General features: G+C 37.3%; 3 protein-coding genes and 1 long non-coding RNA gene across 5 annotated transcripts in view; 3 read left to right on the top strand and 1 right to left on the bottom strand.

Moving 5' to 3' along the window:
* Positions 1-17,387: 17,387 nt before the first annotated feature.
* Positions 17,388-177,321, bottom strand: kctd16b (potassium channel tetramerization domain containing 16b). Its single transcript, XM_030154951.1, is given in 5 exon segments — positions 17,388-20,697; positions 175,537-176,017; positions 176,019-176,125; positions 176,128-176,278; positions 176,280-177,321. Coding segments are annotated over 5 exon segments (1,296 nt in total). The 5' UTR covers positions 176,373-177,321; the 3' UTR covers positions 17,388-20,233.
* Positions 177,322-199,212: 21,891 nt separating this feature from the next.
* LOC115433311 (uncharacterized) lies at positions 199,213-220,021 on the top strand. Its single transcript, XR_003937339.1, has 3 exons — positions 199,213-199,222; positions 202,375-202,380; positions 219,285-220,021. It is a non-coding gene; the product is annotated as an uncharacterized LOC115433311 (long non-coding RNA).
* yipf5 (Yip1 domain family, member 5) lies at positions 211,137-219,236 on the top strand. The gene is made up of 6 exons (XM_030154642.1): positions 211,137-211,230; positions 214,020-214,148; positions 214,423-214,595; positions 215,973-216,118; positions 216,204-216,385; positions 218,771-219,236. Exons 2-6 carry the CDS (start codon positions 214,039-214,041, stop codon positions 218,931-218,933), a joined length of 774 nt encoding a protein of 257 aa, XP_030010502.1. The 5' UTR covers positions 211,137-211,230; positions 214,020-214,038; the 3' UTR covers positions 218,934-219,236.
* Positions 220,022-285,969: 65,948 nt separating the features above from the next.
* The window catches only part of LOC115432414 (glucocorticoid receptor), a 134,472-nt gene continuing 132,083 nt past the window's right edge, over positions 285,970-288,358 (top strand). For both annotated transcript variants that reach the window (XM_030153242.1, XM_030153243.1), the window contains exon 1: positions 285,970-286,531. The gene's annotated coding sequence lies outside the window, so the exon portion shown is untranslated. The remainder of the gene's footprint in view (positions 286,532-288,358) is intronic.

Here is a 288,358-nt window from a genome sequence, read left to right on the forward strand (position 1 = left end):
CCTTTACAGTAGCACTGCCTAAAAGGACTTCTTATAAATGTCTGCATGTCTGTTAAATCAGATGAGTCCACTATTTTTCTGTATATCATAAAATGCTCTGGCAGTTCTCTCAACTACTATCAACCTACAACTGATGACAGAGTATTTAGTTTAACCCATGAACACCCAAACATTCACCATCAGTCAAAGTCATCTAATGATCTAAACTAAATACATGTAAATAATTGGCGTAAAATACAGTTTTTTATCTTTCCATGGTCATCAGATATGACCCATTTGGACGTTCAGAGGCTCCGTAGTGAACATGGAAACACCGCCATCTTCTATAACATTGATTCACCAGTAAAATCCATGGAGTTGGATCAATGACAGTGGATGGCGATGCTTGGTTTATGTTCAATTAATTATACACTACCAGTCAAAAGTTTGGACTCACCTGTTTTTCTTTATTTTCATGAGTATTTACATCATAGATTCTCACTGAAGGCATCAAAACGATGAATGAACACATATAGAATTATGTAGTTACAAAAAGTGTGACATAACTCAAAGCATGTTTTAGATTTTAGATTTTTCATAATAGCCACATTTTGCTTCGCATTCTTGGCATTCTCTCGATGAGCTTCATGAGGTAGTCACCTGAAATGTTTTCCAAAACTCTTGAAGGAGTTCCCAGTGATGCTGAGCATTTGTTGTCCATCTGCGATCTATCTCATGCCATTTAAATTAGAAGGTGAGTCCAAACTTTAGACTGGTAGTGTAGATTTTACTGAAAAAGTCACTTTTTTTTTCAGTTTTCTCTGTTTCTGATATAATAACCCTTAACTTTAATCTGAGCTTTTATGAACATCTACATGATCAGTGAATTAAATACAGGAAAATACCAGATTGTCACTGAAAAAATGCAAAATACAGAGGATAATTTGATAATAAATCACTCAGTAAATGTTAAAAATAGGAAAAAAAATCATTTTGGAACTGCCACAAAAGTAGCACTGGGTCTTTATGGGTAAAACCTTTAGTTTATTTAAATAGCAACCTTGACCTTTAACATCCGGCCTCCATAATCTAATCAGTGTATCCTTCTGTGAACATAAACATTAGTGTCAAATTAGAAGAAATTCTGTGAACATTTTGCTGAGATATTACATATATTGCATTATTTAGATTGGACAGACATGAAGTCACATTAATGTTGACTTTTGTCCTTTGGCCATCAAAGTCTTTTCAGTTCTTCCTTGAGTCTGAGTGAACTTTAGCAACAAATTCAGTAACATTCTGTCAGTTTGAATTAATTCCATTCTAAATGTAGGTGAGGGAAGAATTTCTAAGAGGCAGCAAACCAAAAATATATTTAGGATTATTTTATTTCTTGACTATTTTGTAATATGACGAGTGTTTATATTTTATTATATAATAATGTTTAATGAATTTGGAGTTCGTGAAGTCAAATTAACTAGTACACTGCACTTCACTTTTGGGCCACAAATACAGTGAATAAAGTCAGTGTCTGACAGCAGCACAAACATATGATACCTAAATATGGAACACACATGTGGCACCCTGAGATAATATATGAACCAAGTATGAAACTGTTGTACATAAATAACTGTAGAGGAAAGACAAGTAAAATACACACCAAAAATGACCCATCTGATAAAGGATTATGAAACAAAATGGTGCAAGTTATCAGCAAATACTCATTTTACACTGTTACTGTAATAACTGGTGACTAATGCTCATGTAGCAGCAGGAAAACAGACTAAGACATAGTGTTACATAACAAAACTGTATACATTAGACTGGGTTCCCCATGGTAGGCAGTTTATTTTGATCTGTGAAATACTGCTATGAGTTTATTTTTGATGTGTATTGCATTTTTACATTTTGTGCAGGCTTGGGCAGAATTAATTTTGATATGTTAAGATTTTTTACATTACTCTGGGGAGCTGACATGGGACTTTATGAGCAGTAAAAAAAAAAAAAAAACATGGGATAAGGGGGCAGGAGGATATAAATTGAACTTCATCCCACTCCTTTTTGAATCTTTTTTTTTTATGTTTTTCATTGTTTTTGGTTTTAAAATGTTGATATGCAAAATAAATGATAAACAAACAAACATCTGTTTGTTTGTATATATTGTATATATACAATTTATGCTCAGTTAAAAAATGGGCTGAAATGTATTTTTGCAGTTGCTATTTTTCCTCTATCAGGTGATCACTTGTCACGCTTCTTAACTTAAGGCAGTGTTTTCCAACCTTGGGGTCGGTACCCCACGTGGGGTCACCTGGAATTGAAATGGGGTCGCCTGAAATTTCTAGTAATTGATAAAAATAAAATAAAAAAAAAACTTATGTTATGGAAAAATATTACTCTACTAATTCGTCTATAATAAAGAAGGATAAGATGAAACGTTCAGTGTCAAAGAAATCCCTTTATTTGGAGCTCCATAGAAAGAGATATCACTCAGACATTAGACTGAGACGGTCTGAACCCGAAAATACAAATCCCCATGTAGTCTTATGTCTCCCATGAGAAAATTATGATGTGTAGAAAGTGTTTTGGCTAGTGTCAGGAACTTAGAGATAATAACCTTGTGAGAAATTGTCTCTATTCTACTCAGGTGTTGGCCTGGCCTTCTACTCTGGACACAACACAGAACAAGTCACACTATCTGAAATAAAGTTAGAAACCCATATGATATATGAAATATATGAATATATATGGATATAAGTAATATTGCCATTACACTTACTAATATATGGTGAGTTGACAGAGACAATCCCAATCCATAAAAGACACGACAAACTGTGAAGCTGAAACTGAAGCACTGTGGTACTGTTTATCTTTCAAATGTTCATTGTAGTCGGTTTCAGATGCTGCAGCTCTTTCATAATTCATAGTTTGAGTTATTGTTTGTTCAGTATTAATTGTCAGCCTTGTAAATCCAAGCTGGACTGACTGTACATATCCTGAGCAAGGAAAATAAAATTCTCACTTTGTGCAGTAATCTACACCTGGCTTTTCTGCCTCTGTCCATAATAATATACATTATATAGACTAAATGTCATCTAAAATTAACGTTTATTTGCAACATAGTATAGCAAACTATTACATGATCAAAAACAAATTAATTTTAGCCAAAAAAAAGTCTCTGTTTCGAATGTCTGGGGTCACCAGAAATTTGTGATGTTAAAATAGGGTCACATGCCAAAAAAGGTTGGAAACCACTAATTTAGGGGGTATCCCAGAGGAGATTTTTGCAATAACATTCCTTTTCCCACTGAACTACATAAACATAACAGGCACTGACCAACCAATCAATAGACAGATGGACACACTTTCTAACAGAGACTCACAGAATGGCATCTAATAAACTGATAAGTGGACAAATCAGCTGCAGCTGCAAACTAGAAAAGCACTCGGAGAGCACAGACCTCCACCAAGGCAGATCAGTGCCCTCCCGATCACCACCAAAATGTAATCATTTGTTCCTTGTGCCAATATCAACATTTCCTGAAATTTTCATCCAAATCCGTCCATAACTTTTTGAGTTATCTTGCACACAGACAGACAGACAAACCAGCGCCGGCAAAAACATAACCTCCTTAGTGGAGGTACAAATCCCATCCCATTTCCAAAACTTATCTGAACAGATCATTGTATAACTTGCCCACTCGGTATCAGACTAACCAACAGGCCGCTAATGGACCAGGGTTGTGACCCCATGGACTGATAAAGCCATTCTCTTCATTTATCAGACCATGATGCACAACAGGCATTAGGTGATAAATGATTCTAATGGCTCCAAACATACTTATACATTAAAAAAAAAAAGTAAAGGGGCCTCCATCATTTAAGACAATGCAAATAATCATCTAAATCTGTAAGTATAAACCTAATGTCTATTACATAACAAAATGAATGCTTTAAATTAAAGCTTTTAAAAATGAAAACATGTTTGAGGAGTTATTTTTTCCTGCAATCCTTCATCTTTGTTACAGTATGAAGCCTATGGAATAATTTAGCATTTTTTAATATTAATGAATATAGTGAAGTAATTAACTGATTAATTCAGTTTTCCTTTTAATTAAGTACATTAGGATTATTCAGTTGACTTACAGTGTAACTGCAAATGGAGCTGTTATGAAATGGAAAGAGTATTGAATTTTACTTGATGCCATATTTCTTCATACATAGACATGCCAACTCATTATATTATATCTGGAAATTGTGCATCCTGTTTTAATATTTATGATATCCACTTCCTGTTTGTCTTTGTCTCTAATTCACTTTCCTCCTTTCTTGTGTTTTTCCTTTAAAATGTCTAAAATTTAATAGGGCTGTGGAAATGTAATAAAGTTATATATTCAACAAAAAAACTCTGGCTGTGAGTTGAAGGTTGAGCAACAACCATGAAGAGCAAAACTTAAAGCATGCAATGCACCAAATGATAGATTTAAAAAGTAAACAAAATAATAATGTCTTTAAGGCTTTTTACACACTGGAGGCGTGATGAATAAACATGGAAATACTCGTCAGTTTAACCCTACAAACAATTGATTGCTATTGTCATTAATATTGTTATTTTCTTGGTGAGGTCAGGAGGATGCAGTATGTAAATCATGTTTGCATGGGTGCTTTGTAGGAAATGTGTGCAGCATCAACTGTAAACTAATGAGCAGAGATGTGCATTAAAATGTGTTTATTATTAATGAGATACACAGGAATCCCATCAAAAACCACCAAGTCAAAAATGTACGCTGTCCTCATTATAAATGTAAGAATTCCAATCGACTCATTCATTCAGTCATTTTCTGAACCCACTTTATCCTCACTAAGGTCGCGGGGGGTACTGGAGCCTATCCCAGCTACCTATGGGCGAAGGCGGGGTTCACCCTGGACATGTCGCCAGTTCATTGCAAGGGCTGGGATATAGAGACTAACGACCAGTCACACCCATGGGCAACTTTAGGTTGACCAATCAACCTATTAGTGCATGTTTTTGGACTAGAGCTGCACAGTATATCGTTTCAGCATCATCATCATCACAATGCACACTACGTAAACGCAATAGTCACTTTGCAGGTCCTGCAATGTAGGAGGCAAATGAACTCAGTGTGTTCTCATCTAATTTCAACCTGGGTACCTGACACACACTGCACACAGTGATCCACCAATCACAATCGTTTTTTTAATCAGTTTGCCGAAGCAGACCACGCCCCTGCACATGGAGTGAGCCGCTGGTAACGACATTGAAAAATGGACAACGAACAAGAGAAAATCACCAAAAACAAAGACTTGGTGCCAAAAAGAAAAGCAACATCAGTTATCTGGAATTATTTCGTCTACAAGAAGGATGATATTAGTCGCTTTTCCATTGACCCTCAAATTGTGCAGATATAACTTGCGCATAAAAATTTACCAAATGGAAAAATTACAATTTCGCCAAAAGTCTCATTTTCGATTAAAAGTTTTTGCACTGGCAAGAGGTGGTTTTTCTGGCGTAGCACAAATGGTATATCATGCAAAACTACAATGGAAAGACCTTTTTTTGCAACTAGAGTCAGGTGAATTAAAAAAACAGATGCTGACGTACGTTATGACAAGCGAAGAAGAAGACACATGTTGCGGTATGTGTGGACATGCCAGGAAACCCTATCATTTTTTAATTTAGTACGAAATAGAGGGGTAATATATAATAATAATGAATATATCTGTAAATCAACACCGTATTTACGTTTGTCGCCATGTTTATGGAATAACTTCTTATGTCATCTCGTGATAATAAAGAAATAAATCATCGCATTTGTGATTGAATGGAAAAACCGACATTGTGCACTTCTGTTTTTCTGACATTTAGTAAATATCGGTAAAGTTTTGTGCAGCTGTCCAATGGAAAAGCAACTTTTGAAACATATGTGCTATGTTGACAGTGCCTTGTACCTTTTGCCATAATGAGAGGAAACACAACTAATTAGTTTGACCATTTACATCAACACCATACAGCTATTATATCCTCCTGAGTATTTTTTCATATCGCAATATGTATCGCAAGGTTAAAAAAATTGCAATGTCATTTTTTTCCCCAATATTTTGCAGCCCTATTTTGGACGGTGGGAGGAAGTCAGAACCGAAGAGAACCCACATAGACAAGGGGAGAACATGGAAACTCCACACAGAAAAGTCCCCGGTTGGAATCGAACCCAGGACCTTCTTGCCGTGTCGCCCCTCCAATCGACTCTTTATCTACAAAAAAATCTACTGTTCACTGTTAATTCCAGGTTACGTTTTCTGTCATGTGACCTTTTTTACACAGCAGGACCTCACTTTAATCTCCCCACACACACACACACACACACACACACACACACACACACAAAGAAAGCTAACGCATTAAACGTTTTTTTACTCATCTTGTCAAACGCGATAATAGTTCTCAGCCGCACTTGGATCCGGATCAGCCTTTTGCTCACAGAGCCTTGTACCATTGTTTGCCCCACAATGCTTTGCTAGTGCACATCATTCAGCTGTGTTACTGAGAAAATCATCCCGGCTCATGGTAACAATAGCGGTACACACATCTGATCTGATTGCAGTGCAGGAGTGCTCTCTTTCACCTGTACGGCTGGAAAACAGATCGTGTTGCTGGAGCACTTATCTAGGAGATGGATGCTGACAGCCGACACGGGCTCCCAGCGCCTTCGCCTGTTTTTTTTTTTTTTTTTTTTTTTTAGTCTCTTAATCTTTTAAATCCCTCTCTGCATCTCACTTCTATCCCTCTAGTTATTCCGCTCCTTATGTCCCTCCCTTGTATTTCCATCTGTCTCTACATTGACTTCTTGTCGTCTCGTTGCTCCTCCTCTTTCCTTCCTCCTTTCTTTTCCATGTTCCTTCCTCACCTTCTCCTTCTCCACCTTTTTGTCCCATTTCAATTCCTTTCTCTCAACACCTTCATCACCTCCTTTGCACCCCTCCTCCTCCTCACTTCATCCCCCTGTTTCTGGTTTTATCAGTCTCTTTATCGCAGGCTCAGGCCATCTCAGAAAGCCACATGCAGCCCCCATCACCTGATCTTGAGGAGATAGCTGATCCCACTGATGCTATTTTAAGCCTTTCATGCATACTCTCCCTCCTCTTTCCTACCATGGAGAACTGGCAGCTACAAAGAGGGACATGAAACATGCATTCTTCCCTCACATCCAGATTTTCTCTTTCTGATTGTGACTTTGAAATCAGTATAATTAGCTGTATTGTCAGGGGACGAGCCAGTCTAACAGAAGTAGCAGATTTCTCTCCATATGCCGTTGCCTAAATAGATGATTTAATTGTGCCGAAGTTTCTGTCAGGGCACTTTGAGTGGGTGAAAGACAAGCTTTTTTTTTTATTAGAGGTTTATTTATAGTACTAAAATGGAAACTAAAAAGAAAAATCTCTTCTGTCCACCTTCAACCTCTTGCGTAATATTACTTCCTGAAGCCTCATAGACCTGTTTTCATAGCGGACATATTGAAATCTCATAGCAGGAAAACACAATTACCATAATAAAAGCTGCATTTGGTTTGTTCGTATATGTTCTTGGATGTGACAACGTCGGCAGTGAAAAAAGGTCTTGTGGTGTCACCTGCATGTACAACATGTCCTCACGCCTGAACGACAACGTGGGTAGATTTCCAATCACCCACAAAATGACATACATGCACAAATCTGTAGAAGAAAAACCACATATAAATGTTGCATTTAGGCTGTGACATAACTGAGATTTGATTAGTTTTCAGCAAGCACTACTAAATACTTACAAATCTAAGAATCAGAGCTGTCCTTTGTCAGTTATTTGTAATTTCTTTGCTTATTGATAGGCTGCTAGAGGTCATGGAAAACCTGAAAGAGGAACATATACCAGTCATAATAAGCCCTTTCACAGACTGACCCACATAGTCATTTTGTGGCAAGGTTGGTGTCAAGACAAAACAATCAAACACAGGAGGATGCTGGCAAACAATGGTGCATGAATCACCTTAATAAAGAATAATAACTACAAAAGCACTCGGAGAGCACAGACCTCTGCCAACGCAACTCAGCAAGTTTCAACATTTCGTAAAAATTTAATCAAAATCTGTCCATAACTTTTTGAGTTATCTTGCAGACAGACAGACAGACAGACCCCGATGAAAACAGAACCTTGGCGGAGGTAATAAAGTAAATCCTATATCAGTAGTGTGGTGTATGCATGGATGAGTGAACGTGGTAGATGCCAACTAAACAAAAGGTGAACAAACAAAAGAGGGTGATGCTGGCGCAGCAGGGCTGAGATAGAGTGTGGTTTCATCCGCTGCTGGATTGTAAATCCTGGGCCACACCCACAGCCAGGTCAAGTAGCACAGGAGAAACCATCATAGGATGAGGAGAAAAACCAGGAGAGCAAGGACTGAAGCCCTGCACTGGGGTTTTCACACTGGCATGAAGGTACCACTCTTATTGAGGTAAATTATTTTAACCCTGTCCCCCAAATGGGAGGCAGGGGGTGTTGTTGTTGGTCCAGTTTGTTTGGTTCTTTGTTTGTTTATTAACACTTTAGAAGCAAAACTGTTGGTTGAATCCATACCAAACTGGGTTTATAGATTGCCAGTGACCCACAATAGATGTGATTACATTTTGGGAAATGTAGGTCAAAGTTCACATTTTTGATGTCTTTTTTAAAATCTTCCCATTTACTCATAATGGGTGAAATACATGCAAGGGGTGGGTTTTGTGTGCCTGGCACCACAAAGCACTTGTATTTTCCAATATATTTAGACTCCACTTTATATTGTGTTTAATGTCAGAATCTCTTTATAAATGTGAACAACAAGCAATGTGTCTGTTCTGAGGACTCATGGACTTTAGGGTTAAACTGCCACAGTTCAAACTAATGACAAAATAAAGTGCCATCTTAAGTTATATCAAGTTAGTGCATTTGATTTGCATGTGATTTTTAATTAGATTTGCATACTTGTATGCCAAAGTGCTAAATATAAAGATTCATTCAACTAGAAGAGACTTAGAAAGAGTGTGGAAATGACTGATTTATGGAGGGCACTTTCCGCTGTGACCCCTGGGATCTAACTTTGGACAAAAAAAAAAAAAAAAAAAAAAAAAAAGAACAGCGATCAGTGGCCACAGACAAATAATTTTCTGATCTTGTTCAGATTATATCACCATTTTCACACATGATGTTTGTCAACTCCCTGGTGGAAGATGGTGTTAAGGAGGCAGAGGAAGCCTCAGTCAAGATGGACAATGAAGGAGAGCTCCAGTTTTTAATAAAATGATACGTAATAGAAAGTCTGAATGCATGAAGTAACTGGATGACAGGGATGATGTAGAATGTGGCATGAGGGGAGGATGGATCAGCAGCACAGTAAACGTCCAGTTATTATTAATGTAGTTATTACCTCCACCAAGGAGGTTATGTTTTCATTGGGGTTTGTCTGTTTGTTTGTTTAATAATAATAATAATAATAATAATAATAATAATAATAATAATAATAATAATAATAATATATCACACTTATATAGCACTTTTTTGGACACTCAAAGATGCTTCACAAACAATCAAACAAAAAGAACAGAGAGAAAAGAAAGAAGCTCAAGAAAATGCAAGTTTGAACAGGTGAGTTTTCAGTAGTGATTTAAAGTTTTGTTTGTTTGTTTGTTTGTTAGCAAGATAAATGTTATGGACAGATTTTGATGAAATTTTCAGGAAATGTTGATACTGGCTCAAGGAACAAATGATTAAATTTAGGTGGTGATCGGGGGGTGGGGGCTGATCTGCCTTGGCGGACATCTGTGCTGTCTGACTGCTTTTCTAGTTTTTTTGCAGTTATTATTTTACTGCTCCTGCCCACTTCAGCTTATATACTCTTGGTCCGTGTTTTGTGTTTAACTCACCTGTCATTGACAGTCCTGACATATGTCACCTGTCCAGGAAGCAGCATTGTTGAGCTTCATTTCCATAATCCACCTAATTCAATCACCCTACCTGTACTTGTTTCCACTTCCTCATTAGTCTGTCAGTACGTACATCAGTTTATCTGTTTGGCAGTGGTTCACATACCACTCTGCTGTAGCACCTCATGTCTTGCCTGACTTTTGACTCACCCTTCAACGGTATGTTGGATGTTTTGTCAGCCTTTTCATTACTCTTTGTTTTTCTTTGCTCTCTGTAGTCTTTTGCCAGCTGTAAGCCTGGCCGACCTTTTTACTGAACCTGCCTTGTCAAGATTGTCTGAGTCTAAGATATGTAACAACCTGTGGCAAACAACACCACAGAGCTCGCATACAGTTGAGCTCATCTGTATACATACAGGGTGGGGAAGCAAAATTTACAATGAACATTTAGTTGTTTTTTCCCAGCAGGCATTACGTCAATTGTTTTGAAACCAAACATATATTGATGTCATAATCATACCTAACACTATTATCCATACCTTTTCAGAAACTTTTGCTCATATGAGTAATCAGGAAAGCAAACGTCAAAGAGTGTGTGATTTGCTGAATGCACTCGTCACACCAAAGGAGATTTCAAAAATAGTTGGAGTGTCCATAAAGACTGTTTATAATGGAAAGAAGAGAATGACTATGAGCAAAACTATTACGAGAAAGTCTGGAAGATACTATTAAAGAAGAATGGGAGAAGTTGTCACCCGAATATTTGAGGAACACTTGCGCAAGTTTCAGGAAGCGTGTGAAGGCAGTTATTGAGAAAGAAGGAGGACACATAGAATAAAAACATTTTCTATTATGTACATTTTCTTGTGGCAAATAAATTCTCATGACTTTCAATAAACTAATTGGTCATACACTGTCTTTCAATCCCTGCCTCAAAATATTGTAAATTTTGCTTCCCCACCCTGTACATATTGAAGAAATGATATGAATGTCATTATTATGAATGTTATGTTATATGTTCATTTTTCTTATAATCATTTAATCATTTTATGTGAATGTGTTTTGACTATGCAATAAGAAGGATAAACATCAGAAACGAAAGAAGAAGGAAATAAGTTGTGCCTCACAAGACTCATTGAGTATTCACCCAGAGATTGGCTGGATAAAGCAATCTAGGGAGACATAAGAGAATTTTTATCCCTTGAATGCATGAGTTTTCTCATGTACATTTTTCAGGGTTTTTCGCTGTTATCTTGTGATGCCAGTTAATCAAAAGAAATGTATCTGTCGGCAACGTATTATTGGTTTATATGGAATTTTAATTTTTGATATTGTATGGCTGTTTAGCCTGAGTATATACACAGAGAAAAAAGGGAGGATTGAAAGGATGGACCTAAGTGTAATGTATAAATAAGGTCCACTAGAGGTCATATAGAAAAGGTAAACATTGCAAAGAATGTGAGTTAATGTAGACATTGAGAAAATGGGTTCCAGATGTTTGGACTATGGGGTTCACAAGGAGATGTTGGGACCTTTAGGACCCCAATTTATGGTGGAGAGAAGTCAAGACCCTATATAAGGCAATAGAACAAAGAACCCAAGTTCAGACGGCTTTTGTGTTTGCATGTAACAAGATGTCTACCAGATCTGATTTAATAAATACCTCAATGGAAGATTAAAGAAGTATCCAGGTTTAGATTCACCACAAGAAAATCATCCTATCACATATACTATACAGGCCATATATGGGTGCTTCTATGAAACTGGTCCCTAAAAACAGGACAAAGGGGCTAAAAATTCAAACCAGATGTAGACTAATGTTATGAAGCAAGTTTGGAAGCACTTCGGGTCTATTTTTAAAAAAAAAAAAATATTTACTGAGATAAAAGAGAAACTATTTTTCAGATAAACCACATTTTTTAATATTATTTTAATATAAAAATCTGCATGTAACACAGTAAAAAGGATGGGTTACACACAGAACTGATGAGTCCAGACTGATCCTGTTCCAAAGTGAGAAGAGAGAGGGATGAAGTGATTACCCATAATGCCTAGCACCTACAGTACAAGCCTTTGGGAGCGGTGCTATGATCTGGGGTTGGTTCAGTCGGTCAGGTCTGGTTTCAGTAACGTCATGTGTCCATTAAATGAGTTCAGCTGAACCTGAATATACTGAATGACCAGGTCTGAACATCAGTGGACTGTTCTTCCCTGAGGTACCGGCAAATTCCAAGAAGACTTCACCAGGATTCATCAGGTTCAGATTGTTAGAGTGGTTCAGGAGCATAAGACATCATTTCCACGCATGGATTTCCAACCACAGAGTCCAGACCTGAACCCTATTGAAGGTGGGATGTGCTGGAAAACAGTTCATGCAGTGAAAGATGTTAATGAAAAATTAATGTAACGCTGGAAGTAAAATAGTGACATTGCAAAAGGTTAACAAAATGATGCCATTACATTGCAAATGCATGCTGTAAAAAGCTAAACACAGCTAAAATATTAGAGTGTGGGACTTTTTTTTATGAGCAGAGTAGATGGGGCTTAATTATTCATCAATATTTAAAGCAAACCATTATTTTTTCATTCCCTAACCAAAGCACATTTATTACCTTAATGCCCATGGGTGTCAGGATGTGAACTATAGACTAATCAAGTTGTTTTTTTTTTTGTTTTTTTAATATATCCACCATCTACTCTAACCACCTCCTTCTTATTGAGATCTTCAGTGACAAAACCATGAGACCGTATGTATCCGTTTTTTTGCATAAATGTACAATGAAAACATTTTATTCTGATTTCGAATAAAACAAAAATAAATACAACTTGAAGTCGCTGTACAGAATTTCTTGTTTATTGGTTGTACTCATACATTTTCAAAATGACTATATGATTGGTATCTAAAGACTCATAGATGATTGGAACTGTCTCTAAAGGCAGACTTAGAAACAGGACGTCACACCTGGAATACAGGGCAACTCTCACCTGGGATGTTTGGCTGTTAAAAAAAATCAGGTTTGATCATTTGTGAGTTAAGTTTTTGTACAGATCAAATGTAATTTACTCTGCGGTTTTCATTTCTTCCTTAAACAATTTTCCTCTTTAATAACTGTATTGGATTATTGACGGTGAAACGCGGCCCTTGTGAGAATCACTCTGTCTTACAGGAGCTCGGTCACGTTGCAGATTTGACTTCTTGGTATTGGTATACACCTGTGAAGGAACAGCAGACACTATCAACACATTTGTGCTTATCTTTTTTTGTGCGTTTTTTTTTTTTTTTTCTTTTTTTCCAAGTTTTCATTTTTTCTGGTAAATATCAGTTTCTGACATAATCTTTTTCACAAGAACAGACTAAGTTAAATCTGTAAGTTTTTGTATACCAACATGCTCACAATGTTTCTGAACCATTTTTTCTTTTTTTGTGTCGGAACAAACATACATCAATACAGACCCCTTTTTATTTGAACAGTATTTGCCGAGTCTTTACCGGGGCGATAGCGGTCATTTTCTTCGTGGTTCGCAGGCTCATCAAAAGGCAGGAAGAAATAATTAAGGCCCGCAGTCACGTACATGGCCTCCGTCGCCGGGCATGACAATAATTCCATGAAAGAAAATCACAGACTGTAATCTGAATGACATAAACTGACAAATTTATCACAGTCTCTCTTATTTTCCATACATTGCTTTTGACCTCAAACAAAATTGCAGTCATTCTTTATAATGAATTCCATTAACCTTTACATTATCTGGTATTCACATCAGGCCCCCCAAAAAACAATGATTTTCATCTCGTGCTCAGAGGGTGTAAACAGATCATCTTGGTTTACAATACAATGCTCAAATCTTTCACTCATGGCAGACACATATGTGTGAGTTTTGTGCATGTGAGATGCATGTAAGGTAACTATTCACATATTTCTTTTTATTTCAAATACTTTCCTGTTTGTGTTTCTTGGTTTACTTTATACATTGTGCAAAAACAGCTCTATTCTACTCTAGAAGGCCACCTGGTGTCTTGGGTTTAATCCTAACTCTGTGTCTGGTCGACTTTGCGTGTCAAGTCTGTGATTTCCATGAGTTATTCGCCTTGTGCTTGAATCATCTCAAAATATAGAAATGCGTTCTTAAAATGGCAGAGTCAAGCAACGTGGATTCTTTCCATCATTTCCTAATGTTACTTCTTCTACTTTCTCATACAGAGCTCAAGACAGGAACTGTAAGTGTTCAAAAGACTAAGCAGCAATTACGGTTATTACCAATTTCAGATTTTTACCATTAATATCAAAACATTTTTGCAAATTCTTGTTTTTTTTTTTAACTGTGTGCCATCTACTGTTCATTCAATCATAAACTACCTTATATTTTATCACCGACTCTAAATTTTCCATTTGAATTCCAACTTTGTTAAAGAAAATTAAAAATAAATCCTACTCTGGTAATTTCCCTTTGTGTAGAAACAGCAAGAACATGTGACCTTTTGTAATCAGCCCTAATTGTTTGTGACTCATCAGCGAGAACCTGAACACTGACAACAAAAACCAATCAAACAGAAAATTAATGTCTTACTTCAGGGCGGAGTGACATGTTTAGCACATTGAAATGAAACCAATATAATAAAAAGGACAGACTCCTTCAGGCTTTCAGTGTAAGAATCTGCACAACATAATCATATGAATAGTGTAGCGTTTCGTCCTCTGTGCTGTTGCTTCATTCATAGTCTGCAGGTTTTAGCAACTAGAAATGAATCAGTTAAATCTAACCGTATAACATCTAGCATTTAGCTCTGAATCCTCCTCTCTGACACAGTCATCAGGTATCATCCTATGGTATGACGTTTCCCTACCACACCATCTTGCTTGTTTATTGGGTTATTGGGTCCCTGGTTGCCATGGTTTTTATACTTAAAATCATCCCCCATTGCTGTGCCTTAAACTACAGGGTGTATCAAAAGCCCTAACCCTAACTTGGCCTGTCCTCAGTGACATTTTCAGGCCTAAACAAGTTGAATTAATGTGTTAATGCTGTAACCTGGTAATTTTGTGGAAAACAAGATGGATGTCCATTGTCCCCTCCCATGACCTTTGATTGGATTTAAATCCCACCGCTACTTCGCGCAAACCAGTTTTAACTTGGACAGTGCAATTTACCCCTGCTCATTAATGCATGAAAACCTGGGTCTGTAAATTTGGACAAATATCCACCAATCCGCTACCTACCAATGTCCATGAAAGAAAATTCCAAAAATTATCACATGTGGAACTGGGGGTAATTTTTCAGAATGTTTTTTTATTTATTTATTTTTTTTTTTTTGATACACCCTGTAGACTGTGGCTGTGTTCAGATCTGATATTAACGTCCATCCTGAGACACACAAACACATAAGAACAGCTCTAATATGAGGCACGAACACACTTAGGGCACAATAAGGATTCAGTCAAATCTTTTCAAATCTTTTAGGACACATTTGGAGAAAGTAAGAGATGTATGTGTTTACATTCTCTTTGCATTTTCCTAGTTGGAACAGTAACATATCCTGAATAGATTACAGTTGATATATTCTGTGCATCTCACAAACATTATATTAAATATGTATATGTTTTGAAAAAATTTGGATACCACTGATGTCATATATGGAAGGTTAAGATCCACTACATAAGCAGAAGTCCACTACACCGATTTATCTTAGTGGCTCTGGGGATGGGGGTTGGGGGAAATGTAAAATGGTGTTGTTGTTTTTTTTTTTTCTTCTTTCTTTTTTTTCTCTCGTACTTGATCAAAGTTGTTCTTTTTTTTCCATTTCTGACTGTGCATTTGTTACATTGATATCAAAAATGGAGCACAATGTACCAATCAGGGGATCTTGAGTCTGTATCATGATAAGGCTTTGCAATAAAAATTTCTGAAACATAAATATGTATATGCTTATGTACAGGGGTTGGACAAAATAATGGAAACACCTTAAAAAATCAACAAAATATAATTTAATATGGTGTAGGTCCGCCTTTTGCGGCAATTACAGCCTCAATTCTCCGAGGTATTGATTCATACAACTTGTGAATTGTTTCCAAAGGAATTTTAAGCCATTCCTCAGCTAGAATACCCTCCAACTCTTTTAGAGACGATGGCGGTGGAAATCGACGTCTTACTTGAATCTCTAAAACTGACCATAAATGCTCAATAATGTTGAAGTCTGGGGACTGTGCCGGCCATACAAGATGCTCAACTTCATTAGAATGTTCCTCATGCCATTCTTTAACAATTCTAGCTGTATGGATTGGGGCATTATCATCTTGAGGTGAAGGTGTTTCCATTATTTTGTCCAACCCCTGTATATGTATAATGCTGCCTTAGAGCACTTGAATCACTTTTTTTTCTCATGTGGAAATACAATATCTGCAGAAATTAATTTAAAGCTGAAATGGATTTTTTGTTGTTTTTTTTTTTTTGGGGGGGGGGGGGGATCATAGGGTAAAAAAACAAAACAAAACATAAAACCTTTCAGCATATTGTGATTCAAGCGGCCTGAGTGAAAAGGAGAATTGTACCCCCTTTCATGGACCACAGAAAATCTACCTCATATTGTGAGGTTTTAGCTGCTCATAGGTGCTTTCAAACAGGTAGGGGGTTAAATACATGACCCACAGCTATAATTACTGTTAGCTGTACTTTACCTGTCTACTCCATGGCTTGACACAGTGGCTTGTAAAACTGCAGGAGGGGGGGGTGGGGGGTGGGGTTTACATTAGTCCCCTGATTTCAGCTCCTGCAGCCTTCTGTCATCACTACAGTGGATGTCAGGCAAGAGAGCGGGTAAAAACAAGAGCAAAGATCAAATTTGTAGTTTATGGTGTATGGATTGAATCACAGCGTCACCTCATCAGCAGAGGAACATAGAGGGAGACACTGGTGGCAGTTTGCACCGTGCGCTGTGAATTACATTACAAATCAGAAATGGCGCCTGCAAAACATAAATGAAAACGTGTGCACTGTTTTGTAGATGAGTTTGTTTATTTGCATATAGCGCAAGGAAATAGGATGTGACTAGAGAGACGTCCTTGGAGATGCATTTGGAGACACACTGTAAACGCGAGTGTGAAGTGACATACTTAGAGCCGTCCACTTGGGATCAGATCATGAAAAACGTGTGTTAATGCAGGTCTGAACAGGCCCTTTGAGTCTTACACTTATCACCCAGTCAGGTTGGAAACACCCTCAAACACTTTTTAAAGCTTTAAGTCAGCACTTTCACCTCATACTCATTGCTGCATTTCAGATCCAATATGCTGGAGTAAAGCACCACTACTACAAAAAAAAAAAAAAAAAAAATCCCTCTCTTAATGCTTTCTGACAGCACTGATATCAAAAGCTAAAAAGTCTCATATCTTTCAACAAACTATTCCTCCTGTCGTCTACTGGAAATTTTACATATATATATATATATATTTTTTTTAATCTGTTGATTGTAATCCAGCATGCTTAAACTGTAGCGACTGCCCTTGCACTGTCACACAAATGTGCTGACATTCCTTTTTTATTATGCTGTTGTCTCAAAAATAGACAGACTTTTCATTTGTTATTGTGTGTACATAATATGTTATAGCTATGCATTATATTTCCGTTCATCACTGATGGCCCACCGCTCTATATGATCAAACAAAACAGTCCATATTACATTAGCGTCAGTCTACTGCATCACTAAGAACAGAGAAGCAGCCACGCCCCATGAATCTGCATGTTATATACAGGGAGTATAATACATAATTCTGGTTAGGTATGATTTATGATGTTTATTTACATATGATATGTGATGTGGATGAACATTTTTCACCTTCAACTGATAAATGACTTTAAAATGAAAATGTAATATTCAAAAAAAATGTAGAAAAATAAGTGATACTCATTGTATTGACAAGATGAAGATGGGTGGTTGGTTTGTTTCTAGCACCTATTGCAACCACATTACTGTTAAACATAAGCCACTGCAGACACTGGGTACAGTAGAAGTGGAAACATTTTGACTGCTCATGCTCATTGTGTCATTTACATAAATCACACCACTTCCCTGACAGGAAATATATTATGTGGAAAAAAAAATAAGGGCAATAGAAATCTATTAATTTTAAGGATTTGGGATAGAAAAATAAATATAGCAAAGCATATTCTTAATTTTTTTTTTTAATTTATATTAACACATCAGGGGCTTTTAAATGAAATAAGTTTATATTTGTATTTAATTATGTGCTTTTCATTCAATTGTATACTCTGCATTTTTATAAACTAAAAAAGCATATAAGAAGATCCCCCTTTGTCCTTGCTCTATTTCCTTGGACCTTCTATTAATATTTATATTATAATTAAATCCATCCATATATCCCATTTGCTATTCCCAAATATACATTTTTTTTTCTGATGCTGTCAAATATTTAATAATAAGTCAGGTATCTATCCCCAAATTCTTCACTCAAAGACAATTACTTTACCCCTCCACATACACACACAGAGGTTTACTGTTGTTCTAGATTATTTTAATATTTCTAAACTCTCATTTTGACACTATAAAATGGAAGTTTACAGTAAGTGTGACATGTTTTTTGTGCAACACACCATTTTTAAGTATGCTCTAACTTCACGTTTACTGTTTATAAATATTTATGAATATACTCTCTTCTACATACAGCATATCTCTTCACAAAACAAAGCTTGTGCAACCATTCCTACCTCCCGTCATCTTTAAACAACATCGACTATAATAATGTCACATCATCATGAAACACTCACCATCATAAACCTACACTTCTTATGATTCACTACATCAAAGAGTATTTGTGTCGTTTGTGTGATCAATAATGCAGTTTGTGTTGTAAAGTAAATGGTAAATTATATGATCTAGCAAGTATTTCCCATTAAGAGAAATGTTAGTTTAAAGAAGTTGAGTCGTTCTGAAATAACTGCCCGCTGTGTTCGTTTCTGTAAATGCATGCACACATGTACATACTGCAAATGAATTCACAAATGATGGCTAATATTCACTACATACATTAACAGTTTGTCTTTGTCAGTAACCCAGGGACTTCATTTATAACCGTAAACAAGAGCCACATCTCTCCGCTCTATTACTAGACACGATCATCAATGACTATTGATTAGCATGTCAGCCGTCCAGGCAGAAAGCATCAATCTGTGTCAACAAGCTGAGCAAACCGAACAATTCTATCTCTCTCTTTATGGTATGTGATACTGAAAATGGTGAAAATGACCACATGAGTTGTCATCTTGGAGTGTTTTTGCCAGTAAATGAATGCTTTGTGAGTGTTCTGATCAACTTCTTAATGTAATAAATGGTAAAAGCCAGTGCTGTAAATGTAATCACATATTGAATCTTTTTTTGTTTTTTGACTAAAACTATTAAAATTTAAAATTAAACTGTAGTTTGACCATCAATTCAGCCTCATAGTCTTTCAGCTATCCTTCAAACAGCAGCTGAGGCGTTGCTTTACATTTAGCAAGCACAGCAAAAATGAATTCAATGCAGTGCAGTTGGATTCACTCAGGGTACTTTTGTAATATAACTCGATACATGAAGAGGGGGAATTAATTGTGGTGGTGATAAAGTCCTACCTCCTTCTGCCTCAAAAATCCCCAAATGTTGGCTAAAAGTAAAGTAATCAACCCAGCTGTTTACGCCACCCTGGCAGCAGAGTGCTCCGAGTGTATTTATAGTGAGAGCACTGTCGGGACAGCATGAATTATTAATGGACCCTGATGCAGATTTATCTGTGACCTCTAGGCCACCTGGGTGCAAACACACACATACCTACACACATACTAAATCAGTATTTGTCTCTGTGAGCTAAAATTGTGACTCTTTTGATGGGTTTCCATTCGAATGATGACAGGTGACTTTGCGTCCAGTCCGGTAAACCCTCAATTACCCCCAGTGTAGCCGTTAAGTGAGCCTCCATTGGTTTGGTCGGTTCATTGCGGAGGTCTTTCGCCCACTTTTATTGGTCCTCAGGGATAAATTAGCTCACCGTGAGTTCTGAAGCATTCAGCAAGGTACAACACATACAGTACATAAAGGCCTATACTACATACACACATACATACTACGTACATCAATAAGAGAGCAGTCTGGTGTTTATGCCTCTGTCTTGCTTCTGTGTTTAACCTAACAGCATAAAGGTTCCCCCAGAAACTGGATTTAGTGATATCTCCCTTTTTTGTTGCAAAAGTCATGATCAAAAAAACATGTAAACTGATCCTTGGCCTCAGATTTCTGCTGCCTCTGTTTCCGGGCTCAGAGGCGGTACTTTCTCAGTAGGTCGGCCTGCCACATGTACTTCCTCTCAGGGAACCTCTCCGGGATCTTGATCTTGCGGAAGTCTTGAATGCACTTTTCCAGCTCCTCCTCGACCGTGAGCTTCTCCTTCGCCTGCCTCTTCTTGCACGTGCTGGTGTCGCGGGAGCTTGCCGTTAGCGTGCGCAGCAGGTCGCTTTTCCGCCGCTGTTCAGACTGCTGGAGCATGGCCACAGGGCCCTTTTTCAGCGGTCTATCCAAGGTTTGGACATTGGCATGGGGGTGCTGCTGGCGACTGACCGGGCCACAGATGACCGTTCCTTGGGGAGAGCTGGCCTCTGACTGGCTTTCAGAGCTAGAGGTGGAGAGGTCGTTAAAGGAAGTGCCGCTTTCACCCTCTCCATCACCCTTATGGTTCTTGCAACAGCAGTCACAAGGTGGGGATGACCAACGAGATGGACCACCTGGATAGACAGAAAAGAGAAGGCACATTAGAGCACATTGAGAGCAATTTTTTTCCCCTCCTTTCTTTTCTTTGGAGCTCCATCATTGAGAATATACAAAGAAAAAATATGAGACAGTGACACAAAGAGAGGCAAAAATGAATGTGACAGTAGAAGAAAGGTAAAATAAGAAGCAGTGAAGACACACAAAGAAGAAGAGTCAGGTAATGCCAAATGGCTATCACCTAGAACAAAGTGACATGACATCAGGGACAACTGGCTTGTTTCCAGTCTAATCATGGAAGTGAGCTGACTGACTGTTTGACAGGCTTCATTGTCCACAGAACTACCTGCATGAATCCACTCCGTCATTTAAAACAAGTGGAGAGAGGCTGCAATCACACACTGAAAGTCCACATTCACAGTCTGTAAATGCATTTAGCTAAAAAAAGAAAAAAAACAACAAAAAACTGGCATCTACCTTTTCTAGTTACAATAGGAGTACAAATAGAATGAACTGTCTAATCTGTGTAATAAAAATGTGAACCTTTTTTAATGGTAGCTCAGAGAAGTGATGTAACTAGCTTAACTAGTTCAGTACAGAGGTCAGTGTATTTGGTCCTTTTATTATGCTGTGTCTAGACTGGGGGGATCAAAATTGGTATTACTGGTGTATTTACAGTTACATCAAACACTATTTTACGCCAAAATTGTTGTATGAGTTGGCTTGTATGGGCTTACATTAGTACAAACTCAACACCCTAACAGTTATGAAATATGAATCATCCTATAGCTCACAGTTGTAAAACAGTTTTATGGAGTTCTCCATTTGATCTGCAGAGTGGAAATGTTCAAATTCTCACTGAAACATCCAATGAAGTCACTGCCACTGTCCCTGCACATCAAAAGAAGAAAATCCAACCATTTCTGCCTCGGAACCAACTTGTATTTGTGGACATGATGTGACAGTGTTATGTATATAAAAAAAATTGCCCTCATGGGGGTCATGGGGGCTGAGCCTGTCCCAACTACTAACCGGAGAAGGTGGGGTATTCCCTGGAGATGTCGCCATTTCATCACAGGACTGACATATTCAGATAAACAACCATTCGCTCTCACATTCACAATTTGTCCAATTAACCTATTGGCAAGGCTGGAATCAAACCCAGGACCTTCTTACTGTGGCCATCGCATCAACATGCCGCCCCAGTTCAATTCAATTCATTTTTTTTGTTTAATGTACTACCAGTAATAATATATGATTATATCAAGAAACTTCACAAATTCAGATCAAAGCCTTAAAGTGTGAACTACAGAGAGAGTAAACCCAAATCCAAATCCCCCAGGACCACGCCCAAGGTTGAAAAACAGAACAAAACCAGGATCTTAGTAGGTGGCCATCTGTCTCAACCAGCTAGAAGATAAGATGCAAAAGAAACTGAGAAAATTTAAGGGTCTGAAGTCTGTGCTCCACTTCTGTCAACTTCCTCTACGTTGGCCTACTGAGCCCAGGGTTTCCAAGTTGTTGTTCTGGAATGCCAGAACTGACTCTAGAGGAAACATTTCATTAAAACCGAAAGTGTAGGAACTTCATTAGCTGAAACATGGCATGTGGCATGGTTGGCATGGCATGGCACTTCAAATGATTAATTTCCTGCAGCTGCGATTTGCAGTTGAAAGTAATACGGACATTGAAACCACAAGTTTTTTGACCTTCATTCATCAGATCAGTATTTAGTGTTAAACACACCAGATCTGATAAAAAAAAAAAGCAGACTCGACAAGCTCTTATGTTTCTTAAGAGCACACGAATCCAAAAGTGTTTTCTATTAAACATATCAAGTATTTTAATTTCAGAGGAGCACTTAGAGCTGAAGTGCTACAGGTCTGAGGAGGCTTTCTATTCAACTGCTTCCCTCTCAAAACTGTCAGTAACACAATTCATTCACCAAACTCGGAGCTTACACTGGCTTGGAGTTTGTTAACAAGTTCCTGAGTTTGTCAGTGTGGATGAGGTTAAGGCGCCCGCCCAGTGGATGGTTCTGGACCAGTAACGAGACAAAAGCACTGATCCACAACTGCTGGTGAAAACAATCAATTGCCCAGCTGAGCCACAGTGTGAGTCCACAACCAGTCTCAGACTCAGAAGAACCAGAGAAGCACCACACCTCTTCACTGCAGGAAGCGACCATTTATTTTTCATACTAACCTTGTGAATAATTGAAGGGGTATCTGTTGCTGATGGACTCCTATCTATTTAGCGAGGAGAGACATCAAAACCCTTGAGGGCTGCACACATGGAATGGTTTATAGTTATTGTAAGGCAGCGGAATGGAAATCAATCCAAACTATATTTGGTCTTCTGAGTAGCCCTCGTATATGACTACCGCATATCATGACCATGTTTATGTGCACATACGGTAAGTAGAAGTATTTTTGTTGTAGGCCCTTACACAGACTCCCCGGCAAAAGCATGATATTCAGAACAGAACCAAATACTCACACACTTTCACAGCTGCCTGTATGAAATAAACATCACCTATCAAAGGCGATGACAGAAATGGAGCATAACGCTATGTGTCACCAGTAGCAGCCGGGATCTCTTTAATTATCGCTGGCATTTACAACTCCCAATAAACACGCTCAATCACACTTGTACACACACATAGACAGATAAGGTAGTATGTTATATAACTATAACAATGTAGTCAGCAGGTGCACAATTACAAAAGAATGAGCCTCAGATAAGGAGACTTAATCATATGCAACTACACAGTGAAAATAACTCCATGAAAAGTACAATAACATCTTCTTCTCAACCTTTTGTTTAGGACCACGTGAGTTAATTTATGTCACCATGTGGATCCAAGGCCCTGTGATCGATGAGGTGCGGACCTGTAATTGGTGTTTTGAAAAATGGCCCCAGACTCTTGTGAATTGTTAAACCTGCCGGTAGCCAACCTGCCTGTCCAAATAAAATTAACATGACGTGATGGTAAAAAGCAGCTCTGAAAAATGTCACGTCTTAAAGAGTCTGGGTGTGGGTGTGGGTCTGCGCGCAACTCTTGCATCTCTTGATATATGACATTCGGATTAAACTTTGGCATTTCGTAATTATATCCTCCTCCATTTAGCTCTTCATACTCGAAGTCTTGACAGTGACAAGATGCTTTAATTTACAGGTTTTGCAAATGACTATTAGATTCACCAAGACTAAAGACAACCGGGAAGGGGGATCTGATTCATCACTGTGACCATTTCAGATTTTCCATCAAATCTGGAGCTTTGTGACAAATTGTTCGGCAAATGATTTAATGGAAGTCATTTTGAAAGACTTCAAAGCAGCAGCACTAATAACTGAGATTAGTCAAACAAGTCATTTAATGGGATCTCTATCCTCACCTACTCTTTAACAGTTACTCTTTAGCGTTCCCAGAAGAATACATCAGTATGCAGCGATGATTCGTCATGACACATCCAGTTATGTTCGGAGTAGAAATTATTTTCCCTGAAGTGAAAAAAGCGAAGAACTGCATTTTTAGATGATTACTAACACGATGTGGTTACAGTGCAGTGAGAATGGAAATTAAACATTCACTTAAGAGTTTTTATTATTATTATTAGGGATGCACCGATACCACTTTTTTCCAAACCGAGTACGAGTACTTACATTTGAGTACTTGCCGATACCGAGTACTGATACGAGTACTTAATAATCCCATTCCAGTTGTTAGTTCCTTTTGTAAATGTGCTTTATTGTCGTTGTCATTTGTCTGGAAAAAAGTGCTGCTACTGACATTTAATGTGTTGGAATGAGCGTTTCTCAATTAATCCACAAGGGGGCGCCGCTTTGAATTAACCATACTGGACAAATACCACGAAGAAGAGGAAAGTTTTTTGAGAAGATGAAGAAAAAAGTCAGTAATAACAAACATGGAGACGACGGAGGCAACACTAACTTGATACTAATTTTGCAGCGTTTTCACTGGTAAGGTTTAACAGCTTAGCTTCAGCCGGTAGAGAAAAGAGAAATGAGCGAGAAGTTTGGTTTTCACTTCTGTTGGCAGCGGTCCGCACCACTCCGTACTCCCGCTGGTATTCTCATTCTGTTTACGCATCCGCGAGCACCTGGTAAAGGGATGGAATGTACGCAGAGGACGGACAGAATGGTGCGTCCATATCTGTCTGTGTCTTTAACGTTACTTGCAGTCAGCGTTACTTTTATCGTCATTTATTTTGAAAAATCTCCACACTCTTCACACTCCCCACACATTATTCCACCGCCACGTACCTGCTGCACTGAACTGTGAATGTCACACGGCTGTAAGTGGTATCGGTGCATTTGTATCAGATTACTTTTACGAGTACAAATACAAGTACACACACTGAGTATTGGAGCCGATGCTGATACTCGTATCGGTATCGGTGCATCCCTAATTATTATTATTATTATTATTATGCATTTGTCCCTTGTTTCCCTTCTGCCAGACTAATTGGCTTGTATATGTTATTTGTGTTGGACCATAAAATCTGTAATTAACCCAGCAACAAAAATCTGGCAAAATAAAAGAATCCACAATGTGATGCAGCAGCAGAAAAATACCAATTTTTGATAAAAATGCTTGGAAATACTTGGTATTGCATTGCCTTAATTGGCTGAACTGCATCCTCAGAGTTTATACCCTGGATATACCTAATTACATTTTTTTTCTGACTGCAAATGGGTGTTTTATTTTGTCTGTGTACACCGCACAATCAACATATTCAGAGATGGGAGGCTATGGCTGTACTGCTAAGTGACAGATTTTTATTATGCTGGGGAAGAATGGCGAATTTAGTTGAGCGAGGATGCGTGAATCGCATCAATCATGGTGAACTTCTTCTTCTGGAGCTGACATGTTAATACAGTTCTTTTTCCTGCATTATGTCTGCAATAAAAAAGTAAAATTATGTCCGTGTACTTGCTCTTCACTGTGTAATTCATCCATCTCCTATTCAAATTGAAGTAAAAGTTTTCTCCATCGGAAATAAAATGACATACATATTTCAAGGTTTTACAGTTTCAAGATCATGATGTTTCATATGTGTGATTGTCTCCAAAAATAACCCGAGGTTCATTGTTCACTGCTGTCAGCAGATGTCTTAGGTAGAGGGCGTCCTCTCTATGTGGCGTATGTCACCCATGTGCATGTCAGCATGTTTTAAAGGAGGAAGAGTGATTCCGAAGACAAAAGAAGAGGTGGAAGGTGCAATTAGGAAATATGTGGCTGAATTTCATCCATCAGTCTACAGGAGCAGAAAGAGAGAGGAGTGTAGAAAATGGATTTAAGATTCACATTTGAGGTTTGTTGAGTCACAGAGGTCTTATTCTAACATAAAATATGTGTTTCAATAACTGGAACAGTTAAGGACTGACTGGTCTCAGGCCAGAACTGAACTTAAAATTACACACGCTTGCACAGTGCACATCTTACGGCGATGTTTTTATAATTTTCTCTGTATAACAAATGTCTTCAACTGCTAAATGTTCTTGCTGCTGCTTACTAATATAACCTCAATGATTAATAGACTGGAAATACTAACAAGCCAGGAAACAAATGCTCTAATAAACTTACAAGAGTACTGCAGGCAAACATGTTACGTACTGGAAGCAAAAAGTAACACAATCATTATAAATGTCCCCTCTTTAAAACTATAGCACAGACTGGTTTTGATGCAGTGTCCAAGAGATCTGTGCCATTGGTAAAAGTGCAGCCTCAGGGTCCAAAAGGCAGGCATGTGACCTGAAGGCAGCCAGTGTAAAGGCAGACCCACGGGGTACAAGAAGGGAAGTGAATTAGGCGCTTCTGCCTTGAGCAAAACATGTAATCAGCTCATTGGTTGTTCTGTGCAGCTCCTGGTTGAAACAGTCTAAGTAGTTCTTGTGCTCCTTAGTAATTTTGCACTCTAACCTCCAAAGTCACACATATGTTTTAGTGCTGTGAATCAGTAATTAAAACATTTACTGATTAATTGTACAATCTGCTGTGAGTACTCATGACTCATTGCCTTTTTTCCCCAGAGACGTTCAGTGTGCATGTAGTGACATATAAAGGTAAAGTTGCACCTCAGCTACTAAATATGCAAAAGCCAGAGTTTTAATAAGGTACCTTAACACGGGAAGCCATATGTCATTACACAGAAAAAAAAAAAAAAAAAAAGGAGCAGGGGTTTATTCTGAGCTACTGTAGAAACATGATGGCACAACATTACCTTGCCTCATGAAAACACAGTGGTTCTTATTTTTAGGTGATACACCAATGAAAAAACCCTGATGAATGTTGTATTTCTGCAATTACATTGTCCATCCTAATACCTAACGTTAGCATTAGCACATAGCACATATTAGGAGCAAAGACCTGCCATTGAAGGCACTCATGTCCAGCACCAGATCTTAGTCAGTATCTTATTCAAAAGCATTAGCAAGAAAATTAGCCTGTTTTTGGCTTGAACCCTCTACTTGAGAGGCCAAAAGGGTAACTCATACACACTGGAAGATTACGACTGAAATGTAAGGAGATATATATAGGTAAAATAATAGAATGTAGAATTAACCAAAAGGATGACTATTTTAATTTAAAACTCCATTCTTCATGGCTTCAAAACAGATATGCAGTTTTATTATTATTATTTTTATTTATTTATTTATTTATTTATTTATTAGGGACCGCGCACAATTTCAAATGTAATTGTTGCCGTTTGATGTGTCGTGCCAGAGTTAGCTTTTGACTAATTTAGGGTGCTTTCACATTGCGTACCTGAGTTCGTATCATACCTGAATATGCTCACACCTTTCCCGCAGGTGTTGCATTCATACGTATGTACCACGGCCCATGCCCAAGTATGAGTGGGTGTTACAGGGCCAAAACAGTAGGTGGCGGTGTGGAAGGAATTCTGTCGCTATCCAATAAACGCGGAAGTCAGAAGAAGACAAACCCTTACGTCATCAACTGAGCAACTGTTCTGTTCTTTTGTCTAAACAGGCAATACTTGTCTATCTGTTAGCCTGTTTGAGGTAAAGTGAAGAAGAGCGACCTTCGTTGTCCCTGATATATCCCCGAGTGGTTCGGTCGATAAGGTGAGCCTGTGCCGCACAGATCCGAGGCTTTTTCAGGAGACAACAGGGTCATTTCTGTTGTCGGAGTGGTGATTATGTCACTTCCGGTTTCAGGTATGTATCGCTTTCACACTGCAATGTACCGTACTGGAGTCCACACAGTCCGTACCCAGGACTACCTTCTCAGCTGGACTCGGGTACGGTACTCGAGCACGGAGCGTTTGCATTCACATTTATAGAATTAAGCGGACTTTGTGGTTAAACGTACTTGAATACGGACTCGGGTAAGCGCCCTTACATCTGCAGTCCCCCTGCAGGGCACGATAAAAAAGACACACAGACAGATAACAGTACTTACAATAATGATAATAATAATGGATTAGATTTCTATAGCATTTTTTTGGTCACTCAAAGCGCTTTACATTATTGACCCATTATTCATTCGTTCTCACATTCTCCCTCTGGTGGTGGTAAACTACATGTGTATGCATAGCTGCCCTGGAGCAGGCTGACAGAAGTGTGGCTGCTAATTCGCACCTACAGCCCCTCCGACCACCACCAAACATTCATACACCAGTGGGAGTGGCACTGGAGGCAAGGTGGGTGAAGTGTCTTGCCCACAGACACAACGGACTGACTACGACAGAGTGGGATTCGAACCGGCAACCCTTCGGTTATTGGACGACCCACTCTACCATGGCCGCCTTTACAGATAAATACCCCCTCCTCACACACATACACACACACACACATACATACAAACATATTTTGTCAGCACCAAAAAAAAGTACAGAGTTAAATCAGTGGTTGCAGATTTGAGTGGTTTTCAGATAAGTTTTTAGTTGGGATTTGAAACCATTTATGGTCCTGCAGCTGCTTATGTCATCTGTTATTGCACAGGTGTCAAACATGTGGCCCGGGGGCCAAAACCGGCCCTCCAAAGGGTCCAATCCGGCCCCTGGAATGAATTTGTGAAATGCAGAAATTAACTGAAGATATTAACAATCAAGGATGTTAGAATCATTTTAGGTCAATTCAATCTCAAGTGGGTCAGACCAGTGAAATACTATCATAATAACCTATAAATAATGAAAACTACAAATTTTTCTCTTTGTTGTAGTGTAAAAAAAAGTAAAATTACACAAGAATGTTTACATTTACAGACTAGCCTTTTGCAAAAAATGTGAATATCTGAAATTTCTTAAGAGAAGTATGTGGAATTTTACTAATATTCGGCCTGTTACTAAATGTTTTGTGTATTTGTAGATCCACTGTGATCTGTAAGTTGTAATTCATGTGTATAAATGATAAACTGAGGCGTAATATTGTTAAAATTGCACTTATTTTTCTTCAGAATTTTCAGGTTCATATTTGTTCATGTTATGTTCAAGTACAGCTCGTAGATGTAAACATTTTCATTACAGAGTTTGACTTTTTTCACTCAAAAACATAGAAAAAAACTTTGGAGTTGACACTATTTATAAGTTCTTATCCTATTATTTATATTATTTTATTGGTTTGGCCCACTTTATATCATATTAGGTTGTATGTGGCCCCTGAACTAAAATGAGTTTGACACCCCTGTGTTATTGCATTCACTGTGTAGTGGCTTTAAAAGGAAGAGCAGATTGTCCAAAGGCTGTGTGGCAAAAAGGTTGATAACAGTCATAAGTAGAAGCTATTCTGGTGGATCTAATAACCCTAACCCTGTGGCTACAAATGTAGTTTACCACCACCAGAGGGAGAATGTGAGAGCAAATGAAAAATGGATCACTAATGTAAAACACTCATAAAGCGCCATAGAAATTTAATCCATTCTTATTAGTATAAAGTCCAGTTGGCATGCAGGGGCCAGGCCATTTAAGATCTTGTACACGAGGCTGAAGTCAGAGAAGAGTCTAAAATTTTCAAAGCTCAGTCAATTATGTTTCTCTAGAATCTTGCAATGATGGCACTGGAATGGCCTTGTATCAAATATTTTTTATAGTTTGTTTATATTGGGATTCTAGAGGTCTACTGGCAGATTCACTGGCCTGAATAATGTAATGATATATGACGAACAACAATAAATGTATTCTATGTTTGAATGCCAGTTTCCAGTTGCTAGTTTGAATGCCAGGAAAACAGACTTTGCTGAGAGTTCAGAATGATGAATCTCTGACTCCATAGAAACTAATGGGCCTTTCCCCTCAGTCACTTACTGAGACAGACCAGTCTGTTTACATTGTCAAGGGACCAATGATTGGTACGTCATGTTGCTGTTGTGCAGATACGCTTCAGCAACATACGGTCACGGAAAAATCATTAAGCCACCCCTTGTTTTCTTCCATTTCTTGTTCATTTTAATGCCTGTTGCCTGAACAAATATAACGATAACAACAAAAATAACTCATAAGACTTTAATTTCAGAGCTGATATCTAGTCATTTTCCATGTTTTCTTGATAATAACCAAAATCACTTCAGTTCTTACATCAATAGCTATGGCATTGTACTGACAAAAACAGTGCTTTTAGGCATTCCATGTTTTCTTTTCTGTCTGTTTTAGTCACATGATACCCACAGGAGTAAGTACTTGATTGCATAACCATTGTTTCTGATGATTTTTGATGGTCTAATCATTTTTTCTGCGACTGTATGCTGCATTTCACTGCATGGATATGCTGTGTATGGCTGTGGTTTCACATACACAATCTTCTTTTTATCTCAGTTTCTGGAAAATGTCCCTTATGTGGACACCATCGTACAACTGGATATAAAAAAAAACGACATTTGCTACTGAAACACTCAACGTTACCACCACTTGAGATGCTGTTTAACTAAAATGTCAGTGTCTGTATGTGTACATGTTATCTAATTTTAGTTCCTGTATGTGGCATGTTTGTCTCCTATGTGTTAGAAGGTCACACTGTCCTTTGGGCTGTTTTCGTGTTTGTGTCGTGGGAGTGTATGTACGCACACATGTGTAGCTAAAGCGAGATGATGAACCATAAGTGAAAGCCTGATGATGGTCAGTGTGTGCTTCTCTGCAGGCACCACGTGCTGCACATCATACATGTTCTGTGGATACTTGTGTTTATATTGTGTTGTTTGTTTGTATGTGAGGTATTGCATGTGTGTGTGTGTGTGTGTGTGTGTGTGTGTGTGATGCCCGTGGCCGTCCCTCAGTGTGTCAGTGACATTGGCCTTAGAACTATTATCTGTATGCCGCTGGGCAGAGAACGCGGGGCTGGTGTCAGGTGGGGTTTCCCTCCATGTCATCAGAGGTGTCAGACTGTCGAACACGCCTCTGGCCAGCATCGCTCAATGCACATACTCGCTGTTTTGTGCACGTCTGTGTGTTGCATTATATGTGCTGCGGTTGATTCATTTGATCTCGCGTTGGTTCTCTTCTGGGGAGGAGGGCTGATTGAAGCCTAATGGCTGTCACATGCTATTACAAACACACACATACACATATACCACACACACATACACATACAAAGGCTGGTTCCTGACAGGTTTTCTGTACTCTGATGTATTGATCTCAACAGGGACCCCCACAACTTGTGTCAGTTCGTAGTAAAGAAATCTGGCTGCCTCACATGTATGGAATAAAAACACACAAACACACAAACACTGGGGCAGTTCTCTCTTTTTTTTCGGATGTCATTTATACAGGGTGTATCAAAAAAACTATACATTTTGAAAAATTACCCCCAGTTCTGCATTTGAAAATTTTTGGAAGTGTCTTTTATGGATGTCGGTAGCTAGGGGTTGGTGGATATTTGTCCAAATTTACAGACCCAAGGTTTTCATGCATGAGTGAGCAGGGTTAGGGTCAGGGTTAACCCTAACCCTAACTTGGCCTGTCCCCAGTAACAATTTTAGGCCTAAACAAGTTGAATTAACTTTGAAAGGCAGGAACAGCTGCCACGGGTAAAGAAATGAGATTGACATGGTGGCCAAAGTGTTAATGCTGTAACCTGGCAATTTTGTGGAAAACAAGATGGATGCCCATGGTCCCCTCCCATGACCTTCGACTGGATTTAAATCCCACCGCTACTTCGCACAAACCAGTTTTTACTTGGATTGTGCAATTTGCCCCTGCTCACACATGCATGAAAACCTGGGTCTGTAAATTTGGACAAATATCCACCAATCCCCTACCTACCAATGTTCATAAAAGAAAATTCCAAAAATTATCAAATGCGGAACTGGGGGTAATTTTTCAAAATGGATAGTTCTTTTAATTTTATATACCCTGTAGTTTCATTCATTGTCCTAAATTATAGCTAAAACTAAAGTCTCATGAACCCATATTATATTTATGATAGAACATAGATAACAAATAAAACCATTAAACTCAGAAAATGTGTAATTTTAAGAAAAAATAAGGCTTTTATCCAGACAAACATAACTATAGTCAAAGTGAATGCACATTTATAGATCTCAGTCTTTTGTCTGCAAAACAATGTATTGCATGGAAGTGGAAAAACACCAACAAACCCAGTACTAACCAGTGGCTCAATCAGATGCTGTCTAGCCTTCCATTAGAAAGAATAACCTACATTCAGAAAGCTAAAGAGCAAGTAACTGAAAATATTTTGGAGACCCTTCATTAACTACATCGAAGAGTTAGACCTAAAAGGCAATTCATTTAACTGTTAATATTATATGTACTGTCGTTCCTGGTTTTATATGGACAAGTACACTTGTATGCCCTGGACTCTGAGAATTCCAGTGGATTCTGATTTTTGTTCAGTTGAACTACCACTGTCAAAAAAGAAGAGAAGCTCTGTTTGATGTTTTGTATGCTGCTGCTTTTTTATTTATTTATTTTTTATTGTTTTTGTTTTGAATTAAAAAGTACAGATATGTAAATGAGGGTAAATTGTGATTGATTAAAGTTAGCAACCCCAGATTTATAGGAAAATAAGTGGTGCCAGGCACAACAAACCCCGCCCTTTGCATGTAGTGTATCTTATTTTGGCATCAATCCAGCTGATGTCATCATGTCTATGCATGTGCTGATGCCAGCATATCAGTTGCCTCTATATATGTGCCAAGTCTGAAGTAAACTGAAAAAAAATATATGTTTTTACAGACATTTAAAATTTCACTCATTATAAGTAAATGTGAAACGAAAAAGATTTTAAAAATTCATAAAAAATTTGAACTTTCACCTACTTTTCCCAAAATGCAACCACATCTGTACTTGGTCACTGGCAATCTATAAACCTAATTTGGTATGAACTGAAGTAATAGTTTTGCTGCTAAAGTGTTAACAAACAAACAAACAAACAAACAAATCAAACCAAAAACAATACTCCTTGCCTCGCCTTCGGGGGGGCAGTGTTACAAATGTTTAAATGATGACTACTATATGTACCTTTGTGTAATTTTCTAGCCTTGAATATTAAAACAGAATCCATGGCCATGTAGATAGAATATTGCCTTAAACTCCCCCCAGAAAACCTTGGCTGCCTAAAAGATGGTTTACATTTTCTAAACCACTTTTAAACTATACAATTTGGACCTTGAAACTGTGTATAATTTAATGCCCATTCAATTTAATGTTCCTTTCATGAAAGTGTAAACATACCTTTTGACCCTATAATGTTAGAATAGAACATACAGTATGTGACTACTGGGTGAATATTGTTAAGTGTTGATAATTACTAGGGATTAAACTCATTTGAGAATACTTTTAATATTAACCTCCCTCAACCCCATTTTAACAGAAACACAATTGAAATACGTATGAAAAAGAACAGCCCTTAACATTAATTCAACCCATGAAGAACTAGTGCTACTTCTGTGGTCGTTCCCAAATTAATTTGTCTCTATATTTAACCTTTGTTAAGTGATTTATCACTATTTAATGTAATATTATCCTCTTTAGTTTGAGTTTTTTCAGTGTAAATCACCTGTTTTTCTATATTTATTTACGGATCATGTAGATGTTCATAAAAGCTCAGAGTAAATTCAAAGGTTATTATATCAAAAGAGAAAAAAAATGAAGAAAAAGAGACTTTTTCAGTAAAATCTATCATTAACTGAACATAAACCCAGTGTGTCCATCCACTGTCATTGATCCAACTCCATGGGTTTTACTGGTGAATTAATGATGTAGAAGATGATGGTGTTTCCACAGTGTTTTCTACGGAGCCTCTGAACGTCCAAATGGGTCATATCTGATGACCATGAAAAGATGAAAAACTGTATTTTACACCAATTATTTACATGGATTGATAGGACTAGTGGATCAACAGGTATTAAACAGTTTAGGTCAGTAAATGACTTTGGTTGACGGTGAATATTTGGGTCTTTATGGGTTAAACTAAATACTCTGTCATCAGTTGTAGGTTGATAGTGGTTGAGAGAACTGCCAACGGTAATTGGTTTTGGTCACCGGTGTCTGTTTGGGTCTTTATGGGTTAAATGTTTAGCAACTCATGCACATAACTTATGTCTTTTTGCTGAAACATAGTGATTCCAGACAGACTCAGGTGTTTACCCTTAGGCTGGGTCATACAACAAATCATTATTCATTCTTATTGAGTTAAATAAAAAAGAAAGACTACAGAAACTGTGCAGCTTCACTCTTTGTTCGCTGATGATACAAACATAAACAGACTTGCAATGAGATAAGAACATGCACAACATTCATTTTAGGTGGTATATGAGGATTTTCTTGTCTTCTGACTTTTAATTAATTTTCCTTACTGGTGTAATCTTTCATTTTTGTCTGCACTTTTCACCTTTTCCCTCTGCTTCTCCCTGTGCATCTCTCCCTTCCCGTCCCTCTCCTAATGCCTGTATTGATGGGTTGCCACATCAGTGGAAGTGTATGGACGATTGCCCTCTGATTGATTTCTGTCATACAGCCTCTCAGCACTGGGAGGCTGTTCACCGGAGATAAATGATGTTGGCACAACAAAAGCAAACAAACCTCTTCTATCTATCAGCCCTCTCTCACTCAGTTTGTTCCATCTCTGAGTTTAACTCTGCTGTCTACATATCTCTGCTCGTGTGTCCTGCCCCCCCCCATACACACACACACACCTCCACTATTTCCGTCTTTCGTTTTCTGTCTACATTTTTGTCTCCTTGTCAGATTTTTCTTTTGCTTTTTTAGTGTTTGACTTCTTCCTATTTCATCATTTCAACAAGTGGAAAGCTTAGATTGTGATACACCTACTCAAAATTTAGTAAAGCTGCTGTTTAACGCAGTGAGACGACTGTGTCATAGACTCAACTCATGTTCTCAATGTTTAGGAACAAAGAGTATGTTACAAACCAGCATTTCTTGATACATCTTTATCAGTGTCAGCCAGCAGAACATTTTTGTTTTTCCTCAAGAATTAGTGTGGGTGGAGAATATAAAAACCCAGGACTTTACTGCCAGAGTAGTTTATATCCTGATTATTTTAGATTTTGAGGCACCAATAAAACTACTTGAGCATTAGGAGAAGACCATGATTTGCTTAAAGTAGAACCATAGACTGTATATAATCAGTGAAATGAGTAACAGTGATTTTGAGGCCAGTCGTTTGTGGTTTGGTCATTACCAGTGTTGTGCAAGTTACTTCCAAACTGTAATACATTACAGATTACTTGTTACTGTTTTTTTTTTTTTTTTTTTAAGCAATTCCTTTTAATGACTCCTGTATTACTTTTGAGTTACATACAAACACTTGTCATAAATGGCACGTGCGCTGTAGACCCCCCCGCCCAAAGTACATGTGGATGGTTAGCTCAGTAAGTTACGCTACGGTCTACAATGTTCAAATCCCAGCAGGAATTTTTCAACATTTGACATGTTCAAACAGGAGGCGCAGTGCCGAGGCCAGATAAATCTGCAATTGATATAGAATTCTAACTAGTCATAGAATCAGTAGCCTACCTTGTCACTGCTGATCACAGGGATCATGCTAACTAGCTTCTGTAAAGCAGGGTTAGGGTCAGTAATGAGCATACGTCCATATGACCAGTGTATTGTCTTCTACCATTTTCACCCATTGGCTGAACACCAACAGGAAATAGAACTGTTCTGTTGCATTTTTGATTCTTTAAGGTCTTGTGGTCTTGCTGTTTTTTTTGGGAGGGGGTTTGTTTAGTTTTTTTTGTCATTTAAGCAATTAATTATGACCAAAAAGTGTGTTGTAACGCAAGTGCTATTGAACATGTACTGAGTAAGATATTGCTGAAAATTGATTAGTAATGCCTTACACTACTGCATTTAGGGATGGGAATCGTTAAGAATTTTGGAGGGGGGGGGGGGGGGGGCAGTGAAAGTGAAACTGAAGACGCTTTACTAATTCCTCTATTGCCGCACTTCTACTACGTGGAACCAGTTCGACTCGGCTCGGCTTGTCTCCCGTTGTTGTGCACCTCATTTCCTTTCCCTTCTTACCTTCAGAAACTTGTATTTGAGGAGTGACGACGTTTGTTGCCCACACCGGAACCGGCCCGGCGTTCACTCTGCTGCTACATTCACAACCGCCGCTGAGTATCAAATACGTGACATTCCTGTAAATGATTCACATGCTGTGGACAAATGTTTGAGGATATTGGAGGGATCCCACCCTTTTGAAGACACAGAAGCTTTGCAAGTGTTCCAAATAAGTGGAACCTGGTGTCATCTTTTTAGACCGTTTCTGCCTCAACGGCATGTTGGCTACGTTCTGACCAAAACAATGCAGCGTACATGTGACGTCATCGCGCATGCGCAACGAAGGTGGAATCGATAAGCAGAATCATTAAGCAGGCAGGCAAATGATTCCAAGGAATCGAGGTACTGGGAACCGGTTCTCAAAACGAACCGGTTTTCGATTCCCATCCCTAACTGCATTACAGCAAAAAGTAATCTGTTACTGTAATGCATTACTTTATATAATGCGTTACTCCCAACAGCGGTCATTACCATTGGAAAAAGAGAATAATCCAGGCACTCACTTGGTTCAAAAACTTAAAAAGCCTTTATTTCATGTGGGCCTGTAGATTAATTCATAGGGGCTGGAGTTAAAAACACACCAACACATGTCAACACAAAATAAAGGTTTTTTAAATTTTCGAACCAACTGAGTGCTTGTATTTTTGTCTTTCTCCATTGGTTCATGCCCTGTCCACGAGCCTCTTTGGTTTGCTGAATACCAGTAGCTCCCTGTGAATTTTCTTTTAATTTTTTAATTTTTTTTTTTGTCTTACTGATCATTACCATGTTGGCTTGTTGGAGCTGGAAGTGACCATATTTGGACAAAAGGGATGGAAGAAGCTAATGCTAATACTACAGTGGTGTTGTCTGTGGGAAAATAAAGTGTTTTATTTGATCGACAGAAACTCTGAACATCGGACTTGGTAGGTTAGTGAGCTGTCACACAGACCTGTCAATCAACGCCTGACAGATGAGACCCCAAAGAATCTATTTGACCCCAGATCTGATTAAATATGAAGATGGACCAGATCATCTATATTGTCCAAACAAAATGGAACCTCTTCAGCACTTACATAGGAACATAATTTCTGAGTGGTATCAATGAGCCCAATGAATAGATATATACATACCTATAAGTGCTAATATGAAACTCAAGCGTATAAGAATTCATCTTGCTCAGGTCAGATCAGATCAGCAAATATTACTGGAAATAAGGAAAATCTACTGTGGCCATAAAACACATACACATAAACAAAGAAAGAAAGAAACTTCATGATAAAGTCGGTGATCAAAAACAAGTTCAACTGCATCATATCAGTATTTGTTTTGTATTTTGTTTTATTAACATCCAATTTAAAACATACCATAATTTACTGGGTCTTTTTTTTCTGGAACTCTGAAAATAACTTTGCATCATTTCACATTCAAAAACACTTTCATTTATATCTGCAGGACTATAAAATATGAATGACAAAGTCTCTAGGTTTAAATATAGCTCTTCAGTGTAATCCTACATGAAGGGATCCTATAGTATATACTGTATATTACATGGACGACTAGCTTTAAGAGAGTGTACTTTAACAATTTAAAAGGAATTACTAATGGTGAATACTCTATATGTTACAATCCCACAGTAACTCCATGTTATAGGGCTTAGCTTTTAGTCAACCATAGACAAAAACAAAGTGAGTGACAGAAAGAAAGAGTTTGTTCCTCTCTTGAGCATCAGACTGATGTGTAACACCGTAGAGAATCAATCAAAAACGAAGGAAAATGAGACACTGGCTGTACTCTGACTGATTTTCTGGGCATATGAGTCTATTTTCTGCTTCGGAGCTGATATCGCTGCTATAAAATGGGTTTTTATTTCAGTTCAAAAGCTCAGACAACCACGCTGTGTGTCCACAAAGTCAGCCTTTTTTTTCATTATCAGGGGGCCAGCTCCCAATGCTCGGGCCACAACTTGGTGTAATTGGAGGCTAAATGCAATAAAAATGTGACAATGTGTTTATTCCTGTCCCTGTCTTCCACGGAGAGGTCAAAGGTCAGGTTTAGCGGCAGAGTAGCAATTAAAATTGTCAGCAATTTAGCGTCCTACCCAAGGACACCTCAGCATGACAGATGCTGGTCAAGACAGAAGTGTGAACCTGCAGGCCTCTGCATTACATCTGAGCTGTCGGCCTTTAAGAAGTGGGGAAGGAGCTCGGTTGGTCAGATATTGATTAAACTGTCCGTGGCTGCTAGAATGAACCCTGGACAAAGATGTTGGCTGTCCAATAAAAATGCAGCCCATTAAGAACCCAAAGGCCTGTTTTCCTTGCAAATTGTCAGTTTGAGCTATATTTGCAAGGTTTGCATAATTGATAACAGGAGTGAAGCGTTCCTTCCCTCCTCCATCCACCCCACGTCTCCCCCCATTTTCTCTTGATGCAGGATAATTAGTTTCTCACAAGGCAGCGTGAAATGTGGTTGACTGTTTATCTTCTTAAACCTAAAGCAGTCATTTTCTTTCATGCCATCATTTCCTCACTCCTGCATTTTAAGTGCTATGTGTCCTGTACAGTGTGTTTCTGCACAGGCACTTGTTCTGTTTTGTGTTTTGCATCTGCTCAGTGAAAATGCTTCATTTCCGAATAAACAGGTGTTACATTTTGCCTAAAAAGTGACACTACGTGGCGGCGGAAGTTCAGATTTTCCTCCCTCTTTCATATTCACGCTCTCTCTTCTCCTGCTCTTCTTCGCCTTATAGTTTAAAATGTTATAATCTGGGTGTGTTTTATTTCTACAGTAAAATGCTATTCTAAAATGCATGATACACATTCTATTGCATGTATACGGAACATACAAAAAGGCATGAGAAACAGGAAGAAAAGTCCAAGGCACTCTATTTAAGCATTAAAATGTCTTTATTCTCATAGCCTTAAAGGTCTATACATGACCATTTTAATGCTTAAAGAGAGTGCCTTGGAGTTTTCTTCCTGTTTGTCATCTACTTTATGAATCCCTTTTTCCAAAGAACACCTCAAACAAATTTTTTTTTGGGTCCTAGAAGCATTCCTTCCCATAATTTTTTGATACAAAAAGGCATTTTCCCATTCTATCAGGGCAAGGTGCTTTTAATGTGTATTTAATTTAGTATAGTTTCAACATTAAGTAAAAAGATCAGTTTACTCTATGTGCTAAAACTTATTCTATCACCAGGGACAGTGACAGGGATTAAAGCAGAGCCAGAGAAGGCATGCTGGTGCTGGTGCAGGCACAGCGGAAACTTCCTCTTGAAGGTCAGTTGTACTGATTACTAATCAAGCCTCCTCTTCACATGTTCAAAAAGTTTCCATTTCAGCATTCTTTTCATTGGCCTCTTTTAGCATTCATTAATAATACTCGCATAAAATCAGAACTTGCATATCATCCAATCCAGTCTGCTCCCTTAAACATTCATCACGATACCAATTAGAGCTCCTTCTCTGAGGAGGCACCAAGCCAGGCCATCAGGGCTCACACTGTTACTGTTTACATTCTGCTGCTTCAGTTTAATTAGACTGCTTATATTAATGTAAAAACTAAGAAAAAGGGGCCATAGTAACCTAAAATGTCCATGCATCTTACTTTCCAGCTGTATCCATGGTGTTCAGGTGCTCTGGTGGATCACCTGGTATAATACATCACATCTGACCTGAGTCCTATGTGTAGTGACCAGGGTTTGATTCCCAGACCTGGGGCTCGTTTCTGGATTAAATCGTGAATGCACCTGTTTGCGCATCCTTCAACGCAACCTATAGCTAATCATAAATCAATGCAGTGAATCCATTTCAGTGAGCAGATCAATCCTCACATGGTAAATTTGTTTTTGTCAGTGCAAAATGTCCAGGGGAAAAATCTGATATCAAAGATACTGTCAAACTTCTGTTAACAATCTTCTTTTTCAAATTTAAATAATATTTCAAAGCAAACACATGACAGAAATAACATGATATGAAACTACAAGAATATATCCTCGTTATAAAATCAGAGTCAGGACTAAACAGGGTGAAGCTGTGTTTCACTTCTGTGAAGCTAAACTCTGGAACAGTCTTCCTGATGATGTGAGACAGGCTTCTACTCTGACAATGTTTAAGTCCAGGCCTAAAACGGCTCTGTTCAACTGTGCATAGAACAACTGAAAGGGTTCTATCTGCACTCTTTTCTTTTACTTTATTTTAATTCATTATTATTTATGTTTTATTGATTATGTTTTAATTGTAATTGTGTGTTTTTAACCTGTCTCTTTTCCATTTTTGTAAAGCACTGTGAATTGCCCTGTGTATGAATAGTGCTATACAAATAAATTTGCCTTGCCTTACGGGGTCTGTAAGGTCCACCTCTGCATGAACAGTGTGTGTACCTGCTTTGTTAGGTACCATGAAGTAATGGTACTAATGTAAGGAATGATGTTCAAAGGGATAATGTGGATGTTGACAGGTGTCTGGATCAGCACTTATGTTGTTGGAATGTCCTAAAAGTGATGTTCAAATGTTCTAAAATACATGTTCCTTTCACATTACATGTTTTTCTTTTCTTTTTTGCCACTTCCATGCAAGGAACTAAACATGGTAAATTCATTGACCTTGATTTTCTACATGAAAATAAAAAAAAAGAAAAATTTCACAGAAGTACTAAAGTCTTGTTATGTTCTCCAATAACACACTAAGTTTAAAATTTTGAATTTCAAAGTATTTCTATGAGTGAACTATAAAGGGTTAAGAAAAAAAATATGATTGACAGAAACTCCTACAAATAGCAGTCTTGAAACCAGTCACATGACCAAGACCAATCTTACATATAACAAAACAAGTGTTAATTGTGATTTATTTGTGCTGTTGTGTTTCGGAACATCCCTAATCCTAATTCTTCATTTAAAATAATTAAAATAGTTCCATTGTTTATGACATTTTAACAGTAACAAGTAAACCGTTATATTTCAAAAGTAACCGCTCAAACACTCTTATCCTGCAGTTTAATATAGGAGAATAATCAATGAGAATAGTGAGAATAATAGAGGTTTTTGATCAAAAAGCAGCCAAGCAAACTACCTGAAGCAGCAAAAATGTTGAGAGTAAAAAGAAATTACAGACCACACAGGGCACTGCCTTTGAAAATACATAAAACAGCTTTACAGATGAGGGATAGAAGATGAGACCAAGGGGAATAAAGGCCACTGTGTCTCATTTTTCAAAGGCTGAAATAAATTACGAAAAAAAGAAAAAAAAAAAAGGAATAATGATGAATCATTTTCTTTAAAGCATGGTGTGTTGAAAAGTCAAACACTAACACTCAGAAACAGGCAGAAACACTGTGGACGCCTGCTATTGTACGCACATGTGACAACAGAACATGGCTCACACTTATGTTTATTGCCATATTTTTGATAACCAAAGTGTTGATGCATATTGTGCGTGACAAACAGAAATGCTTCAGTGTGTAGAGTCCGGTGATGAATTATCTGCGGTTGATGTCAGCACAAACAAACAGGCTTTAATCGGCAAACAATTGCATGGCCATTATCACTGCCCAGCAGAGCGCTCACATCCGCTATCACTGTCCGTCTACTGCACATGTTCACTCATTACCCATCTGTTACACACACACACACACACGCAAAGTGGCAAAGGTTACTGTAAAAATGCAATTGCTGAGTTATTCTGATTTTAAAGCACAAGATTTTATTAATTTGTCTTTTTTTTTTTTTTTTTTTTTTTTTACATCATTAGCAACCCTTGTTTTCTCTTTTCTTTTCCCCTTTGGTCACTATCAGTCTCATTCTTGTTCAATTTCTGTCCACTTCTTTCATCCATTTGCAATCAGTCTCCTCCTTTTGTCTCCTCAATCTGTCATTTGACCCCTCTTACCCCTTTCTGCCAACATAATAGAGTGGCTTTACAGACTTTTTCTCTCCCACTCAGTCTCTTCTTTGTTTCTATCTCTTCTACTGAAGGACTCTGATCTTGTAGTAACAGCTTGTTTGCTGTGATCCAGGATGTGACAGGAAGACACAATCTTTTTTCCGACTCCTGGGTGTCCGTAAAAACAGATGTCCGCCTCCACCTGCTCGTACACCCATGAACCTGCATCCACTACCCTCTGTGTGATGCAAGACATCAGCCACACACTACCTGACCTTCACTTATAAAACATTCATGTCTTCTCCCATGCTCAACAGCCCATGTATTAGTTTCACCTTCTTACTACCAGATAGGACTTTCTGTTGCCTTCAGGCCTTTTCTGGACTCTTTGAGATTCAGCAGTGTCCAGAAAATATCGTCTGACACCTGTGTCTTATTCGGACATTTCTCTTTGCTCAGACATTTTTACCTCTGCAAAGAAGATTATGTGGCCATGCACACCTGTCTTTTACAGGGATTACACAAGAACGACTGCATCAATTCATGAAACTTAGAGGAAGGGTAGGGCATGAGTCAAGGACGATCTGCTTAAATTTTGGAACCTTTCTTGTTGAACATTGGAGAACCCCAGGCTAAACTTACACCCTATTCACAGCAATGCAGATATTTTGTAAAATGGATATATTATACTCTACATTTGGACCGCTTGTCCACATGTAAATGGATTTCAACAATGCTTTCCGAAGTGAGCCTTTTTAAAAACTCTGGTTTGTGTGTATCCTTGTCAATAGCAATAGTGTACAGATTGGAAAACAATATCACCATTTCTCCATTTTGTGAATGTCTGGTATTGCTTTGTGTAATGAACATGCACCTAAAACATCAAATCCAGGAGTATAAATCAGAGTATTAACTTATAAAGACCCAAACATTCATCAGCGACCAAAATCATTCACAGATCTAAGATGTTTAATACCTGTTGATCCACCAATCCTATCAATACATGTAAATAATTCAACGTAATATCATGAGTCGTGTAAATATACACACCACTTTTAATTGGCATGTTACGCTGGTCTACAAGTAAAATCCTTCCATAAAAAAAGTAGTTAAACTTTACCAAATTTGAGTCACTAATAAAGAAAAATTAAATCAAAAGCACTAGTTGGTTGTAGTTTCTAAGATACAGTCTTGGGCCAAAATGCGAAATTCTGAGAATTAATGAGAGAATGGGTTTTATTCAAAAGGAGTATTTGTCTCAGAGTTACCACATCCACCTCAAAACAGTGTCTGCACATTACAATACAGTGACTTTTCTGGTTCTTTGTAGTGGAACATTTATAAATCCATTGTATAAATGTACATAAACCAACATATATGTGTAATAACACACCATCATATATACTGAAAACATGAGCTAACCACCACTTTTGTAATTTGTTTTCTGATTCATCTTATTAAAGTATGTAAGATTTTGCACATTTAATGTCTGAAGCAGATATTTTCTAAGAAATTGTAGAGCAGTGTTATCTGTATCATTATAAGCTTTCCACGTGTATGTTGACGCTGTTACCAGCCCCCTAGCCAACCGGAACTGATGCATCTACTACCACGCACTGAGGGTTATGGCTAGGGTTAGGGTTATGATGTGCAGTTATGGTTATACGGTCGAAAATGCATACATATAGTACGCCAAATGCCATAAGAACTGGTGTGACATATAACGCCATTTCATGAGATCAGTCTCAAATAATTGGTGTAAAATACAGTTTGTCGTCTTTTCATTGTCATCAGATATGACCCATTTGGACGTTCAGAGGCTCTGTAGTTACCGTGGAAACACCGTCAATTTCTACAACATTGATTCACTAGTAAAACCCATGGAGTTGGATCAATGACAGTGAATGGAGAGGGTTATTTTATGTTCAGTTAATGATATATTCTGCAGAAAAAAAAAATCCTTTTCTTCTGTTTTGGATATAATATCCCTCAACTTTAACCTGAGCTTTTATGAACGTCTATGCAATCAGTATATTACATATAGGAAAATACCGGCTTTTCATCTAAAAATGAAAAACACAGAGCATAACATTAGAGTAAATGGTGATAAATTGCTTAAGAAAGATTAAAAATAGAGCAAAATCCATTTAGAAACTGCCACAAAAGCAGCACTAGGTCTTTATGGTTTAAGAGACAGACCTGGACAGGTGTTATGGCGAAATCCAATATTGTAAAGAATACACTTTGACAACCCTAACCAACATTCAAGATAACTTAAACTAATAACTTAACATGACAGATAAAAGCCTGTGTCTCCTATATTCAGTATTGCTCATACTAGTTATTTTGTAAATTGAAGGTCATGTGGACATTTTTTTTTTTTAATTGAGGAAAATATCTGTTTGTGCGGACGGCCATTAGAGCTTCAAACCACCATCAGACGCTAACTGATGAGTTAAAACGTTTGTTACTATAGTAACTGTTACACTAATGCCAGTCTCAGACTACAGGACTTTACGGCCCATTTCCTGCAGATTCATCTCTTCTGACAAGTAGAAGAGAAACCTGGGGTCTCACTCTCACATAGTCGATCCTGATATTTGACCCATATTATTTGGTAATGTAACAGGGTTGTTGTTTGTGGACTCATCAGGACCATTCTGATAATTGTCAAATATGCTGGATATGTAGGGGGTTAAATCTGGATGATTACGTCATTGTTTTCCAGATCGGACCACAATATGCGCTTTAGACTTTTTTTCTGATGCATTCCTTGACTTTTTTTCTCCCCCTGACCCACTGCAACAGCATCCTGTTTGTGATCCAGGACTTATTGATTTATAAGTTCAGGACTGTGAATCCCCTTGAGTTCACATGAGGTGGTGCAGTGCGTCCTTGGCCATGATAGTCTTTATGTCCTGTAGTGTGAGATTATTTTCCAGTCATACAGTGTGTCCATGTTTAACCCTATAACGCCAAACATATCATATTTGATACATACATACTTATTTATTTATTTTATCCTTTTACTTATCCATGCTGCTATATTGATGAATGGTGGAACACAGAGCACTTTTTGTCTTGACACTCGATCAAGTACCTGCCTAACAGGTTCAGTGTGTGTTTTGTGGTAATGCCAAATGCAATTCACTCTGCAAAACAAATGTACCCACGGGTATAAATAAAGTAACCTTGAACCTTGAGTTTTGAAGCCCTCTACATGATCAGTGTGATATTTTGTTTCTTGAAAAACCTGATGTACACAATTAGATACATGTAATACACAGATAATCCACCAGGAGGGAGGAATTCATTCACCAGAGGCCTTTCCAGTGACACTACAAGATTGCCATTAATGAGGAAGGAGGAAGAACTTTGCCAGTTTTGAAAAGGAATTACCAATTTGTTAGAAATGTTTGTTATATTATGTTTTTGTTTGTTCAAAAATAATATTTGAGCATGGAGACCTGATGTATTAAATATGATACAAAATTGAAACTCATGCATAGAAATTGATATTTGAAAAAATGTGTTTTTGGTTGTTCAGGAGGACCAATAAAGGCTCCAGTTTCAAGGAACTGGAATTTTCTGTCAATGATTTAAGGGTTCAGGCTTTGCAAGGTTAATGTTAGAGAAGAAACTGTGAAGATGTGTAATACAAACTGATTCGAAAGTCCTTTGGATATTTATGTCTCCTGCAGCCTGAGTGTGGCATGCTTGTTGATATTGTGGAATGTAGAGAAGAGTGGACTATTGACCTTGGGAGATTTCTGCTCTCTGAGTGCACTTGGAGTTGTCAAAGAAGTGGATTTAACTGCTGCTGTCTTTGTTTCTTGTTACTCTCAAGAGGCTAAAGACACAGTGGTGTGTGAAAATTTGTAGCGGTTGGCACTTTCTGAGCTGTAATGTTAATTCCATGCTCAGACTTGATTAAGTTGCACGTCTTGTCCATCGTAATGTAAATGAAACTCTCAATACTGTTTGCATGAGTGATTATGAGACTGAGCTGTTTGCAAAAAACAAAGAAGCGTGTAATAGAGAGATCACTAGGTAGAATAACTCACACAGAATTGGATGCAAGGGGATTGTCGGTTGTGTTGTTCATTTTACTGGATCCAGCTCTGCAGGGGTTCATGTGCGGTCACCACTACTCCATGTGACCACTTGAATTTAACAATTCATAAGACTGGCACTGATTTCCCCAAAGGAATATACTTGCAGACATTTCAAGTGCTTGGCCATTGAGTGCATTGTCCAGTTTGTTGTCTGAATGCGTGAGGCGGCTGTGAGAAGTGGTGGAGTCAGGAATAACATAGGCTGGTATCTGATATATTACTTAGGCACTTGCACCTGATCCCTGAATAAGCAAGTACTGTAAGACTAAAAAAAAAAAAAAAAAAAAGCACACAAGATGATCAATTCTGGATCCCAGCAGAATCTATGTGGGTGTCCAGAGTGGAAGTTTGGAGTGATGAAAGGATTGAATGAAAACTTGAAGGAATCAAAAGATTAAGAGAGGCTGTTGTTGGCTCAAAAAGGTACACAGATTGAAAGGCGTGTGATCAATACAACCTTATCGCGGTGTTAAATCCTCTCGTATCCTGGCAGGACTCCTCTGTACTTGGCTTCTTTTATCTCCAATTCCATCATGCTCTCATTTTCAACTTGATCTGCTTTACTCGTTTTAAGCGCTTGGCCACATGGTCTGGAATTGTTTTTCTTTATTGAGAGGATAAACCCAGAGTGGAAACAGATGCGATGGGCTCTGGGGAGATTTGATGTGAGCCTAGCAAGGATAATTTTCAATTTAGGCGTTTAGGTAGGGTTTTACCACTACACCATCCTTCAGAGTTATGAATCTCTGTCTTTTATGCTCTCTTTCTGCACAGGTGTCTCTAAAAGTGCATGCATATGAGAGTTTAACATCTTATCCCCCATGATCTCCTCAAAAACAAAACACTATGTGAACTTGAAGAACCACTTTTCCCTCTTTGCACTCCACTCCGAGCATCTACTCCATGTTAAGTGCCTGAGCCTGGAGTATCATCTGTAAATGGCTCATCAAAGTTGTCCCATTTCACCTGGAGTATTCCCAGCAGGGCGGATTTAAAGAAAACAGCGCAGGACAGGATGTGCAAGAAATAGCATGCTTGGTGAACCAAAAGCAATGAGAAAATCCCTCAGGGGAAATGACATTCTTTAACATAACCTACTGTAAAAACTCAACATGTAATGCTCTCTCTTTCCCTGCCTCGCTACGTTTACTCATTCCGCAACCTCTTTTTCTTTCACCTCCTCATTTGTTGGGCTTCTTTATCATTCCGCTTTCCTCCCAGCCATCCATTGTGTTGATTGTTTGCAGGCATTTTTGTCAAAGTGGAGAGATTATTTTTCTCTCCGCGTTGCCGCTCTGTTTTAAGATACCACTGATTCAATTCTTGTTCTTGTTATTATGTGCTGACGGAGAAACATGAGCAAAATCGCACATTCTTCAAAGCCAAACAACTCTCTTATCATTATGGTTAGATAGCTTATCATTCTGAGTGCGTGAACAAAATGTAAACACTCAAATCAGAAACAGTTAGACTATACAACAGGCCAAATGTGTTTGCGTCAGTGTCAATATGGTCAGAAGCAGAGCTGAACTTTGGGTTACCAACTATGGCAGATAAAAAGCAGCTCGGCCTTGAAGGCATCAGCTTTGAAATTGAGTTGGAACAGGAGCGACCACAAACTCTGGACATCTTCCCAGGAGCCTCATTAAGGACTAGCATGATGGGATGGTAGAAGAAGTGGGGCAGAGCTACCATAGTCACAAAACAGGCATGGCACGTGAACACATTCTGCTGTTTCTCTCTCACTTGGCCACACATATTGAAAAATTCTGCAGCGGGGGGGTGAGAGAAAAGTGCTGGGTGAACCAAGAGTCATACAGGCATCAGAAGTGTCAGGTTTAGACAGACGGAACGAAAATATTCCAGAGAGTAACTAATTGAAATCTCATGGGTTTTTTTGGGGTTTTTTTTTGTCAGTTTATAGTTAATTCATTTTATGTGTTTTTGGGCGTATTTATCAGTGTGTGTATATTTCCGTATGTGTGCGAGTTCAAGAGTGTGTGTGTGTGTGTGCGTGTGTGTGTGTGTGCGTGTGTGTGTGTGTGTGTGTGTGTGTGTGTCGGGTCATTAGCTACAACAGCTTTGGCTTGCTGTGACTTTTAGAGCGTCTCCAGAGTTGATCTCACACTAAGTGTCATTAAGCCACTTGTCTTTTCGCGCAGATGCTGAGTGCGAGTGTGTACATCTCAATGTGCACGTCTTTTGTGTGTGTGTTTGTGTGTCTGTCTTACGACACCCTACATTTAACTCTTGTACAGCTCACTGACAGAGCTCCATATGGTGCCTTTTGGTTTTTTACCTCCCACACCCATCACAATTTGCTTTCTTTAATGGGTCGGGCTCCATACTACATCCAAATAGTACACACACACACACACACAAACACACAAACACACACCCTTTATTAATGGCACTAAATGTCTCACAGAAGGTAACTATTTCCTCTATGGCCTTGACTCAAAAAAGAGACAAATGAGCACAACATTGACAAAGACATTCTAAGACTGAAAAGTTTTTTTGCAAATCCCTGCCTTCCCATGCTACGATGTGCTATGAAAAATGTTAATAGCATAATCACGTCTTAGAATATCTGACAAAAACTTCTCTTGGCTCAGCAAACTAAAGCACGAGTGTACAGTGCCGTGTACTGACTATGTCAAAGTAAAATTCAACCCACATAACCGTTGGCTCTGCCTTGACTTTAATCCTCATCACTCTTCACTTTCAGAGCTACAAGAGCAGAGCTGCTCTGAATAATTTTGGTTTATAGAAACAGAATTACATTTCATTTTTAACCTTCATTCTACTTACATATTAAACACCAACAGACCCCTGAATGGAGTTCCGAATATCTACTGTAATAAATTACCAGCAAAATCTTGTGTCTTTCAAAACATTATTAGTTGTATAATTAATGTATACATTTGTATATTTTCCATGGTTGTTTAATCCTTTGCAGGGTTGCAGTGAGGATAGGGTCTATTCATGTGGACCAGGTGTCCCAAATCTGTGACTGGACTTTGTTCTGCTGACCAAAAACTTTAACTGCTCTGCCATTCTATTTTAATCCAGGTGCTATACTTTTGTTTTTTAAGACAGGCTTAGAATCAATACTCCTAAACTGACATCAATATAATTTGATTCCTTCATATATATATATATATATATATATATATATATATATATATATATATATATATATGTATATATTTTTTTTTTTTATGTTTTCCATTTACATACAATTTCACATATGATAGACATTTCAAGCTATGATTATTTCACACACTTTAAATCATCACCATTCTCCTTGCAACTCTTGATTATTTCATTTTCTTAAACAACGTAACAATGGTGTTTTTTTTTTAACTTATATGTACCAATACAATTTCAGAAATGTTGTCAGCACTATTCATTTATTTAGCAGCATAATCAAAGCAATATTTTGGCACATCACCTTTCTGAAATAATTATACCACACTATCCCAGCTGACAATGGCCGAAGACGGGCCATACTTTGGACAACACAGAGCTGACACATGGACATGGACACCATTCAATGTCAGATGAGTCGCCAATTAACCTAAAAACCTGCAGTTATTTGGTCTCTAGGAGGACGCTGGAGTATACGTACGCAGAAGAAGAGAGAACATGCAAAACACAAAGAAGCAAGACCCTCTTTAACACTGCCAACCACTGCACCACCGCACCTCATATTGTGTAAAGAGAAAAATATAGGTCATCAACAGAACAGAGGAAATCTGTGTCTGTCTCCTTCACAATGACTGATAGAGCGCTCTCTCAGTCTATCAAATGGCATGGGTGGAATTTGATGCTTTTGACTGGAGTCCCCCAGGACTTCAAGACACTGATGTCTTTCTCTAACTGAAAAAGAGAGAGAGAACAATTAAGAGATTAGGGGTGAATTTAATTATTTTTTTAGTTTCTGTTTCTTTTGAGCATTTCAGCCACAAATACTGCTGATATCCAGTCCATGAGCTGATGGAAACTATGTGAGAATGATCAATCTTCAACTCAAACACATGGTATTAGTTATGCAAATCGTATTGTGTCGTCCTTGCTGCATTGCATTTTGGGTATGATGCTCTATTATGTTCTGTGTTATGTGCAGGGGTTCAGTAGGGTTATTTAGGGTTATTTATATATAGGTTATTGTTTGTGTGAATTAGGTTAATGTGTGTGTGATGATGTTTTTCAGCCTTTTTATGTTTATTTTTATTTTCCTAATGCACACCATGAGTGAAAGCTGTAAGCCAAACAACGCCTAACTGGGAATTTTGGTATTAATCCAATACTAAATAAATACAAGGCTAGTATCGCCAATACCGATACTTTTAATTTGAAATGTCATGAACATCGAATAATTTTGTGATTTTGCCTTGAGGTAGTTGATTATGATAAAGCTCTTATGCAAATAAACATGTTTTTTTATTAACTAACTACAATATAAAACAATTTAATAGTATAAAAACAAAAATAATTCCCCTTTTAAATTGGTGGTGTTACCACAGTGGACGTACAGAAGAGAAACTGCAACAAAAGCATCAGTCTCATCCCACTAGTATTGATCCGATACCAATAATCACCTTGGTATCGATACTATCAATATTTAGACTGATACATCCAGCCCTAATGTTAGATTAAACTTTGCATTTGTGCAACTATAAGCATTACCCGTGCTCCTCAACTCTCAGTGAGTGAACCTCCTGCCACACCTCCAACCATGCTATAACATAATGCTATCAGAAACCTCAATGGTGCCTGTTTGTTAAATTAAACTTAAACGCCAGCTAATCCCATCTGACACCAGGCAAAGGCATGGAACACTGTGGACAGGTCAGCAGTTCATCATAAGGCTGACAGATGGAGACAGACAACCATTCACTGTCACATTCACACTGAGGGACAATTTAGAGGCATTCATTAACCTGTCTATATTTAGACTATGGCAGCGAGTACCCCACATAGACATGGGGAGAACATGCAAAATCCACCCAAAAAGGCCCCTAACAGTCAACTCCGGATTCAAACATGGAATAAAATATTCATAATTATGTTTTGATTAGTGTATAATCTGTGTTGTAAGTGCATCATCTAAAAATGACTCTCCCCTAGAGTGGGTTGGTGTTCATAGAGTCCACTATGCGTCAACAGCAGCTCCCGGTGGAATCTGTCTTCTTCTTTTTTGTGCTTTATGGAGGGTGGCATCCAGCATTAAGGTCAGGCTGTGGATCAGAGTTAATATACCCTTGACTAAACTGTCCAGAACTGCAAAATAAACCCTGCCAGTGGATCAGCTTCTGTTTTCTTTGCTGCCGCCGTAGATGACGATGGAGAAACTCAGTTGGATGTAATCTGCATCTTCACCAGTAGATGTCTCTAAATATTGCACTAACCTTTAAATATACAGTATGCAGGTTTCCTCACATATTAAGGTAAAAGGAAAGTTTTATTTAAAGCACAGGTGTCAAACATACGGCCCAGGGGCCAAAACCAGCCCACCTAAGGCTCCAATCCGGCTTCTGTAATGAATTTGTGAAATGCTAAAATGAACTGAAGATATTAACAGTCAAGTGTGTAAAAATCACATCCAATCTCAAGTGGGTCAGACCAGAAAAATACTATTATAATAACCTATAAATAACGACAATCCCAATTTTTTCTCTTTGTTTTACAGCAAAAAGATTAAATTACATGAAAATTTTACATTTACAAACTATCCTTTCACAGACAATGTGAACAACCTGAAATGTCTTAAGAGAAGTAAGTGTAATTTTAACAATATTCTGCTTGTTACTAAATGTTTTGTGTCTTTGTAGAGCCACTGTGATCTGTAGTTGAGGCATAATATTCTTAAAATTGCACTCACTGAAATAATCTGAAATTCTAAATTTCGATTTGATTTGATTTGATTTATTTATTTCGAACATGCAAAAAAAAAATAAAAAAAAAATAAAAAATAAAAAAATAAAACATTCAAATGGACAGAATCTCCAAGCACATACAAGTCTGAATTTTGCATGGTCAAAAAGGAGTGGGAAGAAGTATGAATTTATTTAATCCTACCCCTCAGTGCGTTTACACCTTCATCACTAACTTGATACAAGAGTCAAACAATAATATTTTCCTAATTTTAACATCAAACCACAACAAATACATAATGCAGCAACTGAATTACACCCAACAATAGGATCATGGCAGTGCAGTCATATAAGCAGACTCAACAATTCAACCATTATCTTCAATAATTACAGCATATTTATCAGTACAACATCATCCATAAACAGTCTTTGTCATTATTAAATACTGTACCTCTCAAGAATCATTTTCTTATATCTTTTTTTAAACTGAATTATGTTTGATACTTGTTCTATCTCCACACACAAGTTGTTCCACAATTTTACTCCACAGATGATGATACAGAAACTTTTTAACCTAGTGCATACTTTATGAATCTTTAAATTTAACTTTCCCATTAAATCATAGCCTCCCTCTCTTTCACAAAACATTTGTTGAATATTGCCCGGCAGTAAGTTATTCTTTGCTTTATACATTATTTGAATAGTTTTGAATTCCACAAACCTCAGTGTGTTAGTCTTCCTCCTCATGCCATAAAACATCTGAGCAGCACTTGCTAAAAAGTAAACATATGCAATAAAACAACTGTTAAAAGGTCATAAACTCAAAAAAAAATCATTCATGTTCACTATTTACAGCTTCAAAATGTCTATAAAATCTCTTTGAATCACTGTGTAGTGTTATAAAAAAAAAAAAAAAAAAACATACTTCTTGATCTCACTGAGACATGGGATTGGCCCTATATATAATGTTTGCAGAAATGACCAAAAATAGTCACTTGGGTTAAGACATTTCAGGTTGTTTGTGTTCTTCATATTTTTAAGGAAACTTTGGAGATGTAAACATCTTCATTGATGAAATTAAACTTTTTTCACTGTTATTATTTTACTGGTCCAGCCCATTTCAGATCATATTGGGCTGAATGAACTAAAATGAGTTTAACACCCCTGATTTACAGCTTCTATGTACTTAATTTCCTTCTTTTGTTAAATGGCAGATATAATATAGGAACATAAAATGAACAACTAAAAACAATACCATAAACTGTTGCTAAATAGTTCAATCAAACTCTAAACTCAACAGTGATTCCTGCTGTGTTTATCTGAAGTCTATAAATAGTTTCAGCCTGCTCTAGATACAAACAGATGACTGCTGTGAATCTTTGACTCAAGCATCTGCTTCTTTCAGAAATCGCAGTTACATGGTATTTTATCTCTCAAAGCTGCTCATATAGCTGCCAGTTAGATGGCAATCAAGAACTTAGTACCCGTATACATGCACACAGTGTGTATGGATTATGCAAATACATGTGCACAGCAGTTATTTCTGGCATACAAAGACAGTTTGTCAGTTTCCCTCAGGTAAACGCCTACCTTCAATAACACACAGTAATTGTCGGGTAATAAGCCCAGATGGTGTTGTGGGAGCGTCTGCAATTTTCCCTTTCCTACTAAAAGTTTAAAGTTTTATATGATACTGAGGTGAAACAGCTTACACATGCTGTTATCTTTAGTTTCAGATAAGAGGAAATATCCTTCGTATTTCTGATTTTGCTTTACTTTGCACTGAATCCATTAAAGATTCAATGTACAACATCTGCGTGTGTGCATGTTTGAGGTTGGTGTTGGAGTCTGTAGTTCGCTCGGAGCTGGTCATTTGTTGACATTCGGTATCTGTATTTGTAAGCCCGCATCTGTCTCAGTTGCCTACATCCATGATAACAGACGGTACGCCCATTTCATTGTAGAGTACTTTGGTTGTTGTTTTTCCATGAACATCCATTTGTTTGACTCTGTCTTCTTCAGGGCCTCCTGCTTCTCTACAGATGTACAACACTTGCTTAGAAATGGAGCTGGGGAACGTTAAAGGCATGTGGTTAAAGGCCAGTGATTGAGTGAATCAAACATAGGTCTTATGTTTGTAATTTTAAATTATTTTTAATGCAATGGAATTCAATAGCATAACTGAGGGCAACCTTATTAAAGCCAACTCTTTGCTTTGGTGGTCACATTGGTGAGGTTAAATTGTATTCATGTTATTAGAATATGATAATAAAACTGGAAAAGCACTTGGAGAGCGCAGACCTCCGCCTAGGCAGATCACTTTTCAACACACCATGCTTTAAAGAACATGATTCATCATTATTACCTCTGCCAAGGAGGTTATGTTTTTGCCGGCGTTGGCTTGTCTGTCTGTCTGTGTGCAAGATAACTCAAAAGTTATGGACGGATTTGGATGAAAATTTCAGGAAATGTTGATACTGACACAAGAAACAAATGATTAAATTTTGGTGGTGATCGGGGGGTGGGGGGGCCACGGGGGCCCACTGATCTGCCTTGGCGGAGGTCTGTGCTCTACGAGTGCTTTTCTGCAAAAAGACAGCGCAGACCTCTGCCAAGGCAGATCAGTGGGCCCCTGTGCCCCCCCATCACCACCAAAATTTAATCATTTGTTCCTTGTGTTAGTATCCTGACACAATGATACTCCTGAAATTTTCATCCAAATCCATCCATAACTTTTTGAGTTATCTTGCACACGGACAAACAGACAGACAAACCAATGCTGGCAAAAACATAACCTCCTTGGCAGAGGTAAAAATGTCAGCTTCACCCCAACATCCAAAGACATGCAATAATATAGGTTAACTGGTTAATCTAATTGTCCATAGGTGTGAATGTAAGAGTTCGTCTCTATTTGACACATCCAGGGTGTACCCCACCTTCACCCATAGGTAGCTGGGATAGGCTCCAGCACCCCCGCGACCCTCTCGAGGACAAAGTGGTTCAGAAGATGAATAAATGAATTATTTGTGTATGATGACTACCGTACCATTGTTGGTATGTGCTGCCCTTTACCATTAATGGTATTGTAGTTTTTTGTTTTTTCTTACCATTATTGGTATGTAATTACTGCTGTTCTTTACCACTTGTGGTATTGTATTTTTGTTTTTTGTTTTTTTACCATTGTTGGTATGTAGTTATTATAATGTAAGTTGACAGCTAACTGTTACCCGTGGTAACACCACCAGGAATGTGCTGTGTTTCTATTTTTCACAAACATGTTGGTTATATAATGCAAATACTGTCGAATGAGTTTATTCTAATTTGGTATCGGCCTATTTTATTCATTGTTCTGGCATAAAGTCTAAGGACAGGAGTGAGTATTTAAAACGTTGTTATGTTAAGTTATTTGATGATGAGGATGGGGGTGGGATTAAAGAAGTTTTTCTTCTTCCCACTCCTTTTCGAGTGTAGGTGAATGATTTTGGAATTTTGAATTTACATGTATTCTGTACATTTTCGAAATAAACAAACAAAAAAAAGATTAAAAAAATACACAGTTTTATGTGATTTCAAGTATTTATAAAGCTAATTTTGCTTTGCTCTGCTTGCTTGAACCCCTGGACCCCACCATTCTTCTGCCCCGCCCCCCCTCCATTCTTTCTGGATCCACCACTGCAAACTGATTCCAAGAACAACATATGATCCAAAGCAAACATCATGTAAGCACACAACCACATACAAAACCTATAAGACAAAATTTTGTTGGCTTTCCCTTCTTGCACACATTATTCCTGTGTTTTGGTATTTTCTGTGTCACTGGTGAATTTCCTCTCCCACCTGCCATTTCCTGGTTTTCCATGCAGTGATGAGAAGCCTCGTAGAAAAATCACAGTGTGCATGTTGATTGCAGGAGGCAGGTGTTGGTATCTGTGTTTGCATGTGAGCTTGAACGATCGCATTCGCCAGATGTCGGCTCCCTTTGGCAATACTTGTGACTCAGCAGGGAAAGGAGGAAATGAAAACCTCTCCAGTTGTAACCCTGCTCACCCTTCTATGTTCTGTCAATCATATGTTGCTTTTAATTTTCAATAGAATTTCAAGTTATCTTTTTTGCCTTGATCCAAACACCCTTCTATAACCCCTCCCCCCTCCACTCTCCAGCCACCCAGCTGTCTGAGCAAGATACACCACATCCCTAATCTTCTAATTGGCGGGTAGTCGCAGCCATTACCTGAGCAATGACAGCGGGAATCAATGAGAGGCACAATGCAAAACAATGTGTCCCGCTGTTTCTCACTATTTCTCTCTGCCTATTTCTCAGTCTCTGCCCATTTTGCTCCCTCCATCACCCTCCCTGTGTTTAAATTCAGGGTATCCAAGGCAACAGCTATTCAATCTCTACTCTGTGGTGAAATAAACACGCCTTTAATTTGTCTTTATTACTGTCCCACTTTTCTTTTCTTCATCTTTCCTCCATATTTCATACTTTCGCTGCAAGGAACAGTGAGCAAGGTTTGCAAAATGTCTCTCCATGCTCCGTCGGCTTAGCTGTAATCAATGGAAACCTGGTTCTCAATCAATGCCGCTAATTTACCCGAACTAGCTCCCATCGGTCTGAAATTATGCATTATTCACTGTGTGTCACTTCATGACTGTTTGATGAACAGCCCTTTAATGGACTTTGATGATGGATGGACATGGAAAGAACAGCATGCAAAAGAAATAGAGAGAGAGCAGACTGGAAAAGAGCATGGGGTCAGCTAGCACATGTTAACCTTTGACCTTTTTGTGGATCTCTAACCCTAAGTGAAACCCTAGATGTACTTACTGGTGCAGGGAAGTGATTGTAATGTGTGTAAGTTGCTTCGATTGTAAAGATTGGAGGAAGAAATTCCAAGCTGTGAAAGCAAGCTTGAGTTGCAATTTATTTTTGTAAAGTTGTAATCAGTGCTGGATTTAGGTACAGGCCAAATAAGCTACAGCATAGGGCAGTGGTTTCCAACCTTTTTTGGCTTGTGACCCCATTTTAACATCACAGATTTCTGGCGACCCTGGACATTCAAAATGGAGACTTTTTTTTTTTGCTAAAATTAATTTGTTTTTGATCATGTAATAGTTTGCTATACTATGTTGCAAATAAACGTTAATTTTAGATGACATTTAGGCTTTTATGTATTGTGATTGTCTCTCTCAACTCACCATATATTTTTTATTAGTAAGTTTTTATTTTTATCAATTACTAGAAATTTCAGGCGACCCCATTTGACCCCACGTGGGGTCCCAACCCCAAGGTTGAAAAACATTGGTGTAGGGCCTCACGATCGGCAGGGGCTTCAAAAAAGTTCCACGTTTTTTACTTAACGTGTTGTCTTAAAATAGAAATTTTGCAAATGTATCATGAATAATTGCATTGACCAGACAGCTGAATTATATGTGATGTGTAATATTTAGTATCAGTATTCCTTGTGTAAGTAGCCTATAGATAATTCATGGAATTATAGTGGACTGTGATTGTGTTTAACCTCACAGGTGAACTGAGGCCCTTCCATGATTATGTCAAGCAGAAAGAGAAAGGAACAAACACAAAGATCTGTATTAAATTATCTTTTAAGACAAGATTAATTTAGTTTTCCTTGATGTGGAAGCAATATTACGACTATTTCTATGTCTGACAGCAACAAAGTGTTCAGGACAAAAATCATCTTCACAGAAAAAAAAAGAATAAAAAATGAACCAAGAGCCACTATGTCTCAAGAAAAATTGTCTGCGCTTATATCATGTGCATAGAAAGTGATAAATTGCGTAACATATTTTGATGACATAATCAATGATTTTGCTTTTGCAACATCAAGAAAGAAAATGTTTTAAGTTGTAACTTCGAGGATTCTTTAACACAGGGTTTCTCAACCTTTTTTGAACCATACCCCACTAACAGCATCATGAGCCTACTGCCCCCCCATGCCTGAAAAAATGTGTCTAAAAGTAACATGACAGACCTGAATGTGGAGGATAAGGTGGGTTATGCTCTGTAGAGAAGGTGAAAGTGAGATCCCCTCACCTTCTAATTGACTATGTCCTGCCCCCTGAAAACAAATTTGCGACTGGGGAAAGGGGGGGATGATGATGGAGTGTCCACACCCCCACCCCCCTAGTTGAGAACCTCTGCTCTAATATATATATTTGTGTGATTTTACAGCACAATCTTTTTTATTGAATGTTATCAATAAGAATTAAAAGGCAATGTATATTTTTAATTTCTCATATAATTAACTAGCATATATATTCTAAAGCTTTCTGAGACCAGCTGGTGTAATTTAAAAGGGGTGGGGGCCTCAGGGCTTTATATGGCTTAGGGCCTAACCGAGTCTAAATCCAGCCCTGGTTGTAATGCAAGATAATAATGGTAATAATTTATGGTTCTAAGCAAGGTTTTAATAGTTTTGGATTTTTCATTATAGTTTAGTTTTATTTAGTTTTGACTTTTTTTTTCTCTAATTTAGTTAGTTGTAATTAGTTTTTAGAGCAGGTTTGCTAGTTTTTATTAGTTTTTGTTTTCTTGTAAATGCTTAGTTTTAGTTTAGTTTCAATTTTTTCCATATCTTTGCCGTTGTATTCACATAAATCCCAGACAGGACTCTGCTGCTTTCTCCCAACTTTAGTCTCCATGTTTCCAGGTAGAGTGGGGACCAGAAGACGACTGGAAACCACAAGTAATCACAAGTGACGGATCGTCAAGTGTCATACGGTGCCGCTAGCTAAAATTGCTAGAGTGAAATAAATTGATTTCATATCAATCCAACATTGACAAAGACAAAAACGAAGGGAATTTTATCCATAATTTTTATCCGTTTGAGTTAGTTTTGTAAGCACACAATACAGTTTCAGTTAGTTATCGTTTTTTCTTTTAATTATAGTTTTTATTCATTTCAGTTAATGAAAATGTTTTTACAATTCTACTTTTCGTCATTTCGTTAGTTTTCGTTAACGATAATAACCTTGGTTCTAAGGAGCTCTAGCAGTAGAGCTGTAGGCCAACATACATTGAATATGTGGCTAAAAACACAACCTAATCTAAATCAGCTCAGCCATAGCTCAGATGTGACCCTAACCTTTAAATAGGTCATGTCTGACCAAGTGGATGCTAAGAAATCAATTTAGCAATATTAGACTGGTTTCATTAATTAGGGAAAGGCTTGAAAAACAAAGACAGTTGGAGTTGTGTGTTAGGCTGAGAGTTGCTCACATTCCCTCCTTTTTTGGTTGAGTAAGCAAATGAGTAGTCATCATCATAACATCAGCATCATCATCATAATCTGACACTTAAGTGGTGTTCATTTAGAGGCAAAGAAAAAAAAAATCCAAACGGCAACTCACTGTGGGTAAACGTTTATCCGTTTGCCTGTGCAATGCTGCATTTTACACACACCATTTGAATAAAGGCAACCTTTTTCCAAGCTCCCTGAATAGAGTGCACTTTTTGGGCCATTGTCACGTCTGAGCTTCTTGAATATGTGCACGCATACAGAGCAGAAAATGAATAAATTCCCCGGAGAGAATTATGTAGGGTTGAAAATCTTATTTGAAGCCTGCAGTGAGCGGTCCCACCAGATTATTTTCTCTAAGCGTAGCCAGAATATGGTGACAATCAGTGATTTCTAGCACGGGGCAGAACTTCATAAAGCTCTGTCATGGTCGGCCAAGTACCAGTAAACAAAAAATAAATAAATAAATAAATAAAATAAAAAAGATGGATGATGGATGTTTGCTTTGACTGCAGAAAATATGAAAAGCACACATGATGTAAATTCACACAGAAAAAAAAAGATAAAAAGGGGTGAAATCTTTAAAGTGATTTATGTTCAGTTTCTAAACTACTGAAAATAAAGAACCATTGAACATATGTGAATACTTTAACACTGCTTAAGGCATACTTTCTTTCCCATTTAGTCAGAAACTGCGTGGAAATTATGCGACAGACAAGCCAAGCCTATGATCCCTGGTGTTCCTCTCCCTATTTACTAAAGACGAAAATTTGTCCATAATCTGCCTGGTATGAAAAAGCACTAATGCTTCATTACAGATTGTGCTGCATATGCTGAGACAGCAAAGCAGCGGTGGGAAACAAAATGAAGAAAAAGTATTTCTAGCTATCCTTGCACCAATATATTGGAGGACTGTGCAGTAAGCAGATTTAGCCAACATTATAAGTATTGCTTTTTTTTCCTGTTTTCCAGCATTACATTTTAACTGGGTGAACTATCCTAGCAAGCTAATAATAGTAGCCCCTTTATTTAGAACTGGCTCCTGCTTCGATGTTGTCTTTTAATTAGAACATTTTCCCAGTTTCCGCCTGGTACTCTGTGAATATTCCTGAAAAGCCCTTACTGTTCTGCAGACCAATTATAATACAGAGTACAAAACAGCCTTGAAGAGGCCCTTAGGTAGTTGCGCCTTGTGCTCTACAGGCTTTTTGTCAAAAGTCATCTGGCGCAGATAGATAATTACATATTGAGCATGGGGAAGGATATTATTGCAGTGATACTGAGGAGATTTTTTGCAGCTTGGGGGGGGGGGTGCTTACCAAGACTACATGTTCAGGTTAATCACAGGAGCCGGATCAGCCCTGTAACTCCCATTAGTTGTAACCTCCAAAAGCCCTCACTCCAGTTTCAAAGCAATGTCACTTTCAGACAGGTACACAGGGGATTTGTGTAGCACAGACACCTGAGATTTATTATTTTTTTTAGAGTCTGTATAAAGAACACGCTGACAAAATGATTTCAGGAGATCATCTTAATTTAGCTCAAATTCAGCAGAAAATATAAAACTACATTTTACACTGTGCATTAAAAAGTTATCTTTATTACCTCCGCCAAGGAGGTTATGTTTTTGCCAGGGTTTGTTTGTTTGTTTGTCTGTTTGTTTGTCTGTCCGTTAGTGTGCAACATAACTCAAACAGTTATGGACAGATTTGGATGAAATTTTCAGGGTTTGTTGGAAATGGGATAAGGAAGAAATGATTAAATTTTGGTGGTGATCGGGGGTGGGGGGGGCCCACGGGGGGGGGGCCACTGATCAGCCTTGGCGGAGGTCTGCGCTCTCCGAGTGCTTCTAGTCTTATAAATGTATTTACAAAACTAGAAGCACTCGGAGAGCGCAGACCTCCGCCAAGGCTGATCAGTGGCCCCCCCCGTGGGCCCCCCCACGCCAAGGAGGTTATGTTTTTGCCAGGGTTTGTTTGTCTGTCTGTTTGTTTGTTTGTCTGTCCGTTAGTGTGCAACATAACTCAAAAAGTTATGGACAGATTTTGATGAAATTTTCTGGTCTGCGCCCCCCCCCCGTGGGCCCTCCCACCCCCGATCACCACCAAAATTTAATCATTTCTTCCTTATCCCATTTCCAACAAACCCTGAAAATTTCATCAAAATCTGTCCATAACTTTTTGAGTTATGTTGCACACTAACGGACAGACAAACAAACAAACAGACAGACAAACAAACCCTGGCAAAAACATAACCTCCTTGGCGGAGGTAATAATTTATCACACTGGAAGAAAAATCCAAGGCACTCTCTTTAAACATTAAAATGCCTTTATTATCATGGCATGGTCATATTTAGACCTAAAAAACACTTCAACACGTTTTGGCTTCAAGCCTTCATCAAGAAGTCAAGACTTTTTTTTTTTTTTTTTTTTTAGTTCTAGATATGACCATGCCATGATAATAAAGGCATTTTAATGTTTAAAGAGAGTGCCTTGGATTTTTCTTCCAGTGTGATAAATACTTTTTGAATCCCTTTTTCCAAAGAGCACCTCAATCAAACTCTTTTTTGGTCCGAGAAGCATTCCTTCCCAAACATTTTTTGAAATTACAAAATAATATTTGATGATTTTCAGTCTACTTTTGATTTATGCAGAGCAGGGAATCTAAAAAAAAATTAGATCACACATATTTCTAGTAAAAAAGAAAAAAGAGCTAATCCTTCAGATAATTATCACCGGCCTTTAGATTTACTCTCACATCTATAGAGCTTTTTCAGCTGCTTCCATTTGACACAGTCCTCTTGCTGAAATTCCCTGCATAACGTGTTTCATCAGCTGCTCATTATCACCTTCTGTAGTGTGCAGTGACATTTAGGGTTATGCTAGAAAACATCATAATATTTTGGCCAGTGTGGGGATGCTATTATATGGGAACAACCTCCTCTGAAAACAAACTGAAAAGTGGATTTGACAACATTCACTGAAAATTTTTACTTTCACGTATAACTTATTTTATTTGATCATTTACAACGTAACACAGCTATTTTTATACTTAGGTCAAATAAAACCATAACCTAAAAGCAATTAAGTCATTTAGTACATTTTAATATTATCTGTAGAGTTTTGTGTTGGTCCTACACATTCTCTCTTCCAACTATTCACATTCTGACACATGGTCAGCATTTTGACACATATGGTAGAAACCCTTAAACCAGACCTGGGCATTGTAAGGCCCAGGGGCCACATGCAGCCCGACAGCTGACCCTAACTGGCCCACATGAGGTCACTGGCAAATTAAAAGTCAATACAAATATATATCATCATAATAGACGTAACCAATACAACGCTGCTGCTTTTATTTTGAAAGATCTGCTAATTTACTGTTTTTTTCACACATACTTTCTGTACTTGCATAAGGCTTATGCACTGATTGGTTTGTTGGTCAGTTTCAGCTCATGAAGATGTCAGCTAACAGCAAAAAAAAGAACGATTGATTCCGAATGCAGAGTTTTTAACAAGACATGGACTTGAAAGTATTTCTTTACTGAAGTCAGAGGTAAAGAAAAGGAAAAGGAACTGTAATATGCAAACAAACAAAGATGGATGCATTCATAGTTTTTCACGTGAAGTTAATGTGGAGCTGGTTTTGCACATTTTCGAAAGTCTTTTTGCGAATATTCATTAAATAGTTGTATTCTGTGCTCCATATTTTCATTTTATTATTGTATTGCTGCATTTACTGTTTTTCTATTATAGTAAACTATATTTAGAGAGAGATATATATTAAGGAGAGCTGCAAGTGTATTGATCCGGCCCTTAACAACTGTCAAAGTTTCTCATGGGGCCCCATAGGAAACTTAATTGGCCACCCCTGCCTTAAAGCATCATGTTTCAGTTGGCTACTTTTCAACAAGTTAGATACACAGTAGTCTTATAAAGGCATCCACCTAATGCCAACCGTCTACCTAACATGAAGGCTAGAATTTGTTAGGTTGTGAAACTGTATGTGGCACAGTAATGAGCAGCTTTGGAGCTCCGCAGGAGACTATCTTGGCTCCCTTCATGTTTACATTGTACACATCGGACTTTATGTGCAACTTAACTGTCGCATCCAGAATTAATCTGATGACACAGCTATTATGGCATGTATCAGAAATGGACACTTGACAATGCCATCTGTGACTAAAGTCACAAAAACACCTCCTACTAAACACCTCAATCACCAAAGAAATGGTGTTGGATTTTATAAAGTCTGACACCGTCTTCAGCCAGTCAAGTTTTTGTGGGGTGGACTCTGAGGTGGAACTGATGCACAAACATGTTGGTATGGATCTAGACCAGGGGTTCTCAAACTTTTTCACACCAAGGACAACTTTATCTTTAAAAAAAAAACAAAAAAATCATCATGGATCACCTCACCAGCCGGCCAGTTTCCCACATTTTAGAACAATTCACTCTTTGTTTAGTTTCACTCTTCTTTTCTGATTAGTTAGGTATTCTACTTTATTTCCACCACAATTCACAAGTAACAAGAGGTCTTTGATATGACAACAGGCAACCTAGGTAACCTAACTGTATAGAGACAATGACACAAAACATGGGTTTGCATAGACAAATTCAATAAAAGTCTACTCTTAGGCTTATTTAGGCTACATTTGATTCACTTTTAAAGGTCCCGTATTATGCAAATCTGACTTTGTGACAGTTTTCTTATAGTAGTGTGTGTTGCAGTAGCCACATTATGAGGTTAGAATTTGAAAACTGTCTGTTTCCTCCCTGCCTTGCTACACCACAGTTTGTGAAAATGCCTGCTCAAACGGCCGAGTTTGAGTTGGCTCCGTTTATGACGACATAAGCGGATTTAACTCCTCCCCCTGACTGTGCCCCCACCCTCGCAAAGCGAGCCCCACCCTGGCAAAGTACCTCTTGGACAACAAACATGGCAAAGGCGAGACACGCAAGTTGTGGTGTTGTTGGCTGCACACACCAACACCATAGTTTATTTTTGCTCCCCACTTCCGAGCCTCTCCGTAAAAAGTGTCTGGATTCTATCTGTGATGGTCATGGACCAAACAACATTCCCAAACGCTTGTATGTGTGTCCCCGGCATTTCACGGACGAGTGTTTTTTAACATGGGCCCATAGAGCTCCGGCTTAGCACAAAGACTCCGAATCCAGAAGGACGCAGTACCAACGCTTCGTGACCCAAGTACAAGTGTGGGAGATGTAAGTTCTTATCATTTTTTTGTATCTTTACTGCATAACCCTACATTACGGATAAGCTGGTGGTTGTTGATGTGTACGTCTAACGTTAGCATGGCAGCTAACATAGCTCGGTTACTGCTGCTAACGTTTGCGTCCCCGTTAACATGCAAGAGCTGATAATATGAAGAGACATTCAACAGAACTACTCTGAACACGGGCCTTTTGTGGTTGGCATCAGTATAGTTAGCATCAAGCTTGTTAGCAGCTGCCTGCATTAGTGGTGGCAGGCGTCTTTCCGTGTCAGGTCCACGAACCCGACACAACACCGCCGTTTTCCGTCGGGGCTCAATCACGCCTCAAGGCAAAGAAAGCCAGTGTTTGGAAAGACGTTCTGTCTGAGACGTGTATTGTAGACGAGAGAGCCATGGCTTCACAGTCAACATTAGCGCGTAGTACCGCTAGCGGAAGCCGCGTCCTCTCCCAGAGAGGGGAGGGGGAGTGGGCGTGGACAGATGCGTTCATTTGCGTACCCGGAAGCAGGCCCAGAAACGGCCTGTTCTTAGGAGGGCCGGTGAGAGAGACTTTTTCGACCGCTGAAACTCCGAAAAAAGGATGATTTTGGGGCGAACAAACTTAAATACTATGTTTTTGGGCTTCTGAGACCTATATGGCGTGACTGAAAAATAGCATAATACGGGACCTTTAACTTAGAAAACAATTATCTGTACTCGTAATTTTGCTGTGGAAGTCTGATGAGGGTGATTTGAGAAACACTGATATAAATTTGACTTTTTTATGATATCTTCTCGCAGACCACAGTGAGTATGACTGATCTAGACAAAGTCAGCTACTTTTGTGAAGGAGGCTCAGGACTTTTGATGTTTGCACTGAGATGCTGTCCGTGTTCTTCCAGTCAGCTGTGGCTGGTGTGCTGGTCTGATGAGGAGGCAGCACCAAACAAAGGGACACAACAGACTTTTAATGAAAACTGGCTCAGTGTTTGGGGAGAAGATGGACTCACTGGGGACTGTGATGCAGGGGGTTCACACTGCATAAGGTGAAGGTCATCCTGGACAATCTGGAACATCCTCTTCACCTCATTCTGACCAAGAAGAAAAACAGCTGCAGTGGAAGCATCACATCATTAAGATGCAGGACTAAACCTTACAGTAGATCCTTCATCCCCACTGCCATTAACCTTTATAATACCTTAGTCTGATGACTGATAGACTGATAATTAGTTTAATTTTATTTTTATCTTGCTTTTCTTTCTTTGAACTAATGGATACTGAATGTCCCTCTGGGGATCAATAACGTTAATTTGTATCTGTATCTGTGATGTCATGATTACAGTTTGGTTTAAGCATAAAACAACTTGGTCAGGGTTAAGAAATACTGAATGAGGGGCTAACATTAGAAAAACAAAGAAAAAATACATAAGCAAATACATCAGCAGGCCATGAATCCTGGTCTCTTTTCTGTTACTCCTTAATCTTCTGCCATACCATGTGACATGTTGAGAGTGAGAAAGGGGTTCTCCATCTCCCCCACTTGCTTCATCTGCAATTTTATACAAATAGTTTTGTTCAGCTTGTTATTTCGGTTTAACGCCTGACATCTTGTGTTCAAATTCAGACCCCTGGCTGTCATTAGCATTGTTTCCAGCAGGAGCAGGAAACTGTTGTCATGTACAAGTTCTGATAAGCACACTGCACATGACCTGCATAACTCCAAACAGCACTGAGATAAATTTAGCCAGTAGCTAGTAAACAAAGTTGAGAATTTAGCAGCGTAAGAGGTATGCATTGAAATCCATATAGAGCTAAAAGTATGGCTGGATGGTTATAAATGTGACTTTTCATCTTGACATTATCTTTGTAATTGTACTTTTGTGTCGTTCGGTGATTGTACTGGATGTAAGTTGACGATCATAAAGGTTGGAGGAAGAATGAAACCCATAGCTTGTAAAATCTAGCTTGGGTTGCAACTCCTTTGTTAAAGTTGAACTGAATTAATTTGCTGTTTTAAGGAGAGTCACATGATGCACCCTTATCTTTTATGAACAATAATTGCGTACAGTGACTGCACGCAGCACCCTTAGGTCTTATTGCCACACTGAGATTGCTACATTTGATCGAGTTGTGCTCATATAGAGATCAAAACCAAATCATTTTCAGTGATTGTAGTGGCTTAAAGTACAGGGTGGATGCAATAACAGGGAAGAAAATTGTCAACATGGCAGATGTCTTTCTTCAATAGTATACGGCTTCTTGCCTCTCTATCCTCACCTACAGTATTATGGGAATTTGCAAAGTGTTTACCATAGTTTATCAGTAATAGCATCTTAGCATTATTCCAGAAGCCCTAATCTAAACTAGGGGATTTGAGTGTCACAGTGTTGAATAGGTAAACAGGCTGAGACTGCTTTCTCCACGCAGCCAGGCATCCAGGCTGATGGATGAAATGGCTTACAGAGGACACAAATGCTGTGACATTGATGGACAGTCTGATATTGCCTCCCTAATCTTGCCTCCACTCCGTCACCAACACACACACTTCACGTGTCCCTCTCACTTCTCACTTCTCACCCCTTCCACCTCTTTCTTCCTTGTTTTTTTTTTTTTTTCCCTCTCAGCTCTTCTCTGACTCATACTTTTGTCTCAGCGCTCTCATTTCGGCTCGTTTCCTTCTTTATTATCTCTCACTTGCTCATCCCTGTCATGTCCTTATGGGGGTCTTATGTTGTCTCATATCTCTGTTTTCTGACTGTTCTGCGCCTCTATCCCACTCTCAGACTCTGGCTTCCCCTTCCACTCTCCTGCTGCTCTGCTTATCCTTTGCACACACCAGTACACGCTCACAAACAGGCAGATTTATATAATCATTTCACAGGATCAAATAACCAGTAGTTGGTGTGAAGGACACTGGGGAAAGACAGCTCGCAAAACAAAAAAATTCAATATGTGCACACTTAAATATGGTGCTATCGATAATTTATCTGTTTATGTCTTCATTAAATCCCTGTGGTGATGTCTGTTTGTGTTAAATATCGTAGTGTTTTCACCGTTTCTGACTGTGTCTCCTGCCACTTGTTTATCTATCTGTCTATTTCGACACATTCATACTACAGGAAATAAAGGCCTCAAGTTTATTTATTATTTAACTTGTATCACTTTAAATACAATCTATGCCATATAGGTACAGTAAAATATGCTATCACACCTGTAGTAGCCTAATTATGATTAAACTCTTGAATTTGTAATGTTCCTTTTTTCTGTTGGATGTGTACAAAGGCAGTTGGCTGCTCTTAACTTCAGTATAGTATAGTTTATTAAATTTCATGATTTTATGCCAACGAGCCAAAAAATAAAGAATTAAAAAAAAAAGAAAACATTGTTTTTTTACTGAGAAAAAGTTACTCCAGAAAATGGAATCATCTGACTGAGGTTTGCTGCCACAATGCCAAACTTTTAGTCTCATATAGCTTTTTTTTTTTTTTTTTTTTACAAAATGTCTGCAAAAAAAACTAGCAACAATCAAATCACTATTCAGAAGAGAATGCATGTTTTTTTACTGTCTGAATAATAGATAATTGCCTGTTTAGCTGTGTTACTCCGGCCCCGTCCATACGAAGACGGTTTTGGTTGTATCCCCAAAAGTTTTGGATCAGATACACCTTTCGTCCACACGAGTCCGGTTTTGAGTCTTCATCTGCACAACCAAGCAGCAACTTTTCTAGAACAATGATGTCATAGCCCCACCTCTCTAACCTTTCACCCCGTAAGCAAGACACCAACTGACAACAACAACAATGGCGGACTACAGAGTAGTACTTGTGCTACAACAGCTATTGGAAATACTGAATCAAAATCTTCGGCTACTCTTTTATTGCAATGAGCAACAAACAACCATAGCTAACAATATTCACTACAGGCTCTTGGATCTACAGCAGAGAGGGGCAACCAGGAGGAAATATTGGATCAGACCCGGTAGAACCAAGCCAGTTTTATGCACATGCTCCACATCTTACAAGAAGGTCTGGCATTTGTACTACATTGTTTTCAGTCATTTTCAGTGGTTTTGTGTAGATGCAGATATTTCCTGAAACAATAGGACAGGAAAAGATGCAGTTTCATGTGGAAATGCCGTCACTTTTATTAACCCAAAAGAAAAGTTCCCAAATGAAATGTTTTCCATATCTAACCTTTCTTATGTGATTTATCACCATTTACTATAATATTATCCTCTGTATTTTGCATTTTATCAGGATAAATCAGGTAATTTCCAGTTGTCAATGTGCTGATCATGAAGATGTCCATAAAAGCTCAGATTAAAGTTGCAGGTTATTATAACAAAAACAAAGAAAACTAAGAAAAAGTGAGTTTTTTTATCAAAATATATTCATAAATGAACATAAACCAAATGTCTCCTTCCACTGTCATTGAATAAACTCCATGGGTTTTACTGCTGAATCAATGTTGTAGAAGATGATGGTGTTTCCACGTTCACTCTGAACGTCCAAATGGGTCATATCTGATGACCATGAAAAGATGACAAACTGTATTTTACACCAATTATTTACATGTATTGATAGGATTTATGGATCACCAGGTATTAAACAGTTTAGATCAGTAGATGGTTTTGGTCACCAGTGGCTGTTTGGGTCGTTAAGGGTTAAACATTCTGTGTATTTCATCCTATTGTATGAGAGTAACTTATTGTCTATTGCTGTCTATTACATGTGCTACTTTCCATCCAAGAAAAAATATCACAAATCAATGTCTAGATGTTTTTACACTAAGTTAAATGGACAAATTGAAAACAGGTGGCTGATGAAAACTCACATATGGCACACACTGTCAAGTGAGAGGAGTACTGCATTCGTGTGGCTAGATTTGTCATTTTGACTCACATCCTGCTGACTTGTCTCCACCGATTAGGTGTGGCTTACATCGTAGAAACAACAGTCTTCCAAATGGATCTAAGGTGAGCACTAGCCCAAACTCAGCCTGAAGGTCTGCAGCTTGACCATAAGTTCCACTGTCTGTTCTGTTTCCTGTCTGCTGGTTCGTTTCTGTTAGCATTACCCTGACTGTCCTTAAATGCCATGTTTCCTTCCTCAAGCCAAGAAGAAATATGTTCTACGTTAGAAGGATAAACTAAAAGTTTGTGTCATGATGTTTAAAGTAAATAAAGTGTTTTTAAAAAGGTTGAATATGTCAGAATTTGGTACATTTTGTGCTAATGTTTTGATGTCAGTGTTGTGCTGTTGTTGGTGTCAGCTAATCATATTTCTAAGCTAATATCACAGTTGTTGGACACTGTTGTTCACATTTAAGAATTCAGGAATAAGTGTAAGAATTTTTGTGAAAAAACTGCAGAGTCCTCTATGAAGAAACCATTGTACAAGCTGTTACAACAACAAATGGACTGTTTAAAGCACAAGACAGATTCCAACACAAACTTTATGTAAGTGCACACAAACGTTATATATTGAACCTTTAAAGAGGCTTGTTGGAGTATTTCTCTTTTCTATGTTAAAGAATGACCTAAAGTTAAAATCAGTAGAATGTCTAGTATAAGAAATTATAAAGTTATGCCAAAGACACAAATAAACTGGTGATTGTAGTGATATGGGTATATCCACACTGATGGTCCTGGGGATTTATGTGACCACTAGAGGGAGTAGTGAGTGGCTTATGTTGAGGAAAAGTAACAACACTGGGCCTTTGACCAAAGCTTCAGAAAGTGATGAAACGGAATGAGAATCAGTAAGAACCAGCTTAGTTTGACTCTGACTATGAGGATTATGATGCAGTTATTATGAGAAGTTAGTTATTATGTGATGAGCCACGGTTCAGACTAAATTGTGACAGTTGTAACTTTATTTGTCTGATTCCAAATAGATTTTATAGCGCAACTACTGACTATACAAATTCTACAAAAAACTGAGGTGATTTGGGGTTTTACTATGCTTGTTTTCTGTCTAAAACCCAGCTAAGATAACAGAGCTATGATGCAAACTATCAGCTGATGCAGCACTTGAAGAGGATAAGACAATGTTATTTTGAGTTATTTTGTCGGAATAAGTAGCAAGGAGTTTTTATTTGAAGAAGAAACTTGAAGATACAGATGTGAGTAGAGAGTGAGTTTTATCATTTTTGAGTGAGTGATACAATATTGGTGGTAAATAGAATAGAATACAATAGAATACAATACAGGGTGGGGAAGCAAAATTTACAATGAACATTTAGTTGTTTTTTCTCAGCAGGCACTACGTCAGTTGTTTTGAAACCAAACATATATTGATGTCATAATCATACCTAACACTATTATCCATACCTTTTCAGAAACTTTTGCCCATATGAGTAATCAGGAAAGCAAACGTCAAAGAGTGTGTGATTTGCCGAATGCACTCGTCACACCAAAGAAGATTTCAAAAATAGTTGGAGTGTCCATAAAGACTGTTTATAATGTAAAGAAGAGAATGACTATGAGCAAAACTATTACGAGAAAGTCTGGAAGATACTATTAAAGAAGAATGGGAGAAGCTGTCACTCGAATATTTGAGGAACACTTGCGCAAGTTTCAGGAAGCGTGTGAAGGCAGTTATTGAGAAAGAAGGAGGACACATAGAATAAAAACATTTTCTATTATGTCAATTTTCTTGTGGCAAATAAATTCTCATGACTTTCAATAAACTAATTGGTCATACACTGTCTTTCAATCCCTGCCTCAAAATATTGTAAATTTTGCTTCCCCACCCTGTACAATACAATACAATACAATACAATACAATACAATGAAAATCAGTTTATCAGCTCTGTTTAGCAGCAAAAAGGCTTAGTGCAAAACAGACTGTATAAAAATATCACACAAAAGGCTGAGAATGTAGGCATGTGCAAAAATCTACAGGATCAAATATTAAATATACATATGCTACTAAAGTATAACAAAAACTACAGAAATATACAAAACCTAACTCTATACTACAGATGACAAATATAGGATATAGGCAACATAGGACATATAAAGGTGGGATGAGGAAAACAAGGTGCATGTGTTGTAAGTACTGCACCGAGGTAGGGAATATGAATACTACATAGACCCCCTTAAAAACAAAACAAAAAAAATGTTATTTGCAAAACATGTTATTTTAGTCCTGATGTTTTTGTTGATCCTTTTGTTTTCTCTCGTACCTGTGAATTCATTCACTCCGTGCCCCACTTGTCCACAAAATAGGTGTATTGCAGTCAGAATGGGGAAATCTGGATAGCACTCTCACCCAACCTGGCTACTGCATGCTGTTTGATTACAGCAATCAACTGAAAGACATGAAGCTAGGCAGATAGAAAGAGGGGAGAGTGTTTTGCGGTCATGCATACACATGGAGCTGTGGGTCGGACAAAGCAGAACAGATAATCAGAGGGCCCTCAAAAAACACTTCACTCCACTCCACTCATCTGACGAACAGGTGGGACGCATATCAAAGAGGACGCCGGGTTCTCCTAAAGGGGAAGATAAAAGAATACGTTCTAACCCCTCACTTTCTGCTCTGCTTTATCTCCGGTCAGTCCATGTGTGTGGTTTAAAATGCTCCACCGCTCCCTGTTGACGTATCGTTGCCTCAAAGTGATGCATTACTGCTTCAGTCCAATAACAGCTCTGAAGTAAAACACAGGTCCAGGAAACCATTCAGGAATTGAAACCATATCCAAAACTGACGGGCCAAAGTTTGGAGCTGTTAAAGGCTTCTGTGTTTTTTAGAAAAAAACATGAATACATGAATGACTGATGTACACTTCAGAATGCTTTCAGAATAATAATTTCACAAGATATATAATCCTCCCACATCTCTCCACAGTCCAGTTAACAGCACTGCGTATTACACAACATTTTCTTCAAAGGCTTTCCTTAGATATCAACACAGCGCGATAAAAATAAATAGGCCGACTTGTTTGAAATGCGCTGATTAGACCAAATGACTTTCTGCCGCACAATGATGCAACCTAAGTTTCTGAGGTGAGATGAGTTACGCCCGTCTGTTAGTAATCCTCTGTCTGGAAGCAGCACCAGAATCAAAATGACTGGATAATGATCTCAGGGACACAGAGATTGATCCAGTCTTCCATCACTGTAATGAGAGACTATAAGACACCCAAAACACTGTGATTGGGCTCCCTGAAGAAGTGAGAGCAAATGTTGGACAATTTCTCGTGCTGACTCGAACAAAGGTTTTTAAGGTCCCAGCTGAGACCTGGATAAATGGAGGCCCCCGTCACAGTAATAGCGCTTACATAATATCTAAAGAATCAGTCAGAGAGTGTGTTGCATGCACAACACAAAGGTTGCTGATGAGGCAGGGGAGACGTTTCTCTCAAATCAACCACAGGGATCCGCAGGGATAGAGATACAACCTCTGAGCATAAATATGATATTCCAACAGAACCATAAACTGACACAGATGTGCTGGATTGCTAATTATTATTGGCCGTATCAGATGAAAAATAACAAACAGAAAGTGAAGTGTATCTGATCTGTCAGTTGGTTTGACATATCTGTTTCATTTCATTTACGGCCTCAGAAATAATTATTATACCATCTGTGATTTTTCTAGAGAAACTCAATATAACAAAACCAACGCTGAATGTTGTAATGGCCCCTTGCCGTGCACCTATTACCCTACCAGTGATACTAGTCGCTTTTCCATTGACCCTCAAATTGTGCGAATATAATTTGCGCATTAAAATGTTCCTCATGGAAAAACAACAATTTCACAGTTTTTTGATTAAAAGTTTTTACGCTGGCAAGAGGTGGTTTTTCGGACATAGCACAATTGGTAACTGCAATGGAAAGACCTTTTTTGTGCAACTAGAGTCACGTGTATAAATAAACCCAAATGCTGACAGACGCAAAGAAGCAAACACAAGCAAAGAAGAAGAGTTTTAAAAGAAACATGTGTGGTATGTGTGGACACACCAGGAAACCCAATTGTTTTTAATTTAGTACGGGATAGAGGGGTAATATATAGTAATAAAAATGAATATATCGGTAAATCAACACAATATTTACATTTGTCGCCATGTTTATGGAATGATTTTTCGTGTCATCTTGTGATAATAAATAAACAAATCATCACATTTGTGATTTAATGGAAGAACTGACATTACAAACTTTTTTTTTTCAACATTTAGTAAATATCGGTAATGTTTTGCGCATATGTCCAATGGAAAAGTGACTACTATCACCTCACCTGTTCTAGCTTCTCCTATTAGTCCCCAAGACCATACACTGAACCCAATAGACTTTTAAAATGGAGGTCAAGTTTGATGCTTCAACCCCAATTTAACCTTGACAATGAAGGTCAAGGTAAACACCCAAAGAGCTCTTCCAAAAGCTTCCTATGTTGCACCTAAATACCAAATATGATGATCAGATAATTAAGTGAAGTGTACAAGTGCTGACACTGGTGGACAGATGCAAAGACAGACGCCACAGGATACGACAAAAAAACATTCAACATCGATGATTTTATTACAAACAGGTTAAATAGTTACAGTTTATCATCACCTTCCTAAAATAATTACCGATATCATTTTTTTAAAAAAAAATACAAATTTCAGGAAACACAAAAAACTTGAGTATTGATCTTTTTTTTCTATCAAAAATGACTTAGGCAATTATTTTAGGAAGGTGACATTATTGTAAGCATGATAAAATCTGATTATTACAAATAACTGAACAAACCATTGAAATAAAAGCATTTCTATGATGATCAGCTACATTAGTCTGTAAGTATAGTAGAGGCTGAGACAATTCAAAGTTATATATTCTCAATCAAGTGAAGAGAATTGTGCCATAAAGAGAAGACGGCCATTTTGGTGCTTCATGAAGAGGAGGGTGGTTGAGATAGTCACTGCTAAGAGACTTGGAATCAGCAAAACCACTGTTCATTACAACCCCCAGAAGTCAATGCAGTTTGACTCTACAAAGAAAGAAGTAGAAAACAGTCACAGTGTGTGGTCCAGTCATTATTTCCACATCCACCCATGTGGTCAAATACTATATACACAAACTGCACACACAAAACCGACACAGACATTCATCATAAACAGTAGAATGTGTCTTTAATAATGTGCTGCTCAGGGTCTGAATACATCCCTCTTTACCAATTTGGGCCATGTAACCTAGGTAACCAACCCATCTCACCTTTACAAACATATGTGTACAACTACAAACTGCACTGTTATCTTTGTAACAGTACTGACTACCACATACTGAGCTCTGTTCGCCTTCCATCATAGTCCATTGTTACCATGGCTGCAATGCATTATGGGATATTAATGCAGGTGAAGTGCCTCGAGATTGCATAGTGGAAATAGAATGAAATTCACTACGATATGCAATAGTGTGACTAATTATATACTGGTTAAGCACTCAAAATAGAATAGAATAGAATAGAATAGAATAGAATAGAATAGAATAGAATAGAATAGGCTTGCACCGATACGATATTAGGATCGAATATCGGATCCAATGTCAACATTTAGCTGGATCAGGGATCAGTAAAAGCAACCAATCTGTAAGCGCGATCCTTGGGGGTGGGGGGTGCCGTACTTCACAATGACTACACACAGACCATATGATCAAAGGTCAAAGTGAAACCTAAGAGCTTACCACACCAGCAACGTTTCCGCTGGTAAGGTTTTGCCATGGCACACCCCACCATTAGTGAGAGATGCATGGGACAGACACTTGCGGGCACTTAATGGACGACATCAGCACAGTAGACAAAATTGTGAGGTATGCACGGGGTACTTCTTGAATAAGTCGGAAAAAAAACACACAAACCAAGTGATAAATTCCACAGAAAACACTGTATCACGTAAGGCTTGTAGCTTCTTAAGACAACAATGGTACCGGATCGGTATTGGGTATCAACAGATACGCAAGGCCCCGGTATCGGAACTGGAAAGATCAGATCGGTGCATCCCTAGAATAGAATAGAATAGAATAGAATAGAATAGAATAGAGTTATCGTGTTTTATAACTCAACAACAACAATTGAAACTAGGTGCCAGTTCCTTTACATTTGATTAGCCCTACTTCACCAGCACACATGTTGTTGATGTAGACTTTATCCCTCTGCTTGTCTGAGTATTTGTAGTCATCCTTGTGTTCCTGTGGTTACAGAGACTTTAATTTGAACAGATGGGGAAAATATCTGTTCCGAAAAATATCTGTATTAGTGTGGACTAAGACCTATTTGTAATGCAAATCATCAACGGAATACAAGTCTAAAGTGCAAGAGAGCTTTTCTTTTTTTTTTTTTTTGAAGTAAAGCCTTTCTTTTCATTAAGCACTGAGCTTTAACAAATGTAAATGGCCTTTATCTGGTTCCTCGTGCCCCTCTTTAGTCTCTGCTGTAGCGCCCGCTCACATCACCTTCATCTCAGCTACCTTTGAACGAACCAGATGTTCACTGGGTCTCATTTGCATCAGCGCTTTGTAAACACCTTCCTAACTCGCATAATTGATGCCTAAACAATGGTAGTTTTCTACAGGAAGTAAACGGAGGAATCATGCACCCAACAACTGGAGAAACCAAATACTAAAACCAGAAGCTCAAAAATCAAAAACACTTCTATCCCTCCACTTTGACAGCCTTGCCCATGGATACTTTGAGCAGTGGATTTTATCATTTCAAAGTTGAGAATTCTTCCCAGCAGCTTGACACTGGATATACTTGAAGAGAACAGTTCGCAGAAGGATTGAAAACCTGCGTAAACACCTACCGAAGAATATTAAATGAAAACATCTTTAAAGGTTTGTTTTTATTTTTGAGTTGGCATTGAACCTGACAGCCTAATGCATTTCAACACCTGACAGATACACAATAAACTGTTTCAAAGCCAGCATTTAATGAATCCTGAAGGATAAGAAATGCAATTCATGCAACTCTGTATGGCTGATTAAGGTGAATACATAAATAAAAAAGTTGACACCGTACAGCGCGAACAGACATCTCTATTGTAGCTTCATCGTGTCTCCTTATTTTAACCTTCATCCCTCCCTCTACTTTATCTTCTCATCCCATCGTCTCTGCTGTCCCATTCCCACTCCTCTCCATCACTCCAGCAGGCCTATGCATCACCTCTTCCTGATTCGTCAGTGCTGCAATGGATTATTTATTCACAGGGAACTCTATAAATCATGTCAACCTGACCAGCATGTGATGCCTACTGAAGAGAGAGGCTAAAATATGAATGCATGCATGTGTGTGTGTGTGTGTGTGTGTGTGTGTGTGTGTGCAGAGAGAATCTGTTCCCTATAGAGTGCTCTGATATCGAGCCTGTTAACTTCAATGTTGAGTTCCTCTAGAGAGAAACCTGCAAAAAAAAAAAAAAAGATAAAATGTACGATGACAACCAACCATGAAACTTTTATGGTTCGCACTGGCTAACATAAAGACCGTATGAAATACTTCAATACGGCAGTAAGTGCAGAGGTGGATTGGAGAGTGAGCACTAACTATATTTTTATGCGTCAAAACCTATTAAATTAACAATGATGGGAAAAGCAGAGGTAGGTAGAAAGAAGGGAGATCACCACTGTTCATTCTGTCAAAAACCAAGCTGAGATGAGGACGATCGGGCCGATATTGATCATCATTCCAGGCAACTGTGTATAATTTAACAGCTGCAACACTAACAGTGAGCTATACGTGGCATTCTCATTATAAATACATGACTCTAGGATTGCATTTTATGAAAAACAGGACAGGAGAAAATAACAAAGCAAAAATGAATCTTAAAAAAAAAAACCTCAGTTCTGCTAAAAAATGAAAAAACAATATTATCAGAGCCAAAGTCTTCAATATTGATATAAATACTTTTACGTAATACAACAGTCATGTAGTGAAGTAATACATTATACAGTTAATAATTTAAGGATAAAATATGTTTCACTGATTGAAAACCTTTTGTTTCCTATTCTATGCGTGTCTATTCTACTGTGGCCTGTTACTCTACATATTACTTAACAACATGTTGAATTTTTTAAATTTAATTTAATTTAATGAAGCAAATAGTGTGGACCATAGAAAAAGTGTTTGTGAGTGAAGCCTGATTGTATGGGGTATTGCTATAAACACCTATTACTCGAAACAATGCATGTAGAACCACAGTACAACTAAAAAAAAAAACTAGTTACAACAACCATATGTATGTAATTCTCAGTCTTTGTATAAATGGAATATACAGCATTCATAACAATATCAGAAAAAATATGAGTTTTATGGAAAATATGTAGGATCATGTGAACAGAGAAAAGAATAAAACAACTCAAGTGTAAAAAAAAAACAAAAACAACAGTGGGTCTAAGAGGTTTCAATTTGCACTAAATCCAAATGGATGTCACAATAAGCACTGACTTTTATGTGAAATGAATTCTTTTTCCTGCACTTTCTTCTCTTATCTTAATGAAGACACTACAAAATAAAGATGTATTTCTATTACAATCCTGTAAAAACAACAAAGCTAAAATAAGCCTAATACTCATCCACCCACCAACAGCAGAGTAGATTTCTGTTTTCAGCTACATTTTTTTATATGATTCTTAGAACCATTACAATCCCCCCACAATTTCATTCTGGTCAGATGGACTAACTTATTATATGGCTCTTTATCAACAGTGAATGGTAAAGTTAATTTTTTGAGCAAATTAACATCCTAATTAGGATTTAAAGTCTATATAATCTTTATTGTAAGGGTCAAGGACCTCAGCTCTAAACCCACTGTGGGTGTATCTTTAAGTGTGACACCACTGATGGAGGCTCCAAATGACTTACACAAAATTTATCTGCAAAAATACTAAGTCAGATTGTTTTCCCAAGTGTAATTTCTAATCTCAACGGTAAATTTAATAAATGTGCAGTGGTCCGTCTTTAGATTATGACTCTATTAATATGATTTTAAGGCTTTGATATTTGGCTTTGACTGACAGCTCAAATTGAGAGGTCAAGCTCCGCCTCTTTTCCCTGTGCCTAATGGGACATTCTATTAAACACTTTACACCCTGCTCTTAAAAAAGAAGGTGAAATGAGTCACAATAAAAGACATTATAGTGTTGGTGACGTGTATGAAATGAGATGAGAGACGCGGTCCGCTAAAGCTGTTCACATAAAAATTAAATGTGTTTTACAATTTTTACAACAAACTGCAAATTTCCTGACTTGTAAGTGATCATTTTAATAGACAGATGCCATTATCATCATCATGTGTAGATGCATAATTTATACTGTACCACAAAAGTACTTGTCTCTGTGCATTTGCTGGTGTTCATTTTTATCCAAAACAAGGCGCAGTAGAAGGGGCGGGACTTCACTTTGTTTATTAAATAAAATGTTTATTTCCCGTCAGACATTCTGATTGTAGTTGCATTCAATAAATAAACCAACAAGACAGGTAAACAACTTTTTTGTTCTAATTTTTTTTTTTTTTTTTTTTTTTTACATTTTTAACCCAAATGTTTGATGAAATTTAACATTTTTGTCAGTAAGTTAGCATTTAGCATTAGCTCCTCCATCATCCCTCTTGCCCTCACAGTTCCACCTTCTTGACCTTCTCCACCCAAAAAACAACTGTAGCTTCATCCACTTCTTACCGTCTAAGGCCCAATCCCAATTCACCCCTTGGCCTTCCCCCTTACCCCTACCCCTTGGCCCTTATACTTGGCACTACCCCTTGAAATGGAGTTGCAAGGGGCATTAAAGTCGATCAAATAATTAAGTTGTTTATGAAGAAAATACATACATTTGTGTGTTTCTTTCATCACACTGCTGCACTTTTTTGCTGTGTTTGCCTCCATCTTGCTGATGGTTTGAACAGAATTATGGAAGATTTCTCATACTCCTCCGTTTGTAGTGTGGTCCTGAAAATCTCAGGCCAAACAGCCCTTCCCCTCCGACTCATCGAGAATCAGAACACCCCTACCCCTTCACGTGAACGCACAAGGGGAGGGGTAAAGGCGGTCATTCACTGTGCGATTATTTCGATCGTTGCACGCAGCTCCATCTCAAACTGTGCGAATCAATCGTAAAGTCAGGCTCACGATTCATGTTCTCACACTGTACGGAGCAATGCTCGTATGCGACCTGACTGCGCACACTGTAGGACCATACACCAGAGGACGCGCGATACGTTCGAGTGTTGTATCCGGAAATACAACGTTAAAATACCAAGGAATCCGGAAGTGCATAGACGATTGTGTATTGGCGTGGGTCACGAAATGATAGTGCTAAACAAAAACCTACGAGCCGCTTTGGCAATATGTGCCATTATCTGCGGGTAATCAAAAAAGAAGAAAAGACGACGACGTGTTTGGTGCAGGAATTGGTTGTCCAGACGTGGACAGTATGGGCTGTCAATCCTACAGCGGGAACTAAAGGTAAGCTGCAAAAGCTAAATTGCACAAGGCCAATAGCCAGCTACTGTAAGCTTAGAATTAGCTTACAGTAGCTGGCTATTATTGTAGTCACGCATGCACAGTGTGAGAATTTGAGGCACATCCGCTTGTGGCACTGTTTTGACAGTGCGATACCCTCACGAGGAGTGAGCAGGACTTCAAACAGCTCCGTTTTCCTTGCGAACACACGATTGCTGGCCGTGAGGTGGTCGTGAGGCGTTAATCACTTCTCCTTACCCCATGTACACTGCACGAAGTACGACACACGATTAGAGGCACATCTGGCCCGATCCCAGAAATAGTTGCACGAGTGAGAAATAGTCTCTAAAATCGCACAGTGTATGGCCATCTTAAGGGGGAGGGCCAAGGGGTGAATTGGGATTGGGCCTAAGATTTTACCTCATAAGTGCCGAGTCTATTAAAACTATACCAAACTCTTTTTTTCCTGATACTCAAATAGCTGACAGTCTGGCAACGTTTATCTCCAGAGAGCACGTTTTAATTTTTACAGTGAGCACACTAAAGATGTCAAAGGGCTGTGGGTGACAGTTGACGACAACGCGGCATCATCAGATTGGTGTCGTGCACCCTGGGATTTTTGTCATTGCGCCGTCAGTGTCACCACGGCTAGACAGATAGAATAGGATATAGATAGGTGAGCAGAATGGAGGCAACTCTCTCTTCTCTCCTCACCTGTCTACAAAGACTCAGATGGTACAACACAATGACAGAGAAAGACATAGATGTAGAGAAAGTGAGAGATGAAAAAGACGGTAGAGGCAGAGACTAAAACTGAAAGGAGAGAGGAGAAAAGGGAGTGACTTTGTGAGCCAAATGAGAACATGGCCATATATATAATTGCAGCCATTACCATCATTAGTCTTGTACTCAGATTCACTTGGCTCACACTCTGCCCGCTCTCTTGCCAGCCTGCACAATGCCCCTAAAATAGCCCTGTGTTTTAAATTATGCATAGTGATAGAAATAGACAAATTACAGCAGGACAATTCCCTTCTCTCTCACTGACACTGCCATATTGGTACTTTGCAAAGTTGGACAACTGTGAAAAGGCACACACTTTATCTTGTAGGAGCATATGTAGGCATTTTTATAATAGCCTAGTAATACAACAGAATACTGAGAGGGGCAATAATTTGATAGTAAAAATATAATTATTTAGCAATATTGTGTAATTACCAAGTAACAGCTTGGTATTTGAGTCCACAAAGGAAGCGACAGAATAATCACAGTGTGTGGTCCAGTAATTATTTCCAAAGCCACCCATATGGTCCAATTCTATATTATGTAAACCTACACAGAATATGGATAATATTAGGCTGATATTTATATTACATGTTACAAAGGGGACACGAATAAATGAGTGATAACCATAAAATCTCTGTGAAAATGTAGATCAGAAAAGTAGTCATAATGTGGGTGTAATAAAATAGGCTGAAAACGACGTACATTGTTGTCCATGAAGCTGAAATAAAATATTTGTTACCTCTTCTCATGAACTGATTGTGACAATGTGAGTTATTTTTGATAGATTAAGTGTAACTAAGACTCAGTATGAAATCATTACACCATGTCAGAAGTGATTAGTGATGTGTATAAATGAGAATGAAAAGAGGAATGTGCAACAGAGTATATGCACAAAAACATCACACACACAAAACATCACAAATTACCATTTATAACATGTATACCATTTATTTATGTTGTAAAAGCCAAGTGGCCTCTGTGTGTATGCGTGTATGTGCGTCCAAGGATTCACACAAAATCCGGAAAGAACTGACTGCTGCAGTTTGGCATACTTATGTTTTTTTTTGGCCAAGGAACAGACTAGTGAAAACGGCAAGTTGATAGGAACAATATTTTGGGAGATTTTAGTAATTTTGGAATACAACAGCCTTACAGTCATGTTGCTATGGCCAGAACACTTTGGCGGTGACTGCTGGACAAATGTGGTACAGCATTTACAAATACACAACAGCATAAAACCTACTGCATCTAGAACCCGTGGATCCCCACAGGTCAAAGCGCTAGTAACCATTTCACCCATAAAGACCCAGTGCTACTTTTGTGGTAATTCCTACATGAATTTTTCTCACAACCTTTCTGAAGTGATTTATCACCATTTATTCTAATATTATCCTCTGTATTTTGCATTTTTAAGTGAAAATCAGATATTTTCCTATATTTAATCTACTGATCATGTAGATGTTCATAAAAGCTCAGATTATAGTTTGATCCAAATCAGAGAAAAGTGAAGAAAAAGTGATTTTTTTCAGTAAAATATATCATTAACTGAACATAAACCAAGTGTGTCCATCCACTGTCACTGATCCAACTCCATGAGTTTTACTGGTGAATCAGTGTTGTAGAAGATGACAGTGTTTCCATGTTCTGAACGTCCAAATGGGCCATATCTGATGACCATGAAAAGATGGAAAAACTGCATTTAACACCTTTTTTATTTTATTTTTTTACATGTATTGATAAAATTAGTGGATCAGTAGTTATTTACCTTTTCATCAATGGCGATTTCTCATAGACTGCAAGGGAAGCTCAGCTTTCCCTAAAATTACGAAAATTAAATGGTCAAATATGTTCGGTTGTGTTGACATTTCATTGACTACAGATGTATAAGAACACGTTCATCTCAAAGACGAGTTCGTTCAGAATCAGCTTTATCACAAATCAGCGGACTCGATGTTGTTCACTTCTCATACATTCCTGTTGCGCTGTTTTCTCATATGATCTATGGCCAATGCATTTGCCTGTAGAAGCTCAGCGTCCATGCACTGCAATGGGACTGAGTGGAACAGTTTTTTTCATTGCCTCAAAACTGGACGGTAATTGGATAAATGCCATGATGTTGCCCCGCTCCCGGACGCTCGGCGTCTCTGGGGGTGGATGGAGCTGTGGGCGGACCTCGGCTGGGCTGGACGCCAGGCTTCCACATGCTGATTGGAGGATCAGTCAAAAGGCTGAATCCCATTTGATTGACAGCTATTTTCAGATCTGCTCCTTCACTTGACACAGTTCAGTTTAATATCGTCGCGCATTCTGCTGTGAAATGGACAGAGAAACTACTACGAAATTACTTGTTCATTTCTTGCACTGTAAATAAAACACACTCATTGTACTTTCTTGTTTCAATTTAACATAATTTCAACGTTTTCTTATTTACTTGGTATGATAAGGTCACTGACCATTTTCTTAAAAAGGAATGGAGGGCCGAATTTATGTTTAAATAACCTGACAGTTTGTTTTTTGTTTTTTGTTTTTTGATGTAAGCCGACAATGAGCTTCCCCTCTCTGAAAGATGAGCAGCTGCCACTTTATTTTTATATTAGTAAGTGAGTTTAGTTGCTGTTGGGTGTTTGGATCTTTATGGGTTAAAAACTACTGAGTGACTGAATTTATTCTGTGATAATGTGATGTGATATTTCATGTCCCATTTCCTTTACGGTACCACTTACTCATACAACTGTTCCAGACAGTAACAATTACAATCAACAGTCACAAATTGGTCTTTTTCAGCCCACAGATCGACCATTATGATCATTGTCATTGTGAGATCTGGCTGAATAACCTGATAATGAGGTACAGATACTGGTGGATGTGTTCCCAGTATCATCAGTTACTACGTGCGTATTGGAAAATCACATGAGAATTCTTGGAAGGTACCATTACAATGATATTAAAATTGTGTTCCAAGAGTTCCCCTTAATGTCAAAACAAAGCTTGTGCTATTTATTCATGTAATAACCACGAGTCAGGGCTGCAAAGTCTTAAACTGCCTATTACTGCTCAATTTCCTACCTGGAATGTAAAGTGCTACCTCTGTATAAAATGGAAATAAGCATATCTTTCACTTCACATTTTAGTCGATTATTAAAGGCTCATTAGCATGTATAAAATGTTTGAGGGAACACACTGTACAGCAGATAGTTTTGATTAATTACAGGTAGAGGAGGTCAGCGCTTCTTTTCTGGCTGGATAAGCTCTGGAAAATGAAGGAAGAAATTAAGCTGTGGAGTAGACTGATCCAATTTGTCTAAATGATGCAATAAAATTGGTAAGCGCTTCAGTTATGCCATCTAATGTGTACTATTTACACATATAACAGTCAAAGTAACAAGAAGTTTTATTCTATAAACTATTTAATCTTTAAGTTATATTAAAAGAGCCAAAATATGAAAAATAAGATGTTTGTTTTTTGTTTTTTTTAATTCAGCTACCGTATAAACTGTAGACATGTAAAATTAACCACAGAATGGTGCTACATTTATTACCCCACCCCCCGAAGGGAAGGCAAGGGGTATTGTTTCTGGTTTGTTTGTTTCTTTGTTTTTTAACACATTTACTTCTAATGGGTGAAAATTCAAATGTCTCTATCAGCAAAACTATTGGTTGAATTCATACCAAATTGGGTTTATGGATTGCCAGTGACCCAGAATAGTCCTGATTACATTTTGGGAAAAGTAGGTCAAAGTTGAAATTTTTTATGAATTTTTAAAATCTTTTTTCTTCTCCCATTTACTTCTAATGGGTGAAATTTCAAATGTCTATATCAGCAAAACTATTGGTTGAATTCATACCAAATTGGGTTTATAGATTGCCAGTGATCCAGAATAGATGTGGTTACATTTTGGGAAAAATAGGTCAAAGTTCAAATTTTTTATGAATTTTTAAAATCTTTTTTCATCTCTCATTTACTTATAATGGGCAAAATTTCAAACATCTATAAAAACATCACTTTTGTTTCAATTTACCTCAAACTTGGAACACATATAGAGGTAATTGATATGCTGACATCACCACACACATAGACATGATGACATCAGCTGGATCAATGCCAAAATAAGCTACAATATGTGTGAGGGGCGGGGTTTGTTGTACCCGACACCACTTGTTACTGTATGGATATTATTACCTGTTGGCAGAACAGAACAGAACAGAACAGGGGTAAAACACAAACAAACATTGATACAGACCCTGAAACAGAAATAAACAAAAGGCAAAAACAGAACAGTAACACATTACTGTATGATGTAGCATGTACAGTTGCATCTTTACATAAGCTTCTACAGGTTAATCCTGCATTTAGCTACTAATGGAAGACCCATCTGAAGAATTTCTAGAATGATCAAATGCAGCATACAAGTACAGCTGTAGTTTATCATAAAATAAACAGGAATTTCATGAAAGATCCAAGGCTTAACATTCAGTGTGTGTGAAATAATCCTGTAAAATAAGCTTAGTAGGAAGATGACATTACTAAAGTGAAATTGTAGAATGTTGTTTACCACTCACTGTAGTGTATGTTGTCTACTGTTGCACATGACTCACACTGTTTTCCTTGGTAGGCTTGAAAACTGAGTTCCCCCTGGGACAATGTGAACATTTTGAACATTTTGCATCTTGCATCTTGTAAGCTGGTGGTATTATTCAGCCGAGCTCTGCAGCTGTGTTTATCATTGTACTTTGATGCTAATTATGAGATTGGAGGCTGCAATTCACTGTTAGTTAGCAAAATGGGCTGAGATTACACTTATACTAAGGGGGGGGGGGGGGGGGGGGGGGGGTACTGTAATTGCACTTATTAATAGGGAAATGTATCTTAGCATTGACCCTATCTCCCCAATGATTTAGTAAGTTGTTAACTCCTCTGGAAAGGGCAAAACAGGCGGGGTATTTTAGTTTAGTTTTTTTTTTTTTTTTTTCTCCAGCCTGTTCAGCTACAGCAAAAGTCTCTTATTAAGAATGCAAATGATATTAGGTTCTCTTCTGCAGCTACACAGGCCTGAGAGCTGGAAAGCTTTTAATATTCATTAAAGTGATGATATGGAAGACGGTGAAAGGAAGGAGAAAGGGAGTGAAGTAAGGTGAAAAAGGGTGTAGAAAAGGATGCAGCTAATGACAGGTAAAAGGGAAATGGAGGGTGAATACAAAGGACAGAGAGGGCCAGAGAAAGTTTGATACGCATCTGAAATTGCTCATTCAGAAAGAAAGTAGCTCCAGTGGAGACACAGTGGCCATACTATATAATGGTTCAAGGTAATTTCCATCCGCATATGCACACACCTTACTCGTGCCCATTCTGCGGTTGAAGCCTCTGCACTATTTCAACCACCAGGAACATTACAGCAACTCACCCACACAGTTTTATGATGATGAAGACAATGGCACTTCAACCTCCAGCCTCTCTCACCCCTCGAGGAGCATTACCTCCTGTTGACGGTCATGGCGTTTATCACTAACATATCTGACATTTCAGCGCATCAGCCACACTGTGAAACTGTAGCTACAATAAGATAATGGGAAAGATAATGGGACACCTTCAAAATGAGCAGAACAAAACAGGAACAGGTAAAAAATATACCTCCTCGTCAAGAGTGAGCCCGGAGATTTACTCATGATTTTTCTCCATGAGCCGATACATGCACTAGTTCATTAGCGTCTGTGCTTGTTTAGGTCTGTCTAAATAGCTGAGTGCTGCTGTCAGCTTTACAACACTATTGTTTCCATTGCGTCAAACAAGTTTAATCAATCACCGGCTGTATTTGATGGATTTGCTTCTAGAAATGTCTCAACTGCTCATTATAACGCCCGGCGAAAAGTTGAAAGCTATTCTTTAAATAGATGCTTGGCTAAGTATATATGGGGTATGTACCGGTTCTGTTCATTTGCCAACTTGACGTGTCTCAGAGTAGCCAATTTTACCTGTTATTTCTATCTTTAACTGGAATAGTGGTCCCTTAAACCTTGGAAACTGGAATTACCAGCAATAACTGTTCCAATGAGGCTCTAAATGTGTGTTTAAAGTGGAATTAGAGAGGACAGTCATTCTAATTTCCCAGTTAAATCTGTCTCCATGTCACAGTTGCTCTCTTGTGTACTCACTCATTTTGAATTAGTTTCTATCAATCAGTGAGCTACCTGGCTAAATCGTGTTTAACTGCCTAAACTTAATGGAGCTTTGATTTTTCCGACTCTGTTCATCCATAGGTGTGAGAGCACGCTCTTTTGGTTTAATTAAAACCAACAACAAGTGTGTATCAGGGAAAATGCAGGGGTCACTCGGGAGACAAAGTAAATATCTAAAATCCAATACAGTACCGGCAGCAAAAGGTCATGGACAGGTAGTCGGGCAGCATGGGAAACAAAACATGCAGTGAGCAAACAAAACAGGAGACACGTACAGGCGATTGGGATAAACACTATTTCACTATCGAATGAGAAGAGCGTGTGTAATTGGCATTGGCTAATCTATGGAAACTCCGCTTCACATAATGCAAGTTGGACAGAAAAACAAAAGACAAGGCAGCAGGCTGATCACAGATCCACCACCATCAGTTAAAAACAACAGCTATCTCACATGTTTTTACAAATATACAACATATTTGTTAATAATTAGCTTTATATTTTTTTTTTTTTTATTTTTTTTTTTTCTATTGTATTTGATGTTTATTGTCTTGTGCTGCTGTACATTTGAGTTTCCCCCTAGGGTGATCAAAAAAATATATCTTATCTTATATTTGTACTCAGAAAACCCCACATTTTTATGTTTTTTTTTTACTAGTCTGTTTGTACTCAGCTCCATCCCTAGTGTGTGTGTGTGTGTGTGTGTGTGTGTGTGTGTGTGTGTGTGTGTGTGTGTGTGTGTATCTTTCATCCTTACGCCGTTTATCAGGAAGTAGCCAGGGCCCAGATCAATGATGAGAGCATTTAGGAAATGGAACGAGCTATTCCTTCTCTGTATTTCTACGTACAAATTGATTTTTGTAAGGCAACCACTGCTGGTTATTATGATGTTTTCTCGGCGGTACTGAGGTACAGTGGGGAGTGTGTATTAGTATACATAAATAGATGAGTGTGAGGGAGGTCATCATCTGACTGCAAAGACTGAGTAAGCCTGCCACTGTGAACCTGTCTCCCATTAGTCATATTCTTGCTTACCTCTCCACAGCCGTGCAGAGAGCCAGGCCCTGTGAGCTCATCTGTAGCCCAGCGTTCCTGGGGTATACGGCCACAGACACAGCGTGCATCGCAGGTACAACATCCTCCTTGACCCCAATACACTGCCCTGAAGAAGCCATCAGCAGACATGAGGAAGTGAAGTTGCTCTGATGATGGTGAGTTGTCACCTGTAGGTTTTCTGTGATGCGTTGGGCCATACAGGATTCTTTTTTCTGTCATTTGCTTTTCTCTCATTCCTTTTTGTCTGTGTGACCGATTCTTTAGTTCTCCATTGTTCTTTTTCTTTGTTTTTTACTTTTGGGTATTGATCTGTGCCAGTGACTGAGACTAATTTAGACAGAGACGGAATCTTAGCGGTTATTTTCGGAGGCACTTGACCTTCTTAATTTCCTCTTTTCCAGGGATGTAATTACTGAAGAGAGGAATGAACACCAACACCATTCAACCAGCTGCCACAGCAAAGCTTGATATCAGTGCTTATGTAATTGGAACAGGGATCCTTTGTAATTGGCTTGCTTTTCTCAGAATGTAATAGGGAAAAGCCGAAACTGACTAAAATACAAAATAAAAGTAATAGGATTGTTCACAGTAATTAGCTTTGTGCATAATGCAAAGTGGAACACAGAGGCATATGCTTAAATACTTTATATTCAGTTTCAGTTTAGTAAATGCAGAGGTGTAGTCCAGGGTATACAGCGGTATACAGAGTATACCTACTTATTTTTCAGTCAACATTGCGCATACCCACTTCTAATTCCCCCCTGATGTGCACCATTCAGTAGTATCTGAGCCAAATTGCCCATGCTTTCCCCTAGGATGGTGAAGCCATGACCCGCCCTACTCTGCCTCTAATTGGCTAATACTTGGTATCTTCACTGATTAGATTGGTTAACTTGAGGCATGAGGACTGATGAGCCAATCAGAGGCACAGTAGGGCAGGTCATGCTGAGGAAAATATTGCTAACTTAGCACCAGAACCAGGGCTCTGCTTAGAGTTGGCCACCTCTGGAACCTGATTGGACACCTCAGGTGCCAGTGCCACCCCAGTTGATTGACAGGTCTCATTGAAAGATGTGCAGTTATTGGAAATGCGAACAAGAAAGGTTGAATAAACATCTTTAAAATGAGTGACACATATTGAGAGAACCTACTTTCATGGAATACATAATTCTGAGGTAAGTTTTAAGGTGGTTTCAGAATGAGTCACTGTTTTAAACTACAAACCATATGACTGCACATTTAGAGGAGAGATGTTCTCGCCAATAGTTAAACTGTGTGAGTAGGCTAACATTATGAAAGGCTAACGTTATCCTGTGTTTCTAAAACTGTTTCTAAAACGGCGTTTTTCTGGACTGCTTTAAAAAAAAAAAATAAATTAATTTAAAAAAAAAAAAAAATATATATATATATATATATATATATATATATATACACACACACACACACATATATATATGTATATATATATATATATATATATATATATATATATATATATATATATATATATATATATATATATATATATATATATATATATATATATATATACACACACACACACACATATATATATGTATGTAAAAGGGCAAAAATTGAGAGTATACCCACTTCTCCAGGGACCACTACACCACTGAGTAAATGTACACTAAAGTATTCAGGAAGCATACATTTAAAAATTGCAAGTGTTTGGAAATGTTAGACATTACTTAACGGAGCATAAGCAGACAAAATGGGTCAAAGACGAGCTGAAAGATAAGTAGAAACAAACACCTTGCCCTGTATTGTACCAGATGCCACAGCTCTCCTGAGCCTCATCCCAGCTCCTCATAGATGAAAGCAGCCGCTGACTCCTTTGGCATGCATTAGCATTCAGACACCCACCTTCCACCTTATCTTCTGTCAAAGAAGCCACCTCGAACTTCCACAGAGAAACACTTTGACCACACATCAATGACAAGCCCTCTTATCAAATGCCTAAACAACCTGGGTGCACGTCAAAACCATGGGCAGAGCGAGACAGGAGCTGGGGGAAAAAGAGGAAGAAGTTGGGGGGGGGGGTGAGTCAAACAAACAGAAAGAGAGGGAGAGAGCGGTGAGTGTGTCTGACATTTCTAACGCTGGTATTTTGCTGTATGAGAAAACATGGAGGGAGCTGAGTTGAATAAGCCCCCCCTCCTCCTCCCCCCACACCCACACGCACCCACACATCCCTTTCTAGTACTCGTGTGGGGGCATCTTTGCAGTGACTTGCCTGGACCAATAAAGCACATAGGGGGGTGAAGGCTTGTCATAGAGAGGCTCTGGAACACAGAGCAAGCGAGACAGTGAAACAGCGCGTGGCACGGGGATGGAAAGAGGTGAGGACGAGAGACGGGATAAGACAAAGAGTCAAAACAAGTGATAGCTGGAGAATTGTAAGGGTCTCTGAGCTTGTCATGCTAAGCACACATTTTGTGTCGCTGCAGGGGGCAGTGTAAGGGCTGTTACATTTGTACGCCTGCCATTGGGAGACTCTACATGCTGAAGGGGGGAAAGTGGATTGGAATTACTGTGTTACTGTAAAAAAAAAACAAAAAAGCCTCACAAGGGAACACTGTGAATTTCATGCACATTTTTAAACAGAAAAGGCCTAATCCAGAAAAAAACCAACATTTTAAGACTTAAAGACTTAATAGTGACATTTCAGTGATGGAATATTTGATGTGTTATATTAAAAGCTCTGTCAATTGAATTTTGTGTTCATTCAAAACGTGATGAAGGGCTGAAAAACCTTTAAAATATAAGATAATGATATAGAAATGATAGTTCTGTTCATTTAGTTTCAGCAAAGGACGAATAGGGCCACACAAAGTCAAAGTTTTCAAGAAAAAATATGAGAATGTAACAAGAATAAAGATAATATAGAAATACAGAAAGAACATTTCTTTTTTATTTTCATGTGGATAAAAACTACAACAATCAAAATTACTAGCTGACCTCAGGACTTCCATTCTGTGATTATATTTCCAACTTTAGCCAAGCCCAAAAGACTGAGTATTTAGTTATTCATGAAACCATTTTTTTCCTCAAATGTCAAATTGTCATAATGACTTTTTCTTCGTAATATTGTAACTTTACTGTCGGAATATTAAGACTTTATTCTTGTAATATCTTATCTTCAGTGTAGCCCTAATCCTCTTTGGTAAGTGTTCACTTGTAGAGAAGAAGAAGCAGCTTTTTCCTGGTATCTCACTTCTTCTTCTTCTTTTTCTTCTTCATCTTCTTCTTCTTATTATTATTATTATTATGCCTCTTCAGCCACTTTCTGACAACACTATGCAGCCCAGTTTATTCATTACAAACCATTTGATTAAAACATGCATGTTTATTTTTTTCTTTTCAGCAACATCCAAAAACTTTGCATAAAATGTGCTTAACAGTTATATGGAAGCCAGTATTTTGAGTCTTTTTTTTTATAATATTCATTCTTTTACAGTTGACAGGAATATGTCCTGTTTAATATCAAACTCTTAAAACCTCCACAATTCTCTTGGAGATTTTTCTATTTTCAAAAGGAAAGTATTTATGCTGGTTTTCACACCGGTGAAAATGGTGTATGCCAAGATGGTTCTTAGTTGGCTTAAACTTATGAACTTATGAAACACAATGGCTGTAGGGCTCTATTATGTGCATGTGTATGGTCTTCTAAGGGTTTAGTCTGAATTCAATAAAAGCAAAATTGCCTAGGGAGCTGTACTCATGAGGACTCAATAGGGTACTTGAAATACACTTATACGCATTGGTACTTACATATTCAACGGTAAAATATAGGTTGAATGAAAAAAATGGATTGAAAGTCCAGCAGCTGACTGGATAATTACAGTATAGAGGAGCTAATGAATATCAAGACCTCACATTCATGCTTTCTACTCACATATTTGATGGAAAAGCGGTTTGGATAACTGCACATCCACTGATTCTTGGCTGTCTGACTTAATCACCTCCTGGCAGTGATCAGTCATTAGCATGATTTTGCCCTGTAGCTTATACCCATACACTGCACAGTCCAGCCTCCCCTCCTTCTCTGCTTATACAGTATATGTTGTGTCTTCACAGTAAATATGCCGGTGGTGATTGAGAGTTTAAAGGTCACATAAAGTCCTTGCACAGAGGATGGGGGGTGGGGATGTGGGGTAGAGGGGGGTATGAGGGCTAAATGTCACTCACAGCCTGGGCAGTGTAGCCAGTGCATGGCCAGAGGGGAGGTCATAAGGTCTGATGAAAACAAATCCATCACTTTGCAGCCTGGGTAACAGACCAGAGAGCTGAGGGGTTAGAAAGGTTGCTGGAGAGCTTTAGGTTACGGAGGCTAGAGGAAGGGATGGAAATGAATGAAAGAACTCTGTTTACGTCATGATGGGAGGATGTTAAACAAAGGTGAGCTGGCAGGAGAAGGCAAGAAGCAAACTGAGGAGGTTTTTTTTCTGTTTGGGATCACAGTGCTCTATCCACACAGGCTAAAAAAAAAAAAGGCAAAGAAACTCATCGCAGCCTATATTTGCAAAAGCTCTTCTTTTGTAGATGTCACTGTCTCAAGCCAAATGTTTATTTAACCCTTTTTTAGGCAGGTGACTATTTTTGGTCATTTCCATATGCATTACAAGACAGTGGCAGCCACATTTACAGTGAGGACAGTGAAGCAAAAATCTCAGGTCTGATGTGTTCTGCAGGGTCTGTACTAGAGCTGCACGATATTGAAAAAAACTGACATTGCGATATTTTTTAACCCTGCAATATACAGGGCGTCCCATAAGTCTCCATACATAGGAAAAATAAACGTTTCTTGACATAAACCATTTTTATTTATATAATATGCTCTATATGACTGCCATTTTGTCGGGAACACATTTCAATGCGTGTCCTCCACTGCTGAAGAACTATAAAGAAGAAATATAAAGAAATACATGTTAGAACCATGGAATGTATTATGTGTCCTATGTATGAAGACTTATGGGATACCCTGTATATTGCGATGTGAAAAAATACTCAGGAGCATATAATAGCTGTTTGGTGCCGACGTAAATGGTCAAACAAATTAGTTGTGTTACCTCTCATTGTGGCAACAGGTGAAAGGCACTGTCGACACAGAACACACGCTTCAATATCATCCTTCTTGTAGCTGAAATAATTCCAGATAACTGACATTGCATTTATTTTTGTCACCAAGTGTTCATTTTTGGTGATTTCCTCTTTGCTCATTTTCAATGTTGTTACCAGTGACTCATTCCATGTGCAGGGGCATGGTCTGCTTCGGCAAACTGATTGAGAACAATTGTGATTGGTGGATCGCTGTGCACAGTGTGTCAGGTACCCAGGTTGAAATTAGATGAGAACACATTGAGTTCATTTGCTTCCTACATTGCAGGACCTGCGATGTGACTATTACGCACATGTACATCACAATGCCGATGCTCAAACAACATATTGTGCAGCTCTAGTCTGTAAGGTCCACCTCTGCATGAACAGTGAGTCTAAATCAGTGTTTTTCAACCTTTGCATTTGCCTGAAATTTCTAGTAATCGATAAAAATTCAAAAAATTACTAATAAAAAATTTGTTTTGGTGATTCAGTATATATTTCATTATAATTAAAACACCACACACTTGTCCTAATAAAAATCAAGTTCAAATAAAATGCAGGATATAATATCTGAGATGGCATATCTTGATTGACCGGATCATGTGACCGTGTGCGTTAGTTACTACACTTCAACCTGCCCAGACACAGTCGCAGTCTGAAAACCGGACCGAACAGGGAATGGAAAGATTTCTTCACCTGCCTGGCCCCACTAAAACATCTCCAAGGGAAAAATGTCTGGGGTCTCCAGAAATTTATAATGTTAAAATGGGGTCACAAGCCAAAAAAGGGTGGGAACCACTGGTGTAACTGCTAATTTTTTTTTTTTTTTTTTTTTTTTTCCACTTTCAGGTAAGGAACCAAATATGGTAACTTCAATGACCTTGATTTTCTACAATACTTTAAAACTTTTTTTTTATGACTTGCATTTTTTATTTCTTTTTTCCAAACATATCACATCATCACACATCAAATACTAACATTAGAGCATTGGTAAGTTACCCACCAGAAGGGGTCTTCATATCAACATAGTGGCTTTTTATCTCCCACATGACTATAAAATATTTTGAAATTTTTCACAAAAGTAATTTTGAATTTCAGAGTATTTCTGTGAGTGTCCTATAAAAGGTTAACAAGGGTATATCCAAGTGGTTTGGGCCTGACAGGAGGTTTATTCTCACTCTTATTTCACTTATAGATAAGCAGGTCATATGTGTTGCAGTCAGTGACTGTGTCAAAGCCGAAAAGATGAAAGCTTGACTTAATATTCAGGGGCTGTGTTTAGCGATCAATTTCTTTTTTTCTTGAGAGTCGTTCATTATAGTTTTTACAGCTCTACAGCTCCAGTGGACTACCTTGAGCTCTGACTTTGCTCCAGGGTGGCCATCGGACCACAAGACTCCACCGCAGTAATCATCACAGTATCACATAATCGTTATTGTAGGAATATGAGTCACTTATGAGTCGTCCCTTTGACAATTACAATTCTACCCCCTCTCTCTCAGATAATGTCAGATGCATATTTCATAATTAAGCAGAATTACTGTCTGGTGGTTGTATGAGCCTTCAGAACAGTTATGTTGAAGCCTGCATCTCTGTCCTTGTATTCTGAAGAATTTAATAATATAATATAATAAGTGGTGCCAGGGGAACTGGGAACACAGTCACACCCGGAAACATCCAGAAGTGTGTGCAGATACATAGCCAGTAGCTCATAAATAATGACTGAGAGGGATTATTATTGCCTATTATGCCTATTAGGCTTTTTTCTTTTTTCTTTTTTTTTTTTTTTTTTTTTTGAAAAATCCTCCATCTCAGGCCTTTATATGTATATTCCAGTAAAATGCAAGTCATCACTACTTTGACATGTATGATTCCAGTGTAGTGTTGAATAATGGCCAAAAAATGGTTTGCATTATGATAATTTATCTCTGAAGGTGACCTTTGACTGTGTGGATATAGAATGTCATCGCTTCATCATTTTATCCTTATTGCAGATTTGGATGAAATTTTGACCTTTGACCCATAAATCTAACTAGTTCATTATTCCAAGTCCAAGCAAACGTTTGTGTCAAATTTGAAGAAATTCCCTCCAGGCATTTCTGAGATACTGCATTTACAATAGTGAAGATGGCCTTTGACCTTTTGGATATAAAATGTCATCATGTCATCACTTTACACAATTGTGTGAAATGCTTCAAATTCTTGAGTCCAAGTGAATGAGCTGAGGCAGATGTAATGAAATTCCTTCGGGCCATTTCTGATATATCATGCTCTGGACATTTTTCAACACCACATGGCTCAGTCAAATGTGAAATATAGAAGTGTTTCTCACTGCAAATCAGTCACTGGAGCGAAAAAAAAAAAAAAAATACAAGGGATACTTTTAAATATATCCCCCAAAGTCTTCACTACATTCATATACTATACTGGGGCGCCGTTAAGAGGGGGGTAAACATGACAAATTCATGGGGCCCAGCATTTGTGGGGGGGCCCATAGAGCAGTGGAGGGGGTCCAGTGGAAACAGGTTAGAAGTTGGGAAATTTTTTTGTAAGATCCGCTGTATAATAGAGGCATAGAAGTTGGGAGTTGGATGTTGAAAGTATGTTAAGTTTCAGTTTTGTTTCATGCTAATGTAAGTGATGTTATTCATGGACCACACCCCCACATACCCCACCCCCCACCCCCCACCCAAGTCCGACAGATTGAGAAGATACTGACTTTATGAAGGGTCCACAACATTATCCTTTCATGGGGCCCACAGTTGGTAGCGGTGCCCCTGACACTACAGGGTGTATCAAAGAAAAAAACTGTACATTTTGAAAAATGACCCCCAGTTCTGCATTTGATAATTTTTGGAATTTTTTTTTACGGACACTGGTAGGAAGGGGATTGGTGGATATTTGTCCAAATTTACAGACCCAGGTTTTCATGCATGATGTCCATAAAAGAAAATTCCAAAAATGATCAAATGCAGAACTGGGGGTCATTTTTCAAAATGTTTTTTTTTTTTTTTTTTTTTTTTGATACACCCTGTATATCAGGGGTGTCAAACTCACTTTAGTTCAGGGGCCACATTCAGCTACATTTGATCAGAAGTGGGCCAAATCAGTAAAACAATAACATCATAATATATAAATAATATCCACTCCAAACTTTCCTCTATGTTTTAGAGTGAAACAAGTGAAATTACATTGCGAAAATGTTTGCATCTACGAACTATCCTTTAAAACAATGTGAATAACATGAACAAACTGAATAAATAAGTGCAATTTTAACAATATTATGCTTCAGTTTATCATTTACAGACATAATATTGTTAAAATTGCCCTTACTTCTCTTAAGACATTTCAGGTTGTTCATATTTGTTCAGGTTATTCACAGTTTTTGCAAAATTATACATTGTTTTAGTGTAATTACATGAAAATGTTTACATTTAAAAAGAAAAAAAAATGGAGTTGTGAGTATTTATAGGTTATTTCAATAGTATTTTACTGATCCAACCTGCTTTAGATCATATTGGTCTGACTGTGGAACCTGAACTAAAATGATTGTTAATATCTTAGTGTAATTTTTTGCGTTTCACATATTCATCCAAAGGGCCGGACTGGACCCTTCGGTGGGCCGGATTTGGCCCCTGGGCCGCATGTTTGACACCTGTGCTGTATATAAACTGTGACCTAACTGGCTGATAGAGACATAAAACTATGAAACAGTAATTCTAGTTTTCCCATTCAATGCAGAAAACTGATTAAGCAGATAGTCTACACCCTTTCATACAAAAGTAATCCACACCCAAATGCTTAGTCACTCTGTAGAGACTGAAAAAAACAGCTTCATTCTGATATTTGATTGGACAAGAGTGCTGACTCCATCGAGTCCTAAGAAGTTTAGCCAGACAGTGTAATTGCTAATCGTTCAAGCTTGAGACACACCTAACAAGGCGTGCCGAGCCCCTTGCCTTGAGTACATGCCATTCTCCATGGCTCTCCGGCTATAGTGAAAGTGATAGGCTGTCCCATGAGACTAGAATAATGTACATCTTGCTGCAGCTTCTAATGGGCTAATGGGATGAGTGTGGAAAGAATGGAGACCAGCTTCTACTCTGAGTAGAGTGGATAAAGAAAAGCCCAAAGGAAAAAGCAGCAGTGCTGGTGAGGGGAAAAAAAAAAAGAAAGTTAAAGGAAGAAAAGTGGCAAAAGAATGACGAATGGTGAGAGAGACAATGTGAGGCTGATGAAGTGACAAGGGCAAAATATTGAAAGATTCTGAAGAAAAAAGGAAGTGATATGCACTGCAGTGTTTGAGACCGTAAAGTAGGAGAGAGAGAGCGATGGATGAAGAAAGGGAGAAAGATAGAAAGGCGAACGTAATTATAAAGATAGAAAGCGAGAGAGGCAGACACAGAAAGAGAGACAGTGAAAGGAACAGAGATAGGGCGTTGTGGGGGGAGAGAAACTGTTAAAGCGCTAAGAGGTTGAGCGGAAAAGCAATTTAGAGCTCTAATCAGATTGCTATTGAATGTGCAGGAATTAGACTTTGGCCCTGAAGCTGTCTTGGCTACAACCAGACAAACTCAGCATCCAAAACCTAAGTACAGTTGGATGTGTATCAGCCAGACAACACCAGGCCTCAGAACACCCAGGAAACCAATGTGTGTGTATGTGTGTGTGTGTTTGCATGTTGGTGTATTTGAGGGGATTGACAGGTATTTCTCTGTAAACCTGCCTTTGTAACTTTATATTTGTGTGTGTGCATGTGTGTGAATGCTGCAAGATGAGAGTGCTGCTGGGAAGATTAGCAGATTATATAAATTACTTTAGCGCATTTGTAATGCTTGTGTTGAAAACGAGATAAGATGCCAGTAATAGAGTATATTGTTTTTGTTAAATATGCAGGAAATAGCTATAGTAATATGGAAATCAATTTATGCAAGCTCGCTGTTATTAATATTACAAAAGGGGCTGCGTACAATATTCATTTCAGCAAAAATACACCAAAAGCTAACATAATGAGCAAAAACTAACAGACTTTATGTTATTTCATATTTTGTACTGGCTTTGTGTTTTTCTAGGCTCCACAGTTTCTAGGCTGATATCCCTTCCCATCATGTCCTGTCTATGAGTCCAAGCCCAGGACAGGTCGCTCTGCAACAGGAATTATATTCGACACAATTCACTGTCAGGGCAAATTGGTGCAATGGGCTGAACTTGAGCATCATGGGTGATGGAGAAGGAGAACGGATAATGAGCAGAGAGATGCTGCGAGAAAGATGGGCAAAGGAAGACAGAGAGGATGACGGGGTAGGCTAACAGAGAGTCGGGAAATGGGAGTAGTGCATCTTTGGTTTGATGAGGAATGAAAACAAACTGACACGAGGAGAAGAAGTGTGAATATGGTGAAGTAATGGGATGAAGTTTGCAGTTTAAAGATGTAATTAGGAAAATTAAGATTCACAAATGTCAACGGAGAGGGCAGTATTTTATCAAAAAGCTGAAGTGTCCGTGTCCACATTCAAACTGCTGAAACTGTGGATGTTATTTTTAGACTTTTTGCTCCGCTGTACCTTGCCATTGTTAGCACTTTCCGAGCTGAGACCCTGAAGAGCGCTTCAAAGCCACAAGACTCTTGACTAAAATAGTATTTCACTCTACGGAACATGGCAGTAGCTGGTCTACTGCTGTTTTAATCTGTTAGTTTATATATTCTAGTGTCACTCTGGTGCTTTAACTCATTAGTGACTGATCAAGATGACAGTGACCTGGATTTCTGGTGTTTTGTGAAATAAAAGTGATGCATTTGTCAAGGGAGTCATACAATCAATGTTCATTTCCCTTGTTGCTGTATTTGACATACTGCAGTAATTAATTGTTTTTTTCAACCCTCAAAGGCCTAGACCACTACCCACAGATGAAAATATATACTGTGTGTTGTGTTGTTTTTTTTTAATACTTTATTTTTTATCTCCAAATCTTACAGTACACAGAATAAACAAATAATAATAAAATAAATAAATTAATGAATGAATGAATGAATTAATTAATTAATTTAAAAAACAGACCACAACAGTTAGAGCATCTAGGTTCAGCCTTTAGACAAAATAAAATACAGACAGGTTGAGGACAAATTAGACTAAATAAATAAATAAATAAAACATAAGCATATATAATTATAAGATTATACAGGTTCAAGGATTTCTTTGATTAACATATACCCTGGGTCGGCAACCTCTGCAATCTAAAGAGCCATTTTAGGACAGAAATAGAAAAACAAAAACTGTCTGGAGCCAAAAGATACCCTTATATCTTTCCTCAAAGTGGTAACTGTTTAAGAAGCTCTTTAGAATTAGTTTGTGCAGAATATGTGACAAATAAATCAAAGTTTCTCTCCGTTTACAGAACCACAAATAAATGATTGAACTAAAGAAAACAGTGAAATTTGTCATTATTTTCATTAAAAAAATCAACTGCTATATGATGACTTTCTTTGCAATGAAAAATACAGATGAATACCTTCAGTGTCTAAAAAGTTAAAAAGTAATACACTTTTACTACTGCTGCTTCTACTATTATTATTTTTAATTCATTTGGAGTATAGTCTATATTTTTACAACTGCATAACATCAGGATCAGTTTATGGTTGTGACAATAATAGCAAAATCTGTAAAAAAAAAAAAAAAAAAAAAATTGTAATAATAATAATTGTTTTTTTTCTTTTTTTTTTGAAAAAGTGTTACTCATTTCCTTTTGCCTTTTGACACAGCCACATTGAGCCACTGGAAAAGGGCCTAAAAGCCACATGAGGTTCCGGAGCCACAGGTTGCCTATCCCTGACAAATACGTTCCATTTTTCCCAGTATTTTTTACATTTGTCAGCTGTGAGTCTTAATGAGAAGGTCAGCCTTTCCATGTCATAAATTTCATTCACAACATGTGTCCTACTGTGTGTTGTGTTTAATAATTTTTGAACCTCTAATCCTATTACTATGCTTTAAAATGTGATTTAAAATGGACTCATTTGGACAATCTTAGGCTCTGACATTAACATGATAACACCAAACATGTTCCCACGCTGAATATATCAAGGAAACCCATGGAGGTAATACACAGCTGCAACTTGTTCAGGAAAGGCTAAAAATACACAGAAAAAAAATAATTTGGAAAACATTTGATCTGCTGATTGCAGAATATGCAAATGTTCAAAAAGAGTCAGACACATTAGAAAAAGCTATGACCATGAGATCTGTTGTTCCTTAAAAGACACTTTCACAACAGAAACAACAGAGAAAAGAAAAATTCAATGCACATCATCATCAAAACATAGAGAACCACACAACTCCAATCCATACTATAGGTTACCATCCAAATAAAACACTCCATACTGTAATCCAGATTATCAAGGTGCTGTACTTCAGATGACTAATGACAGATGTTGAATTCAGTAGATATAATTTTATCTAAAAGTTTCTTCTTCTAATAGGAAAGCCACAGTCCCCTTCCTTCTCAACCCTGGGTCTTCAGGTTTTTGTGCAAAAAAACTAGGAAAATATTACATTATTTTCATCCACTTATCGCAGCTTATGTTTATTTAAGACTTGCAGATAGTGCTATATCTTCTTTAGTGAGGCTACAGAGGCAAGAAAACAACAAAACCAACAAACAAAGCCATAAATCAACACTCTTTATAATGTTTTTAAAAAGAAAAAGATGAGTGTGTATATTTTTGTTTTGTTTTTGTTTTCTTTTACAATGCCATCAAGCTGTATCCTTAAAGAGTTAGATGTGATCAGTATAGTAGTGGCATTGGCATATATTTCAGTGTATTCACAGCTACTGAATCAATCACAGCCACAGCCACAGGAGAACAGAGTACCACTGACCATGAGTGTCTTATTCCTCTTTCCACACACATCACTATGATCTTCTTCTTCTCATGCTATTTCATTATTATCATGGTATCTCCCAGATTGTATTTTGACATGATAAAATTTACCTTAACATCCACTCTTTCCTGGGAAGCCTAACTATAGTTAACCCTAATCCTAGACAGGGATTCAATAGAACAACTGTAAGTGTAATATGCATGTTATATAAACGGGAATACATTTAAACACAGGCTCAAATGTCAGCCTAACCTTAACCCTGACCCTGATATTAACAAGTGAAAACAAATGCATATGACAGTAAGTCAGCACTTCTCTGCAGTGCATCTCTGATTTATGTCATATATTCTCTCCTTATTGCATTATTATTTTATCATCATTGTTCTTATTATTAATGTGCATACATAATCCACACATAGTGCTAAGAATCAACTGCATTATATGGCAAACATCCGTGTAATTCATATAACTTGGGTGTATTCACACCTACTTCCCACTCCTTTTCGAATATGCAAATGAAGTCATACTTTGTTTTCATGTATATGTATAGGTTTTTGTTTGTTTGTTTTGTTTTCTTATAGTATGTTTCTTCTATAAGGACTAAGTAGGATTGTTCTGTTTTGTTGCATATTCAGAATAAACTAAACTAAACTTTGTTTGGTCCATTTAAAACTTACCAGTCTGAACTGTGATTCGAATCAAACAAGCAGACTGAGACCACCTAGAAGGGGTCCGCCTCCAAACAGACTCTGGGCTGAAACAAACCAAGGAACCATGCACCTTTTTGTGCTTGACGAGCCACCATAGCTGCTGGAAGTAGCCGAGGTTCATGGGTAGTCAGAGCTAAAAGCAGCAGCCATGAGCCGTGGACAGACGTGGACAATGAGGAGATCGAATGTCTCATTGACATTTGGTCACATGTTCATATTATGGAACTGGCACTGAATGAGCTGTTCTTGACAGTTAGCATTTTCCTAAATTTGTGTCTGTAAAAATAGAATACATATTCCAAAAATGATAACTGCACGTAAGACCTCCACGTTTGTTTTCATCAGCACAGGCCGCCTCTGATTGACCCCGCCCCCCGACTTTTCTGTCCAATGCCAGCGCAGTTTGTCACATGTGTGCTTCTGTTTACAAATGTTGGTCCACTAAAGTGCAATGAGAACGCTAACCGACCCAAACACAAAAATAAAGTCTGCATTCAATCCAAATCAAATAAGCGGACCAAAGGACTTTCCAGGAGTGAATACACCCTTAAATGCATTTTGTTTATTTATGTAAATGATCTGGTCATTATTCCTCCCCCTTCCTGCTCTTTTTCCTACTCTTTTTCGTTTCTCCTTTCTTTCTTTATTGCACACTTTTGTCTCTTTTTTCCACTTATACAAAATATGCACTTGTCATTTTTGAAAATATAAATATCCCCACTTGCAATAATAATAATAATAATAATAATAATAATAATAATAATAATAATAATAATAATAATAATAATAATAATGAAGAAGAAAACATTTATAGCAAGGGTGACTTGTTGCTGGTGATGCTGACTTTCTATTAGTGACTATTAGCACCAGGCCACCCTTACCGTTGGTTTAGTGTTTGTATTTCAGTTGTGAAAAAGGAAGAGAGAGTGGGTGTGTTACAGTGGGGGAGTGGATTGTGTAGAATGAAGAGGCGGTGTGCTGTTCTTCAACATGCGAGTGAATGTGGAAACAGGAATGTGGCCAACTGATGAGAGTACTGTGTCGTACTCTCTCGCACTTTCTTTCTTATTCTCTCTCCCTCTCTTTCTTCCTCTGTTCTTCTATGTGTGTGTAACCTGACAGCTTTGATGTGCGTGAGACTCAGAGGAAAAAAAAAAAAACTTCCACAGAGGAAGAAACGTTTGAAGAGAGAAGGCAAACTTGCCTAATGGTGTGTGGGTGGGTGGAAGGCACAGATCCTGGCTATAAAAGTGAAATCATTTTTTTATTCTGTGACAAAAAATGCATTGCAATCCATGACAGAATTGCATTTACTTTAACTACATTTTCTTTTTTGTAAATGGAACTAATGAGACGAGATATAATAATAAGTATTTTATGGTATGCTGCGTTATCTATGTATGTATACATGTACTGTATATACCCACATCTCCACAGACACCCACACAAAAAACACAGCAAGAGACAGAAAGAGACCAGGTTTAAATGTTTCAGCACCATGGAGAGAGATAGATTAAATGTTTCAGAATCACAGAGAGACAGAGACAGAACCCGATCAGGAGCTGGATGAGGTTTAGGGCACTCCAATGGTTGGAAAGGAGAATAAAATGTAACAATGACACACACAAAAGATAGAAAACGTCAAGAATTATGGATCTAAGGGGTGCTTTTTTACTTAAGTTATATGTCTGACTTAAGTCATGACAAGGTAATTGAATTAAAAGAACAAAAAAAATGGGTCTGAGTATTTTTTTCTATGAAGAATGGATTGTTTTAAATTATTATAACAGGGATGTTTCATATAACTGAAACCAGTGTTCACTTGAAGCTGAACATTAACACCGATTAGGTTTGCATGTACAAAATACTAATACTATAACACTAAGCTATTTAACAAAAAAAAATATTGTACTAATATTTGTGTTTACATGCAGCTGTGCGAGGCTGTCACATGTCATTTGTCACATCAAAGTGTGGAGCCATTCGGGGGTGTTTTGCTTCTTTGTGTCTAAATAGGATTTTTCTAAGCTTTCCGACACTGGCAGACGTAGTTAGTGGATTCAGTTTCCCTCGTTCAAACCTGTTACGCTATAATGTTTAAAAGAAGGTATGTTTTTCCTTCTGTCTGGACATTCATCCCTACTCCAGCATTGCATTGTTGGTTTTTCAGTTTGTGTACAATGCACAAAGCAGACCATAAACAGGCAAGACAAGCTGTATACAGTTGAGACACACAGTGTGAATGTGCAGTTTACACCTCAGAGGAACGCTAAAAACGGAATATTATCAGCATACCCCATGTGTCTTAATCAGATAATGCTCTACGCAGAATGAGGCCCGATTGAAAATATGCAAATCACAAATGGTGTTTACATGAAACTGTATTAAATTTGCAATATTATAATATTTGGAAAGCATTTTAATTTTAAATCCATGTATTAAAAGAATCTCACAAAAGATAGAAAATGCCAGGAATTACGCCTCAAAGGGGTGTTTTTATACTTACATCAGATGGTGGTTGTGTGGTGGTTCACACATGTGCATCAGGGGTGGAAGGGGTTCACTTCTCAGCACGACTGTGTTTACTTATTCTCTGTACGCTGCGCAGGTTTCATATGGTTTCCTTGACATTAAAAACAGGTAGACATACAGCGCATTTCCACTGAGTGGCATGGTACAGTTTGGAATGGAATGGTAACGCCTGGCCAGGTGACCGTTTCCACTGCAAACTCTACCCCCGCTTGGTGGGCAGGTTTAGGTAAAATGCCTAGGCCATTTCTCAATACTAAGAACACAGAGTACAGTCTTGCGAACTCGGCGAGTACGGTCTTGGTAAGAACGGTCCCAGAAAACGTACTTCCAACAAACGCAAGTCTCTCTGTAATTGGAACGCCTGCGTCCTTTTGAACTTTCCTCCCTGTCTCTGCTGTACTTCCACCATCTGTTCCATAACGTATTTTCCTCAAATTACCACAATGTCACTCAATATGATTTAATACATTTGTTGGGCGGCCATGGCTCAGGAGGTAAATCGGGTCGTCCAATAACCAAAGGGTTGGCGGTTTGAATCCCGCTCTGTCCAAGTCAGTCTGTTGTGTCCTTGGGCAAGACACTTCACCCGCCTTACCTCCAGTGTCACTCACACTGGTGTATGAATGCGTATGAATGTTTGGTGGTGGTCGAATTGGCGCGAATTGGCAGCCACACTTCTGTCACTCTGCCCCAGAGCAGCTGTGGATACAGATGTAGTTTACCACCACCAGAGGGGGAGTGTGAGAGCAAATGAATAATGGGTCAATAATGTAAAGCGCTTTGAGTGTCTAAAAAAGTCCTATAGAAATCTAATCCATTATTATTACTAGTATTTACATGTCATTTACACATTTTGTATATTTTTCAAAACTGTCATACATGTCGTCGGTTCAGCCGGGCACAGCCGCCTGGGTCCCGGTCAAGCCGACACAAACTGCATCTTGGGAATTATTTCCTAGCTAAGTCTACACGAGTCACCAACCAGCGCATCCTTGGTTTAAGCTAGCTAACAAGAACAACATCCAGGTACTCCATGCATTCTTGATTTATGCAAACTTGCAATTGGAACAGTACTAGGGCCACAACTGATGACATTCCATGAGAACACGAGAACAGAAGAACAGACAAGAACGCATGTTGAGAAACAGCCCTAGTGTGATGTCACACTAGTGCAACAACAATGAATGTGATACATCCAACTAAAAACAATAATGACAGTGACCCAATTAACTAAGACATTGTATAGTTTGACTCAGTTGTTTGGGTCCCTTTAACAGTTTTACTCATGAATTCTCCGTCCTTGTTTTCTTAATGCATATACTCATCTAGCCTAATACCTTGTTCTGGTTTTAATGTTTTAAATGATCTTAATATCGTTTATCTATAGTCTTTTATCGTCCTATTTTATTATATGACTTGAAATGATTTTTTTTTAATGATTTTAGTGTAATTTTACTTGCTATTCCTTTGTAAAACAGTTTGAATGGTGAAGGAATGGTACAATACATATAAACTTGCCTTGTTAATGGAAACACACAAAATAGCAGACTGTACCGTACCGGCTCAAACCGTACCACACAGTGGTGCTGATGAAGATCTGGAGTTGGTCCCCGAATGTCTTCAATGGCAGGTCTGGCTCCTAATGTGTGCTAATGCTGATGCTAATGCTAATGCGAGGTACTGTCTGAATGTATTAGGATGTGTAATATGCAGAGACCCTAATTTCCCTATGGGGATAATAAAGCCAGTTTGACATAAACCTTAACCTTGAAACTAAAATATTCTCCTTCCACACAAGAAATTATGTTATTTTTAGCACAAAAAAAATGCTGAAAAAAAAAAAATGCTAACACACCTGAAACACACTATTACTTGATGAGGGACCAATAACACCGCTGGACACTGGAACTATCACAAATTATCTCCTGATTTAAATCAAAAGTGCAAAAGATAAAGGCGTACTCATATGTCAAAGTATATACAGATACCTGAATCACCATGTCCATATTATCACAAAATGTTTACTCAACTATTGAGTAAGTTCTTAGTTAGACAAGTAATATTAATAGGATCAGATAATGTCTGTATTTCTTTCTATGTTGACTATATCTGCAAAGAAAATCGAGTAATGTGTGATTTTGTTCTCTGTGGTGCCTCTGTCTGAATGGTAACATACAGGATCGCTCTCTTTGGTTCATGTCCTCTACACTTGGTCAGTTGCTATTTTTTCCCATCCAGTAAATTGCTGCAGTCTGCTGTCCACTTGAAATACACATGACCCTGTGGTAACGTTAAGCCTCATGTTTTGCCAGGTTGCATGTGTCCAAGTTCATTACGTTGTCATCTCACACAGTGAACAAGGTAAGATGCTTGTCCCTCCAGGCAGTGTGTGCACTCTCCTCTTGTTTAGGGTCAGGGTAGTATTTTCTGTGTCATCATTCTGTCCCTTATGCTTTAGTGGATCTCAGGCGCAGGATTGTCCCTGGAGAGCGCTCCAGATAATCTGCATCCTTGTCAATTAAAATGGGACTTTGGGCCATCCTGTCCACTCACCTTGGCAACGGAGGAAATGTCCTTTCAAAGAAAATGTGAACCAAGGAGCCCAGCTGATGACACAGTAATAATAGGCTTCTACTACTACTACTAATACTAATAATAATAATCATTATCATCAACTATCTATCGACATAAATAAACCTATTTTCATTTAGTGTTACCGTTAAGTGTGAACTTTAAGTCATACTTAATTTAGTCATACTTTCAATCAAGTTTATGATATACACTTCAAGGTATACAGGGCGACTGTGACTTAGTCGTCCAATAACTGAAGGGTCGCCGGTTGGAGTCCTGGCTCTGACTGTCCACATGCCGAAGTGTCCTTGGGAAAGACACTGAACCCTAAATTGCTCACAGTTGGGCCTGGCAGCGCCTTGCATGGCAGCAGCCACCCACTGGTGTGTGAGTGTGTGTGTGAATGGGTGAATGTGAGGCTTGGTACAGCGCTTTGGGCACCATGAAGGTGTGGAAAAGTGCTATATAAGTGCATTTATATTTGATTAAATGTTCTGTTTGAGCCCAACTGAACTGGTGACATATTCGGAATTTAGCAGTTCAGAAAATGAATGAATGAATGAATGAATGAATGAATGAATGAAAGAATGAATATCCTATTTGTAATTTCTCTCTGTATTGTTTAATTCATGTGTTTCATTTCAAACAGGGGGAAGAGTTATAAAAAGCAGGATAAATATTTTTATTTCTTTGTTGTTGTTTTTTTTGTTGTTTTTTTTTTCATTCTACTTCTGATTTTTTTTTTTTATCATTATCATTTAAATGTTCTACCTTTAGATTTCTGATTAGATTTATGACAGTCTGACCATAGAGAATCATTTTAATTGACAAGTAAAAATCTGGTTCCTTCAGCTTTCACTCAGGAAGAAAAAATCAGCCTTTAAACTTAACCCATAAAGACCCAAACGTCCACTGCTGACCAAAAGCACCTGTTTGTCTAAAATGTTTAATACCTGTTAATCCACTAAACCTATCAATACATTGAAATAACTGACATAAAATGCAGTTTGTCATCTTTTCATGGTCATCAGATATGACCCATTTGGACGTTCAGAGGTTCTGTAGTGAACATGGAAACACCGTCATCTTCTACAACATTAATTCACCAATAAAACCCATGGAGTCGGATCAATGACAGTGGATGGACACAGTTGGTTTTACCTGTAGTTATTGAAAACCTTGCTGAAAAAGTCACTTTTTCTTCAGTTTTCTACATTTTTGATATAATAATCCACAACTTTAATCTGAGCTTTAATGAACATCTACATGATCAGTGAATTAAATATAAGAAACTGCCAGATTTTCACTGAAAAAAATGCAAAATACAGAGAATAATATTATAAGAAATGGTGATAAATCAGTTAAAAAAGGTTAGGTAGAGGGAAAAATTCATTTGGGAACGACTACAAAAGTAACTCTGGGTTAAGAGAAACATTGATTTCACATTTTTATTACTGATTACTATGGACAACAACCAACTTGTGCACTTTTATCCTGTTAATATTTCAAGGCGTAGGTGTAATTGTGAAGTGTCCTAATATTTTTGTCCATATAGTATAAAATTACATCAGTAATGACTTAATTCAATCACTTTAAATGCCTTAAAATAATAATAATAATAAAAGTGGCTAACACATTTCTTTTTTTTTTTGTTTTGCTGTTTTCTATCTTGAAATAACTTTTTTCCGTTATTGATTAGGTCATGTAAATACCTAAAAATGTAGACACAAGTAATATTTCTCTGTGTACATAGACAAATGAAACTTTATGCAGCTTTTAACACTGACTGAAACACATACTGTGGTTCACTTCAGGTAGTTATTAAGACACATCAGTCTCACTGCCCAGTAGTTTTATAGATGGAGTTTCTCATGACATGGATCACTGGTAAATGTATTTCTGTCATTACTAGTTTCCATCACAGAGCCGAGTGTGTGTGTGTGTGTGTGTGTGTGGGGGGGGGGGGGGGGGGGGGTGTCACACAAATGTATAAACACACACATCTACATTCTAATCTAGCAAACATAAAGTTCCTGCTGTGTATTAATTATGAGGCATGCATATCCCGGTACATCCCATAAATAAGGCTAAACCTCAAAGCTTCACCAAGACTTTCAAGATTCTCCTGTTTATTTATTTCTGTTTTTCATGCAGGCATTTATGGATAATGCACACATCTATTCTTTTTCAAGGTTAACGTGTCAAATATTGCATACAAAGAAGGGAGATAAACATAATGAATAATCTAATAAAGCTTACAACTGCATATGCAGATACATTTTCCTATAGGTCACAAATTCTTTTAACCCATTTTTTTTTTTTTTTAGCATGCTAAGACTTTTATTTGTTTAAATTACCACTGTTGTGCCCTTGAGCAAGGCACATACCCTCAGGTTCATCCAGTGAAGCTGTTCGGCAGCTAGTTGTTGTTCTCCCCGAGGTGACTGCATGAATATAAAGTGTGTTACCATAAAGAGCGTGCTGAAGGAGGAAAATTAAGATTAATTTCCTGGATAAATGAAGGTTGGTTGATTATGAGGGGACAACAGCCTTACTTACTCCTCATTTCTGACAAAAAAAAAAAAAAAAAAAAAATGAGGATGTGCTCTCAAGTCCTCTCACACAGGCTATCAGTGGCATTTTACTTCAGAAAAATTTAAATTCTCCCTTGCTCTTCTCTCCTTCTGTCTTTGTCTCTTTCTCCTTCCCATTGAGAGCAGGCTCTAATTAATTAATAGCATGCGACTGTAAAATTGCTTCCACCCAGAGTTCTCTATTGTGTGCAAAGCCAGGTCTCTGTTGCAATTATATTTTCTGCAGCATTATCAGAGAAATGATTGAGCATTAGCCACTTAGTCATTACATTAGGTATTTCTTATGTGTTTTTAACTTAACCCATAAAGACCCAGTGCTACTTTTGTGACAGATCCCCATATATTTAATCTCTCTGAAGAGATTCATCATCATTTATTTATTTATTTTTATTCATTTTAAATTATACATTTATATAAACATGTACTTAGACATAAGGAACCACAGGGCTATACAGAAGTAGTTGAATATGAAAACAAACAACAGTCAAATAAACAGTAGAGCAAGGAAATGGATTCATTTCCTGGACATCCCCCGTCCTTAGACCCTCCTTCTCAACAAGGAAAAACTCCAAAAACCCAGTGGGAAAAGAGGAACCTCAGGGAGAACCACAGTGAAGGACAGATCCACTCCCATGGATGGACAGAATGTAGATGCACCAGGACTGATGGACATCCATTTACTGATGTAGTTCCAGTCTGTAAAGATGCAGTAGGGTGGGGTTCAATCTGGACTCATCAGACCACATGACCTTTTTTCATTAAAGTCCGGTCTTTACGCTCTTTATCAAACTGATGGTTGTTTCAGAAATGAGAAACTACTCATTGCATCAGTTGGAGGTGAAGAACTTGTTGCTGCTTAAACATATTACCGACTGCAGTATTTATCCATTGAAAAGCTTTTACTTATTTACTAAGTAATTCCATAGGGATTTTTTTTAAGCTCAAATAAAAATACCAATTGTAAAAAAACATAAAAACTTAATTAAAATGAAACCGAACAGTAGAATAAAACATTAATGCAAAACAGGCGTAAATGGGACCTTTTAGTAAAAAAACATTTTCAGTTTTTGGTTTCTCTAATTCAAGGTTTTCCTCATAATCACTGAAAAATTAACACTAACAGAAAAGTGCAAAGAGTGGGAAGTAAAACATGTCAGTTCTACGGAGCAAAAATAAAACCACTTATTATAACTGCAAAACTTTTTTAACTAAACTGAAAAAATGATTGGATGGTGTTTTTTTCAGTCCTGTCCGTTCCACAGTTGACTAATTTTTTTTTTTTTTTTTTGTGTGTTAGAGCATTTAATTAATTGGTTGTAATCGGGGTGTGAAGGGGATTTTAAGCAATATAGTAAAAAATGCTCCAGAAAAACATCTCACACCCCACCTTTAATGGTCATTATATAAACCAAATGTGGATAAGCTAGTTCAAAAACACAGCTGATATAATGTATGACATAATATAATGATATAATGTATATAATGTATATAACGGGGGTTGGGGGACAAATGGCAGTTTAATTTGATAGACATATCACCGTTCAATCATTTCGATTGGGCGCTCAAAATGATTGGATGGTGTTTTTTCAGTCCTGTCCGTTCCACAGTTGACTAATTTTTTTTTTTTTTTTTTTTTTTTTTTTGTGTTAGAGCATTTAATTAATTGGTTGTAATCGGGGTGTGAAGGGGATTTTAAGCAATATAGTAAAAAATGCTCCAGAAAAACATCTCACACCCCACCTTTAATGGTCATTATATCAACCAAATGTGGACAAGCTAGTTCAAAACACAGCTGATATAATGTATGACTGTTGCCACGGTTCAGTCATTTTTCTCAGTTGGTCGGGTATTCTCACCAAACATCTCAGTCATTAAGTCTTAATGTCTTCTTTCCTGACATTTGTGGCTTATCCAGCGGGCTAACATTTATACACAGAGGCTAGGAGGTGGTCAGCGTGTCTGGTCTTTTGCCTACACGAAAATTGCAGATAATAGTTGTTCCATCATGTACTTACATGCAAATTAGTCTCCCCAGCAGTGACAGCGGCTTGTGTAATAGTGCTCTTTTATGGAAATCAAGTCCATGTGAAATTAGGAATTAGAAGTAACCTTTTGATTCACAGATCATATTCGAGTGCATCACATGACCACAAAGAGAAAGGCGCTGACATGTAATTGTAGATTAAACTCCCGTTGGCGCTCAACAATTGAGACAAGGGGCTACAGCATGTGACTGCAAGTTGTAGGAATAAAAAAAAAAAAAAATGTCTCCAATGGTACGTTCGTAGGACAAAGCAGTGAATTTAAGAGGCTGTGGTTCAATGTACTGAAAAACGTCAAAATGTCACAACATATGAGAGGATAAAAAATGTAAAAAAAAAAAAAAAAAATAAAAAGCTTGTATTTGTTACCCTACATGCCTCCATCCCCAACTCTGTCTTGCTCTTTCTCTTTCCTCATGGAGCACTTTCTAATCGATTATACAAAACCACAGGCCAAAAGAGGTCACTGAATTAATAAATGCAAAACAGGCTTTCGCATTCAAATGAATAATAGATTTGGTACTCTTAGAATGGCTGTCACATAATGTTTGTAGACGCTTATGTGTTAATGACAGAAGATGTGCTGCGTTTTTGCCCCAAAAAAAAAAAAAAAGAAAAAGATTTATTCAATAAAACCACTGATTTGCATTTTTAGGAGTAACATCTTAAACTCCAATAGCCAAATTTATGATGACATGAGAGGTTTTCTAAAGGTATTGGCAAACCTTTTAAGGGTAGTTTTTATCAGAAAGAGGGGAGGGTAAATCTCATCCTAACATATATAGGAACAGCCGGTCGTATACTTTTACCGCTGTGTGGAATATGTCAGAGCTGTAAATACTGTTCGGCACATTCAAAGACGTACACAGCTTTCCTGACACTTGATTTATCAACTAACAGCATGAAATCCCTGCTGGTAACCTCCTGCAGCAGATGTTCAGAAAGGGCGCAAGGATTTGTTTACCTTTGAAAGTGTCACATGTGACTTAAGCTCATTTCCTGCATCCTCTATTTGCTGCTGCTTTTATCAGACGGTGACTTTGAAATTGAAGAACTGCTACTGTCAGAGGGTAGAGGTGGGATTTTTTTTTTTTTTTTTTGCAACCCATAAAGACCCAAACGTCCACCACCAACCAAAACCATCAACTGATCTAAACGGTTTAATACCTGTTGATCCACTAATCCTATCAATACATGTAAATAATTAGTGTAAAATACAGTTTGTCATCTTTTCATGGTCATCAGATATGACCCATTTGGACGTTCAGAGGCTCTGTAGTGATTGTGGAAACACCGTTATCTTCTACAACATTGATTCACCGGTAAAATCCACGGAGTTTGATCAGTGACAGTGGATGGACACACTTGGTTTATGCTCAGTTAACCCTGTAAAACCTGACCCATCAAAAACTAGCCCTAAAATTCCTTTTTTTTTTTTGGAAATGAGATGTTTTATTAGACCTTTTAACAATATCCAAGCAAAACATTTTGTCAAATCATTTTGTTTACTTTATATTTTTGTATCACATTTGTTACATTGGGCATTTTTATGAAGTGCCTTATATACCTACAGTATCAAATTTGGTACACATTTTTAACACAATTTAACTGTATTATAAAGAATAAACTACCAAGTAACTATGCATTGTTTCAGTATAATAATACTTATAGTACCTATTAACTCTTTCCCCGCCAGAGCATTTTCCAGTGAGTTGGTAGCCAGCGCCAGCCGTTTTGGTCATTTTCACTAATCTTTGGAGGCTCACTGAAAATGTTGTGTTAGGAGTATGTGAACACTGAATACATCAAAAGAAAGAACAGAACTTCAACTTTTAAACACAAAAAACTATTTTATTCTATCTTTATTCGTTCGTGAGATATAAACATTTGAATATTGGTCATTTTCAGGAAAAAAATGAATTTTGAGCAAAAAGCTGAGAAAATTGCATTTTTTTCAAAGATATTGATTTTCAAGAGAAAACTGATTTCCTATTTACATTTTTGACTCTTTCTTATTTACCAACAGTAACGCTGTCTTCAAAATCACAAAATAAAATAATAATAACAGCAATAAAAGTAACAAACAGCTCTAAGATATCCCATCATTCCACAAAATGTTAGGGGAATCCACACCAAACTTTAGACCAAACATCTTCTAAAGCACCAGGTTCCTTCTACACTTTGCACATTTACATACATCAGTTATAAGTCTAACACATAGTAGTTTAGCTTTTGGATATAAACACCTCAATATTCCTCATTTTCAAGAAAAAAAAGAAACAAATGCACTAAATACTGTAGATTTCTGGCCTTTGGCTGCACCAGGTCCTCCTGTTGGACCAGCTGCTGTGTTTGATCTGTAATAATTCTATGGACATCTAGTTATTTATCTCTGTATGAATATATGTATTTATTTATTTCATACAAAAGCCAAATCCAAAAGTGTCTTCCATGTGTCCTGCTGACATTCTACAGCTGAATATGTTCTGTGTCCTCAGTCTGAATCTGAACTCACTCTAACAGATGCAGACTAGCTTTCCTTTGTCTTGTCCCATGTCTGTATGTCTGTCTTCTCCTTGAATGTCCTCTACAAATGTCTCTTTTCTCTTCCTCCTGTCTGTCATTTTCTCCGTGTTGCTCTGTGCCCCCGCCCCCCCCACCCGCACCTCCGTGTCGGACCTGAGCCGCTCCGTGTTTCCCGTGTTCCGTGTCCGTCTCCCTCACCTTCTATTTCTCCGTTCCTGTCTCTAAATGGTTCTTCTGTAGCTCCATCATATATTGAATTGTCAGACTCTGTCTCCATAATCATCTTTAAGGCTTTTGAAACTGCGCGCGGTTCCTGCACAGTCTGCACTTCCTCATTCAGTGACTGCCGCTGGATGCGTTGCCATGGGATACGGAGACTCCAGTGCAAAAACGTTAAACCCGGCCCGTCATTTTTCCGAAAAAGTTGCTTAATTGTTTGTTTTTGGACTAAGGAAAGTAATTCACATGATCCACAACACCTCCAACTACAGTATAACAGTGAAAACACGGATTGACGGAAAATCTCGTCATTGGCGGGGAAGCGTTGGGAAGCAATTGACGGAATATCTCGTCAATGGCGGGGAAAGAGTTAAAAAAAAAAAAAAAAAAGAAAAGAATAACAACATATATGTTGCTCTTAATACGACTTTTAGAAAATTATCAAAAACTTTCCTGCAAAAAGTGTGTGAACGATTTAATGATAGCGGCCATATTGGAAAAGGGCACACAAAAAAAGTCCTTCCACTGGCTGCAGTGGAATGATAATCCACCAGGGGGAAGGAAATACATATCAGGTCATATACAACAGGTTTTTTAGGAAACTATTGATCTTGTTGATTAGATAAAGTTCTCAGAACCTGACAAAGCAAATATGATACAAATGGTTTTCTAGTGCTAATGACAGGTTTGCTGAAAAAGTCAGTTTTTCATCAGTTTTCTCTACTTTTGATATAACCCTCAACTTTAATGTGAGCTTTTATGAACATCTACATAATCAGTAATTTAAATATAGGAAAATACTTGATTTTCCCTGAAAATTCACAAAATGCATTACAAGAAATGGTGATCAATCACTTAAAGCAACACTATAATAATACAAAACAACTCACATTAGGTTCAATTACACTTTCATCATCGCGTCTGTATCGCCTGCACTGACACTATGCAATTTCTGGTTTGGGGTTGTAACCCCTACACAAAAAGAACTACAAAATTTGAGTGTTTTTCAGCATACATCACATCTCCCCTCCACCTTCAGAAGCCGAGGCAGGCAAACAAAGTTACAAGTGAAGGAAAGCTACAAACAGGCTAATGGCCATGGCTGAAGCAGCAAGAAAAATAAAGAGGGTAAGGGTGGTGTCTGAAGAGACAAAGAAAAGAAAGCATGAGAGTGATCAAATAAGAGGCCAGAGTAGGGTGAATATTGGCCCAGCTTTCACTGGCTGGTGTGAGCTGAGAGGAGGAGGGACGCCCCACACATGGAGACCTGGACCTGTTACTGTTGGACTAGGAAGTGTACAGATTACTATGGTTCAGGTCATGTTATTGAAATCATAGCCTTCTGTTTATGCTCAAACATCAGCATTGTATTACAGTAAAACTATGTTCCCACAATGAGCAACTGGTTATAGGCTGTTATATAGATCTGTTCATTTGATGTTCTTTTCGTTCCTGATATTAAAAAATAAAACAATCTTGTTTGTATACAATACCGTAAGGCTACTTTACCTGGCCTGAAGACATGGTTGAACACACATTAATTGTCTTGCCTCAGGAAGTTTGCTGGCATCAGTGGCTTATCTACAAATGACAGCTACAACACTCACCATTGCAAACTTTATTCTTCAGTTGAATGGCCCTCTCTATCCAACAGGCCTGATAAACATAGGATTTGATTTGTTTTTAAAGCCCTCACTGGTCTTTTACCATCTTATATTAGTTTTTTTGTATCTTTTAATGCAAGTCAATATCACACTCACTCAAAGGACTGGCTCACACTGCAGGTTCCTTCAGTACATATTGATTTAGGAAAGTCCAGTTTTTCTTACTTTGCACCTGAAACCTGGAACACTCTCCAAAACCGTCTGAAACATACCACACTTTTATCATAAGAACAATTTAAATCCTTAATCACTTCATATTTTACCTCCAGCTGCTTGTGTTTTAAGTACAGTTCCCTGTTTTTAATTCGTCTTTGTCACTTTTACTTTTTGGTATTTCTGATATGTGCATTGCAGTGGCAGCTGCTCGTCTTTCAGACAGGGGAAGCTCATTGTCAGCTTACATCAAAAAAAAAAAAAAAAGCCAAGTTATTTAAACATAAATTCGGCCCTCCGTTCCTTTTTAAGAAAATGGTCAGTGACCTTACCGTGCCAAGTAAACAAGAAAATGTTGAAATTATGTTAAAATGAAACAAGGAAGTACAATGAGTGTGTTTTATTTACAGTGCAAGAAATGAACAAGTAGTTTCGTAGTGGTTTCTCTCTCAATTTCACAAGCAAAATGCGAGACAGTATTAAACTGAACTGTCAAGTGAAGGAGTAGATCTCAAAATAGCTGTCAGTCAAACGGGATTCAGCCTTTCGACTGATCCTCCAATCAGCATGTGGAAGCCCAGTGTCCAGTCCAGCCGAGCTCCGCCCACAGCTCAATTCACCCCCCAGAGACGCCGAGCGTCCGGGGGTGTGACAACATCGTGGCATTTATCCAATTACCGTCCAGTTTTGAGGCAATGAAAAAAACTGTTCCACTCAGTCCCATTGAAGTGCATGGACGCCGGGCGTCTACGGGTAAATGCACTGAGCAGAGATCGAATAAGAAAACAGCGCAACGGGAATGTATGAGAAGTGAACAACATCGAGTCTGATGATTTGTGATAAAGCTGATTCTGAACGAACTCGTCTGTGAGATGAACGTGTTCTAACACATTTGTAGTCAATGAAATGTCAACACAACGGTACATATTTAACCATTTAATTCTCGTAATTTTAGGGGAAGCCAAGCTTCCCTTGCAGTCTATGAGAAATCACCACTGGTTCTTTGGAAGTTTCAAATGTCTTGTTTTGTCTCGGCTATCTTTTAAATGAGGTTGCGTCCTCAATATATCTCTGAGTTAAAATAAAGGTTATGATATGATGATGATGATGAGTGTGGCCAAGATACAGATTTTATGACAGTTGTTACTAGGGATGTAAATTATTGATTAATCCATCAATCATTAGTTGATTGACCTTATACATCGATTAACAATTATTTGATAAGCAGTGATTTTTCTGAGAATCTGAATTTCTCTTTTGATGGGGTCTATAAAAATTAAAGCTAAATATTGTTTATATACTTCATGACAAAAGCATGTCATATTTCTTAATGACTGATTTATTGTACTATTAGAGATACAGTACAGGCAATGACATTTATGGAGTAGAACTAAATAAATTCAACAGAGAAATTCAATAAAATAAATGGATCTGAAGAGGGGCAGAAGACTCTGACTTTGCATCACTGACATGATGAAGTGAGATTTCAGCGTAGATGCCCCCCCCCCAGCTATTTTTCCGTGGTCACCGGAGTGAATGCGGGACATAATGTGGGACACACCTGTGGCCCGGATCAGGAGCCTGGAGGATGTTTTCCACTTCTGTCTCACGGACCAGATAGTCCAGATGACCGTGGACTACACCAACCTCCAGGGAAAATGCTCCGATCCAATACCGACCCCACATTTGTGCATGTATTTCGGCAGGGGTGCACCGCTCCCACAAACAGATGGGCCGGTCTGTGTTTGGCTCCACCATGTCCCTAAAGCGATTCTAACTCATCAACGCCATGATCCAGTTCGATGCCCGGCTATCCCAGATGTGGCGTCACAGCGTGGACAAATCAGCAGCCTTCGGACAGGACATGGAAAAGGGCAATTAACGATAATTAATAATTTAATCTAGCAAATTCTTATCAGCAAATAGTTGATAGTCGATTAATTGTTTACATCCCTAGCTGTTACAGACAATACCGTTTCTTGACTTTAGGGGAACCCCGCAAGCAAAAGTTCCATGGTGTTGCTTTAAGAAAGGTTAAATAGCGAGAAAAATTCATTTGAGAACTGCCGCAAAAGCCACACTGGGTCTTTATGGGTTAACCTGGAAGTGCAGTGGAGATATGTTATTTATGCTGCACCCATGCAAAAAAAAAAAAAAAGGTCAAAATTAATATTCAGTGTATTCAAAAACATGAGAATCTCTGACTTCTTTGCTACACACCAGGCAATCTCTTCTTTGTGATACCAGGCCCCAAGCTGGGTAATGCAAACTCAGTATGAAACATCAGCGCTATATCTTTTTCACTGTACGCTATGAAGCGAGCTGTCCCAAAAGCACGCAGGGACGCCAATAAATTCAACTCAATAGAGAATTCCATTTGGGACAAGATATTTCCTAGAGCCATAAGTAGTGCTTCCATAATGTACAAAAGACAACCCAGTACGTTTTAGCCAGAACAATCATGACTTCAAAGGCCCCCACCCTGAAAGCGACTGTGAAATATCATTTTCAGGCAAACCTCAAGGTCATGTCTCTCTCAGAGGCTCCAGACTGGAGAGTTTCTTTTGGATATTAGAAGACAGTCTCAGAATGAACAACTGGTGGAACCAAGATTCATCATTTGCTCTTTTCATCTTCAATTCACGTCATCTGCAACCTACCAGCTCCCCGATCGTTCAGCCTTCCCACAGAGGATTGAAAGACTGACAAAATGAAAATTCTGCATAGAAGTACAGTGAAGAAAACTGATGTACCCAGACTGACAGGAATGGAGAAGGAGGATATGGACAAGTATATCTACATCCCATAATGTGTGTGACTGTGTTTTTATTATGTTGTAAGGACACAAACCTTTTTAGTCACTTGTATTCAGTGTTGTGCAAGTTACTTCCAAACTGTAATCCATTACAGATTACTTGTTACTCTGGCACTACTGGTACTACTCTGGCTGGTAGATAAATTGATAAATAATTCTAACTAATCATAGGAACATTAGCTTACCTTGTCATTGCTGATCACAGGGCTTATGCTAACCAGGGTGCGATTTGTCCAAAAACCAGAAGGGTGGATTCTTTTTTTTTTGAGATTGTTTTTTTTTTTAATCATGAAAAAACAAGCAATCAACAGACCTAATCCTTTTTTAAGTTAATAGTAGATCCTATTACACGTTGAACAGTTGAACATTCATCTTTAATTAGGGATGCACCGATACTTATACGAGTATCGGGCATCGGCTCCGATACTCAGTGTGTGTACTCGTATTCGTACTCGTAAAAGTAATCTGATACAAATGTACCAATACCACATACGGCTGTGTGACATTCACAGTTCAGTGCAGCAGGTACGTGGTGGTGGAATAATGTGTGTGGAGTGTGAAGAGTATGGAGATTTTTCTGAATAAATGACGATGATAAAAGTAACACTGACTGCAAGTAACGTTAAAGACACAGACAGATACGGACGCAGAGTTCTGTCCGTCCTCTGCGTACATTCCATCCATTTTCCAGGTCCTGGTGGATGCGTACCCAGACGGAGAATGCCACCAGGAGTACGGAGCGGTGCAGACTGCCGCCAGTGGAAGTGAAAACAGAACTTCTCGCTCATTTCTCTTTTCTCTACCTGCTGAAGCTAAGCTGTTAAACCTTACCACGTTGCAATATTAGTATCAAATTAGTGTTACCTCTGTCGTCTCCATGTTTGTTATTACTGACTTTTTTCTTCATCGTCTCAAAAAACTTTACTCTTCTTCGTGGCATTAGTCCAGTATGGTTAATTCAGAGCGGCGCCCCCTGGTGGATTGATTCAGAAACGCTCATTCCAACACATTAAATGTCAGTAACAGCACTTTGTTCCAGTCAGACTAATGACAACGACAATAAAGCACATTTACAAAAGGAACTAAGAACTGAAATGGGATTATTAAGTACTTGTATCAGTACTCAGTATTGGCAAGTACTCAAATGTAAGTACTCGTACTCATACTCGGTCTGGAAAAAAGTGGTATTGGTGCATCCCTATCTTTAATGCAAACTAAAAATACAATTTTCTGCAACGGCCATACCTGCGATGTTGGAGATGGCCTAATTAAGTTTCAGGACCATGAACAAGGGGAGATAACAACAACATGGGAGAGGATTTATGGCAAACGGGGAACATGTACAGAGTAAAATATTACTGAAAATTGTTTAGTAGTGCCATACACTACTGCATTATAGCAAAAAGTAATCTGTTGCTTGTAATGCATTACTTTTGTAACACATTACTTCCAGTACTGCTTGTTTTATATTATATGGACAAATGCAGGTCCTCATGACCTAAATCACAGATGTCAAACATGCTGCCTGTGGGCCAAAACCGGCCCCTCAAAGGTTCCAATTCAGCCCATGGCACGATTTTACAAGATACAAAAATTACACTGAACACATTAACAGTCAAGGGTGTTCAGCCCACATTCACATTCATGGCAACATTCAGCCCAATGTGATCGAAAGTAATATAATAGCATAATAACCCTTTAATAATAATATGTGAACACTCTGAAAATTAAGTGCAATTTCAACAATATTCTGGCTGTTACTAAATGTTTTGTGCATTTGTAGATCCGATTTGTAAGTTATGTAAATAATAATGAGCTCACACATAATATTTTAGTTCCAAATTTCAAATGATACAAATGATAAACTGAGGCATAATATTATTAAAATTGCACTTTTTTTATTTCAGTTTTTTCTGTTTCTCACATGTTTTTTGTAAAAGGATAGTTTGTAAATCCAAATATTTTCATAAGTTAATGGTTTTTTATTTCACTAAAATGAAGAGAAAAACATGGAGTTGTCATTATTTATAGATTATTATGGTATTATTTTAATGGTTTGGCCCACTTGAGGTCAAATTGGGCTGAATGTGGTGCCTGAAATAAAATGAGTTAAATTCGAGTGTTGTTTTAAGGTTAGAGTTCAGTAAACATTAGAGGTAGAGTAATGGTTGTGCATGTTGTTGTTCAGGTAAGGTCTAGTCCACAGAAGCAGTGATACATAAGAAAATCAAAACAGAAGTGGAGTGTTTGACCACAACAAACCAACAGATTACAGATGTAATCCTAAACTAAAGCCATGTTGAGTACCAAAACAAATGCAACTGCTGATTCTAAGGGGCTTCCAACAATGGCATTGGAGGTTTTTATAGCTATGTATAATGTCTATATATAGCTGTGCATTTATGTGCAAACTTGTAAAAAAAAAAATTTAAATAAAAATAAAAATCCTGATAGCATGGATAACACCAGAGCCTGTTCTCACCTCCAATTTGTCACATATTGTTCTTGGTCAACAATTCTTGGCGTCCGTTTTCAGCGCCAAGGGAACCCCCGCAGCATTAATTTTTGAGGTGCACAGAACCATATATAGTGTAAATCTGTAGATGTCAGAAACTGAAGACATCATTAAGTAGACAAAAACATCTTTCTCATTGTTGCTGTTCTCCAACCCTTTTTACCATAGTCATTACCAAGATGTTTTTATGCCAAAAAACATGCAATTGATCACTATCATATTGTATTGAAGCCGTTCAGACTACTACAAACGCTGAAAAATCTTAGTTTGTGACAACCTGGACAAGTATGTGAATTGGGAGTGAGAATGTGTGCAACACCAACATGGCAATAAAACAATAATAACTATTCTGATATTTTAAATCATGCCATTTTTTTGTATCATGTTTTGACAATTTTGCTGTGGATCAGTGGCTATGATGATCATGATATAAATTCATTTAGCAATTATTTTAAGATGTATTTATTTGTTTTTGTTTTGTCTTTGCATTTCTCAGTCACATTATCAAATAAAACACAATGTTGCAAAGTTTTACATTAGTCGTGTGTTTCTAACAAATATTTTATCATGTAATTGTTTTGGATATTCTATTTGTCATAACCATCTGTGTTTTTAACTTTCAAAAAAAAAAAAACTGAATTGAAAAAATGAAGATTTGACATATTTTGACACCAACTATTATTATTATTATTATTATTATTATTATTATTATTATTATTATTATTATTATTATTACCATTATCATTATTATTATTATTATTATTATTATTATTATTATTATTATTATTATTATTATTATTGTTGGCCATTTCACTCAGTATACTCAGAGTGTATCCACCCCTGCACATAATTCTCTCATGTACAAAGTACACAATATTAAACACTCCATACAACTACGTTGCAAAGGGGATTTATATATGGGTGCTTCTATGAAACTGGGTACATTTTGGTTCCTGGCATTTTGCCAGCTTTTAAGACCCAGTAATAAAAGAGAAATTTAGACATATTTCCCCCCAGGATGGACCTCATTATGACCTCAGATAAATGCAAAAAAATTATACTCTTGCTCTGAGCCATCGCAAAATTAATACATTTTTAATAAAATATTGGGACCAAAAATAGGACCAAAATTAGGACAGGAAAAGCTACCTAGATGTCAGTACATTTGATATGGAAAACATGGCTTGAAATGGTCTTATATAGCGCTATAAATAAAGACACTGTGTTAAATGTGACAATCCTAGTGGTTTTTCTAAACCAGACATGAGGGTTTTTCATGAATCAGCAGTCTCATTCCAGGTTTCGTGTGTAATCCATCGTGTCCACTTGCACTACAGGCAGAACCTGCCCAATTAAATGCATATAAATGATTTTGTAACAATGGTCATTTTTGCTTCATAACATTAGTCTATATCTGGTTTGAGTTTTTAGCCCCCATGTCCAGTTTTTAGGGACCAGTTTCATAGAAGCACCCATATAGCTTTGCCTTTGATGGAATTTTCCAAAAGGTCCTTTGTTATCAACCTAAATTTAGGTTGCCTTTATGGATGAAAATAATGTGAAACAAAAAAAACTAATTCTGTGAAAATATAGTAGAGTACTGTGCAACAGTCCTAGTCCAACATTACTTGTGCTGGCTTAGTAAAGTTATAATCAATCTGTGTTAAGATATAACACACACTGAGTGCCAACACATTGAGTTCAGTTTTTTTGTGTCTTTTCAGGCTGTGCACTCATATCCTATTATTTCTTGTTGTATCTAAAGAAAAGAGAATAAGAAATGAAACGTGTGCTCATTTTGACCCTGTAAAAATAACAAACCTAGACGTGACCGAAGACTTTTGTATGTACCCATAAAATAGAGCCATGTCGACAGGAAATGAAGTAAGCAAATGATATATGCATTAAATGTATAAAACACAACACGTGTATGTGCGTCTTTGTGCATCCAGTGTGTGTGTCGATGCTTTAAGTGGGAGCTGTGGAGTGTCAGAGGCTCCAGAGGCGCTGCCAGTGCATAGCTTCCCTGTCAGAGCACTGCCTTATGTGATGATCCATGAGCATATGAAGCAGCAGTGAGAGCAGCCTGTGGAGTGTAAATTTCAACCAGATCAGATCCCTCATTTTTTCACAGCATGTAAACTCACAATTAAAGCTGCTCATAAAATTGGAGATGCATGGAGGGAAACTTCCACAAGGAACACAGATTATATAACCGGCTTGGGCTAATGTTGTTTGTGAAGTAAATAAGTGATGTCATCCTCTTTTGTTGAGGTGCCTTTGAGAAATGTTTGGCTTCGATGTAACTAGAAGAAGACTGTTTACACCCAGCTGCTAATAAAATGAATCCAGGAAGTGAGTTTTAACTTCTAACATCAAGAAAATATGACAGTCAGGTTCTTCTTTTAAGTGACCCAGCCAAGACTTAGTTATCTGAACTCTTGCGCAGATTTTTCTAATATTACTCCATCATTTCCTTTCACCATGGTATAATTCAGGAGGTCTGAGAAGGAGACAAGACTTCTGCACCTTCACTAAGCTCTGAATACTGAAAACACTGAAACTGAATATTGAAAGTGAATTGAATATTGAAAGTTCACATAAGAACATCCACAGTAAAAGATGCAATTACAACTAAGTCTATCTATCTATCTATCTATCTATCTATCTATCTATCTATCTATCTATCTATCTATCTATCTATCTATCTATCTATCTATCTATCTATCTATCTATCTATCACAGTCTAGTTGTATCAGAAACTGACTCAATTTCTCTTTCATGAAATGTTTAATTAAATAGAATTTAATTTTCTAAACCTGACACAAAATACATACTTATATTGTGATGTCAATATTAGACACATGCAAACTGTGTGGAATATCCATGTTCTCCCAGTGTTTGCGTGGGTTGTCTCCAGCTTCCTCCTATCATCCAAAGACATAACTGATCAATCAGCCAATCAATCATAAATGTGAGAGTTAATATGGTCTGTGTGCATGTATTAGTGGATCAGCGTTGGATGAACTGGTGACACGTCTAGGGTTTACCTGGAGGTGACATGGTTCACAAAATGAAAGAATATTTCTGTTATAAGGACTGAATTAGGGAAAAAACAAGCCTCAATCTGAGCTCCTTCTACAAACACTGATTCATTTGACTGATTTTAAAGACAGCGTTAAAACTCCAGAATCAAGGCTGTTGGTCTGTAAATGTTTCCGCTGATTGCATATGTTTTTTTTTTTCTGTGTTTGCAAAATCTTTTGATATTATAAAACTGTAATTATGTGACTGTATCGCTGCTGTCTTGGCCAGGTCTCCCTTGAAAAAGAGATCCCCCAACGAAATGGGGCCAACCTGGTTAAATAAATATTAAACAAGTGGTGTCAGGCACAACAAACACCTCACACATATTGTAGCTCATTTTGGCATCGATCCAGTTGATGTCATCATGTCTATGTGTGTGCTGATGTCAGCATTAAGGGTGTAACGGTGCACTCTTTTGTGCACCCGTTTTGGTTTGGGGCCTTTGATATAATACGGAGGTGTACCGAATGAATACATTTAGCCTATGTGAAGAATGCAAACACTCAGGACATAGGGTGGCCGCAAGTGGAACCCATTTGCAGGGTTTCCCCTATGTATATTCAGCAGTGGTGGCGCTGCTGAATTCTCAGTGCCGCTGTAAAAAAAAAACAAAAAAAAACCCACTTTATTCTGAGGCTGGTGTGCCGATAAGAAGGGTTAACATGACAACAGAGAGTATGAATTTGTATTTGGTATGAATTCAATCAGTAGTTTGCTGCTAAATCTATCTATCTATCTATCTATCTATCTATCTATCTATCTATCTATCTATCTATCTATCTATCTATCTATCTATCTATCTATCTATCTACAGTATATCTATATCTATATCTATATATTAACAAACACCAGAAACATACATTAAGTTTACATGAACAGCCAAGTCTAAATCAGTGTAGGAACGTACTCTGCTTGCATAGCAGACAGTATAGGGATTTAAACTAACAGATCCCATGACCTTAACCTTTGACCTTTATGACCCCAAACGTTCTGGTTGAGCTGGGTCAGTCATGGGTAACATTCTGCCAAGTTTAATCATTTCCATGCTATTTGTTATCAGGTTATGGCACGTATGTAATCACAAACAAACACTCACACACACAAACGACACTGACCACCTCACCCACAGCCCCACAGTGTTGGTGTGGGTAATACATCAATTTGAGAAATCAGCCATCACTTGAGATTCATTTCCAACAGGTGTGATGAGAATGGTGAAAGCTGCTGAGAGTGCGTTCAACAGTTTACATACAGACTCACTGGTCAAAATAGATGAAAGAAAAATAGATAAAGATGATGAGAACAGCACCTAGTAAATGTACGTAAAAACTTAAGAACCCCTCGTGATAAAAGTCGCCCTATTCATAAAAAAAAAAAAAAAAAAAAAATCTAATCAAACTTTTCTTTGTAATAAAATGAATTCAAGTTTTATTCTTCTGGCTGATTGGATGTCTGCTCCGGCTGAATGCAGGATGAGCCCTGCCAGTGAAAACACTTAGATGAATCACTGATGAAGAGGTATGTTAGGGGGAAAAAAGAGATCATTGGGATTGGTCTGTTTCTTTACAGTGACAGGTTTAATATTCATAGTGTTAAGTGAGTGATGTGTGCTGTGAGAGACCCAGTCACTTTTTACCACAGTATTGTTAAATCTCTGTACTTTGTGCTTTGTTAAATTAACTTTCAAGTGTTTTCACATGAATGTGTTTCCTTAGCTGTCAGAGATAAACAAACAGCACCAGAGATTAGCCTTCACCTGTACTCCAAATAAAACATATGACTAAATAAAGTGTGTCTTTAATATTTTAGCTGTGACATGAAACATATCTGTAGATGTGGAATAAAATGAGAACTTGCAGCCGGTCTGTCAGTTTCAAAGTTTTTTCTGATAAATTTAAAAAGAATAAAAAAAACAGTCATCATATTCTGCCCACAGAGCGCCTTGGAGTTTCAAGCGTCACACCTCCCGAAAATGAATTCACAGCGACTCACATTCATCATACCGTAACCGAGTTGATCACAGAAGTCCTCCGCTCAGTGTGAATGCACAAAGTCATCACTTCAGTTGGCCGGTAGCTGTATGCAGTATATGAGAGGCATCCATTCACATTAGCACCCCACCCACTCATACCACATCACTCACAGTCTCTCTGGGCTGCTCCATATCAATAATGGATTCCTGTCTTACCGTAAGCATTAAGGTCTGTGCATGTGTGTGAATGTGTGTGTCAAGTAAACCAGTGCATTCACAACCTCCTCTATCTGTACATGTTGGACACTGTACATTATTGGGATTTAACCCATAAAGACCCAGCGCTACTTTAGTGAAATGCATTTTTCTCTCTATTTAACCTTTCTTAAGGGATTTATCATCATTTATTGCAATATGCTCATCTGTATATTGATATTTTTCCAGTGACAATTAAGTATTTTCCTGTATTTAGCCTACTGATAAAATAGATGTTCATAAAAATTCAGATTCAAGTTGAGGGTTATTATATCAGAAACAGAGAAAACTGAAGAAAATGGGACTTTTTCTGTAAAATCTATCATTAACTGAACACAAACTAAGTGTCTCCATCCACTGTTATTGATCCAACTCCATGGGTTTTACTGGTGAATCAATGTTGTAGAAGATGACAGTGTTTCCACGGTTACTATGGAGCCTCTGAACGTCCAAATGGGTCATATCAAGTGTAACCCCATACGGCTGATGATTCACATTTAGTGGTACTACTGTTAGGCGCTGTGCATTATTTTTCTAGTCTTTCCCTTCTTTTTGACAGTGTTTATAACCTCCGCCAAGGAACGGCAGAGGTTATGTTGTCATCAGGGTTTGTCTGTTTGTTTGTCTGTTTGTCTTTTAGCAAGATAACTCAAAAAGTTACGGACAAATTTTGATGAAATTTTCAGGAAATGTTGATACTGCCACAAGGAACAAATGATTTAATTTTGGTGGTGATCACAGGGGAGACTGATCTGCCTTGGCGGAGGTCTGCGCTCTCCGAATACTTTTCTAGTTTTGTCTGTTTTTTGACTACTGTTATAACAGTTGTAAGCCTGACATCCTGCAAAATAAAAGAATTATAAACTTTACTCAATGGAAGAACAAAGGAATAACACATTTAGAAAATATCATAGTGGATGGAAACTTTGTACCATTTGACACGTTCACTTCACAACATGGGATTAGCAGCACCAAATTTTCTGAATATCACCAAATCAAATCTATTATAGGTAAGAAATATACCGCTAACCAGTTAAACCTGCAACTACCAATCAAGGTGGAAGAATTTTTGAACCTCCGCACCCCAAAGCTACTATCCAAAATATATAGGCTTAATGCTAAAACGGATGACTTAATCTACCTACCGACTTCAAAATGAGAGATATTTTACCTAGTTAATTCTGTTTTTCTAGGTTATCTATTTTTGTCCTTTTGTAGCATTTCTTCTATTTTTATATGCTTAAAGCTGCAGTATGTAGGACTTATGTTCTAAGTAATTGTAAAATTGTCTTGACTGTCACCAGATATTAAGGAATCATGTTCATTTCAAATACTGATCTCACTGACAGTAGTAGTCCAGCCAGAATATTTACATTTGAAAAGCTCAGTGTCAGCCCTGAAATGATGTTTATGTTGACATTGTGTGTTTTGGTCTGATGCCCCGCCCATCACCTGTCTGCTAATCACAGAGTCAGAAGCCTTTCTGCATCCAGGTTAGGGGTTCGGTTGGTAGTTCGGCGTCTGTGGTTCGGTGTGTGTGTGTGTGGGGGGGGGGGGGGGGGGTCGGTAGTTCAGCGTCCGTGGTTCAGTGGTGGTGGTGGGGGGGTTACAGCGATCGTGCGGCTTGTAGTAAAAGTGAAACCTAAGGCTCATTTCCCTATCTCCTGAATCTTCGCAAACTTTCATTTTGTTCGTCCTGGCCTGTTATATATTAGACTTATGTAGAATAAGTCTGGTGATGATTTTTTTGTGTGAAATTTATGGTGTGGTGGCAAGGATTAGTGGAAATGCTAGTAGTAGATGCTCATGCGGGATCTGGCAACCCCTCGCCTGGGAGGAGGAGGAGAGGATACCACGTTCTACAGTATTTTGAATGTGATTGCAGTACCAGTTTTGGCCACAATCCTACATACTGCAGCTTTAAGCTTAATTAGTTTGGTGCCACTTGTGTTATATCGTCCAGAACCTGTGGGGCGTGTCGCTCGCTCTCTGTCTCCACAGCTCCGTTCCAGCGTCCAGTTCGGGAGGCGTGCACCTAGACATGCTCCACTCCACGCAGGTTTTACCTCATGCCCGCAGCTTAGCTTTTTGTTAGCCTTTTGTTAGCTTTTTCTTTTTGTTTGGCCAGGTGGATCCAAATCTCTTGTTTTCACTTTTCTTTCATTAGAACTTAGTTTGTGACTTGTTTTTGGGTAGGGTAGTGGTGCGCTGGCAGCTTCTACGGCCCCATACAGGGTTAGCCTGTCCAGTGCACCGTCCTTAACTTTATTTGACCAGTCTACTCTGGTCTTTTCTTTTATTACTTTGAGTTTTAAAGGGTTTGGTTCTGGTTAATTAAGAACAACTCATTCAAACAATGTAAAGAAGTTAAAAACAACGTTGAATGGACCAAAAGAAATCTAATAAAATAAAAGATGTTTTTTGAATGATACCCTTTGACTCTTGTGTCCTTTTTAAACATGTTTCACCTTTGGGTTGTAACAACTACAACAAAAATGTAAAACTGGGTTGCCTTAAACTGTCATATTTTTAGGTTTATTGCCCCAGACTCTGCAAGCTTTCTGATTGGATAATTGTCGGTGGGTGGGCCTAATGAACCAAAACAAAAAATATAAATATAAACAAACAGAGCTACTTCAAATATTGGAATTTGCTAGCTAAAATAGGACTTAGGAAAGGGAAATGAATCATCGTTAGGTAGATGGGTAAATATTTTAAAATATGTTTGTGTATTTAATTAGAACATTTGATGTCTTAAAGGTGATAATGTAAAATGTGTCTCTTATTACATGTTTAAGGGACACCATTTATAAGCTGAGGACTGCTTCTGGTGTGTCCTATTATAGATGTATTTTGCTGATCAATTGTTGATTTTGATAATTGTAATAATTTTGTAATGAATTTGTAAAATAAAATGAATAAAATAAAACAAGCTGCATTTGACACCAATTATTTACATGTATTGATAGGATTAATGGATCAGCAGGCATTAAACAGTTTAGATCAGTAGATGGTTTTGGTTGCCAGCGGATGTTTGTGTCTTTATGGCTTAAATTTCCAAATGTCACAGTGACTTTGTGTTTACAGCATCTTAACTCAGATGGAAAACATGCAAACTCCCAGGACAAACAAAAGCAGAAACCAAGAGATGTGAATACACGCAGGCAGGCCTGAAACATGACTGACGTGCAGCCAATTATTTAGTGTATACAAACAGACGCGAGTACGCACAGGGTGACTGTTTCAACCTGAGACTGAAGGTTACAGTAAGAGGCATTCCTGTCGGTTTCAGAAGGAAACACAAAGGGAGAGAATCTTTGAAAGAGAAACAACTAAAAAGCCTGCATTTGCATTCAAGAATTAATGAGGAAAAATGAGTGATAAAAATCTGTTCCCCCACATTAAAAGAAATCCCATACCGGATATTAAATCTTTCAAGCCAAGGCCACTGCTTCAAGCCAGCCAGACCTTTTAAAATTAAATATATAATTTTAGTTGTGTTTGTATTCTTGGCTCCAGAGCCAAATGTGGAGTGTGTCTTGTCTTACTATCACATCTCTGCAATCTGCTGATGACATATTCTATATGGCTCAGAACCATTTGATCTCATAGATTATATACTTTCAATAATACTGTGCGATTTATTCACAGCCAGTCAAAAATAATCGTCTGTATAGTTGATTCACTGATTTAACTCATAATTTAACAAATGACAGCGGTTGTAGATGCTTATTTTTACATTCAGTTGATATATTTGGCTGAAAAAAGGCCCTATTTCTTCAGTTTTCCCTGTTTTGACATACTAACCTTGACATTTCTCTGAGCTTCTACTCAGACAGTAAATTAAATAAAAAGAAATACCTGCTTTTCATTGAAAATGCTAAATGTAGTGGATAATATTAGAACAAATTCTGATAAATCAGTCAGGACAGGTTACATGCACAGAGAAATTATTTTGGAGGTTACGACGAAGATAGTTCTCATTCCGTAAGAGTTAAATAAGCAAATAGCTCAGATTCATCAGTAGGATAATTACTGCAGTGATGAGTATGTTTCATGTGAAATTTCTTTAACTCTAACTGATGCAGTGAGAAGATTTTCATTTTTTACACAACCACCAGTTTGATTAAAAAAAAAAAAAAACAACAGAAAAATGAAAATAAAACATAAAGACTGGACTGTGTTTCCATGGAAATAGGTCATGTGATCTGATGAATCCAGGTTGACCCTGTTGCAGAGTGATGAAGAGAGGCAGAAGAAGTGATTACCCATCATGCCTAGTGCCTACAGTACAAGTCTGTGGGGGTAGTGTTATGATCTGGGGTTATTTGGCTTTTTAAGAGTCTGGTCTTGACAAGCTCTAAACGTAAAATGTCAGGAGATAACTTTTGTTACGCTTTGGTGTTATATAATAAAATTTGATTTGATTTGATTCGATTTGATTCAGTTGGTCAGGTCTAGGTTCAGTAACATTATGACCGTTTTTCAATACCAAGAACACAGAGTACAGTCCTGCAAACTCAGTGAGTACAGTCTTGGTAGAAACGGTCTCAGAGAACGGACTCCCTAAGAACACAAGTCTATCTGTGATTGGAACGGCTGTGTACTTGTGAACTTTCCTCCCTGTCTCTGCTGTATTTACTCCATCTGCTCCATAACGTATTTCCCTCAAATCCCCACAATGTCACTCGATTTGATTTAATACATTTGCACTAGTATTTACATGTCATTTATACATTTCATATATTTTTCAAAACTGTAATACATTTCGTTGGTTCAGCTGGGCACAGCCGTTTGGGTCCCAGCTGAGCCAGCGGGCTTACAGCTGGACTGGCACGAACTGCATCTTGGGAATTATTTCCCAGCCAAGTGTACATGAGTCACCAACCAGTGCATATTTGGTTTAAGCTAGCTAACAAGAACAACATCTGGGTATTCCATGCGTTCTTGGTTTATGTGAACTTGCATTTGGAACAGTACTTGGGCTGCGACTGATGACATTTCACGAGAACGCGAAAATGGAAGAACAGACAAAAACACATGTTGAGAAACAGCCTGTGTCCATAAAATGAGTTCAGCTGAACCTGACTATACTGAATGACCAGGTCTGAACATCAGTGTTTTTTTTGGGTTTTTTTCACTGATGAAACAAACATATTCCATGATGATAAAACCAGGGTTCATCAGACTCAAGCTGTTAAATTGTAGATCAGGAGCGTGACACATCATTTTCACACATGGATTGGCCACCACAGAGTCCAGACCTGAACCCCACTGAGAGTCTTCGACATGTGCTTTAGACAGCGGTCTGACTCTCCATCATCAATACAAGATTTTGGCAAAAATGATGCAACTCTAAATGGAAATAAATGCGACATTGTTTGTGACATTGAATGGGCATTGCATGGCATGAATGATTACACACTGATGCAGTTTTATCCCATAATCAAAGCTAAAGGCTAAAGAAATGTTGTGTGTGACTTTTTTTGGGCAGGCATTGTAATTTCAATAACTCTTGCATAAAATGAAGTAGTGATTTATCAAACCTACATCCCTTCAAAGTGGCTGTTTTACATATTATAGCTAATTATTAGGCCATGCTGATCCTGGAACTGTATGATCTGGGTAAATTCACACTGCTCACGATGTATAGATAAGGCCTGAATTAGGTCACAGTAGTTTATCATTTTTACAAAGTGGGTCCTCAAAAAAAAAAAAAAAAAAAAGGAACGGAACGGAACGGAAATACTGCCAAAGACATAGTAATACAGCAAAATAAGCCACTGAAATGTATTCTGACCAGAACAAGGAAAGGAGTCAGAAATCCACGAAGATCTGAAAGCGGAGCCAATGCTGCTTTGTATAAAACGATCCGGTTAAAGAGCTTTAAACATCTGATCAGGATGCTAGCGGAGCTCTTCCCAGTGGAGATATTCGAAGCACGTCCAGCTGATAGGAGACCCTAGGGCAGACCCAGAACATGCTGGAGGGATTACACATCCCATCTGGCCTGGACACACCTCAGGATCCCCTTGGGAGGGCTCAGGCGTGTGGGCGGATGAACGGGGTGTTGAATGATCGAGGCACGGTAAGGAGATTATGAGGAAAAAACAATAAAAACCAAAGCTGAAGGGGTCATTTTACAGTGGAAGACGCCTTGAGATGCAAAGAAGGTGAGATGATAGAAAATAAATGTAACAGTCGCTGAAGGGGCATGAAATTTGTTTAAAATTTGACCTTTTTTCACACTTGGTTGGTGGCGCTTCCTAAGTGAGTATAGAAACACACCTAACAAGGCATCCAGTCGAACTTACAGATGGCTCCCAGTCAGTTCATCCTTCCTATAGTGACCTTTAAAGGTTTATGTTATGGTCTCATAGATAACTAGAAGCTATGGTCAGTTAAGCCAGTTATGTATGTGTCATAGGTTTAATGTTGAGGGGGTTAAATAAAAAACAAAAATGCATCTTTTTGCAGAGGTTAACCCTTTTATCCCATAAAAACCCCATGCTACATTTGTGGCAGTTCCAAAATGATTTTTTTCTTTCTATTAAACCTTTCTTAAGCAATTTATCCCCATTTATTATAATATTATCCTCTGTGTTTTGCATTTTTTCAGTGGAAATCAGGTATTTTCCATTATTTAGTTTACTGATTATGTAGATGTTCATAAAAGCTCAGCTTAATGTTGAGGGTTATTATATCCTCCTGAGACCCAGAAAAGTACAAGTTTTGGCTTTTTTACATAAATAATTGCCTTTTTTTTGAAACAGCACAATGCAACAGTTTTTTCAGATGCATTATTAACATTTTTATGGACTGTCCTTCTTGCAGTGGACCGCTTTTCTTTCTTTTCTTTTTTTTTTTATTTGTTAATAAAGCTGTGAAACTCTTGTCCCCTACAGAGGACAAAAATACATTGCTGAGTCTCAGGAGGATAACAGAAACAGAGAAAACTGAAGAAAAAGTGACTTCTGCAGTAAAATATATCATTAACTGAGTGTGTCCATCCACTGGCATTGATCCAACTCCATGGGTTTTACTGGTGAATCAATGTTGTGGAAGATGACAGTGTTTCCATGGTAACCATGGAGCCTCTGAACATCCAATTGGGTCATATCTGATAACCATGAAAAGATGACAAACTGCATTTTACACCAATTATTTACATGGATTGATTGAATTATTGGATCAACAGGTATTAAACATTTCAGATCTTAGTCACCAGTGGATGTTTGGGTTTTTATGGGTTAAGACTGCAATTATAACAGGCCGCCTAGGTGTCTTCATGTTTTCTTTGCAATTCTTTTGCACCTTTGTTTTCAGGAAGAAATTAATTTTCAATATCTGGCCATTAATTATCATTATTCTAAATAATAAATGCTTAAAAAAGTGTGTTTTAGTAAAAAAGAAAAAACAGACTTGAAGTTTTTAGCATATTTATTTTCAGAAACAACTGTAAATGTTTTGAGATTGCAAAAATAAACTTTCAACTGTTTTACATCTGCTTAACCCATAATAACCCAAACATCCATCACCGACCAAGAGCATCTACTGATCTAAACTGTCTAATACCTATTGATCCACTAATTCTATCAATCCATGTAAATAATACACATAAAATACAGTTTGTCATCATTTCATGGTCATCAGATATGACCCATGTGGACGTTCAGAGGCTCTGTAGTAACCGTGGAAACACCATCATCTTATACAACATTGATTTACCAGTAAAACCCATGGAGTTGGATCAATGACAGTGGATGGAGACACTCAATTAATTATATATTTTACTGAAAAAGTCACATTTTCTGCAGTTTTCTCTGTTTCTGTTATAATATCCCTAAACTTTAATCTGAGCTTTTATGAACATCTACACGATTAGTAAATTAAATACAGGAAAATACGTAATTTATACTGATACAAGGCAAAATACAGAAGATAATATTATAATAAATGGTGATTAATCACTTGAGAAAGGTTAGATATAGAGAAAATTTTATTTGGGAACTGATACAAAAGTAATGCTGGGTCTTTATGGGTTAAACATGCTTTTTGGTCTTGAACATTCAGGGTCCATATTATGGCTTCATAGTTTTTGTTGTCTCCAGGCGTTTTTTAGCCTGTGTGGCCAGTTCCTTTCTACTTGTAATAAATTTCTCATTGCTGCCATGAAGTGCTATATAGTGACGGAAAGCTCAGGATCTCAGCTTTCGGACGCTGTTCAAATTTTGTGGATAGCGCAACCGGTTCAGGGGTTACAGTAATTTGAATTACAGTGCAAAATGCAGCACCGGAGAGATTGCCGCTGTTAAAGGGTTTAAAGCAGGGATGTCAAACTCATTTTAGTATTTAGTATGACATGATATAAAGTGGGTCGGACCAGTAAAATAATATAATCAATAGGATAAGAACTTCTGAGTGAAAAAAGTCAATTCCATAAAATAAAAAATACACTTAAATTTGCTTAAATATCCTACAATACACGCAAAAATACACTTAAATATGCTTAAATATCCTACAATACACGCAAAAATACACTTAAATTCCATAATTAAAATGTTTACATCTACGAATTGTACTTGAACATAACAAATATGAACAACCTGAAAATTCTTTAGTAAAATAAGTGCAATGTTAACAATATTACGCCTTAGTTTATCATTTATCCACATGAATCACAACTTAGAGATCACAGTGGATCTGCAAATACACAAAGCATTAAATAACAGGGAGAATATTATTAAAATTTCACATACTTCTCTTAAGACATTTCAGATATTCACATTTTTTTGTAAAAGACTAGTCTGTAAATATGAACATTTTTGTGTAATTTTACATTTTTTACACTAAAACGAAGAGACAAATTTGTAGTTTTCATTATTTATAGTTTATTATGATAGTATTTTACTGTTCTGATCCACTTTAGAATTAATTGACCTAAAATTATTTTAACATCCTTGATTGTTAATATTTTCAGTGTAATTTTTGTATTTCACAAATTCATCCCAGGGGCCGGATTGAACCCTTTGGAGGGCCGGATTTGGCCCCCGGGCCGCACGTTTGACACCCCTGGTTTAAAGGTTTCCCATTTATTCATTTTCCATGAGTCTTCTTTATTTTCATGCTCCATTGTTGTAGTTTACTAATTATTCATTGGGGTGATATAACAATCCAAAAAAGAACAGAATGAAAAGAATCATATTCATGTTGAATTGAAATAGATAAGACAGGAAGAGAAAAGCGGGATAAAATGCAAAAACAGGGAAGATAAAGGCGGTATTAGAAGCCGTGGCATCAACCCTGACAAAGAGTGAAAGACCCAGTTACAAATGCCAAAGCCAACCCCGGCTCCAGCAGGTAGAGAAAGACAGAGGGGCGATACAGAGGGAAGGTCAGACAGAAATGGTCTAAGGCGTGAAAGCAGCCTGAATAAACGTTCCACTCCTGTTATCAGAGGGAGACAGACAAACAGTGAAAGAGAGGGATGGAGGAGGGTTAATAAGAAAAACAGGCCAAAGAGTGAAACAGAGGCTTCGAGCAGGTACAACGGTGAACGCAACACGAATAAAAAAAATAAAAAAAAAAACATGTGCAGGCAGCTCCGGTACTGGCAGCTATTAGGACTCGGAGCGCTCCAGGTGAGATGTTTGAAATCAGCAAAACAACCAGCCAAAAACTGCTTACGGAAGACAGAGGGGCAAGCACTCTGCACCTTGATGCTTTAAATACTCTGGAGGAAGCTGAAAAATGATCTGATCTACTCTACTAGCAGGGAACCAAATGCTCAAAGCAGCACCAGGTACAACAGAAAAGGAGAAGACAAACAAAAAAGATGGGAAAAACATGCTTGTGGCGTACACACTTGACGCCTACTTAGAACTTATATATTTCTAAGGTGCCAGAAAGACGAATCAAAGTATCTATTCCTGTAAATATTATTGCGTTACTCAGCTGTGCTCTATCTGGGCCCAGATCTTTAAAAGCAAAGAACTGATGACATTTTAGTGCCAACAGGCATAGATATACCGTGATAACTTCACTACAGAGTAAGCTCTAGGTGTCTGCGCTCTACTCATCCCTTCTTTTTTCTTACCACGTAACTATCTCGTCTTCCTTTCTCTGTCACTCCCACATCATTCTTCTTTTTTCAAATATTTGCTCTCTCTTTCACAGTGTATAATGTGCCAATTAGTGTCATATAATACCGTCTGACTGGAAACTCCATTAACCCATAAAGACCCAAACACCCACTGGTGACCAAAATCATTTACTGATATAAAAAGTTAAATAACTGTTGATCCGCTAATCCCATCAATACATGTAAATAATTGGTATAAAATACAGTTTGTCATCTTTTCATGGTCATCAGATATAACCCATTTGGACGTTCAGAGGCTCCGTAGTGAATGTGGAAACACCGTCATCTTCTACAACATTGATTCACCAGTAAAACCCATGGAGTTTCATAAATGACAGTGGATGGAGACACTTGGTTTATGTTCAGTTCATGACATATTTTACTGAAAATGCCACTTTTTCCTTCATTTTCTCTCTTTTTGATATAATAGCCCTCAACTGTAGCTTGAGCTTTTATGAACATCAGTCATGATCAGTGAATTAAATGTAGGAAAATACCTGATTTTCCCTTAAGAATGCAATAATATGGATGATAATAGTATAATAAAAGGTGATAAATCACTTAAGAAAAGTTAAAAATAGAGGAAAAACCATTTGGGAACTGCCACTAAAGTAACACTGGGTTACTTTAGTGGGTTAACAAAAACCTAAACAGGCCCCTAAACAGTACAGTATTGTGATGCTCCCAGTGTTTCAGCAAAAACCACATTCCTGTTCATCAGTGGAGCCCTCTAATGCCCTTGAGAAGTCATTGTATTAATAGATAAGAAAGAAAATGAATTTTTAAAAGACATGCTCCAAAGTAAACTCTGTTCAACCAACACATCCTGAATATTTATTATGCACATTGGTTAACTGATTCAATATGCATATTCTCACTGTCTTTGTATGTTTTTGTCCTTTTAGTTTGTTCCTTTGCACTTTTTTAACACTGCGGTTCTAGCACTACCGTAAAAGGCATGCAAATCTGGGATGTTTACTGAGAGCCTTCTCTTATCTAGTCAAACCCAAATTAACATCTGAGGTATTAGTGCATGTTGATAAATAGTAGGACATATTGATTTTACCAATATGGTTTTATCAATATGTACTGCTACTACATATTGATAACATATTGAAACATTCAGGGCAACTAATTGCAAGTAGTTGGAGAAAATGGGTCTGGTTATGACTTTACTGATTCTAAACCAGGGGTGTCAAACTCATTTTAGTTCAGGGGCCACATTCAGCCCAATTTGATCTCCAGTGGGCCGGACCAGTAAAATAATAACAGTGAAAAAAGTAAAATTATATTACAATCAGGTTTCGTCTACAAAGTTTCCTTAAAAATTCTAAATAACATGAATGACTTGAAATGTCTTAAGAAAAACAAGTGTAATTTTAACAATATTCTGCCTGGGTTTGTCAGTTTATCATTTACACATGTGCGTTACAATCACAAAAAAACATTTAGTAACAGGCAGAATATTGGTAAAATTGCATTTACTTTTCTTATGACATTTCCGTTTGTTCATATTTGTTCTGGTTATTCACATTTTGTGTAAAAGTATCGTTTGGTAATGTAAACATTTTCATGTAATTTTACTTTTTTATACCAAAAAAAACAAAGAAAAAATTGGGGATTGTCATTATTTATAGGTTAATATGATAATATTTTAGTGGTCTGACCCACTTCAAATCTAATTGGACTGTATGTGTCTGTATGTGGAACCTGAATTAAAATGATTTTGACACCATTGATTGTTAATATCTTCAGTGTACTTTTTGCATTTCACAAATTCATCCCGCGGGCCAGATTGAACCCTTTGGCAGGCCGGATTTGGCCCCCGGGCCACATGTTTGGCACCTGTGTTCTAAACCTTTATGTCATTGAAAAATTCTGTGTCCCAGGATTGTTACCTCCGTAAACAGTGCGTGGTCACGTATTACATCAGGACCTCTTTTGCGCATACGAGTCACTTCAGGATCACATTCAGTTCATACTGAAAACTGATAGAAATCGCATTTAATATGAAATATGAATGAGCACACAAAAAAATCTGATTTCACCAAAAAATACGAATTGTGCATTAAGATCTGCTGTCGGAACATATAATACACACCTCCTGGTACCTTCTGCAACTCAGAAAAATAAAGGCCCTGGCCACAATTGGAAGTAAAACTTTTTAATCCTCACATGACACAAAAAAAACACCTTTAATCTGATGTGTCATTATTGCTAAAACACCCTGCGCATATCCAATCCAATCCAACTTTATTTATAAAGCATTTTAAAACAACCACGGTGGACCATAGTGCTGTACAGAAGACTAAAAGCGCAATAAAAATTTAATAAAAGCAGTAAGAAACAATAAAATAAAATAAATAAACAAGTTAAAATATTTTTAAAAATATATTAAAAAAAATAAAAATAAAAAACATACACTACCAGGCAAAAGTTTGGACTCACCTTCTTATTTAAATGACATGAGATGGACCACAGATGGCCAACAAGTGATCAGCATCATTTGGAACTCCTTCCAGACTTTTGGAAAACATTTCAGGTGATTACCTCATGAAGCTCATCGAGAGAATGCCAAGAATGCACAAAGCAGTAATAAAAGCAAAATGTGGCTATTTTGAAGGATCTAAAATATAAAACATGCTTTGAGTTTTGTCACACCTTTTTAAACTACATAATTCCATATGTGCTCATTCATAGTTTTGATGCCTTCAGTGAGAATCTACAATGGAAATAGTCATAAAAATAAAGAAAAACCAGGTGAGTCCAAACTTTTGCCTGGTAGTGTATGCACATTGGATGGCTGTAAGTCTTTCATTGTTTGTGCAATTAGAAAAATTCCAACAGTTTGTGAAACATTTCTAGGTTTTATTGGGTCATTTCAGTAATTTCACTCACGCCTGGACTAGAAGCTGGAGAAGAAGCCGTTTTATCAGTATAATAACATGCAGTAAATTGTAAATGACTGCTAAATTTTGAAAGATCTGGGGGAAAAAGTACTCCTGAAAAATGGGCAAACTGACTCACTCACAGCATAATTTATAACCTTTTTATAGTCAAAATAAGAAAAAAACACCATTTTAGGCTTAGGGTTTAAAGGGTTAAAGAAAAAATCATAATGGAATCCTTTCCTTATGTATAGTTTTCTATGGTTACAGTTTGAGGACAACCATCTCCAGGCTGAAAGAACCAAGTAACAGATGATTTTACATGTTGTTATTTTGCGAGGTTCTGAAATATGTAAGATTTGCATATTTAATGATTTTCAAAAGGTCAGTAAAGTCCATAAGTACAGTGACATAAACGTTCAAGGGATTTAACTACAGCATTGTGTTAACCATTCAGGAATTACAACTATTTTCGGAGGCTCAAAGGTAATTGGACGAACTAAGATCATTATAAATATGAGGTTTTTGATACTTGGATGAAAAGCCCCATTTAGTTTTTGAACAGCAGTTTATAGTGAAGTGATATAGTTAAAATATAAATGTAAACTGTAAGGATGTGTGTGATCAATGTGACGATGAGGATGAAAAGATGCGTAGAGTGAGATTTGAAGAGGCCTCTGTCCTCTATTCCACCTCTCTGTCTGTCACATCCACAAACACACAAAACACACACACACACACACATACACACAAAGGTACCACACACACATAGTCCTAATCAAGATGAATGAGATTTGCTCTTCAATGAGGACATGTCATTATATTATGAGACAACTACATTATCGCTGTAATCCCACCGTTTTACCATATTGAAATGAAGGACTCTACATACTTGTAGGTATATCTGTGTGAAAAGGGAGGACCTAGTGTGATTAAAGAGCACGGTTGCAGCCAAATGTCAGCCTGGAACGGCTGTAATTGGCTAAATGAGTTTCTGAGGTGATGGATGTTGATAATTGTCTCGCTCCATTTGCTTGTTTCTCATTCCAGCACACACAAGCTTATTCATGTACAAATGAGGCCGAGCGCACACACACACACACACCAGAGATCAGATATAGAATTTCAATGCATCGAATGGGTGGAGCCTGCAGCAGACACAATCACAAGTCTGCACATTTGGAACACACCATGTTGGCTGTTGTGCCACAGAGAAACTCTCGCTGTTTACTAATCCTTCCAAAGCTTTGGCCAGGTTAATCTTGTAGTAAACATTGTGTCTCTAGGCTAGGCTGTGCTGTCTGATGTTATCTACATAATGTGCATGGGTGTGTGTATGTGCATATGCGCAGCCAAGTGTTTATGCCTTAATGCATCTGCTGTTGTCCTGCAAAACCAATTTAGCGGCAGACCTCATGTCTACACAACATAATCACGGAACGAACACAGGTTCATGGATAGCAAATCATTATCTACACATGGCTAATAGGATTGTGTAGTTAGGAGGCCATTATACAGGTAGTATGTGTACATAGGACCCCAGGTAGCAAGCCATTAGTTCTGCAAACACACAGCGTGGCTTCTGACTGGCTGTCATAGACCGAGCATTCCTCTGTGAAAACCACTCAATAATGCATTACAGAGAGAATGGTAAACAGAAGTGCAGGCTACACGGGATGATCGTGGATGCTTTGGTTTTCTTTGAATTATGACTGCTGTGAGACAGTAAACACAGTTATCAAGCGCAAACTCTTCAAACCTACTGGATTTCTGATCAAAGACATATATGACACGGGCAAAAATAGCATCTGAGCAGCGTATGTTACTATGGCCGGATCTACTACAGGTTTGCATGTGTTAAAATGTGTGCAAACTCATCGCACACGCAAAAAAATGTACAAACTGATTTAGGAACACTAAGGGTTACGTCTTTCAAAGGTGCAAAATAGCGCGTCTGCATCCAGTTAGTACGTTTGCCACAATGAATATGCAATATGGGGCATTTACACGCAATTGTGCGTGTGGTGGGAGGAGAAATGTAAATATAATAATTTAGCACACGCAAAGTGATTTATCAAACCCAAAAGCAATTTTGCTCATAGAAATTGCGTCTTTATTTAACACGTCTCAAAAGAAGGAGCAAACAGTTTGGATACGTAATTGCACACAAATGGAAGTGCTTAGGAGACATCGACATGATGAAACGAGATCGCATTTTTCACGCTCGTGTGAACATTTTTGGAATGACGGAAGAAAAAATAATTGAGACATATACGCCCCCTCCCCACACACACACACACACACACACACACACACACACTTTACGGGACTCTTTTCCACTCCTGATGATTGTGTTTTTAAAAATACACTGACATACAGTGTGACAAAATTATGTGCGCCTAACATTTATTCAATCCACCAACCTCCAAGGTCCCCCCACCTCTAAAATGAAAAATAAATGAATAAATGAGTCATGTAATACCTTCTATGACTAAACTCCTCCAAAGTTACATTTCCATGCGTCTGGATCATTCAGTCACTGTTCCCATTAGTTCTGGTGGATCCCACAGCAGTTTCTACAGCGTATTGTCTCCAGTAGTGCACACAAAACCCTCATTTAAATAGGGCGGTCTGCAAGACTTTGCACCTGTTGTAATTTGCACAAGCAATCTTTGTAAATCACCCGTAAACCGCGGTTCAACCCCACATGCAAAATTCTAGATTGTGCAAGCAAATTAATACACGTAAATTGGGATCTTAGTAGTGCCGACCCTTAATGTGTTGGAATGAACGTTTCTCAATCAATCCACCAGGGGGCACCACTCTTAATTAACCATTCTGACTGAATACCATGAAGAAAAGTGAAGTTTTTTTGAGAAGAAGAAGAAAGTCAGTAATAATAAACATGGAGACGACAGAGGTAACACTAATGTGGTTACTAATGTTTCAATGTGTCTTTAACTTTACTTGCAGTTAGCGTTACTTTTCTCACCATCATTTATTTTGAAAAATCTCCTCACTCTTCTCACTCCCCACACATTCTGATGCGTACCTGCTGCACGCTGCTGCATGCTCTAAATGGTATCAGTTGTATCAAAGTACTTTTACGAGTACAAGTACACACGCTGAGAATTGGACCTGATATCGGTGCATCTCTATCCTTATCCTTACATCTCTATGAAAGATTGGCTCAAACAGCAGCGATTAAAACATCTGCACACTTCATCTGTCTTGGAGAATTATGCAGCTTATATATAAGTGGATCACAACTCCATGACTAATGCAAACATCGGCCTTAAAGTAGGATCAACTAAGACCCACTATGTTCAGTATTCAGTAAGAACTATCAAACACATGTGTTCAGGTGAGAGCGATGATTTGTCTGTGATTTATTTACACAGTAAATCCCCCTCAGACTTGAAAGAGATGCAGATGAAAGTAAAGAAAACAAAGTGAAGTCAGAGTTTCAGGCTGTGATTTGGCTGGAGGTGGTGCTCGGTAATTGCACAGTGCCTCACGTCTGCTGTAAATCAGTTGATATTCATCCAGATCAATTAAAGTGAATCCATCTGATCCATCAAAGTGAAATGTTTTGTAAGAGTTGAATGTTTCTCTCCCACCAGGCCTTATAGGAAATGATTCAACTCAACAGCAATACATATTATACGTGTTTGTAGACGAAGAGCGTTTAATTGAATACACTCACTCATAAGGCCATTTTTCCACTGTGATCTGTTTGCATAGGTTAAAATGGAATTGTGTGCGTGAGTGTGCGTGTGCGTGTGTGTGTGTGTGTGTGTGTGTGTGTGTGTGTGTGTGTGTGTGTGTGTGTTAAATGGACAGGGAGCTTCACAGACACTTAGGAATGAAATGGTGATGACAGTATGCTCTAGCAAGCAGCTGAGTACTCGGACACAGAGGGATTACTAATGAGACACTATTGCAGTTTGGACTGATCCAGCAGTAGCAACAATAGGAAATGACATTATGCAAATTGTAATTCACCATAGTACACATGCCTCTGCCATTGGGCCCAACATAATAACTAATAAACAAATAAAGCAAAACAACAAAAAAGGCAACACTTGGCATATTGTTGTCCGTTTATTATTTGTTAAAAAAATAAATGTAATTTTATTGTTTTAAACCTCAAACTCTTTCACAGCATTTTGCAAAAAGCATCAAAGAGCACCATAGGTTGTTAATGGTGCTAAGCTAGCAAATACATTTTATTTTAAGTATGTAGTAGCTATTTTATTTTATTTTATTTTATTAATAATCTTAATTCACATGTGCTTTGGTTCTTCTTCTAGGTTTTACATAATATTTATATGCTATTTAATCCCATTAATAGTATCTATGTAATTTTTTTAAGTGTTTTTTTTTCTGCCTTTATAATTATTTATTCTTTGTCATTTTTATTTGTGTAATTAAATGTTTTTATCATTTTGGTTTCTTTTACTGTCAATTCTTTCACCTCTTATTTTACTACATAAAATAATAGGGGATTTATTAACCCTTTCATGCATACTGGTCACTACAGTGGACAGCTATTCTACAGTTGTTCTCTTGTATATTCATGGATTTAGTTTTTCTTTTCGTTGTGGTTGTTGTTGTTTTTTTTTACATATATCTTTATTAAAGTTTGAAGACACTACATATCTTTTCTGGCATGAATTGGTCACATTATGTAGATCTCTCCTGAGCATAAAGCCTCAGAATCACAAGCCCTCCCCATAGTTTTCACACAATTTATCAGTAAATACATGTTTCTGTGCGTCAAAAATTAAACATGTGGCGTCCAGCTGAGTGGACATTTTTGCAACTTCATGAAAAATAGTTTTGTTTTGTTTTTTCATAATTATTTTTTTATGTATTTTTAATTTAAAAAAAATATATATATATATTATTGTTATTTGTTTTAATTATTATTATTTATTTTTCAGAAGTAAATTTTTAATCACATTGTTTTTTTGGGTTTTTTTTTTTTCATGCCTAAAGAGGAATAAAAACACTCAGGAAAAAAATGTGATTAAGGTTCTCATAATTCATGCATGAAAGGGTTAATATTTGCTCTTTTTTTCCCACAATATTTTTTATTGGTATTTATGAATGAATGAATGAAATGTAAACAAAGAAAATAATAATATACATAAAGAACGTGTGTGTGTGTGTGTGTGTGTGTGTGTGTAGGTGTGTGTGTGTGTGTGTGTGTGTGTGTGTGTGTGTGTGTGTATGTATAGTGTGTAAAAAAACATACATATATTCTTATGAACATGTATACATATATGTAGAAATAATATTTAAATATAGCAGTCATAATAATAAAAATAAATCAGTAATTGTTCCTCCAGTTTTCCTTTGGTAATATAAGTCAGTCTTTCTAATCTGATGCACTCTGATAGTTAATATGTGCTCTTTCATATTTAAATTTAAATTTGAAAATAATAATATTTTTCTAATATGTGATAACGTGATTTTTTATGTGTGTGGATTCTTTTATTTATCTCATATTTCTTCCATTTTAATGTCTTATTCGTAGTAACTATAATTCTTATCATTTTCTTTCTTTTACTGTCTTTTCTTCTTTCACCTATTATTGTTCCTTCATATTATTCTTGATTTGCTTTAATGGTTGGTTGCCGGTATCATCTTTGCTACAATTCGCACAACACACTTTATGTCGTACACTGTGTTTCCATCTGGAATACAATGTGCCTCATAAATATGGTTTTGTTTTCTTGCTTTGTAGTGATTCTTTGGAGTCTATTGGGACTCAGTGGTCCATTTTAACCTCCAGGGGTTTGTATAGCATGTTCTTGTGCTAAAATGAGCCCAAAAGAGGTTCAGATTTGGTTGAAGTTCCGATCCCATAAGCCTGGCTTCACAGAATCCCAGTTTCTGCAGCAAATTACAGACATCAGCTGAATTGTTCTGTTCTTCCATCTTCATCATTTAGTTATGTTTGTTTGTTTATTTATTTTGAATATAACAATAAAACCAAACCGCAAAAAAATTTATATAAAAAGAAAGGAAAACATTTGAAAAGGAGCAGGATGGAGTTTAATTTAGAATCTCCCGCCCCCTTACCCCATCCTTCTACCTACCCTAAATTCCTGTCAGATCCCATAAGTAACTGAAAAATCCTACACATATCAGACTAAATTCTGACTAAGCACAAAATACAAAAATGTTATACCCATTTCAAAAACAAAAATAAACTCTGCCCATTTCATAACAATAATACACAAATCAGAATAAACTGTCTATTTCTTAGTAGTAATATACATATTGGAAAATATCCATTTTGTGATATTTACTCAACATTTTGGATTTGATTGTCTTTTTAAATGTGTTATTTGATTTAATTGCCTTTGTTTCATCATTTAGGTTACATCTTTGGATTATCACAGTCAATAACAATGAGTTGACCTACATGTTCTGTGGTAAAGACAAGGTCTGTGTTAATACATGTTACAAAAGATGTCTATTTGCTGTAAAAAAAAAAAAAAAAAAAAAACTCCATGTGCCAGAGATGTGAGTTGCCTAGTTGTCTCTGTAAAGGGAGGAGTATGTTATTTCTCCCAATGATATTTTCAGTTTGTTATGAGACTTTGGAGCTGCCACAATCTGTTTAATTAAAGGGAAACTCTGTGCAGAGAACTGCTGCCGCTGACATTTGAGTGACAGCAGAGGAATACGAATCTTCATTTTGTCATTTTTGGATTCTCACTCACCGATCAAATCGAAAACTTGAATTATTTACATTAATTCAATTCTAATCAGCCCTTATTCTCTATTAAAATTCAACACAGTATAAAATGTTTGTCTTTAATGACCGTAAAACAATCCCGTGTCACAGTTAAAATGAAATCAATATAACTGCAGTGACTTTAGATCAATTTCTGGCCCTGCTCACTCTGTTTCTTTTCTCTCTGGATCTGTTAAATAAAAATAAATGGGTTTTTTTGTTTGTTTTTTTTGTTGTTTTTTTTTTACAAATCCATTCTTGTCAGAGTTTTACGCCTTTGTGCGATTTCTACTTTCATGCCTTCTTGTGTCAATAATAAAAACAGACACAAATGGAAAAAAAAACAAAACACAATATTGTATTTTTATGACACATCAAGACTTATTAGGCTTTTATAACTAATTAGTATCAGTTTTTATTTCAGTAAATTCCTCTGTAGTTAATTTCCTCTGGAGTTACTACATTATTGCCTCTAGCTTTCTTAATGGGCATAAAGACTTCATTGCCACTTTCCAATGAAAAGCCGCTGACATTCTGCCCTGGGAAGCCATAAAGCACCACGGAATGAAATTACAGCGCTATGACCATATGCTCTATCAAGCTGCGGACCACTGCTGTGTGAGTGACACTGTGTTTTCTAATGAGGCACGGCGGAATTAGGAATCATCCCAAACTCCATCAAACTGTGAAGTTTCATCATGAAGTTTAAGCACTAATGGTTTGACTATTGACCGACCGTTTCATCAGCTGCAACATCATCAGACAGAAGAAGATGGATGAGTGTGAATGAAGGCAAAACACACTCGTCTTAACAGTATTAGAAGTTATTTCAGAGCACATTCGGCGTAATAGTTTCTGTTGTGTTGATTTTTACCCTTGAGGTCAATGTACGAGACATGTTTCATGTTGTTGAAAGTGGCCTGTGACTGATCTCTGTGGGGTTTTTTTCTTTGCACAGATCTTGAACTCAGTGACAATAATTAACTCATAAAGACTCAAACATCTACCGGCAACTAAAAACATCTATTGATATACAGGGTGGGGAAGCAAAATTTACAATATTTTGAGGCAGGAATTGAAAGACAGTGTATGACCAATTAGTTTATTGAAAGTCATGAGAATTTATTTGCCACAAGAACATTTACATAATAGGAAATATTTTTATTCTATGTGTCCTCCTTCTTTCTCAATAACTGCCTTCACACGGTTCCTGAAACTTGCGCAAGTGTTCCTCAAATATTCAGGTGACAACTTCTCCCATTCTTCTTCAATAGTATCTTCCAGACTTTCTCATAATAGTTTTACTCATAGTCATTCTCTTCTTTACATTCCATACATAATTTCCATCTGGGTAGTTTGCTTTAAGCCATGACAATACCTGGTATCTGGATGGATTTGGTTGGATCCTTAGGATTTTGGATTTGAGAGCTTTAATAAAAGCTTTGGTACGTTTTTTGTTGCTTCCTCCACTTCCAGACTTTCTCGTAATAGTTTTGCTCATAGTCATTCTCTTCTTTCCATTATAAACAGTCTTTATGGACACTCCAACTATTTTTGAAATCTCCTTTGGTGTGACGAGTGCATTCAGCAAATCACACACTGTTTGACATTTCCCTTCCTGATTACTCATATGGGTAAAAGTTTGTGAAAAGGTATGGATAATAGTGTTAGGTATGATTATGACATCAATATATGTTTGGTTTCAAAACAATTGACGTAGTGCCTGCTGAGAAAAAACAACTAAATGTTCATTGTACATTTTGCTTCCCCACCCTGTAAAATATTTAGAAACTGTTGATCCACTAATCCTACTATATAATCCACGTTCTGTGTCCGATCGATCAATGTTGCAGCACAGGAGGGCGTTTGTACAGATCTTCCTCAGCCTTCACTGGCCTGATCGCCGCCAAACTCGCCAAATGAATACAAACATTACCTGACTATCTACTAGGAACAAATTTATGTCCGTATTCAAATGTTGTCAGGTATGCTGGGTGATTTTAGCCTCTCATGCTATGGTACAATGGCACCACGGGTACAATGCTTCTAGTTCTATCAATATATGTAAATAACTGGGGTAAAATGCAGATTCTCAGCTTTAAATCGTCATCAGATATGATCCATTTGGATGTTCAGAGGCTCCGGAATGAACGTAGAAACACCGTCAACTTCTATAACCTTGATTCACCAGTAAAACCCATGTCTGATAATTGACAGTGAATGGGCACACTTGTTTTATGTTTGAATTAATGATATAATTTGTTAAAAAAAAAAAGGTCAGTTTTTCCTCATTTTCTCTAATTTGATCTAATAACCTTTGAATTTACTCTGAGCTTTTATGAACATCTACATGATCAGTGAATTGAATATGAGAAAATGCACGATTTACACTGAAAAAACACAAAGAGGATGATGTTATAATTAATGGCGATAAATCATTTAAAAAGGGTTAGATTTAGAGACAAATCCATTAGGAAGTTGATGATTTTCTCAGTTCACATGATTAAACTTAAATTGTTAGTGTGACCTGCGCTCCATTGTCAGGAAGTGCACGTTGAAGACAGGCTAAAACTGCCACAAAATCAGACCCAGCCAGTTAAAAGCAGCACTGAACTGTAGATCACCTACTTTGATAGGAGGCGTTCAGGCAAAGGCCAAGACCTGAGCTCCAAAAGGATGTATCATATCACTGATGGACATTAGATCAAATCCATAGATACATACATATATCTCATAAAGCAATAAAAATTGTTACAAAAAAAAAACATTTCTAGAGGGGCATGTAAATATCCTGAACACTGAAGACCCATTTCTTATAATGGATGAAACTGTTTTAGCACACTATTTAAATCATTTATAAGTCAGATAAACTAAACTGTAATCATTTACTCAGTCATCATATTCATCAACAACTCTTCTACCAGGGAGTCATGGAAGAAGAGCTGTTGCATCTCACTGGGAATGTCCTGCTGAAGTAAAGCATGAATTAAGGTCAAAATTAAGCAAAAGATTGAAGTAGTTTGTGAGTTCATACATCTTAAAGCCTCCTGTTCTTTCAACAGACTTCTCAAATTAACACAAACTATCAAAACTGAGCCCAGAGTGATATAAGGAGTGATATTTTGCTATTTTAAATGGAATTATGTATTTTAAAACATTTCCCTGTGGTCTACATAAACTGTAAATGCTATGCTTGAGTCTGAATTCTTCGTTAATTCAACTCCACAGGTTCATCTTCAACCCTATTTCTGAGTAATGACACAAGAAAGGTTGTTTTGAGCGCTGGCCCTTTAAATGCAAATGAGACACTTTATGCCCCACCCCTTCCAGGTTGTTGGCTGTGCTGCTCTGTCCCATTCAGCCACTTGTGTTCATTAATACAACCAATCAACTGAACATTTTAGGTAACTGACCCGAAGTTTGGACATATTTTCAGTATGGACTACAACCGCTGCTGCTGATAAACAATTATGTCGCACTCAGAGAAATGTTCGTCAGAATTCTTGACCTTATATGTGCAAATATTGTGACGTAACTAGTTCTAGACGTGACAAATTAAGAAGGAATTAAAACAGGTTGTAGAAATCCACTCGATTTTTGCCAGAATGAATATAAAGATAACTTTGCAGCACCTGGAGGGTTCAAATTAAAACTTTTTGAACTATGAGGGTCCAAATACACAAATAAATGTACCAAAGACTAATAAAAGTGGGTTTAGCAAAATATGAGCCCTTTAAAAAGCAACACTGAAGTATAGATCAGTTACTTTAAAAGCAAAGACCAAGGACCACAGCTCTAAAATGAAACCAGTATATGAAGGTCAAACTGATGTTCTGATGTCCACTAGGTTCTGGTTCCCATAGTCCAGGCATGTCCAAAGTCCGGCTCAGGGGCCAATCACGGCCCGCGGTCAGATTTTATACGGCCCACAGCTTCGGTTTTATAATGTATTATTTATGGCCCGCTTAGACTGTTGAACCGAGTACATGAATCATAAAAGGTTCAAAATGCAGTTTCTCCTTTCACCTCATGGTAGCAGCACCACTCTAACTCTATCTGGCTCTGTGACCTTGCCGTGAACCCTTTTCGCTAATTTCTAACCATGGCGCCTGTAAATAAAAAAAATGGAAGTTGACAGTGAGGGCCGCCGCTTCCAGGAGAGATGGGAAGTACAATTTTTTTTCACTGAAAATCGAGGCGATTGTGTTTGCCTAATTTGGCAAGAGACTGTTGCCTTGTTTAAGAATTCAATGTAAAGAGACACGAGCAGACAAAACATGCTAACGCATACGACAAGCTAGCAGGGAGTGAGCGTTCCGAAAAAGTGAAGTAAATTCAAGCTGCTTTAAACTCACAACAGTGACTCTTCATGTGAACCTGGGAGTTCAATGAATTCAACACCAGGGCAGGCTACCAAGTTGCCAGGTTAGTTGCCTCTAACTGCTGGTGTTATGTACTTGTAGATGTGACACAAAATATTACTTTCTGAATGATTTTGTGAAAGACAAGAGTACGAGTCATCTGTTTTCATCTGAAATGTTAACAGACTTTGCATTACTGAGTAATATATGAGTAATGATTACTCATACAAGTCATGTTTAAAATGAATGTGGGGTTAAGATTTTTATCAACTTTTTGGACGTTTAAGATACTCCACACAGTTTGTTCTATGTTATCTGACTCCAGATGTGAAAGGAAGGCAGAATTGTTTTTTTTTTTTTTTTTTTTTTTTAATTTGTTCACACCTGAGTGGCTTAGATTTGGTTACATTGCCATTTAAAAAAAAATATTGTGACAATGAAAATAAAATTGTTGTAGAACAGCGCATTTATATGTAATTTTTACTGTTTAAAAAACGTCTGAAGGGACCACTGGCCCCTGGCAATCTCCACATTATCAGATCTGGCCCTCTTTAAAAAAAAGTTTGGACACCCCTGCCATAGTCTTACACTGAACTTCTCTCTAAAAACGTTAGGTCAGTCTTCTTCCAGGAATCATTCAGGTCACATTCATTTTATTTGAACATATATTTGACGAAAGGATCTGGAGGTCCATATTTTAAAGGGAATAGAAGGATTTACCATCTGCTGAGCTGGGCTTAGATTTACAGGTATGTTTGACAACTGGCTCACCTGCCCAGACAGACTTTCTGAGCTTCTGTTTATTCAATAAAGCTCTTATTTCAGACAGCCTTAGTGTAGTTGTGTTTACTAAGGCACACTAACAAGACCGGAAAACGACATTGCCATGCTACTGTTTTATGAGTTTACTGCACTGCTGTCTGTCTAAGTTAGCGTTTAGCATAAACCCCTCACACTGCTTTTGTACAAATATGGTCATCAACATGGCAATGACCTCAAAATGGCATTTTCAGAGCCAAACTGTCATGCCAGAGCGGTTCCATATGTGACAGGTTAAAATGCCTTATTTTTTTTGTAAATTAGGAAGCACATTATTTCTTTGAAATGTTCATGTTCATAGGTCATTGATGGGTCTGTTTGTTCCCAGGTATTATTATTATTATAGCTTTATATAAATTGGTACAGGTTCGGTACAATTACATTTATATTTAATTGATGAGGGAAAATATGGGTTTATGCAAATTTAATATTACATTTAAAACTGTAGTAATTAAAAATCATAACATATTTTGTTTAACCCTTTCATGCATAGTGGTCACTCCAGTGGACAGTTCTTCTCCAGCTGTTCTCTTGTTTATTCATGGGTTTTGTTGTTTTAGTTCCATATCAGCCAACACAGTGGACACTTATGCATCATCACATACACTGACATTCATACCATTACTGTAACGTTGCTGCTCATGATAAACCTGATCTGCACGAACATATTTTAGTGTAAATCAATTGCTAATTGTTATTAGACTGTAATTAACAAACAATTTTATTTATTTATTTTTTTGCATGTCCTCCTGAGACCCAGCAATGCATTTTGTCCTCTGTAGGGGACAAAAGTTTGACAGTTTAACTTAAAAAAAACACTGTCCATTGCAAAGGACATTCCATTAAAAAAAATCAATCAATGAATAATTTTTTTTTTTAAATGTATCTGAAAAAACTGTTGCATTGTGCAGTTTCCAATCAAGACCATTTTTTAGTGTAAAATAGCTAAAATTGTCAATTTCCTGGGTCTCAGGAGGATATTATCTCCATGAAATGAGTAATAACTAATATTTGAGTAGGATAAAATGTGAGAAAACATCAGATTAGCGGCATTAACTAGAAGCACTCAGAGAGCGCAGACCTCCGCCAAGGCTGATCAGTGGCCCCCCCCCGTGGGCCCCCCCACTCCCGATCACCACCAAAATTTAATCATTTCTTCCTTATCCCTTTTCCAACAAACCCTGAAAATTTCATCCAAATCTGTCCATAACTTTTTGAGTTATGTTGCACACTAACGGACAGACAAACAAACAAACAAACAAACAGACAAACAAACAAACCCTGGCAAAAACATAACCTCCTTGGCGGAGGTAAAAATGTTTTTATTTCATAGTTTTCACGTAGTATATCACTTTCTGATGATAAGTTTTAAATACATGTTTCTTTACTTAAAAAACTAAACACATGGTGTCCATCTGAGTGGACATTTTTGTGATTCCACGAAAAATAGGTTCATAAAAAAAAAATAAAAAAAAAAAAACTTTCAGTTGCATTGTTTTTTTCATGCCTAAAGAGGAACAAAAACACTCAAGAAAAGAATACTGACTAAAGTTCTCATAATTCATGCATGAAAGGGTTAAAAATCTAATGTTTTTACAAAGGTTTTATTTTTAACAAGTGATATACTGTTTTGTTCGATGTTTAATGTCTGATTGATTCAGGCTGTCTAGAAGGAAGAAGTTGTGCACATGTGCGTCGTTGAGATGAGTGTTGTAATGGCAGTTTTTGAATAAATCACAGATGAGTGAGGGCACGTATCGAGTCCGTGGTCATTTCAATAACACATACAACGCAGCCATCTCCCTCAAACGTCCGGGCGGAGAGCACAACACATACACTTTTTATGTCATGTATTTTCTTAAAAGTCATTAAAATCAGTATTGTCTCAGATAATTAGCCAGGAAACTTTTTTAACAGTCAAGAAAAATAAACAGCTTTTGGTGAGTTTGACACAGTGACAGCACTAAGTTAGTTTCCACAAGCTCCTGTAGTATGAAAATGGAGTTCTGTCCACTTGTACGTACACTCGAGGAGGGTTTTAATTTGTATTAAATATCTACAGCAGGGGTCAAAAACACATTTTCTTCCAGGGGCCACATTCAGCACAATTTGATCTCCAGTGGGCCAGACCAGTAAAATAATAGCATAATAACCTATAAATAATGACAATTCCAAATTTCTCTTTGTTTTAGCGCAAAACACCCCCATTAAATTATGAAAATACTTACTTTTATAACCTATCCAAACAAAAAAGATGTGAATAATCTGAAAAAAATAAAAATTTCTTAAGAAAAATAAGTGCAATTTTAACAATATTATGCCTACACTTATCATTTCTACATGTGCTTTATGGATCGGATGTACAAAGACACTAAACACTTCGTAAAAGGCAGAAAGTTGTTAAAATTGTGCTTAATTTTCTTTAAACATTTCAGGTTGTTCATATTTGTTCAGGTTAGTCACATTTTATTGTTACGGGGTAGTTTGTAAAAACAAATATTTTTATAATTTAATGTTATTTTTTGCTCAAAAACAAAGACAAAAATTTGAAGTTGTCATTATTTATAGGCATAGTGTAATTTTTTTTTTTTTTTTCTTACATCAAACCAAGAAGAAAATTTGGAGGCATTATTTTTTGTAGGTTTTTATGCTATTATTTGACTGTAGATCATATTGGTCTATATTTGGAACCTGAACTAAAATGAGTTCAACAGCCTTGATTGTGGAATTTTTGCACTTTGCAAATTCATCCCATGGGCCAGATTTGAGCCTTTGGCATTTGAGCCCCGGGCCACATGTTTGAACCCCCTGATCTACAGAGAGCATGTTAGGGTGACACAGTGGTGCAACATTTAGCACTGTTACCTCACAGCAGAAGGTCCTGGGTTTGAATCCATCGCTAGCCTTTCTGTGTGGAGTTTGCATGTTCTCACTGTGTTTGCATGGGTGCTCTTCAGGTACTGCCCCCAAAATCTAAAAAATGCTCATGTGAAACAAAGTGATCGGTTGTTCATGTCTTTATGTCAGCCCTGCAACGAACTGGCAACACATCCAGGGTGTACCGCACCTTCATCTGAAATGTAGCTGGGATAGGCTCCAGCACCCCAAAGACCCTCTCAGGGATAAAGTGTTTCAGAAGATGAAGGAATGAAAGTGTTGTTTGTAGGGCAAATGGTGGATTTTGGGATGTTATTTCATCAGTTGTTAACCCTTGTGTGGTGTTCATATTTTTTGCTCTTCAGCCAGTGTTTGTGGGTGTGGTGGTCCCGCTGCATTTGTGGGTTTTTAATTCAACATAATCAAACAATTTTGTGTTAAAATAATCTACTGATGTTTACTTCATCCCAATTACAAGCAATATAAAAAGCATACATGTTTAATTTTTGCCTTTGCTAAAGTGCTACTCATTTTTAGTAGTTTTTTTTTTTTTTGTAAATTGTAATATAATCATCATAACCTTTATTTTATTTAAACTCGGAGATATATTGAAAACACAACCTCATTTACAATATAGCCGAGACAGAATGAGACATTTGAAACATCCAATGGACATATCAGAAATACCAAAAAGTAGAAGTGACAAAGACGATTAAAAACAGAGAACTCTACTTAAAAACAGGAGCAGGACAAGATATAAGCGGAAATAATTCATTAAAAAATAATTAATCATCATTTTTCTTTTAATACAAAATAAAAACGGGTCCCACAGACCCAAATGCCATACAAGGGTTAAGCCAGAAGGAAGAAATATGAATGGCTTCTGAATAAAATCCGTTTTTGGTCACAGAAATACACTTACAAACCTGCTTTACTACTCTTCTCAAATAGATAGAGAACAATAGTAAAGCAAACACTTCGGATAAATGCAGTGATATATTAAAGCACAGGCGTCAAACATGCGGCCCGGGGGCCAAATCCGGCCCACCAAAGGGTCCAGTCCGGCCCTTGGGATGAATTAATGAAATGCAAAAATTACACTAAGATTTTAACAATCCTTTTAGTTCAGGTTCCACATTCAGACCAATTCAATCTCAAGTGGGCAGGACCAGTAAAATATTATCATCATAACATATAAATAATGACAACTCCAAATTTTTGTCTTTGTAAATGTAAATATTTTCATGTATTTACACTTAAACAAAGTATAATTTCGCAAAAAATGTGAATAACGTGAACAAATATGAACAACCTGAAATGTCTTAAGAGGTTTTTTGGTTTTTTTTTGTTTTTTTCAATTTTAACAATATTCTGTCTGTTATTCAATGTTTTGTGTGTTTGTAGATCCACTGTGATCTGTAAGTTATAAGCCCGGATAAGTAGAGTTTACTCAGAAAATTTGAGGCAAGTGATTGCACTTAAATGATTTGAGTAATGATCGACTAATCAATTGGTTTAAGTAGGTTCAACTTTAATGCTAAAAATATTGAACTTAAACTATTAAGTAGAAAACACTAAAAGACAACTTATTTGTACTTTAGATCTGTTGTAAAATCGACCCCACTATCCAACCATTCAACTCAGCATTTTAAATTACACTGACTAATTTTCTCAATTGCAGCCAGATTAATTTATCATTGATTAAACATGTCTCTTTAAGGTAATCAAACCCAAAATCCTATTTCTGATTTAGGTAGTTATAAAATTATTGAATTTCAGATTTTGAAGTATGAATGGAAGCTAGATTACTACCATTTTCCAGAACAAAGAGTGCTTTTAATTTAACAAGACATTGAAACTTCCATTTCACAATACCAGTCCAGGATGAACAGGAAAGCCATAGTTCTTCCTATGGCTCTGACTCATGGTGCAGCTCTACAAAAATACAAAAACAAACACAAAAAGGCCAATAAACACTGCCATACACTCATTAAATCCAAATTAACACTAACACCACAACCCCGCTGAACCCCTGCACATAAAAATAACACATTTTCAACAACATGCCCAATACCCACAATACAATGCGAAGATAAAAAGGTGTGGTCATGACTAAAACTTAGTGATTTAATTCCATTCAACTTAAACTTTTTCGTACTTTCAACTATGTCTCTAAATTAGTAGAATATACTTAACATTTTATAGTAACATCATAAAACTTAAATCATTTAAGTGCATTGTAATTAAAGCATTTTAGTAAATACAAATTCCGAGCTTACAGTGTGAGGCATAATATTGTTAAAATTGCACTTTTTTTTTTCAGTTTGTTCAAGTTATTCACATCTTTTGAAAGAATAGTTTGTAGATATAAACCTTTTCATCATGTCAATTTACTTTTTTTGCTCTAAAACAGAAAAGTTTGGAGTTGACATTATTTATATATTATTATGTTATTATTTTACTAGTTCGGCCCACTTCAGATCAAATTTAGCTGAATGTGGCCCCTGAACTAAAATGAGTTTGACACCCCTGTATTAACCCTTTCATGCATAGTGGTCACTACAGTGGACAGTTATTCTCCAGCTGTTCTCTTGTATATTCATGGATTTTGTTGTTTTAGTTCCATATCAGCCAACACAGTGGACGCTTATGCATCATCCCATACACTGCAATTGATACCATTACTGTAACTTTGCTATTCTTGATCAAATTGATCTGCAGTAACATGTTTGAGTGTAAAGTAATTGTTTATTATTTTTATTAGACTGTAATTAACACCAAAAAGTTTTTTTTTCTTTATTATCTCCATGAAGTGATTACTGACTAGTATTAGAGTGTGTTAAAATGTCACAAAATTTCAGATTCGCAGCATGAAAAATGTTTTTATTTCATAGTTTTCTCATAGCATATTAGTAAATACATGTTTCTTTCCTTCAAAAACTGAACACATGGTGTCCAGCTGACTGGACTTTTTTGCAACTCCATAAAAAATAGGTTCATAAAAAAAATTTCAATCGCATTGTTTTTTAAATCCAATCCAACTTTATTTGTAAAGCACTTTAAAACAACCACAGTGGACCAAAGTGCTGTACAGAAAAAACAAATAAAACCAAAAATAACAGAGTAAAATACAAGAATAGAATAAAAGACAGAACAACTGTAAAGAATAAAATTTAAAAAATAATACTAATAAAATCAAAATAAATACATAGATAGAAATACAGAAGAATAGATAAAACCTAAATAAAAAAATAAAATAGAAGAAGAATAGATTAAAATGTTAAAAAAAAAAAAAAAAAAGCTGTACAATTAATGCCAAATTTTAGAGGAATAAAAACACTGAGTAAAAAAAAATCTTGATTAAGGTTGTCATAATTAATGCATGAAAGGGTTAAAGGTTCAGGCTGTGCAAACGTGTAGGCTGTCTGCAGTATTTCAGAAATGTAGGTCTCACCGCTGCATGTCATCTTACGTGTCACGTCATGTGTTTCAGAAGCTTTAAATGACGGCGTACATAAATCCAAACTGTGACATGTGCTCCCACAGCAGAAAGCAGCCGTCGGTATGATTAGGTGTCGCAATTACCGCTAGGGTGGGAAATCAGTGCATCCTTTACATTGTGTTTCCAGCCAATCTGGACCCGTACATAGCGGGGCTATTAAGGCGCTGATGCATTGCAGCAGCCAGCCGGTGTGTTGAGCAACTGAAGAGGCTCTCCAGCTGCAGTTTCTGTCATTACGACGACGCTCCACACCTTGTCGCACCGCAGAGCTGTTATTCCAACACAACAGGGAAAGAGCATCAGCATTATATCAACTGTAGGTACCACCGCAGAGAGAATAGAGTGTCAAGAGTCACAGAGAGAGAGAGAGAGAGAGAAAATGGACTGATAGACGGGAAGGAGAGGAAGGAGAGGAAGGAGCCACTGAGGGTTTAAGGGAGCTTGTTGTTGACTCTGTGGTGTTCACTCTTGCTGATTTTTCTTTCTCTCTGTCTCTACCCCCCACCCCGCACCCGCCTTCAGCTCTGTAGTTCCCCCACACCCTCCAGAGGCCGGGATTATGGGAATCTACAGTTCGTAGCTACTCTAAGCTTGCAGGGGAGAAGGTCAAGGGGAGGCCAGACAAATGAGAAAGTCTATCTTCTTTTCCATATGACCTACTTGCCCTTTATTTAATCTTTCTTCCAACTGACCTCCCCTTCACTAACATGTAAATCCACCGGCACCTCCCGCCACCAACTGGTATACAAAATCAATCCGAAGCCAGGAACGTGAATACAAACAAACAGGGATGTATTATATTCTGTCTCCCTGAAAATATTTTGCCACTTGATATGCTATGCTTACTCAGTTTCTATAAGCTGGACGGTGTGAGTAAATTCTATTTCAGAATGAGATATTGCGGGCAACTTGAGTTCAGTTATGTTTACCTCAGCTGCATTCAGGGATTCACTCAATCCTGCAGTCGCTTTTACATACACATCCTACTTATTTTCACGCTCTGTCACTACTGCTTTCTTCGACTCTTCTTTGACAAATAGGATGGGAGGGTTATGTATTCTGTTGTGGCTCTTCTCTCAGGAAACAAATAAAAAGGATCATTTGTTGTTTTATGTCAGTTTATCATCTACTTTCTTGACATGTCTTCTTATTGAAACACTGCACATCAGCTCACAACTGCACTATTATTAGCTCTCCAAAGAAGCATATTTCTAATATATTTTAATTCTTTAATTTGCTAGTGCACTTTACACTCCTCACATGATGCAAAATCCATTATCCTGCACCTTCTCAGCAGATTTAGACTGTTTAGGGCAGTGCAGTCATGTTAACCGTTTATAACGCCATTGTACCAAATATTATCTGATATTGCATGGCAGCATGGTTCAGCACCCTTACAGAACAGCTAAAAAGTAGAGTTGAAAGCTTGGTTAACAGCGATGAAAGTTGCGGGGAGGAGAGAATATTACTTCTTAGGTCTTATGTCCTCATATTATGCTTTTGGTATGTATGTTGGAGCTTTCTGTGGTTTTCTTTTGTGACTGTATATATGGGTGTTTCTATGAAACTGGTCTCTAAAAACAGGACTGAAGGGCTAAAAATTCAAACCAGATGTAGACGAATGTTATGAAGCAAGTTTGGAAGCACTTTGGGTCTATTTTAAAAATAAATATTTACTGAAATAAAACAAACTATTTTTCAGATAAAACACATTTTTATATTATTTGACATTATATTTAATACAAAAATCTGCATGTAACACGGTCAAAAGGACACGAAAATTACATGCTACTATTTTTTTTAATATCTTTTCATTCTCTCACAGGTACATTTTATTGGAATGAAACAAATTATGCAAGGCAGAGTGTTTCACAAAAATAACTGCTGTTGGAAAATCACTTGTGATTTATTTGTGTTTAAATGGGCAGGTTGTGCATGTAACACAAGTGGACACGATGGGTTACACGTAAAACCTGGAATGAGACTGAGATTCATGAAAAACCCACGTCTGGATTAGAAAAAACACTAGGATCGTCAAAGACCATTTTAAGCCATGTGGTCCAGATCAGATGCACTGACATCTAGGTAGCTTTTCCTGTCCCAATTTTAGTCCTATTTTTGGCCCCAATAGTTTTTTGAAAAGTCATTCATTTTGTGATGGCTCGGAGCAAGAGTGTTTTTCTTTTTTTTTTTTTGCATTTATCTGAGGTCATTATTAGGTACATCCTTGGGGGGGGGTATGTCTAAATTTCTCTTTATCATTGGGTCTAAAAAGCTGAAAAAGGGGCCAGATACTAAAATGAACCCAGTTTCATAGAAGCACCCATATTGTATGCATGTATGCGCTCAATACAGTATTGTATTTTCTATTGTCACTTTGTATATTCATTTGATTTTTATCATTTTACGGTGTTGTGTTATCATGGTATTATTTGTAACTAACACGTTGACCCGTGGGGATCCACGAGTTGTAGATGTGGTAGTTTTTATGCTGTTGTGCATACACATACAGGCACACACACATAAGCCACTTGGCTTTTATAATATAGATTACCACTGCAGCTGCAACACAGCACTGTTGCCAGTGATGAATTTCCCTTCTGGGACTACATAGTTTATCTTAACCCTTTCATGCACGTTGTACATGTATTCAAGTTGTAATTAAAACCACAATATTTGCAATAATTAGTCCAAACTAATAGTGTTAATAGTAATGAATAACACTGCAATACCTTGTTTACCACATGGATTGCCTGATAATTAATGCTTCTGTTATTTTAATACATTATCAGGTCATTAATGTGGACACTGATGAGCCAAATCCACTGTTTGTATGAACATGTTTATGCAAAATATGATATTTACCATTAAATTACACTCAAACCATTGATATGCACTTGTGTATCACACTCACAATAAGAGCTGAATCCAACTGGACATGTCTGATTGTCTTTGTTTCTCAATATTTCATGTATGAAAGAATTAATGTTAATCTTGATCTTTTTTTTTCACTGACAGCTGAACATCAATTCATTAATTAAGTAATCTTCACTAGGTCTATCCTTTATTTATGGAACTCTCTGCTTCTAAAACATTGTGGAAGTTTATTACAGTATCAGAGTAGCAGTCACAGTAAAAGAATGGACACGTACCAGTTGACTGGGCAGTGAATCATGCCGTCTCCAGCCTGATCAGCAGTGACATATGACCGGTTCATCACTGTCAGAAATATTCAGTTGTGTGTTGGTCATATTTACATGCATGAGCTGCACAATACTCCATGTCATGCCCACAGCGATACGGACACTAACATCCCAACTACACACTCGCTAACATGAAGTTGTTCGCTGTGAGTGAGGAAGACAGAAAGAACAAAATCAATAGAGGTGAGCTGCTAAGTGAAATGAACGTCTCATGTGTCTGCAGTAGTTGTGCCTAGATGATGAACTGAGTCATGGGAAACTGTTCATCTGCTATCGTTTCAGTGTTGACACAGAAGTCACATGTTACATAATGTGGGATACACTGAACAGCCACTGAGTGTCAGCTGGATATTGTTTATACAGAAATGCTCAGTCTAATCATTTGGAGGTTTTGGATTTTTATGAAACTAGGAGAAGGTATTTTAAACTCTTGCAGATTTTTAATGGGAATTTATTTCATAAGTAATGTTTTAAAAGTAAAATAACACTGCATCTTATAATCTGCATGTGCTGCATCAGCCGACAGTTAACATTATAGCTCTGTTAGCTTAGCTCTGTTTTTAGACAGAAAACATCCACAGTAAAACTATAAATCACCTCCATTTTCTGAACAGTTTGCGTTGTCAATAGCTGAACTAAAGATCTGTTTGGAATCAAACAAAGCCAGAACTGTCACAAATTACAAAGTTAGTATAAACATAATAACATCATGTAATAGCTTTATACCTTCGCAAGCCTCATAATCAAACTCACCCACACACAGTACCGTGCAAAATTTTTGGCAGCCTTCAAATTTGTTGTTTTTGCAGCGAAATTAATATGCATATTTATTTCTCAGTCTCTTTTCATCAGATAGAAGAAAACACAGGAAATATGTGCACAACCTTAAAAGACACACAAAAAACAGAACTGAGTCATAAAGGATAAAGTCAGTATTTAGTGTGACCCCGGACCCTATGACAAGAAGCAGTAAAAAATGTTCAAAACATTTGGTTTGGGTTAAAAGAAACCTGGAATTAAAAATCTGAAAGTGAATCCCAAAAATGTCATATTGTCTGAACAAAAGGATTAAAAACATGTGAAGTGTAAAAGGAAGGTCACACTAAATACAACCACTTTGGTTTAGAGAAGCTGTTGTTTTTCACTCAAACTTGAGTTTTTACTGCTGTACACTACAGTAAAAGTATATACTTTATGAGAAGAAACACTGTAATTTCAGCATCAAACTCCATTCTTTTCATTTATAGTTATATCCAGTGGTGAAAAAAACAACAGTGCTTCTAGCTTTTATCAATTTGTCATTTTCTTCAATTCTAAAAGTTGTTTCTTAGTGGTTCTCATCCAAACTTGTCACTTTATCACACTTTGGTCAAAGGCCTCATGATGGTAGTTTTCATCACCATGGGAGACCAGCAGAGTGACTCACTACACCGTCTAGTGGCCACATAAATCTGTCACACTGTTGGAGTAAATAGATTCAGTTCATATGTCTTTAATCCAATACACTGGTGTCTTTGTCAGAACTGCACAGCTCTTTATTGTCAATACTCTGATGATACTTTTAGGTTATTTTTAAACATTTGAAAGTCAAAATATTACATGTAGCCCTTAGAAATGTAATAGGTGATGTAAGGAATCTTGTTGCTGGCCACAAAATTGAAAAACAAGAAGAAGTCCATTTGGAGCTGCTGTTGAAATATAGTGGACTCAGAACAGGTGACCTGCTCCCTCTGTAGATATAAATGGGTCATGATGGAAATTTTCAGGTAATTATACACTAATGTACACAAACTAAACATAACAAGTGGTGCCAGACACAACAAACCCCGCCCCTCGCACGTATTGTAGCTTTTTTTGGCATCGATCCAGCTGATATCATCATAGACAAATTTTGGCCATTATAAGTAAACTAGCTTGTTGATCCGTCAGGATCCACGGGTTCTAGATGTGGTCGTTTTTATGTTGTTGTGTATTCATGCATGCTGTACCGCATTTGTCCAGCAGTCACCGCCTAAACGTTCTGGTTACATCAATGTGATTGTAAGGTTATTGTATTTCAAATTACTAATATCTTCCAAAATATTGGTCCTATCAACTTGTCATTTTTGCTAGTCTGTTCCTTCACCAAAAATACATAAGGATGCCAAACTGCAGCAGTCAGCTCTTTCCGGATTTTGTGTGATTTTGTGGGTACACATACATGCACACACGCACACAGAGGTCACTTGGCTTTTATGATAAAGATGGGAATTTTTTTTTTAATGTATAAAAAATTGGAACTTTGACTTACTTTTCCCAAAATGTAACCACATCTATTCTGGGTCACTGGTAATCTATAAACCCAGTTTGGTATGAATTCAACCAATAGTTTTCCTGCTAAAGTGTTAACAAACAAAGAAAGAAACTGAACCAGAGACAATATCCCTTGCCTCCCCTTCAGGGGGTGGGGTAATAATAAACACCATGTTTCTGCAGTTAGACCCCCCCCCCCCCTTTTATAAAAGCTGATAAAAAGACAAAAGAAAATCAGAACCTTCCAGAAGTGGCAGGCCAGTAAGTCAGAAGTCCAAACCAGCCACATTGCACCTCTACAATAACACTGTTTGACAATCACCAGGTGTTGCTGTAAGAGAAGCGCATCTACAAAAAGTAGCAGAAATGTTCTCTCCTGATGTAGATCAAACAGTCTTGCAGTTTTCCTCTCAGTCTGAATTATGCAGAGTTGAGGTGTGCGATGGTGGAGTCCCCTGTGGAGCTGAGGCCAGGGTAGCAGCTGTCCCTATCAAGATTCTCCTCAGAGCTGTCACGGCCTGTCTGCTCCTCGGCTAATCACTTCCTACAGGCCTGCAGCATGGGACCGCCGCCGCTAATGTCGTCACCAACTGGGCCGGCAGAACCTCGCAGGAGAAGCATGAGGTGGATTTATGTGGCAATGAGTTTGTCCGTGTGGGTGGTGGAGTGCAGGTGTGTTTAGCTAGCGGTTCAATGGGTGCGCAAATGCCTCAGGAAGTGCAATATGGGTCACGCTTAAAAACACACGCACACATAACCATTACCATAACCCCTTCTTTCCCACCTGCCAAAACACATTTGCCATACAAGGACTCACTCATCTGTGTGTAACAAGCTAATGGCACAGTGTGTCCCACACCAGCGCACATGGTCATATGAAAGTGGCCATTTGTAATGACACACACTTCAGCTGATGTAAAAATAAACCCAGGGGAAATACACCCTGAGCCAAAAAACTTGATTTTCTTTTTCCTTCGCAAGAAATGTTTTTCTTTTTTTGCTACATGGAAGATGTTATTCAGCGGCTGTGTTGTGGTCGGCTCTGTCGGGCCCTGCGGTGAATACAACTGAACCAACTGTCAACGGAGATGATTAATTATCAGTTACTTCAGCCATGCAACAAATTGTTAATAGATTTGCCTTCTGGGGTTTTTGAGGGCATCCAGAATTTGAATAGTCACAAACAGAGAAGAGATTGATAGGTACGGCACAATCAGAGGATGGAGGGAGCTAAAATAGATAACAAGCAAAAACAGCACCCAAAAAGATAAAGGAGATTTAGGCCTCTGGCAAAGAAAACAAGCTTGTAAGTGGAGGATTGAAAAGTCATGTCAGTCGAGCAGGAAAGGAAGCGTGAGTGGATGAGACGCTCAGCTTCCTTTAAATGCCACTCTCGTTGTATCGCATTTATAGGCAGAAGACATTTTGCACTCAGGAATTTTCTACAAATACATCTGGACCAAACACATTTTTAGACTTTAGTGGGCTCTAAGTTTCCCAAGGTCAAAAATGCCATCAAAGTCTTTAAACCGATCAATGCGTTACTACAATGGCCTCGACTTTGAAGAAAAAACTTTTCTCCATCTCTAGAACTTGAATGAGTGAATTAGCTCCAAACAAGAACAGAAAAGCAAAACTTTAAACAGTTTGGTTTGATCATCTCAGAAGACCAATGCATCATAAAGACAATAGGGGTTTTTCAAGCATGAATGGGAAACGGTTTGAAATGACTGAGTTTGTGCATCGCTTCTTCCGGTTTACTTGTCAACAGTGGCTGAGGCCGTATCAAACTGTCACTGCTGTGTGCCCCAGAGTACATCAAATAAACAAAGGCAACTGTATTTAAGTTTTTGTGGTTTTCCTTCAAATTAAGTTGACAAGAAGAAACGGGTTGTCGCAGATGAGGGGCCGAACTTCAGAATCCGATCAGGAAGTATGTTCATGTGTAACAGGTGTTTCTTGGAAGAGGATTACCAGGGAAACATCAGTGATATTGTGAAGGGAATCAAGAGGTCAGTCATGTCAAACTGTTTGCAGGTCATGTGTGAAAAACCCCTATAACATCCATTACAGCCCAAGATTTTGTGACCCCCAACATGACCATTACAGGGTAAAAAAAAAATACCAAAGACAAACACACCTACTGTATATATACAAACAGACGGTTAGATCCAGATAACCAGAGGTAGCTTCAGTTCACATATTCAAATACTCAACAAAAACATACTGATTCAACTTCTTCACTGAAGTAAAAGTGAAAAAGTGCAGGTTTTGAAATGTTCACAAAGTATGCAGGTATGCTGCCTTTTGAAACGCTTTGAAAAAGAGGAAAATGAACAATAACTTCACTCCAATGTGCAAGCAGTTCACCCAAAACCTTATAAAACCTTATCTCTGCACCTCAGCCTTTCTTTGTTGTGTGGTTGTGTGGTGTGTTTAACATCTTGCTATGTCTGTTGTAGTTAATATGCACAGATGGATTGCCTTACGTGTTACAGTTAAGTCAGTCTTAATGTTGTGGGAGCATGTAATGATGCAGAATAAACAAGAATGAACTTCAAATGCATTTAATCTAAAGTAATAAGCATGTATAGAAAATGCAAGTAATACCAATATTTGAATTAAAATACACAGTAGGATGTAAAACCAATAAGATGCTGGACAAAGACACACTCAAGTGAAGTAGAAATGTGCAATAATGAAGCATTTCCACTTTTGTTACTTCTTACAGATTAAATGAAATGTATTTTACAACAAGACATCTACAGATGACGCTAAATAAACGATCATGGAGATGGAGATGGACAGGAAGACAGACAGATCTGAATAAAAAGAAAGATGGGAGGTGTGACGGTGAAGTGAAGCATGTAAAGGCAACTGGTGCCGCTGTGCCGCCACTTGGCCCTGCGGCAGACAGAGCAAAAAAAAAAAAAAAAAAAAATGAAAGTGGTGAAAGGGGAAGGCAGGAGAAAAAAGGTTTGGTATGATTGACTAGAACCAAATAAGAAGACATGAAAGGAAAAGAGGAGGAAGGCAAGGAAAATGGAGGAACAGAAGAGTTAAAGAGGAGAGAGGAAAGACAAGCGTGCCAAAAAGGCATCAGGCAGATAAACATGAGACCGCCGGTGACTACATTTAATCCACTGACTGCAGCACTTTACAAACTCCCTGTGCGATTGTGTGTGTACACGTGAAAATGTGTATGTGTGTCCTTGTGTGCTTTGATTACACCTTCCATTTGTGTGCATGCTTGGCTTTGCATGTGTCTTTTTTTTTTTTTGGAAAGGCTGCATGTATGCTTTTGTGCTGCCGTGTGTATTCAGGTGTTCACATCTGCCACTGTTCGTGCCCTCGCCTTTGAATGTGTGCCCTCTAACAAGCCCAACAATTGTCAACAAAGCCAGGAAGCATTTGTTGTTTGTCAGCAAGCAAAAAGAGGTCTGCAGAGGCACCCTGCAGAATCACCACCAGATATTGCATAAGCAAGGTGTGTGTCTGTCCAAGTGTGTGTATGAGTGTGTGAGTGTGTGTTTCAGCAGCTCCCACCGCCACTTGATTTGGCTTGTTAGTGCTACTTCTGGGGGTTACGAGAGCCAAGAGCCATCCAGTCATAGCAGCTTCATGCAGCCAATTAATGCAGAGCTCATTTAGCCTGGACCCAGCCCAATGATTCTGTTTCATATGTTTTTTTATTGCTGCTCTCTCTGTGGCCATGTGATCATCTGACTTGCATGATTTACGAGACCGACTATGAGATTTCCCCCATGTATTGGAAACACACAGCTCAGTTGGTCCCGGCCGCATATCATATCGGTGTCATTAACATGGAAAATATGGAGAATCAAAAGGTTATTGGGATGTGAATCATTTGACTGATAATGATCGACTGAAACTTGGGTTATCTTTGAGTGGCATGACAGTCAAAGACTTGCATTTTAAGTGTGCTGGAATACAGCCCCAGAACTGCTTTAACTTGCCAAACATCTGGATGGTTGGGCACTGAAATGCGGGAGCATAGCAAGCGGAACTAAATAACTTGGTGAGGTGCCCTTCTTTTGAACAAGAAGCAATGTCCACTACTATTACACAATTACCAAGAAAATCTGCACTTTATTCTCAAATTACTTGGAAATGAGGGTCGGATATGAATTTGGATGGCTGCTGCTGAGTACCAAGGTTATACAGGGTGGGGAAGCAAAATGTACAATATTTTGAGGCAGGGATTGAAAGACAGTTTATGACCAATTAGTTTATTGAAAGTCATGAGAATTTATTTGCCACAAGAAAATTTACATAATAGAAAATGTTTTTATTCTATGTGTCCTCCTTCTTTCTCAATAACTGCCTTCACACGCTTCCTGAAACTTGCGCAAGTGTTCCTCAAATATTCAGGTGACAATTTCTCCCATTCTCCTTTAATAGTATCTTCCAGACTTTCTCGTAATAGTTTTGCTCATAGTCATTCTCTTCTTTACATTATAAACAGTCTTTATGGACACTCCAACTATTTTTGAAATCTCCTTTGGTGTGACGAGTGCATTCAGCAAATCACACACTCTTTGACGTTTGCTTTCCTGATTACTCATATGGGCAAAAGTTTGTGAAAAGGTATGGATAATAGTGTTAGGTATGATTATGACATCAATATATGTTTGGTTTCAAAACAATTGACGTAGTGCCTGCTGAGAAAAAACAACTAAATGTTCATTGTAAATTTTGCTTCCCCACCCTGTAATAGTTTTGGATTTTTCATTATAGTTTAGTTTTATTTAGTTTGGACTTTTTTTTCTCTAATTCAGTTAGTTTTAATTCATTTTTAGAGCAGGTTTGCTAGTTTTTATTAGTTTTCGTTATTTTCTAAATGCTTAGTTTTAGTTTAGTTTTAGTTTTTTCATATCTTTTCTCTTCTTCTCCGTCGTATTCAAATAAATCCCAGACAGGACTCTGCTGCTTTCTCCCAACTTTAGTCTCCTTGTTTCCAGGTAGAGTGGGGACCAGAAGACGACTGGAAACCACAAGTGACGGACCGTTAAATATCATATGGTGCCAGCTGCAAAAATTGCTTGAGGGAAATAAATTGATTTCATATCAATCTGACATTGACAAAGACGAAAACTAAGGGAATTTTATCCATAATTTTTATATGTTTTAGTTAGTTTTGTAAACACACAATACAGTTTCAGTGAGTTATCGTTTTTTTTCTTTTAACTATAGTTTTTATTTATTTCAGTTAACGAAAATGTTTTTACAATCCTAGTTTTCATCATTTCGTTAGTTTTCATTAACGATAATAACCTTGCTGACTACTGCTGTAAACAACATATGTCTGACTACATCACTGATGTGTTTTAACCTCCTAAGACCCAGCTATGGGTTTTCTGTCCACATTTGTGGACAAGAGTTTCACAATTTTATACAAAAAAAAAAAACGGAAAAGAAAACTGTCTACCACAAAGGACGTTCCATAAAAATTTTAAAAACTGCATCTGAAAAAACTGTTGCATCATGATGTTTCCAATATAGGCACTTATTTAATAAAAAACAAAAAAAGCTTTTACTTATAGCTAACATTTCCTGGGTCTTTGGAGGTTAAATGGGACAGATGTAAAGTAGGGAAGGCCAAATTAATGTATATATTTTAGGATTTATGCAAAAGTTGAAGTGTTAGTATTGTTTTTAACCCATAAAGACCCAGTGCTACTTATGGGGCAGTTGCAAAATAGTTTTTTTCTCTATGTTTAACTTTTCTTAAGGGATTTATCACCATTTCTTACAATATTTTCTCTGTATTTTGCTGTTTTTCAGTGATTTTCAGGTATCTTCCCATATTTAACCCTTGTGTGGCGGTCATATTTTTTGCTATTCAGCCAGTGTTTGTGGGTGTGGTGGTCCTGCTGTATTTGTGGGTTTTTAATTCAACATAATCAAACAATTTTATGTTAAAATACTTAACAGATGTTTACTTCATCCCAATTACAAGCAATACAAAAAGAAGCACATATGTTTAATTTTTGCCTTTGCTAAAGTGCTACTAGTTTTTGGTAGTTTTTTTTAGTAAAATGTAATATAATTGTCACAACCTTTATTTTATTTGAACTCGAAGATATATTGAGGACACAACCTCCTTTACAATATAGCCGAGACAGAATGAGACATTTGAAACATCCAATGAACATATTAGAAATACCAAAAAGTAAAAACGACAAAGACGATTAAAAACAGAGAACTCGACTTAAAAACAGGAGCAGGACAAGATATAAGAGGAAATAATTCATTAAAAAATAACTACTCATCATTTTTCTTTTAATAAAAAATGAAAAAGGATCCCACAGACCCAAATACCATATAAGGGTTAATTTAATGATCATGTAGATGTTCAGTAAATCTTAGAATAAAGTTGAGAGTTATTATATCAGAAAAAGAGAAAACTGAAGAAAAAGTGATTTCAGCAAAGACATCAATAACTGAACATAAAGTGTGTCCATCCACTGTCATTGATCCAACTCCATGGGTTTTACTGGTGAATCAATGTTGTAGAAGATGATGCTGTTTCCACGTTCACTATAGAGCCTTTGAACGTCCAAATGGGTCATATCTGATGACCATGAAAAGATGACAAACTGTATTTTACATCAATTATTTACATGTATTGATAGGATTAGTGGATTAACAGGTATTTAACATTATAGATCAGTAGATAGTTTTGGTTCCCAGCAGCTGTTTGGATCTTTATGGGTTAAGGTAAATAAATTGCTTCACCAGAGTTCAATTTTATGCAGCGCATTGTCCGTGAATATTACAGTGTTTGCTTTGACATATTGAACTCGGTGCTGTTGGCTGCCTCTCCAGAGTCACTGGTGCCAACAGTGAGCACACCATGCATTACTGTTACTCCTTTATGTAATAAGATTTAATGTAATCTTTTCAGATTCTTGCACAGAAAACTACTGACACAGATTACCACAGCCATGTTCCAGGGCTGTTTTACTGAAGAGGCTCCAGGATCTATATTTAACATGGAAACACAGTCTTGAAGCCTTTACAAATATGATAAAGCTGCACCATACTTGCTGTAGGAGGGCGTTTCAGAAGTGTTGAACTGGGAGAAAAAAAGCTGTAAGTACCTTTGGGGAACCAAAAAGATATGATGCACAACATTATAGCAGGACTGTTCAGTTAAATAACTACCATATTCTATCATATGGACAAAAAAAAAAAAAAAAAAAAGTTATTTATGTTTTTTTTGTTCTCATTTCTCCATAATAATGTGTACATCCATAGCATGACTGAGCCTGTTACAGATGTTTCTTTTACAGCATCTATCAGAGAGCTTCACATAAATTATGCATGCCAGATCTAATATAGATTGTTTTGTTGCGTCATAAAATCTTACGAGAGGTAGTAAAAATGTCACAATGATCTCTCCTTAATGCCTTTCCTCTTATACCTTGTGTTGGGCAGAATCCTACAAGTTTATAACACTGGCTAAGAGGAAAATCAGTAGAAAAGCTGAAAGGAAATGCAAGAAGTTGAAATGAAAGGGTGGATGAACGCAGGAAAGAGGCGGAGTAGAAAACTGCACCAAAATGAGAAATGGTGAGCAGCACTACTGACTTTTGCCATACCTCGGGTAGGGGGTGAAATGATTAAAATCTGGATAGATCTAATGAAAAATAAACGAGTCTGCAAGACCTCACTGAATGCTGCAACATGGTGAAATAGGCTCGAGATCAAAACACCGACGAGTCTGTCAGTTATGCATTTGCTACTGAGGGTTCAGGGCTTCTAGCGAGAGATAACAACACCTTGGCTTAACCCCAATTACCAGGAGTGATCTTTAATTGCTTTTGTTCCACAGGGCTCAGGCAAAACTTCAGAACACTAACTGAGCATTTAGGTGTTTGTATGTAAAGTAAGGTGATCAAAGCAACACACAGGAAGCAGGTGGAATAGAACTCATAGAGGGCAGTTTCATAGTCTTAGATAGAGATGTGTTGTATTTTGACACCTTTATTGTTGTTTCTGACGCTCAAATTGACAAAGTATGAGGAAAAACTGCACTGTAGCGCTGACTAGAGGTTATAGAAAGAAGTGCACAAAGTGTGATCACACTATCAGGGTTCAGTCCACACTCATGACTCAAAGGAGAGGTTAAACTCTGCCAGAAACCTAAATGTATGACACTCCTTAATGAATGTTGAAATACAGCAGATAGGTACAGGTGCCCATTCTATGTTATTTCAATGTTTGCAAAGTGATGTCACAGAGGAAGCATTCCACACAACATGAGAATATCTGAATGATCTGACATGGACTGAAACAGGACAACACCTAAACTAACTCAACCCTCTTATTATGATGGGATAATATTGTGACCTTTTTTTTTTTTTTTACCCTTTTGATACTTCCCTGTCTGTGCTTGATGATGCTCTTCTTGTGTCTTTGCATTTTTGTTTTATTGTTTGTTAAAAAATGTAAAATATGTCAAAAATAAAGTATAACAAAAACTGCCAGAAACCTAAATGAATGAAACTCCTTAATGAATGTTGAAATACAGCAGCCAGTTCTAGTAGGCAGGTACAGTTGCCCATTTTATGCTATTGCAATGTTTGCAAAGTGATGTCACAGAGGAACCATTCCACACAACATGATCTGACGCAACACGAGAATATCTGAATGATCTGACATGGACTGAAATGGGACAATACCTAAACTAACTCAACCCTCTTATCATGATGGGATAATATTGTGACCCACTTTGTTACCGTTGTATTTTAAGTTTTGATACTTCCCTGTCTGTGCTTGTTGATGCTCTTCTTGTGTCTTTGCATTCTTGTTGTATCATTTGTTTGTTAAAAAATGGCAACTCTGTCAAAAATAAAGTATAGAAAAAAACACTTCCAGAAACATAAATGTATGAAACTCCTTAATGAATGTTGAAATACAGCAGCCAGTTCTAGTAGGCAGGTACAGGTGCCCATTCTATGCTATTTCAATGCATGCAAAGTGATGTCACTAAGGAACCATTCTGCACATGTGAACATGATCTGATGCATGAGAATATCTGAATGATCTGACATGGACTGAAACAGGACAATACCTAAACTAACTCAACCCTCTTACCATGATGGGATAATATTGTGACCCACTTTGTTACTGTTGTACTTTAAGTTTTGGTACTTCCCTGTCTGTGCTTGTTGATGCTCTTCTTGTTTGTCAAAAAATTTAAAATCTGTCAAAAATAAAGTATATACACTACCAGTCAAAAGTTTGGACTCACCTGGTTTTTCTTTATTTTCATGACTATTTACATTGTAGATTCTCATTGAAGGCATCAAAACTACGAATGAACACATATGGAATTATGGAGTTAAAAAAAAGTGTGACATAACTCAAATCATGTTATACATTTGAGATTTTTCATAATAGCTACATTTTGCTTTTATTACTGTTTTGCACATTCTTGACATTCTCTCTATGAGCTTCAAGAGGTAGTCACCTGAAATGTTTTCCAAAGGTCTTGAAGGAGTTCTCAATGATTCTGAGCACTTGTTGGCCATCTGTGGTCCATCTCATGCCATTTAAATGAGAAGGTGAGTCCAAACTTTTGACTGGTAGTGTATATATTGTAATGGCTAAATTACATATATCCATATATATCCATATATATTTGCATGTATTTCATATATCATATAGGCTTCTAACTCTATTCCAGATATCTTCACATGCATACACGTCACTGTGTATTATGGAGCAGTTTTTTGACTTCTTTTGTGTTGTGTCCAGAGTAGAAGGCCAAACCAACACCTGAGTAGGATAAAGATGATTTCTCACAGGGGTCTTATCTCTAAGCTCCTGCCACCAACCAAAACACTTTTGACACACCATAATTTTCTTATCTTTATCTTATGGGAGACAGAAGACTACATTGTTCCTTGTGTTTTTGGGCTCAGACAGCGTCAGCCTTTGCCTGATGTGTATCTCTTTCTTGGAGCTCCAATAAAGTGAATACTTTTGACACTGAACGCTTGAACTGACCCTTCTTTATTGAAGATGAATTAGTAGAGTATTATTTTTCCATAACAATATACAGGGTGGGGAAGCAAAATTTACAATATTTTGAGGCAGGGATTGAAAGACAGTGTATGACCAATTAGTTTATTGAAAGTCATGAGAATTTATTTGCCACAAGAAAATTTACAAAATAGAAAATGTTTTTATTCTATGTGTCCTCCTTCTTTCTCAATAACTGCCTTCACACGCTTCCTGAAACTTGCGCAAGTTTTCCTCAAATATTCAGGTGACAGCTTCTCCCATTCTTCTTTAATAGTATCTTTAAGAAAGTCGACATTGCTGTGTGATGTTCTATTGGTAGCATGTTCTAAAATGCCCCAAATAGCATTATCCAGAGGGTTTAGATCTGGGCTAGAAGGCAGCCATAAACATGATTTCCAAAAATTACTAAAGTTGGATTTGCAGAAATCTTGTATTTTTCTAGCTGTGTGGGCTGGAGCACCATCCTGTGTCCATACATAATTTCCATCTGGGTAGTTTGCTTTAAGCCATGACAATACCTGGTATCTGGATGGATTTGGTTGGATCCTTTAGGATTTTGGATTTGAGAGCTTTAATAAAAGCTTTGGTACGTTTTTTGTTGCTTCCTCCACTTCCAGACTTTCTCGTAATAGTTTTGCTCATAGTCATTCTCTTCTTTACATTATAAACAGTCTTTATGGACACCAACTATTTTTGAAATCTCCTTTGGTGTGACGAGTGCATTCAGCAAATCACACACTCTTTGACGTTTGCTTTCCTGATTACTCATATGGGCAAAAGTTTGTGAAAAGGTATGGATAATAGTGTTAGGTATGATTATGACATCAATATATGCCTAAAAGCCTAAAAGGGCACATGTCACCCCCTTACTCATTGAGCTACACTGGCTACCCATAGCTGCCCGCATCAAATTCAAATCTTTAATCCTAGCCTACAAAATTCTCAGTGGGTCTGCTCCTGTCTACCTAGGTTCACTAATAAAAGCTTATGTCGCCCCACGACCACTCCGCTCGTCTGGGGAACGTAGTCTGGTGGTCCCCAGACCTTGTACAAGACAATCCAGGCTCTTTTCATGGGTCGTTCCACGTTGGTGGAACGCTCTACCAAGTGGTACAAGAACAGAGTCATCCCTGCCTATCTTCAAGAAGCTCCTGAAGACCCAGCTCTTCCGAGAGCACCTCCTATCCTAGCACTTTCAAACATTCCATTTTAAATATTCTAATAAGGTTTTTCCCAGGATAACCACAGATTCTTCCAGGATTATCTCTGGACCTGCTGCGGTGGTCCTGCCTCTTCCCTGCCCTCATCATCACCACTCACTTATCCTCAACCGCCTCCATGTGTCTCCCCCTACTCCCCCCTTCTCCCCCTCTCCCCAGTCTCTATCTCTATCACTCTCTCTTTTTCCCCTTCTCTACCCTCTCTCTTTAACCCCAACTGGTCAAGGCAGACGGCCATCCTCCAGGAGTCTGGGTCTGCTCGAGGTTTCTGCTGTTAAAGGGAAGTTTTTCCTCGCCACTGTCACCAGTCACAAGTGTTTGCTCCTGGAGGATTCTGTTGGGTTTCTGTAAATTGACTTAGAGTCTGGTTTTGACCAACTCGATATATAAAATGTCAAGAGATAACTTTTTTTTTTGTGATCTGGCGCTATATAAATAAAATTTGATTGATTGAGTGATTTAATTGGTTTTCCCCTGTAAGTCGCTTTGGAAAAAAGCGTCTGCCAAATGCGTAAACATGTTTGGTTTCAAAACAATTGATGTAGTGCCTGCTGAGAAAAAACAACTAAATGTTCATTGTAAATTTTGCTTCCCCACTCTGTATATTAAAAAAAAAAAAAAAAAAAACTGGCAGAAACCTAAAGGCCCCCTCCTACTACAACAGCCCATAAGTGATAAACCAAGTGCACCTTCTAGCGGCGACTCCGATTTATCTCCTCGTGTGCGCATGCGTCTTTACGCACAACAGTAGACCGGTCTTAGAGAATAAAAGTGTGACTCACGGTAGAAGACGTATTCTGTGTAGCTGGACCAGATCTTGTCCTCTGTGTGCTGGTTGACGAAGGAGGCTGTGACTGAGGAGTTGCAGGCCACCATTTGGAAACCGCACTCAGACAGCATGTCAAAAGCCCTCTCCAGGTGCTTGAACTTGAGGTAAAACCTGGAGGTGTACCGATCCGGAGTCCTGTCCGGATCCCGGCTCTCATTCAGGGTCTCCCCGAAAACTTCTTTGGCCAGGGCCACCCGTCCGCATATGAGTATCCTAGGTACGCGCCTAAACTTGGCGTCGCTCTGACTCTCCCGACCCATGGTGCAGGACCCCCGGTACCCCACCGTGATGAAGCCGCTCTTCCTGTCCGCCGGGACCAGAGACGGAGGCGGGCACTGCCGGTGGTCGCTGCCCTGTGACCCATCTTCGTAGTCACTGTGGAAGTAGTCATCCGACTTGTTTGATATCCTCAGGGTCAGGAGCTTGACCAGGTCCCGGCAGCTGGAAGTACTCTGCCTCTTTCCTGAGTCTCCCTTTCTCCGGGAAGTGGTCTGGGAGGACCACTTGTTTATCCCGGAGGTAGTCCAACACATAACGGAATAAAACCCGTCTCTGTCGATGAAATAGCGGCCCTTGGGATCTCGTGCCAAATCATTAGACGCGTCTTTTTTGGCAGAAAATATCTTGCCAAGTAATGAATTCGGGGTGCCCACCAGAGTGGAGTGACGCGTGTAATAAACCTGCCCCCCCACGTTTTAATTCAACAACATCTGGGAAACTGTTCTGAACTGATGACTGGTCTTTAGGGTTAGTCCTACAGTTTCCACTCAGCGCCATCCTTTCCGTCATAAACAGCTACACTAGGCTACACACTTATTTCTACAGAAAGATGAAATAAATGATGGATCAGTGTTAAAAGTTGCCTAATCTGTCTCCTCGGTTATTTTGCGTCGACACAAGGCCTCCAACTTCATCTCACTAACATCTAAACGAGCGGTTTCTACCGATCCATGGCAATTATCACCTACCAGTCTGTATTAATAGTTGAAAATCGGAAGTGGGTGGCAATCCGGATCGTCCCTCTGCAAATGGTAAATGTATATATTCTTGTCCTGGTGACCTATTGGGAGAAAAAAAATCAGAGCTGCGAGAGATGAGAAATGTACCAGGGCGCACCAGAGGCTTGCATCAGAGGCTGTAGGACTCCCATCGCCCCTGGGAAAAGAGCATCACAGGAGGGACTGATGGAGGCTACAGTAAACCTATTACACCAAATAGAAGTTATTTTCCTCCAGTTTTTGTCTCTGAGAATTTTATCCGACAAATAGGAAACCTTTTCTGGAGAAAAATGAGAAAACATCCAGAAAATTACGCAGCAGAACTGGGTAAAGAAGGAGGAAGAGAAGGAGGAGGGGATGGGGTGGGGGGGTAGTAGTCCACCTACCAACGTCTTCAAGATGTAGTCCAAGAGGATGAGGATGTTGATGTGATGTTGTCACTTTAGTTTTTCTTCATCAAGCAAATGTTCCGGTCTGTACAGTCCGGCAGCGGAGGGAGCCAAGACGCCTTTCACTGGAGAGAAACTTCGCAGAGACTGCACACGCAAACCCCGGGAGTCCTGAAATGATTATATCTGTGTTGAAAAGATCGCCGACTACAGAGTGAAATCCACTGAATCCCCTTACTTTGAGAGAGGAGGGAAAAAATCTTATTTGGTGTCCTGGAGATGTGTTGTAAATCTCAGTTCTGATGGGTTTTCTTGGAGCGACCCGCCGCCGCTGCTGCTGCTGTACCGGGAGCTGTCCGCGGTGCTGAACGAGCATCTCTCACTCCCCCCCCCCCCTTTCTCCTCCTCTTCCTCCTCCTCTTCTTCCTCTTCCTCCACTCCACTCCTCACCCTCTCGCGCCGCCCCCCCTTCCCTTACAGAGCAGGGTGGTGTCTCCACGGCTGTCCCCTTTCCCTTTACGCACAAAATCACACAAATACGCGCACGCACAGAGACCACCAAAAAGCATAAACAGTCTGAGAGAAATGCTGGATTAGGAAGGAAAAATAAATCTGTAGATTATCATTATTATTGTCACATAAAAATCACCCATATTCTTATTAGAGCAGAAGTATTTCCCTGTAGTATCAGTTTAAAAAAAAGTCAGTTATTTCCTATTAGAACACAGATTTATTGTAAAATGCCAGAGACTTGATGCTTTCAAAGGTGTAACAGTTGAATTTCCCCCTTGAAAAAACATTAACCTATATACCTTTATCTACAGTCCAACAGATCCAAATACAGAATTCTGCAATTGACCCCAATCCTGAATCAAACTGCATTGAATTTGGTTTTTAAAAAATGCAGGAACAGTATCCATGCAGCCTCCAAACTGTTTTAATCTCAGTTTTGGATTTTAATTTTGCTGTAGGCTACCCTTTTACAAGTTTATATGAAAATATACTCTTCTCACTGCCCTTCTCTTGTCACAGTTCCTGAAGTATCTGTGCTGCACTTGTTAAATTAGCAACAGTGCCCCCTTCTGTTCATACAACAACAGGAACAGCCTGCTCATTCCAGTGCCTGTGACAGATGTGTGTAAATTACAGCTGTTGTATCCACCTATGGGCTTTAACATAAACCATGTCTTACTGTTAGTACATCGTATATATTGGGGCATTGCATTTCACCTGCCGTGGAACAACTTTTATGAAAAAGCATAAATATTCATTGCGCTTTTGTTCAGCTGTATTGTGCACTGGAGATTTGGATAATACCAGTATGTTTTGCCTGCAACACTACACCTGATATTTGCATAATGCATAAAGAGAGAAGTAATGGTGTAATCTGTGCTGTTTCTACCTCTCACATAAATACCGTACATGGGTCATCTGCACTTGGCTCAGTTTTACATGTGACTTCAATGGCAGGAATACAGTGAAATGTATTCAGTATAAAATAATGTATACAATTCCAGGTGGATGCCATAAAGTCTAGTTCATACACAACAGTCTTTTTATGTTTCTCCCTTTCATTCTGTTTTGTTTTTTTTTTCTTTTTCTTTCATCCGTCCACTTAACTAGCCTTGCCTCAAGGAAAACCTGCATTTTCAACTTCCCTTCAATATATGTGTTTTGCCTCTGAGGACATAAATCTGCTGCTTTTTTCTTCAAACTTCTTGAGTTTCATTTCAAGCATCAACTGTAATCCTCAGAGCCAGAGAGATACTCATATGGATTGCACTGGTTAAAAAAAAAAATGCATATAATATTATATTGTGGTTTCAGCTCAAAGGCACTTCAAAGATGTTTGGTGTTACTTCTACTCAGAAGTCGATGTGCAAGAACTCACCTTTCATGTAATGGTCCAGTCTGTCTTGCCTGTATTGATTTATGAACACCTCTATTCACCTGATTCAACCTCGTCCTTAATGGTATAACTTTCTCCCCTGATTGTGTGCAATGTGAACCCTGCAGGACAGAACATAACCAAGTACTAACAAGCTCACCAGAATCAACTGGCTTTGAATGCTTTACAGAGAAGTCACTGAAATACTCTGAAATTCAGAATTTCAACTTTAGTGTGTTATTGGAGGACATAACAAGACTCTGTTACTTTTGTGAAATGTAAAAAAATAGATAGATAGATAGATAGATAGATAGATAGATAGATAGATAGATAGATAGATAGATAGATAGATAGATAGATAGATAGATAGATAGATAGATAGATAGATAGATAGATAGATAGATAGATAGATAGATAGATAGATAGATAGATAGATAGATAGATAGATAGATAGATAGATAGATAGATAGATAGATAGATAGAGTTATGTAGAAAATCAAGGATAATGAAGTTACCACATTTGGTTGCTTACCCTAAGTGGCAAAAAAAAAAACAAAAAAAAAAAACAAGAATTATATATAAAAAAAAGTTCAGGGCTGTCAAAAGTAACTCGTTGATGCATATTAATCTGTCATCATGATTAATCTGATTAAAAATTTAAACGCAATTAACCCATCTGCAGCACAGAATGACTCTGAACGTCTCTGACAACACATTTCAACTCAGTCAGTTTGTCCAAGTAGAGTTATCGTCGCGTGTGAACAAATGGGCAGTTGATCCAGTAGTGACAGGCAGCAGAACCAACCCATAAAAATGGAAGACGCTAAACAGAAACAACTGGCCCTCTGAATGGAAATATGAGGAAAAAAAAAAACAAGACGGAAAGATTGTTTCAAGTTGTTTGGTTGAAACTGTTGAAGGTGTTTAATAAACACATTAAGTGCATATTCCCTTCTTTCTTGAGTCTGTTTGCTCATGCACAATTAAAGCATTAAAACAATAAAACACAATTAATATAAATTAAAAATGAATGATATTTAATCGTGATTAAGCAAAATTAATCCACAGCAACCCTGTGATTAATCTGATTAAAAATTTGAATTAACAGCACTAAAAAAAATTACAAGAAAAACACATGTAAGGTGAAAGGAACATGTATTTTAGAACATTAGAACATCACTTCTAGAACATTAGACCAACATAAGTGCTGATCCAGACCCCTGTCCACATCCACATTATCCCTTTGAACATCATTCCTTACATTAGTACCATTACTTCATGGTACCTAACAAAGCAGGTACACTCACTGTTCATGCAGAGGTGGACCTTACAGACCCTGTAGACCACATTGGACCTGAGATGGTTGACTCACTGTCCTCACTGGAACTGTTGCTGTCACTGTCTTGTAATGCATGCAGAAATGACCAAAATAATAATAATAATAATAATAATAATAATAATAATAATAATAATAATAATAATAATAATAATAAATTAATTAGATTTCTATAGCACTTTTCAAGGCACATTTCTGATCCATTATTCATTCACTCACTGGGGCAGGCTGATGGAAGCATGGCTGAATCCGATAATGACAACCTGTTCTACCTCCTGAGTCACAGCCGCCCAAAAATAGTCACTTGCCCGATAAAGGGTCAAAGATCCATTGTGTGTAATGTACAAGTATTCAGAAGGATCATATTAAAGAAATGGAATGTAATATTCACAATTATGTTTTCATTTTCAAAATAAGAGTCGTGTTTCTGCTACCTTAAATGAGCTGCTTATATCTAAACTTGGAATGGATCCGCCGTAGCTCTGAATTCACTTCTTCTTTATCTTTTTTCTGTTTTATTGCAGTTTTTGTCCAGTGTTGAGGTGCATAACAATTCCCGTCTATGTTTGTGGAAAGGGTTAAAATCCACTTCATTTAAAGCCCAGAATAGATAAAACAAACCATTGCTGTAATTAAGGACTGTTGCATTTTTAGGAGCTACCACAGGGCAAGTGATGCAATCTGAACCTCACCTCTAAATAGTAGACACTGGAGCTTTGAATGATTTGCTGATGGACACTCTTCTCCACATATCAATGTATACAGACAAAAGAATAGTGTGACTACCCAAATATATTCACCACATAAGAATAATGTGAATATGCAAGCCAAAGTGTTCTAAAAAAAAAAAAAGAACGTTTTATTTTCAGTCAGTTTTTTTACATTGCAGATTTCCTGACGACACATGCCTTGCAACATGTCCTCTCAGTACCAAAAATAGCCCAAACTTAAGTCATGTATTTCCTTTCCAAAAATTAATCCCTTTAGATTTGGAAGCGAGTTGGATCCGTTTTAAAACTGACATGACGCTACAAAAGAGAGATGCATGTAAGAGAGTGAGTGATGAAACAAAATGAATCATCTGACAGAAGAAGAGGAGGTGTGTGTCTGGCTTGGACCTGAACACTCACCCAGAAGTAGGACACAGCGTTGGCTTGGTCATAAATACATGTATGGCAGCTACACTGGTCCCTACTGCGCTGCTATTTAAAGAACGGAAGATTGACCACCTGTAAAGAATTAAAGCTGTTTGGACTGACACAAGTCATTAACGCTCAGCATCCTCTGTCCCATAAGAACACGTGGTTTTAACCCATAAAGACCCAAACAGTCACCAGCGACCAAAAGCATCAGCTAATCTAAAATGTTTAATAACTTCTGATCCATTAATCCTATCAATACATGTAAATAATTAATGTAAAATGCAGTTTGTCATAGTTTCATGGTCATCAGATATGACCCATTTGGACGTTCAGAGGCTCTGTAGTTACTGTGGAAACACCGTCATCTTCTACAACATTGATTCACCAGTAAAACCCATGGAGTTGGATCATTGACAGTGGATGGACACACTTGTTTTTAAATTAAATTATTGATATCTTTGCTGAAAAAGTCAATTTTTCTGGACTTTTCTCTGTTTCTGATATAATCACCCTCAACTTTATTCTGAACTTTTATGAACATCTGCACAATCAGTGAATTAAATATAGGAAAATACATGATTTTCACTGAAAAAATGCAAAATATAGTGGATAATATTCTAATAAATGGTGACAAATCACTTAAGAAAGGTTAAATAGAGAGAACAAGTGGTGCCAGGCACAATAAACCCCACCCTTTGCACATATTGTAGCTTATTTTAGTATTGATCCAGGTGATGCAGCATATGAATTGCCTCTATATATGTGCCACATTTGAAGTAAATTGAAACAAAATTTATGTTTTTATAGATATTTGAAATTTTGTCCATTATAAGTAAATGGAGAAAAAAAGATCTTAAAAATTCATTAAGGAATTAAAGCATTTAACTTGAACCTACTTTTCCCAAAAATGTAATGAGATCACTGGCAAACTATAAATCCAATTTGGTATGAATTCAACCAATAGTTTTGCTGCTTAAGTGTTAACAAACAAACAAAGAAACAAACTGAACCAAAAACAATACCCCTTGCCTTCCCTTTGGGAGGTAAAAGTTCATCTGGGAACTGTCACAAAAGTAGCACTGGGTCTTTAAGGGTTAATGGCATAAAAGCTTGTGAAACTCACAGTAGGATTATTGCAAATGTAGACAGTCATTCCACTCCACTGTGTGTGGTGAGAGTACTTGAGTTACACAGACTGTTATATTTGTATTTCTGTATGATTATCTAAAAATATTTTGCGCCTTTTGAATTATGAAGTAAAGAGTGAACCCTACCCCAGAGTCAGAATGACAAAACTTACATCACAAAGTCTATGCCATTAATTTCCAATGCTATTTCAGCTTCTTAGTTTATACAAACTATATATAATTAAATATTTATCCCACAAGCAGCACTACATCTATTATTCATCATTTCACTGAGAAAGAGAAAATATCAGAATTATGTTGTTTTTTTTGTTTTTTTTTTACACTTCGCACTTTAAGGATTCTGCATCTTATATTGAGAGAAAAATCATGAATATTTCCATTCCTTGACAGTTCAACCCACTGCACATTCATTTTCTTTCTGTGCAGGGCATGAAAACTATTAAAGGGAATCTTCAGGCCAGTCACAGATGGTTGAAATAAACAGCACACTACTTCCACCTCCATCTCTTATTACAGCCAGACTGAATGATGCCAGGCCTTAGATGGAAAATCTGCAAGTACAGCAGGCAGATTTTCAATGCATAAATTCAGATGACTCAGAGAGGATCAGTATTTACCGCATTTTGTATCTACGTACGGCTTAGCGATTTCCTTCGAACTTGGGTGTTATAAGCACCTAAAAAATGCCGATTCGAAGTTACAACAGGCAGCGATTTTAAAACTGAAGTAAGTCTGGCAAATGTTAAAATGATGGCGACCACATTCAAAGAGAAATTAGAAGGTGTCTGGTGGAGCTTGAGATTTTTAGAAACAAACTAAGTCATGGTAAGAAATAGATGTTGGCATTATAGCTCTTTATATTGAACTTATCAGTACTCCCAATAGGGAGTCATCAAGTGTACTGAGTCACTGTGTGATCAGTCTGAAGGCAAGCTGTAAGAGTTTTATTAGTGTGTGAGTGTGCTACTGTGAGTGTGGGACGAGTGTGTGTCTGTGAGCTTTGGGAGCGACGGGGAGGTTCAGTCTATTTAAAGAGATAAGAAACACAAGAAACACAGCACCGTCTTAAAACCACGCTCATGTACATATTCAAAGTCAGATCTATCAATATGTTTTTATTCAGTGTCTATAGATCCCCAAATTGCAATTTTCTTACAATCTGGACCACTTTTAATGAAACCAAGAGCAAACTGAGACTCACATATTATTTGTTCCTACTAATAAACCGTATTAACCCATAAAGACCCAGTGCTACTTTTGTGGCTGTTCCTAAATGATTTTTTCTCTATTTTCAACTTAACTGATTCATCATCATTTTTTTCCAATACTAGCAACATTGTACCCGTGGTGCCATTGTACAATAGCATGATAAGTAGAACTTGTCTGCCACCACTATCCATTTATAAACTACCATTTAATCGTGCATTGTGCTGGTAATAATTTGAGCCAACATGTGAGGCATGAAGGGAAGAGCATGTATTTGTTTGGCCTGTCCAGGATGATTAAATTCATACAGCGGTAGTGAACTGCAGCCTTCACATTGTAGCATCGTCAGCTAGCAGTAGAAATTTCATGAACGGCAGCATAACCACTTCCGAAAATGGAGTATGGCGTCAGGGATGAAGAATTCCAAGTGGAGAGAGGTTAAAATCGCCCAGCATACCTCACAACATTTGAATATGGACATTAAATTGTGCTTAGTAGATAGTCAGGTAATGTTTCTATTCATTTGGTGAGTTTGGTGGCGATCGGGCCTGTGAAGGCTGAGGAAAATCTGTACAAACGCCCTCCTGTGCTGCAACATCGATTGATCAAACACAGAACGTGCATTATATGTATAGTAGGATTATGCTCCGTATTTTGGAAAATCAGGTATTTTTCTACATTTAATTTACTGATCATGATTAATGTCCATAAAAGCTCAAATTAAAGTTGAGGGTTATTATATCAAAACAAAGAAAATGGAGGAAAAAGTGACTTTTTCAGTAAAATCTATCATTAGCTGAACACAAAAACAAGTGTATCCAGCCACTGTCACTGATCCAACTCCATGGGTTTTACTGGTGAATCAATGTTGTAGAAGATGACGGTGTTTCCACGTTCACTACAGAGCCTCTGAACATCCAAATGGGTCATATCTGATGTCCATGAAAAGATGAAAAACTGCATTTCACATCAGTTATTTACATGTATTGATGGGATTAGTGGATCAACAGGTATTTAGCCTTTTATGTCAGTAAATGATTTGGGTCTCCAGTGGATGTTTGGATCTTTGCGGGTTATCCTTATTGGTGCTTGGGCCAGTTGACCCAGTAAGCTCCTCCATGCAGGTCAGTGACTGTTCTGAACCAGGACGTGGGAGACCAGGTCCTGTTGGGTGGAGGCCCACATGCAAACACTTAATATGGTACCAAAAGGTGAAACCATCTCCATCGCTGTTTTCTTTTTTGTTTGTAGGGATTGCGTGTGGTTTAAAATACCACCAAAATGCACTTTGCGACAGCATTTCCGAAAAGGCCCGAGTGGTGTTTTGGTTTGTTATGTAAACAAGTGGACTGTGTTTATGATGAAGTCACCTGCAAAGTTTTTCACCGCAAGAGGAGTGATTCAGGTGCGTAAGCACGGAAAGATAAATGGATTAGTGATAATTAGGCTATCACTCGGGTTTTACACATTTGAAGAAAAATTGTGCTGAAAGTCATATGTTGCTTTAAGGATTAAGAGTAGCTCAGAATAAACTTTAGCCCTTCACAGAACACTCATAGAAATACACTGAAATTCAAATTTCAACCTTGGTGTGTTAGTGGAGGACCTAACAAGACTTTATTACTTCTGTGAAATTTTTCAAACTTTTTTGTTGTCATATAGAAAATCAAGTTCAATGAAGTTACCATATTAGATTCCTTACCCTAAAGTGGAAAAGAAAAAAAAAAAAATCTAAGAAGTATATATAAACTAGAAAAGCACTCAGAGAGAGCACACCTCCTCCAAGGCAGATCACCCCACCCACCACCCCCCCCCCCCCCCCCCCGCTCCCGATCACCACCAAAATGTAATCATTTGTTCCTTGTGCCAGTATCAACATTTCCCGAAAATTTCATCCAAATCCGTCCATAACTTTTTGAGTTATCTTTCTAACAGTCAGACAAACAGACAAACCCCGATGAAAACATAACCTCTGCTGTTCCTTGGCGGAGATAAACACTACAAGAAAAACATGTGTAATATGAAAGAAACATGCATTTTAGAACATTAGACCAATGTAAGTGCTGATCCAGACCCCTGTCCACATCCACATTCTCCCTTTGAACATCATTTCTTGCATTAGTACCATTACTTCATGGTACCTAACAAAGCAGGTACACTCACTGTTCATGCTGAGGTGGACCTTACAGACCCTGTAGACCACATTGGACCTGAGATTGTTGCCTCACTGTCCTCACTGGAACTGTTGCTGTCACTGTCTTGTAATCTGTGCGGAAATTACCAAAAAATAGTCACTTGCCCGATAAAGGGTTAAGGACACAAATTCTTACCATCTCACTGTAATTGCATGGAACTACTGTTTGTTTCCTAATGCGAGGGCCTAACTCCTTTGATAGTAGAATTCAGAGGTTTTGGTCAGAGGTTACATTTCTACAAGTACATAAGTGCTTCATCATGCACTGGAGCTCGTCTTAATCACCACTGAGTTGAATTCACAGTGTTCTGTCCGATGTTTTTGGCCACTAATAGAACACGTCCTCAAAAGGTATTCATCTTATTATAGAAGTCTGCTGATGAGCTCAGTCATTAAGAAGTGCCTTGTCTGGGCATATTGATCTTCAAACATAAACTCTATGACGTCCTTGTGGGAATCGGTAACAGCTCCCAGTGCCCCAGATTTGATATCAAAACAAGATATTTTTAGTTGATTCCAGCAAACACCGAGGCTCTGAGCCTGTAATGGTCTGATCTGCTGTAGGAGTCAGTTCAGTGCAGACGTTGCCACAGTCTAATCATCACATGTCAAATAATACCATCGATATTATAATCCACATACAGTTTCCAGTCGAAAGTAATTTCCTCAGCGGCTCAAGCGCAGTCCAAATGCCAGTAGACTGACAAATTGGGGGCATTTTTCTTCTGAATGCAACTGTGTGATATTCTCTTGGCTACAGAGCAAAAAAAAATTACAATATCTCTGGATTCTTGCCTATTTCAGCAACTCAGCAAAAGTTTCTTCTTGCAGTTGTGCCCCCAATCCCCTGCTCCTCCACCTCCACTGCACAGACCAACACAGCCCCCACCCTCCTCACCTAAACTAGGTCCATTGCCCTCCCTGGAGATGAGGCTATTTAACAGGAAACTGACTGAACATTAAGGGCTTTGGCAGTGTGAGCGTGGCAGGGTGGTGTGGGACAAGTAAGTGACTCCTGGAGCTAGGATAAGTAGAAGCCTGCAGGACACCACACAGAGACGGGAAGTTGGCCGTCTCAGCTTGTCTTCTAGCCAGCAACACAGCAGCCGAGCTGTCATTGTACTCAGTAACACGGCAGGTGTCTGTGTATGTGTGTGTGTGTGTGTGTGTGTGTGTGTGTGTGTGTGTGTGTGTGTGTATTGTACTGGTGAAGGCATCAAGAAAGATTGTGTATCCCCACAGCCAAGTGTGAAGAGAGCAGCGAAACATAGATCCAAAACTATTTTAAAACTAGGGAGCTGAGGATTTACTGCCATCGTTCTGTACTATCTCTAATTATTGATGCTGACAACATGGATGATGCTGAACAAGGCTCAGATCAAAGCTTGTACGTTGTTGGACTATTTTTGTAACGCTTTAATGACTAAACTTTGATTCATGAAAGTAAATTAAAAATAAAATCAGGCTGTTCAGCATATTCCCCACTTATACTTTAAACAGAGGTGTCAAACTCATTTTGGTTCAGGGGCCATATTTAGCCCAATTTGATCTCAAGCGGGCCTGACCAGTAAAATAATGACTTAATAACCTATAAATAATGACAAATCTAAGTTTTTCTTTTTGTTTTAGTACAAAAAAAAAAAAAAATATGAAAATATTTACATTTTACAAAAAATATGTGAATAATCTGAAAAAACAGAAATTTCATTAGAAAAATTAGTGCAATTTTAACAATATTATGCCTGGACTTATTATTTATACATGTACATTTACACACAGCATTTACACACGCATAATTTTGTTCAAATTTTGGAGTTTGGAACTAAACTTTGAACAATTTCTACAATATTATATCTGTTATTAACACAACTACAGATCACAGTGGATCCATAAATGCACCAAACATTTAGTAACAGGCAGAACATTGTTAAAATTGCATGTTTCGGGTTGTTCATCTCTGTTTTTATTTATTTGCATTTTATTGTGAAAGAATAATTTTGTAAATGTAAATATTTTCAGAGTGTAATGTTGCTTTTTTCACTTAAATTTTTTCCACATAATTTTTCACAAAGAAAATCTGTCGTCATTATTTATGGGTTATTGTGTTGTTATTTTTACTGGAGATCATATTGGTCTGTATGTGGAACCTGAACCAAAATGATTTGGACAACCTTGATTGTTCAGGTTCATTTTTGCACTTTCATCCCACGGGCCGGACTGGACCCTTTGGCGGGCCTGATTTGGCCCCCGGGCCGCATGTTTGACACCTGTGCTTTAAAACAAGTATCAAATAAGATACTGTGCAGTAAAATGGTCCCTGTCAGTATTTTATTATTATGATGTTTTTGGGTTCACATTACTGCCGCTGTAACCCATAAAGACCCAGATATCCACCGTCAACCAAAACCATCTACTGATATAAACTGTTTAATAACTGCTGATCCACTAATCCTACCAATACATGTAAATAATTGGTGTAAAATGCAGTTTGCCAACTTTCCATGGTCATCGGATATGACCTGTTTGGACACTCAGAGGTTCCATAGTGAACGTGGAAACACTGTCATCTTCTACAACATTGATTCACCAGTAAAACCCATGGAGTTGGATTAATGACAGTGGATGGATACGTTTGTTTTTATGTTCAGTTACTGATAAAATTTTACTGAAAAAGTCACGTTTTCCTCCATTTTCTCTGTTTTTGTTATAATAACCCTCAACTTTAATTTGAGCTTTTATGGACATCAATCATGATCAGTAAATTACATGTCGTCGGCTTCCTGATAAAACCTGCTATGTGACTTTAGGCAAATTTTACAGGAGAAACAAAAAACTGTTTATATAACAGGAAACTGTGAAATATGACAAAAAAAATCTGTTCCTTTAATGTTGGTACTTATGATGGAATGTAAACAACTTTCACAGGAGACTGAAATTTGAAGTTATAACAGGGGAGATAGTAGGTTTTTATTCCCAACCAAAAATGTCACTTGACAGGTTTTATCAGGAAACCAACGATGTAGGACAAAAAGGTGAGCAGTGGATGGAAATCCCTGGTTATGTTCAGTTAATGATACATATGACTGAAAAAGTCACTTTTCCTTGAGTTTTCTCTGTTTTTGCTTAATATGTAATCTGATTAAAGTACATGATCAATAAATTAAATCCAAGAAAATACCTGATTTGCACTGAAAAAAATGCAAATAGAAAGGATTATTTTGAAAAAAGGTAATGCATCACTTCCGGTTCAATAGAGAGAAAATTAATTGGGAACTGACATAAAAGTAGCACTGGGTCTTTATGGGTTAATATGTATATTACATTTTACTGCTGTAGATTTTAAAGGTGAGCACATTTGAAGCTCATTTAATCTACAGCAATGCAACACCTTCGACAAGATACATCATTATATGTTTGTAAAGTTATTTTGCATTGAATAAGAAGGAGGACAAGAGCCATACAGGAGATGAAAAATACATTTCATGTTGTAGATATTTCAAGACAGAAATATTACTAGGAAAATGTGTAATTTTAAGAGAAACAGGTCATGAAGAAAAAAAAATAATTGGAATTGTTATAAAAAAAAAAAAAAAAGAAAGAAAGAAAGAAAGAAAGAAAGAAAGAAAGAAAGAAAGAAAATTATAATTTTATGAGAGCATAAGTCTTAATAGTGTCATAAAAGTCATAACACTACTAGAATAAAGTTGTAATTTTATCAAGAAAATAGTAAAAAATAAAAAATAAAAATAATGAAGACAAACCTTTCCTTCTTTTTGTCTTTTTATTTTTGAAAAAAATGTTGTGAACTACTCACAAAGAAGAGGACATATCAGAGGAACTGTCTGTTGCTTGTATTAAGATGAATAAAGTTGAAGAGAGATTCAAAGGTTGGGATTTCCATGGTTCAACTGGTAATGTTGATTTACTCATAAAAACACAACTTTATACTTGCACAATTATGACTTTATCTGGTAACATTGACTTTTCCTTGCAAAATTAAAACCATACTCTTGTAACTATGTCACTTTTTTCTAAAAAAAAAAAAAAAAAATTGCAACTTTATTCTCATAATGCCATGACTTTTTCTTCAAATATGACTTTATTCTCAGAATATATTTACTTTAATATTCAGTGTAGCCCTGATTCTCCATTCTCTTCATAGAAGCACCCATCTATCTATCTATCTATCTATCTATCTATCTATCTATCTATCTATCTATCTATCTATCTATCTATCTATCTATCTATCTATCTATCTATCTATCTATCTATCTATCGATCGATCTACATTTTTTTGAAAAAGTCACTTTTTCTCTTTTTTTCAGATTTGCTAAAAAACCCTGTGAATTTACTCTAAGCTTTTATCAACATCTACATGATCAGTGAATCAAATTTAGGGAAATACATGATTTACAATGAAAAAATACAAAATGCAGAGGGTAATATTATAATAAAAGTACCATTCCTTGACAGTTCAACTCACTTAAGAAAGGTTAAATAGAGAGAAAAAGAGTCATTTAGGACCTGTTTCAAAAGCCATGCTGGGTCTTTCTGGGTTAAACTCTACTCATAAAGGAAAACCTTCAGAATATCACAGACATGAAAATCCACACTTTAATTAAGTAGTAAGGCAAGAAAGGAATGAAAAACAATAGTCTGAGCAGTGGCTAAAACCAGAATAGTGTAACATTACCTAAAATAACAGGAATTATAGTGTTATATTAACAAAGTTGCATTGTGAAACTAACATGTTATCATTAACTGTGTTTAGTTCTCATCAAACACAGAAGAAGAAAATCAAATTGTCTTCACTTTCCAGGCAAATAGTTGTGATTTTGGTTCTGTGTATGTATGTGTGGGCAGACAACATGTGACTCATGATGAGAAAAGAAGCAAGCTCTAGATTAAAAATGAACACTGAGAAAGTAAGACATTTATTATTGAGACATACAGCGCAAAAGTAAAGCACACTCAAGTCATTTATTGTTTATATATGCACTTTAATAATTCCAGTAGCACTGACACAATTAGGATGTTTCTGTTTGCATTGATGGTTGACAGGACTTGCAGCTGAAAAGTGAAAAAGAAAACATTAGTTACTGATAGAAGAGCTGAATAAAGATTGCAATGATAAGCAGAGCATCTTCATCCTATTCTCCTCTTTACACTTACAATAGAAATGAGGCCACTGAACGAACAGAGACAAATCAATCACACTCTATGTGGAAAAGTGGGAGGCTTTGTACGAATCTCAGCTAGCGTTTGATTCAATCTTCCACCATGTGGGACTGAAAGAAGCAGTTGGCCAGGATCAAGTTGTGGGTGTAGTGGAATGATGGGAGGCGTGTGTGTGGGGGGGGTGGACGATCTGATATGAAGCTCCACAGCAAAAAGGAAGAAATCTAAAAAAAAAAAGGAGAAAAAAAAACTCAAACACATCCATTGAGACAGACAAGTGTGACAAGTGTAGACTGACTCATCTCTATGTGGATTACATCAGAAACAGATGAGCCGTGATGAGCATGTGCAGAAAAAACACTCACTCTGATCTATGTTGAAGCACACACACACACACATGCACGCGCACACACACACGCACACACACACACACACACACACATGCACGCATACACACACACACACACCTGCACATTCAAGGGCATTGACTGAAACTGACATCAGAGCAGGTTTGGGTTCAGTTGTATATGACACAGAGGACACGTTTTACTGTGTACTACTACGATTACTACTACTACCACTATTAGTACTACTAATACTACTGCTACCACTATACTACTACAACTACTATTATTGCTGCTACTACTACTACTACTACTACTACTACTACTACTACTACTACTACCACTATTACTACTACTACTACTACTACTACTACTAATGCTACCACTAGTACTACTACTATTATTACTACTTCTATTACTATTACTACTACAACTACTACTATTACTACTACTGTTACCACTGCTACCACTATACTACTATTACTATCACTAATACAACTACTACAACTATACTACTACTATTACTACTAATACTAATACAACAACTACTACTACTACTACCACTACTACTATTACTACTACTACTAATACTACTGCTACCACTACTACTACTACTACTACTACTACTACTACTACTATTATTACAACTACTACTACTACTACTACTACTATTATTATTACTACTACTACTACTATTATTATTACTACTACTACTATTACTACTACTAATACTAATACTACTACTACAATTATTACTACTACTAATACTACTGCTACCACTACTAATACTACTACTACTGCTATTACTACTACTACTACTACTACTATTAATACTACGACTACCACTATTACTACAACAATATTACTGCTACCACGACTACTGCGATTACTATTACTTCTACCACTACTACTACTACTATTACAGCTAGTACTACTACTACTACTACTACTACTACTACTACTACTACTACTACTAATACTAATACTACTACCACTACTTCTATTATTATTACTACTACTACTACTTCTACTATTTTGTATGTATTTGTTTATTAAGGACAGTGCATTTTAATGAACATCTACAACAACTGCAGCTGTAAATGTGCCAGATTGTAACAACAATGCTAATTTCCATCTGTAGTCCATAGGCAGGTGACAAGAAAAACAACTGACAAAAGGCAAAACATCATAAAAACACACAAAACAACACAGTGAAGACAATCTACTGATGGACACAGGCTTGGTTTTCCTTCATCCAATGTTTAAGTTGTGATTTGAAGGAGGCATACGAATGTGCTTTTATTACTACTACTACTACGACTACTACTACTACTACTACTACTAAGTTAAAGTTACAGTATCTGATGCCATTATTTCTATTTCAATGCCTTTACTAAAAAATCAAAAAGGTTCATTTTATTTCAGTCCCAAATCTGTGATGTCATTGTCTTTTACATCTACTTCCAATTTTCAACATGATAATAATGATACTTATTTTTCTGCTTATCTTATTTAACACCATTTCTAAGGGCATAAAACAACCAATTAATTTTTTCTACCTCTGCTATATGAATCTTGAACTACAACCTTGGAAACAAACCCTGCAAAATAATCCCAAATCTAGTGACAATCAGACAACGTTCAAGAAATCCTCCTCAGTCTTGTCATATGTGTTTGAAGAATGTTTTTTTTTAAGGAAGCTGTTTTAACTTGTCCTAAAATATAGTTAAAAAGAAAGAAACAAAGCACCAAAGAAACATGGTACAGGTGTAAAGATCATTTTTGCTTTGGCAGCTCCCTCTCTTCTAAACTCCTGAGGCAACAGCCCGAGAATAAACAACTTAATGATTTTTCTTTTGCTGTGATGAGAGTCAGACTGAAGTGTGTGTGTGTTCCATCCTCTTAAACTCACAGGGCCGATCCTTGGCAGTGCGCATCGTAGCGGTAGTTCTCCGAGCCTAAAGGGATCTCGACCCTGTTGATATGGCAAACCATGCAGATGAGATGTTGCTAAGCACCCGCTCTCCCTTTGCCAATGGAAAGGCCATGTGGGACCACTGTGGAGGGGCAGATAGCTGTGCTAGTTTACTGCCGTAGTCATCTCTCCTGTGGTATGTCTGTGAGTGTGTGTCGCTACGTAACACCTTTTCCCTCTCTCTCCCCTTTTCTCACTCTCTAGTATTTTCTTTGCTGTACTTCCTGACTCTGAGGGATTAAGGGGTTGCTTCCACACATACTCAATGTGTGACAAATCTCCTGATGGCACCAAATCTCCCAAAGTCCTTTGAACTGTGAAACCCTTTTAAAGGTGTAGTATTCAATTTCCCCCTTGTGTTAATAGCTTCAGCAATTTGCATTAAATCATTTAAAAGTTGAACTAAAATATGATTAATGAGGCAAACGTATCTCTAAATTACAGACAAATACACCCTGGATTTTCTTCTTTTATTGTTATTATTTCTGTCACAAAGGGTTTACAAATATTGCTATAGACCACACAATGAGAAAACCAGGTTCAACAGCTAAAATACACCCGTTTCAGTACAACCAATAAAGTCCTCAAGGGAAAACTAAATGAACAAACCCACAAAATCAATAAAAAATAGCATTGTGGTAATTGAGTCTATTTGTTCTGTCTTTCTTCTCCACTCATAATGGCCACTGTGTACATTGAAATTAGACTTTAATAGACATTCTGCTCATCTTGAGTGACAAGTTAGCAACAATAGCAGCGGATGGCAGAGTTAGAATTGAATCCTGAAAAAGTTAAAAGTCGACTCTGAATATCATGTTTTGAAACAAGACAGGGCAAAAATATTGTGCCACAAGTGCCACTTGGTAGTAGGTAGTAGGTCTGATACACTGAGACCTCATCACAATCTCTTTGGCTGTGTTAGTCATTATGTTTCTACATTGCTGTGCACATCTTAGTATCACATTTGAGAAGGTTTATGCAAACTGCAAAACTTGGAAAGAACTTAATGAATTTCACAGTTTTTTTTTGCTGCCTTCAGGAGGCTGTGTGTGTGGTAGGTAAAATGCAGGTGCTGAGCTTCCATACGGGGGTAAAAGAGTGAGTTGACCTTTTAGTTATTACAACTATGTGTAATATTCTATATAGCACCACCTTTTGATAATACTAAGCAACCTGCTGTATTTGGTATCACTGAATAAGACTACATTCAGACACTAGGTCTTAATGCACAATTCGGATTTTTTTGGTAAAATCCAATTTTTTTTCTGTGCTCATTCATATTACACTTTAAATTAATTAATTAAACCTATCAGTTTTGAGTATGAACTAAATGCGACCCTGAAGTGACTTGCATGAGCAAAAAGAGGTAATACGTGATCACGCAGGCATGCACTGTGTTTACGGAAGTAAATATGGAGGGACACAGAATTGTCGCATTAAATTACGCAGAGGTCGGATAAATGCAACCTGACTGTTCAGACTGACGTTGCATTGTAAAATATCAGATACGTAGCGGATTTAGGACCACATATGAAAGTGGCCTGGGTCAGATTTGAAAAAATCAGATTTGTGCTGAACAAACTGTCTTTAACAGATCGGATACAGGTCATATATGGGCAAAAAAATTGGATTTGGGTCACATTTGCCTGCATTCTGAACATAGCCTAATAGTCAAAGTCTGGTTAATGTGTTACTGCAATACCAAATATTCACACAGGGTGGCACCTCATTTTGTTTTACCCTTCAGCCAACTTCAGGCTGAAGGGGTATTGTATAATCGCTTTGTTGTCTGTCTGTCCGTCCATCTGTCCATTCAACAACATAATTGCATTGTCTGAAGAATGCATTGACATATCTGCACCAAATTTATACCGTGGATGCATCTTGGCATGGAGCACAGGACTATTGAAAATAGGTGACCTTGACTGACTTTTTCAAGGTCAAATGCCCTTGTGCAGTTATAATATCTGAGTACTTTCAAATATAAATATGTATGTTATAAGTTTTACACAAAGACAATTCTAATCTAAATTATAGTGCAGTAACTTTCAACAGAATCTTACACTATATTTGCCCGAGGGGGATTAAAAGTGCACGGCACGTTATGTCGCTATAACATATAATGTTTAGCTACATGTCTGCACCAGTACTCCCTCTAGAGTAGGTATAGGACAAAAAAAAAGTAGGTATAGGACATGTTCTTATATTCTACTGTTCCTATATTCCTGTATGACATGCACATGTAGATATAGGGCAGGGGTGTCAGATTCATTTTAGTTCAGGGGTCACAAACAGATCTCAAGAGGGCTGGACCAGTAAAATAATAACATAGTAACCTATAAATAAAGACAACTCCAAACTTTTCTCTGTGTTTTAGTGTGAAAAAAGTTTAATAACATTGTGAAAATGCTTACATCTGCAAAATGTCCTTTTAAAAAATGTGAATGACATGACCAACCTGAAATTTCTCCAAAAAAAAAGTGCAATTGTAATAATGTTATGCCTTAATATTTATACATGTGCATTACAAATCACAGTGGATCTACAAAAGCACAAAATATTTAGACATAGAAATGATACTGTTAAACTTCTAGTAATTTTTCTTTCTGGTTATGGTTACCAGTTGATCATATTTGTTCAGATTATTCACATTTTTTTGTGAAAGGACATTTTGTAAATGTAAACATGTCATTTTTAGGTTATTATAGGTCAGTCCAACTCACTTGCTTGAGATCAAATTGGGGTGTACGTGACCCCTAAACTTAAATAATTGTTTAAATCTTCAGTGTCATTTTTGCATGTCATAATTCATTCCATGGGCCAGACTGGACCCTTTGGTGGGCTGATTTTGGCCCACGGGCCATATGTTTGCCACCCCTGATATAGAGTTGTGATGTCCTGGCATTGTATGGTCAAAGTTAACCTCTGTAGGTAAAAGTGACAGTGTGGAAACCGCCACTCCATTGTCTGTTGACTCAACCTGTTCTACCCACATTACAACTGGGCAAAATTCTATAATCACCTTTCAGCACCTTGGAAGTAGAATGATTTAATGTTGAAGTGATCTGAGAGGAAAAAAAGAACTCTACCCCCTTCTCTGGTAAGTGAAATCCTTCACTGTGAAGGATTTCACTTACCTTGGGAGTGTCATTAGCAACGACGGAGGGGCAACTAAGGATATAGAGGGGCGTATAGGGAAAGCCAAAGCTGTATTCTCACAGCTAAAGCCAGTGTGGAGGGTAAAAAACATCAATATAGGAACCAAACTTTGGATCTTCGAAACAAACATCAAGTCTATTCTCCTGTATGGATGTGAAACTTGGGGTCTCTCAAAGATGAACATCAAAAAGCTCCAGACATTTGCCAACAAAAGATTGCGATACATCTTAGGGATTTGGTGGCCAAACAAGATCGGCAATCAGGCCTTGCTGGAGAGAACAAGTCAAGAGCCAGTTGAGACTACAATAAGAAAAAGGAAGTAGCGATGGATAGGTCACACTTTCCAAAAGCCACATACCTCCATCACCAGAAAAGCACTTGACTGGAACCCCCGGGGGAAAAGAAAAAGAGGAAGGCCACGATTGTCTTGGAGAAGAGGTGTCACAAAAGATCTAACCCACGCCAACACCTCATGGCAAGAGGCAAAGAAGACTGCTTGTGACCGGAGGAGATGGAGATTCTTCACCGAGGCCCTGTGCTCCAGAGTGGGCGAAGAGGATTAAGTCAAGTAAGTCAAGACTCCCTTCTCTGGACTCTATTTTCAGGCTGTAGAAAAGTGATTGCTGATCCTTAAGATTCAGTCAGATACAACTCTATTACTTTACTTCATGGACTGACACAGAGGCTTAGAAAAGTGCTCTGATGTTTATATTCATATATAGTATTTATAGCTATATTTTATTTTTAAGACAGGCATGCATTCTGAAAATCTGAAAATACTACAACAATGTTAGGAGAAGATTATTGTAACCTCATAGAACACTATATTGACACATCATAGACATTTTCTAACAGGATATTTTTTTTGAGGATTTTCAATGCTGCCAAAAAGCTTACTGTAAAGCAATCTGTCATTTTCAACACATTAGTTTAACACAGTCACAGTCAGCAGATTAATCCATGTTTCTATTGGACTGCTCAATTTCTGGTCTTTGACTTACTTTATCTAAGTCTCTACAGCCCTCTGCCTTTGACAAATCAAGGAACTTACTTTCTTAACAAAGGACGATAAAAGTGAAATGGTATTTTAATGAAGTATTGAGTAAATTAAGCAGTGTACCCATACAGCTCCTATTCTGTGAAGCTTTCTACACCCAACACGAGGAATCGCAGAGTGAAAATGAATCATTTCTGTCAGTGTGAGAAAGTAGAGGAGCCAGATAGTGAGTCTGATTATCGTGAATATGTATAATTGAATGTGCGGTGGGTCTCTGTTCTCTCCTGTCATAAGTAATTTCATCAGGAAGCAGGACCTCCGCTGGGGCATCACCCCAAACAAAGAAGCCGAGCCGACAGGAAGTGCCATGTCTTGGCAGTGTTTGCAGACTGATACACACCTCTATTCTTTGCTTGTCTGGCTTATTTCATTCTTTGATCTTTAATGTCTTTATTTTTCTCAGTCCTTTGTGCTGGTGAAATCTCAATGGGATATTATCAGAGCAGGAAATTGTAATGGATGAATATAAGTTTTTTTCTGTGACAGTAGCTTTAATAATGCAGCAACGCAGAGCCTCAAGACATTGTCCTTCTACTGAATGAGGTACATCACAGGGCTTTGAATTTTTCTCAAGTCACGTCCAGATGAGAGAAGAAAATGCAACTGAAGGCAAATCCTCAAACCTGTATTTAATGCATTGTCAAGAGGCATTGGATTATAACGTCTGAGATGAAACAGAAACTGAGGAGAGGACTGAGGAAAAGAGGCAACACGAGATTGTAACTTGATCATTACTACGGAAACATCTTGACTGATGATCTGATAATACTATTCTTCCAAAGTCCCTAAAGTAATCTGTACTTCTTTGTCTTGGATCCACTTTTGATTTTGTCATATAATTTGTTTGAGTTAGACAGGAAACTTTAGGAAGAATATTAGAGGAGCATTACAGATGGCATGGTCCCAGTTGGATTACACTAGCCTCTTATTGACCTTGTAAGATTGATGAAATATTGATTATATATTTAAGCGTGCAACTTGTGATCGTGATCGATGGCAACAGATGTATTGTGTGCGACTTGTATGGAAATTTTACATATTCAGGACTCATATGACGCATTTACACAAAATATTGCCAATTAGCAGTTTTCCACGCAAACACATTGATTAATTGAGATTGATCTTGGCATCGAGGTAAATGCCAAGATCAATCTCAATTAATCTTTGCATCAGCAACTTAAGAACTGGAGTGATATAAGACTTTAATTTGAAGACGACCCCGCAATAAACAAAATATAAACAATATCCCCCAAGATGCTAGCATGTCGAAAGAAGTATTGACTTTCCTTCATTTGATCTGCAATAACAAACCCTGCTGCGTTGAACAACTGGGGTGAAACCTATTTATGCCCAGTATTACATACCACGCTGATAGAACCAGCATGATGGGAACGCTTAATGAATCCAAGGCACAGAGAGGGTGAGGGTATATGATAGAAACTGAAGGGGAGACAGGGCAATATGAGGGTTTATAAGAGTTATTTCGGATGCTTTAAATCTGTTGTGACAGGTAGATTACTCGCAGGTCGACCATTAAGGTTGCTGATGCCAACAAAACAGAAGATAAACCGGTATCGCTGCTGCATCAGGGAAACAGGTGGCACCTATTAGATTTGTTTAAAGGAGTTATATGTTGTTTTCTATGTTAAAATATTCTAATATGACCTAAAAATATCATAAAAGTTTTCAGAATAAAGAGCTTTGAAGCCAGAAATGTCAGTGTATTAAACCAGTGATTTTCAACTGGTGGATCGCACCCCAAAAGTGGGTCGCAAACCTGTTTTCAGTGGGTCGTGGGTCTTTGGGCAAAAAATAATGTTAAATAAATCAATCCTGTACTTTATTTTTTTTATGGATCTGAGTGCCATCTATTTGCGCAAGTGGTGAAGAGGTCAAATACCTCCAATAGCAGCTGTTCTTAACTGCAACTGTTCCTAATGCATGCTAAATATAATGCTAATGCTAATGCTAATGGTAGGTACTGTGTGTGGTAGGTTGGGTAAAATGCAGATGCTGAATTTCCATATGGGGTAATAAAGGGAGTTGACCTTTTATGTATTACAACTATAGCAGCATTGTACCCATGGTGCCTTGTACGATAGCGCCCTCCCGTGCTGCAACAAACATCGATCACACATCAATGGGACACGGGGCGGGGCCAAAACGTGCATTATATAGTAGGATGTGTAATGTTCCTTAAAGCGCCACCTTTTGATAACACTAAGCAACCTGCTGTATTTGTTATCACTGAATAATAGTCAAAGTCTGGTTAATGTGTTACTGCAATACCAAATAGTCCCACAGGGTGGCTCCCCAACAATAGGTGGCAGTAATGCACTATAATGCTAACGAAAAGTTTTTATTCAAATCATGGCGACACTCAGGTATGACAACTACATCAGACATGGTTTTACCTACATTGAGGACAAAAACCTAAGTGTGTTTGATTCTTAAATAAGTGACTGAATGCACTTTTAATTTTTAAATGCAACACTTCCTAGTTTTGGTCAAAATGGACCTAATTTAGTGTTAACGGGAATAATTCCATATTCAGCATCACCACCTGCTGGTCATTTTGGTTTACCATTAAACCTGTCTTCTGTGTTGGCATATTCTGTGATATTCTGTCCAACCTGGAGGGGGTGGGGTCATGTGCATTTAAAGGGCCAGCACTCAAAATGACATATTTTGTGTCATTTCTCAAAAATAGGGTTGAAGATGGACCTGTAGAGTTGAATTAATAAAAAATTCAGATCCAAGCATAGCATTTACACTTTATGTAGACCACAGGGAAATGTTTTAAAATGCATAATACCATTTAAAAAAGCAAAATATCACTCCTTTGAATAACACCCCTTATTACTACATTAAAATCCTCCTCTCTGCCCCTCATATCCACCTTTCCACTGACCGAGTATGTGTGACGTCAAGACTTTAAGTTTTCCTGGATGAGACCGGATGTCCACGGGTCTGAGTCATTTTCCCCAGTGGATGCGACACTGGAGACTTCATCCTGATACTGTTTTTATATGGTTCTTCTGTGGTTCTTACATGTTGTTTTATGTTGTTTTACATGGTTTTAGGGACTTCGTGCTGCTCTTTTTAGATTTTGCTTTGCTGTGTTTTAGAGGCCTACTGTAATGCATTTATTCTTGTAATTTTGTGTTTTTATGATGCACCTACCGGTCTTTTAGTTTAGGCTTTTCAGACTGGGCAGCTGGCACCCTGGTTTTTGGTATTTTGTTTATTACTTTCCTTTCCACATTTGGGTTCACAAATATGTACAGTTTGGTTTTAAGTAGGTTAAGTAGGATTTTAGACAGTTCTTCTTTTTATATATAACCAGGGTTAACATAGTTTTAGCATTTTAGTTGTATTTATTTTTTTTATGTGTGTTCTTTTAGCCAGTGATTCAATGCTTCATTTATTATTTTATTAGTGTATTTATAGTATTTTATGTTAAATTCAGTTCATTATTAATTTCATTTTTATTAATGCCACTTACTCTTTTAACTTAATATTAATAAAGATTTTATTCTAAATGTACAGCTTTCTGACAGATTATTATTAGTTATGATGAAGTATTCTTGAGTGAGTGGAGCAGTAACAGTCATAATTATGTTTCCATTAGTGCATAATCGACTGAAAATAAGTCCTCTTGTGTTCTCATTAACTCTGAATGAGTGTTTTATTGCTATAGAGGGAACAGGTCTCCATGGAGATCATTGTGTTCCATTCTTAGGTCACTGCTATTTCCACTAAAAGCTCAGTTCACTTCAACTTTGACATTTCCACTGTGTGGAAGCAGACACCACCAGGTTCTACTAAGTATTAGTTCATTTATCACCTTTGCTGTGGTTCCATGCAAGGCAAAGCTAAACTAAACTAAACTATCCAAGGCCTCCTGGTGCGGACGGCTCCCTGAGACAGCGCCTCCTCTTTTACTTTTACATCTTTGTTCTGGTCTACCCGTGCTCAGCCAGTCTTCTTAAGTATGTGTGAGCTTGTGGGTTTGCATATATATGTGTGTGTGTCTGTGTATGTGTGTGTGCGGGTGAGTGGGGGGGTGTGGGTGGGGGGCGGTACTGATTTTTAAACTGATATGTAAAGCACTTTGTGCTACAGTTTTTAATGTATGAAAAGTGCTATATAAATAAAGATTATTATTATTATTATTATTATTAAACTAAAAGCTAAACATAAAATCATGAAGATCATAGAGTGATCAATCAAGGATCATCGTGTCACATTGTGGAATCCCAATCCATATTAGTGGGAAATCTCAAAAACATCAGCTCAGATTTCCATGTATGTAACAGTGCCTGACAACCAGTTACACTGACAGAGGACTGACTATACCTGTAGTGGAAATGCAGCGTGATAGTTCCAAAACCAAGTCTAGTCAAAGAGGTGAAACAAGTCTACCTGATACTGACATTAGCTCCACATTTTTCTTTCACTTTTTTCGTCTTTTTGTCAGTGACATCCAGTGTTAAGGTACAATATGTCATCTACATACAGTTGTGCTCATAAGTTTACATACCCTAGCAGAATTTGTGATTCTTTGGCCATTTTTCTCAGAATATGAATGATAATACAAAAACAACTTTTCTTTCACTTGTGGCTAATGGTTGGGTGAAGACATTTATTAACAAACATATATGTTTACTCTTTTTAAATCATTCTGACAACAGAAACTATCCAAATGACCCTGATCTAAAGTTGACGTACCCTAGTTCCTAATCCTCTGTATTGGCCTGTTTAACATCAATGACAGCCTGAAGTCTTTTGTGGTAGTTGTGGATGAGGCATTTTATTTTCTCAGATGGTAAAGCTGCCCATTCTTTTTGGCAAAACACTTTCAGTTCCTTTAAGATTTGGGGTTTTCTTGCATTGGCTGCATGTTTGAGACCTTCTTAAAGTGGCTCAATATTGAGGTCAGGAGACTGAGATGGTCACTCCTTCACCTTCACTTTTTTCTGCTGTAGCCAATGACAGGTCGACTTGGCCTTGTGTTTTGGGTCATTGTCACGTTGGAACCAAGGTTATTATCGTTAACGAAAACTAATGAAATGATGAAAACTAGAATGGTAAAAACATTTTCGTTAACTGAAATAAATAAAAACTATAATTAAAAGAAAAAAAAACGATAAATAACTGAAACTGTATTTTGTGCTTACAAAACTAACTAAAACTTATAAAAATTATGGATCAAATTCCCTTAGTTTTCGTCTTTGTCAACATCGGATTGATATGAAATCGATTTATTTCCCTCAAACAATTTTAGCTGGCGGCACCATATGATATTTAATGGTCCGTCACTTCTCGTCACTTGTCATTTAGAGTCATCTTTTCGTCCCCAGTCTACCTGGAAACATGGAGACTAAAGTTGGGAGAAAGCAGCAGAGTCCTGTCTGGGATTTATTTGAATTTGACGGCGAAGAAGATAACAGATATTAAAAAAATAAAACTAAACTAAAACTAAGCATTTAGAAAATAACAAAAACTAATAAAAACTAGCAAACCTGCTCTAAAAACTAATTAAAACTAACAGAATTAGAGGGGAAAAAAAGTTAAAACTAAACTATAATGAAAAATCCAAAACCTTGGTTGGAACATCCAAGACCATCCCATGCACATTCTGTCAGGGTATGTAAACTTATGAGCACAACTGTACAGGGTGTCCACAAAGTCTCTTAACAATTTTTTAAAAAATTATTACAAAGGCAACTGACAAGACATGTTAATCAAATTTGTTCTATGTACTCAGTTGTTATCAAAGTTTTTAATCACATTGCATTGGTCCATGTTTCTCAATTTACGGCAAATATTTACCTTGACTTTAAAAAAAACAAAAACATCTTTAATATGATAATTGAACTGATTCTGCTAAAATGTTTGTTGACCTTGACTTTTTGGCTGAATATGTGTCACCACAGCTGCATGACCTTCAACCAACCATCATTTTCCAGGTACATGGTGCACCACCACATTGGGGACTGCATGTTGGTGGGTTCCTAAATCAAACATTTCCAGACCAGTGGATTAGAAGGAATGGTCCAATCCCCTGGACGCCTCGTTCACTAGATATCAGTCCCCTGGATTTATTTCTATGGGGTTATGTTAAAGATATCATGTATCAAACAAAGAGACAGGACATCGACAACCTGAAGTAAAAGATAACTGATGCCTTTTCTACCATTGATGAGTCTATGCTCCAGCCAACATGGAAACAAATCCAGTACCGTCTGGATGTGCTTTGTACAACTAATGGTGTCCATGTAGAGGTGGAGTAACCCTTTCATGCATGAATTATGAGAACCTTGGTCAAGATATTTTTCCTGAGTGTTTTTATTCCTCTTGAGGCGTGAAAAAAACAATGTGATTGAGTTTTGGTTTTTTTTAAAGGAGTTACAAAAATGTCCACTCAGCCAGACACCATGCGTTTAATTTTGAAGCAAAGAAGCATGTATTTAAATCCAAATATCATAAAGTTATATGGAAATCTATGCAATAAAAACATTTTTAATTCTGCTAATCAGATGTTTTCTCACATTTTAACATACTCTGATACTAGTTATTGTTCACTTCAGGGAGATAATATGAAAAAAAAAAAAAAAAATTTGTTTAAAAAAAAAACAAAAAACTGTCAAATACAATCTAATAACAATTAGCAATTGATTTACACCAAAACATGTCACTGCAGACTGTGTTTATCCAGAACAGCAAAGTTATGGAGAGAAATTTGTTTCTTTATTCATCAATCAAAAAGACTTGATTTGCAATTAAAAAGAATAGATTTAATGGTATGAATTGCACTGTATGAGATGATGCATAAGTGTCCACTGTGTTGGCGGATATGCAACTAAAACAACAAAATCCATGAATATTCAAGAGAACAGCTGTGAGTAGCTTTTCACTGTAGTGACCACTATGCATGAAAAGATTAAATGAGGCAACAAAAAAAAACTTCAGTATCTACTTTTCATTTTATAATCATTTCCACAGATTTATTTATTAATTTGCTTTTGTAATAAATTTGTTAAATTGTAAAGAGACTTTATGGACACCCTGTGTGGATCAGTGTTATAATTAACATACAGTGACTAAAAACTTCACACAGTACTGGTCATAATGAGAGTCTTCATGTTTTTAGACGCACCATCATTATGGATATTCAGTCAGTTCACTGCGAGATACCACTGACGATTATCCACTAAACCATTAAAGGTTCAATATGGAAGTCTTCTATTGGAGTCCGACTTATGCTGGAGGCCATTTGTTACTGTCAAAGATCTTCTATACAAAGATGATGCTTTAACAATGATATGAAATGGTCCTGTGTACTAAGAGGACATAATCAAAAGGCTTGAGAACGTTGTATGAATGGATGATTAAAAGGTTCTGATAAAATAAGAGCACAGTAAAATCATGGTTTTTACTGGTAACTGGCATTATTTTTTTTATAATTTACTTTATTTTCATTTATTTTATTTGACTGTATTTAAATGCATTTCATTTTTACCTTATTTAGAGGACATTTGTGTTGCCAGATGTCAAGAGAATTTGTCAAGTTTCAAACAAACTTCCTGATCTGTGAGTCTGAGAAATATAAAATGGTCCACTATTTTACTTAGTTGACTTTGGGACAATAGAATCAGTCAGAATATGTAAATAACGTTCACTTCCCCCTTGAATGAATATGACAGAATCTTCCACTACTCTCCTAAATGGAAGGGACAATGGAAAACCCATGTGACATTGAAAAGGGAAATCACTCTTGGTTAAATGTCTTGTTCTAACTATCTTTGCCTGTGCTGCACCATGTTTCCACTGTAGAGGATCAGAGGTGAGATACAACTTGAGAGCAGGTGTAAGGAATTTGCATCAACCCAGAGAGACCCAAATGTCCACCAGTGACTAAAAGCATCTACTGATCTAAAATGTTTAATAACTTTAAAACCACTAATCCTATCAATACATGTAAATAATTGGTGTAAAATACAGTTTGTCATCTTTTCATGGTCATCAGATATGACCCATTTGGACGTTCAGAGGCTCCGTAATGAACGTGGAAACACCATCATCTTCTACAATATTGATTCGCCAGTAAAACCCATAGAGTTTGCCAAATAACAGTAGATGGACACACTTGTTTTTACATTCAGTTCATGATATATTTAACTGGAAAAAGTCACTTTTTCTTAAGTTTTCTCTGTTTTTGAAATAATAACAATCAAATGTAATTTCAGCACAATGATTGAAGTACATGATCATAAAATTCAATACAGGAAAATAACTGATTCTCACTGGAAAAAAAAACCTGCAAAATGACATTATTATGATAAATGATGATAAATCCCTTAAGAATGGGCAAATGACTATTTGTGGAAATTTCCACACACATTATAAGACAGTGAAAGCAACAGTTACAGTGAGTCACTAATCTCAGGTCCAATGTGGTCTACAGGGTCTGTAAGGTCCACCTCTGCATGAACAGTGAGTGGACCTGCTTTGTTAGGTACCATGAAGTAATGGTACTAATGTAAAGAATGATGTTCAAAGGGAGAATGTGGATGTGGACAGGGGTCTGGATCAGCACTAATGTTGGTCTAATGTTCTACAAGTGATGTTCTAATGTTCTAAAATACACATTTCTTTCACCTTATGTGTGTTTTTCTTGTATTTTTAATAAAGGCATTTTGCTTTTATGTTGGTCTAATGTTCTAAAATATATGCTCCATGTGTTTCTCTTGTATCGGGGGGGGGGGGGGGCATGGTGCCAGTGGTTAAATCCGACATTGATGTAAATCAGCTACTGGGACAACATTCAGAGTACAGAATTCCACAGGACCACAGCACTCAACTGACACAGAACTGAAGTCACACAGCACACTACCACATCTATCTAACTGCAGCTCTGCCCACCTTCTCCAGTCTCCAGAGCCAAGAACACCATGAAACAACATATAGAGTATTTAGAACAATAATTCCTATTTTATACTTTACTATCACTAATTTGTCTTTTCCTCCAACAATTGCCACAGTACTGTGGTAGCAAAATGCACAAAAGAATGTACTGATGTATACTCCACATATCACCACAGTACTGTGGCAACAAGAGGTTAATGAGCTCATGGAACAGTGTCCATGATTGGCTCTAGTACAAATGCTAACATTTGATTGGTCTGTGGTAATAGACAAACTGATATTTTGTGCCACAGTACTGTAGCAGAGGCCATTGCTTAAAAATAAATTGTACATTCAGAATGCTCACCACAGACACGTCAGAGGTTAAAGGGTTAATGCTCACTCAGAGACTGAAAAAATTATTCTCTCTCAAAATAAAAAAAAAAAAAGCAGAAGCACCAGATGCCTACAGATTTATGCTCCATGCAGCTGGTATGTCGTGTTAAATTACTGAGATTAAGTCCATTTCATTTTGTGCATGTTTTACAGAAATGTGCACGGTATGGCCATCTTTGCTGCTAAAAATAGAGCTGCAACTGAGTGTCTGATGTGTGTTGAATGGTTACGCCAGCAGAGGAGCACACTGATCATCAGTTTGCATAATTTTTTTAATGATATTCACTAATTCAAATAATTATGACTTTACTTCTTTCTTTGATTCTAAAGAGGTGGGGAGATCAATCTTAATTGAGGGTGCATTAGGAGGTAGGAGACAAGGGGATGCTGCAGTGGAGGAAATCCTCTCATTTTAATCCACTCATCCACCCAGGCAGTGACAGCAGGATTACAACAGAGACTTTATAAAAGAAGGCAATTATGACAGCATGTGGCAATACACTGCCCTAAATTCAATTACCCTCTTTGGCACTTTTCACTTTTCTTTAATTAAGTAGATTAAGAAGAAAGGCATGTTCTTCAAGTTTAGAAATGATTAAAAGTCCAAAGAAAAATGAGAGGCAAACCGAGGGGAGGCACCCACTTCCACTTCTGATTAGTCATGGCTGTTTGCTGAAGAAATTCTTGTTTTGTGCATCATATGGATCATGTTCTTCCTGGAGCCGGACCACAGCCACGAAATATTTTACTTTTCTCACCTCTATTAATTTTTATGTTTGATTGAGTTATAATTTCCTGTTTTTAATAAGATGACACCTGTATAGAGAAAGTGATCCCACTAGGAAACAGAATGTGACACGCTGTTGTAATGTCTTCGTCTTTGCTCACACTGATGCAACTGTTTTGTGGTGTCCAATTGGCCAAAAAGCTGGTGTGTGTGTGCGTGTGCGTGTGTGTGTGTGTGTGTGTGTGTGTGTGTGTGTGTGTGTGTGTGTGTGGTGTGTGTGTGTGTGTGTGTGTCCTTGCCTTGAGAACTAAAACTCAATCAGTTTTTCTGTCAAATACTGAAGAAGCACAACATGTCTCTGAATAATGAGAGACTTTCCACTGTATTATTTTTTTTACATTTCTCATTATGTAAAGGTCTGTTGGCACAAAGCAGAACCAACCTGAGAATGTTCTTTTTTTGGTCATATTTTCCAGCAGTTAATCTGAACATAACAGTCAAGCATTCTATTTTTTGACTATTTTTAAGGTTTTTGTTTGTTTATTTTCAACATATACTTCATTTTAACAGGCCATAAGTTGTCAAAATATTTGACAAACTGTTTGACACTGTGTGCGTAAGCAACAACAGTGTCAAAAAACTGACAGATTTGTGAGTTGCTGCAGGTAGTTTATGAATAAATACAAACCTGCGTAACATTTGGGAAGATGATTCAATAGGTCATGGTTAAAATCTGTTTCTTCTAAAGCATCAAAATTAATTTTAATGATTTTATTTGTATAATTATTCATTAACATCTGAATTCATGTTCATTATTATCTTATTTCAGCTATTTCTGCTCAATCAAATTTGACAAAAATTCGACAATTTCAAAAATACATTAACCCTTTATAGGGCACTCAAAGAAATACTATGAAATTCAAAATTTCAACTTTACTGTGTTATTGGAGGATATAAAACTTTATTACTTTTGTGAAAATTTTGTAAATCTTTTATTGTTATGTAGAAAATCAAGGTTAATGAAATTACCATATTTGATTCCTTATCCATAAGTGGCAAGAAAAAAATAATATTACAAGAACTATATATTTTTAAAAAAGAAAAAAAAAAACAAAAACACATGTAAGATGAAAGGAACATGCATTTTTTAAACATTTGGATTCAAAAAAATCTGCATCAATTTGCAAGATTTCAAAAAATATTCCAAGGCACACGGGTACACAGTGGGATTTGTGTAAAAGTAAAATGCCTTTATTAAAAATACAAGAAAAACACATGTAAGGTGAAAGGAACATGTCTTTTTTAACATTAGAACATCACTTTTAGAACATTAGACCAACATTAGTGTTGATCCAGACACGTGTCCACATCCACATTCTCCCTTTGAACATCATTCTTTACATTAGTACCATTACTTCATGGTACCTAACAAAGCAGGTCCACTCACTGTTCATGCAGAGGTGGACCTTACAGACCCTGTAGACCACATTGGACCTGAGACTGTCAACTCACTGTTGCTCTCACTGTCTTGTAATGTATGTGGAAATTACCAAAAATAGTCACTTGCCCGACAAAGGGTTAAAATGACAAAATATGAAAGGTCATGGAAATTACAAGATCTTTGTCTTTACTTTAATTACAGGTCAAAGCCTCATCTGCCATGTCTCTCTGCCACTCATTCTTTACAACCCCTTTATGCTCTCAGCAGAGGTCATCAGGCTATTATTTTACATTATCTGTCATCATCAAAGAGGATTGGTCCACCTGCAGTATTCGGTGCAATGCAGTTGTCCTGCGTAGGAACAGTGATTGATCAGCTCTTCTGCTTCTTCATGAAAGACACTACCTTTGTTCTTCCCAGAGGCCTACTGCTTTTCCTGTTAAATCATTTTCTCTGCTCTGTCTCTATTTGTTTAGTAGACACCAACCTACACAGGACAGAGCCTGGTAGGCTTTCACACCTATTAGTGGTGAAAACAGACAATGGTACTCACTGATCTAACCATGTCTCTTTGTAGAGTGAACATACCTGTATAGAAAATGATTGTAAATGACATTTTAGCATTTTGCAGCATTGATATTTCGTATATGATCTCATTTAATATTTAAAACCTACGGTCGAATAAAATATTGACATACAATTACCACTACTCTTTAGTCTTTGACAGTCTATTTTATTTGTTTTACATACAGGCAATGATAGATTGTATTTTGTCGATGTTAAAAAATATATATAAATTAGGCTATTTACAAAAAAATAACTAATAACATGCACCTTTTTTTTATTTTGCCTTGTACATATACTGTACTACCTTTATATAATCTTTAAATAATGTATGTATTTCTTTTATCTGTTGTATACAGTTAGCTTTTTGTATATTTTTGTATCTGTTTGTAGTTTTTTGAATATTGTCAATAGTTTGCATGATGTTTTTATGTAGTCTTTTTGCACTTCAAGTGTTTGCTCCAAAGATAAACAGAAATAGAACTGCTAAACTTATTTTTTATTATTCCTGTAACAGTAACAATATCTATTCTATTCTATTCTATTCTATTCTATTCTATTTTTGTCAAAAACCCAAATACGCTTCAATGAATTTAAGGCTCTTATAGCCTGGACAAAAGCAAAAGTAGAGTATATAATTCACTTTACACCTTTGGGGTAAATCAGTGTTCACTACAGCAGAACAGGATGCAGTAGCACACTTTTTTTTGTATATAGTTTATTTATTATTTGCCAGTTTTACAAAGATGAAGATCTTCAACAAATAACAAACTGTGCGAGGTATGTAAAATTACAAGTATTTAACATAAAACATGAGAAAGTAAGTAAGTAAATTTTATTTATAGAGCACTTTTCACAGACAGAGTCACAAAGTGCTTTACCAATTCAAATCAGAATCAAAACAAGTTTACAGAGACCCAACAGAATCCTTCAGGAGCGAACACTTGTGATTGGTGACAGTGGCGAGGAAAAACTTCCCTTTAACAGGCAGAAACCTCGAGCAGACCCAGACTCCTGAAGAAACATATCACACAACTTGCCAGGGGGTGTAGTGGTTTACAAAAAAATTCCAAAATATATACAGATGTTCACAGTTCTTGTGGCCTTTTGATTAAGAGAAAACTTAATTGAGTTGATGTACTGTTTGACCTCACTGTGAAAAGCAATAAAAGAAGTTTTTTGAAGAAATAACTTGCATTAGTAAATGTGGAATTTTGCCAAAAGAATGATAAGGTTAATAATGAATGTTTCATTAGAATTGGTCTTATTTCTATTAATATCAAAGAAGCCAAAAAGCACATCTCTCCAAAACAATTTGAAATCATTTTCAATGTTTCTAGCAACAAAATGACAAATATCAAACCAAACGCTTTGGACTGCAGTAGCACACATTGTACACTGTATAATGCATTCCATGACGATTCAGCAATACCTCTCTTTACCTACAGAGGGCGCTGTATTATCTGGTAACACCATTTACAAGTGTCCCTTACGACTTCCCGTCGGCCGCATATCAACCCGGAACATTTACAGTTTCTCTTGACACGTAGCAACCAACTTGGCAGGGATCTGGGTGGATTTGTCAAACATCACAGGTATGCATATGCAGCTGGACGCTTTTATATGTTCACAGCGTTTCTTATATAAAGAATGATAGAAATTAGGTCAAATCTGTTCTCTGACAGCCTGCAGAAGATGACGCGTCAGCAGCCGTAGGGAGCTAAACTGTAGTAGCATTAGCTTAAGTAGCCGCCTTTCACTTTAACGGTAACGTGAATCGTCCACTCAGCTAAAGCAGCGATATGACAAGATTATTTTTAGGTCTTGGTTGTGATTGTGTTTTAATTGTCGATACCCTTAAGCTAACACTTGAATTGCAACATATCGCGTTAACTGTGTCTTCGTTGTGTGTGTAGATTAGTCTACGTTAGCTAGCGGTAATGTTACTAAACTATTAAGCTAACTAAGCTCATAGTTTCTATTATTCTATTTTTTTTTTTTTTTTTTTTTTTTGCTTTGTTTTATTATATTTCCCCCTATGTTTTTGTATTATGTTTGTGTCTGGAATAAAAGTAAACTAAACTACGTTAGCTAGCGGTAATGTTACTAAACCATTAAGCTAACTAAGATCATTGTCATCAAGAGGAACTGGTACGTTTTCGCTTGTTGATGTTAGTATTATTTTGTAATGTAAATAGCATTACACTTTTAACGTTTACTTAGAAAGGCAAGTATGAAATATTTAAATAACTGTCATGACCAGGTCCTATACTAAGACACCAGTGGTTAGTTAACGAGCGTTGATAATGTAGTTAATCATTATTGTTAAAGTTAGCATGTAACGGTAACAGATGTGATTAAAGGCCTAGTTGTGGCTTCAGGCTACTTTGTCATCAGCTTCAAACTGGCCCCAATTCTTGTACAGTCAACAGTGTTTATATACGTCTTACAAAAGCCAAGACTGAGACAACATCCCTATGTTTATCCAACGTCCATAAAGATTACAATGTACTGTCCAGCCCTTTGTATTCATGCATTTTCTTGTTGTGACAGTCTCTGTATTAAGCCACAACTGCAAAATACAGAAGACATTATTAATGCCAAGTTTTTCTTATAATATTTAAGTCAAGAACAGTTTCTACAGACCACATTTGTATCATTAGTGTGATACCCACTCCTTTGCACTTTAGTTATCTCAAACTTTTGAGACTTGCTGCATCAGTCTTTTTGTAAGTTACACCATGTTTTAGTCAATACATGACTATTGTTCTGTAATGTTTGGGATGTTTTTTTGTCATGATATCTACAGCCGTGGAAAAATTTATTAGACCACCCCTTGTTTTCTTGCATTTCTTGTTCATTTTAATGCCTGGTACAACTAAAGGTACATTTGTTTGGACAAATATAATGATAACATATAATATATAATATAACATATAATATAATAGCTGGAGGAGGTGTCTGGGGAGAGGGAAGTCTGGGCGTCCCTGCTTAGACTGTTACCCCCGCGACCCGGCCCCGGAAGATAACGGATGGATGGATAATGATAACAACAAAAATAGCTCATAAGAGTTTAATCTAAGAGCTGATATTTAGCCATTTTCCTTGTTTTCTTGATAATAACCAAAATCACTCAAGTTTTTACATCAATAGCTGTGGCATTGTACTGACAAAAACAGTGCATTTAAGGAATCCATGTTTTCTTTTCTGTCTGTTTTAGTCACATGATACACTCAGGAGTTAGTAGTTGATTGCATAACCATTGTTTTTGATGACTTTTGACGGTCTAATAATTTTTTCCATGATTGTATATATGCTGACTGTTGAAGCCCTTTAATTCTGATATTGTGTGTGTATTCTTTTATGCATACAGTAAATGGTAATGGACTGAATTTATATAGTACATTTTCTACACCTTCATGGTGCCCAAAGCACTTTATTGTTCCTGTCATTCACCCATTCACACACACACTCATACACCAGCAGGCGGCTGCTGCCATGCAAGGCCCTACTGGGAGCAATTTAGGGTTCAGTGTCTTGCCCGAGGACACTTCGACATGTGGACAGTCAGAGCCAGGATTCTAACCTCCGACCCTTTGGTCATTGGACGACCCGCTTTACCAACTGAGTCACAGCTTCACAGTATCATGCCAAGGGTTTAGGACATCAGTAGTTTGGTTATCTCATCAAGTATTTAATGACCCAACATTTGAATTTCTCACTGTCTGTATGAAAATATGTAAACAGCAAAAAATTATAGGAAAAATGTTGCTGATGGTCATCTGAGCAGAGGAAAAAATAAAGTGGCCTAAGTCTAAAGAAGGACGCTCTAGTAGAAGCATGTTATAATATACTACAAGATGACATGAAAACTTAAAGGCCATTCCCTCAAAATGTTTAAAGATGCACTAAGAGTATGTGGAGTTCACGCTACACAGATGCTGACTTTTGCTTCAGTAGCCATATAGTTAAAGAACAGTAAACCTGTCCACATACTTGCTCTATCTTCCTGTTGTATCTTTATAAAGAAACAGAAATTAATACACAAGTTAAAGAAAACCTAAAAATTTGCACAGTACTTGACCTGAAAAATGATAGTTGCAATTAGAGGTTTATCATCTTCAGCTTGAATCATAATGGGATGTTTTCTGTCATTGTAATGTTTTGTTGGAAGTAGAATACTATGCATACTATTTCAGGTGCTTTATATGATTTTTGTGCATTTCTTAGTACGTATCTTTTTGTTCTAAATATAATATTAAATATCTTTGATTTAGCCAAGAGAATCTGGGAAATGTTCAATACAGTAATTAACTGTATTTAGGTTAACAGTTATATTGTCAGGTAAGTGGAAGAGTGAGTTAGTTTATTGTTCTTTTCTCAGGTTTTTGCCAGAGTGAGAGATGTCGGGGTTTGACAACTTCAACACAGACTTTTACCAGTCCAGCTACAGTGTGGATGACCAAAGCCAGGGAGGCTATGGCTATGGGAACGCTGAAAACCCCTACAATAAGTAAGTCAATGCAATTATTTATGCATTTTCAGAGCTTTGTGGGCAACCAGGAAAAACTTTTCTAATATTATGTTACCTGAAGGCACAGTTATGTTATCTTTTTTTTTTTTTTTTAAATGCTTGCAGTGTTTTGTGGTGTGTTTATATAATAACCATGCAAATTTACATAACCAAGCTTTGCTCTATAGATGATTAGTTTTAGTTGATATTCTGTAATTTGAATTAATATAAAGTTAGTCATCCTCTCATGGTAAACAAATGTGTGTATTTCCAGGCAATACAGTCAGTATGACTACTCTCAGCCCATGGCCTACTCTTCCCCAGGGATGATGCAACCCCAGCAACCATACACAGGACAAATCTTTCAACCCACACAGACCTACACCCCATCTGCATCACAGTCCATGTATAATAGTAGCTTTGATGATGAACCTCCGCTGCTAGAAGGTACGTAAACACAAATGTATGACATGATGTTGGACTGCAGCATTTTTTTTTCTTGGGGTGCTGGTAAAACTCTGTTTCTAGGGTGTGAAATCAAACTTTTATTCACCTGTTGAAAGTACTAGCAGATTCAGAAGAGCACATAACTGCAAACATTTTTTTTTTACAAAATATAGAGAACTGGTGGTTCAAAGACTTGTTCAGTGAGCAAAACTGTCAGACCTAACTTTATCTGCCCTATTACTTCTGTCTGTGTCTGTGCACTATACTTTGGCAGTAGAAAAGAAATGCCTAGAAGGGCTGATAGTAATTGCATTTTGTCTTTTTATATAAATGAAGCTCTAAGATTAAAAAAGAAAAAAAGTTGTATGTATTATGTTGGGAAGTGATATGCAGACATATGTCAGTTTAAAAAGTTAGAGGTCTAAATGCACATTATTGAGATTTCTTACATTTTCTACATTTTAATATTTCTCCAGTTATGCTTTTTTTTTGTTAGGTTGTTTGATTAACTTGTCTATTGCTACTGTAAAAAAATCAGTTTGACCAATTGCCGTCGATAGGACATTTTACAAACCATCAGGATCAGGCCAATGGCTAATACGAGGCCTCTAAACTCAGAAAACAGACTTATTGAGGGTAAACAGTAACACAAAACATAAGAAAAGTGTTCCTACTTTTCTTTATGGTCAGGTTGATGTTCAGTTTTCCACATATACTGACTAGTTACTAAACATGTGATGCTCAGCAATTCAACTTTATACATTTAGGTACGTATTACTTTGACTTAGATGCTCATTTATCTAGTTATGCATCAATTTAAGAAGGACACCAGATGTTGTAGAGTGTATCAAAGGTAAAGTCTAGTGAAATTTGGGATTTCAGATAACATGCTATGAATAAAACTGACTTGTTTCTAAAAAGTGGAAGAGTAAATTTCAGTCATGCATTTTGTGTGTTTTTGGGAAGGAAAGGGTTGATATTAACTCATACTCTCGTCTTTCCCCTGCTTCAAACTGTCCTTATATCAGCCTTTAAAAATCAACTTTTGGATATTCAGGACACTGATTCCTCACCGTACCTCTACATCCTGCTCTGTATGAGAATCAGCCATTTGAAAACCGACCATTGGTCACAGTAGTGGTTTTGCAGTATTCCCAAAACATTAAAAATGAAGCGGATGGAAAACTACTTCAATATGTACTTTTGTAACTTTAAACAGAACAGTATTTGTACAACAGACCAGCGTGTCCTTGTATTTATATTGTGATATTTCATTCTTGTTATCCGTTAAAGTTGATCTGACATATGTTTCTGTTTTCCTACTCATCGTACCAGATAAAACTTAATCAGCATATGTTATGTCCATGTACTTTTTAGAGTTAGGGATCAACTTCGATCACATCTGGCAGAAAACTCTGACGGTGCTCCATCCATTGAAGGTCGCCGATGGCAGCATCATGAACGAGACAGACCTGGCTGGTCCCATGGTCTTCTGCTTGGCCTTTGGAGCAACACTCCTCCTGGTAAATCATTCATTTAGATTAATCAGCACATTAAAAGGGTGTCACAGATGTCAGATTTAATCTAAACGCGTTCTTTTCACCACAGTCGGGTAAGATCCAGTTCGGATACGTGTACGGTATCAGTGCAATTGGCTGCCTCGGCATGTACTGTCTGCTCAACCTCATGAGTATGACAGGGGTCTCCTTCGGCTGCGTGGCCAGCGTGTTGGGATACTGCCTCCTACCCATGATCCTCCTCTCCAGCTTTGGTGTCCTCTTTTCTTTACAGTGAGTTTGCACACGTACAGAATCAGCTATAACTATGAGGCAGTGGAGTACACAACCTTTAATTTGCCACTATAGAGCATGTTTCTAAACCTGTTTGCACTTAAATGTCATTTTGCACCTTCATCATACTGAACATTACAGTTTACTTTGCACCTTACAGTTTTATTTTGGCACATTACAGTTAATTATCCAGATCTTTTTTTAGACTTCTAATTTATTATCTGTAGGGTTTGCTCTCGATTCTTTTTTTATTGTGTGTCATGCTGCTGCTGCTGCTGCACTGTCATTTCCCAGTTTGGGATAAATAAAATACAATTATCTCTCTATATCTCTGTCTATGTATTCAACATTGTGTGAACTCGTTAGATTGTAATGTAGTGTAAGGATGGGCAATATGGACAAAGATTATCACATTGTTTTTTTTGCAATCTTTATTGTCAGCTTCCACCTGTACACTTAAATATTAGATACCTCTGTTTGCATAAATGAAACAATATTTAATCAAAAGTTCTCTGATTTTTACAACTAACCTCTATTTTGGTACAAAATAATGGTTCGTTCTGTGGGTTCCGATGGTTAAAATAAAGAGTTTTAACTGGAGGTGAACAGTCACTTAATTATAAACTAAAAGTAAAGCAAGTGGGGCCAGGCACAATAAACCCCACCCCTTGCACATATTTTAGCTTATTTTGGCACGGATCCAGCTGATGTCACAATGTCTATGCATGTGCTGATGTCAGTATATAAATTGCCTGTAGATATGTGCCAAGTTTGAAGTAAATTGTAACGAAATTGGTGTTTTTATAGATATTTGAAATTTCGCCAATTATAAGTAAATGGGAGAAGAAAAAAGATTTTAAAAAATATTTTAAAAATTCAGAAAATGTTTTACTTTGGCCTACTTTTACCAGAATATAACCCCATCTATTTTGGGTCACTGGCAATCTATAAACCAAATTTGTATGAATTCAAGTTCAACCAATAGTTTTGCTGCTACAGACATGTGAAATTTCACCCATTATAAGTAAATAGGGGAAAAAAAAAAAAAAAAATCATAAAAAATTTTAACTTTGACCTGCGGTTACGCTCAGTCTAGGGGTTGCCGAGACGCAATATGATGTGAGACTCCCCTCCCTCCATGTCTCTGAACAAACAGGAGCAAGCTAAAAAAACAAATGACCAGCAATCATGCAACTGCAATTTGAGATATTTATTTACAAAAAAAAAGAAAATTAAATCAGGTAGGGAATCAAGGTAACAAACAGAATCATACTCCAAGTGCACTATGCTGACCTACAAACACAAACCAAGGAAACCAAAATACATCAATCTTACCTATACTCCTAACAGAAAAACAGGAGAAAACTTAAAGAAAAAGATTCCCTCCTTTTGGCATCTGACTTTACAAAGCTCTCCAACAAAAACTACAGAAGGCTGGTCACAAATGAGGGGGATGGGACAAGAGTCTCTCGGGACGTAGGGTGATCCTGCTTTAAATTTCCCGGCTCATCACCAAGGAACCAATCAGCAGCAGCCAGCAGACCAGCACACCTGCAGCTCATCCTCCATTAACCACTATCTGTTAGGAAGAGAAAGACAAAGAACACACACCCATACACAGAAGAGAACAGAAAAACTACAAAAAATACAACCGAATCACAATTGGCACAGCTCATTACAGAATCAAAATCACTAACCCTTTACACCTGCGTTTCCCAAAATGTAATGACATCTATTCTCGATCACTGGCAGTCTATAAATCCAAGTTGGTATGAATTCAACCTGTAGTTTTGCTGCTAGAGTGTTAACAAACAAACAAACCGAACCAAAAACAATACCCCTTGCCTCCCTTTCAGGGGGCGGGGTAAGTAAAAGGGCATTGGAAGATTCCATTTCATTTCAGAGACTTCACATGTTATATTATGAATCAGCCCATATGATTTAATAACCTACATACTACCACTTTAGACAAACCACATCTATGGCTGAAGTATCATCAGTCCTATCACCTTTTTCCTGCATTTGCTTCATTTTCATAGTACAACATCACTCAGTGGCAACCCCTCTGGTTTTATAAGTAGACCAGGATCCACCCAACAGCTATCAGCCATCCCACTATTCTGCTATTACATTATTTAGATGTATGTCACTTTAGGGAAGAAAGACACATTAAGTCGAATGTCCAATCAGGACAACGGTATATTAAGATGCACGCCGTTGGTTTGTTGATGTAGGTTATTGTGTGGAAACAGAAGTGAGACAACATCAAATTATGTTTTTTTTCTGCTCTTGGGGTGAAGATCTTCAGACAGCTGTAAACATGGTTAGTTTTTCTTAATAATAATAATCAGTCTTAACTTCCTACATCCTCTCTCTCCTTTTCAGGGGCATGATGGGAATTATACTAACAGCGGCAATTATCGGCTGGTGCAGTTTCTCAGCTTCAAAGATCTTCATCTCAGCGTTGGCCATGGATGGGCAGCAGTTATTGGTTGCCTACCCCTGCGCTCTCTTATATGGGGTCTTTGCACTCATTTCTGTCTTTTAAAGGAATTTAGGAAACAAATAATGGTTTGAAATTACTGCTCCATCATTTCTGTAATTACAGTCTAATTGGCATCAGTGTAATTATTGTAGTTATTTTCTAATTACACTGTTATTACAGGAAAAATAGGAGCTTGTCTAAAATGGCACCAAGGTTAGTTTTTTTTTTTTTTTTTTCTTTTTTTAAGCCTCCACTTCTCATCGCATTCCAACTTCAGGCTGGAGTGTATCGTCACATTCGCATCTCCTCTCTACTTTTGTTCATCTAAAAGGAGGGGATTGTCTAATAACCTGCTTAAAAAAAAAAGCGTATTGTGGACCACGTTGAGCTGTAAACAACCTCCTACAGTTCTAGGAGGACATGAAGAACAAGTAGTTGATACAGTCGAAGGAAGAGGAGGCGACTGAAGTAAAGCACCGACAGGAAAAGGTTCTCATTCTCAACGGACCCGTTAATCTGTTGTGACAAACCTACCTAAATTGGAGCCAGTAGGAAAGGACATCAATAATTTTTTTTCTCCTTTGCAAAATCTGTCATGAGCTGATATTGTCCCACAAATTTTCCACCTGCACCATAAAAAGAAACCCCTACTTTTCCTCTACGTAGGACTACAGTCGACCCCTTTTATTCGGCTTCTGCAGCCACAAAGACTGGAAGCGAGTGAACTGTCGGAGGTGCACATTTTTGTAATGTCTTCTCCTCTTTACCTGCTTTTCTTCAGGACTGAGCTCATCGCAGCAGCAAATTAATTTCCAATGTAAAAACAGCGGCTCTGCTTTATCTTTATATGTATTGTTTATTCTATCCTCCTGAGATTCATTTAAGTTTCGAGGCCTTTGAAGAAGACACAACACAGTTTGCACAACAGCATTGTTCTAATTTTGAAAACCAAGTTTTAGTTGATGTCAGGATGCATATTGTATGTCTTTAGACACACACACGTCTCTAAAGGTCATCGCCTATAGTTTGTGACCATGACTTTTCCGGTCTTTATTTTAGAGATGGCTCACTTTGTATGCTCGGATGTGTCATCTGTTTTTTATGTCCTCTCATGCAAAGGTTTGAACATTAAAGTTGTCTTTGAAGGTGGATTGTCTTGTCATGTTCAAGGGTACATTTGGAATAGCAGGTCATACGCTCTTATGGAAAAGTACTTTCATTTGTTTTTCACATGGCAAGAAAAAGATAGATGGATAGATTTCAGTTTACAGGCTTTCCCACGGGGTCTCAAAAAGTCTTAAAAGTCTTGAATTTACAAATCTGCATTTAATACCTTAAAGTCGTAAAGGTATTAAATTTGATACGGTAGGTCTTAACTCAGTGGTTCCCAACCTTTTTTGGCTTGTGACCCAATTTTAACTTCACAAATTTCTGGTGATCCCAGACATTCAAATAGGAGACTTTTTTTTTTTTTTTTGCTAAAATGAATTTGTTTTTGATCATGTAATAGTTTGCTATACTATGTTACAAATAAACATTAACATTAGATGACATTTAGGCTTTTTAATTTTATTTTCCTTGGTCGGGATATGTACAGTCAGTCCAGCTTGTATTTACAAGGCTGACAATTAATACTGAACAAACAAGAACTCAAACTATGAATTATGAAAGAGCTGCAGCATCTGAAACCGACCACAATGAACATTTGACAGATAAACAGTACCACAGTGCTTCAGTTTCAGCTTGAGTTTGTCATGTCTTTTATACATTGGGATTGTCTCTCTCAACTCACCATATATTTTTTATTACTAAGGTTTTTTTTTTTTTTTTTCTTTATCAATTATTACTACAAATTTCAGGCAACCCCTCATAGGGTCCCGACCCCAAGGTTGAAAAACACAGTTTTAACTTATGTTGCTACAAATGTGTTTAATGTCGGGGCCTAAACCTCACGGTGAGAGAGAAGCACAATGAGCTTGTAGAGTTTTAAACTTTATCACAAAATGATGTTTCAAATTGAAGTGAACAACCAACAATAAGCAGCAATGATCAACACAGATTCAGAGATAAAGTCTCGCTGTTTGGCCAAACAGGGTGCAGTCTGCTAAGACTGGACAAAGACGCACAGAAGTCAAAGAGCCTTTATACTGTGCAGGTCACGTAAACATGTTTACCTAAGTTCCATCACATGTCCCTACAGTATCTGGTTTTGATTAGACTATTGATTTGCTCAGTATAGCAAGTACAAAGTCTAAAATCATCAGAATGACAAGTACAAAGTTTAGACAAACTGCTTAGACAGAATGAATCAGCCAAAAATCATTTTTCCTCTACATTTAAATGTGTCTGTTAAATGTGTTAAAGCTGCAACGTTTTTCTTCTCAGTTCCACTTGTTATGACCCAACAATTTATACTGAAATGGAGAGCCGGTTATTGCAAACTTTGCGGCCCACAGTGAGGAATGACTTGGAACGGTGGGAATCGAGGCGTTGGTGTTAATGAATAGATTTTCCTAAATTCTAGGTATCACAAATTTTTGGCAGAATGGCTGTGAAATGGGCATTAAATTCCATTCTAAGTAGTCTTAAAAAGTCTTATATTTAACTTGTAGAAACCTGTAGGAGCCCTGGTTTAGCAGTCTCTAATTTGGTTCAGAAGAGTGAACCATAAATACAACACACAATATAAACCCAACACATCAACCATCTGTCACCCTGACAGCATTAATTTAAAGGACGTGCTCTGGTTGGATTAATATACTTCTGGCTCTGCACCGCCTTTTTTTTTCCACAAAGAATTTAGTTGGATTCCTGTCATTTTGGACCAGACACTAATGCTGCTGAGACTGTCATGGTCTTTCACAGACAGCCCATTATAAAAGCAAAGAAAAGAACAGGTTAAAAGACGTTCAACAAAAGAACAATAAAAACTACATAAAATTGGTTTAGAGATACTAAACGAAAAAATGCAAAAAGTTCCAGTGGCGGCAGTTGTCAACAACCTGGAGAATATATCACAGCATGTTGGTAGATTAAAAGAAATAATGTGCATGTTTTGATCCACATCTTGTGGACACTCTGTTATCACCAGTAAAAAAACACATTTATTTCACACCTTTACCAGACCATCATACTGGCTTTTAATGAAGCATCACTTCAGTGAATTATCTTACACTTAACTGACTTTTACTGATAATAATGAGGGAACAGATTTTTTTAATGCTGGTTAAATTTGCAGACCTTTCTAATTTGTATGGATTTCACTGAGATTTTTTTAAATTTAAGCTTGAAAAAGAAAAATCCAGTCACTTGCTCATTCTTTACTCTGAGGAAGATGAGATGTCTAAAGTAAAACTGCAATAAGATGATTTCTTTTACCATATGCTTTCAAATGCAGGAGTGATTAAATGTAAAGGCTGACTAGAGGACGTATGGGCTTGGTGGTTTTGAACACACATTTTTCTCTGTATTCCTTATGGGTCTCCCTCACGCTAACATACACAACTCATTCACAGGAGGGATTCTTAAATGAATGATAACCCACTTATGGGGAATGAATAATTCAGAAATGAAAACCAACTCAACATCAAGGAGATACTTTGCATTTCAAGCAAATGTATTAGAGGAGCAGTTCGGTCTCACAGGGCGGTGACTCACATGGTCAGCTCTCAATTCTATAGGCCACATATTCACTGAAAAAGAAGAAAATGTACCCTGTGTCACAGTCGTTTGGATGAAATGTCCATTTTTCCTCCCTTAGCATTGTAAGAGTCCTTACACAACATGACTTTTTTTTTACTTTATTACTGTGCACAAACTGTGGTGAACAGACCATTTAGACTCTAGCTGTGGGTCTCAGAAACACCAGAAGTATGCAAGCAGGATGTTGACATTTATATATTCATCTGGATATACTGTGTATCTCATATTCTCACATTTTTCTCCCAGATAGGAATCCAAAATACAGCACTTTTCCTTTTATGGAGTCCCTGTTGATTGTTCTCCTCTTGTGCAAGCATTCACTGTGTGTTTTTTTTTTTATTATTATTTTGCAGGGAAGTGTGAAAGTGTGAGAACCTTTCAACTTCCAAACTGTGCAGGAACAGACTCGCTTTTGTATATTAAAAAATCACTAGTAATGAGGTTAAGAATGGAATATTTTTGTATTACAAGTCCACTGGTCTACAAGTAAAATGCTTCCAGAATAAAAGTAGTTAAACTTGAGCAAATTTAAGTTAAAAGTGTTAGTTGGTTGTAGTTTCTCAGATGCAGTCTTGGGCCAAAATGTGAAATTCTGAGAATTAATGAGAGAATGGGTTTTATTCAAAGGGAATGTTTGTCTCAGAACAACCAGATCTACCTCAAAACAGTGTCTGCACATGACAATACATACACTTTACAGGTTCTTTCTGGTGGAACATTTACAAATCCATTGTATAAATGTACAAAAACCAACATATATGTGTAATAGCACACCATCATATGTACTGAAAACATGCGCTGACAAGCACTTTTGTCATTTGTTTTCTGATTCATCTTATTATAGTATGGAAGATTTAGCATATTTAACCCATAATGAGCCAGTGCTACTTTTATGGCAGTTCACAAATGCATTTTTCCCTCTATTTAACCTTTCTTTAAGCAATTTATCACCATTTATTGTAATATTATTGACTGTATTTTGCTTTTTTTCCAGTGAAAATCAGGAATTTTCCTATGTTTAATTTACTGATCATGTAGATGTTCTTTAAAGCTCAAATTAAAGTTGAGGGTTATTACATCAGAAACAGAAAAAACTGAAGAAAAAGCGATTTAAAAATTTATTTATTTTTTTTTGGTTCAAAGATATCAATAACAGGTCATAAAACAAGTGTGTTCATCCACTGTCATTGATCCAACTCCATGGGTTTTATTGGTGAATCAGTGTTGTAGAAGATGACGTGTTTCCACGGTAACTACAGAGCCTCTGAACATCCAACTGGGTCATATCTGATGACCATGAAAAGATGATAAACTGTGTTTTACACCAATTATTTACATGGATTGATAGGATTAGTGGTATTGAACAATTTAGATCAGTAGATGGTTTTGTTTAATGACAGATGTTTGGATCTTTATGAGTTAATGTCTGAAGCAGATATTTTCTAAGAAATTGTAGAGCAGTGTTAGTTACAACAGACAAAAACAATGATTATAACTAACAATCCACAAAAACAGATCTTTCCTTGTGTAAATACGGCAAACATCCCACTATAAACATATCTGGAGCACAAAATAAACAGGAAATGCCTGAGATATTTGATTCAAACCTATTTTAGTTGTACTGTAAAATGAGTTGGTGACTAGAAAAATGTTTATTCATTGTGTTAATGTGATATTTCGACACCTCATCCCACTGAAAACTGAGAGACAGTGATGTGATTGATGCACTTTCAATATAAGTTCATCATGTCTTCAACACTTCCTTCTCTTCCTGGTCTTTTATAATTGGTCCACTGTGGTTTCATAAATGTGTATCTGAGCCAGGCTTTGGATTTGGGTCATTTCTAACCTACTGACATAGATTTAACCCATAAAGACCCAAACAGCTACAATCCTTTACTGATCTAAACTGTTTCATACCTGTTGATCCACTAATCCTATCAATACATGTAAATAATTGGTGTAAAATGCAGTTTATCATCTTTTCATGGTCATCAGATTTGACCCATTTGGACGTTCAGAGGCTCTGTAGTTACCGTGGAAACACTGTCATCTTCTACAACATTGATTTACCAGTAAAACCCATGGAGTTGGATCAATGACAGTGGAGGGAGATATTTATCTTATGTTCAGTTACTGATATATTTTGGAAAAAAAAGGAACTTTTTCCTCCATTTTCTCTGTTTTTGATATAATAACCCTTAACTTTAATTCGAGCTTTTATAGAAATCAGTCATGATCTGTAAATTAAATATGGATGCTTCTATGAAACCGGTCCCTAAAAACACGACAGAGGGGCAAAATATTCAAACTAGATGTAGACTAACATTATGAAGCAAGTTTGGAAGCACTTTGGGTCTATTTGAAAAATAAATACTTACTGAGATAAAGAGAGAAACTATTTTTGAGATAAAACACATTTCTATATTATTTTACATTATATTTAATTTAAAAATCTGCATGTAACATGGTCAAGAGGACACAAAAATTATGCAGTACTATTTTTTTGAATATCTTTTTATTCTCTCACAGGTACATTTTGGGAATTGAACTAATTCTGCAAGGCAGAGTGTTTCACAAAACTGACTGCTGTTGCAAAACCACTCGCGATTAATATGTGTTTAAATGGGCAGGTTCTGCATGTAACACAAGTGGACACGATGGGTTACACACAAAACCTGGAATGAGACTGACATTCATGAAAAACCCTCATGTCTGGATTAGAAAAACCACTAGGATCATGAAATTTAACACAGTCTCTTTATTTATAGTGGTATATAAGACCATTTCAAGCCATGTTTTCCAGATCAAATGCACTGACACCTAGGTAGTTTTTCCTGTACTAATTTTGGTCCTATTTTTGGCCCCAAAATTTTATCAAAAATTCTTTAAGCTTGGGATGGCTCAGAGCAAGAGTATAATTTTTTTGCATTTGTCTGAGGTCATCATTAGGTACATCCTGGGAGGAAATATGTCTACATTTCTCTTTTATTATTGGGTCTAAAAAGCTGGAAAAGTGTTAGATACCAAAATAAACCCAGTTTCATAGAAGCACCCATATATGAAAACACCTGATTCTCACTTAAGAATGCAAAATACTGAGCATAATATTTGAAAAATAGAGAAAAAAAAATCATTTGGGAACTGCCACAAAAGTAGTTCTGGGTCTTTGTGGGTTAATGGAGTTCATAGTGTATGTCATACATTTCCAGCAGGTGATGAGTTGATGTGGTTTTGCTGATAAGACATTTAACATAAAACCCTAAGAGCCTCAGATTCTGCAGACGGTTTTTTGTATATCTGTAAAAGGTTAAAACAACACCATCAGCAGCAGTACAAACTCAACAGGAGCTATGTCTTCCTGTTTGTCACCGTCTGAAACATTTATACCCATACGCCTCTAGGTGTCAGTGTTGAGTAACATATTGTCCATTGAACACTAGTCTCCGCTGACTTCATACTGTGGGTTTTGCTGCTTATTGGCTACAGCCTTAAGTTTCTCTCCCCCAGAGCATTGCCTGCATCCCCACCTCTGTTACTAAACTTCTTCAGAATCATTATGAAGACATTTACAGCTCACCACAAACCAGATGAGCATCTACGAGGCCACTTCAGCCTCAATACACCCCATTCAACACACACCGTTTTATAAGTTGTTTGTTTACATGTTTGTTTGATTCAGCCTTTGTTTGGTTGCTTGGTTTATATACCGTCTGATTACCTTACATAACGTAGCGTAACGTGCCATTTGGCATGCATATTTATCCACAGTGCAATGCAGAAATACACACACTATATTTGTACCCTAGTTGGCCCCCTGAGAGGCTCCTAACAGACTCTCTTTTTTTTTTTTTTTCTGGGAACACCTACTGCATATACACAACTATTGCTGTAACTAAAATAAAATGAATGTTGCTATGACACAAACCAGTTTTACAGACTGATAAAAGAGTGCGTTGTTTTAAGATGAATAGAATACAATACAATACAATACAATACAATACAATACAATACAATAGACTAGAATACAATACAATACAATACAATACAACAGAATAGAATAGAATAGAATAGAATAGAATAGAATAGAATAGAATAGAATAGAATAGAATAGAATAGAATAGAATAGAATACAAAACAATACAATACAATACAATATAATACAATAGACTAGAATACAATACAATGCAATACAATACAACAGAATAGAATAGAATAGAATAGAATAGAATAGAATAGAATAGAATAGAATACAATATAATACAATAGACTAGAATACAATACAATGCAATACAATACAACAGAATAGAATAGAATAGAATAGAATAGAATAGAATAGAATAGAATACAATACAATACAATACAATACAATACAATACAATACAATACAACAGAATACAATACAATACAATACAATACTGCTTCTTATTTAACAGCAAAAACATTTAAAGTGCAAAATTATACAGAAAATATATACTGAAAGGTATTGGCAATATACAAAAAATTACAAAGAATACTAAAATATACAAAAGCGACCTCTGCTACAGATGAAAGAAATATATACAACATATAAGGATATATACAGGTAATATGGGACAACTTGCACCTTGCACCTATCCCATAACACTTCCCTAGTTACTATTTGTAGATCAATTAAGAATACAATGACTGTAATACGGCTAAAAAGTGATCACCAACACCATCTCCTTCAGCCTGTTCCAGTGGAGATTCTGCTTGCTTTGCTGGTCTCTGGGGAATAAGGACCACCCTACCATTATGTTATCTAATGGGAGATAATCTCACCTCCATCTGTCCAGCCTTAGCCACAGTCTGTTCAACCCAGCAAGCCAGCTTGGCTTCCTCTACTGAGTAGCAGGTGATGTCAAAAACATCCACTGCTCCGGGAGGATTGAAAGACGTGGAGAAAGAGAGAATCAGGGAGCGTGAGAGGAAGTAAACAGACAGTTGAAGAAAAAGAGAAAATAATTGTGTCTCTTGGTTGCTGGTAAACAACCCGATCAGCATTTAATCATGTCTAATAGATGTAGATGGGTTAGTGTATGGTAAATGTAGTCTGAATATTTTTATTACAAGGTTGTCATCATTTGAGTTTGTCGGGATATAATGATACATTTCTGACATTTTTACATTTAATTACTAAATTATATAATACTGTGTCCTCGTCCCCTTTTGGTATACCATCCTATTTATCATACTTGTGGCAAATTCAGTTATTCCATGCAACAATTTACTGTGCCCTTCACTGCCCAGTGCATTTATTCTGTTAGGTTTTGTGTAATTTGTGTATAATTTAGGTGGGCAAAATGTTCTAGGTTTGACGAGCTCCATTAAAGCTCTTTCGGTTTGAATCAGTTCATAGATGTGTATTGTGAATGACTTGTACAACTTATTACAGGAAGAGCCTTGCAGATTTAAACCAGTGGTGATTTTTATTGTTGAAGTGAATCAGAGGAAAACAGACCCGGAAAAAATGATTAGACCACCCTTGTTTTCTTCAATTTCTTGTTCATTTTAATGCCTGGTACAACGAAAGGTGCATTTGTTTGAACAAATATGATATCAACAAAAAAAGCTCATAAGGGTTTAATTTCAGAGCTGATATCTAACCATTTTCTATGTTTTCTTGATAATAACCAAAATCATTTAAGTTCTTATATCAATATTTATGGCAGTAGTTCCCAACCTTTTTTGTCTCATGACCCCATTTTAACATCACGAATTTCTGGTGACCCCAGACATTCAAAACAGAAACTTTTTTTTTGTGCTGAAATTAATTTGTTTTTGATTATGTAATAGTTTGCTATACTATGTTGCAAATAAACATTAATTTTAGACGACATTTAGTCTATATAATGTATATTATTGTGGACAGAGGCAGAAAAGCCAGGTGTAGATTACTGCACAAAATGAGAATTTGATTTTCCTTGGCCAGGATATGTACAGTCAGTCCAGCTTGGATTTACAAGGCTGACAATTAATACTGAACAAACAAGAACTCAAACTATGAATTATGAAAGCGCTGCAGCATCTGAAACTGACCACAATGAACATTTGAAAGATAAACAGTACCACAGTGCTTCAGTTTCAGCTTCACAGTTTGTCATTTCTTTTATGTATTGGGATTGTCTCTCTCAACTCACCATATATTTTTTATTTGTAAGTTGTTTTGTTTTGTTTTTTTTGTTTTTTTATCAATTACTAGAAATTTGAGGCGACCCCATGTGGGGTCCCGACCCCAAGGTTGAAAAACACTGATCTATGGCATTGTACTGCCAAAAACAGTGCTTTTAGGCATTCCATGTTTTCTTCTCGGTCTGTTTCAGTTACATGATACACACAGGAGTTAGTACTTGATTGCATAACCTTTTTTTTTATGACTTTTGATGGTCTAATAATTTTTTCCACTACTGTATATGTAAGCATCCTGCTGCTGTAAAAAAAAAACAAAAAAAACTGCTATAGTTCCACAAAAGCAGAAAAGATGAATGCTGAAAATTAGAAAGCATATAGATGTAAAACATAGAGTAATGTGTAAAGTCTTGAGCAATTATGAGAATATACCACACTTAGAAGGAGGATGCATGCAGATAGAAAAAAATAATTAAGCGTTTTATTCATTTCTGGAAAGCGATGGCGTCTGTTGAAGCCAAACAGGTCGACAGATGTGGCCTGTGTATGTAACTGGTTCCCAAAAGCCTCCCAGCAATAATCCTGATTAGAATGTTATCTTCGCCGAGGGTGCAGACGAGTGACAGGAGGAAATGTGACGATTGGTATTCAGAAACGCAGCGCCGCCTTTTAATGCATGTGCAAAGCCAAAAGCACATGAATATTCACTGAGCAACTGTTAGCACAGCACTGAGTGTGATCTCTTGCTGCCTCTGCACTTCATTAGGCTAATTGTCTCCCCTCATTGCACTGTGGACTCTTCTAACGGCTAATTCAGAACTCAATGAACTAATACAAACACAGAGACCAGCTGAGGGGACCTGTATGTTTTGTATGTTTTGTTCCTGTATGTGTGTGTGTGTGTGCGCGCGCCTGCAGGCTCATGTATATTCATCAATCAGTTGATCAATCGATAAATGAAGTTTTATCGTCTTAAACGCCATGTTGTAAAGCCTGAAGGAGTTCCTGAGAATGTTATAATGTTAAAACACTCACAATAAGTTCATGTTAGAGTGTGTAGATACATTTCCAACAGCCTGGGTGTGTTGAGGAAAGGTAAATGCAAACAAGTGATAACAGATTCAGCAAATAAATGTGTATGTCTATGTGTGGGCTGAGGGGGAGACTGCAACAATACACCAAATAAATCAAATAAACAAACATAAATGCTATAGTAGATGGGAAACAGCAATAAAACATTACTTTGTATTAAAAGCAACAAAAACAAATGTTCAACGAGGGCTTTGACAAACTCTGGAGGTTAATTTGAAAGACTATTTAGGTGACAAATGCCAAAATCAGCTTTTTTTTATTGTTTGTAATTTAAATCTTTATTGAGTTGTATGTAGAATTGTAAGAGTAACCAAAAAAAAGACAAAGACAGACAAAAGAGACCCCAAAATCAGCTTTAGATTTTGACAAATACAGGCAAAATACATCTGTCGGCTCCTCAGTTAACTGATAGGCAAAGGTTTTAACCAGGATGATGATGGGGAAGAAGAAAAAAGACAAATTCTAAATATTTACATAACTGCAGTAGAAGGGAATGTGCATACATGACTATTTTTGCAGATTAATATCAGATAGAGCCGGACAATCCCACTGTCTTTTCAGAGGGATGGTAATGATCATGTTATTAAAAATATAACAGCACTGTCACACTGTTTTTAGCAAATGTTTGTGTTACAAGGCCTGTTTATTAGTGTAATTACAACATTTTACATCAGTAATCTAGAGGTCAACTACGTTTATAATTTGAATAGATGTTTTTGACCCAAAAGAGAGAAAAAAAAATCTGTCTGGAGAGATGAAAAAATATTTTACAAGGCAGCAAAGTTAATATTTCTTTTATATTTTTGTTTCCCAAACACAAAACTGATAGTGTAACAGAGGAAAAAAATCCACTGATACATAGACTATGACACACATATTCTGTGTATTCTCCACAAACAGATGGACAATGTATGAAGGGCTTTAGGCATACAACAGTGATACCAAAGTGTTAAAAATAATTGTTATTCATGTCAATATGTTTCTTAGACAAAGCCACAGATCCACATGTGGTTCAGGAACTACAGGTTGGAGACCCTTCTACTAACATATAGGTTTGTAATGTCACTAGGTTAGTGTGTTTGTGTCCATTTGCCATAGTCTGTCCATAATCCACATTAACTTGAGTTTGTGTAGTTGTGTTGTTTTGCTGTTGTTGAAGCAATAATAATAATAATAATCATCATCATCATCATCATCATAATCATAATCATAATCATAATAAATTTTATTTCTATAGCGCTTTTCATATAACTCAAAGACACTTCACATGCAGCAGAATGAAGAACACCCATAAATTCTGAGCTCTAAGTCTGATTCAGATGAGCAAACGTGTCAAACATACAGCCCATGGGCCAAAACCAACGGGTCTACTCTGGCTCGTGGGATGAAGTTGTGAAATGCAAAAATTACACTGATAATATTAACAGTCAAGGGTGTTAAAATCATTTTAGCTCAGGGGCCACATACAAACCAATGTGATCGTAGATGGGTTGGAACAGTAAAATAACATACACACTATGTTATGTTATGTTATGTTATGTTATGTTATGTTATGTTATGTTATGTTATGTTATGTTATGGGGGGGTTTTTTTGCTTTTTTTTTTTTTGTCATTTAAGTTTTTATTGATTTTATCATATTTTCAGCCCTTAACAAAAAGGAAAAAAACAAAGTGAAAAAAAAAGAAAGACAAAAACAAAAACAAAAAACAAAACAACCCACAACTTAACCCTTTCATGCATGAATTATGAGAACCTGAATCAAGATTTTTTTTTTTTCCTGAGTGTTTTTATCCCTCTTTAGGCATAAAAATAATAATTCTATTGATTTTTGTTAGCCTATTTTTATAGAGTTACGAAAATGTCCACTCAGCTGGACACCATGCATTTAGTTTTAGAACCAAAGAAACATGTATTTACTGATATGCTGTGTGAAAACTATGAAATAAAAACATTTTTAATGCTGCTAATCTGATGTTTTCTCACATTTTAACACACCTGCATGGAGATAAAATGCAAAAAAAAAAAAAAAAAAAAAAAAAAACCTGTTAATTACAGTCTAAAAACAATTAACAGTTTTTTTTACTCTCAAACATCTTACTGCAGATCAGGTTTATCTAGAACAGCAAAGTTACAGTAATAGTATGAATGTCAGTGTATGGGATGATGCATAAGCGTCCACTGTGTTTGCTGATATGGAACTAAAACAACAAAATCCATGAATATTCAAGAGAACACTTTTGAACAGCTGTCCACTGTAGTGACCAGTGTGCATGAAAGGGTTAAAAAGGCAGCCGAAAAAATCCCATGTTCTGTTATATTAACAGATGATCAACACAAACATCATGTTTGTACATGAGCACATACGACCCTGACAACTTTACATATATTTCTGTGCAGTTGTTGTACCTGCAGAATTACACTTATCTCACTTTTTAGCTTTGCTTTCAGTTGCCTTATTTAATTTTTTATAATTTTATTGGTTTTAACTTGTACATCTTATTATCTTTTCTAGAATGTATGAGATACATATTTGACCCAGTTGTATTTAATATGCTTTCCATGTAATCATAATATGTGTTGTCTCACTGTCTAGAGTCTGCATCCCTTGGCCTTGGTCAAAAAAGCAAGGCCATGTATACGAGGATAACACACTCACACAACAGAAAAATGCCCATATATAATGCATAGGGCCTCAGTGTTTTTCCACATCCATATACATAGAAATGTACATAAGTATGAACCGACTCACACACACACACACACGAGACGCATCTATAATAAGCAGAGTGAGGATGGTTAAGGCACCTCGACTGCACAGAGGTCATTAATGCACAGTCGGCTGAGCTGCCAGTGTATACAGCCCGCCATCACGCTACACTAGTCAGAGATGTACTCGACACTTGTTCACATATGCAGATCTGAGAAAAAAGATGTTATCGTAATGACAGGTCGAACATGAAGAACAAATGGTCTGGAAATCCTTCTACCTTTTTCTCCCTGCTACGGTAGAAGCTCAAACTGCTGCTCGGAAATACATTTGCTCATACTCTTTCTTTTTCGCTGTGATAGTTTTACAGGTCAAAACAAGAAGTAATGGGGATGGATGTTTTCGATTTAGGTGCTTCAGAGCCTCCTCAGACAACATTTGACTTTTAAAAATGCAATCCTGTTTTCTTCCTCAGGGCAGCATCTCCTCAAGAGCTGCTTCACTCCTCCAGTCCATTCCACAGCTAACATCTCTCCACTGCTTATTCCAGATTCTTCCCACTATGAGCTTGTGTATCATCTTGTGTCTGTGTTTCAAAGGAATCTTCTAAGCGCAGTATTACATAATGATTTGTGTAACACAGCTGTATTATGATGTAATATTTCCTCCGCCAACAATCCAACATTTTCTACAGTTTTCTCAGTTTAACCTCTCATTAATCTGCCTGAATGGACTGGCTGACAACTGGATGAAACCAGTGTTCACTGTGGGCAGTAAATTTGCATACAGCTACAGATTACAGCAGCTGGAAAGCAATGTGGTCATACTGGAGTATGACATAACTCTCATGACTCAAATCATTGGTTCACCACAACAGTGACTTGTCATTTAATATTTCTGCTTTTATAAGTAGAAGAATTACTCATTATTCATATGAATCGCTCTTGTTTTGGTCTTTTTGACTTGAATAGTTTGTGGATAACCACAGCTGAATTCCACTCGGAAGAAAAAAATCAAATACACCGATCCAAACAACAAAAGATATTTTTACTTCTATTTTTAGTAATAACATGTTTTTTTCTACAAACTTGGACAATCACAAGTATATGTTAGAAATACACAATGTAAATGTTTATGTTTTTGACTAAAATCCATCAATATATGATTATCTGCATCAAACCTACATCCAGATTTGCATTAGATTAAAAGAAATACACCTAACTCCTATATTTTTTAATTCACAGCCTGGTTTACTAAGCAAATTAGTAAAAGCCTTCCATTGGATAAGTATTGCAGTAATAAACCCTTTATCGGGAAACTGACTATTTTTGGTAATTTCTGCCAGCATTAAATGTCTCAGTGAGGTCCAGAAGCATGTTGGTTTATACAGTGATTCAGAGACATTTTATAGTAATTTTGAAGCTGTAAATAGTGAATATGAGGGATTTTTGTCAGTTTATGACCTTACGACAGTTGGTTTACCACAGTGTTTTTCAACCTTGGGGTCGGGACCCCATGTGGGGCACCTGGAATTCAAATGGGGTCGCCTGAAATTTCTAGTAATTGATAAAAAAAAAAAAAAAAGACTACTAAAAAATATTTTTTAATGATTCAATATATATTTCATTATAATTAAAACACCATTCACTTTTCCTAATAAAAATCACGTTCAAATAAAATGCAAGATATAATATCTGAGAGAGCAAATCTTGACTGACCCAATTATGTGACCACACATGTTACTACGCTTCAACCTGCCCGGACAGAGTCGCAGTCAGAAAACTGGACTGAACAGAAAATGGAACCTTTTCTTCGCCTGCCTGGCCCCGCTCAGACATCTCAAAGAGAAACTGAAAAGCAGACACCAAAAGGGTGCATTAAATACATTATATAGCCTAAATGTTGTCTAAAATTAACGTTTATTTGCAACATAGTATGGCTAACTATTACATGATCAAAAACAAATTTTAGCAAAAAAAATGTCTCCATGTTGAATGTCTGGGGTTCCACAAATTTGTGATGTTAAAATGGGGTCACAAGCCAAAAAAGGTTGGGAACCACTGGTTTACTGCATGTGTTTACTTTTTAGCAAGTGTCTGCTCAGATGTTTTATGGCAAGAGGAGGGAGACTGTTGTCACGGCAACCAACGAGAAGGTAGATGACGATGTTCAATAACACACTAAGGTTGAAATTTTGAATTTCAGAGTATTTCAATGAGTGCCCTTTAAAGGGTTAGCATGTTTCATCTGGAAACAAGTTCTTAACTTTAACTGATGCAGTGAGTAGCTTCTCATTTCTTAAACCATCAACCATCAGTTTGATAGAGAGCATAAAGACTGGACTGTGTTTCAGTGGTAAAAGGTCATGTGATCTGATCAGTCCAGTTGACCCTGGTCCAGAGAGATGGTGCATCAGAGTGAGAAAAGAGGTGGATGAAGTGATGACCCATCATACCTAGTGCCTACGGTACAAGCCTGGATCGGCCATCCCAGGGTCTAAACCTTAACTCCACTGAGAATTTGGGATGTGGTCTAGAGACTTTTAAAGGTCCACCTCTGTCATCACTAATACAAGCTCTTGGATGAAATGAATGCAACTATGGAAGGAAATACATACTGTGACATTTATTATGATGTTGCTTAGATGAGAACACAGTGAATGTATCCAGTTAACCCATAAAGGCCCAAACAGCGCCTGGCAACCAAAAGCATCTACTGATCTAAACTGTTTCATAACTGTTCTATAGCGTTAAGATCCAAGCATCCACCGGAGACCCAAATCATTTACTGATATAAAAGGATAAATACCAGTTGATCCACTAATCCTATCAATCCATGTAAATAATTGGTGTAAAATACAGTTTATCATCTTTTCATGATCATCGGATATGACCCATATGGACGTTCAGAGGCTCTGTAGTTACCGTGGAAACACTGTCATCTTCTACAACATTGATTGACTACTAAAACCCATGAAGTTTGATAAATGACAGTAGATGGAGACACTTGTTTGTATGTTCAGTTAATGATATATTTGCCGAAAAAGTCTTCAGTTTTCTGTGTTTCTGATATAATAACCCTCAACTTTAATCTGAGCTTTAATGAACTTCTACATGATCCGTAAATTAAATAGAAGAAAATGCTGAATTTTCACTGAAAAATGCAAAATAAAGAAGATAATACTACAATAAATGATGTTAAATTAGTTAGCAAACAACAAAGGTTTAATATTGAGAAAAAATCATTTGGGAACTGCCACATAAGTATCACTGGGTCTTTATGGGTTAAATATTAGAATGTAGGACCTTTATTTAACCAAGATGTGGTTCTTTCCATTTAAACCAATTGCATTTCTTATCCATATTTTTCTTTCACCTTTTTTTCTGTCTACATTTAATCATCTTGTCTCTTTATTTATTAATGAAAGCTATTCCACCCTATTTATAGATAGGGATTCACTGTTGTGTTTCTCTTTAAATTATGTAACAATTCCATACTGTTACAGCTGAATGATCAAAATCTAAATATGCACAGAGAAAACAGGATATATTCTGTCCTTTTTTTCCATGTACATTGTGAAATAATTTACAGTTGCTTAATCGTATAGAACTGTAGTTCCGTGGATGTTGTAGAATTGCAGTCATTACATGCTATGATGTATATTTAATATAACATAATGTTCAAAATATGTGTGTTGGAATACAGATGGTTTATTGAAGTATGACTTTCAACTATACATTTTGTCAGCAACCCACATAATGGGTTATAATGCATGAGCTTGTAATGGCTCATAATTTACATGCTGGCCCACGTATAGGTCAGTATAAATATGCTCCACACAGGACATGATGGCTATATCTCATCCATCTGAATAAGCATGTACAGAGAGAACAAATGTTCTCTACTCTACTTGATGTCACCCAGTTTATTCATTTCATTCAATGCAAGACACAACATCTTTTCTACAATCTTTACTTTTTTTTAATTACAGTCTAACCATTGCACAGCACTCTACGTATCTATTCCATACTGCTCAGTGGGCTAAGGATAACATCATGATTATTTCAAGAGTCATCAACTCAGTAGTTAAAAGTAGCACATGCAAAGGGCACAGTAACAGTTTAAGCTTCTTCCTCATCCCTCCAGGAACCTGGAAGTAATTGGTAGAATGATGCAGCTGCAGTGGGACCAATGGACTTTATTGCAACTCACAGGGAAGAGCTCAAGCAGAAGAAAAAAATCCTGACAGGGCCTTGTAGAAAATTGCAGCTTGAATTATTAATGAAATGGGTAGTGACAAACTTGATGCTGGGTTTGACACTGTGGAGTTGGAAAATGAGAGGTCGAAGGAGGTGTAGGAGAAATGAAATGGCAAAGGATGAAAAACCAAGACTATGAGTCATCAGTTGCTGCCTCACTATGTTACATATTAGTCTGTATTACCATTCGTCTGTGTGTAAATAGTGGACGGAGGCTCTGTGACATCACCCAGTGGTGTAGTCCAGGGTATACAGCAGTATATGGCGTATACCTACTTACTTTTCAGTCAGCATTGCGTATACCCACTTCTAAATCCCCCCTGATGTGCACCATTCAGTAGTATCTGAGCCAAATTGCTCATTTTTTCCCCTTGGATGGTGAAGCCATGACCCGCCTTACTCTGCTTCTAATTGGCTAGCACTCACTGCCTTCACTGATTAGATTGGTTAATTGATTGGTTAATGGATTGGTTAATTGAGGACTGATGAGCCAATCAGAGGCAGAGTAGGGCGGGTCATACTGAGAAAAATATTGCTAACTAATATTGGCCACCTCTGGAACCTGATTGGACACCTCAGGGGCCAGTGCCACCCCAGTTGATTGATAGGTCACTGTTCGTCTCGTTGGAAGATGTGCGGTTATTGAAAATGCAAAGGACACAGGCAGAATATATGTATTTCAAGTGAGTGATACACTGAGAGAACCTACTTTCATGGAATATATAATTCTGAGTTAAGTTTTAAGGTGGTTTCAGAATGAGTCACTGTTTTAAACTGCTGTCCATATGTCTGCACATTTAGAGGAGAGATTTTGTCGCCAACAGTTGGTGTATGAATGTGTGTGTGAATGGGTGAATGTGAGGAATTGTAAAGCGCTTTGGGCACCATTAAGGTGTAGAAAATGCGCTATATAAGTTCAGTCCATTTACCATTTTTCCAAATAGTTAAACTGTGTGAGTAGGCTAACGCTATAAAAGGCTAATGTTACCCTATGTTTGCCTCATGTTGAATACATTTACATTCATGCAGCTGCTTGTGTGACCAGTAAAACCTACAAACTGCTCCTGATCAAGTCATGGTAATTTTATAAAAGTGAACAAATACTACTGACGGATTTTTGGGTAAACTAGAGTAGTCTTACGTGTCACTGTTTCTAAAACAGGGCTTTTTTTTTTTTTTTTTGGACTACTTCAAAAAAAAAAAAAAGGGGGGCAAAAGTATACCCACTTCTCCAGCGACCACTACACCACTGCCAATTGGTATATTGACTGCTGCTCTGAAGACTCAAGTCATGCATTGTTACTGTTGTAATCTTATTTTATTTTTTGAAAATGTGTTCATATTTGGAAAAGAGTGTGATGCTGGAGAAAACTAAGGAGGGAAAAGCAACAGCTAACGCTAATTTACTGAGAACACCAGCCACTGAGACTAACAGTCATGTTAAATTGTACTAATTAATTGCAGCTACTTGATAAATATTTACGCATACACTTCTTGCCTTGTAATAGTAGTGTTAACTTTGCATAATGTGTAAACACACTAATTAGGTTAGCATTAACTGGGCTGAGTAGCAGGCTAACTGACAGACTATACAGCTGAGTTACTATAGGTACGAGACAGTTCTCATCTGTCACTCACACGAGCTGTGAAAAACCATGCAATCATGCCTTGATATAATTCACACAGCTAAGTTATAAAAACATACTCCTCAGTGGTTATGAATGGGAAATAAGCTATAGAGACTCACACAATTTCCTGTACCAACAGGATATTTTCATGTGGGTCTGTGTGGTAACTGTGGTTTAGCACATTTCCCCATCCATCATTTTTCCAGAAGTTTTCTTCCTGGTATTGGCACCAAAAGAAAATGCAAGTTAACTTTTAAAATCACCAACAACAGTCACAGTGGTTTATGTTTAAGAGCAAGGACCTCAGTTCCAAAGCTGTTTTAGGGCGAAGCCACATCAACCCGACTGCCGATTGTCGCCAGAAAAGATAGCCTGACTGATCAGTCATCTCCCATCTCCCTGACACGGTCAAAAAAGTGTGAAGAACACATCAAATCGACTACCGACTTCAGCGTACGTTCTGCATTTGCACGACACGTAAAACTGGAAATGACGGAAATCTCTCTAGACCAAAACAGAGAACTTGCTGCTGTCAGTCATTGTTGTCAGCAGAGTGTCGAGTTGTCCAGAAGGGTTGTTGTTGTTGTACTTGTTGAACAGATGGCTAGTAATAAGAAGATCCTGGTGTTGTCAGTTCTCAGCTTCTTCTTGTGGAGGAAAAAAGATGTTGCAGGCGAAAACTAAGAAGAAATCGCACTATGCTAACAATGCTAACAATGTTCACTTCATGGAATGAATGAAGTCCATAGGCAACACTGTCTGGTCCTCATTCAGATACGATATGAGCAGTGAATGGACTATTATAGAAGACAGTAATAGGGTGAAGTACCTTGGCATAGCTGTATTCACATGGAAACTTCTCCTTCACTGATTCACAAGCCAAGAGCTATCCCTCCACCAATAAGATTGGTCGGACTGAACAACGGGTAGTGGCCGATTACAAGTGATGAATCGGCTGAAAAGAATGGCAACGGCATTAACGACGGCCGATCGCACAGAACACACCAACCAGACTCATGTTACTGTCCTCACCAGACTGCCCGATGACGTCCGGCCGCCGAAAATCGGGTTGGTGTGTCTTCACCTTTAAAGAGAGAGAACAAATTTCTCTGTTCTTACTCCCACAGCTCCGCCCCTTTTGTAGAAATATGGTCGACATCAACTCCAAAAAAAGCCACCCAGACGACAGCCAAATCACAAATGCCTGCCTTCAAGAAAATGCCACAGTTCCTCTGGATCAGCAAGTAAACATTAAATGCTAGTAAATTAGCTGAATAAATGAAGATATTTTTAAAGGTTTAGTGATTCCATATGCACCATTCCCATGTGCTCATGTCCTCTTATGAAAATTGCGAAGGGAGTGGGTTGTTTGTTGATGTCGACTAACTCCATTTCTAACAATAGCTCCTGGAGAGTGGCAGTAGAGAGGCAATGAGGAAATCTGGCATAACAATTTTTTTCAGGAAAAAGTCACCCCCTTTAATGAGTGCACAAGTAGTTTTCATACATGTAGACAACAAGCACAGTCATTAGCCTAGTTAAGGAGTTAGCAAACATCAAATCAGCACAAAACAGATTCCAACGAAAACTTACATCACACCATAGTAATTACAATTCGTTAGCCTCGTAGCATAACTGCCTAACATACACAAATGGACAAAAATATTGGGACACATTGAATTCTGGTGTTTCTTTTCTAACGGATTTGGGCTACAAAACAATACTGACAAATGTCATAATATAGTTTTAGGTTGGTATAAATATCATTGCACTGGTTAATTTGGTTTAATTATCTTTGTTTCCAAAATGCCTCAGAGATGGTTTTTACTTCATTTCTCTCAACATTGATTTTTTTTTTTTGGCCATGACTGTGATTTTAAATGTTCTACCACTAAATTTCTAAAATATTTTTCATGCTTTGACTAAATTATAATTTTCTATCTACTTTCTTCACATCTCACTTAGGAAGAAACATCTCCCATTAAACTTAATAAACATCAATATTTCCTTAGCAGTGTATGACACTCATCACCAATTTTTCATCAAATCTGTAAATCCCGAGTGATAGCCCAAGTATTACAAATTCCTTAGTCTTTCCGTGATTACGCACCTGAATCACTTCCCTCACGGTCAACAAGTTCGAAGTGTACTCCACCCAAGCAGTCTGTCTGTTTATATACCTAACTGAAACTGAAACCAAACCGGCACTCTGGCCTTTTTGGCCTTCCACGCAGCTGCAGTATGGCCGCAGCAGCAACAAACATGGAAATGGCTTCTTTGCTTCTTGCTGCTGTGGCTGTGTGGACTTCCAAAAAGGCCCGAGTGTCGGTTTGGTCTTGGTTTCGGTTTGGTATATAAACTGACGGACTGTTTGGGATGGAGTAACCCAGAAAGATTAATGGATTCATGATACTTAGGCTATCTCTCAAGTTTTACAGATTTAAATTGGTGACAAACGTCATACGCTGCTTTAAACTATGTGGACAAAAATAATGGGACACATCATGGCTACAGCTGTAAGGTGTCCTGTTCATATTGATTTGACATATAAACATTTTATTTCATTTATTTATTTCGTTCATGGTTGTGCATTTCATCAGCAGACATTCAATAATCATCAGGTGAACAAACATATACACACCCATGCTCAAAAAAGGAGCAGGATGAAGAAAATTTTATATTTAATGCCCCCTTCTATATAATAATAGCCTTAATGGTTAGCGATACACAACTAGCTATAAAGTCATACTGTATAAAGTCAGACAAACCAAACAAAATACATCCAAAGATAATACAAAATGAACACCAAATGAATACAAAACCAAAAACAAAACAAATGAAACATAGGTAAATATACACCTGACGAAATGATGCAAAACAATTACGATACCAGACCAAAATAAGTAAATAAATATGTCACAATATGCAAAACAAATACGAAGCAAAATGTAAAAACTTATAACTGTGCATATAATCTCATTGGTCTGTCTTTATATACTTTTCTCATTTGGAATATGTTTTTACAGTCCTTCAGCTCATTATAAAGAGAATTCCAGAGTTTTACACCCACCACTGATATACAAATCAATCTTACAATCACATCAATATTAATAATCAATATGATATTCATCACAATATAAAACTATATATGACATTATTACCTCCGCCAAGGAGGTTATGTTTTTGCCAGGGTTTGTTTGTTTGTTTGTTTGTTTGTTTGTTTGTTTGTTTGTTTGTTTGTTTGTTTGTCCGTTAGTGTGCAACATAACTCAAAAAGTTATGGACAGATTTGGATGAAATTTTCAGGGTTTGTTGGAAATGGGATAAGGAAGAAATGATTAAATTTTGGTGGTGATCGGGGGTGGGGGGGCCCATGGGGGGGGCCACTGATCAGCCTTGGCGGAGGTCTGCGCTCTCCGAGTGCTTCTAGTTGTTTTTGTAGCCCAGACCCCTGTTAGAAAAGAAACACCTAAGTTCAACATGTCCCAATATTTTTGTCCATTTGTGTATGACTTGGGCAATTATGCTATGAGGCTAACGATCTGTATGTTTGGTGACGCTTAGAACCTCTATCATTGTGTTCATTTTGACTGTTCCTCTTTGTCCCATTAATGTGCCAAACAGAAGAACTCATCCTTATAGCAAAATGTGAAACACATCCTTCATAATAGCTGTGTCCACCCTAGAGTAGGCATGAGAACATTGTCCCTGGCTGCATCCTAATGGCAGATTAAAACACCAAGGGTCTAAGTGATGCTAATTGACACATCTAATTATTCCCCCTAGATAAACAAGCTCCTCATTAGTGCAATAATTGGCAAGGTAATGAAACCCTTGTTTTTGGATGACTTCTCAATGTCATAAATGAATCAGGAGGAGGAACAGATCAAGGTACAATACTTGAGAAAACAGGGACATCTCTAAACAAAGGGCACATGAGGGAAATGTCCTGGATCCACAAGGAACATTCATTTTTGAAAGGAGAATGTGCTATATGTCCCCCTGTGGGTCTTTAATAGAGACTGGTACATCTAGAAAGATCTGGCAGATGTACAGAAGCTTTTATGGTTAAGGGGAGGAGTCTGATCACTAGTACAAATATAGTTCCACACATACCACTTACTTTTTTTTTTAGATTTGAGAAGAGAACCGTTAATGTTGTGTGATTAGAGCGTTAATAGCCTGTAATTACTACTGGTTGTAAAGCTTCCTCTTGTAAGAGAAATATCACATGCTGATAAGTGAGATTCATTTCATTTGGTTTTTGTCATTGTGCTCCAGGTTTCCACTCTTCCATGTCATCGATTTTAGCTGCACTTTTCCTGTGTTGTAGCAAGGGTTTTAATTTGTTGAGCATCTTCATCTGTACTTGCGACTAATTTGGTGAGTGGAAACCAGTGGAATTACTCAACTGCATGCATGACATAAGCATTATAATTCACAACAACATTTTGCCAAAAAGCAGTCCCTTGTCATGTTATATTAATGAAGTGACAAATAACATCAAATATTATTGCTACACCAAGTGTCATGCTATTGTATCTTTAATAAATTTATTTATTTATTTTTTGCTAATGTATAAAACACTATTTAGTACTTGAACCTTTAAACCTTACATCCAACCCGTGGGATGAATTTGTGAAATGCAAAAATTATACTGATGATATTAACAGTCAGCGGTGTCCTAATTAGTGTAGTTCAGGTGCCACATACAAACCAATATGATTGCAAATGGGTCGGATCAGTAAAATAACATAATAACCTATAAAGAATGATAATTCCTTTTCTTTTTTTAGTGTAAAAAAGTGAAATTGTATGAAAATATTTACATTTACAAACTATCCTTTCACAAAAAAGTAAATAACCTCAACAAATATGAGCAATGTGAAATGACTTACAGGAAATAAGTGCATTTTAACAAAACATTTGTGCCTGCACTGTGATCTGTAAGTTGTAATGCACATGTATAAATGAGAAGTTTAGGCGTACTACTGCTAAAATTGCACTTATTTTTCATAAGAAATTTCAGGTTCTTCGTGTTTTTTAAAGTGTAGTTTGTAAATGGAAACATTTTTATAATGTAATTTGACTTTTTTCATTCTAAAACACAGAGAAAAGTTTGGAGTTGATATTATTTATAGGTTTATATGTTATTATTTTACTGGTCCAGCCCCTTTGAGATCATATTGAACTGAATAAAATGAGTTTGACACCTCCGCCTTAGATCATCCATTACATTGTATATTTGTAGTTCTTGGTAGTTCTTCTAGGTCAGGGGTTCCCAAAGGGGGGTACTTGGAAGAAGCCCAGGGGGTACTTGAATTTTTTATTTATTTTTTTTAAATACATTAAATAAGTCATTATGTACCAAATACAAAATGAATAATGATAATTAATTCTGAAATATAAAACACAGTAAATACATTCACATAATAGTTTTACTGTCAATCATCTTTAAGCTTTGGTAACATTTTAAGAACATTTCTATTTTATTTCTATTTTTGAAAATGAGTTTATTTGAGTAGCTAAGTTATTATTTTTGTTGATGAAAGAATAATTTATTAATTAATGAGCAATTTATTTATTTTTCTTCTCATTGACAGAGGGCATTTTTCAGTTTATATTTTGTAAACAAAATTATTTTTAAAAAAGGAATTTTTTTATGTATTAGAGTTAAATATATGCTTGTTTACAAAGTTTTGAAAATATAAACAGACACCTTTGGCACAGGAACAAATGTTGCCTAATTTTTACAACCGAAAATGCTGAGGCGAGAGTTGGGGGTACTTGGCTAAAAAAGTATATTTCATAGGGTACTCCATTGTAAAAACTTTATTAACCACATTTCTAGGTTAAACTGGACTAGTTTTTGTTCTTTTGAAAACGTTTCTCATCTCTCATCCAAGAAAGAACTGAAGAAGTGTCTTGGATAATATGAAACATTTTCAAAAGAGCAAAATAACTCCAGTTGAACCCAAAAGAAGTACCGTGAAGATTGAACCTGAGCAAATGAGAACGTACACAAATACATTTGTAGTATTATAATGATTTTACATGTGTGTTAAGACTAAAACTAAACCAAATTATATGAGAACACAAATTCACTTTTGCATTGTTCATTAAATGTGATCACATGTTTAGTTATAACAAATAAATAAAATGTATTTGTAAACATGCTCTATGTAAAATTCACACATTGTTGCATTTTTGTGAAGTTTGTGTGAGTCTTTTTTGTGATGGGTGATGGTTTGACAATGTTAGCCGAGTAAATGATAACAAGTGTTGTACTTTGTTGCCGGTGCAGTGTCTCAACACTTTGGCCTAATCCCAATTCACCCCTTGGCCCTCTGCCTTACCCCTACCCCTCCATTTTGCATATTCACGTGAAGGGGTAGGGGTGTCCTGATTCTCAATGAATAGTAGGGGAAGGGCTAAGGGGGAGGGCTGTTTGGCCCTCAAAAGGGAGATTTTTCAGTACCACAATACAAACAGTGGGGTACGAGAAATCTCCCATAATTCTGTTCGAATCATTGGCAAGATGGAGGTAAACACAGCAAAAAAGTGCAGCAGTGTGATGAAAGAAACACACAAATGTACATATTTTCTTCGTAAACAACTTAATCATTTGATCAACCGTTTAATGCTGTTTCAATGTGTTATAGATTGCATTTCTGTGGTTTATAGTTGATAGCCACAAAAAGATGACCAAAACCCATGGAACAGAGACGGTTACAGCTGCTGAGGGCATGGGGAATACTGTCAGAAGCAAAGTTGTCACATCTGTTAATAGCGGCATCAATGACTGCTGAGGACGTAACAGGTCTTTAAGAGTTGTCTCATTTCATAGACAAATGTTTCAACCCCTGCCCCTTGCAACTCCATTTCAAGGGGTAGTGCCAAGTGCAAGGGCCAAGGGGTAGGGGTAAGGGGGAGGGCCAAGGGGTGAATTGGGATTGGGCCTTTGTTATTGCTGTGCCAGTGTTGTAGATGGGCCCAGCATCCACTCTTGTTCTGGATTAGGAGTAAACATTATGTGGCTTGTTCTTGTTCTTGTTCAGCGCATTTGCAAAATAGTGTTGAGAGAGAAGACGTTTTTATGGAACATGTTCACACGAGGAAGTGCACCTTGGCATTAAAATGACTAAAACGTTACAAAAGAAAATGTCACATAAAAAAATGTGTCTCATTGTCAAAGACTTGACACTATCAGGGTGTAGTTGCTGCTCAGCAATTGTTATTCTTTTACATAGTGAGGGGTACGGTTTAAGTGATAACTGAGGGAAGGAGAATGACAGTTCTGCCAATGAGACATGAACATATTCAGCCTTTTTCAGCCTAGTGTGTTCATAGAGTCAGATCTCTGCTGGAGCTGAGCAGAGGAAAGGCACCGAGGCAACGGGATCAAGAATATTGTTTGGGGTTTTTTTGTGGAAAATTTTACAAGTCCTCTACTTATAAATCGGTGTGCAGTGCATGCTGGTATCTTGAAGAAAGGCCAGTGAAACGCTCATAGGCTCAGAAATGGAGTTAATGTCAACCAGCTACTGCTCAAACCTGTCTTACATAGATTCTCATATTAACTCTTTGTAGGGCACTCATAGAAATATTATTGGAGGATATAAGAGGACTTTATTACTTTTGTGAAATTTTTCTAATTTGTTATTTTCATGTAGAAAATCAAGGTCAGTGGAATTACCATATTTGGTTCCTTGCCCATAAGTGGCAAAAATAAATAAATAAATAAATCCAAGAAGTTTATAAAAAAAAAAAAAAAAAACAAGAAAAACACATGCAATGTAAAAGGAACATGTATTTTAGAACATTAGAACATCACTTTTAGAACAGTAGACCAACATAAGTGCTGATCCAGACCCCTGTCCACATCCACATTCTCCCTTTGAACATTATTCCTTACATTAGTACCATTACTTCATGGTACCTAACAAAGCAGGTACACTCACTGTTCATGCAGAAGTGGACCTTACAGACCCTGTAGACCACATTGGACCTGAGATTGTTGACTCACTGTCCTCACTGGAACTGGTGCTGTCATTGTCTTGTAATGTCCTATTCCTATATCTGTAGTTTAATAACAAGAAGAAGTGTTGATTCTTATTATCTACGATCAAATGATCATTTGTTCCTTTTTGAACTGGGTGAAAGGGCATTTGTTTACTCTGCTCCTTGCACATGGAATATGTTGCCAAAAGACTGGAAACTGACTGAATTGATCTCCTTGAATGCTTTTAAATCCAAATTCAAAGTGCTAGAGCCTAACTCAATGACTTGCACTTGTTTTTCATAGTTTGACTTGTCCTGTAAATTTTTGTATGTTGTAACTGTGTGTTGCATTTCATGTTGCCTCTTGTCCAGGACTCCCTTGGAAAAGAGATTCTTAATCTCAGTGGGATCTTGTTTCCTTGATAAATAAAGGTTAAATAAAAATTAAAAAAAAAAAAATATTGTGTACTGAAATTACTAAAACTAGTCATTTAAATCTGCTGGGTCTGCTCTGTGTTCCAAAAGTCAGAACTAAACATAGAGAATCAGCGTTCAGTTTCTATGCTCTGTATATCTGGAACAAACTACCAGAAAATATCAGGTCTGCTGAGAGTCTGAGTTCTTTTAAGTCAAGGTTACAGACTCACCTGTTCACTGCTGCCTTTGACTATAAGGCTTTTGACTTTTTAAATTTTATATTCTCTTTTGAAACTCTGCACTGCAACTCTTACTTTAATATATGTTTTTATATTTTTGGATTTTATGTGTTGTTTTCTTACTTGCTGTTTTTAATCACCTTTTACATGTTTCTTTTATAATGTTTTAAATGTGTTTCTTTTTCCTTGTCGTTGTATTTCAATGTCCTGTGTGAAGCACCTTGAATTGCCTTGTTGCTGAAATGTGCTATACAAATAAACTTGCCTTGCCTTGCTTAAATCAATGACCATGAGAAGTGCAATTTTAGACTGAAAAAAAAAAAAAAAAAGGATGGATATAGCCTTTATGTCACAGCATTAGTTAAAAAGGAAGTGTAAATGTGATGGAACCGGTGGTGAGAGTGGGAGAAGAGGCTTAAATGGATATTGGACACTTCGGTGTTTGTGTGACTCATCACACATCACTAACATCCCACAGTACAGTTTTGCCATTCGTGTATGTGTGGCTCTGCCTGTTCGTGTATGACCCACACCTCCCTCCAGTGTGAGTCTCACTCACTCTTTGATGAATTATATATGAGACCTGCATTTATAATGCAACACAGAGAAAGAAATCATGTCATTGCTTGATGATTTTGAAAAGTTTTTAATAAATCATCACGATTTCTATTAAATAACTGAACCTTCCCCTTGAGTGGACACCCTTTGTCTGTTAAAATATTGGTGCAGTCAGTATTTATTAATGATTAATCAATCACTCCATTAATGCAAAGTATAGATGCAAAAATAGCACATTAAATACAATGACACAAGTCTACCTTTAAAAAAATTATAATTAGAAGACTGATTTATTTATCCTTCAGTATTTCCAAGTCTTTCAATTTCCTCTGTCTATCTCAGCTTTGGATATAGTCAATGATTTAGTAGAGAACATGAGGTGGAACCAAAGAGTGGGCAGTCAGAGATACATTTTCATCCATTTTTTTTTTATTATTAATATCCTCCTTTATGGAGTGGCATGGTGGTGCAGTGGTTAGTACAGTGACTTCACAGCAAGAAGATCATGGGGCCTTTCTGTTTGGAGCTCACATGTTTTCCCCATGTCTGAGCAGGTTCTTTCTGGGTACTCCAGCCTCTTCCCACCATCCAAAACATCTTCTCATGCATCTTAATACATTAACTGCAGCGGTGTACTCGATGTGATATGCAGGTATACGCCATATACCCCCTTGAAAAGGTCCTGAATTTCCATATAAGCACTGAAAAATACACAAAGATATGTATCAGCATGGTTTTTTGACATAACTTTCACGGTGGTTTCAAGGTATATTTGTGGATGGATATATTTTGATTAGTATTACTGATTGAACCAAAATGTTGTGAATAATTGTTACATTATTTAGTCGAAAAGGACAGTATTAGTCAGTGAAGGGCATTCATTCTTCATTCAGGGCCTTTTCCCACCAAAGGGTCCATCAGAAAATTGACACGGGCAAAAAATATAAACACTAATACACAACAAATAAAGTGCCTAAATACTTAAGGCAGAACAAATAACTTACAATATACTTTTACCCCACTATCATACAGTGCAATAGGTCTAATATGCTGCTAAGGACTTGGACTTGTAACTGTATAATATTCCCTGTGTGCTCCAGGACACACAACCACCACCACTGATCTGTATTTCTGTTGGTACCCATGCAGTTTAATACCTGTTGATACATTAATTCTATCAATCCATGTCAATAATTGGTGTAAAATGCAGTTTGTCATCTTTTCATGGTCATCAGATATGACCCATTTGGACAACAGGTCCAGGTTAATGAATCAACAGGTATTAACCCTTAAAGACTCAAGCATCCACCATCTACCAAAACCACCTACTGATCCTAACTGTAGATCAGTAGATCTCAGTAGATGGAACCTGTTGATCCACTAATCCTATAAATCCGTGTCAATAATTGGTGTAAAATACAGTTTGTCATCTTTTCATGGTCATCAGATATGACCCATTTGGACGTTCAGAGGCTCCGTAGTGAACATGGAAACACCGTCATCTTCTACAACATTGATTTACCAGCAAAACTCATGGAGTTGGATCGATGACAGTGAATGGACACACTGAGTTTATGTTCAATAAATGAGAGATTGGACTGAAAAAGACACTTTTTCTTCTGTTTTCTGTTTCTGCTATAATAACCCTCAACTTTACTCTGAGCTTTAATGAACATCTACATGATCAGCAAATTAAATGTTGGAAACTACTTGATTTTCACCAAAAAAAACACAAAATACTGAAGATGATATTATAATAAATGGTGATAAATCAATTAAGGATGGTTAAATATAGAGAAAAATTCATTTGGGAACTGACACAAAAATCACGTCTTTATGGGTTACACGTTTTAGATCAGTAGATGATTTTGGTTGACAGTGGATGTTTGGGTCTTTATGGGTTAAGTTTAAGTACCTGTTACCTGTTGTCAACAGGTTCAGTTTAACCCTTTCATGCACAGTGGTCACTATAGTAGACAACTATTCTACAGCTGTTCTCTTGTAAATTCATGGATTTTGTTGTTTTGTTTTTTTGCACATTTTGTTTTAACACATTAGATATGTTTTCTGACATGAATTGGTAACATTGTGTAGATTTCTCCTGAGCGTAATAGTCATAGTTTTCATGCAATTTATCAGTAAATTGTCATGTCGGCTATTGGACTTTGTCTGTCTTGTCTGTTTTGTTTGTCATTTCCTGTTTTATTTTGTTAAGTTTCCCTCATGTGTCTTGTCTGTTGTCTTTACTTCCTCTCCCTGATCGTGTTCACCTTTTCCCTGATTACCTGACTCCTCCCTGATTATCTCCACCTGTGTCCAATTGTCTTCCTGCCCTCTTGTGTATTTAAACCCTCAGTCTTCCCCTGTTTAGTTGCCAGTTTGTGTTCTACAACTTGTTGTGCTCACTCACCAGCGTTTTTGGATCCTGTTAGTCTGTCTGCCGTTTTTGTCCCTCGACCACTGATTCTGCCTGTGCCTATCCTGCCTGCTCGTCAACGACCTGGTTCGTGTACCCGACTCTGATTCTGCCTACTCCCTTTGTTACCTCAGCCTCCACCGTTTACCTGTGCTTTGACCATCCGCCTGGATTACTGACCGTGAGTTCTGCCTGTCCCCCATGTACCGTTGCTTGTTTGATTGCTTCCCCGTGTATGACCTGGCTTGTTTTTTGACCACCCTCTGTTTGTCCCTAGTGGGGATTCCGTTGGGCTTTTCCTGGCCCGGCCAAGCCGGTCGTCAGCCGTATCCACCCGCAGCCCAGACGTTTACCCCCGGAACCAGAGGCTCCACAGAAATTATATTATCTCTGTGTTGTACCTTGTTCTCTGTGAAAGTGTTTAATAAAAACACTAAACCTTCTTTTCTTGTGGTCTTGCTTTTGGGTTCAGCCTTTGTACTTAGCCTTTCACATAAATATGTTTCTTTGCTTCAAAAATTAAATGCATGGTGTCCAGCTGAGTGGACATTTTTGCAACTTCATGAAAAATAGGTTCATAAGATTTTTATTATTATTATTATTTTATATATATATATATATATATATATATATTTTTTTTTTTTTTTTTTTTTTTTTTTTTTTTTTTTTTTTTTTTTTTCACAAGAAAATTTTCAATCGTGTTGTTTTTTCATGCCTAAAGGGGAATAAAAACACTCAGGAAAAAAATCTTGATTAAGGTTCTCATAATTTGTGCATGAAAGGGTTAAAGTTACAGTATTAAATAGGAACTAGGCCCATATTTGAAGATCCATAACCAGCTGATATTTCATTTATTAGAGCTGAATTTAGGTGAGTTTGCCTTGAATTTCATCAACATTTATGTCCCAGATCAACAGGTGCTGAGCTGTCCACTGTGAGGGGGGCATTAAAATGAATCCTATCTCTTCTTTCGACATTTACTAAAAGTACGTCCACTCACCTGCACAAACATCTCTCTCTCACACACACACACACACACACAGGTTTGTCTTTCTTTTGCCTCTGTTTTTTGTTTGTTTTTTTCTTGTTCCTGTGAGGCTGTAGGCTGCATTTGGCAGTCAGTGTTTTTAGATTCAGAGAGCAGCCTCTGGCAGAATTCAGGCGGCTCAGATCCTTTAGTTGGAAACATTCAAGTCGTGATCGCTTGTGTCATTTTGTTGTAAAATCCATGAAAACCAACGTTGATGTTTTTTTAAAAGCAACATCTGCTGCTTTTTCAGATAACATCCTGTAGCATCCATCTGGTCTAACTGGAACCATTTCAGTTTAAGATGACGGTCATTGCCAGTAGTTTTGCTGATCTGAATTTCTAAGCAAAAGCTAAAGTGGATAAAACCTGGCCTCTCTGTGCCCAAAGCCTGTGTGTGGTACAAGCTCCATTGTGTGAACACAACCCAACACTAAGCCATGTCCTCAGCGCTTGGTGTATACCCAGCATTTAGCACATGATAGGTTGACCCCAAAAGGTCACAACACAGCATGTATCCATGGTGACAGCTCTGTCAGTAAAGTGAGCTGGCATTAATGGTGCAAAATAAGTCAGCGCACAAATATGTGTGCAGACAAATAAACACATTCATGTGCACACAGGATGGAAGGATCTTAAAATGACACAAAAGGAAAACATGTGGAGATGTGCTTTAAACTGAAGATGCTATTAGGACACTATTCTTCTTACAGTGTACCATGGTGCCACATTTCTTGCAGGTATTTGTGAATTGCACAGAGTAGTGGGACCAGCAGATACATCATGTAGATCCAGTTTTTTATAGACATTAGTATTTGAAAAGATGTGTCAACACCTCCTCTAAACACTCTTTGGAAGGGCTGCTCAGTGCATTTTCCACTAAAGGGGTTCTACGTGCTTCCAGGTTGTGGAGATGGAAAAAATGGAGATATTTTTTCAGGTGGGCTATGGCAATGGATATGCGTTATGTTGTCATGGTTACATTTAACCCTTGGTTATAAATATGTAAGCCAGAGATAATAGTCTTCCTAGAGTGAGAAAAACGCATGGGTGTCTTTGTAAAATGTTGCTGTGTAGATATATATTTTTATACCCTCTAGCATCTTGATGAAAACTACAAATATTATCCAGAATGTGTCTTTAACCCATAAAGACCCAAAGATCCACTGTCGACCAAAACCATCTACTGATTTAAACTGTTTAATACCTGTTGATCCATTAATCCTATCAATACATGTAAATAATTGGTGTAAAATACAGTTTGTCATATTTTCATGGTCATCAGATATGACCCATTTGGACGTTCAGAGGCTTCATAGTGAACGTGGAAACACTGTCATCTTCAACAACATTGATTCACCAGTAAAACCCATGGACTTTGATCAATGACAGAAGTTGTAGATGCTTGTTTTTATGTTCAGTCATGGATATTAGGGTTGGGAATCTTAGTTGAAAGGCCGATACGATATGTACCCCTACACAGCATCTCCGATCCAATATATTAAAGATACGTCTGTGGCATCTCGTGATGCGATGCGATACAATTCACGCCCAAATCTTGATACAGAGCGATTAAGCACATTCAGATTCAACACATTCACTCTGGTAAAAGAATATGCAGTACAATTCAATGAGCCTGATTATTTTTTATGTAAATAAAACCATGACTTTTTACAAACTGGCTTTTGTGCAATTTCAGAACACGTGCTTCACATACAGTCAAGTTAAAACGTTAGAATGCCCCCTTTAAATCTTTGTTTCCAAAGTTGTTTCTCTGCATGTTTCTCAAACTTTTTGCTCCCTCGCTAAATCATTATACAGGATGTATAAAAAAAACCCAAAAAAAACTGTACATTTTGAAAAATTACCCCCAGTTACGCATTTGATAATTTTTGGAATTTTCTTTTATGGTCATCGGTAGGTAGGGGATTGGTGGATATTTGTCCAAATTCACAGACCCAGGTTTTCATGCATGAGTGAGCAAAGTTAGCTTGTCCTTGGCCTGTCCTCAGTGACATTTTCAGGCCTAAACAAGTTGAATGAACTTTGAAAGGCAGGAACAGCTGCCATGGGTAAAGAAATGAAACTGACATGGTGGCCAAAGTGTTAATGCTGTAACCTGGCAATTTTGTGGAAAACAAGATGGATGGAACAAGATTGTCCCCTCCCATGACCTTTGATTGGATTTAAATCCCACCACTACTTCGTGCAAACCGGTTTTAACTTGGATTGCGCAATTTGCCCCTGCTCACTCATGCATGAAAACCTGGGTCTGGAAATTTGGACAAATATCCACCAATTCCCTACCTACTGACGTCCATAAAAGAAAATTCCAAAAATTATCAAATGCAGAACTGGGGGTAAAATTTTTCAAAATGTATAGTTTTTTTTTTATACACCCTGTAGTATTCATCTGTGGTGCACATGTCACAGTGCATCCGCGGAGCTCATATTGTAGTGTGCAGTGTACACGTCTACAAATTCGCGGTGCCTGTTAATCAGTGGCGATCTCTCATAGACTGCAAGGGAAGCCCGGCTTCCCCTAAAATTATGAAAATTAAATGGTTAAATATGTATTGTTGTGTTGACATTTTATTGACTACAAATGTGTTAGAACACGTTCATCTCAAAGACGAGTTCGTTCAGAATCAGCTTTATCACAAATCAACAAATTCGGTGTTGTTCACTTCTCCTCCATTCCTGTTGCGCTGTTTTCTCATTCGATCTCTGCTCAGTGCATTTGCCCGTAGACGCCGGGCGTCTCTGGGCTTCAATGGGACTGAGTGGAATTCAGTTTTTTTCATTGCCTCAAAACTAGACGGTAATTGGATAAATGCCACAATGTTGTCCCACCCCCGGACGCCGGGCGTCTCTGGGGGTGAATGGAGCTGTGGGCGGAGCTCAGCCGGGCTGGACGCCAAAATCCCACATGCTGACTGGAGGATCAGTCGAAAGGCTGAATCCCGTTTGATTGACAGCTAGTTTGAGATCTACTCCTTCCCTGACACAGTTCAGTTTAATACCGTCACACATTCTGCTGCGAAATCAGGAGAGAAACCACTCTGAAATTACTCGTTCATTTCTTGCACTGTAAATAAAACACACTCATTGTACTTCCTTGTTTCAATTGAAGATAATTTCAGCGTTTTCTTGTTTCAGTTACATAATTTAATCATTTCTTGTTCGAGTTTCATATCGTTTTGTAGAAAGTTAAATCAATCATACTGTCGGCTAGGTCGGAGTGAAAGGAGCATCTCTTGTTTAAAAAGGCTGAAGTCTGACACCCACAACACAATGGGCCAAGGCAGTCTGAGCAGCCCAGCTCTGCTGGACATTCAGAGGACACTGGTCCAGTCCCTGGAAAACATGCCTACTTGGTACGATAAGGTCACTGACCATTTTCTTAAAAAGGAATGGAGGGCTGAATGTATGTTTAAATAACTTTACTTTTTTTTTTTTTTTTTGATGTAAGCCAACAATGAGCTTCCCCTGTCTGAAAGACGAGCAGCTGCCACTGGTGTTAATGTAGGTCTCCAGAAAAGAAAAACTTTATCAAAATAAATAGTAACACTTTTTAAAGCAAGTAAAAATGTATTCTATTGAATAGATCGAATTTTATGGACACAAACATTCAATAACCAATGCATATCAATATCATTCCAAAATCTTCAGTCACTTGCAGCTTCTCTACCGGTGCTCTCGAATTGTACATACGTGTGTTGGTGTATCAGTAAGTATCAGATAATCTTCCCATCCCTAAATGATTTCCTTGCTGAAAAAGTCACTTTTTCTTTAGTTTTCTCTGTTGTAAAATAATAACCTTTGAATTTAGCCTGAGTTTTTATGAACATCTATATGATCTGTAATTTAAGTATAGGGAAAAATACCTGATTTATGCTGAAAAATGCAAAACACAGAGAATAATATTGTAATAAATGATGATAAATCCCTTAAGACAGGCTAAATAGAGAGAAAAATTCAATTTGAGAACACACTAAAGTAGCACTGGGTCTTTATGTGTTTAGTTCAGCATGTTTTTTAATTCAGGTTAGTTTTCTTTCCTTTTTTTCAGGTAACTGACTGCATTTGTTGCTTTGCTCAACGCTATTTGTTTACACTTTCATCATTTTTGGATCATAATCAGTTTGCATTACCTGTAGGAGATTGCTTCTGGTTATGCTACGCTGAGAGGAAGACAAAATGATAGCATGTTGCATCAATACACAAGCTGACAGAAGACATACTGTATACTGAGCCAAAAAAAAATCATCCCACAGGGGCCAGTCATTGTGGATTACTGTAAGTGACAGCATTAGGGTTCAGATAAATGTGCTTTAATAAGACAGAGCTATTTTGTTGTTCATTTCATATTTGGCAGTAATCATACTAGATGTTTTGATTAAAAATGTTATCTCAAAATGTACATAAGCTTTCAACAGACAACGAATATATGTAAAATGTTGTAGAAGATGTACTTTTTTTAGTGTTTTGATAGGATCATTTTTTTGTCCAGTTTGTTTGGAGGAGCTGTAACCTCAGTAATCCCTACATTTAACTGAGGATTTGTTACCTGATAGTTCATTCTTCTTCGGCATAAAAATAGACTTCTCCTTCTCATTCTGTCTCGCCACCAGGTCAGCAAACCAGTGAGTCATCGTGTTGAACAGAACATTTATGTGCCATTTCTCTGCTGTGAAAACAAAAAGTGTTCAAACCCTAAAGAACAAAGAAAACCTAAAAGCATAAAAACGAGACAGATAACAGTGTGCACAACATTGTGTTCCCATTATCTTTACACTCACACACCACATTCTACTATATTTTTGAACCTGTGATGTCCTTTTCTAACAGAAAATGTGTCTTATTTACCAGTACCTTAGTTCTGTGTTCCTCTTCTGATGTGGCAAACAGTTAATTTATGATACTTCAAGGTGCTTGAGCAGGTCTTAAAAAGTATGAAATTTTGAAATGCTGTTTTCCAGGCCTTGAAAAGTCTGGAATTTTCTGTGAAAGTCATAATAAAGTATGGAAAACAGTTTCTCTCATATCGAATTTTTGAGTATGATCAAAGGCACATAATCTTGCAAAATAAGAAATACAGGAGGAAAGCAAATAAAAAACCTGATATGATTTCACTAACTGGTTGGTACCAGAATGATTCTAGTGAAATTTGTTTGTGATATCCATGCACTTTGTGATTTTAATATGTTTTTAAAATGTTTCTTTCTTTCAGTAAAACATCATTTACGGTAAATTATGCATTCATTCACTCATACTTTTATTAAAATCAACTTTTCAACACCACACAACAGGTACAATCTCAACCAAAACAGTAAGCATGCAAGTATAATAATAATAATAATAATAATAATAATAATAATAATAATAATAATAATAATAATAATTATTATTATTATTATTATTATTATTATTATTATTATTATTATATGTTTATGCATTTGGCAGATGCTTTTTTCCAAAGCGACTTACAGGGAAAACCAATCAAATCCCTCAATCAATCAAATTTTATTTATATAGCGCCAGATCACAACAAAAAAGTTATCTCATGACACTTTATATAGAGTTGGTCAAAACCAGACTCTAAGCCAATTTACAGAAACCCAAAATAATAATAATAACAATAATAATAATTTTAAAAAAAATAAAAAAAATAATAGCTTTATTTGTATAGCACCTTTAAAAACAAAACTTACAAAGTGCTTTGACAGAAGGCACAACAGCAGGATACAAGAAGCAAGTAAAAACACTAAAACAGAAGCAACACAATAAGAGAGATGTGTACCACAAATGCAAAAAATATGGCACTTCGAATAAATTAAGTGAATCGGAGTAAAGAGGGCTGTCAAATCAATGCAAAAAAATGAAGAAATGAGATAAAACAACATAATGTATGAGAATATAAATTAATAATCAAACAATTTTAAAAATTAAAAATTAAAAAGGGACAGACATCACATAAAAGCAAGTCTATAAAAATGTGTTTTGAGTATAAAGGTACATAAAGTCAAGGTCTTGGGGAAAAAATAGCAGTTTTGAAAAAGTCAGGAAAAAGTCTGGAATTTTTATTTGGATAAAGAGCATGCACCCTGTAATACCAGCAGCAACACATCAGTTAAGTCTAACTTAGTCGTCTTGAAAATATCTGGACACTAGCAGAGGATTATCCTAAAACTGGAGATTTGACCAGTGAGTCACATCACAACACACATCCACAAAAATCTGTGTGAAAGTAAACATTTATAAGTATTCCACAACTTAGTCCATTAACATCCCATTCTGCACTAGACTGCACAAGATCATGTTAATAAAACAGTGACATACTGTACAGATGAACATTACATTAGCAGACAAATAGATAGTTAACTAGCACCAAGTAGCTAATGGTAACTAGTTAATTTTACTGGTTATCTTTTTTTATCTTTTAATCTTTCAGCATGTAGTATGTATTTTGTTAACAATAGCTTGACGCTGTAGCTTTTAGTAAACGTTAATCATCCATCAGGAGCAAATGCTGTTTCATGGAGGACTACGTTCAGCTGTGGGTTAGATACGATAGAAGGAATGAGCAGCACCAGGATTGTGTACATGGGAACAGAAGATGCACTGGCCATTTTAACAAGCTAGTGCATAGATTTGGCTCAGTCATGTGTTTAGAGTACATGTCACACAAACACCACCATTTCGTCATTGTTGGTTATTGTTTGGATTGAAAAATTAAATATTATCATCAGTCTTAACATTTGGCATTTTAACCAAGGTTTATTGTTTGGTTTATTTTAATACTCAGTTTTGATATCAAGATTTCAAAAAGCTGTCTGTTTTTGTCAGTTATGTTGCTTGTCGCTATATTGCGACTTTGGCGCTTAAGGGGTTAATAAAAACTAGTGTGTTCAAGATCCTCTGATACAGTTCATTCCTTTACTTTCTTGGTGAATTCCACTGGCTTTTTCAGTTGAATAACCTCTCAGCTGGCATGTCTGTTTCTGCACATGAAATTTGACACCATGGCAGCATGGCCCTATTGTTTATCTGTTGCTAGGAAACCCACTTCAATGATGATTCAGTGATTCTGGGCATAGCAACGTGATTGGCCATTTGGATGCCATTGTATTCTAAAATGACCAATATCTCCCAAAATACTGATCCTATTAACTTGTCATTTTTGCTAGTCTGTTCCTTGACCAAAAATACATAAGTATGCCAAACTGCAGCAGTCAGCTCTTCCCAGATTTTGTGTGATGCCCGAGACACACAGACAGAACCCACTTCCCTTTTATAATATAGGATGAAAATGAATACTTCTTCTCCGTTACTGTACTTGACTGTACATAATGCCTTAGTTCAGAATGTGTACAATGTTATTATTCATTATCATCCTGATGCAATCCTTCAGAAGTTGATTAATTTGTCTCCGGGGCACATTTTTGGAACTCAATAAACAAAAATAAAGATGTAATTTGACAGGTTTAGAATTGGCTTGGGTTTGCAGGAATGACTGTGTGCAATTGAATTAAGACCGCTGGTTTCCATATCAAACACATCATTTGGTTGAGGTTAGCATGTTGGCCAGGGTGTCACCTTTCTTCCACAGCGCCAAAACATAGCTGTGATTTCAGGATCATATCATGTCTTGATGTTGCAGGTACAGTTTCCATCATGTGAGGCTTGTAAATGGTGTTAACCCTTTAACCGCTGAGACATTATTTCAGGTAAATGCCGCTGTTGTGAATTTGCGTCTGTTTCAGTGTCGTAAAAGCTGCTGTGTGTGTTTGTGTTCCTTTTCTTCAGTGGATTTGTTTTACTGTGTGTTTTAGGTTCAAAACAGGGTGGAATAACAGAAAAAGACAAAAAGAGGAATTGAAGTTTGACAGGTTTTTGCTAAATAAGACACCCAGAATGTACATCAATAACAGATTTAGGATGTTGAACATGAACTGTGAACTGGAACACACTGAACAACAAGCAGGGCCGTTTCAAGATATCTGGGGGCCCTAGGCAAGAAAGTAAAGTGAGGCCCCTAATACGTGAAGATGTGGTGGTCAAATCACCGAAGAAGAAAAATAAAATCCAGATGCGATTTCCTGTTTTCTGGTGCATTTAATGAGTCATGAATTACTCTGTATTACGCAACACAGAGTATCCACCAGAGTGTAGTAAAGGACACAGTGTCTTCAATTAGGCATTGTTGATGGGAATGACACAAATTGTCACTATCTATTGGCAGTGACAGAAATTTAAGCAAAGCGCCTAAAAAAGAAAAAAAAAAGGCATTTGGTGAGTAGTCTTACTTTTGTCCTCATTCTAGAAGTATATGATTAAAGTGCGGAGGATTTGATAGTAACTTTGCAGGAGAAGAACTTCACTTCCCATAATGCACCAAAATGTAACATCAGACCTCATCGGCAAAACTACCTGAGCACATGGTGCAAAGTGTTGTGATGTGTTGATAGGCAAATGTGGGAAATATAGATAATTACAGAGTTTAAAATGTAGGACTGTGATGACATGGTTCACAGACATGGTTCACAGACACCGCCATTAATTTTTTTGATGTTGTATTTGAATATTCTGAATATTTGACGATTTTGAAAAGTGTTGTAATTTCCTAATTATTCTAATTGTTCCTGAACGCCTCATGTATTGTTTACGTGTGCCTCCTTGAACGTGAAGAAAAAACTCAGTTCCGCAGTGAGGGCACAGAGCTGATGTGAGGGACTGAACAAATGTTGGATTGAAAATACAAACTTCTGCTGCAGTCCTACTCTAGTCCTCTTCTGTGCCTAAACCAGCTGACACACAAGGAACAGACGTATGGATGAGACGGACAAACGCAATGGAAAAGGGACATTTTTCTCCTAATGGGATGGACAGATCACCAACGGAAATTGCTAGCTAACGGAAAATGTCCATTGAACTGGATGGATTATTTGTCCAAACTGGATGGGATTCATAGGACCAGACGATTTTGTTTGGAATAAAGTTGTGTGGGTGACCGCAGCAGGAGCAGACAACCGTCCAGAGTAAGTGAAAACACTTCAGTAGGCTTAGCTTTGGCTTTTCAGGACTAAATACTGTTAATGCTGTCGTACTTTGGTCCTCCACATCCAAATTATTTAGCTCCAAAGAAGTTTTGGAACGCTGTACAACAGTAGAAAAGGGCGATGGAGAAGTTGTGTTTCTTCTCTCCTTAAATTCTTCCAACAGAACACAGTTGTGTTGTGTGTATATGATTAGTTCTTGAACTGAATCCTCTCCCTCTCATGCTAACATCTATCTGTGTGTTTGGTCACTGATGTGAGGGCTTTTGTTCGCACACTTTCAAACATATCACACAGTTGTAGCCTATTTGGAGAAAACAATGGTTTACTTAATACTTACCGCTGTGTCGTTGGCGTTTTTCCTCTTCTTTCGTTTTTTGTCTTTTTGCAAACCCTGAAGGGTAGGAGCGCTTCATCATTGCTGTTCTTTTAAAATGGCCGCCGCCGTGCTCAGTGTGGACAGACCGTTTGTTCCACTGACAGCAAGTGGGGGGTGTGATGGGGGGTGCGCGAGGGTGAAGGTCACTTCTACATGACCCTCATAGTGTTTGTCATTGCATAGGGGGAATCCCTCTAGTTTAGGGGGCCCCACTCACAAAAGAGTACAGGAGAGGGTTAGCGCTGCCTCACTGTGGTGGTTTGTTTACAATGGATGGTTTTTAAGAAGTTGTACAGATAAATGACCATGCGGCCATCAGGGGCCCTCTTCAGCGAGGGGGCCCTAGGCAGCTGCCTACCTTGCCTACGTCATCCCGACGGCTCTGACAACAAGTATTGGAATTTGGGCCCAGTAGTTTTTGTTTTGGGGCTCTTTTTTTTCTAAATCAGTCCAGCTGTTTTTTGGCACCTGGTTGAACTCCAAAAAGCAGTTACTATGGTCAAAACTCAGTAAGAATACAGAAAAAAAGGAAAGTCACGACAACACTGCAAACAGTAAAAACAAAAAAACACAAGGAAAATGGTGTAAAAAAAAAAAAAAAAAGCCCAAACTGTTTTTATAGTGAGTCGGTCTCACTCACTGCTCTGTTTTACCCCCCATTCCACAGGGGGTGGGGGGTGAACTGAGCATGCTCAGATGTCTATGGAAAAAACACGGTCTATTCTATCAACACATTTAGAAATTTTTCCTATTGAGCAAATGGGTGAATTTTATGAATATTTGAAATAAATCATACATTCCGAACACTCACCGCAGACACATCAGGGGTTAAAGTGTTAAAGCCTGCATTTAACCTTGATGTACTGATGGTAACCTGAGCTCTTTCTGACTGCAAGGGTGAATGAAAGTTGAATCAATGCTCAGAGTAAATTTAAAAAAAAAAAAAAAAAAAAAGGGAGAGAAGACAGCAAGCAGCCAAAAGAACTTCAAGTTGTGAAATCATTTCCAACAGTTTCTAATCTGTGTCGTCATGTTTTCCCTTAGACAAGAATCTCTAAATCTTCCCATATCTCTTAACGCTGTTTTCACAACAGCACCAGAAATATGCAACACAATTGCTAAGTTTCTGATTTCAATCTCCTAGATAAGATTTTTGGTCAGATCACAAGTAATTTTGCAAAAGCTGAAACATAAATGGACACAAATGTACAGTAACAGTAATGATAAAGAATCCAAAGAACCAGAATACAGTGTCTGGTCAACATCCCATCCCTCCCTGTTGGAAAACAGGTTATCAGGTCAAGACAACAACTGCAAAAGTATAAGGTTGCAAAAAGGAGTGTTAGCGTGACATCAGGTTTCATTGCTTTATTCATTGGTGAAGGCTTCGAGCTATGAACGACAAGGTAGTAGGTCAGATAACCAGTCTGAAAAGCATTTACACACCGGAATATCTGAACAGGCCTTTTAAAGTCAGCTGAACTAAATATGTTCTTTGGTCAGAGGTGACAGCTCAAGGTCTAATTTATGTGTTTAATTGTTTCACCCTCGATTGCCTTTGAGTGTACATGAAGTTTCCACTGTGAAACTGTTGTGAGTAAACCCGTTGATCATGTTAGATTTCTATGAAGCATAATTAGTGACTAATTAAGTATGAATCACGCTCAACAACATGGCATGCCAGATGATTCGTTGTGCAAAGTAAAGTTCAAGTGTCTTCAAGTAACAAACCAGCTGAGGTTGAGTTGAGTAAACTGAACAATTTCACTTTCCCAAAAACCTCATTTTCATTTAAATGTCAAATGCGAAACTCATTTGCCAGAAAATAGATCACTTCGGAGTTGACGTCACAGTCTGCATCACATGCAATTGCACAATCTGGTAGCAGAAAAACACTGTATATCAACAGAGGAAAATTGAGAGATCGGAGAGAATAAAGAGACAAGAGGAGGAAAAATGTTTTGTTGTGCTGTAGGTTGTCAGAATAGAAATGCTAAAAAAAGCAACCTTCACTTTTAGCAAATACCGTTGTTGAAGACGTCGTTTGAGGCAAACCGTAGACCAGGGATGCCAAACTCATTTTAGTTCAGGGGCCACATACAGCCGAATACGATATGAAGTGGGCCGGACCAGTAATATAATATAAATAATAGGATAATACCTTTTGAATGAGAAAAATAAAATTCTGTAATAAGAATGTTTACATCTACGAATTGTACTCAAACGTAACATGAAGAAACATGAACAACCTGTAAATTCTTAAGAAAAATAAGTGCAATGTTAACAATATTTCACCTTAGTTTATGATTTATACATGTGAACCACAACTTAGAGATCACAGTGGATCTAAAAATACACAAAACAGTTAATAACAGGGAGAATATTATTAAAATTTCACATACTTCTCTTAAGACATTTCAGATATTCACATTTTTTATAAAAGGCTAGTCTGTAAATGTAAATATTCTTGTGTAATGTAACTTTTTTACACCAAAGACAAAAATTTGTAGTTTTCATAATTTATAGGTTATTACGATAGTATTTTAGTGGTCTGATCATTTTTAGATTGAAATGACCTAAAATGATTTTAACATCCTTGATTGTTAATATCTTCAATGTCAGTTTTGTATTTCACAAATTTATCCCAGGGATTGAACCCTTTGGCGGGCCAGATTTGGCCCCTGGGCTGCATGTTTGACACCTGTGCCATAGACGCTAATGGTTGAAGCCATTAAACAGACGGACTGGACTGATGAAATTATCTGGAATCTGGGCTCTGCAGTGCCCATTTCATATCAGTTTGTATTAAACAACACTTACCCAGCCGTGTAAGTGCAGTTGGTCTGTCAGTATGTAGTTGGTCGATTTGTCAGTGATCGCCCATGTCTGGTAAAACTGCGTTGTATGTTCTTGTCGCTGACTAGGCACCACATCGGTCCTCAACACATGAAAACCATCCGATAAATCTTGGTTAGTGATGTGTGGATTGATACAGAAAAATTGATATCTGTGGTACCAGATCGTTACACTCTAGAATCGATTTACAAATCAAAATACTGATACTGTTGATACTTCGGTCATTTGAGGTCATGTATATCAGGAACACAGTGGAAAGTAGCTAAAGAATTGGGATCTTGTCCAAATGATATGCGATTGGTGGGAACTACTTCTTCTTCCACCTGGGTAAGTGTGTACTGCGTCATGCTTCACAGTCAGTCAACTCTGACTCAATCTGTACTGAGCAAAAAACAGAACAGACTAAAGGGGAAAACGGTAAATACACTGTTGTTCCTTAATAAAAACTTGTGAATAAGGGAAAATGTCAGTGTTGGATCCTTTTGTTGAAGTTTTACATGTTCAGTATTTTCATGTTTTTTGTTAACACGTTCATGAAACGTGAATTAATATTCTAGTTTTAATATTTATAATACTTCTTAATAATTAAACAGTCATTACTTTCATGTCTTGTATTCTTAATGATTTGAAAAACCAATTTTTTTTTTCAGATTTTCCAGACATTAAGTGTATTTCTACGAAGTATCGGTATTGGATCGGTATCACCAATACCAGCCTGAATTTTACTTGGTATTGGATTGGAAAGGAAATCTGTGGTATCAAACATCACTAATCTCGGTATTCAACATCCTGGACATGTGTACAAAGTCAAAAGTTTGTTTTAAATTGAAACCTGTTCTGTGTTCTTTGTGTTCTTAAACTGAAGGGTCAAACAGGATGTTCACAAAAAACAGTGACAAGGGCTTAGTAAGTTCTGGTCAAATGTTACCGATGGCTGCGTATGTGATTTTTCTCCTGTGAATTGTTTGAGTTATTGCGATATTCCTATCCTTAAAATGTCTGATGCAAACAAAGTTATAAGCATGGAAGGATTTGTATACCCTGAGCATTTTTTTTGTGTAAACGCTGGGTTTTTCATCCAGATATAAACAGATGTCTTGGCCACTGTAGCTTGGGCCATTTAGTGGCTCTGCCCACTGAGCCGACAGTGAGTATGGATCAGGAAACCTCACCCCACTGCTAATGGTCCACTTATCTTCGTAAGACACCTCGTCTCTCATTAACTGACCATAAAGTAATCAGAGAAGGCCTCTGCATCTTCCAATACTCTGTTTCTGCCCTGATTTTCATGTTCCTGATACCAACTTTTATGTACTGTTGATACCACAACTGTCACTTTTTGCCTCCATTTAGGCCCCGCCCACATAATACGTCGTCACTGTTAACCAACATCGAAATGGTCTATAACAGCCCCCTCCTCTTCTGTTGTAGATGAGTTAAATATTATGTTACTATGTCAACACCTGAAAGAGAGTAGCAGCATATCCTGTCGATTTCTCCCATTGTGATTGGTTTAGAAACAGACCCAGTGAATCTGTTTGACGAGAGTTTAACCCAGTGTTTTTCAACCTTGGGGTTACAACTCTGTGTGGGCTCACCTGGAATTCAGATGGGGTTGCCTGAAATTTCTAGTAATTGATAAAAAAAATAAAAATGAAAAAATAAAAAATATTTTTTTAATGATTCAATATATATGTCGAGGCTCAAAACGGAATCTGTCCTGATTCAGAATCGGGATTCTGGGCTGGCCAAAAATGGAATTCCATTTTCGGCCGGCCCGATTCTGAAGCGGGCCGGCCCAGAATGGAATTCTATTCTAGGCCGGCCTAGAATGGAATCTCTATAGGATTCCATTCTGGGCCGGCCCAGAATGGAATCCTAACTCAACCTGGCCCAACCCAATTCAGAATCAGGCCGGCCCAGATTGGAATTCTATTCTGGGCTGGCCTGGAATTGAATCCTGCTGCTATAATGTTATTTTTATATCATGTTTAATGCAAATGATCTAAATTATTACAAAAATCATTACATGGAATTTGCAAATATGTGAAAAAAAAATGAAACAAACAACATTTTAATTACCTCCGCCAAGGAGGTTATGTTTTTGCCAGGGTTTGTTTGTTTGTCTGTCTGTCTGTCTGTTTGTTTGTTTGTCTGTCCGTTAGTGTGCAACATAACTCAAAAAGTTATGGACAGATTTGGATGAAATTTTCAGGGTTTGTTGGAAATGGGATGAGGAAGAAATTATTAAATTTTGGTGGTGATCGGGGATGGGGGGGCCCACGGGGGCCCACGGGGGGGGCCACTGATCGTTAGTGTGCGACATAACTCAAAAAGTTATGGACAGATTTGGATGAAATTTTCAGGGTTTGTTGGAAATGGGATAAGAAGAAGATGACCCCACCAATATATGGTACAGTGAAATCGACTGAAATTGACAATAGTTACTCAAGGTATGTAAGACTGAAAATGTAAATCGGCACTAATAGACCAAAAATGTCACATTGTTGAATATGCAATCAAACTTGCACTGAAGTCTTAGAACTTGCCTGATACTGAATTGGGCCGGCCCAGAATGGAATTCCATTCTGCATTTTTGGGCTGGCCCAGAATGGAATCCTATAGAGATTCCATTCTAGGCCGGCCTAGAATAGAATTCCATTCTGGGCCGGCCCGCTTCAGAATCGGGCCGGCCCAAAATGGAATTCCATTTTTGGACCTCGACATATATTTCATCGTAATTAAAACACCACACTTTTCCTAATAAAAAATCAAGTTCAAATAAAATGCAGGATATAATATGTGAGAGGGCATATGTTGATGGACCCAATCATGTGACCATGTGCATTACTATTACAACCTGCTCGGACACAGTCGCAGTCAGAAAACGAAACCGAACAGAGAATGGAAAGATTTCTTTGCCCACCTGGCCCCGCTAAGACATCTAAGAGAGAAGAGAAAGACAAACTGAGAAGCAGACACCAAAAAGGTGCATTATGGGTCATTCCATGGCAATTCAACCAATGGTCCCCACATGACCCCCTCAGAAAATTCTGAAAAAATTCACACTTGTTCACCTACCAGATAAACGAACACATCCAAAATTTTAATGTCATATCTGTAATAGTTTAGGAGATACAGCCCTTTGAAAAATTTGTTTTTTTAATTTTGCAAATTTGCTTTTCGGCCAACTTTGAGGAGCTATATCTCCTTAGGTATTCAAGCCACACTGCTGAAACTTACTGTCTGGGGTGAAATCCCCCTGAAAAGACCATATTTTGCATCAAAATAATTGTAGGTGCCTTCATGTTTGGTCCATGAGGCCTTGAAATCAGGCCAAAAGGCTAATTCTTCCAAATGTCCTCTCTTCAGGCTTGCACTGTGCCATAATTGATGAATGTAGAGACCTCTTTTTTTTTTGTTGCATGGATTCTTATGGTCAAGATGCAACAATAAACTGCAAAAAGACTACATTTCAATGAAAAGTGTTGCTGTGAGGCAATGAATAAAATGGGTCGATCTCAGTTTTTCACAAAAATACTCTTTATTTGAGCACCCAAATTACCATGTGGCCAGTTAATGAAAATTTTGAAATTTTTAACATGTCTTCATACATGTTTCAAGATGTGCAAAAAATTTTAGCTTTGGGATAGAACTGGTTCTATTTTTGATATTTTTTTTACTGCATGGCTATATTTTCTTGTATTATTCTGTTACAAACGTAGGCGTAAATGGCATTTTTAACAGTATAATGGCATTGATTATTGCACAAGTTATGATAATACTTGAGATATTTGAACTAGGGTGTGGAACTGCATGATGGTTCAGATAGAATAATTATAAATTTCCCAGAACTGGCTCAGGTTGATGCCTGTAGTAGAGACTTCTCGGAAATTGGATGCAGCTGGTCAGTTGACCCAATTTCACCAGGGTCAATGACATAAATGTAGCTAAGATTTCCCAGAATTTTTATGATGTTGGCCAGCCTAATTGTGGGAATTCTATTTATAATCCTGAATGAACTTATTCATCATGGAGGAAAAATGTGTTGTTGGATTGACCTTAAAGGATGAATGTCACAGAAAGACATTATCAAGACAAACAGGCTGTCTGAAAATTGGTGATTCTGGGTCCAATGTGGTCTACAGGGTCTGTAAGGTCCACCTCTGCATGAACAGTGAGTGTACCTGCTTTGTTAGGTACCATGAAGTAATGGTACTAATGTAAGGAATGATGTTCAAGGGTATAATGTGGATGTGGACAGGTGTCTAGATCAGGACTTACGGTGTTCTAATGTTCTAAAAGTGATGTTCTAATGGTCTCAATACATGTTCCTTTCACATTACCTGTGTTTTTCTTACTTAGGGGTAAGGAACCAAATATGGTCACTTCACTGACTTGGATTTTCTACAAAACAATAAAAAATTGGAAAATTTCAAAAAAGTAATAAAGTCTTATGTCCTCCAACAACCCACTTAAGGTTGAAATGTTGAATTTCAGAGTATTTCTATGAATGAACAATAAAGGGTTAATATAAGATCATATCATATCAAAACATGTCAAGTCGGTGCATGTAAAATAGCACAGGTCAGTGATTGAAACCTTACTGATGATATTTAATTGACTTGTTTTACTAATCCTGATTGTTTCTGCAGATTTTTTACGCGTTTCAGTCTGGCTTTAGCTGATCCCTTGAGGAAAGTATCTGAGGAATGTTTCTTCTTCTGTGTGTCTGTTTTGAATGTGCAGCAGGAACAGTTATCTGTTTTTCTCCTCCGGATGTGTATAATAGTACAGTGAAGAATCGTTCTTATCTTTTATGTGTTTACCTGCCTGCTCATACATTAACTGTTGCGTTGCACCCCTGCATGTGTGCACTTGTTATTGTTGTTTAGATTGATGTCGACTTTGGAAATTACCGGGTTGGATGCAGACAAAAACCAGATCTAACTGCCAGTATCAAATGAGGTGGTTGGTTTATAGATGCCAGACTGTTTCTTTTTTTTTTTTCTTTTTTCTGAGGGGTGCACACATGCTGCTGTCTGTCAAACCTGACTGAGTTAAACAGTTCTTCGTCTTCGTCATCTTCATTAGCAATTTATTCAGACATCTTCTTTGATGAAATTATAGGTCGGATTAATTTAAAATTTTATGTGTAGCTCTCTTGGGACAATGTCTACAAAGTTTGTTCACAGTTCTGAGAAATTTAGATTTGTTTTTAGTTTTTTGCCAAGTTTTGAAATATTAAGAATTTGCCTGTACTTATAAGAGACCATGTTTTGATGGCTTATAACATGAAAATGGTGTAATGTATCAACATAGTTACTATTGAGCACTGACAGGAAGTCATATATGGACTTTCATTTGGGCCCATGACCTTTGACCTTGAGTGACCTTGAAGGGTCAAACTCAAAATCACCAATGTCTAGATTTCAACAATCTACATCTCTGACACTACTGGTTGGATTCATTTAAATGTATTTACATAACATCCTTGGAACAATGTCTACAAAGGGTGTTTACAGTTTTGACAAATCTAGATTTTTTTTTAAATATTAAGAATTTGCCTTTACTTATAATAGGCCATGTTTTGATGGCTTATAACATGGAAATTGTTAAATGTATCAATATAATTACTGTTGAGCACTGATAGGAAGTCATATATGGACTTTCATTTGGGTCCATGACCTTTGACCTTGAGTGACCTTGAAGGGTGAAAATTCAAGGTCACTAATGTCTATGTTTCAACTAGCTTCTTCTCCGACACTACTGGTTGGATTCATTTAAAAGTATTTACGTAACATCCTTGGAACAGTGTCTACAAAGTGTGTTCACAGTTTTGAGAAATTGAGATTTTTGGAATTTTTTTGCCAATTTTTGAAATATTAAGAATTGCCTTTATAATCGGCCATGTGTTGATGGTTTATAACATGGAAATGGTTAAATGTATCAATATAGTTATTATTGAGCACTGATAGAAAGTAATATATGGACTTTAATTTGGGTCCATGACCTTTGACCTTGAATGACCTTTAAGGGTCAAACTCAAGGTCACCAATGTCTACCAATGAATTTTAGAAATATTAAAAATTTGGCTTCACTTCTAACAAACAGTCCATATTTTGATGGTTTATAACAGGGGTCTCCAACTCATTTTCTTTCAGGGGCCACATTCAGCCTGATTTGATCTCAAGTGGGCTGGACCAGTAAAATAATAATATAATAACCTATAAATAATGACAACTCCATGAAAATACTTACTTTTATAAACTGTCCTAAAAAAATGTGAATAACCTGAAAAAACTGAAATTTAAATTAAAAAAAATTACAAAATTTAGTGCAAGTTTAACAATGCTCTGCCTCAACTTATCATTTCTACATGTGCATTATGGATCGGATCTCCAAAGACACTAAACACTTAGTAACAGGCATAAAATAGTTAAAATCGTGCTTTATTGTCTTTAGACGTTTCAGGTTGTTCATACTTGTTCAGGTTATTCACATTTTATTGTTACAGGATAGTTTGTAAATGTAAATATTTCCATAATTCAATGTTATTTTTGAACTAAAACAAAGAAAAAAATTTAAAGTTTGTTTTATTTATCAGCTTAATGTAATATTATTTTTTTCACATCAAAGCAAGGAGAAAATATGGAGTCATTATTTTTTGTAGGTTATTCTGCTGTTATTATTTGACTGTAGATCATATTGGTCTGTATGTGGAACCTGAACTAAAATGAGTTCCACAGCCTTGACTGTGGAATTTTTGCACTTTGCAAATTCATCCCACGGGCCGGATTGGAACCTTTGGCGAGCCGCATTTGGCCCCTGGGCCGCATGTTTGAGACCCCTGGTTTTATAACATGGTTAAAGATATCAATATAGTTACTATTGAGCACTAATAGGAAGTCATATATGGACTTTCATTTAATAATAATAATAATAATAATAATAATAATAATACATTTTATTTATAGGTGCCTTTCTTGGCACTCAAGGACACCGTACAGTAAAACAGTAAAACAGGAGAGTATAAATTGTTGAGTTCTCCTCCAGTGAAAGTACCACCCACTTCTGCATTAAGACCACAGGACTCTCACATAGCGCCAGAACCTGACAACCTCACAAATTCAACTTGTTATTGATGATTGATAGAACAAGCTGGTGAAATACAAGGGCATTGGTCCTATTTTTTTTTGTAATTCCATCCTCTCTGTCTCTGTTACTGACATCATGCAGCCGTGGTATGCAACTCACTCTGAGACTGAACCACAGTTTTCTTTCTGCTCATGTCTCTGTCTGTGTTGCTCTTTTCAACCAAGCCTCACTCCCTCTCTCTCTCTCTCTCTCTCTCTCTCTCTCTCTCTCTCTCTCTCTCTCTCTCTGTCTTTCTTTTTTTGGCAGTACAGTAGATCTGATTAAAAGTCACTCCCTGTACATTCAAAGATATGCTCATGGAGAATGTAAACAGGACCGCAACCGGTTAACCTCATTTCCTGGGTGCAGTGAACTCACAGACTGCATGTCCCACAAAAAAAAAAAAAAAAACTCCAACTCAGTGCTGTTTTGATTGAAAATAGAGTACATAAGCCACATATTAACCTGTAAAATCAGTGCTCACACAACTTTCCACATAAAACAAGAAAACAGCTAATAACGTACTGAATGTAACTGGTGGTTTTGCATGTCCTTAAGAGACAAACAACATCTGATCATTTTCCTGTTTATAAACTGAATGTTTAAAAGTCTAGACGTGGTCAGCAAATTTTATTTTTAGTTCACTCAACTCCCACAAATCACTGTTGCATATGCAGAAAGTCCTCACTATGAAAACCAATGAAAACTCTGTTAACACAGAATTCTTTCACGAACCTTGGCAGTACTCATAAAAACAGGATTTTGGTTTTGTTATTCATGTTTTGTACCGGGAAAAAAAAAGCCAAATCCTGGTCAAATTAGCCTGTGCATAGTAAATCTGTGTGTTCTGCAGCCACTTTGCCAGCAGCCAAGTGTTGTTTTTCAGAGTCTTCTAAAACCCTCTTTTGCAGCTAATGGATCATATTTCCTTGTCAACCATTGAATCCAAAGGTCAGAGTGGTCAGTTGACTTGAAGGCTAGTTTCGTGCCGTGCATTTCATGCAAAGCTGATACTGATACTGAAGATCTAAATCTGTTGGCCTCGCTTTTCATGTGGGGACCTTGTTCACATTACATATAGATGTTTATCATGGGCCAGTATTGACATGGTGATTTATTGTTTGTGTGATGACATTTGTACACTTCGAGGAAAATATTGACAGTGTAAAAGAGATTAACAATAAACTTATAACAGCTGAAATTACTATTTTTTTTATTAATCACTAAAATTTTTGAAAAAATGTACTTCCCACAAGCCCCAAAGTGATATTCTCATATGTCTTTTTTTGGTCCACAACCCAAAGATATCCATTTTACTAAAACAGAGAAGTACAAAAACTAGAAAGTGTTCATTCTATTTAGTAACTGGAATCAGAAAATAATTTTCTTGGGAAAAAATTGCTCAAATTGTTTTGGAAGTTATCAGAGGGCAAAAGCTGCTGTGAAAAGATAAGTCCAAATGGCATTAATGATATCTAATACATGTTTCAGGGTTCCTACAGGTTTCTACAAGTTAAATTCAAGACTTCTTAGGATCTATTTAAGATTACTTAGAACAGAATTTAATGCCCATTTCAGGGCCATCCTGGCAAAAATTCATGACTCCTAGAATGAAGCAAAGTAAGTAGGAAAATGTATTTATTTACTCCAGCCAGGCATTATTAAATTTGCACTTAGCCATGCTTACTTTTTACTTCTGTGATAATTCCTCACTGGGGGAGCTGCAAAGTTAGCGATAATCGGTTCCTAATTTCAAAATAAATTGTCAGATTGGAATGGCTGAAACTGAGTAGACTAACATTACTGTCTTTGCAGTTTGGACATTTTCCAGACACATTTAACACAACACAGCTAACAAGTTTATGGCAATATAGCTTAAGACCTGCCATTTCAAGTTTAATACCTTTTAAAGACTTTTTTAAGATATTAAATGCAGATTTGTAAATTAAAGACTTTTAAGAGTTTTTAAAACCCTGTGGGAACCCTGTATACATAGACTGAGGAATGATAAATACAGTATTTAAACACTGAAACACTTTTCCATGCGTTCTGAAGGACATAATAATGTAACTCTGACTTACTTTAAATAGACTTCCCTCAATTGTATAAACTTTTGACATTGACTGTATTTCCTTTTTTGGTATACAGTGTCTGTTTGACACTGCTTATGTCACTGCGTGAGGCAAATATCATCCAGGAAGCAAGGTAACATACAGACTTCCTGTCTGACGGGGTGGTGGAGCTGCATCTGATGACATACATTATATATGGTAATGTAAATGTAAAGGTTCACTCTGCTGAAAACACTAAGCATCGATCCTTTCGTGACTCACACAAGAACAAAACTCTCCAGAGTCTGTACAGTCTAGAAAGAATGAGTTACTGAAGAACGTTAGAGAACATCTGGGTACTATGAGGCCATGGACATGTAAGTGACCTTATTTGAACAGGCTTCTGTTGACCCTATTTTGGTGCACGGTTTATCATGTCTGTTTAAAACCTTTGGAATAGTTCTTTATTTACTCTACAGTTTATTCCTGAATCAGGCTTAATGCCAACAACATATACAGTTTCGTATAAATAGCAGCTGAACTTGGATGAGCTTTAATTAGGCCTTTGGTTTTATGCGGGTCGGCTGACTTCCTGACATGCCAGGGGAGACTCTCTTAGGAGGATCCCTCAGCGGTAGTTGCCTTTGCTTTGTTTTGTCAGTTTGTACACACAAACACATGCTCACTGACCCACAGTTCACTTAGAGCGATAAATTGTCAGAAGCCTACCTAGAAGGCTGTCTGCGATGTGTTGTTTGAATCCCTCCTCGACATGTTTCCTATTCATTGTCCCGCCCAGAAATCAGAAATACCAAAGGATGTGAACTGCCTATTCACCTTTAAAAAGAAACCCTTCCTTCCTTTTTGTACTTCCCCCTCAAAAGAAAGTCTTCCTTTTTCTCTGTGATTCTTCTTCAAGGTCCGTCATGACTCAATACTGTTAGGTAAGCCAGACCGTGTGAATGCTGTCAGTGAGGGAGAAGTGGAAACACAGCCAAATGTAACCTCTTATGTTATCAACTTTTTAGTCCTTTTTCAGTTAATTTATCCAGTTTATTGGTATAAACATTAGTCAATAACAGACCCTTCTTGTCATGTCATCATTAGCATCCCATTCAGATTTTTATACAAGTAAAAAATGTTGATAATTTCCTCAACATTTTGGCCCACAGTTGATTTGTAAACCCACATTATCTGAGTTTGGTGGGATGTCGCAGAACAAAGACATGTCTGTTCAGTGCACACCCATGTTTAAGTACTTTGAACTTCTCAACTGAACAAAAGCAAAGGCCTATATACAATAGAGTCAGAATTATTGCCCCTTGGGAGACATGCATTTCTTAGTTTGTATTGTAATACATGCTCCACTGATTTATCAAACTTTACCTTAAAAAATTTTGATTGCATTTTTGTCTGTAATGCTATATACAGTTGTGCTCATAAGTTTACATACCCTGACAGAATAATAATAATAATAATAATAATAATAATAATAATAATAATAATAATAATAATAATAATAATAATACATTTTATTTGTATAGCGCTTTTCATGGAACTCAAAGACACTTTACATACAGCAGATAAAAACAGAAATCAGACACATTAAAAACAGATAAAAGCAGATAAAAGCAGGTGCAGAAAGCAGGTATATAAATAAAAAACAGTTAAACATTAAAAGCAATCTTAAATAAGTGAGTTTTTAAAAGGGATTTGAAGGTGTTGAGGTCGGAGCAGTGTCGGAATGCACATGGGACGATCTTGGATGTTCCAACATGACAATGACCCAAAACACAAGGTCAAGTCGACCTGTCATTGGCTACAGCAGAAAACAGAGAGGGTGAAGGAGTGACCATCTCAGTCTCCTGACCTCAATATCACTGAGGCACTTTGAGAAGGTCTCAAACATGCAGTTCATGCAAGAAAACCCAAAATCTTAAAGGAACTGAAGGTATTTTGCCAAGAAGAATGGGCAGCTTTACCATCTGAAAAAATAAAGTGCCTCATCCACAACTACCACAAAAGACTTCAGGCTGTCATTGATGTTAAGGGGGCCAATAAAGAGGATCAGGAACTAGGGTATGTCAACTTTAGATCAGGGTCATTTGGATAGTTTCTGTTGTCAGTATGATTAAAAAGAACAAACACATTTGTTTGATAATAAATAGCTTCACCCAACCGCTAGCCACAAGTGAAAGAAAAGTTTTTGTATTATCATTCATATTCTGTGAAAAATGGCCAAAGAATGACAAATTCTGCTAGAGTATGAAAACTTATGAGCTCAACGGTAGAAAAAGTGGGTGTAATCACTGTAACAATGTTTTTTGGAGTTTCTGTTTTAAAGCCTCAAGTTTGTATTTGGTTGTCACCATCTTGTTTTTGTGGAAGTGACCATATTTGGACATGAGCAGGCAGGGGACAAATGCAAGAGGTGAACCTAGTGAAGCTCATGCTGAAAATCCTCAGTTTCAAAAGATGCTTCACTGTATGTGTCATCTGTGATATGAAATGGTTCACTTCCTGTGTCCTACGTGGGTGGGGTCAGAGGGGTTGAGAAGGTCAGGTTAATGAATGAAAGTAGATTAAAAATGTCTATATAAAATAATAATACACTATCACATTTATAACAGGTAAATAACCTGTATTTACCATACTAATCAATCACCTTTTCTTCCTGCTCATTTTTACTACGAACAGATGAGATTTCTGTTGTGAGATCTCACGCAACTTCATTGATGAGACGACGGTAGACCTAAAAGTCCATTTTTTCCTGTTATCTTAACCCATAAAGACCCAGTGCTACTTTTATGACAATTCCAAAATATTTTTTTTCTCTATATTTAGCTTTATTAAAGTTATTTATCACCATTTACTCTAATATTATGCTCTGTGTTTTGTGAAAATCAGGTATTTTCCTGTATGCAATTTACTGATCATGTAGATGTTCATTGAAGCTTAAATTAAAGTTGAGGGTTATTATATCAGAAACACAGAAAATTGAAGAAACTGAACATAAACCATGTGTCTCCGTCCACTGTCACTGATCCAACTCTATGGGTTTTACTGGTGAATCAATGTTGTAAAAGCTGATAATGTTTTCACAGCAGCTACGGAGTCTCTAAACATCCAAATGGGTCATATCTGGTGACCATGAAAAGATGACAAACTGGATCAACAGGTATTAAACAGTTTATATCAGCAGAAGGTTTTGGCTGATGGTAGATGTTTGGGTCTTTATGGGTTAATGTTCAAATCTTAAGATGATATGTGGCTTGTGATGAACGGACCTTATTGGGCTGAATGTATTGGTTAAAATCGTTAAATCACATTCCCTGCCACTGGGTGACATTTCCTGAATTTCAAAGTAGTTTTTTTTTTCCACTTGCTTAAGGTTGTTTTTGTCAGTATTTGGTAAAGAATGAATGCATATTGAGGAAATGGAAACAGGTTTTTTGTTTTTTTTTTTGTGGAAACATGTCTTGTATAACAGACAATATGTTTTTTTTTTATTTATTCTTTCTTTCTTTTTCAGTTGTTTAGACAAACCCTCAAGTGGTTATTTTAGGTACAGTGGGTTTTGATTTAATCTTTTATTGTCAGTTTGTGTTATGTTTGTGCACACAAAACATTAGCAATTTCTACTATCAATATCTGCAAACAAATGTTCAGTAATTTATATTAATACTGACTATCACGGGTGACACCAAATTACCAAATTATATTTGTCAGTGAGAGTGTGTGTACCAGAAACTAAATGCCATCCTCCTTTATTGTGTGGGATGGTGTAAGAAATCAAGGAACAGTGGTCCCAAAAACTCAGCAGACAAGACAAAACTATATGAACATGGGAAATGTGCCCTAGTGATTAGACTCAGCCGATCCTATAACAGTGCCTTAAATTAGTCTGGGATTTAGGGAGTCTGTTGTTTTGTATAAAGGTCAGGACTATTTGAATCTCAAACTAATAAAATCCAGAGCCTTAAAGGTCATTGGCCTCTATTAGTAAACCAGCACATCTGACTGTTCATCACTCAATGCATATTCATAGTTTAGTTGTACAACAGATTAATAATTGAAACTAGAGTAACCTAATGTGCATACGGATCAATATGTATTACACAAACACAGTAACATGAATTCTCAGATGCACTTATACATGCACATGAAGCACCACATGTCCACTATTTTTATTATTAACACCGGTAAATAGGATCACCTGTTGGTAAAACTCACAGTGTTCCCTGCGATGTTTTGAGAACAGTGTGGTTTTCTGGGGCCCTCGGGAGCTGCTGCCTCTCTAGCCACACTAGCGCTTAATGAGACATCCGCATGCACAGGACACACTCTGCTCCTTCTAATCGAATGACTTGCATGGAGGGCCACACTTGCCCTCCCCCTTCCAAATATCCCCCGCCCCTTTTCCTTTGGCTTCTTTTTTTCCCTCTCTCCGGCCTGTAGGTTTGCGTCTGCCCCATCCTTGTTTCATGTTCTTGCAGATTGAACAGCAGGAGTGTCGGCGTCTGTCTGCACAGCCTCCACAGCCCAATTGTCTTCCTCCCTGCTGTTCCCGCTTCGTCGTCATGCAGATAACTCAAAATAATCCTTGCTCAGCTCCAGAGTGCTGAGTGCCACTGGGAAAATTCATTTCCAACTGAAGACTGTGACTGGTGGATGTCACTGACAGAACTAGATGATAGCATTAGTCCTGAAATGGTCACTCTCCAGGTCATAAGTAGGTCTAAATCAGGGGTGTCAAACTCCAGTCCTCGAGGGCCGGTATCCTGCATGCTTTAGATCAGGGGTGTCAAACGCATTTTAGTTCGGGGGCCACATTCACCCCAATATGATTTCAAGTGGGCCGGACCAGTAAAAGAATAACAGTGGAAAAAGTTAAATAAGATTATGATAATGTTTATATCTACATCGTTTCCTTAAAAATCTGAATAACGTGAACAACTTGAAATATCTTAAGAAAAACAAATGCAGTTTTAACGATATTCTGCATCAGTTTATCATTTACACATGCATTACAACTTACAATACAATTACAAATACACAAAACATTTAGTAACAGGTATAATATTGATAAAATTGCATTTACTTTTGTCAAGACATTTCACGTTGTTCATATTTCTTCAGGTAATTCACATTTTTTGTAAAAGGATATTTTGTTAATGTAAACATTTTCATGTAATTTTACTTTTTTGTTTTACACTAAATCTGCAGTTGTCATTATTTATAGGTTTTTTTGACAGTATTTTTCTGGTTGACCCAAATGAGATCTAATTGGTTTATATGTGTATGTATGAAACCTGAGATAAAATGATTTTTATACTATTGATTGTTAATATCTTCAATGTAATTTTTGCATTTCACCAATTCATCCTACAGGCCAGATTGGACCCTTTGGCGGGCTGGATTTGGCCCCCGGGCCATCTGTTTGACACCTGTGCTTTAGATATTTCCCTCTTCCATCAAACCTGGAAGCCATTACATCATTGTCAGACTTCTGCAGAGCATGATGATGAGCTGATCATTAATTAAACAAGGTGTGCTGGAAGAAGGAAATATCTAAAACATGAAGGATATCAGCCCTCGAGGACTGGAGTTTGACACCCCTGGTCTAAATGCATTAGAGTTGGGACCTTTGAACCAACCAAACTAATCAATAAGTTCCTTGGTCTCTTTTCAATAAAAGACTAGCAAGTTGATCCATGGGGATCCACGGGTTCTAGATGTGGTAGTTTTTATGCTGTTGTGTATTCATGCATGCTGTACCACATTTGTCCAGCAGTCACCGCCAAAGCGGGGGTATAGCAACAGGATTGTAAGACTATCGTATTCCAAAATTACTAATGTCTCCCAAAATATTGGTCCTATCAACTTGCTATTTTCGCTACTCTCTTCCTTGATGAAAAATACATAAGTATACCAAACTGCAACAGTCAGCTCTTTCCGGATTTTGTGCGAATCCCGAGACATACACACACGCAAGCACACAGAGGCCACAATTGGCTTTTATAATATAGATTATTGCCTTTAACCCTCGAAGACCCAAACAGCCACTGACAACCAAAACCATCAATTAATCTAAAATGTTTAATAACTTCCAAAACAACTAAACCTATCAATATATTGAAATAATTCAGGTAAAACAGTACAGTTCAGTACAGTTCGTCATCTTTTCATGGTCATTGGATATGACCCAATTGGACGTCCAGAGGCTCCGTAGTTACCGTGGAAACACCGTCATCTTCTACAACATTGATTCACCAGTAAAACCCATGGAGTTGGATCAGTGACAGTGGATGGAGATAATTGTTTATATGCTCAGTTAATGATACATTTTGCTGAAAAAGTCACTTTTTCTTCAGTTTTCTCTGTTTCTGATTTAATAATTCTACACTTTAATCTGAGCTTTTATGAACATCTACATGATCAGTGAATTAAACATGGATAATGCTTGATTTTCACAAAAAAAAAAAAAAAGCAAAATACAGAGGATAATATTATAATAAATGGTGATTAATCACTTAAGACAGGTTAAATAGAGAGAAACATTCATTTAGGAATGGCCACAAAAGTAACACTGGGTCTTTATGGGTCAATAGGATCTTATATTGAAGTTGTCTGTTTTTTACTTTGTAGAATCAGTACTATGAACATTTCAGTGTGTGATATTCAGTGAATTGTAGCAGTGAAGTTACAGTTTCCAACCCACTGAATACTCCTTCACCAAATGTGGAATTCCCTTGTTAGAGTCAGTCTTTTTAAAGCTGTTATTCTTGTGCATTAACCCATAAAGACCCAAACGTCCACTGGCGACCAGAAGCATCTACTGATCTAAACTGTTTAATACCTGTTAATCCACTAATCCTATTAATACATGGAAATAATTGTTGTAAAATACAGTTTGTCATCTTGTCATGGTCATCAGATATGACACATTTGGATGTTCAGAGGCTCCGTAGTTACCATGGAAACGCCGTCATCTTCTACAACATTGATTCACCAGTAAAACCCATGGAGTTGGATCAATGACAGTGGAAGGACACACTTGGTTTATGTTCAGTTAATGATGTATTTTGCTGAAGAAACTGGTTTTTCTTCAGTTTTCTGTGTGTCTGATAGAATAACCCTTAAATTTAATCTGAGCTTCAATGAACATCTACTTGGTCATTAAATTAAATATAGGAATATAAATGATTTTTACTGAAACAATGCAAAAATACAGAGGATAATATTACAATAAATGGTTATAAATCACTTAAGAAAGGTTAAATTTAGAGGAAAATTCATTGGGGAAATTAAGTAGCACTGGGTCTTTATAGGTCAATAAGCAAAAAAAAATCCATAAACACCTTTCAACCAATTGTAATTCCAGTTGCCCTTTCTGTGGTTTCAGGCAGTAGAAAATCCACTCCATGATGCAGGTTTTTAAGCCAATCACAGGTGTTTTCAGACAGGTAGGAGGGTTAAATATGGGACTGACAGGTGGAATTACTGATCGCAAACTGGATACGATTGTCCTGTCTCTACTGTTACGTCTCAGTGCATAACCTCAGAAAAGCAACTTTACTTTTAACAGCATAAACAGTGTTGGGTTCATCTGTGTTTATATTTAATCTTTTGAATTGGACCAAGAGGAGAGAGCTGCAGAGGGAACATATGTATTTTTAGATTCTGGTGTTTTCCACCCTGGATTCCACTCCTGCAGCTTTACCAGGCCTGAAATGGTTCATTGATGATGATGATGAAATTCTTTATTCAGTCATTACATAATAATACAACCAGTGTCAACAACAACATTACAAACATTACCAACAGGTCAATGACTGAAAAGGCACAGGCAGGAGCTAAATGCTTATATTAATGCCTGTCCTACAGAACAAAATCAGCTACCCAGCATCCAATATAGGAAAAAGAAAAACAACAACAACAATGCATTCAAGCAAACAAACAAGCAAAACATAGAAAGATGAAAATTAACCAGAAAAATAGAAAACTTAACCACCAAATTAATGGTAATTCAATGTAAAATCAAAAATAAATTATTTACCTATTACTTATTAGAGCTTAACAATTGTATCCTTCAAAAATTGCCTTACGTACCATTTTTTTTAAATATCAAAAATGGGCTACACATTCTTAATTGGTTAAGAATGGGCTACACACTGAGTGTTTTCATATCACAAACTGAAAAATACTAATCAATATATGACTTTGTTTTCCTGATGAACATAGTACAAGGGTCTGTGAAATGTGTGCAATGCAGAGGAAAGGTAAGAGGATAAGAACAAAACAAAAACTAGAAGCACTCGGAGAGCGCAGACCTCCGCCAAGGCTGATCAGTGCCACCCCCCCCCACCCCAATCACCACCAAAATTTAATCATTTCTTCCTTATCCCATTTCCAACAAACCCTGAAAATTTCATCAAAATCTGTCCATAACTTTTTGAGTTATGTTGCACACTAATGGACAAACAAACAAACAGACAGACAGACAGACAGACAAACAAACCCTGGCAAAAACATAACCTCCTTGGCGGAGGTAATTATATGGGACTAATCCATACAGGAAAAAGTCATAAGTTGAAAATGGTGTGAAAGAGGTTATAACAAAAGTGAAACAAATAATATCATATGATATTAAAAAGACACTTTTAGAGACTTTGTTTTAATGGTGGAACAGTCAAAATATTTTTTTTTTGTAAATTTGGGTCCAAACATAATATTGGGATTTCTGGTACAACTGGTGAAAGGAATAGAAACTCTCATGCTCAGACATACAGTAGTGGGCGGGAGTGTACCTTAACCCTTTAACCCCTGACGTGTCTGTGGCTCATTCATCAGTCAAAGAGATTTAGGATTTTGAACATGAACTGTGAACTGGAACACACTGAACAATAAGTATTTGAAATATGGCCCAGTACTTTTTTATTTTGGGGCTCTTTTTTTCTAAATCAGTCCTTTTTGACACCTGGTTGAACTCCAAAAACCAGTTATACGGTCAAAACTGTGTAAAAACACAGTTAAAAAATTAATTAATTAATTAATTAATAATAAAGGAAAATCACCACAACACTGCAAACAACAGCAAAAAAAAAAAAAAAAAAAAAACACAAGGAAAACAGTGTAAAAAAAAAAAAAAAAAAAAAAAAAAGCCCAAATTGGCTATTTTTCTAGCGAGTCAGTCTGTTTTACCCCCCCCATTCAACAGGTGGCAGGGGGTGCACTGAGCATGCTCAGATGTCTATGGAAAGAACAAGGCCTATTCTATCAGCACATTTTGTTACATTACAGTTTTTTTTATTAACCAAAGAGTTGAATTTTTATGAATATTTAAAATAATCATACATACAGAATGAGCACCGCAAGTCACTTTTCCATTAACCCTCAAATTTCGCAAATATAACTTGCGCATAAAAATTTGCCTAATAGAATACGATTTTGTGTGGGCAAGAAGTGGTTTTTCGAACGTAGCAAAATTGGTATATCACGCGAAACTGCAACGGAGAGACCTTTTCCGTAACTAGAGTCACATGAAGAAAAAAGAATTGATGTTGACGGACGTTACAACAAGCGAAGAAGAAGAGTTTTAAAAGAAACATGGCACAGTATGTGTGGACACACCAGAAAACCGAATCATTTTTAAATTTAGTACGGGATAGAGGGGTAATATATAATAATGATGAATATATCTGTAAAGCAAGGTGATATTTACATTTGTTGCCATGTTTACGGAATGACTTCTCATGTCATCCTGCGATAATAAATAAACAAAAAATCGCATCTGTGATGTAACGGAAAAACCGACATTACGCACTTCTGTTTTTTGGACATTTAGTAAATATCGGTAAAGTTTTGCACAGATGTCCAATGGAAAAGCCACTACAGATACATTAGGGGTTAAAGGGTTAACTTTCTATACCAGCTGCTTTAAAATCCAAAAAAGAAGAAGAGAAAGTCAGTTTGGAGCTACAACAGAGACATGGCAGACTCATGAACTTCATCTCATATTATTGTACACTAGTGAAAACACAGAAATGAATATTGTAGTACATTCCTGCAGTTAGATCCTCTTAAATCCCCTTAAATGTTACACACTGGAGTATGACGTTTGTCACGCACAAGTACACAACACTTTCCCTAATAGGGGATGAGAATTTGTCTTTTTTTCTTTGTTGTGATGTTAAAGTTAATGCGGCATGTTCGGGTTTCAACTTTCTCTTTGGCATCTTAAGTCAAATATTTTATGTGACTTATTGCATTTCAGACATGATTTGTAAATTATTCAGTCTCCAGAGATGTCTCACAGACACCGCAAGGACTGTATTTAGCTTTGGATACTTACCAGTGAAAGCTTTTGAAAGAAGTCAATAAAAAAACATATGATTAGTAGGTTGAAATATTCCCCTTTTCAGCAGTACACAACAAAAACGCATGAACCCACTGCATTAAAAAACACAAGCTTATGGTTATAGTCAGTCAGGGATGTAGAGTAAATGATCTGGAGTATAACCCATAAACACCCAGTGCAACTTTTATTGCAGTTACCCTGTGAATTTCTCTCTCTATTTAACTTTTTTTAATGGATTTACCTCCATTTAGTAATATTATCCTTTGTATTTTGCATTTTTTTTCAGTAAAAGTCATACATCTTCCTATATTTAATTCACTGATCATGTAGATGTTCATAAAAACTCCAGTCAAAGTTGAGGTTTATTCTTTTAGAAACAGAGAAAACTGGAGGAATATTATTTTAACCCATAAAGACCCAGTGCTACTTTTGTGACAAGTCCAAAATAATTTTCCTCTATGTTTAACTTTTTTTTTAACGATTTATCACCATTTACTCTAATATCATGTTCTGTTTTGCATTTTAAGTGAAAATCAGGTATTTTCCCATACTGAATTTACTGATCATGTGGATGTTCATTGAAGCTCAAATTAAAGTGAAGCTTATTATATCCTCCCAAGACCCAGTGAGTAAACATTTTTGCCATTTTACATTAAATAGTTGCCTTAATAGGAAACAGTGTGATGCAACAGTTTTTTCAGATACATTTTTAATTTTTTAATGTAATGTCCTTTTCAGTGGACTTTTTTTTTTTTTTCTTTTAAAGTAAAGTTGTGAAACCCTTGTCGACTACAGAGGACAAAAATGCATTGCTGGGTCTTAGGAAGATATCAGAGACACAGAAAATTGAAGAAAAATGTGACTTTTCAGTAAAATATATCATTAATTGAACATAAACCAAGTGTGTTCATCCACTGTCACTGATTCAACTCCATGGGTTTTTACTGGTGAATCAATGTTGTAGAAGATGACAGTGTTTCCACGGTAACTACAGAGCCTCTGAACGTCCAAATGGGTCATATCTGATGACCATGAAAGATGATAAACTGTATTTTACACCAATTATTTACATGGATTGATAGGATTAGTGGATCAACAGGTATTAAACAGTTTAGATCAGAAGCTGGTTTTGGTCGATGGTGGATGTTTGGGTCTTTATGGGATAACGAGGAATTATGTAGAATCTTAACCACCTATTCAGATAAGATAAGATAAGTTAAAGCAGCAAGAGTGGAGCACAACAAAGCACACAAGAGAAAAAAGAGCATTTAGTCAGCACAACCACAGATACACAATAGGAAAAATAAAAAAATAAAAAAAAAACCACTATAAATACCATTTACAGTTGTTGTGCACACATTCCAAGCAACACTAATGAAACTACTGTGCTTTGAATCTTCAGTGATTGTGTAAAAATCTGTCATTAAAAGTAGTTAATTACTTTTGAGTAAATGCTGCTTCAGATCAAGTGGAGGCTGTTAGTTTCCACAGTCCACTGTTGGCTGGTGAAGCTGCCCTCTGACCCTCAGTCTGTGCTGTGGTTAAATACTGAAGACACTGTGGGCAGAAAAAGCACTGGCCTGAGGAAGGAGTCATGTTCCTGATCTGAAAGGCCCGCAGGCACTTTCTGTGTGGAGCTTGTGTTGGTCTGCTCTGCCATGGTCTGCATTTGGGATTTGGTTTTACTTTGTACAGGCACTGAGGGCTTCCACTCTGACCCCTTCTTCTTCTTCTTCTTCTCCTCCTCGTTCTTTTTGTCCTCCTCCTCCTCCTCCTTCTTCTTCCCCTTTTTCTCCCCCTCCTCCTTCTTCTTTTTCTCCTCCTCCTTGTTATTATTATTATTCTCCTCCTCCTCTTCCTCCTTCTTCTTCTCCTTCTTTTTCTCCCCCTCCTCTTCCTTCTTCTTCTTCTCCTCCTTCTCTTCCTCCTCCTCCTTGTTATTGTTATTATTCTCCTCCTCCTCTTCTCCTTCTTTTTCTCCCCCTCCTCTTCCTTCTTCTCCTCCTTCTCTTCCTCCTCCTCATTCTCCTCCTCATTATTATTAATCTCCTCCTCCTCCTTGTTATTATTATTATTCTCCTCCTCCTTCTCCTCCTCTTCCTTCTTCTTTTTCTCCTCCTCTTCCTCCTTCTTCTTCTTTTCTTCCTTCTTCTTCTTCTCTGTCTTCTTCTCCTCCTCCTCTTCCTCCTCCTCTTCCTTCTTCTCCTCCTCTTCTTCTCCTCCTTCTCCTCCTCCTCCTCCTTCTTCTTCTTCTCCTTCTTCTTCTCCTCCTCCTTCTCCTCCTCCTTCTCCTCCTTCTCCTTCTTCTCCTTCTTCCCTGCATGGTTCTTGTGTTTCAGTCTCAGTGTGGTTCTCAGCAGCTGCAGGTTAGGTAACCTTCTGTATTTTTTCCTCGGTATCCTGGATGGATGCCAGTAAAATTACTCTGCAAGGTGTCAAAACAAAACGGTTTGCATTTTTGTGGTTACTTTGAAGTCTTCATGTAATATCTAAGATTTAAATCAGTGAGGTGGAAGGTGAATTTTACTGACAGGAGCAGAAATCTTTTATCTCCAACTTTCTTTAAATTTGAATTTATTTCACTGGAGTGTTTGGAGTTTTGTGTGTGTGACTGTGTGTGAGTGTGTGTGTGTGTGTCTGGGGAGGGCAATTTAAGATCCCATCGTGTGGGGAACACAGCATTGGCCCACAGAGACACGTTTTGACAGATTCCCCAACAGAGTTTCAGTGGGGAAAGGGGCGTTCACCTGCAAGTGTCAAACCAAGAAGTGCGTCAAAAGTAACACAGACAGACAGGAGACAACCGGAAGTACGTACACTGTGGCTTCAAAATGAAAGAAAAACAGTGTTTAATAGGAAAGCATAAACAGAACAGATATGACGCAGTGAGTTTATATAAAATTATCACAATCGAAGACGCACGAGATGGTTCTTTTTTTTTACGCATTAATCTATGCAACAACCACGATTTAGATCATGGCGCAGAAATTTATTTTATTTTGAAAATCGTAACGGAAGCTTTACTGGTGTTCCATCATACTTGACATCGCTCAACTCTCCGTCCGCCCAGCCGTGCCTGAATTTGCGGTTGAGTGCGCCAGGCTGTACGGCTGTATTATATAACTTTAATGTACTCACGGGTTTAATGGCGCAAGAGCAGAATGCGGGAGCGCAGATCTGTCGATTTATTGCGGATTTATTCTGACATTCCCTCCGAGTGAAACGATTGATCACTTTTCCCCCTACTGGCGACGTGCGTTAAAAGTTATCGACATATCGGGGAAACGGCGCACACACGGCGGTTCTCACCAGCTCCATCTAGGTCAGCAACGTTGTTGACTTTTTTCTTTCTTCTTCTTTTTTTTCTGGTAAAATAGTTGATTTTCCGGATTATGGTTTCCTTCCAAACGGAATGAAAAGGCAGTGACACTTGGAGCTGACATTTCACCACGCAACATTTCTCTTCCGAAGGGCTGTTATTGAGCGCTCGACTCTGTGGACATTTGCGTTATTTCTCCATTTTTTTTTTTTTTTTTTTTTTTTTTTTTTTTTGTAAACCCAACTTGGACGGACAGATGACCTAACCGGTGGAGCGCAACCTTTTTTTTTCTTTTAACTGCAGGTAAGAGCTACTTTTGAGATGTGACTGATCATTTTGTCTTTGCAGAAACACTGGAAACTGCTGTGGAAACTGGTTGTTGTATCGAGGGAACGCATAGGTTGGTGAAAAACGTCCCCCCGGCGGTGCGTTAAAGGCGCATTAACAATTCAGCGACCGTGTCACACATTGTAAATGTACATGTAAGCTATAGACGTCCGTGTTATTTGCATGTGACGTTAAGAAAAAGAAGAAAATGTTGCACAAACTTTAACCTAACGGCTGCGTATAAGTCTATCCGGCTTTAGGCGTGTGATCAGTGCAATTTCTCATCGCAGCCAACAGGTTGCACTAATGGTGTGGTTCACAGCTGTTAGGAGAGGAAAAGTACTGCAAGTCATCCAACTCCAAACTTTTTACACTTTTTACCTTTAACACATATATCTTTTTTTTTTATTTAACCGAAACTGTGTTTTATTTTAATAAATAATCACCGGTCAACAACCTATTTCTATGCATATTTGCGCCAGTGCCGTGTCTGTCTGTACTGTAGGGAACTGTGTGTGGGCGTGGAATTGGTGGTGAAACATATATGATCTAAACAGAAACCAAGCTATAATGTAGTGAAAAAAAAAAATGCAAAAAACCATAAACCTTTTAGCACATTTGGATCCTTACAGGAGTTGGAACCTCTTTTCTGGCACCAAAGCGCACTGGAGAATGTAGACTGTATGATTTATGGAGCAGTCCTCAAGGAATAATGTCACGTCAGCTGCTGGAAGCAAAAAAAAAAAAAAAAAAAAAATCATAACCAGTCGATTGTTGATTGCTGATTAGAAATTCTAATTAAATTAGAATATAAATAAATAGAGCCATCCTGAGGCGCACGGTGATGCGTTATTTCAGGGTAGTAGATAGATAACCATATCCTATTGCCGACGAGGCGTGCGCGCAGCCATGGATATATATATATGTGCCAGTGTATTTTTAACATTTTCCAGTCGCAGTATGTGAAACAGCATTGTCTAAACTGACAGCTTGCTTGACTAGTTTCTGCCCCTTCCAGATATGGCAGAGCTATCGTGGTTAATGATCAACAGATGAATTAGTAAGTTGCATAACTATTCCATGCAAGGTTTTCCATTGGAGACCCTTAACTTTATTTATTTATTTATTTCATTTGATTTATTTCATCTATCTTAAGAAGAATTTGTGACTTGGTTAAATGTAAATGACATGTCCCCCTTGCCCTCTTTTGCATTTAGACATGTGTGGTGGCTGCTGCTAATGCCCAACAGCCAGAGGCCCATACTGCGTTAATCTCTTTCAGCAGATGTATGTTGTTGCTCTCTAGGTCTGTCAGTGGTATTGCCTGAAACACAAGTTAAGCCCAGGCATGTCTTCCACTTGTTGGCTCTGCTCCAACCTGCACACAGCTAAAACAGCAACCTTACATGTTCGCCGGTACAGAGTTCAAACACATAACTCGGGCATTATAGAGATTTATTTTCCTGTAATGACTGTCCTCTTTTTGTGCACATTTATTCTGTTTAATACTGCCTGTGTTTCTCATGTGTTGGTAAAGTGTGGGTGTGAGGAGGAGAGAGGGCCTGCTTGATTAAGCTGCTGTCACTTCTTAAAAAATTGAAATAAATAAGAGAACAGTGTAGGCAGAGAGATAGTAGACGTGTGTTTCTTTGGCTGACATGTGTAGTTCTTTTAAACTGGCGAATATTTTTCGGCAGATGTTTTAATGCACCTACTTCTTGTAATGATTAATTCTAGACTCAAAGTATCACAGTCTGTTTTACGCTCTAATCTTGTCTCTTTTTTTTTTGTTTTATTTTTGTT

The sequence above is a fragment of the Sphaeramia orbicularis genome, chromosome 14 (genome assembly GCF_902148855.1).
Source record: "Sphaeramia orbicularis chromosome 14, fSphaOr1.1, whole genome shotgun sequence".
Classification (NCBI taxonomy): Eukaryota; Metazoa; Chordata; class Actinopteri; order Kurtiformes; family Apogonidae; genus Sphaeramia; species Sphaeramia orbicularis.

Coding starts and splice junctions, on each gene's coding strand:
- yipf5 (XM_030154642.1), top strand. CDS start 214,039: ATGTCGGGGTTTGACAACTTCAACACAGACTTTTACCAGTCCAGCTAC. Junction 214,149..214,422: donor GCTGAAAACCCCTACAATAA/GTAAGTCAATGC, acceptor GTGTATTTCCAG/GCAATACAGTCAGTATGACT. Junction 216,119..216,203: donor TTGGAGCAACACTCCTCCTG/GTAAATCATTCA, acceptor TTTTCACCACAG/TCGGGTAAGATCCAGTTCGG.